Source organism: Camarhynchus parvulus, chromosome 3, assembly GCF_901933205.1.
Source record: "Camarhynchus parvulus chromosome 3, STF_HiC, whole genome shotgun sequence".
In the NCBI taxonomy this organism is placed as follows: Eukaryota; Metazoa; Chordata; class Aves; order Passeriformes; family Thraupidae; genus Camarhynchus; species Camarhynchus parvulus.
Genome location: NC_044573.1, coordinates 72197327 through 72485684, shown reverse-complemented (window position 1 = coordinate 72485684; position 288358 = coordinate 72197327). Strand labels below are relative to the sequence as shown.

The 288358-nt window shown below is 42.3% G+C and overlaps 3 protein-coding genes and 1 non-coding gene across 4 annotated transcripts; 1 reads left to right on the top strand and 3 right to left on the bottom strand.

Annotated features, from left to right (window-relative positions):
- Nucleotides 1-65824: 65824 nt before the first annotated feature.
- HS1BP3 (HCLS1 binding protein 3) lies at nucleotides 65825-121640 on the bottom strand. The gene is made up of 7 exons (XM_030946553.1): nucleotides 121248-121640; nucleotides 115129-115294; nucleotides 105714-105921; nucleotides 103595-103817; nucleotides 77352-77503; nucleotides 76709-76844; nucleotides 65825-67570 (listed from the first exon to the last, which is right to left on the bottom strand). The coding sequence occupies exons 1-7, from the start codon at nucleotides 121289-121291 to the stop codon at nucleotides 67342-67344; spliced, it is 1158 nt and encodes a 385-aa protein (XP_030802413.1). The 5' UTR covers nucleotides 121292-121640; the 3' UTR covers nucleotides 65825-67341.
- On the bottom strand, nucleotides 121429-121510 carry TRNAS-AGA. Its single transcript has one exon. It is a non-coding gene; the product is annotated as a tRNA-Ser (tRNA).
- A 17233-nt stretch (nucleotides 121641-138873) lies between the features above and the next one.
- On the top strand, nucleotides 138874-146890 carry GDF7 (growth differentiation factor 7). Its single transcript, XM_030945330.1, has 2 exons — nucleotides 138874-139201; nucleotides 141689-146890. Exons 1-2 carry the CDS (start codon nucleotides 138874-138876, stop codon nucleotides 142609-142611), a joined length of 1251 nt encoding a protein of 416 aa, XP_030801190.1. The 3' UTR covers nucleotides 142612-146890.
- A 6697-nt stretch (nucleotides 146891-153587) lies between these two features.
- LDAH (lipid droplet associated hydrolase) lies at nucleotides 153588-266084 on the bottom strand. The gene is made up of 7 exons (XM_030945114.1): nucleotides 265965-266084; nucleotides 252539-252691; nucleotides 234322-234456; nucleotides 218528-218697; nucleotides 193467-193707; nucleotides 169099-169181; nucleotides 153588-156662 (listed from the first exon to the last, which is right to left on the bottom strand). Exons 2-7 carry the CDS (start codon nucleotides 252684-252686, stop codon nucleotides 156471-156473), a joined length of 969 nt encoding a protein of 322 aa, XP_030800974.1. The 5' UTR covers nucleotides 252687-252691; nucleotides 265965-266084; the 3' UTR covers nucleotides 153588-156470.
- Between the last annotated feature and the right edge of the window lie 22274 nt (nucleotides 266085-288358).

The window sequence follows — 288358 nt, the reverse complement described above, 5'->3', positions numbered from 1 at the left end:
ACCCTGCCTGGTGGGCATAGTCCATATTTCACACTGTGCAGCAGTTGCTTGTGAGAGTGTTTGATGGTCTGAGGACAAAAATCATGCTGGCAACAGAGCTAATATTCTGTTGATATGGAAGCCTCCAGGCTTGTGCCCTGGTCCTATCTGTTCCCTAAATCAGACATGGCCCAAATGACTTAGCTTCAGTAAGCTGTGTAGGGAAAATATCAGTCTAATGAACCATAGAAGAGAGACCCTCACTCTGGGAGTGTAGCAGACCCTACCCAAGGCTTGACAAAAACCCTGGGGGCTCTTGGTGCTGCAGGGAACACAAGAAATCTGTGCCCACACCAGTGGTGTTCACACCCACAGGGCAGCATTTGTGCTGCTACCTCTATGGTCTTTGGCTGCCAGAGACAACTCCAAATCAAGCAATCCCATTTTTAACTCAGTATCTTCTACTCTCGTGAGTTCTTACAGAGCAGGATCTGGGCAGGAAACATCTGCTTCAGTGACTGCAGCAGCCAGAGCCTCAAGTGGGCTCTGGCAAAATGGGGAGTAAACAAAGCTCGTGCATAACAAAGTGGTGTCCTGCAGCAAATTCTTCCTATCAGAAAGAAAACTGAATCTCACCCTTGTTTCCCTGAATCCAGTCTGTTTCCCGGTTAAGCCCCAACGATTTCAAGCATCCCAGGCATGCAAGGAAACACTGTTGATGTCAGGCAGGCTGGAGGCTGGCGGGAAGAGGGGATGGAGCTCAGGAAGTCTGGGCCCCTGGCAATGAAACAAATACTGTGTGGAGAGCATATTCTGGGTCATAAAAGGGTTTCCCCAGTGTTCAATCTGTCTGAGACAATTTTCTATTTAAACTCCCCAGCTGTAGCCTGAGGAAGGGGCAGTGGAGCACAAAGTGAATCACCCATCCTGTCCAAGAGAATCCTGAGGTGGGAGATTTCCTGCCTTTGGAAAGAAAACAAGATACACAGTCACTGCTGGTGCCAGAGGGGAATCCAACCCGATCTAACTGGAACCTCAGTGAGGCCATCCATAAGCCCAGACATTTATTCCATCTGCCATTGATGCCCCATGCTCAGGAGAATGTGAGCTGGAAGCTCTCTCACTGATGGGTCTGCTGTGCTGGAGAAGGCCCACAAAACAGGGCAGGCTGTCCCAGCACAAAGCCCAGATGAGCCAGGTTGTGCCAGTGGAGGAGGTGCTCACAGTCACCAACACCATGCTCCTCCTGGCCCCTGGAAGCAAGGGGAGCCTCCCTTCCCAGCTCCATTCCTCATGGAGACACACTGTTGTCAGGGCAATCGAGTCCTCGCTGGTTCATGAGCTGCACAGTGTGGAACTCCCTGCTCACCTCACTGAAGGACTCCTGCAGAAAATTATTCATCAGAGAAAGGTTCAAGTTACAAAACAATATTATTCACTGAATCAGCACTGAATCATGTCCACACTCAGCACATAAGGCAGACTTTAGCCACAGGAATGCTTAAATTGCTGACTGTCATGAAGAAAGTTGTGAAGGTGATAAAATGTAGGGCAGCATTAGCTGAGCTACACCTATTGAAACCCAGTTATCTACAGCACTCAAGTTTTAAATTTGTACTTCAGGCTAAATTTGTGTCATTTTGCATATTTTAAATGGGATTAAGGAAGGTACTTTGAAAATGTTTTGGGTCTATTTTTCCCCTCATTGGACCATTGAGAGTTTCAATGGGAGCATCCCAGGGAACACAGAAAAGTTGTAGGTATGTGTTTGAAGAATCACTGCAGTCAGACATGCAAAATGCTGATCTGCTAAAAATTCAGTGAACTGAATCAATCATGCTCATATCATTTTAATAAGTTACCTTTTTACAGGGAGGTTTCATATTGGATCAGACAGTTTTTATTGTGTCACTCCAGCTTCATGTCAAATGGAGAAGCTGCAGGTGATGCAGGTCACCTGTCAGACAGAGACTGCCCTACAAATAACATTTTTGGGAACTTGCCCTATTTAATAGTGAGTAACATTTGCAACCATTTTCTGTACCATGTTATGCTAACCAAAAAACACATTTCCATTTATTTGACTAGCTTTGCATTAGCTCTAAATTAAGCATTGTATTTAAATATTCACTTTCATAATATGCCCTTATTTTATACATTAGAGAAGTAAATTTCTACTTGAAATATTTAATAGAAGTATCTTTGTCTGCAAGTGTGCTAGAGGTTTAGTCCTCAGTCACGGTGTCTATGGAAAAAGTTTTTGAATGTTTGACAGGAAAGGTGGGATTTGCCCAACCAACTCCAGATGTTCACACTGTAAATTTCTGCCTGTGAGCTGAGTCTAGAGTGTTTTTATAGTCAATGGAAAAATACAGGCACTTCAGGATATATTTCCCCTAATCCTAATGTCTGCAACAGCTCTGATATCACACCCTGAAAGCGCCTGCTTCTTTCTACCGGCTGTAAAGGGAACCCCTAAAGTGACTGGCACTGATGCAGATGCTCAGGCTATGTCTGCACTAGAAAACTAAAATGCCAGGGGTCATCCCTTGGCACTGAAGATAAGGGGCAAAGAATGGCACAAAATGCTCTTGCCCTCAGAAGCAGTGAGGTTGCCCTCAAGCGGCTGCTACTGCCCTGCCCTGAGCCCACCAGGCCTTTGGGAGAGCCCTGGGAGGCCCAGGTTGGAATGCTGAGGACAAGCAGCTGGGATGGGATAGAAGCACTCTGGATGGCCACAGGAGGCAGTTGCAGTAGCTGGCCCAGGAAGAGAATTTTGTGTTGTAGACATGCCAAAGAATAGAAGTGAATCCTGCCAAATGTCTTGGGGATGTTCAGGTCCTCCTCTTTTGCTTTCACTGCCTGTAATTGTGAATTATTTGGTTGCTGCTTGGTGGCTGTTGGTGGTTCTTCTGCAACAGAACTATGGCTTCTGGTTAATATTTGGCTGCTCTGACCTTTCCTCTTACCCTTCCTGAAGCAGAAAGGTATTTTTTGTCAGTGCCTCCAGCTCTTTTCACAAACTATGCAGGAAGAGATTGGCTCATTTACCTCCATAGAGATTTCTCTAAATTGATTTGCCTCTAGTGGATTTGTGCTGCTGGAAGGATTAAGGTTTTCACTTCTTATTTGGTGATTATGAAAATCACTGGGGACAGAATTGCAAGATCAAGCAATGCTAAACCCAAAGGGCTTCCTGAGTGAACTTCTGCTGTTCCTTTGATATCAGCACATGACTCTCCTCATCCATACCCCAGTCAGTTGCCAACTGCACCCACAAAAAGCACCAGCATCCTTTTGTAAATTCTCAGTCTGGTTGGGACACTAGTTGTTAATATAGTGGAAAAATCTAATCCTGCATTTTTCTCTAGATTTCATAGTGGAAGCACACTGGCTTAGGTTTACTTTTTGCCCTGTAAAAACTGCTTGTTTGTAAACGGTTTCATTATTTTGAAACAAAATTTCTCATTTTTCATCTTTCAGTAGCCCTCTCTTGTGTCTGCAAGACAGAAATATCACTGTCACTATGATCTATTGCTGCGGGTATGAACTATGTATGCTAAATCTATCAGACTCTGACCACAGTTTTTGTGGTGCAAGTGTAGCATGGCCATGATCGGAGTCTGTCTGCTGGGGAAATAACACCTGAGTTAATTTCATGCAGCTGGGACACCTGATTCTCCACATTTTTTTGCTTTGTCTCAGCAGTTTCAGACTTCTCCATACAGCAGCATAAATGAAAAGTGAGTCTGACCCCAGACACTGAGGACAGACAGAAATGAAAAATAAAACTCAAACCCAAGGAATTGATGTTTCAGTTCAATTGCAACATAAAAAGTAGCAGAAATGGAATGTGAGAATCTGAGGGGAATCTAGAAATCCTGACATGTCATTACAACTGCTTCTTTTTAGTATGAAGTCTTGTTCTTTGATAATACACTACTGAGTAATTTTATCTATGTGCCTTCTCTTCCATGTAAAAATCCTGTTGTTTTTTTTTTCAATTAAGGAAGCTCACTTTTGTTTTGATTGGTTAGATTTTATTCCTGAAGCTTTAAAACACAATAAAAAATATTGATAGGAAGAGTGCTCATATATATCACAGGCAAAATTCCTAAAGACAAGGAGTTCTTGAAAATTGGTCTCTAGACCAATTTTTGCACAAATGAGAAGTGCTGTGAAAAATGATAATCCATATTAATTAAATCTTTTGGTGTTAGAGAACAAATTGAGGCACATCTGAAAGCTGAAGGGATTTGTAATGTGACTCAGTCTTTTTGCCTCTAGGTCACCGCTTCAGAGTTGGTGTAGGCTAGTAGCAACTGAAAGTCATTATTCTCTGACAGCTGTTTGGAGACCTCTGGGAAATGAGTTTGTGCTATCCTGCTAGCAGTGGTAGTGACTGATGCAGCATCAAGTAATCTATCCTCCCTGCAGGGGGTAATTGGTATTTTCCTCCATGATGGCAAACAGTGCTAAAACAGGCATAAACCCAAATTATCATCCTCTCATTGTATCACCAGCATCAGCCACATATTTTAATGTTCAGCCCCCAAAGTGCTGATGCTGTGTGCAAATTATCACCACGGGGCTGGGCTCTGGACACTGGCACTGCCTGCAGGAGGGACAGCAGGACTGGCATTGTGCTCCTGGGAAGGGAAGGGAAGGGAAGGGAAGGGAAGGGAAGGGAAGGGAAGGGAAGGGAAGGGAAGGGAAGGGAAGGGAAGGGAAGGGAAGGGAAGGGAAGGGAAGGGAAGGGAAGGGAAGGGAAGGGAAGGGAAGGGAAGGGAAGGGAAGGGAAGCTCTCCAACCACTCCCTAGGATGTGTTGTTACTCCACACCACACATGCTGCCTGCAATGGCACAGCTTCTGTTTGTTTCTGTTCATGGAACTTGGGCTCAAAGCAGTGTAAATGGCCTGTTGGTCACGTTCCTCCTCCTCACTGCCTGACTTCCCCACCATTCACTCCTGTCCTCCTGAAATTTTGGGTTGGTTTCCTGACTGGTGGCACCAGCATGTGTGCAGCTGATGTACCTCTGAGCACAGCATCATGTTAACCAGAGAGCCTAAAGCAGCTTTAGATGGGCACCTGAAGTTAAACATCAATAAATTTAGGGTGAGAAAAGCTGCCAGAATGCATTAGGGCCTTGTTGATATTTTACATTCTTGTAAATATTTTGCAATCTTTTTTGCAAAAATTTTGCAAAGAATGGGTCTCCATCACGTGCTTTTATCTAGTACTAACACTCCCTAAAATCAGGTTTATTGCCCTTTGTCACTTTTAGAGACTCTGACTCCCATCTCAGTCAAAGCTCTCTCAGCTTACTCTGACCATGTATGAAAATTGGGGTCCAACCTCCACTGGAATTTCCTGTTATTTACCCTGTGAGGTCTGACTGAGGGAGGGGTCTCATCTAGAGGCACTCTCCTGGCAGACTTTTCTTGCCATGTTTTTCCCATCTACCTCCCCGTGCTCTCAGGCTCGCGGTGCTTTGTGACTGATGCAGCCTCCTACAGACACTGGTGGTTCACTTAATTCAAAACCAAATGTTCAAACCAGAAGTGTTGTCCTCCAGAGAGGCCTGTCTCACCCCACTGTCTGAAAACTGCTTGGAATGATGCACTCACACTTATGTGTGTGTACCTCTGAGGTACCTGGTAGAAGGAAACCTGCATCTTAGCATGTGCATTTCTGGAAAGAGTTAACAAAATGATGCCAATATTCAGAAGACATTTTAAAAAGTACTTTGTAGACCTGGAAAAATATGTTAAAAGATTTAAAGTGATCAGTTTGGTCTATAAAGGAAAAGAAGATTTAGTGGCAACTCAAATTACAGTCAATAAAAAGGCTGCAATGTCAAAGAGCTTTTTAAATCTAATGGAGAAGGACATGACAAGAAACAGTGGCTGGAAGCTGAAACCAGAGAAATTCAAGTGCAATCTCATAAATTCCCATAAAGCACTGTGCAACCAAGGGGAAATGAAGTTTAATAATGGTCCTAACTCAAAGCAGGTCATTGGTGGGAGGTGACAGTTGTGCCATCATCTAAAACAAATTTTTAAGCATTGAGACTATCTGGATGTTGTGATCAGACTCAACTGGCCAATGTGTGATCTGAGCAACCACAGTTAAAACCTGAGATCCTCATGCCATTTGAGGAGTTCTGGGAAGTCTGACATATCCAGACAGGACTGGCCAGACATGCCATAAGACTTACAGAAGACTCTTTTAGAAACTGGGAAGGATACATGAATGAATCTGCAAGGATGCTGGACTATGGCAAAGAGATGGCTGAGTCTAGTCCCAGTTGCCCAGAATCCTCTTACAGACAGTGCAGAGCTTTAAGTAGGCTACTCAAAAATGGGGTTCTGAAATAAATCTGATGAACCATGACATGAAAACACCTATTTTTCCCCATGCATTGTATGATGAGAGCAGGAACTTGGCTAAGATATTGATACCTTTCTGTAGGCATCTAATGCGTGTGAGATGAATACAGCATTCAGTGATTAAATGAAATGCTCTGATACCATAGCAATGATTTTAGATATGTTGGATTCTAAATGGCAAGATTTTTAATTCATATGAATTTTGGATAGTAATAAAAAACAAACAGCCAGAAATTCAGTGTTTTACCTTAGGCCAAACTAAAAAAGTAAGCTAAGAGTACAAGTTATTCCAGGGCTCTCAATGAAAAAAAAAAACCAACAAAAAAACAAAAACCAAAAAAATATACACCCATTGAAATCAGAAATTCTCATTTCTCTCCCAGAAACATCCCAGGCCAGCTTGTGAAGTTTGATGAATATATAACTACTGATGTGCTATGAATTGCTACAGCCCAGAAATCCCTTTGCCCGAGTACAGAATCCCAGCAGTTTGATGACAACCCTGCGCCACGTGTGTGTTGTTGTGCAATGCCCAAACATAAGACAGAATGTTGCCCAGCAATGCACAGTGAAGCAATTAGGGAAGAAAAGGAGAGGAGGAAATAACCCAACCCACAGTAAGGGAAAGATCAGAAGATCCTTTGGTCCAGTGGCCTTTGACATCCAGTTGCTGCTGTAGCTCAGGCAACATAAACTTTCTGCTTGGGCTCTCCAGCTGGAACAGACCATTGTTCCCTTCGGATGACTGCACTTTCCACCACTCCTGCACAAGATTAGTTGTGTAGTCCAGGTCTGAATTGTGAAGGGAAGTGCAGGGAAGTGGCAGCAAAGACAAAAGCTGTGACCAAGGCTAGCAGAGGTGTGGGACACTGAAGCCAGCTGGGTGCAGAGGAGCAGCACTTTGCCCTGTGCATACCCAGTGCTGTTGGAGAGGCACAGGGTGGTTCCACACCCTGCAAACACAGAGCTGCCAGCGAGCAGAAGCACGCAGGGGTCAGGATTATTTTTAGAGGCATGAAATTAATGGCCTTCTTTCCTGAGTCATTGGAAAAACATTGTTTGGGGCAGTTTCTGCTAGGAAATGCACACCACCTTTAAAGGTGTGTTTACCTTCTCAACACCTTTAAATGTTTACCTGCTGTACATGTGGGTTGGGCTTCAGAGGACAGACATGCTGGAAGAAAAGGCAATCTCTCAATCACTCACAAGCAGGTCTTTTAGGACAAGCAGATTATCACATTAAATTGTTCAACAAGTGCTGGCGTCACAGGCCAAGATGTCCCTATAGTGCCTAAAGGAAAGTGGGCTGTGGTTTGAGCCATGCCATGGCATCTCCTCTTGAAGAAGTGGTTTTTAAGGGGTCAGCAAGTCCTGTCATTGTTTTAGCAGGTGTTGTCTACAACTCCCCTCTTCCTCACTGGCTTCTCCTAAACTGACTATTTAAAAAAAATCTTGTCTGCAGTAGTATTTTAATGCTATTCATTATTACTTCAGGAGTGTCTCTGGAAATTGAAATCATTCCTATTTAGCAAAAGATGGGTCCTGGTCTTGGCCTCACAGGGGATAGAGGGATAGGTGACTGTGAGAGGTGACTCAAGACACACCCTTGGAGTGATGCAGTGCGGACTTTAGTCCTTGGAGCACAAGTGCTTCTGCATGTGCTGTTACCTGAGCTGGTCCTGAGCTGAGCACTGCCAGCTCTTTGTGGAGGGAGTGCAGCTGCTCTTGGGTTTGATTCCTGAGTGCTCAGGGTGCTTGAGAAATCTTATGGCATCCATGTCTTGAGAGAGCCAAGCAGATGGATGTGTAACTCCTGCCTTAGCCCCAGGGTCCTGGAGCTCCAGGAGGGCTCCCAGACTTCAGGGCTAAAGCAGAAGTTACACATCCATCTGCTCAACTCCACCAAGAACAGAGCACTGGGCCAGCTCCCACTTAGATGCTGCAGAAATTCAGAAGGTAAACCACAAGGCCCTGGCAGGGTTTTGATGCCCTAGGGCAAGGTAGCATTGCAGGCTGAAGTTCTGGATCTAAAAATTCCCCACTTTTGGGGAAGTTTGGGTTGCATCTGCCCTTCTTAGGGTCAGTGCACTGCAGAGTGTCCCTCAGGTAATGCCACACACATCATCATGCCGAAGTCCTCAAAAGAGCCAGGTGGCTGAGTATTCATCCTTTGCCCTGTGATGATGGGAAGGTTGATAGCTGGATCATGTCCAGATAAGGATGGAGATCCTGGATGGAGCACATGCCAAAGCACTGGGAGAAGAAACATCTCTCACTGGCTCTCATCCAGACTTTCAAAGCAGCAGAGCCAAGGGAATCATGTGAAACCTAAGCACAGTCAGCACTTCGAGGGCTTCAGAACTTAAATCATTGGCAGTCACAGTTGAAAGTAAAAACTTAATTGACCTCTCTGATACCTACCTGATGCATTCCACCAAAAGTATGCTGCTTTTTTTTTTGGTGAGCTACATGACCTTCTTAGGTAAAAATTTAGGAAGAAAATGTCCATTAAATGAAATGAAATGGCAATTACTGTATAGTCAGACAGGATGGAGCCTGTACTTTTAATGCAATTCATTCCCTCATGGCTTAATAAATTAATTACACTAATGTAGTCACGACTGAAGTTCAAGAAGCACAATTGTGAGGGTTTTTTTGTTTTTAAATACATAAGCATTGAGATCCTTAAATGGGAATTTTGCCTACTCTGAGGCCTTGACTGCTGCACTATTGAAATAAGGCACCTACAAAAATATGTGCTTTTTTGACATGGTATTTTTATTTTTTCACTTTGCATATGCTTTACAAAATTGGACTGTTTGTTTTTAATGTAAAAATTAAAACTTAATGAATTACCAGCATTTTCATATCCTAAAATCCTTTGAAAACAAAAAGGAATTCTGTTTTGCTAGGCACCTGTGTGTCAGAAGAGCAGGGCTTTTGCAGGTGTTCACCCTTCCTTAAAGGAATGCAGGAGACACTTATATCCCTTGCAGAAACATGCTCCTCATTTTTCTATAACGGATGACATGGCAAGAGGTTCAGAGGAGATAGCAGGAGGTTTAGGTGGGAATCACCCAAATCTCAAAAATGTAGTCAGCATTAAGTTACAGTCAGTGGCGGGCAATTCTCACCTTCCTGGCCCAGGCTCCACCCCTCATTCCCATCAGGCTTCCTGTGACATTTTAGGGCTCTTGCAGTTGTACAAGAAATGGATCTGGTCTCATGGGAAAAGAAACAAAAGTTGTCTTCTGGTGGATCTATTCACTGAACGGACTTGGTGCACATTTTTTTTCTTTTATATTCCACTGGCATGAACCATCTTCTGATGGCATTAGTCAATGCTACATGGGCTTCTCTTCATTAGGCAGTGCTAGTCAATAATTGTTCCCTTTGCTTTGAGGCTCTTGGGAGTACCGAGGCAGACAGGCAGGGTGACTTTTCAGGGCCCACAAGGACCAGTCTGTGTTTCTCAGCCTGGTGCTGGGTATGAGAGCATGGCTCACTCTTAGGGAATATGAAAGAACTTTGCAGAGCGAGCTGTTTAGATTCTTCCATGCCCACACAGCCACAGACCGATGTAATTTCTGCAGAAATGATAAAAGCTTCTTAAATCCTGGCTTCCCATGGCTTAGGCACAATCTCAGATGCCTCAGTGCTCATTTTAATTTGCTACCTCTGAGCAGCCAAGGAGCAAGGTGAGGGATGTGCCACAGCCAACCGGTGCTCACAGGCACTGTGTTTGTGGCTCACATGCTGAGGGTGTTTACCCGCACCTGCAGCACTGGTGGGTGTGCAGGATGGCTGCTGCCACTTGATGGTGGTGACAGCTCTGCAGAGTCTCATTCCTTGGTCACCTTGTTCTTCAAGGGCTGATCCCCATGACAGGTGGAAGGAGCATTGCCATTTATCAGGGCCTAGCTGGGGCCTAATATGCAGTTTGGTCACTGCGCTTGCAGAAGGAGAAGCTGGAAGAGTTTCAGAGGGGAGCAGCATGAATGATTTCAGGTCCAGAAGATAAGATTTGTGGATTGTGAGAAACAACTGCTCACTTTGAAAATTTAAAAAGGTTTATTAAACCTTGACAAAAATACAACAAAAGGGCTACATAAGGAAAAAGCTTCAGCGCTGGGAACTGCCGCTCGTGCATACCACGTGGCCAGTTCATCTTCAAGATGGATGCTCAGTCTTTTATACCCCTGGGGTTGCATCAGCCAGCCCTGGTCCCTCCCAAAGTCTGTCAGGCAGCTCTTCTTAGCCATTTATCAGTGGAGAGTGCTTTCTTGTAACTTGACTGGAGATCAGGTGTTGCCATGCAGCACCCCCTCAGCAACAAGCTTTTCCATTCCCAGCTGCCCCAGGTAAGGGACACATGTGCAACCTTCTTTGTACCTGTCCCAGACAAGAATACAGGGGAAGAAAAGGGAACTATGGGGAGAACAGAGGACATCTAAACTACAATAACATAACTATACATCACTAAAGATTTTCTTAATATTCACACAATAGTAATCCCTTAATTGCGAGAGCCAATCATCTCATTATCCATCTATAACAGATTCAAAGGACTTGGGGAACATCAGTCTGGGCAACAGCTGACTGCCAGGGAAAGATAAATGTTTGAAATGAGGCAAAAGTGCCCTTAGAAAGGAAGGGAATAATCCATCTGTGCCTGGAAAGGGGTCAGAGATTATGGATTTTAACTACAGCAAAGACTTCAGTTAGAAATTATGAAAAACTTTCTCAACCTAAAATATTGAAGCAAGGAGTTGGATGCCCAAGGGAAGCTGTGAAATCTTCACACCAGTCTTTTTTTTCTTTTGAGGACAGATTAGAGAAGCACCTGTCAGGATTAGTTTCAGTACTGTCAAACTTGTCTTGGGGTAAGGGATCTGCACAGTGACCTCTCAAATTCTCTTTCAGGCTGGTTTTCTCTGATGATATTAACCTGTGAAACTTTGTCACAGAAAGTAATTTCTCTGCAAGGATGAGTTGCAGCCAAGTGATGTTTCTGGGTGTGCTGTGGCACCTTTACAAGGCATGGTTTTATAGGTGCCACAGAGCTGCTCCAAGCTGGAGTGCAGAGCCCAGGGACACAGCACAGGAATGCAAAGCTGAAATGGGAATGAGACTTTAATTAATGGTGCAGCTCTTGAGAGGGGTGTCCTGCAATACTTAAGGACTGCAAATGGTCAAGACCTCAGTCAAAGATCTGAAAGGGACTGGGTATTGATTTCTCTAGGGAATCAGGTTACATTTTCCCCTAAAATTCAAAGCCATTGCAGACTCCCAAAGGACCATAAACTGTCTGCCTTGATGATTCATTTCTGTACAGAGGAGACTTCCTCCCCTAACGAGCCAGTGAAAACTTGTCTCCTGCACGTGTATCTGAGCAATCACCAGTAAATGTAGTTTTGCTCAGTAAACATTGACCCATGATGTCTGCAGGATTTTGGAACTCTAAAGCCAAATGTATCATTTGCAAAAGGGCTTTTCTTACTCAGATGCCACAGAAATATATACTCTTTATTGAGATCCTGCACTTCATTTGCCATCTCTAGAGTGGTAGGTCCTGCCTAGGTAGTTGGAAAATAGCACGTCAGGAGTTTCCTCATTGTAATCACATTATGAGCTGAGATAAATCCTGGGCAAGCCAAGCTCACAGCAGATGAAAATAGAAACAATGATAAGGTTTCTAGTCCCACAGAAGGGGTGGAGCTGTCTCTTTTATTCAAATAGGGGGATATATACCTCTACAGGTATACACAGGAAATGAGAGGTGTTCCTGGTAATCCCTTTTCCAGTTGTAAAGCGGTCACAGTTCACAAGCACAGCAGCCAGGCTGGAATTGCACCTCTTGCATGTGGTGTGTCTGCACAGGGGAAGCTGGAATCAGCAGAGGACCTGACAGGAGAGAGAGGCTCTGAAGGAGGGATGCAAATCTAGAGCAGGATGTGGGAGAAGAGGAGGCTGTGCTGCACACAGGTACCTCACATGAACTCCAAGCACAGGATCCATCATGGGACATGCAGCCCATGGGTAATTTACTGCAACATCTCAAAGCATCTTGAGGCTGTGAGGAGCACCAGTCAGGCATGTTGTGGTTGTGTGGGCATTTTTACACAAAAAACCTACTGATTGTATATAGATCATTTTAGTTTGGGATCATCCCAGCGCAAACACGATCTGGGTTCGTATGCACATTTTTCAAGGGGCATTGACATGGCAGACAAAAAAGGGATGTATCACAATCCTTGACTCTCAAAATCTCACCAGCTGCCTTTCCTCAGTGCTCAGTGATGCACTGACCAGTGATGCCAGCCTCCCTCCATTCCCACCTTGAGAGCCACAGCTGGTCCTGCACCTACAGCTGCTGCTTACAGCAGTTGTGTTTCAGCCAGCCCCTGCTTCACAGTGCAGCTTGAAAGAGGCCTTGGGTGAGCCTCGGTGTTTTGGGGCACCTCTGCGAATCAAAGGTAATTAAAGTTCCTTTTACATCATCTGTCATTCTGCTTGAGTTAATGTTAGCACTGGTGTGAGCATTTTCCACAAAAAGTTCCTGGAGAGTAAGAGAACCAGCTAACCCCTGTGGCATTATCAGCAAATGATATTCACTAACATTTCTCTGATTTTGAGACAGTAAAAAAAGATGTGATCTGGCAAAAAAGCTGTGGAAAGAAAGACCATATTTCTGACCAGCCAAGGCTTACATCATAATCTCCAGGAATTTCTTCTCTTCAGGGAGCACAGAGCAGCCCTTCTCTAAGAGGTCAATAGGGTTACTTAAACTTGGGTCATTTTACACAGCTGGGCAAAGGAATCTGGTGAAAATGAGGTGGCAGAAGCCTCTGTCAGTGAGACTGGAAGGGATGAGAGACCAGGATGACTGTCTGGAGCTACAAACCACTGATAACAGACTGTTCCCAGTTGAAATAGCTGGTCTGATGGTATCTTTTCCATCTGCAGCCTTCATCACCCATCACTGGTTCTGGGGTGGGAGTACCTGACCAAGAGGCCACCCAAACCCAGTGCCTCTTCTATTTGCTCCATACATTAGGGACTAACACTGGGAAAGCCTTAGGAACCATTTCTGGACTGCAGCATGCCCCTGGAATTGCTCCAGTTAGCCAAGCTGAGACCAGGGTGCTCATCCTGAAGGAGATGGATGGATGCTGAGCAGAGAGTGGTGCGTGGGAGGACTGTGCCCACTGCAGGAGCAGGGTCTGGTTGCACATTCCTCAGCCCTGAGTCATGTGGGGCAGCCCGCTGACCCCTAACCCCACTCCAGCTCCAGGCACAATTTTCCTGCCTTATTCTGTGGGAGAGAGTGTCTTCTCAAAGAGTGATGAAAAGCAACCACTGAGGTCTATAAAACACCACTCCTCTGAGGCCACACTGTGCCAGGAGGGCTCAGTTGGAGATGACTCACAAAGAGTTTTCTCCTTTCACTCCTGGCCTAAGGGGGTGGAGGGGAGCCCAAAAAGCTTGTTAATTTTGCAAAACATGTGAATGGCATTATGCAACAATGGCAGACATCTGCAGAACATGGAAATGAGAGGTTTCAGTCTTTGTATTTGACAGAGGTTAATGAATGATCAATAGATGATCATTAGCCAGATGCTCTGTTAGCTGCTGGTCATAAACAGGTAGCTTTGGAGGTTGCTACAAGCCCAAAAAGGCCTCATTAAAATGTTTCAAGAAAAAGCTTCTATAGGTAGAAACGGAGGCACAGTGTTGACAATAGCTCCACACCAGCTCAATCCATGTCTGATGTGATCATGACTTGCTGGTTGCAGACAGAGTTCCCATCACAGGAGTTTCCAGTCTCAACAAGGCCAAGACCCAAGTTCTGTCTGCAAATCCTGGGGCTAATATTTCCCTATCTTCCATCTGAGTTTAGTGTTGTGACCTCCCCTGCCAAGTGGAACCCATCAGGAGGGGCTCATCTAAGAAGTTGTGCCCATTGAGCTGCATGGGATCTGCCTGACAGTCAGCAGACAGAGCTGTGTTCCCCAGGGATGACAGAGGGGTTGGAGCACTTGGAGCCTTGTCCCACCACCCCACTAATCACTGCAGATGCTCCAGCACAGCAACACTTAAGGCCAGGAGGGGAGGGTGCATTTCATCTAGATCTTGGTGCCTGCTCCATCTGGACTAGGAACTGTAAAATCCCTCTCTGGTTATTACATAGAAAAAGACACTTCTAGAATTTGGTTTATTTTGAAAAAGGAATAAAAAATGAAAGAAACTAAATTGCTCTCCCATATCCCTGCACCTGACCCCCATGAGCAGAACAGACCCATGAAACCTTTCCTGCATTTTCCTGGCTCTCATCTGAAGAACTTGTGTTGGCTATTCTTTAAAACAAAAAATTTTTAAAAATCTGGATTCTTCTTTAAGCAAATATTAAATTAAGTAAAAAGAGCTGGAAATTACCAGGTTTGCTACCCTGCTGCAGGTATATGAGTAGTTAGTCTTGTATAAAAGGAACAGATGTTGCTTTTTTCCAAATGGCTCTGCCTGTGCTCAGGGTGCAAATATAACATTGTGCAGTGATGGTGACAGGGAGGTGATACCAGTGGGTCTGTACATGTGCATGGCAGTTAAATACCTGCTTAAATGCTCCAGCAGCCTGCAATCCCAGCTGACAGGTGAATGAATTGGAGTAGAAGAGAAGAAAATGTTTTTCCAAAGAAGGGGAGTTTTAGTCTTCATCCTTCCCTTACCAGCCTAAAAGGATATCATTGTCTCAGAAGACAAGCAAACCATATTCCAGATGTCCAGAGTATTTGAAAAAGGATGTTTATTAATGACCTGGGGACTGAAGATAAACAGGCTGCACAAAAACAACCCCTGAGATACAATGGTGGACTTAACCTCTGCATGCCAGAGGTCTGGGTAGCCCGGGGAGGGGGCAGACGGGGCTGCACAGGCTGTGGAGGCAGCTTCAGGCACAGCCCAGAGCTTCTACTCCCAGGTAGGAACAAATGCAGTGCTGCAGAGGGTGAATACAGATCTGCTGGAGAAGTGTCTTCTCCTATTGTCTGCTTACATGATCAATTATAACCAGAGAAAATCCTGCCCTCATCGCTCATGTCAAAAAGAGCAGCCAATCCATCTTCCTGTAGCAAACACTGCCACGAGAACAAAGGGAGGTTTTACCAGCCCTTCCTTTTGGACACACATAATTTATAAAATCACAGCAATATTTTTGCCAGAACAACATCCATGCAAAAGCAACAACCACAATAAAAGAAATCCTCTTTACTTAGCTTTGCATGCCCCCACCTAGCACAGAAAAGCTGCCTCTCAAGATCAATAATTCATGTTCTGAGCAGGGAGAGATCCACCTTCCCCCTTCTGCACATGCATATTCCCACAGGGAAAGGCCCAGAGACTCAGATTCCTCTTCTGAACTGCATTGCACACCCTGAAACTCAGTGAGTCTGGGCTCTGTGATAGCTGTAGAGGAGAGATACTCATGTCAAGGACACGCTGCTAAATGGCCTTCCTGCCAGCCCAGATTAGGCAGTGTCAGCTCCAGCTGATTACACTTATCACAGGTCTGTGCAGGAAAAGCTCAGCTCCATCCACCTGCCCTTTGGGGTGGATTTACCACACCTGTTCTATGGCTTAGTTGGTACCCAGTGTGAAGGGGCAGAGCAGAAAATCGCCTCTATTTAAAAATTGCTTCTGCCTTAAGAAAGTTTATGCAAATAAATGCATAAACTTACATATAGTAAGTTTACATATAAACCAAATAATGAAATATAAAATTAGTAATATATAACTTTAAAATAAAAACACATACATAAATAAACAGCTAAAAGAAACTCACAACCACAAAGGTATGAGTTTATATTGGCTAGGGCTCCCTCCCCAGAGATGTGCCTGGCTTTAGTCAAAGTCTGCACTGCTCTGGAGTATGTGCAAGGCACTCTGATGGATGCAGGCTCAGGACTGGAGACAAACCCCTTCTACCACTTCTGAGGAGCTCCCATCCTATCCAAGCTACTCCCTGTATCTCCCTCATCCCAGCCCATTTCTCCTTTCATCTCAGTCTCAACAGCTCTGATCCTCATTTGTTCTGTTTTCCTACACTGGCCTCTCTTTCCTTCCCTGGCTATTACTCACACTCAGCAACTGATATTTTGGATTTGAGGATCAGGGCTGGGGAGACTTCTTGCTTGACCTTGCCTAAGCCATTGAATTTCTTTGTATCAGTTTGTAAGCTGCAAAACTGAGCCATAATTCCCATATCAAACTGTGCATCATCTACTGAGGCTTCAGGGGAGATCCTTAAATCTCTCTGGTATGTAACTCAAGAACTGAGTATCCAAATAATGTGGAAGACGGGCCAAAGCTCTTTTGAGACCATGTGATTTCTTACTACATATAGGTGTACAAAGCTTTGAGGTATGTATAAAGCTTTGTGAACCTTGGTCTTAGCTGAGACCTGTGCTGAGCACTGATAATGTTTGTGCAAACCAGGAGTCTCACAAAGATGTGTCAAACATCCATCCTGCCCATCCACAAGGAGCTTCTCTGGCTTATTCCCAGGTTTTCCTGGTAGAAAATGGTTAACACAACCTTTATGTTCCAGACACAATGAGACCAAGATTTAAGACTTTTCAATATATAAAAGAAAACAAAGGTCAGGTAAAAATAAACTGATGAAAATGCCTGGTACATGGCAAAGTACAATGGAATGGCCCCCTTGTGAAAACTGCATATTTGACCTCTTCAAAAAGGTATGAAGAATACTTCCCTGACTCATCAACTCTTTACCTCATTTACCTGCTGTGTGCAGTCTTCCCAGGCTAACTGGAGTCAGCTGGAATTCAGCTGCATTTGCAAAGCTGGTGCTGACGACTAACCTAATAACTCATCATTTCTGCCAGTGCCTTTATCTCATCCAGGAGAAACAATTGCACATTTGGCTGGAGTGAGGGCCTGTTGATTCAGGAGAGCCCGGTCTCCCCAGGCTGTTTGTGCACTGCTGGCTGAAGGTCCCCTCAACAAACATGCCACAGTGTCTGCAGTCTGTGTGCTGTTTACCCAGCCCATTTCTGGGCTCTCCCCAGAGGAAGCCCCAGGCATTATCATCAGTTGACACTAGTTAACTCTTCTGCTTAATGCATTCCCACAAGAGATATTGCAAACACACATATATCAGCTGCCATTAAGCGGGAAAATAACTCAGGCCTCCATTACAAGCCACGGCCAGTTGTATTCTTTACTGCAGTTGCTACCTTGAGGTCAAAAGTTGAAATAAAAATGTCTTGTTGGTATTGTATTTATAATGTTCTTACTGGCAATGAACTGAGCTGGCTGGATCATTGTATTAATCCTTGTATTCACTGAGTTGAAACTCCAAAATATTGACAAAGTGCTGCTATTTAATCTCCAGGAATGCTTTTTGTTCTAAACCAGAGGCCTCTAAGACATTACAAATGATACTAAGAGATCTCAAGTTTATCACAATATCCCAATGTTTGGAAGAGAGAAGATCCAAAATGGAACTGCTTGAGTATTTTTCAACTCCCATTTTTCAACCATCAGCTTTTTGAAATTGAAGTTTTTAGTGGAAGGATATTAGTTCTGATGAAATGCAGAGTTGTAGCTTCACAGTTGGCTTTGTGTGTGTCACTCCTGAATGAATACACTTCACCCAGAAAATTAGAGATTGGCTTCAGGTCTCTGCTTCTGTTAGTCAGAGCAAAGATTACTCTGGAAATGGCATGGTTCAAGCAAGTGTTTCACTAACTATCGCTACAGGCTATTTTGATCAGCCTTTTTCTTTTAACATGTCCAAAAAAAACCTCACAAAACTGAAAAAGATAATTTTCTCTATTCACCTTCTCTCCGAATGGACATCAGATGAGGGAAGGGATTCCCCTTTCTGTCCAGGGTGTTCTGTGTTCACAGGTTCCCACTGGCCTGTGATGTTGTCATTATAGGGCAAGAGTTCTATTGCCATTACATTGCAAGGGTTCCATACTGCCAGAGTTTCGTACCTCCTTAATGTTTCTTGTAGGCAGCTCCTCTAGGCACTGACTCTTCCTTGTCCCCAGAGCAGCCAACTGACTCCAGCTCCCCTCAACCAACCAATCCACTCTTTTATAACACTCTTCTGATTGGCTACAGGTGTGGCCTGTTAACATCAGGCCTGCTCCCAATCTCTAATAATTGGCTCAGCTGCAACTCCTTAATGGCATAAGATTACTTTCTATGCTACTTTTATTTTCTTATATTGTGTCCCCCTACACTGTGAGGTGGCTCAGCAGGCTCCTCTCACAGGGCTGTCTCCAGCCTGGCAGAGCTGAAGAAGATGGCTGAAGAGGAAGGCCTAGATACTGAATCAGCAGAGGAGCAGTCTGGAGTGAGTCCATCCTGTCAGCAGGGAAATAAAGTGCTTGGTTCTTCAGTGGCTACCCACATCACTCCCACTGTGGGCCACCAAGCGATCAGTCAGGTGAGAGTTACCCTTTCCTTGCTGTCAGAACTTGGGTGAGGTACCACTGCATGGAAGAGGTCGAGCTACCACCATCGTTCCCAACTTCACCAGCAACATACTACTGGTGGGATACACTGTCCTAATAATACTGTGGCTAAACTAGTGTTTTGGGGGATGCTGGTCAGGGGCTGAGGTGTCAAGAGAGAGCAGTGCTGGGACAAATCTTGCTGTGCCATCTTTAAGAAACACTCAATCACCTGGCTGAGAGCCCAAGCTCCACCTGGCTGAGGGAAGCTCCAGATCCATGACTACTCTGTCCCTGCCTCTGCTGAAAAAAGCTGGAGAAATTAAAATTTGGGGATTTTAGGTTCCTTATGGGCTTCCATTTTCCCCTCTCATACTCAGTGTTTTGTGAAACTGAGTATTGTTGTTTTGAGGAGCCTGTAAATCTGCCACTGGGGAGCTGGTTGTCCTTGGAAACAGATTGCAATCTCAACATGTTTCCAAATGAACAAGAAATATCTGGAGATTGAACAGAATTTGTGGGACAGAAAGAAAAGCCACTAGCCCTGTGCTTTAAACTGCCAGGGAAGATTCAGTTTCATGAGGACGTTAACAAAAAAACCCAGCCAAGAACACTTTCAACATCCCCAAAAGAATATAAGCTTCTTTGTAATTAAGTCCTTCCTGGATGCTTATATATGTGCAAAGTGAGAGGGTCCCTGGCATGACAGTAGCAATGCATTTTGTTTGGCAAAATGCCACTTTCAGTGTATTATTTCAGCTCATAAGTGATTGTTTTCCCTGCAGGCAGCTTTGAGCCTTGATATAGCAACCTCCAGCACACAGGGGAAAAAAGCACCTTTCCTCTGAGCAGATTAGCAGCAGTTAGGAAGGGAGCACAATGAGTTGGTTGAACAAATTCTTTCAGCTCATGGCTGGTTTCTGAAACCTAAACAGTCTTTTGGAAGGGAAGCACAGCAAGGCTGGTTGTGTTTATACTCCAGATTTAAATATACTGACATACTGCCAGGTTTGGAGCTGTGTATCAGGCGAAGGTCAGTGAAAACTCAAACTCCTTGTGACAGGTTATTTTGTGCTTAAATAAATTCAGATAAAACATACAATGAGTTTATCTGTAGCTTTCAAAAGACTGACGTGCACCATAGCAAGGCTGCAGGCTGTTGGCCAGCTGGTGAAGGCAGTGGCCAGCATGGCCTTGGACACAGCGGTCTTATTGGAGTACAAATATCTGGAATGAGTATCTTTCCCAAAAAGAGGAGGTCTCACAATAATGAAAAATGCTGGAATATTGATGATATTATTTACACTTGTAATGTAAGGCCTGCTAGTGCTTCCAAGTTATGTCCCAAGTAGCCCAAATATGACCATATTTTCTCAGATTATTTTCTGTCAGTGGTTGGTGGAGCCTGCAGAGGAGCCAGTGTTCTACTCAGCCTCTGTGGATGGAGATCAGACCTGTTCAGCCCCAGCATCCTGGGCCTGCTCCTTCTGACCTCCAAGGCACTCTTTCTTTTCAAAGCCCATGCACAGATCTTGGCTGCACAGCTCAGTCATTTTCATGCTTTTTGTTCAAAAAATGGAAGGACTTGATGTGTCAAACCTGCTCCCTGATAGCGTTGTCCACTTTCAATAGCACTAAATTGCCAAGTGTTCAGTTTAGAGCTGTTCATGCTTTGGCCAACAAGCAGAGCCCCTCTCCCCCAAAACCAGACAGGCTAGGAGCACAGCAGGTTTACAAGGAATTTGTTAAATGATGGTTATGCATTATCGGTTTTATTAACTGAGATGACTACTCCAGTGTAGCAAATTATAACATTAATTATTCATCCTTTAATTCTCTCCTCCGTGCTTTTTTCATTTAAACCTGTTTCTTTCTTTGTCTCCTCAATTGCTTCAAAACCAGCAACATAATCTTCTCCCTGTTTTGCAATCCTTTGTAATTACAGTTTGGCCAGCGTGACCCCATGAAAATCCTTGCACTGTGACAAAAGGGCTGCATATTAAGCAGAGAGAAAATCTTCATTTACTTGTGTCTTAAGAAAGACACTCATCAGAATATAAACAGATATCAAAACTGTTATTTATCAGACCTGAACTTCTATTTAAGGGAAGCAATGATAAAGCAGTAGGAGTAAAGTGGAGAGAAGCCTTGCAGGATTCACACAGCATTTGTCTCAGTAGAAGACAATGAGTTGTGTCAGTGATGTTTAGCTTGCTCGTCTTTAATTTCTCCTCATTGATTTATCAGAATTCATTTATACTGCCATTAATCAGGAATAAGCTGCTGCTCTGCAATTACATGGCAGGATGATTATTTCTCCTGGGAATCAAAGATTGCATCTGCCTGTGCTGCAGGATAGGCCTTGGTAAAATACCTGGGAAGCTGGGCTGAAAGATGAGATGCAATGTCCAGCTGCACTAAGTCTGCATTTTGAGTCACAGAATCACAGAATTGCTGAGTTTGGAAAAGGTCTCTAAAATCATCAAGTCTGACCATTAGCCGGGCATTGCCATGTTCACCAAACCATATCCCCAAGTGCCTCATGCGCACATACACACACAACCCCATTTTGAACACTTTCAGGGATGACTTCACCACTGTCCTGGACAGCCCGTTCCAAGACTCAGCCATTCCTTCAGTGATGCAATTGTTCCTAATATCTAAACTTCTGGTGGAACTTGAGTTTGTTTCCCCCCATCCTGTCAAACTTGTGCCTTTGGTTGGGACACAAGTTTTCCCATGTAAAGAGGGAAACTGAGCTAGGAAATCAGCCCACACACCTCCTTGGGCATTGGTGCCTCCTGGGGAGTATGTCCCACTCTTCTGCAAACGCCAGCATTGGCAAAGCAACTGCATTCCCCAGATCCACCTGCTTTTCCAGGCACTGGCGGGGTAGTTGCAATGAAAGCTATCTCTCTTTGCAGGACACACTTTGTTGTGGGTGGGTGTAGTGTGGATTTTCTCCATCCCATGTAGTTCTCACCTGGTTAATCCAGGTTAAGGCATGTGCTACTCAACACCCGGAAATGAGCTGGGGAAATGAGGGTCCAACCTCCTGGAAAAGGTGTGACAAAACACATCCTTCTCCTCTGACTGACTCAGAAAAAGGTCCCAAAGTTAGCTGTGGGATTGAAGAGGGTTGACCAGACAGTCCTGATCTTACCCATGAGCAATCAGGTTTGCTCAGAGGCAACCAGCCTTCCAGAGGGGAAAACAGCCATCTGTTGGCTGTTGCCATCTGTTGGCACTTAAATCCGAGATCCATGTCCACTGGCATTTTCCACTGGGACAAAGAAACCATTCCAGAACTATTCTGACAATTAGAGCTTTCTACACATGTTGACATTTTGTACCAGTAGTCAGAAAGCTGGGAGGGAATGTCCTTCTGAGGACACACTAGTCCCTATCATGAGGTTTTTATTGACATAGCACTGTCCCTTTAAGTCAAGCCTGTTTCAGTTCACAGCGTTAATAACAAATTACATTTATGTTTAAAACCATACCAGTATGTAATTACTTCCATCATCCCTTGTGGATAAGTCCTCCTCACGACTTTTTATGAGCCATCCATAAATACTAAATGATTTATCCAAGTACGACCGTGTTGTAAACTTGGTCACATGGAACTGTTGATGAGGGACAGCCATAAATTTTAATTATGCCATTGATTCTTGCTAAAATATTAACTTGAAGCTGGCTATAGAATACTCCAGCCACTTGAAATCAAATGAATTTATAAAATATCCTGTACTTTTAAGATGTGCAGCATGTACTTTTCAGGTAGTGACCTACAGGAAAAACCTTTCATTGCCTGCTATAAAGATAACCTCTTGTATTAGGATTTAATGCAAGCAGTTATAAAAATCGGAGCCAAAAAGGATCTATTAATTCACCTCCTGATTCTCTGCCAGCATAAGTTTGTTCCAAAAAAATGTATTATTGAGTGTTATTGGTATAGCAAAGCTTTCAAAAGGGCCAGCTAATGGGAATTCCGTAACTCTCTTTGGATGTTGTCCCCCAGGCTAATAGACCTTGGCTTTGGAAAAAGCAGCTCTGACATTTAATCTGCAGCTTATCTTTTTCAGTTTCACCTCACTGCTTCCAGTTGTACCTGCTTGAATCAGCCTGAATTTTGGCTCTCCAGCCCGGGTGTTGCACAACCTCTAACACAGAGCCTTTCTGCTGTTCTCTGAAGAGCCTGGGTGCTTGGATCAATTTTTCAAAGGGAGCTCAAGGATCCAGATGCAGCTGTAAAGGAGACAAACAGGAACAGACCAGAAGATTCAGCCATATAACTTTTCGCTTATTTTTTGTGGGCATCATGTAGTTGCTGCCCAAAATTAGCTTTGAAAACCTCACCTGTCTGGTTTGTTCTGTCATGCCAAAGTGGACATCCCTCCCAGCCTCCACCTTGATTTTCCTAAGGTTTTTAGGTTTTAACAATTCTAATGTTTAAATATTTCTTTAATATCAGTATCAATGAAATTACTAGGCCAACTTCCACATTACTGAATTTTGGCTCCTAATATATTATGCAGTTTGCATAAGTACTTATATGCACAGACATATACGTGCACAAATCTATAGTGGCACAAACCCATGGGGTTGGTCTTATCTGCATCTACAAGCATGTTAAATTTCTTTGGACTAACATTTTAGAGGGCTGGGGTCTGTTCAATTCCACAAAATGGTTTTTTTTTCATCTGCAGAATGTAGTAGACATTCAGCAGGCTGAAAAGCCAACAGCACTGGAGTGGTGATGTATCTGCCTCATTTGCTTATGGCAAATCCCCACAAAGCCAGACTGGCCTGGAAGCAGATCATCTTCACTTCTTGTGTCATTACTCCCCATTTAATGCCAGTCTCTCCTCATCTGTAGGCTGGTTTGTAAGAGCCATGGATCTTCCTTCCTGTTAGTGAAGGAAACAGATTGCTTGGAGGAGCCTACAGAAATGATGAGCGGCACCCAAATGCTGACTCAGGTCTCACCTGGTCCAGATCAAAGAGCCTTGTCTTTCAACACAGATGACTCAGTTACTTTGGAAAGCAGCAGAATAGCCATCAAGAGCTAAGAAATCTCTAACAAATGAGGATTTTTTTATGGCTTGTGGCTTCCTGTATCTAAACAGCAATACTTTAAATTGCAGATTAGTGTTCCTCTACCAACTGTGAGAAGAGTCACGTGGATCATGTGAAGTAATCTCCAGAGATAGTAGTTGCCTGAACTCAAAGTAGAACTTACTCATCTGAACACAAAGTAATTTATGAGGTAGTAAAAACAAGGTCATAAGCTTTCATTTCCACTTTCCCTCTCATAGGACCATCTGAGTTTGGTCACTGAGGAACCAGGTGCATCCCAGGCAGCCGTGGCTCAGAGGTGATGGGCACCTCTTCACTCTGATACAACAACATGATCCTCAGAGGTTAGAGCCACAGTGAGCAACTAGGAAGAAAATGGAATTGGGTGCCCCTGAAGATTTATGGGGTGTGACATGTCCATGAAATGCAGTTATATTAATCTTGCTATGGACTATAACAGCACATCCCTGCTCTTGGGAGATTCCAGCACTGCAGTAAAACATCACAGATGTAATTCTGATCTGTTTAGGCTTGTATTCCTGAGTTTCACCTCAAGGCCTTGATATTGCACGTGCAATGATTTCCAGCAAGCAGGGGAGATGCACTGCAAACATGAGCTGTTTGAATAAGTCCTCAGCAGCTCCAGCTTTAATGACTTATTCATGAAAATAAATTGGCAGATGAGGGGCCGCCATCTCTGGAACAGAAAGGTTGCAGCTTTAATTAAACTCTTTAATTGGCATGGCCATCTCCTCCCACTCAGAGCAGACACTGAATAAACATAGAATGTCACTGCATCCTTCTTATGAACAGACATAGAGCCATTTCAGAAAATCAATGACAATGATTAAGAGAGCTTTCATCCCTTGCTCCTACCTACATTTTGCTTTCCATACCAAGTGTATTGACTAAATGTCTCCTCCTAGAAGGTTATGTGTACAGGCTTTCAGCAGACAGCACCAGCAAAATTTCTTGTTAGAGGCAGGCAATATTGCTCAAATTCCTAGCTAGCACCTTCCTTTGCTTTTGCAGTACAAGTTCTGTGGGGTCTGGGCATTATATGAGCCTGGCAAGAGATATGCTGTCCTGAGAGATCTTCTGGTCCCTAGGACAGACTAAAAGGGGTCAGGGATTAAGTGAATTTTGCCTGCATGGGGAGCCAAGCAGCAGGAGAGGGCATATGGCTCCTGGTTGAGGACAGAAGCCCCATCTTAGAGTCTCCTTTCACTATCCTGTAAGCAGAAAACTTCCTCCTCAGAGAGGTCAGGCCAGCCACTGTAATATCCCACAGCTCAGCCAATATGGCATTCAGGAGAGTTGCTGTGGTGTCTGAAATGCAGGTAAGAACACCATGTCCAAATGAGTAAAACTCTTGAGAACTGATGGGCTTGTTGGCCCAGCCTTACCCATCCACTCCAGCTACTCAGCAGTTCTGGTGGTGTTCAGGTCTGGGCTTGAGTCTCAGTGTGATAGAAAGCAGATGGAGCTCAGTGACAAGTCTGGCTCCCAGATAATCACACTGCTACAGAGCAACCTTCTTGAAGAGCTGTTTCCTGTTTTGCTCAAAATCAGCAGCCAATCCAGATTAGGAGCTTTTACCATAAGCAACAGTATTTTGTACATACTGCAATATTTCTCAAACTTTTTTTTTAATAGCTTAAAAAGTTTTATTTATTCATCAAAGTTTTATAGCTAATTTGTCACATAAAGGCCTAGGGAGAAGCATCACAAGAAGTACTGGTGAAATATGCTCCAGCAGCTCCAGCAAGGGGCAGAACAGCCTATATCTTGTTTCCTTACATGGGTTTGAATCTGTATCAGGTCAAGTTAAACAAACCTTCACCTCCTCTATTCATAGCTCCAATGAACACAAACTGCTGTAGTTGAATCAGTACATGCAAGGCTCAGAGCCTGGGCAGCTAATGACAGCCCAGCCTATTACTAGGCTGCTGCTGGCCAGGTTTGTCCTTCCAGCCCATCTCTGGAGCAGAGACTGCTGCAGTACCTTTCAGCCCGTCAGCTGAGAAGTAAAGTGACTGATCTTAGACCTCAATAAAAGAGGTTTACACTGTGTTGCACATGAAGATTCTGCAGATGAGTGCACGAGCTTCACTGGCATCAGCTGATGGAATGTAGTTCATTGAGCTTCTGCAACTCAGCTATGTGTCCTAGCACTGAGGGGTTGCATATATATGATGTAAATATATGTGTGTGGAAGTGTCTATCACAAAGTCACCAAGGAGCTGAGGTTGGAAGGGATGTCTGGAGATGATCTGATCCAAACCCCTGGTCAAATCAAGGCCAGCTACAGCAGGTGATTCAGGGCCATCTCCTGTGAGGTTTAGAATGTCTCCTAAGGCTGAGGCTCCACAACTTCTCTGGGCATCCAACTGTGGTGGCAAACCATGAAGCCAGGGCTTTAATGCAAGCTTCATGGCCTCTGCAATCCACTCCACCACTGTGGATGGCAGGACAATGTGCTGCCTCTCTGCTGCCCTCCAGCGAAGGGAGCAGCTTTAGTGATGCAAATACACTGCTGAAGAAATCTGCTCATATATGAACATAAATGCAAGTTCTCACCTCCAAAGCTATCAAAGTATTTAGGAGTCTGTATGCTTTTGAGATCCATCATGCCTAAAAGACCTTGTGGGGACTATTTGTAAGGCTCCAATCATTGTAGCCTAAATGTCCTGTGCTCTTAAGAACATTTTTCCTTATAGTGGCCCAGGATATAGAAAGAAGGATTTAAACTATTTGTTCCTGTCAGAGACACATCAGTGACAAGGACAGCAACTTGTTTCACCTGAGCCCCAGACCTGGGACCTTAGTTTGTCTTCCCTCAGTTCGTCCATTCCAGTAGCACTCTACAAATTGGCAGCTTTAGAGAAAGGGAGGTTGGCACATGCACAGGGCTTCAAACTGCAAATATTAGAAATGGATTCAAGCTCTTGGATCTAAATAACCCTGGATCTGTATGCAAACTTTGCAGCTGATGCCTAAGAAGTGGGAAGGATTTGTAAATTGTGTCTCAGGAGACATCTCAGAGCTACTGATACTCTAAGTGGAGGATTTGAATTGTGCTGCTGATTTTGTCATCAGGTCATGACTAAGTAACAGATAAAAACTAAACTATGCAAAGTTATGACTATTTCATGTGGGGGCTGAATGACTTGGCCGAAAGGCAAGTGTCCAAAGGAGCACTGAAACAGAGCAGCTGCTGTACTGCTGCCTTTCCTCCTCCTCCTCCTCATTCACCTCCTCCTCCTCCTCCTCTTGCTTCTCTGCAACAGTTGGAGCTTCTCAACTGCTCCCCAAATCCATGAAAAGCTGTGAGAGCACAGGAGGTACTGCAAGACACAATAATTCAGTTTTCCTGCCTTTTGACATGCAGAGGCCCTTCTCCAAGATCTCTCACATGGATATGTATTTTGTATCCATCTGCAGGCTTTGTGTGCTGCATATAAACGGAGTCATAGAATCAGAGAATAGTTTGGGTTGAAAGGGACCTTTTAACCCCTCTGCAATGAGCAGGGAGTTGTTATTTTGGGGTGGGCCCTACACCTCTGGGCTACCTTAGAGAGGATATACCCATGGATGTATCCAGAGAGGCTGGGTGAGTGACAGTCTGATTGTGCTGGACAAAGTGTAAATAAATGTTCAGACAAGGTTTGGGGACAGCTGAGCTCTGGGGATTAGGGATCTGGACTGCTCTGCAACAGCAACATCTGTCTAGCAATTTTAGGCCTCCCACCACAGATTTCCTTTTCTTAATTACTTTTTGCAAAACTGCTCCCAAGTAGCCCAGAAACCTTCCAGGACCTGCAGACCACAGTTGAAAAGCACTGGTTTAATAAACAAACACTACTAATAGTTGAGACGCACAAGCATGGAAAAAGCAGAAAGAAGTAAATTGGCTCTGCACAGTTATTAGCCAGAGCAATTACCATAATTTCTTGCCTTCTAAACCATCCTCAGGCTGCAGTTCATAACACATACTATGGAACCCCTTATTTTAATTTACATTTTTTTCCCCCATGTTTTAATTTCTAACAATGTGTATGAGGCCAAGTCTCTCAGGAAGCCACATGCTTACACAGCAATCCAGGGAAAAGCACAGCAATTGGCACTTGTTTCCCTGAGCAGATGTGCCTCATCTGATGTGCACAGGGCTGTGGTCAGTGTGGTCAATAAAAGAGCTCAGTGGAAGGTAGGAACTGTTAGGCTCAGCATCACTTCTGGTGATCATTATTGCCAGATTTTCCTGTGAATTATTTAGGAAGAGAAGAAGCTGGACTAGAGGTCCTTGTGGGTCAGTGAGGCCAGTCTCTCAGAAGGCACCAGCCTCTGCTGTCACAAGCCACCCTGTCACACATATCCCCAGATGTGCAGTCATCACCTCCCAAAAGGCAATGAAACCAGGATTCACTCCTGCTTCCAATGCTCTTCCTGCTTCTCCTGTTGTATCTGAAGCACTCTCCTCCAGTGATTAGAATGACTTTTAATTTCAAGTCCAACGCTTTCTGTGGCTGGCTGATATCATTTGTACTGGTGCCAGCAGTGGCTTTTGCTTACATGTTTTTTTTTTCATCCTCCGGTGTGTATCTGCTTGATGTATTAGTAGACAGCACAAGTTAATTGCTTCTTAGCTTTTGTTTTGTCAGACTAAACTGGCCAAATTCACTCAATTTCTTCTCACTGGACATGTTTGCTGTTCCCCCCAATACTTCTTCCTTGCATGCCATCCATTTGGGATGACTCTGGGCTAGAGGAGGCCATGATTAAACACTTTTTTTCCCCAGAAAACATTGTAAAGGAGCAAAAGGATGCTTTCAGAAACCTCTCTCCTGATGCAAGCTGTGACTGTATTTGCTGTCTGGTGCACATTTTGTGTTTGATCAGAAACACTGCTATTTCTTAGGCCACATTTATGGCAAGCCAGTACAGTGAGCCAGGGCCTGATGGTAAGGCATGGCTCACATCCATGACTCTCTTAATCTGCAAACCAGAGTGACCTCATCCCTACAGCCCCTTGGAAGCTGTCCCTGGCCGCTGCTAATCCCCAAACCATGCCTGGGCATTGTCTAGCAGGGAATTGCTCAGCCCTGTCAAACAGTGCCAGGAAGCACATAAACATTTATCCTCACTGGTGATCATGGGGCAGTTCATAAACCTGCCCTGGCTCAGTTTAATTAATTAGTGTAGGGGGAGTTTCAGTGCATGCCAGGCACTTTGAACTCTTCACTCCAGGTCTGCTGATCCAGCTCTCCAACACAATGTGTTTTTCCTTTCTGCTATTCCCGATTCACCGATGCCTCCCAACTGTGTATTGTCTGCAAATATCATTAGCTCTTTCTTAGTTTTTGTTCCAGATGAAAACTATCTAAAACTGGCTCCAAGCAATTTCACCCATTATGTCCCCCTGGTCCTATCATTTTCCTTTCAGAGGAACCTGTAGTGTTTGTTCTTGGCTGTTTCCTGACAGACCTTCAGCTCAAATACCAGTCCCTGTTTCTTCCAACACAAACAATGATTTCCCATGTGGCTTTTTATCAGAAGTGTTGCCGAAGTCCAGACAGATTAGATCTAAAGCATTTCCCTTGTCTAAAAAAACCCATGGAGAACTTTGTTTGCTCTTTTTTTTTTTCTTTTCTTATCAAGTCAGTCTGACTCAAGTGACCTTGGTAAATCCTGGATTTATTTTTATCATATTTTGTCTTTTACTACCACGCCTTCAGGTGTTCCGTCAAAATTTGTTTGCATGTTATCCAAACATCCAAACATCCCTTTTCAGGGGGTTCAACCCTTTTTCTCTGAATTTCATGTAAATTCAGTCCCTGAGTAGTCTGTGTCACTTAGATATCACAGCGTCAGGAGGTCTGAAATTCTCCCTGCTGTGTGAGGACCCTCAAGAAATGGGGCTATTTTAAATGATGGGCAGAAAGAAAACTCAGAGCTAGAGCTACCTCAGTGCAGTGTGGGAACACCCAGCCTCACTTGTGCCAAGCTAAATATCCAGTCATGGCAGAAAAAAATCACTTGCATACTAATCCCCTTCATAATTAACATTTAGGCCAATGCCCCCTTGTTTCTCCATGGGGGTTTTGCAGCTCTGTGCCCGCCCTGCTGACCAGTCTGTCAATGCTTCACTGCCCCAATCCACTCACATCTGAGTTTGCAAAGACAGATGTACAAGGACCTGCAGAGCCAGCACTGACACTGCATAGCAGCACAAGGCCCAGCTAGTTTGATGTGAATTTTCTGGAACACTCATCTCAGAATACAGTTTCGTCAGGACCTGTGGTCCCCTTTTAAGGGATTTGGTTGCTGTCCCTGGTGGCTGTAACAAGTGCTGCAAGTGCTCATGCTGTATTTATTTCAAGTCTTTTTTACTCATGTTACAACTCTTTCTTCGCAAACCTCTCCCTCAATCAGTACCTTTCCACAGGCTCCTTTGCGTATGTAAATACATATAAAAATAAAGTATATGAACATATGTGTATATTTATTTATGCATATGAAATCAATGTATTTCCAACAATTCCCTGTCTCTTTTTTTGCCCAGTCTAATGCACACACAGCAATAATGCAGGAGAGTCCCAGCAGCTGCAGACAAGCTCCTTCCCCAGTCTCCATCAGGCTCTGATCCAAAAGTCTGCTGGTCTTAATCTGGGACAAAGGAGCTCTTTCCCTATTTAGCTGGAGGGTAGCTATGGCAACATGGCACAAAGACATCTCAATAGCTGGCTAAGGCCAGACCAGCCCCCTGTCTAGCAGACAGACACTGCTTGCTGGCACTTTAATTCTGCTTTTTTTTTTTTTTTTGACAAAGGGAATGTTTATTACCAAAAACTGGGCCCCTGGTTCAGAATGTCCAGTAGCTGGAAGTGAAAGCAAGCACTGCAATTCCCTCAACAAATGGGACGTTTCAGGGGATGTCCATGAATAGGTCTTGTAGTGGGTAATGAAAGAAGCAGTGGAGAGGGAGGGGAGGAAATGGATGAGCAGAGTCTGCAGCAGCTAAAGAGAAGCTCGATGCAGGAGACGGGAAAGGGCGCTCTGATTTATGGCTGTCTGTCTGGGAAAGTTGTACTGATAGAGCTTTCCTTTTTTGTCTCAAATGTGCTGCCTGTGGCCACACACAAATTGTCTCCCATCCTTTGGTCCCACCTTTCAATGGAAATGCTGTGTTCTTTTCCTGCAAGGGCTGTTTCTCTCCTTTGTGTTCTAAAGACAAGGGTGCAGCCACAGTAAATAGCTGTCTGCACCTACCAGGCTGCACTTGTGCCCATTGCTGGCCTTGGGGTTTACCAGAGGCCTGTTTGGGAAAGCTTTGGGGAAAAATGGCCTCTAAACACCTCACATTTAGCAGTGTACCTGAAGATCTTTTGGGGAGCACCAGCACAGCCACAAAGGAGCTGCACTTCCATGTCCCCACATAAAGCTCCACTCCCACACTAACCCCCCCATCACATTTTATCCTTTCTCCTATTTCTAACTTCTTCATTTTGGAGGATGACCCTGGCAAAATCAGACACTGTTTCAGCCTGTAGGCAGTGGCAGCTCAGAGGTCACTAGAACCCCCTCTGCTCTTGCCATTGCTCTGGCCAGAGGGATCCCAAACACACCAGTTCTGAAGACCCAAGGCAAAGGGCAGTGCAGATGCCTAAACCAGTAAGCCTCTATTTCTTTCTCCTTCTAGACACTGGTAGCATTCCTCCCCCCAAAATCCTGGACTACAAAGATGCCCAGGCTGCATACACAGGCCTGGCTGTGCAGTGTGGGGGCACAGCCGTGGCACGTGGGCCCTGTGGCCCTGATCTCACCCAGCATGTGCCTCAAGCAATCCCACACATTTATTAAAGAAACCTGGGGAATCTCCTGCTCCACCCTGCCCCACAGTGTTTGCAGCAGTGGCAGGGCCAGGAGGTGCTGTCCCTTTGAGCACTCCACCACCCAGGTAGGCTCATGTCAGCAGCCATTGGTGCTGGCTGGTGGCTTTATGGTTGTGGTGTCACTGCTGGCACACACAGGCACATTTATCACCAATTAGTTTCCTTAAAAGCGCCACAGAGGCTGCAGAGCCACCAGGCCCAGCACAAGGCCATCTGTCTGGCATTCCTGTCGCTGTCACCTCCTGATGACAAGTAGCTGGAGAGTGGCACAGCAGCTGGTGCCCGGCAGTCACTGCTGCCAGCGGGACCCTCGGGCGCTCTGTGTGCTCCCAGCTCCACCTGCTCTCCCTGAGCCCCGAGGGTGGCAGGGACTTGGCTGTGCTGCTGGATCTGCCTCACCTGCCCGAGCCCCAGCTCAGCCAAGGCTGGAGGCAGGAGGCAGGGAGTCAAGGAGCTGCCTCGTGACCCTCTGTGCCCTGCTGAGGCAGGCAGCACCAGCTGGCAGCCAGCCTGTGCTGGTTATGTCCTGCACTGATACATCCAGGGCGTGCAGAATCCTTTCTGCTCACTTGCAGGACAACTGGAGGTGTTCAGAGGATGGCTGTCACCTCACATGGCCATCAGCTCAGCTCAGCCTTGTGCAGGTGTGGAGGTGATCCATGGCTTGCTTCTGATCACGAGTGCAGGAGGCTCAAAAAAACATGAACATGATGTTAGGAAACAGCTCATGTTTCATGTTAGCTGCTGAGGAAGGCTGATGTAGAGCAAGCTGTTTGCAAGGCAATGATCAGTCATCACTCAAAAATATGGTAATATATTAGACTGGGTAATTTATATTTCATCTATGCTCCTCTGTATTTCCATAAGTAACCTCCCTCCCACTATTGAGCCCAGCAGACTGTACTTACCTGAAGCAAGGAATTGATTTAACTCATTTAAAGGGGACAACTGGCTGCTGCCAAAAGTCTAACACTTTTTTGGTTCCTCTTGGCAAGCATCACTGGTTTTGGGACCAGTGGGGATGCTTGTGTGTCCATCCATGAGAGAGCTGCTGGCACTTTGGGTACCCTCCTGCTTCTCACAGTTGCTGTGATGCTCCCTAACCCTTTAATCACCAGTTCTCTGGCCTGCCCTCTGCTCTGCCTCAATAACTCAGCACCATCTGCTCCCGTAGAGTCACACTCCAGCTTTCACCACAGTCTGCCTGAGCCATTTTGGAGAGCTAATGCCATTGAAAGCCCTCATTTGCTTTTTCTGGATGAGGGTGCTGAGCAGTCTGAGGTGCCCCAAAGCTGGGGTGAAGGGAGGTAGAGGAAAGGGAGGAGGACACTTATATGTCCCAGGTGTCAGCATTGACACAACCTCTTCTGGCTCCTCAACTTGCTGCTTTGCCCCAGGCACATTACTGGGTGCCATACAGGTCAGGATATTTTTTTCCTGGGCAACATCAACCTGTTATTATTTTTCTCTTTTTTCCTGTGGGACCAGGACCCACCTTTTCTGAGACCTTTGCCCAGCAGCTTCAGCCAAATTTGATGCAGAGGTACTGAATGTGCTAACTTCCAACAAATTCCATGACTGCAAAGCAGCAGGAGAGAGAGAGAGCAACCCTCTGGAGAGGGAGAACCAATGGGTGTTTCAGGTTGCAGGCACACCAGAAGGCAGGCTGGGGGTCTGGGGCACAGTAGGTGTGTATGTTTGCCTCCTGGCATCCAGCAGGGTCCTACAGCCAGGCTCTGTCCAGTAGGGTACGTGTCATCACTCCAGGGTCTGGTCCCTGGGAATGCCAGGAGGGATGTCCACAAGGATTGTCCCAGGTGCCTGTGGGGAGACGCTGAGATGCTGCTTTTTGGGTGATGAGATGTGTTTCCCCCCACTCCTGGCAGATAGAAGGGTTTCCAGCAGCCTGGGACACCTCAGCTGAGCCTCCCGGGTGACCAGGGACAGCAGTCACTTGCATTTTTTAGCTTTATACATCAGACACCCACGGAATGACATCAGTGTGACTTTGTCCAGACAGGGTGGAGGCTGGATCCCACCCTCCACAGCACTGCTGCTGAAGAAGCCCAGCACACAGGGAAAGGGAAGCTGGAAGCTTCAGCTTGCTCCCAGTTTGGGCATGTCTCGAGTGCAGACCTTTTCCTTTCCGGTGGCCTGAAGCAGGGAAGATTCCTCTTATCTAAAGGTCAGCAAGGAGACAGCTGACAAATACCTCTGTCTTCAGCCTGTCACTGTGCACATCACACAGATGCTGAAATAATCTGCCTGGGGGTCTGCTGGGGGGGTTGGAGGGGTTCTCATTAGTTCTAGAGAGAGGTGCATTACCTTGTGCCAAATGCTGTGCTAAAGGCTGTGTTACAGCCTTTTCTTCTGCTTGTTAGATGAAAGCGGAGGGGAGAAGGAGGTCTGGAACTTGTAGCCCCAAATAACTTAATGGCCATGATCTGTACTTTGAAGCAAGATAATAAAAGATGTCTTTTTATGCTATTCATTTCAGGAGCCTTTACTCTTCAGCCAGGATTTTTCTGCCTGCTGGGAATGGCCTGATGGAAAAAGTTTTAAAACTTTCAGAAATCCCATCTGAGACTTCTACTTTGTTCTTTACCTCTGAGGTTTATGTAGCATTTCTATGGCCTTATACATCAGACAGGACAATAAACATCAAGCAACTCCAGGTCCCACAGGGACCAAATTGCCAACTCAAACTCAGCTGATCTCTTATAAGTACCAGATGCTGCACCAGAGCAGTTTAAACACCAGAGAGCTCTGGAAAGCCATGGAGAACTTATCCCTCAGGCTCTGCCTAACTCCTGAAGGTGCTAAAACCCAGTAGGAATGACCAAACTGAGCATCCAACAACAGGCCTTGATGATGGTTTGTACATCACTGCTGGCACATGCTGCAACATCTGACTTTGAGTTCTGGAAGAGATTTAGGGAGCTTACACATACATGTGAGAGCTGAGCCTTCAACTGGGGCTTGAAATGCCCCAAGAGAAACTGAAATGAGACATTGCCAGGAATTGTCTTTTAGGTATCAAAGATGGGAGTGTGATCATGAGATAAATGTCAGCTATAGCAGCAGCCCCAACACCCTGAGATAGCCAGGGAGGGCAGGGTCACACGAGCAGGTTTGGCTGTAAGGTGGACTGAACCCACCCTAACTGATGTATCCAGGCACTACAGGAAGTTCTGGTTCTTCACAAAATTCATGGTAAAATCCTGAGTTGCCCATGCAATGCAGGAACCTCCACAGACAGGCAGCAGCTGTGGAGATATCTGCAGAGCTGGAGGTCAAAGCTAGATGAGGTCTGAAACTCCAAGTCTGGACTTGTACACATTTTATCATGGTTTTTTCCTATTTCTCTAGTCAGTTGGAGGTTAATGCAGATCATCTTAGCTCTCTTCCAGACATATCACTATAATAAGCTGTTCAATTTTTAATGAAGCCAAGAGACTGCTTTTCTAAAGACCTTCTGAAAATCAATAGTGCTCTTTACAGTGATACTACTTTACAATGGTAGGTCAATAAGGAAGGAAAATGCAAAGCCTCTGTGGGCAAGGCTGCCTTCTTACCTGAAATGATGAATTTTATGTGACAAAGTTCAGTTAGACTTATGAATGATTTGAGGATGTATCACCACCACGTCACTTGTTCTTTACAGTTATTAAATTGGTTGTTGGCAACAATTAATTATTCAGAGGTGGTTTAGTATTTTTAGAATTTTAGTACAAGATCATTAATTAATGCTTTCTTATAGCATTTCCTTTATCATTGGGCGTTTAAATCATTATTATTAATTTATTATTATTATTATTACTTGGCAAATAGGAACACTAAGGCATCCTTAAGGTAACCTGTTATTAAAACTGACCATCTGTATTCGGACTTGTCATGTCAGGATAAGTAATTGTCTGGAAAAAAATGAAACTCTGTGGTAAATTCACATTAGTAATAAATGTCTTTGTTGATTAGTTCAGAAATGCTTTGTTTGATTAAAAAGTCAACAACTAAATTAATCTGGATCCAATATGGGAATTCATATGAAACTCTTCATATGTGTCTTCTTCTTTGACTTCAGTGAGATTGAAAGAAATGCCTGAGGTTTTTCCTAAATTTGGAAATTTCCCAAGCTGAAGCGTATACTTGTGAGCTCTGACTCACGCTGACCAAAGCACATTCACACTGCCAACATTTGGGCACCTCTGCTGGAAGTGATTTACTGGTGTTCCTTACCCCTTTAATGGGGAGAGCTGGGAGCTGCTGAGCAAGGGTGCAGAAAGCCTGGATCTGCCTTCTTGTAGCAACCAGCCTCCCTTCTCCAGCCCTTCCCAGCATTCTGCAAACTTTGGGATTTTCTCCACTGCTGCTATTGAACAGTCTTGGCAGCTGCTGGCGCCTTTGGCTCATCTGTGTTTACTTGGTCTGCCCCCAGTGTGGGGGACGTGTGACCTTGGAAACAAAATCTGCTGGACTTGTCTCCATCCCACCCCCACTTCCCTTTGCACCCTTGGGCGGATGTTGTCTGCACTTAATGCCTTGTCAATACCAAGAGGCTCGAAGCCTTCACAAGCTATTTTAAGATTTATCTTACAGACTTCCTGATTTTCCTGCATTTCTCTCTCTAAATATCTTATCACCATTTTAGGTAAAAGTCTGTCCTTCTGAGCTTTGAAAACAATGGCCCAATAACTCTGTTACTACATTTTTTTTTCAGTTTATATTTTCCCCTGTATCATTTCTGCAAGGAAAAATCACTTCTCCTCTCCTAGTGACATTAATCATAAGTTTTCGTATCCTTTTGGTTAATCCTGCTGTCCAGGGACACTGGGTCTTATTTTTGTCAATTTTCTTCTTCTGTATTTTGTAACTTTGTTGAAGTTTTATTCCCCCTTCACCTTGCTCCAAAGTTTTAGGTGAGAATAGGTATCACACATTTGCAGGTCACTCTGGAAACCGAAATGACAAGGCATTAGAAGCTGAATTGAAGGATAACATTGGATTTGGGTGCTTTGGATTTTAACCCAGTTCTGGCAGTGTGGGATCAATAGCCAGGAGCAAATCACTCAATAAATCCATCTAGTTTCAGCTGTCTTTGAAATGGGAAGAATTTTTGCCAGTCTCTTATTGCAGCTCATTTCAAACATAACACCTTGGTCAATTGTGGTTGAAGGGCACTGGAGAGGTCTCAGATAAAAACATTGCTGGGCCCAGGTAAAACACTGTGAAGGGGAAAGACAGTGAGATAGGAAATTCTCTGCTAATACAGCTCATGGACACCAGTGTGGCAGATGTACCACAAGTGTTCACAGGGGAAATAATAGGATGAACAAAAGCAAAGTAAAATTAAACTTCTGAGATGCATTTGTTTCCCACCAAAATCATGAGGTCTTTCCTTGGTGACATTAATATGGGATTTCCTTACTTTAAGACAAAACCCAGTTTCAATACCAAAATAGCAGACAATTCAGCTGGTATCTGCATCCACGCTGGACTTCAAAAAAGCAATGTTTTCTTTACAAAGAGCCTTGTTGTTTTTTGGGGCTTTTTCACAGAGCTTGAGATGAGGTTCCTGGAGATGAAATACTCACAGTGGATGTGCAGCCACATCTGGGAAAGGGATTAAGCATTGCAAGCCTTCCCACAGCACTACAGTAGGGCATAAAGGATTCTATATCCAGAAGAAATCACATTTATCTTGCAGTGACAAGCAGGAGTGAGAACAATGCTCTTTATTTTATCCAGCATCAACCCCTTCTCATCTCCTTTGCAAAATACTTTCAGTGGCCAACTGGGCTGTGTCCTGGAAAACCATATTAGAGATTAATTAGTAATGGATTTTTAACAATAGTGGAAAATACATACACAGGAGAGAACGATCAGGCAGTTCAATTGAATTATTATATTTCCATAGGTTTTGAGATTGACTACTTTATGCTTTTGATTAAATTATTATAATTTATGTGCTTTACAAGTAGCAATCTTCTCTGAGAGATTATTTTCTCTTGACCCATCTCCATATAGGCTTATTTCCATGGTAACAGTTTGAATGATTTGTGAAACAAAATTATGAACTTCCATTACTATTGGGATAAAACCCTAAAATTTAAAAACCAAAATACAGCAGATTTTGGCTTTATAAATTATAAAGAGTAGCGTCTGAAGGAGTCACATTTATATAAAGAGGAAATTGAAACTTGATCTTTCATTATCTCTTTGCAGCAAAAATGTTATCTTCCAAATAGGGTTATAAATTGCTATCAATAGACAAAATAAATCTCATATTTATCTGCATTTGAAAGTATCTTTGAAAGTATGGGGCTTAAAATACACAATATTTCTCCTGAGTCAGCAGACTGATAAATCAATGCATAATAACTATTATTTGGTATTTCTCTGGAATTTCCTCAGTGCTGAAATATTTAAATCAATTAAAGGTTTTAAATGTAAGGCATAAATTAGAGAAATTAGATAAGCCATGAGAGGCAGATGACAATCACCCAAGGGTGAGGGATCAGCTAAAGTGCTCCTTGAAACATTAACAGTCATCTCTGAGTGCAAAATGAGGGTGGAAGGGGAGATCTCAAGAGGCTAGAGAAGAGGAAGCAACAGAAGGAAAGGGAGAAGGTTGTGGATAGAGAGAAGCCAGACCAGTCAGACTTCCTTTGGTACCTATCAGGATTCTGTGAATTATTTACAACTTTATAAGCACTAGCAGGACAAAATGGAAATACAACAGAAGTAGATTTTTCAGGAACAAGTCACATGAGTCCAGCCTGACTCCTTTCTTTGGCAGGATAACAGGTCCCAAGAACAGGAGAAAAGTAGCTGCTGTGTTGCATCATGACTTCAGAAATGCTTTTGTCCTGGCTAGATGAAGTTCTTACATACTATCTAACAGAGTGTGAAAGAGATTAAATCATAGCAAGGTGGGAACTGAACTGCTTGGCATATGGCACTGAAGGGCAAGCTGTGAATAGTTTGCTCTCTCTAAAAATTTTGCAGTGTTTTTAGTCTTTTTTTTTTTTTTTTTACTTTGAGTTCATGGTGGAGTAAAGGATGCACTTTCATTTGCTGAGGGATGAAGCCTCTCAAGGGAAGTTTTCAAATCTACTTGAGGTATGCAGCAGGGCTCAGAGCAATCTGCAAGAGAGGGGAAAAGCACAACCAGTGAAGGTGAATGAAATAAAATGTTGAATTTGGGAAGCGGGGTTCAAATGTGCAAATACCATGGAGGCAGCAAAACAACACGCCCTCTAAAAATCCAACCAATCAAACAAATAAATAAAAAAACGAATCCCACTCCAAACATCCCCAAGCACAAGTTTTTATTAGATAAAAGATGAAATGTGAAATATAAGGAGAAATGCACTAAATAAAAGGGGAAATGCACTAAATAAAAGGGGAAATGCATTCTGGGTTGTATTGGTATCACAAGCTGTGGTTTTGCCCTGCTCTTTGTTGATGAGTCTTGGGTTTACACACTAAATCCAGTTTAAGAAAGGCTGGCTACTGTCCAGGATGGGCAGCTGTGATAGAGGTTCAAGAACTATGAGTCAGGAGGATTGGCAGGGAAAAGAGAGGAGTGAGGGGAGAGGAGCATGCAGCAGCCTCTGAATGTGGGATGGAGGACAGCAAGAGACTTTTTCTGTCTGGCTGGTAGTACTAGGCAAAATGTATTTGATGGAACTGCCACAAACAATATTTGTATGAGATCTTAGGAACATATTTCTAACTATAGAGTGTTGAAGCTGTGGATTGAGAGTCCTAGAGAGGTCCTGAACCTCTTGCACCTGTGGATCATACAGACCAGGTTAGGCAAGTGTTCACCTGGGAAGGTCTAAATAAGTTTGTTCCTGCCTTGAAACTGGCTAAGAAGAGGTAAGTGCTGTCACCTGTGTTGGATGGTGTCTGCATGGGAGGACACCATGGGAAGATGCAGCTGGATGAAGTTCTCCCCTTCTGTTTGAAAGCTGTCTTCATGCCCAATGGAAGCTTTCTTTTCCAAGACTCAGATGTCAGCAGAAGAGATCTGGAAGCAGGAGAGGTACCAGGAGCATGTTTTAAATCCCAAGTTCACAGTCCTGGCCTGGTGAAATCCTCTTGATGCAAACTCCCTGACTACACTATCAAAGAGCATCTGTGCCTCTCACAGCTCCATTCCTACACCCACTGGACACTGTCTGTCCTGGGCACTAGCCAGACTCATACCTCAGAAAGACCCTTTTTTATATATATACACCTCAAAAAAGACCCTTTTAATGTACAGAGTTGTCATTACCAACCTGCTTTGGGTATATGTTTATGTACCTGCTTACTTTGCTGAACAGAGCCCAGAAGAAGAGTAGCACCAGGAACAGAGTCAAATTTGCCTGAAGGCCTCCCAAGGCACTTGCAGGATTTACCTGGAGTTTCATTAGCAAAAACACCTCCTTCACTTAGGCAGGCTCTAAGCCTCTAATCTGATCCCATCAATAAACTACTATCAAGAATCCTATATCACAATGCTGAAATTGCTTATTCTGATGCATTTTTACACTGCCCTGTGCCGCCTGGGCAGAGCAGGCTTTCCTGCTGAAAGGAAATCAAGGTTTATGCCAAGGGCTCTGCTGGGAGCATGCACACTGGGTAATCCCTGATGTTAAGCAACAGAAAACAGAACTTCCTGCCCAGCCCATTTAATCCTGAACATGAAATTCATTTTGGATGGTTTCTCTTTCTCAAATCATAATGGATAAAGGAAGAAGCATTTTCTCAGGTTGTGTTGAACATCACTCTCTTCTACAATTTTTAGAAACAGATGTTCACATGTTCACAATGGCTCATTTCTTCTTCTTCCTCCTCCTCCTGCTCTTCTTCTTCTTCTATGTTTCTTCCCTTTTTTTGTAAATTTTTAGGCTTGTCTAGGGACTCTTTTTAAACTCTAATCCTCTAATCTCAGTGTGATTAAGTCTTTCTTAAAAGCTAGTATTCAAAATGCTCTTAAAAGTTGCTTGGAATGCACACAGGCTTTCAGAAGAAAAAAATTCAAGCTTATGTCTTCTTGCTAATTTAGATCACGTTCTCTGTGCAAGGAGGCTTCAGCCAGGATAGCTAAAAATGAATCAGGGAAGTTTACTCTAACCACTGCTAAACTTTCCTCTCTTGAGGTAATTGGAAATTAAATTTTTTGGGGGGCAAAAAAGTTTGCTATATGGAAGAAATAGACAAGATTGGTTTTAATAAGAAGATCTTGTGTTCATACATTATTTTGCACTGTTCAGGGTGCAGAAAATCCATTAATAGTTTAATTTGAATTTCCAGCAGATGCACTTCTTGTTCCCATCAAATTTTGGTACTGGCTGAGTTCAACCAAAGCTCAATGGCTTTGAAAACACTAAAATAATCTTCTCCAGGGACACTGCTGTCCTGGCTGCTGCCTGCTCTGGGTCAGCATGTTCTACTCCTTCCCACAGGGAGTCATTAGGGACAATGCTCTGTGCCAGCATCTTGGGGAACAGGACACCTCCCACTCTGGGCTGCTCAAACACGTAACTTCTTACCCAGCTGTCTTCCTGGCTAAGGACATTAGGTATGTTCAAAAGGAGATTCTGGGAAGCAGTAGGTGCAGGTTTAGGACACACAGACACTGGGATATTTGCTGGGGGAGTCCAGGCATTGCTCATAGACCAGAGGTGTCAGTGGGCTTTGGTGCCAGAGCCAGGCTTTTCCCATCTGGCAGGGCACTTGCCATCCCAGCCTGCCACTGGGGACTGATCATCTCATGAAAAGCCCATTTTCATTAAATAAAAAGAGCCTACTTCAGTTCAGGCTAATTTTTTGATTCTCAGAAATGGTTTTACCTCCATTTGATTAATGTCACAGCACAAAGCTTTGGATCTAGTCTTGATAAATGAACACTTTCACTGGTCAGAAGACCAAGTTCAAGGTGAAGCAGCCTCTCCTGAGCCTACAACTGAAGGACCAGAGTGAAAGCCAGAGAGCACCTCTGTCTTTAGTCCCTTCCACAGTATTTTGGAAGTCATCTGGCTACCCAGGTATGAGGTACCACTGCAAATAAGCAGGCATGTGGCACTCCCTGATATCAGCCTCTGGGCCATGACTGGACTTCCTCCTGCCCAGGGCTGCAGTGCAAAGGCAGGTGAGAGCCCAGGGCTCTTCCTGTCCCAGCCATCCCCTGTGTCCCTGTCCCTGCAAGCACAGGTGCCTTGGGGAGGCTGAAAATCACAGCTGCTCTCAGCACTGGCAGCAGCAACACCCCTGCATCTCTGCTCCAACCACATTGGGCAAGGTTTGTCCAGTTCCTACTGCCCTTTTGTTCTCTCTTACTACAACGCTTGACCTGTTTAAGGGCCGGAGGATCTACAGGCTTTCTCTGACTTAGGTATTTTTAGGCTTTGAAATTCAGTGGTGATCCTTACCTCCTCCTCATATCTGAGTTCTGTCCTGTTGAGATATGAGGGAGAGCCTGTCCCTCCTTCAACCTCAGTCATCACCTCCTCATTTTAGAGGATAACATTCTCATAAACAACATATACACTTATGTTTCAATTTCACAGGGAAGCTTAATTTTTGTGCTGCAACAGCTGAAGATTGAAGGCAGAAGAGGTCCACAATCAATTCATCGATTTGGAAGTGCCTTCACCCATCTTCCCTATGTTTGCAATACTTAGTTAGGCATATTAATAAGTGAATAGAAATCAAACTGTTCTCAGACAGGCTGGGCCGTCAGTTCAATAAGAACAAAGTATTTAATTAAAAAGAGCTCAGTAAGATGTTCTCAAAGAGAACACTTTAGGACCAATTTAGAAGAAAAAGGGCAACAAACCACTATCCATGCCAATTGCAAACCAAAACCAATCAGAGTTTGCAGAGATACTGGTTTAATCACTAACTGAAAGGACCATTGTTCTGCAAATCTCGAGGCAGGAGCTGCGCTGCTGTTACGGGATCCAGCCCAGTCCCACCACCCCAAGTCCCACTCTGGGCATGCTGTCTGTGAGCAAGGGGGGCACAGGGCTTCTTCTTGGCATGGAAAATGTCACACCTTCCTTCTGTGCCTTCCTGAGCCCAGAAAGTAAAATACTCATCTTCATGGGCAATTTAGCAGGGTGAGAGGCAGCTCTGCCATCTGCATTCATTAGCACTCTGGTCAGTGCCCCCCATTCTGGGGACAAGCAGGTTTCTGTGTGCTGCTTTTTGGGAGGGTGCTTTGAGTTGTGAGGCCTTTTCCATGAATAGTCATGGCCAATTCAGCCCTGCCAGACCATTTCTGGTAAATGGGACACTGGGTTTCCCATATTCCGAGGGGGGAACTGGAGCGTCACATGGGAAAATGCCAGGCACCTGTGGCAAGTCTTTGTGCCACTTGTGTTGGTTTCAGCAGCATCTGTCTGGATGTAAATAAGAGCCTTTCAAGGCCAGAATTTAAATGGAGCATTTATGGCTCCTTTGTCCCAGCACAGTAAATGTTGGGAACTGTAGGTCTGTTGCAGCAGCCTGGCTCAGCTGATGGGTTTTTTGTGCAGCCCAGATTTATGTGACCTTTTGTCCTGAGATCTTCTATCCGTGGCAAATATTTCTGTGTCCCCTGGGACACGGAAAGGCAATAGTGCAATGACTCTGCATCCAGAGGTGGCAGCTGGCTCTTGGAGAGCTCTGACAGTTGGAGTTTGGTCACTGATTTCACTTTGATGCTGTACAAAGGCACCTGTTGTGAAAGACACAGAGCTGCCTGAAGCACATCCCTGTGCAGTAATTAAATAAGTAGGCAAGGCTGTGCCCTCTTGGGACACATTTTATTTTTGCCTGAGATAACTAAAGATAAACTGCAAATTGCCTTACCAGAAGAGATATCCCTGGTTTTGGCCTCTCCATCCTTGTCCCCATGGATCACAGGGGGATAGCACAACCTCCTACTAAGGTGATAGGCTCTCACCCCCCAGCACTGACAAGGCCAGTGTTTTCTCATTTTCCTCCCTCCAACCTCAGCAGGTTGAAGACATCCATCACTCACAAGCCTAGAGCCTTGTTTCCAGCCTTATAACCCCATGGGAGTCATGGGGAGGTTTTTCACCTGAAATAACCTCATACTGTTGAGGGTTACAGCATTCCTGCATACAGAAGCTGTGGGTACAAGTTTTGTGGAGTAGGGGACAAAAGAAGCAGAGCAAACAGGATTTTTCCCCAAGCAAAAGCTTTGACTACTCTCCTGCAGAGGATGAATATCAGCTTGGCTTGTCAGTTCCTGAGCGCAGACATGGCACCATGATGAACAATGCTGACAGCTACACACTTGTGCCAGGCATGTATGTCTGGCTGCTGCTGAGGTCTTGGATGCAGGGGGACAGGGAGCAGTGTCAGCAGCCTGGTATTATGTGTCACCTCCAAAAGTAGTCTGGATCCCACAACTGCTTATTCTATGAATTTAAGCCCAAAACTCCGCATAAACTGCACTTTAGTTGCATTAATGACATTTTCCTTACGCCACTTCCAAAAGATCTCACTTTTCCAAACTGGAAATTATATTTCCAGATATTAAAACACCTGTTGATATGCTTTCCCTTGGTGTAAATTACCTGTGAAATGAGGTTATTTAACTGCTGTAAAATAATGCTGGCTGTGTGCTTACATCTCAGGAGACAAGAAGTCTGCAACAGCAAGGATAACAGTGGTTTTTTCATCAGGTGTTGGCACTTCTGGAAATGGTTGGCAGTGTTTGCTTAGAAATTGGAAAGGGATCAAACGATCCACAACTAATCTAATTTGCATGGATATTTTACCTTAAATGCCACCTTGAACAAAATCACAATTGTGCAGAAATTTTTAGGAAGGCAGATGAGACTGAGAAAATGAAGACAAACAGAAAACAATACATATCTTAAGAAGGTTGAATCATCCTCTGGGAGTTCTGGTCTCTCCCTCTAGAGAGGTTGGCAGTACTCAGGTGACCAGCTATGACTGTACACCTTTTAGCACCCAGTGTGTCACTGCTGCTTTCTGAGCATCAGTGGCAGTTGCTCCTCACTCTCTTGAATCCACTGTCTGATGGTGGTGCACTGAGATCCAGGCTGTCCCTTAGTTCTGTGCTGTGTGATGTTAATAAGACTTGGCTTAATAAGTCCACATTGGAAGTTCAAACAGTTAAAGAAGAGGAAATGAGGCCCATTTGAGGGCAGGTAGCATATTTGAAAAGTCATGACAACAGCAGAAACTTACAGGAGGCAAAAGGGAAACAAAACAGAGGATAAAGCATGTTGAAGTAGAGGGTTAGTCAGGGTGAAGGCAGTCATACTGCAGTCTGCCTGATTCAGCCCCTCCTAGAAAATAAGGATTAGAGAAGAGTTAATCCTCTCACTGCTTTTTGAGTTACAGAATAAGTTCTTATTTGCTTTCAGGTAGGAATGGGACTTGGCTGTATTCCTGAGGAGAAGCAGAAGGGATGGAGCAGAAAAGAGGGAATGTTGCAGCTTTGCTGAACTGCTCAGGGCTACCAGGCATAAGGTGGCTGGGGATGCATGTGTCTGCTGCATGTCTGCTGCACATTGCCTTCAGAGAGCTGATGCCTCAGTGTTGCAGGATGTTGTGTTTCAAAAAGGGCTGTGTCACACAGGAGCTCAGCTATCTCTGATTATCCCCAGAGATGCTAAAAATTAAACTTCAGTTTTAAAAGAAAGAATCTGTCTATGAGGAAGAGGGTTCAATGGACAAATTGGTATATCTTACACTGCCAAAGTCTGTTTATGGTTATCTGAGGAAAAATGAATGACCTCACAAACATTTGCAATTGCAGATCATGAAGAAAACATTTCAGGATATGATATCCTTAAAGGAAAAGTTTGGCAATTGCCCAAGAGGAATGTCTGGTCATTTGGGCTCACAAAAATTCTATATAGTAAATTTTCTGGAAAAAAAGGGAAAAATAATCTATTAAAATTTTATCCAGTTTTACCTGCTTCTGCTGTGACTAATATCAAGCAGTACTCTATTCCTCCTGTAGCCAAAGAAATGGTAAATGAATTAATTAAGAATTCAGAACGAAGGGGAATATATTTAGGACACCCCATTCCCCATAAAATAATCCTGTTTGGCTGCTAAGAGAACCAGATGGGAGCTGGCACTTAACAACTGATCATCAACAACTTAATGCTAACACAGAACCACTCACTGCAGCTGTCCCAAATATTGCAAATTTCACTGCTGCCCTGCAAGCAGCTGCACATATATGGATGGCATTTTTTAATATTAAAGACATGTTCTTCATGGTTCTGCCTCAGGAAGAAGACAAACCCATATTTGCATTCACTTGTGAGGGAACACAACACACCTTTAATTGCCTGCCCCAAGGGTATAAGTATTCACCTACCACAGCACACAATGCTTTAGTTGAACTCCTTCAACAAATGAAAATCCTGGAAGGAGTACAAATCTATCAATACACTGATGATGTGTTGACAGAAAGTGAAGAGGGAGATGAAGCAAGTACAACAGCACGGAATATATGGAATAAATTAAATGACAAGGGGATAGAAACGCTCCTACTAAAAGACAACACCCTTCTAAAGAGGTAAAATTCCCAGGAACCTGGTGGGTTGCTGGTCAGGCTGCAATCCCAGATGGAACAACTACAAAATTGGATGCTATAGCCATTCCTACTACTAAAAAGGAACTTCAAAAGATCATGGGTACTTTAGGATACTGGAGAAATATTTCTAATAGATAGATACTGGAGAAATTTTTTCTAATAGAAAGACCATTGCACACATTAATGAGGAAAAAACAGACCTAGGAGTGGCCTGATAGTCACAAACAGACTTTGCAAACATTGATAGAAGAGTTAAAAACACATCAAGCACTAGATCCTGTTTATTCCAGTGATCCTATAATAGTTAAATGGGGTTTTTCTGAATATGGGACTTATTGTAATATGTTTCAGAAAAGTCCACATGTACCCAAACAACCATTAAGGTTGAGTTCCACAGGATTGAAGGATACTGATATGAGATACATTGATTGAGAGAAGGGATTATTATCTCTGACCTGAGCTCTTAAACAAGTAGAAAAATTCAACAGCATCAACCTGTGCAAGTCCAAGGACCTTTTAACCTGTCAGTCAGTATTAAGAAGGGCAATGCTTCACCAGATGGGATCGCACAAATTGCACAAACACCAACAGTACACAGAAGGCTTCCATGTCTCCAGGATCAGATGGATATAACTAAAGGGACAACAAAATCTGCAAAATTACATAGCTGTGACCCCAGATATGCTAGCTTTGCAACAGCCATATACACCTAGTCCTGTACTTGACGCTCCTGCATTTACATTAGACTCTGAAGTTAAAGATGTCTGGTTTGTTGGTATGTCAGCCAAATATATTGATGGTAAATGGAAGCACAGACCAGTTGCTTTTAACATTCAGACAGGAATGGAAGCAATAGAAGAAAGGATGGGAAGTGCACAGGTGGGAATGTTAAAAGCTGTATTGCTGGCAGGAAGAGAGAAAGCAAAGACAATATATGATGACTCTTATGCAATCTGGGCTGGTGCCAATGGAAAACAATAGTTTGGCAGGTGAATGGAAAAGAGGTGTGGCAGAAGGAAGATTGGAAGTGATGTTTTTACAGGCTCAAACCCAACCAATCCACACAGAATGGATCAAAGCTCATACCAATGGTCAAGCCTTCCAGGACAATCTGAAGGTGTTCCAACCCATAAGGTCAAACTCCCCCAGCTGGGATTGTACCTATAACTCTAACGGGCACTTGAGGACCATTAGCCTGGGTGGCTACAGACTCTAATGGCCACCAACACAGAATCAGTTAATGGATAATTAAACTAAGGAAATTAACCTATCCTATCCAGGACAGCTGCTGAGATATATATTGTTTTATTTTACAGACCAATGGCTGCTCCTGGTCATCATCCTGATGGCAACATCTGCAACACTCCAGTGGAAAATATCCTTCAAACAGCCTGGAGGCTGCTGAAGTGTGGACTTGCAAACACAACAGATCGCATGGGCCAGCAGGTACCTGCCTACAAGGGTCCCTCTGCAGCTTGGAGATGGTGTTGTCATGCAACAGCACCTCTGGGAATGAACATTACTCTGGTTGAAAACTGTTGAAACATCTTGATCTACACCAACTGGTACAGCTGAAAAAGGATAATTGAAAATCATTAATCACTGTCCATCATGATGTGGAAAAATACACTGTTGTCCTAGAGAGAGTGAAAAGGGATAGAGACTGTCACTGTATGATGACTTGTTTGGATGATCCCCAACCATGATGGGCATTCTGAATTTATTGTTACACCCTGTTACTATAATATTAGTATTAATCAGAATCTGGTTTCTATAAGTAATCATTTTTTACATATTTTCTATGTAAGAGTGTGGTACTTAATCCAACAAATGAGGATACTAATGATTCCAGAAGTACATCAATTAAAATAATAACAGTGTTTCTTGCCAGAATCAATAGCTAATTCTATAGTATGTTCCATTTAATATTATTAACTAAATTCTAACTGATTTTTATAATAATTTTGTGTGTAAAAGTATAAGGTATGATTATAATATAGCTAACACTATTTCAAAGTATCTACTGATAAAATAGTAAAACCTAGGAGACTGATGAATCTCAACATATTTAGCAATACTTTGGTTTTGGGGATGCCCAACAAGGATTCTCTTCAAGGTTAAGAGAAAGAGGCCTTGCCCACGAGCATTGATATTGGTGAGTTACATCAATCTCTACTTAAAAGTAGTTTCTTATTGTCAGCATTAATATAATTCCTATAATATGGTCCATCTATTATACTATACACTACTAGTACTTTTAGCTTTTATACTGTGTAGTAAATAATCCCAGTTAAGATATTTTTTCTAGTTATTTTTCATAATAAATAATTCATTTTATGTAAATGCATCTGATTGGACATCTTTCAGTTGGGGTGGGAGGGGGGAAAGTTACTTAACTATTGACAAAGGGAGAGGCTGAGATTGGATCCAGCTGACTCCTCTCTGAGACGGGGTTAAGAAAGCAGGGGAGTCCTCTCTGCACCTTGTGGCTCAGCAGTGGTGCTGAGGTGAGAGCAGCACAGTCCCTCAAACTGGTTGCAGGTGGGTATCAAGATGGGCCTTTTGGGTGGCCTGGGCTCAGGGTTTTCCCATTCGCACAACACCAAATATCACCTCTGGCTCACAGCTGACTCTGGGCTGCAATGTGGGCACAGTATGAGGAGCCAGAGGATGGTTGTGCATTTGTTCAAATTGCAGTGGGGATTCTGCTGCTGAGTAGCAGCTAGCATTTAAACTGTTGGTCTCAGTATTTCAGGAAGAGTTAATTGTTGTGCTTCTTCCTTTTCCTAATTTAGATGGCTGAAGGGTGCTAAAGAGCAGCTCATTGGTGTCCCTGCAGCTCACCAGCTCCAGCCTGCCCAGCATCCTCAGCTTGTGAGCTTCAGGCACTGGCATGGGTGCAAGATCTATCACTCACCACAGTGCTGCAGAGAACAATGGAGACCTCAGCACAGCAGGAGCCAAAGATGCCTGGAAAACAGCTGCTCCTTGTTCAAACATGCAGGCTGCATCCATGCAAAAAGTCAGATCAGCCAAGAAGAGAGTTTTGAGAAAGGGACAGGATTGGCATTAATCTTATCTGATAGTGAGGCTTCCTGCTTTCTTATGAGCTCAAATTCAGCATTAATTAAATTGCTCACCTTTCTCCACAGAAATAAGTACACTGAGTGCAAGCTGACAGGCCATGGTGGCTTGGGTGAAAGACGTAGACCTGTGATGACAAACAGCCTTTGCATGCAGGATGAAAATCTGGGTAACACTGGGGAGCCACAATGGCCAAAATGATGTGTAAAACCCCAGGTTCCATCCTGCACTCAGTCCTCTTGGCTTCCACAGAAATATTCCAGTACTGGTGGCCACCAAGTCTTATGGGAATTCACTGCTCCTCTTCCAGCTCTTTGGGAAGCTGGGTTTATAAGAGATTACCTTCAACAGAGGCCATCACAACACCTCAACATGTGACTGTTCCCCCACCATGGGTTAAGAGTGGAGACACCACAACCTCCCTGGGCAACCCGTGCCAATGCTTAGTCAACCTCACAGTAAAAAAGTGTTTCCTAATATTCAGAGGGAACCTTCTGTGTTTCAGTTTGTCCCCATTGCCTCTTGTCCTGTCACTGGAAACCACCAAAAAGAGCCTGACTCCAATGTCTTTGCAGCCTCCCTACAGGTATTTATGTGCATTGATAAAATTCCCCTTGAGCCTTCTCTCCACACTGAAAAGTTCCAGCCCTTCCTCATAGGAGAGATTCTCCAACCCTCAATCTTTTTCATGAGCTTTTTCCAGAGTCTTTCTGGTATGTCCATGTCTCTCTTGTACCGGGAAGCCCACACCTGGACCCAACACTCCAGCTGTGACCTCACAAGTGCTGAGTACACTGGAAGGAGCTTCACTTGCTGGCAATTCTTTGTCTAATGCAGCCCATGGTACCATTTGCCTTCTTTCTCACAAAGGCACACTCCTGACTCATGTTCAACTTGGTGTCCAGCAGGACCCCCAGATCCTTTTTCTGACAAGGTGCTTTCCAATGGGGTACCCCCAGCATATTGTGATGCTTGGGGCTGTCCCTCCTCAGGTGCAGGACTTCACATTTGCCCTTGTTGGACTTCATGAGGTTCTTGTTGGTCCATTTCTCCCACCTGTTGAGGTCTCTGGATGGCAGTGTGGCCCTGTGCTATCAGCCTCTCCTCACAGTTTTGTGTCATCTGCAGACTTGCTGAGGGTACACAATTCCCCCTCATCCAGACCATCACTGAAGATGTCAAACAGGACTGGACCCAGTATAGACCCCAAACTCCCAGTCAGTGGCTTCCACCTAAACTGTGTCACCACCTTCTGGACTCAGGACCATTCAGCCAGTTTTCAATCTGCTTAACTCACCCACACACCAAGAGCTTGTCTATGGGCATCTAATGTGAGACAGCATTGAAGTCCTTGGAGACATCCAGGTAGGAACTATCCACTCCTCTACCCCCATGTCCAGGCCAGTCATTTCTTCACAGAAGTTTGTAAAATTGGTCAAGCATGGCTTCCCCTTAGTGAAACTGTGCTGACTGCTTCTAGTGGCTTTCCTGTCATTTATGTACCTGGAAATTGCTTCCAAGGATGAAGTTGAGGCTCATCAGCTTGTAGTTCTTTGGGTTATCCTTCTTGTCCTTCCTGAAGATAGGAGCAACATTTGTTTCCTCCAGGCTTTGGGTGCTTACTCCTCTTATTTTATGGGAAAATGTGTCAGTTCTTAAAAGATGTGGTAAAACAGCATCATCATTGAAAAGACTGCATGTGAGAGAGACTTCTTCTGGCCTGGCTGTGCTGGCAAATACTTCAGAGATAAAGGCTGCCTTGGAAACCAGAGGATTACTTTTGATGCTAACCTGTGTTTCAAGTCCATCCATGGATTCACAAATAACCTCTGGCATGCCTCTGCTTAGGTGATCTTGTGGGCTATAACAAATTTGTGAGTGCAAAGACAGGGGGAAAGAAGTTCAAGTCCCTGTGGGCATCTCTCCATAATGATTCACTCCTGGCATGACATGGAGCTTGCAGCACTCTCCATGACTGGTCTGTGCTCAAGAGTCCCAGCTCTGCAGTGAACTGTGTCAACCATTCTATAAATGGCAGAGGAAATGCCCTAATACTCATCCATATGGTAAAGGAATTAAGGACATCAACAACAGAAAGATAATTAGGGAAAGATATCCAATAGAGATGCAAATTAACCTCCCTCCACAAAGCCCGTTATAAATCCTGGGATTTTGTGCATTTATTACTTCTATTAAATGTGACATATTTAAAGCTTCCCTTTGCCAAAAGTACTCTTTCACTCTGACCTCACTTAGTTAGTTCATGAACAAAAAGGCAGGTTAAAGGGGAGATAAATATGATTTATTAAACACCTGGGACCACTGGAAAAAATGCCATGTATAAAGCCTTCATGAAACATACAGTATTCTTAAACATTTTATTTTGCTGAAGGTTTTGAACTATTAATTACCAGCAACATTGCAAAGTTTAATGTTTCTCTATCAACCATTCCCTTGCTTCCTAGGAGCTTAACCAGCTCCCTCCTCACCACCCCTGATGCTTCTCTTGTTTCCTCTTTGCATCCAAGCTTGTAGCAACCACTGCTTTATCTAGGTGGAAAAAAAAAAAGCACTAAATATACCTTGCCTCTGGGTTACAGATCAAAAAAAAAAGGTTTTTTTAAAAAAGTGGATGAGGTGTTTGCCCAACATGGAAGGTCCCTGGCAGGCCAGCACACAGCGCAGTTTTTTGGTATCCAACATGTAAGCAGAAGCTCTGGGTGGAGGTAATTTGGAGCTGGGTCAGCATAATGGGAAGCAGGTTTTTTAGAGTAGAAGTGGTGGGCTAAGTCCATAGCAGGTGATTTCTGACTGACTTCAAGCAGGGGTGGAAAGTCTTCACTTCTGCCCCTCTGTGGCTTTTTCTCATTTCCAACAGTTGTCGTTTGCTGCTGCAGGGCAGCTGGGTTTTTGCAGGAACATCCTGTCCTTACTTGCAGCTGGAGCTGACTGAGGATTTTGGTGGTGGAGATCTCTGGGGAGGCAGTGCCACCACACGGTGCACGTCCAGCAGGAGCACGGCAATCCCACCTGCCACCCCATGTGTCAGACAGCTCTGGTGGCTGCAGGCCAGCATCCTCAGCAGGTGTGGAGTTACTGACACAGCTGAATGGAGCAGACTTTGGTGCTCACTGGCTGCAGCACTTGGTGTATCCATGGCAGGACACAGAGCTTGGCTGGATCAGCACTGCTGTATGTAAGTGGAGACAACACCCTAAAATAGCCTGGGGCAATCATGGAAAGCATATTCTGTATAGAAGACAGTCAGACACGTTTCCTCCCACGTGCAGTGGGAGTTGTCATGGCTGTCTGGACCAACATTTCAGCCTTCAGGAGATATGAGGCAATCTGGTGCAGCTGTATCCTCTTTCACTGCGAGCTACATGATGTCATCCCCAGCCTCTGCTGCCAGGGCCTCACATCACACTTGGGCTCTTGCTGCTGCTGAGGAGCTGTGTGATAACCTGCCAATCTGCAGTCATGTGTCAGAGCATCTTAATGGGTGCAAATTGGGAGCAACTCCATAAAAGTTAATTACACTGGTGGAAAACATGGGCAGTGAGCCTTCTGTGCACTTATCAGTGAGGCTGGGCCTATTAGTCATGATTTACTCAAAACTGAACAGAGAACAACAAATGTCTGGCTGGCACTATTGAAGTAACTGCTTCAAGTTAACATTTTTGGGAAATGGTCTGTGTAATGGGAAACAGCTCTTTCCTTCTGAGCTCATGTGCTGCTTAAGAGTTTACTTTCTTCTGCATGTCCTTGCCAGGCATCTTTTGTTATGTTGAGAACGTATTGATTTTATTAACATCCTTTGGGAAGTTAAGGTTACTTTGGGAATTAATTTATTTCAAAAGCATCCTCCTTGAGACTGAGTATGTATAAAAAACTCATGCAGCATAGCAAGAAAAGAGAGAATTCTGAGAACTGCCATGCTCTTCCCTCACGTTGTGACTTCCAGCAAAGCTGCAGTCCCCAAGCTTGGCTCAGACCTTTGGGGAAAGTCAACCTGTACTGGCCTGGGGTGCCAGGCACCAGAGGGACTTTTTCTGTGATGCTACAATGGTCTTTTTTGGTAGATCCCTTGGGGTGGATTAGATTGAAATGACACTGAATGACTGGTATATACATATCTATTTTTTTAAGGGTTATTTTAGAACAATTTGGTTGCAATGAAAAGGAGGTGTGTAGACATTTTTGTTATTCTCTATAGAAATATAACAATACAAAATTATAAAAGCATCACTTAAGAAAATATATAGGGAAAAGTAAGACAGAGAAAAAAAGGAAAAGAGTAGACAGTAGAGAGGAAAGCTATCATCACCTGTGGATCAGCAATGAGACTTGATTGTTGCAAAGTGATGGTTGCAGTCTTGATCCACCAAGGGGTGGATCTGCTCCTTATCAGCCTTTTTCTTATTTGGCTCAAAAATCAGGGAGCTGCTAAACAAAGGTTGGTTTGCGATGGTCATCCTCCAGTGGTGGGTGTGCACCTGAGCTGTGCTTGTGCACATCAGAGGTTTCAGCACCACACACCCAACAGGCCTCCTTCTCCCCTTCAGCTGGGCGTGCAAACCTGGGCTCAGCAAAGCACACCCTCCCTGCTGCTTTTACAAATGGTCAATTGTTTGTGTGATTAACCCTTAACATTTCAGTCTCTCACAGACACCGAGGTGGTTGGTGGTCCCTGGTCTGGGGGCCAGCTGACACCATGGACCACCCCTACAGCAGTGTGATCCTCCTGTGTCACTGGTCTCAGTGCTGGAGCTCCTGCAGGGAATCAGCTACCAGTGATTCCTGCAAGGAATCAGCTACCAGTGATTGGGTTGTCAGTGCTTTTTAATAAACACCTGAGCATGTCCTGGGCCAGCAGAAATGATGTGAGTAAGCTGTGGCAAGAAGAGGTTGGGCAGCACTGCTAGGGGCCAAGAGGATCCTTCCTCTCATGACAGGAGGTACCTCCCACACCATGTCTGAGCCTTATGGTGCTGTGTCAGGCTTTCCTAGACCGAGGCTTAGATTTCACCATCCCAGGTGGGAGTTCTAGAGAATGTAGCATTGGAATGATGTTCCCCAGGAGAGGGCAACCAGACCTGCTGAAGAATGTGGCCATGAAAAGGGGGCAGGAAGCAGGGGCCGCAGCAAGGATGTTGAAGGAGAACACCTTTATTAGGGGGTGATTAGGTGGTGCCACCCTCTGTGCCAGCACCTCTGCTGGGACACTCACTGCCATGGTCCCCAGGACACGGCAGCAGTGGCATTTGCTATCCCAGGGATGCGCTGATGCACCCTGGCTGTTCAGTGCTCCCCAGCTCTGGGCTGATGTGTGGGCGTGGGCCAGTCATGGAGCTGAGGGTTTTGTTAGCATCAGGGTTTTGTTAGCACGTTCATCTCAGCCTGACCTTTTGTCTTTTAAATCCCAGTGGCAGAGGAGTTACTCAGATTAGGAACTTAATTGGCTGATTGAAGCAAAGGTTTCTGCAAGGTTTCATTATCAACAGAAATTTCAGCTTATTGTAGCAATTTTTGGAGTCTTTTAACCTAACTCTAAACCTGGCAGTTTTACCCTGAAGAGCAGGGAAACATTTGGAAACCTATTAGACTCTCTACTGTTAGCTATTCCTGTGGGAAAATGGAAGTTGGCTGTAGGAGCAAATGAACAATAGCAATACCCAGCAAGTCACTCCCTGCCATTTTTACTGCACGACAGTGCAGATCACACAAGTATTGTGTCTGTCCACATGAAACTCAGCACCTGGACACTGGTGTTCCCCGAGAAATTTCTCATTTCTGTAATGAGAAATACCTTAACACTCCCAAAGACTTCAATTAAATGCCAATCCTTCCTATACAACATGAAGGCAATGTCAAATAATCACTTGAGGTACAAAAGCCCCAGGGTAGTAATCCATTTAAGACCAAAATATCTGTGGAAATTTTTTTTAAACCAAGCACAGGTTTCAGGTTCAGGTGAATTTATTTCACTGGGGTGTCAGAAAGGCAGTAGTCAAGTATCAGTGTGGCAGCTCATGTGTGTTGAACTAGAGAGGGCAAGAAGCTCCTGCTGCCCACAGCCCAGCCCAGCACCACATGGCCAGTTAAGCAGCTGCTTATTGCTGGTCAGTGGAACAAACTGTGCTAAACACATGTCTGGGGAGAATGTGTCCAGGGCTGTGTTTTGTGTTCCAGGTCAGCACTCAGGCAGCTGCTGGGAGAAACGTGCATAGTTGTGCCTCCCTTAGGGGAGACAGACCTGTGCCTCCCTCTCAATGGGCAGATGCTCTAAGTGTCCACCCCAATGCTTCTATCGCCCTCCCAGGGTTAACATTTATGAAGCAATTTTTAAAGACTCCCTGTGAAAATGTACTTTTGCTGCAAGGCCAGCTGCTGGCAGAGAGGGACAGACCTCTGTTCCCCAGGAGATGAACCTTCATGGCTTGAGAGGAGCCAAGTCCCTCCTGGGACAAGCCACTGTCTCTCCATTTTCCCTTGAGTACCCACTGCCAGTGCATGCTTAGGCTGGCTCATCTGTTAGCAAACGACCCCAAACACATGTGCAGAACAGGGCCAAAAGAACACTCATGGCACAATTCCAGCTGATGGGTCCCAGCCTGGAACAGCTCCTGAGAGCCAGCTGCCTCCTCTGCTTACAGCCCAGGGACACCCAGCCTGACTCTTGGAGAAAGGCTCCTTGGGCAGGATCCCTTTCACCCAAGTTTAGATGCTCCCAGCCTGCAGCTGAGCGAGCTGGCCACGGTCCCTTGGAGAGGAGATCAGGCACTTCCAGAGGCCTTGTCACCTCACCCTGGGTTAGATGAAGGTCAGATAAAGCAGCCTAGAAATACCAGTTGTTTCACAGACTATAAAAGGGGTCTCAGCTGCCAGCTCTGGGATGGGATGCACCATCCTTGAGGTTTGGTTCCTTTGCCTAAGTGCAGATGTCCAGTATCTGCTTGGCCTGCAGCTGCTGGCCCCCAGGTCTGTCTTGTCCCCAGATCCAGGCTGATCACCAGGTGCCACAGCCCCTCCAGAGCAGGACACTGGTGGCCAAGAGTTGTGCAGGTCTTGCTCAGCATCCTCCTGCACTGAGCTATTGGAGGAGGAATGCTGTGCCCAGTGACCAGCTGCAGATGGGCATTGACAGTTCATGGCAAAATGTACAGAATTGCCCACAATATTTCAGTACTGGCAATTTATACATCAGGCTTTTTTCTTTTTTTTCTTTTTTTTTTTTTTTCTCTTATCATACACAAATTTCAGAAGATGTGGGGTTTGTCTGCTTCTGATTAATAAACCAAAAGGAACAACTCTGACATCCAAGTGATTTCTATGCTGATTCCCAAACCATTCTTTCAAGCTTTGAGACCATAACACCTTCTCATCCACAGTTTTAAGAAAAAAATGTAAGTAGAAGAGGTTCCTACAACTACTTCATATGAAGACTCATGAGCTGTTTGCATTGAAGCATTCTTACTATTTCAAGTGAAGATATGCTATCTCAAATAATGGGGCATGTGAAATGTTATCCTGAACAATTAAAACCTGGCAACGTTTAAGGAACTGAAAACAGGAAAGAAAAACACAAAGGAAATGGCTAGATGTATTTATGTGCATCAGGAATAATTTGCCACTTAATTCTAATAAGGATCATGTTCATATTGGTTTAGCCAGGTGCCAAATGGGATTATTGTCTCATTTGTGACATGTAATCAATAGGGAAATAATAGCAGGAAACATCCTGTGATTAGAAACAACTCAGATCCCAGGAAACTCCGCTTCTATTCCTACTCCACGACCTCACTTCTCGCCCTGCCTGCTGTCCCCCGTCCCTCCACACCCGTACGAGGTGCGGTGACAGCGCCCGTCGCCACCGGTGACCGGGCAGGTTCTGGGTTCAGTCCGTGACCTCGCTTTCCCTTTCGGAGCAGCGCACAGTCACAGTGCCCGGCGGTGCCCGGTTAGTCAGCATTCCCTCAGGCTGCGAGCATTCCCGCAGCCGTGATTCCAAGGAGCGGGGCCGCCGCTGTCACTGCGGGGCTTTGGGGCCGCAGCGGGAGCGCTGCCCTGGCCCTGCCGCCCCTCGGCCCGGCCCGGCCCGGCTCGGCTCGGCTCGGCTCGGCCCGGCCCGGCCCGGCTCGGCCGGCCCGGCCCGGCTCGGCTCGGCTAGGCCCGGCTCGGCCCGGCCCGGCCCGGCTCCGCTCGGCTCGGCCCAGCTTGGCTCCGCTCGGCCCGGCTCGGCTCGGCCCGGCTCTACTCGGTTCTGCTTTGCTCCACTCCGCTCTTCTCTGCTCTGCTTTGCTCTGCTCAGCTGGGCTGGGCTCACAGGGCAGTCACTTCGCCGCGCTGCAAAACCGCAGGGAAAAGGGCCTGTCCCATATCCATAGCCAGCACCTGTTTGTTGGAATTCAGGACATCCCTCTGGCTGTCCTGAATTGCCAGGACCCCTGCCAGGGAGCTCAGAGACCCCGGCACAGGGCCAAGACGCCTGTGACTTTGATTATGACCCGTGGAGCAAGTGACCAACCTTGTATGAGGATCTGCAAGTATAAGAAGAATAATAATTAGTTTCTCACGGGGTGGAAAAATAGTTTTTTTTGGGTTTTTAGAATCAGGGTTCAGGGGGCAAGATGGAGGAATCTGGGCATGTGCAGCCTTTCTCCTTCTTCTTCTTGGCCTCCATCTTCTGCTGTGATGTTGGCACTTTTAGATTGGTTTAGAGTAGAAGCTCTGTCTCACATAGGTGATAGGTATTGGAAAGTAATTGTAAATACTGTACACGTAGTTTTTAGTATCAAAAGATAACACCACCCCAGGGGCAGGCAGAGTGCCTCTGTCTGACCTGCTGAGTGGACCTGGCAGGTCAGGAGAAAGAATTTTATAGATAAGATACAATAAACAACCTTGAGAACAAGAAATTAAGAGTTCTGACTCCTTCTTCAAGCACCAGGCTGGGAAAAGACACTTTCTAACGCATCTTGGGGTCACTCTGAGCAGCTGAAGCCTGGAGACCTGTTCTTTTAACAAGCCACAAGGTCTGCAGTGCTTCATCCTGGGGACAGCCACACAGGAAGCTTTCTGGTGTCTGTGCCTCTCCAGGCATCTCTGGGTTTTGGTGTCTCAAGCGGCTTATGAGTTCAGGAAAAAGTTTCACTAAGAAGTTTTGTCTTACGCTGTTCTGACACCAATCCAGTCGAAGTTTTATTTGTCCTGATTCTGGGCAGGCTGTGGTGACTGAATGGTGACTGGTTCAGGGACTTGAGACTAATGGGGGAAAGATGATTTTTAAAGTAATTTAGAGTTTGGACCTGTTTTTCTGACATAATAAAGAAAACACTTAAGCTTTTCCTCTTTTATTTTTAAAGGTCAGTCATTTCCTTTTTATATTTTATTGGGAAAAATAGGAGGAAACCCAGATTCTCACACCCTTAGTGTTGGGAAAATTCTTTAGCAACCCTAACAAACATTGTTTTTTCTCACAAATATTGTTACATATTTTAAAATTCAATAGAAAATCAACTGGAAAAGAAATGAAAACCTGTAGTACCAAAATAGATAGTTTTCCCTCCTTTCATCTGTCACAATGGGACCAGTTCACTGTCTGTCCAGCAGACAAAACATATCCCCAAATTTCTAACAAAACAGAGAAAAGGCAGGCAATTTTTTTTTCAGAGGGTAAATATTTCAGGTCATCCTTATGCACATCACAAAAATGTGAAAACAAATCAGAAAATCCCTTAACCCACAGGATTGTTTGGTTTATATTTTTAGTTTAGCCTTGAGGTTCATGGCCAAGATATGAAACCAGACAAATCTTTTGCTGGCTCTGCTACAGAGTCCCTCTTTAACTGTGGGAAGGTTAAAGAGCCTCTCTGATTTTTCCATGTTCTCATATGTACTATATATTTACATATTGTCAGACAGAGAGGAGCACAGGGTCTATAAATTACTCCTATGCCTTAAATCCCAGTCTCTGCTGAAGTGTTGAAAATAACTGAGTTGTTTTCATGTTATTAAAATAGCCACCGGAAAAGGAAAGGGGGCAGCAGGTCTCTGGCAGTCACAGAGGTGAATGCTCCAACCCCAGGGCAGGGCACGGGGCTGTCACCCTTCCCCAGCACCTTTGGGAGTGTCACTACCAAGGAGCAGAGTGCTCCCAGCCAGGTGAGGCAGCAGGCAGCAGTGGTACCTGCCATCTCCTGGGATCTCTGACTGGATTCTAATGCTGCCCTGTGTGGATCTCTGCTAGAATTACATGGAATTTGTTACTCAAACATGGCTCTAGGGAAGCTTCTCTTTTTTTCCACTAAACTCCCCATTTTTTCTTTCTCTTCTTATCCTCTGGCTGAACAAAAGAAACTCCATGATTTTTTTTTTAACAAAGCTGGAAAATCTGCAGGTCAAGTGGAAAAAAGAAGAAGGAAAAAAAAAGAAAATAAAGAAATAGCAACAGAAATGGGAGAAAAAATAAAGTGGGAAATGAAGGCATTACAGATTTCACCTGCAGTGGTTTAGGGGAGGAGCCACTGCAGGTCAGTATCTGGGAGGGGAAGGCAGTCAATCTGCTAATTACTGCATTAAATGGAGATGGGTCAGCTCATGGCTACTCTACAAAACCCAGTTATCATGCACACACTTGGAAAGATGGGCAAACTGGAGCTGGTACCCGAGGAAATGCAGCACTATTCAGAACAGCCTTTGCTTTTCAGCCTTAGCTGAAGACACACCTCAGGGTGGCATGGAGCTGGCACACAGAGCCCATCCAGCCTGTGTGGTGCCACCTTGGAAACGGGAGAAAGAAACAGCATCTCAATGTGACCCCCAGTGACAGGTTTCTAAGCCGGGCCTGGGACTGAGTCTCCTCTCTTGCTAAATAAAAAGGAAATTTTTATGTCTTCTGACTTTCCCTGGTGCACTGCCTGCTCACTCAGGAGGGCAGACAATGCAGGCCTTTGCCCTTCTGAGCCACAGGGACTTTCATTTCCATTTCTCCAGAAAACAAGAACCAAGGCAATGCCAAAATCATGTATTATCTTCCCAGCTGAAACTGGAAAGAAACAGGATTCCTAGAAGAAGAAACAGGGTTTTTACAGCAAGTAGGATATCTACTTGAGAGCAGGAGATGCAGGAGTTTGTTTTCTCTCCTGACATCCTCACACAATGCAATTTTTTCCTTTAGCTGAGCCAATGTTTGCTTAATGCAAAACTCACAGACAGCCCAGGCAGCAGAGACAGAAGATCAGAGACCAAGCTGTTACAGGAGGGGACCTGGCTGGGTATTGTGAAACCCACTCCAGCCCCCCTGCAGACCATGGAACACCTGAACCTCCTTTTGATTTTGCCCTTCCTCCCTTTGCTCCCTCAGTACAATCCCTGACTGCAGAGCTGGAAGGGAACTGGATGAGTTCAGGGGGATTTGGGGCTCAATTTGCCACCAGGTGCAGAGTGGAAGAGCTGGTGGTGAGTCCCCACTGCCCACACCTGGGGGAGGTTATTTCTACCTCTGGGTGGGTCCTCTGGACCCAAGTGTCTGGTTTGCTGCCATGGCAGCTCTGTGATGAAACCAGAGTATGGTTAGGTGAGCCAACCAGATGTGCTATGAAAATGCTCCCTTGAGCTAAACTAAACCACTGATAAAGACAGCCACAGATTTCTTTTCTCATTCCTCATGAAAAAGATGAATTTTCCACACAATTCCATGTAAATTAGTTTTGTTCGTTGGTTTGTTTGCTGGTTTTATTTTTTATTTTTTCTCTTTAGGTAGGCATTGCAGCTATAATTAGAATGTAGTTCTGGACATAAAAAATTCTTTTTGGGGACTGTACACAAGATTAAATAAGTAAGCTATAAAAAGTTGAGATGGGGAAGGTATAAACAGGAAAACAAATCATAGTAGCCTGCAGATTTGATTGCTTAAGACAGGAGGGAAGCATTAGGTAGTTTTGTTCTCAGCATCCAATGTAAATAAATGATTGGTTTTTTCACAGGAAGAACTTGTTAACATACCCAGACATTACCAAATTGACTGTTTCATTAAGCTCTTCTGGAGTACAATCAGTATCATTAAATCATTACTGCAAAAAAAAAAAAACAATCAGAGAAGTTTGTGATTGTTAGACAAAATCTCTGGGAGGACTTAAAAGGCAGATAGATTACCAGAGAAGTAAGAAAAGTGCTCTGTAAATACCCCAGGAATTTTATAATTTTGTTTTCTTTTATGTTCATTTGAAAAACCATGGAGCTCCTCTCACCACAGAATCACTAAGCTAATTGCTGATTCCAGCCCTACAGCTGTGATATTTCAGGGGAATTGAATGGCTCTGGAGCTGTGTATATAAATCAGGCAGATGCCTTCTTTCATTTTGCCCTGTCTCTCCTGTTTCTCAGTGGTGCCCTCCAAGCTTGTCAGTGGTGTCACATCCCATTCCTTTACCTCCTCTCTCCAGCATCAGCAGGACCAGGCTTCCACTGATCTGCACCAGGTTTTGACAGCTTAGATTGAGAGCATGACCCTCACAGCAGTCACAGGAAGCAACATTTTGATGACATCAGAAACATTGCCTTTGGTAGAAAATAGCTAAACTGCATTCTGAGAGTATTTAATGAGTTCAAGGAGAGACTGGTTTGCATTTATTTTACTGAAACCCAACAAAATGATAGGTTTTCATACATTGTTAGGATTTTTTGGTGGCTGAAGGACCACAAGGAAGATGTCACACTGACCATAATGCTTCCCCGTGGTTTTAACAGCTCCACCTCCAATTTAATACTGTGATTCCTTGGTACTTGATAATAAAAACAATACATCTGAGGGTAAGAAACCATGGTAGCTGTTAATGCAACAGGGGGCAGTGGGCTGTGACCACCAAGCTCCCCAAAAACTCACTTCCTTTTCAAACCAGGACATGTCTTTTTGTGTTTTGCTGATGACTTCAGACTGTGAGGTTCCTGAGCACCTCACTGAAAAACATCAGCTGCTCTGTTTGGGGGGTATTCCACTGCCATTTGATGGTGTTGTGATGATGCCCATTTATTGCCAGGTTACTCTGCTAAACCTCCTGTGTGTGACATCCTAAGCGAACTGTAATGCATCCTAACCTTCCCATCCAGGGTGGCATCAGAGTCTCAGAGCAGTTTGGGTGGAAGAGACCTTAAAGATCATCCATTTCCAACCCCTCTGCCATGGGCAGGGACACTTTCCACTAGACCAGGTTGCTCAGAGCTCCATCCAACTTGGTCTTGAACACTTCCAGGGACATCCACAGCTTCTCTGGGGAATCTGTTCCAGTGTCTGGGCACCACTACAGTAAATAATACCTTCCTAATATCTAATCTAACCCTGCCTCTACTTTGAAGCCCCTTCCCCTGTTCTATCACTACAGTTCCTGAAGAAGATTCCCTCTCCATCTTCCCTGTAGCCCCCTTCAGACACTGGAAGGCTGCTATGAGGCCTGAACACAACTTTCTCTTCTCTGGGCTGAACAACCCCAACTCTCTCAGCCTGTCTTCACAGGGGAGGTGCTCCAGTGCCCTCACCAACTTCAGGGCATCCCCTGGACTTGCTCCAATAGCTCCATGTCTTTCTTCTATCAGGGGCACCAGAACTGTGTCATATTCCAGATGGGGAATCCTCACTAGAACAGAGGATCTGGATCTGGAAGGGCATTCAAGAATTGTTGGAATCTTCCTCTGATACCATCTGAACTTTTACTGCTCACTAAATGTCAAAAACGGCTTTTGAAAAAGTATAGATTGGAAACGAAAATTTTCACTTACTCCAGGACTTTCTCCTGAGTAAATGGGAGAACCTGCTTTGTTGTTGTAAGGCCAGTGGAGGGATCTTTGGGAGGGTGCTGGGAAGCAGGGTGATAAAGCACTGAATATGCTCTGTTCCTTCAGTCATCAAATTCTCCCTGAGTGACTTATTCCATGGGAGTTTTGGGCTAGCCCAGAACAGTATTCCTTAAACAGCCAAGAGCAAATCACTCTAGGGAAATAGGACAATATTTGGCTGTTGAGTATTCTCCTTGTTTCCAGTAACTCGTAGCTGAAGGACTTTCCAAGCTCTGAGTGGTATAACCATCAATTGATTTCTCTTCCATGAATCTAACTGGTGTCTCCTTGACCCCATTTAAATTTTAGGCATCCACAACCTCTTGGTGTGAATAAAACTTAGTCCCTAAATATCTAGAACTAATCAATCCTTTAAGCAGCTTTATTGACTTCTGAACTCTCACAGCAGTACTTAATTTGAAAATTAATTTAATTTACCACCTTCCAGTGCTAGTATATTTACTGAAAGCAGTGCACAAGATTTTCCCATCACTTGAATTCTTCATTAGGTTCAATGCATGACATGAAATAACAACATGCAGGAGGTTTTAAAGGAAGATCAGTGATATGGTGAGGGCTGAAAAAAATTGGATCAGGAGGGTTTAAAGATAAATTAAGGAAGAAATGGGCACAATACAGAAAGCAAGTGACTTAATTTACTCCAGTTTTTGATGTTGAGATGAAAAGTAAGAATACAGATAAAAAATATAGATAAAACTTCACAGTAAAAGCCTTCTATCTTCTTGACCCACAGACATTTAAACTGTCACAAATGTGTGATCACTTTGATTGAGATGAAATGTGGCTGATGCATGCACACACAAAGATTCAACTCCTTGGTGAAGTAGTGACAGTCACATTTTTTAAGTGAAACATCAGTGCTTTCTGGTATTCAGTATTAAATCTAACACCCTCAGGGATTGCTCATTTACAGTAGGTAATGCCCTTGAGCATGCTGGATTTTCATGGCCTTAAATCAGAGGTTGACTTATGTATTCTGCTGTACCCAGCTCAGCTTCTTTGCAGAAGCTAACATCTGGGCAAAAATTAGCAGAAATATCGGTTTCAATTAATATTTTGTTTTACAACTCAACCCAAATTGTCACTGACAGAACTAGGCCTTAAGTGCTACATGGGAATTAGCTTTCCTAAAAATTCAGCAACTGAACAGACCTGAGCAGATGACCCACAACTCATCTGTGAAATACTCAGCTTGGGGAAATAATTTGTTTAACTGTGACCCAAATAATGAAGTATACAGTGTTAGTTGTCAATTAGTGCTGTACCACAGAGCAAGCAGAATGTTATGCAAAACAAGAAGCTGCTTATAAGGCAATAGAGGTATCTATTATGAATTCTAACTAACCTCCCCATCTTTTTAAGGATTTAAATATAGCTCTTTCTTGTCAAATCTTTTGATGAACTCTATTACTGATGTTGGAAGGTGATGACTGTCAGCCAAGAACTACATTAGAGTCCATAATTGAATTTCAAGAGTTGTCAAGAGCAGGCTAATCAAATAGCTGCTACTAGAAGTAAAATATTAAAGAAAGAAAAAAATTAAAGTTCTCTTCTGGCACGATGCAAAGTATGTTGTATAGTTTCCCTATGTCATTTCTAATAGTATGTTCAATTTTTCTCAGCTACCTTTGTCTGACATTTTTCTCTTGTATAATAATGATTCATTATATATAATGTATTCAATGACTGTAACTCACCTCTTAGTGCCCAAAAATATGACTGCAGCTAGACATTTGCATTGTAAAACAAAAGCATAACACCAGGGTTTATGAAGGATCCTTTTATATTAGTTTCTTGGCAGGAATGCTAGATTTTTTTTTTCTGAAGTAAAATACTGACCTCAAAATAATCCTAAAAATCTAGCACAGGAAACAATTAACAGCTCTTCCTTCCCTGTGCTTAGGTAATTTGACAATTTGAGGGAGAGCTGGGGGGCAAAATATTCCTGGGCCATTTAAGGAGGGTGAAGAACTGCTCTCACTGTACTGATCATTAAATCCATGGCCTGCAGTTGGGAAGTTTTAGCAGTGTTCAGGCTATGAGATGGGTGGGCTTTGGTCCAAAAATACAGAAGTGCAGGCAGTGTTCCCAAACAGTGCTGAGATGCTCCCTGAGCCCTCAGTTAAATATAGTGGTTGTTCATGACAGCAGGGAGTGCAACAAGAAGGCTGCCCTGAATTAATTTTTCCTACCTGCTATTCCCTGCCTGTTCTTGGGCAAGGCATTTATTTTTTCCTGACTGCTTTTATTCACTTTTTTTATTCCTAATTGCACCAGGACACTGGGGGGACAGACAGGACCAGGTAGTACCTTTGGTTCTGCCTTTAGCTGGTCTCAAAGGATATATGAGTGCAGCTATATTTTCAGTTTCATAGTTATTTACACTTTAACACCACACAGCACTCCTGAGCTAAGTGGAATCGATTCTTTGCTGCTACTGTACAACCCAGAGAACAACAGCAACAACAGTAACACCTGCAGGTTAGCAAAATGTTTTATTATAGTAAAACATACCATACACAGAGAAGAACCAATGGTTATATTTTATCTGTCCCATCAAAGCAAAATACCTTTATAATATTTCCCACTGGCTTAAAAAGGAAAAGCTAATAGAAATAATTTCATTATTAAAAATAGATAATGTTTTCTATTTATTTTGTTCTATATTAGAAAGGCAAATATTGAGATGATAATATGGCTTAAATATATTAATATTTTCCCTCTGGGGAGCTTGTCTTCATCTCTAGCTAGACCACACATGGAATGAGTTCAGGAAACTGCATGACAACAGGTTTAAACCCACATTAGGTGTAAATTTAGTATCTTCAACCAGAGTGCCTGAGTTTGACAAGAAGAGGGAAAGTCTTGGATACCTACTCTACAATGTTTTTCTTGTCTTGCATATTAAAATTTCTCCGGTATATTTTCTTCCTATTTTCTTTCCTCTAGATAACGCCAAGTTTGTTTTCCCTTGTTTTAACCATCACATAGTAAAGAACAGACCACCATCTTATCCCACACACTCATTTTAGCTTAGTGGAATTAATCACCATGGCTGGTTCTTAAAAATTCTGGGAGAAGTGAAGGAATAGGAGAGAAAGAGTGACTCCAGAGAGCAATTCAGATATCCTCCATTAACACACCTGCACTGAATGACCTCCTGGAGAAGCCCCTCTTTCTCTCCACTAACTGCAGTAGAAACCCAGGAAGACTTGGCTGGAAAAAATTAGCCCTTGTGAATCTGGAGTTCATAGGAACCCTACAGCATCCAAACCTCCTAGGCACTGCAACCTCCATCTATGTCTGGAGAGGGTTCTTAGCCACCCCCAGTCATCTGCTATTCTCCCTGGGAATCAGAGATGCATAGCATGGTCTTTGCAGGCCTAAAGCTCTCTTACAAGTTGGCATTTGTGCAGCAATTAAGGCAGCAGATTGTCAAGGTTAGCTGGGATTTCAATGTTCCATGGGAAGACAGAGGAACTGTTAACTATATTTAGCAGTTCCTCTTAAAAATTACCAAAATACAAGTCAGGGAGGAAAAGGCTGCTACAAAACCACACTGGATAAAAGGAAAATGGCCTTTTCACTGAGCTGAAAAACACCAAAAATGACAGGAACAGCATCCTATCATGCCTCAGACCATTTGTTGGACATTACTCACAGTTGCCATGTGTACAACATCCTCACCATTTTCAATCAACTGGCCAAAACTGTACAATGTTGATACTAAAATAGCAGTAGACAATCTGTAGTGCTACATCCTTGTTCACATTCCCTGTGAAACCCTGAAAATCTAAGGCAACATTAGATCACAGCTGCAGTGTTCTGCAAACCTCACAGGGAGGTTCTGCTACTCAAACCTGCTGCTCTCTGTATCCTGGTACACAAATGAGCACTTTGACAGCAGAAACACCTGCTCAGTTCTTGCTGCTGTCACTGCAGCTCACTGGGAGGTGGGGCCAAGAAGCCATCAGGACATTTCAAAAACACATATGTTCAAAAAAGACTGGTATCCTGGTTGTTGATAGATTCATTTTCCTGGATATACTGGAGAATGTCCACTTCATTCATCATCTGAATCCTGTTTTCATTTTGCTTTGCCAGTGAAGGTGAATTAGTGCTCCTGGGGGCAGCTGCTGGCTTCTGAGGCAGAGGTGGCTTTGGTGGGACCTTACGTTTTGGTTTGGAGGTAACCTCTAAGAGTTTTTCAAAATCATCTTCAACTCTGGAATGAAAAGAAAACATCAGTAACATCCTGAGAATTTCTGGACTGCTTTTTGTTCTGTAAGAAGATGCAATCTTTCAAAACAAAACTTTCTGTAGGAAAAGATCTACTCTGATAAATTTCTCTCTCCATAGAAGTTTCCATAAGAACCACCTTTTTTATAATGTGGTTATACAAGTTAACTTATACAAGTTAATTTTACAGCATGTTTTCAAATGTCTAAATTAAAGGCGATTAGCAATTACTAAAAACTCCAAACTTTATTTTAGTTTGGGAAAAAATGTTTTTGATTTGTGAAAGGATGCTTTGCTTCACCATAAATTTTCATGGGAAAGTAAAATTATCCACTTTCAACTCTGTTTCCTCTTCATCCCCATCACCCAAAATTGAGATTGAGCAGCCCCATGCTCAATCAGGAGAAACTGTAAACACTAATGGATTCAAAAATTCCATGTTCATATTTAGTTCTGGGACACTGAAGAAGTTTTGCAATCTGTGACCACATACAACAACTCTTTTTGATGATAATCTGCTGCTGATTCCTACTGAAATAACCCAGAACACCTCAAACAGTTCAGGGTATTTTCTACCTGCATTGTTTGACCTTGTCAGATATGTAGCAGACTGTGCATGCCCAACTCTGTTCCCACATGAGCTGCTAAAAGATTTCAAGAGAGCCCTTATCATAGATTATCTTGTGACTCCAAGAAATATGTGCCTTTGGAAAGTCAAAATATGGAGTAAAGAAAAAGAAGGATTCTCTTCAGCAGCTCCACTCACTGGAACAGGATATGGTTCTAGAGTCTAAGGAAGATGCTTTTTTAGTTTCTTCTTCTTTATTACCCATAGGCAGGCAGTGCCTGGAGCATGAATAAATAATTTCAAGTCATGTATTTTTTGGTTCTTCCTCTCATTTGCCTTTTATAGTTCAAATCATGGGACCATTGAATATCCTGATCTGGAAGGGACCCATCAGGATCATCAAATCCAGCTCCTGGACCTGCACAGGACATCCCAAGGGTCACACCATGTGCCTGAGAGAGTTGTCCAAATGCTCCTTGAGCTCTGTCAGGCTGGTGCTGTTCCAGTGCCCTGGGGAGCTGTTCCAGTGCCCAGCCACCCTCTGGGTAAAAAACCTGTCCTAATATCCAGTGTATAACTTCTTCACTGCCAGGCAATGAGGCATCTTGGGGGGTTACCCAGATGCCTGTGAAACCCCTGGGATAATTTCTATTTCCTAAATGGGACAGTGATTCCTCCCTTTCTCTCTTTGTTCACCAGTTGTCTCAGGAGAGGTACTGTAAATGCCTCTACCACACAGCAGTACAACTGGTGGGGCTTTCTGCAGACAGTTAAAAGTAAAGCTCAGATTTCCATAATTTGGGAAACAACTGATGAGGCAACTGTCTGGGACAACCAGGAACATGATCAAAGAACCAACATCTCTGAGACACTATTCCTCCATCCCCAGGAAGTACTGTTTGTATGTTAAGACCATAGGTATTTCAAGAGCTACAGCCCCCTCAAGGTAAGGCTCCCACTATTACTACAATAAACTGCATGATTACAAGGATTTCTTTTTCCTGTTCACCCTCATTAAAACCTGAGAGGAACTTACAACACTACTGCCCAGGCTGAGATAAACTACACCCACCATGAACCAGCCATGAAGTTAATAAGGATTAGCCTAAATTTTCTGGTGTAGAGACAGTCAGAACTCTTTAAGGTAAAACCATTCCTCAAGTCAGACAGATGTTCTTGTGACTCCCAAAGAGAAACTTAAAAGAATCACTTTTAACCAAGGCTGCTCTTGTAAAATCAATAGCATGAACACTGATATCTAAAAGTAGGGAGCACCTGAACAGACCAGCTGATGGACAGAGCCATTCACTGCCCCAGAGTTCTGCACCTTGAACTCTACCTCTGGTATTACAGCAAGCAGCACCTCAAATTTCGTCCTCTAAGCAACTCTGGAGATTATATTCTCTTTTATTTAGATAGGACTTTTGATGTCTTTTATTTTCCATCATTCTTTGTGGGTGACATATCCTACTTAACTTACAAAACACAGTGTATTTCTGAATTCCTCATCTACAAAGAAATTAATTTCATTTAAGCCCAGGCCTTTGTGTTTGTTGCAAACCCTGATATCCAAGAGGGATCACACCTGTGATCACATTGCCAAGACACGTTCTTGTTCTCTTTGCTGTGTAATAAACAAAACTTGTTAAGGCTGGTATTTCTGAAGCCTCCCTTCTTGGCATAAACAAATAGTGAATGAATCAGTGTCCATGTCATAAAGTTTTGGTCTTAAATAACAGAAAACATAATAAGCAGAGGAACAATGCACAATACATAGAGACCATATGGAGGAAGCAGGATTTTGAACTAGGTGCACTACCCAGAAAGGGCAGCAGTAAATCCAGCTCACTAACCTGGCATGATGATACAACTTCCTGAATTCTCTACTCCAGTTTCTGTGCTGATCACAGCAACAAAACCACTCAGCACAGCCAAAAAAATACCCCCAAAAGATCCAGTCCAGTAGGTTGTGAGGGTCTTTAGGGGGTGGGGGTTTGGTGTTCTGCTTTTAAGCCAAAGATTCTGCAGAAGAAAGTCTGGAAGCTGATGATGTATTTTTCTTTTTCTGTCCTGGATTTTTTCAAGACCTTGGTTAGACAGAAGTCTCTTAGAGAGAACACAGCAGATAATATGTGGTCTTTGTCTCAAAACCTGCTTTTCAGCACTGCAGTGCTAGGCAAGCTGTTTGATCCACTGCTGTTTGATCATGTGAGACACAACTGTCTTTGCAAAACTAAAGAGGTAAAATGCAAAATGCCTCAGGCAGAGATAGAAACAAGGACTTCTATTTTTTGAAAGCAAATGAATTGTTACAGTGCATAACTACCACCATATTTAACTCCAGGCCAGGAGGAGGAAGAAAAAAATCAAGCAATTATTCTGAAACAAGATAAAAGGAAGAACCTTCCCACCCCGTCTTTTTATAGACAATCAGACAGAGAGTTCATGTAATTAATCATTCTTTAATTAGTCTCTTTCTATTTTTGTAAAAGAAAAGCAGTGCCACATTGTTTAAAATTCTTGCCATATTGTTGTGCTGATTCACTGACTCTATTGGTGGAAATTCCCTCAGAATTCCAAAAGAAAGCAATCAAAGCCCTTACTGAAGAAAGGCTGTCACAAAGCCCTTCATGACTGTTGGCATGTGGACTTCCAGACAGTAAATGAGTTCTTCTGACTTGGAGACAGATGCAGCTGCCACAAGAACATCAACATTTTAGATGCCATTTCTCTGGACTTTGTCTCTTGTCTCTGGACCAGATCTTTGGGACAGGAATGACTATCTGCATGTACAATATAATGGGGACAGTGACCTCTGCTTGCTGGGAATGCTTTAATGAGGAGAATCTGTAATGAAAGCAAGAGACAAAGACTCCCATAATTTGCTAAGAATCCAAAAGGCTCGTGCTTGAAGCTCAGTTGTGTAACTCACTGCAGTTCTTGCAGAACAGACTTTCATCTTTTGATATCTTATGTTCTTTATTTTGTCTGGTGTTAATTCCAAGTACAAGAGATACTTTGGTGAAGCCTTGGGGAGTGCTGTAACATCCCATCTACAACCTGGGAAAAGACTTGCACCCAAAAATAGGCAGGAGACTTCAAAGTATCTGTTGCCCATCACATCTGCTATGGTCAGGAGAGACAGTATGATGTCCAGCAAGGCCCAGGGAAAGATACAGGCTGGAGTTAATCCCAGGAATGCCAAGCACTGGGGGCCGTGAAGGAGATCTCTCTCCTCCTGCTTCAGCTTTCCCCTGCAATCCATTACAGGTAAATTCACAATGGTATTTTAACCAGGGCCAGGAAATATGTCTGGACACTGGAATGTGACAGTCTGTATTGTTTAAAGGCTACAAGAACCACTGGCATGGCTTTGGGCTGGGAGAGATTAGCCCTCCTCCAAAAACCTCTCTGGCACAACTCGAAGCTGGGGTGGGACAGTGACCATTCCCTGGAGCAGCTGCACACAATGCCCTTGTCCTGCAGCTGCAGAGTCCAACAGCAGGATGCAGACAGCCTGGTGGTGCTGGTGAGAACAGGCTCATTAGTGCAGGTTAAGTCCCACAAGAAGCCCTCTGAGGAAATCAGCCTGCTGGTTACATCACTCACCTTGGAAATGAGAAAACTCAATTTTTCCAGTCTGAAAAAGTTTAAACCTCTCTCTCCTGCCTCTCTAGAAAGTTCCCCAATCACCAGCCAGAGGCACACCAGAGGCAGGGGAGAGCAGGCAGCTTTTGCCCCTTGAGCTGATGATGTCTGTCAAAAATGCTAACAACCTGGGGCAAGATGGTTGAAATCCGGTGGGTCTCAAGCACAGCAAAAGCATCTCTTGCTGCACTAGGACCCCACATTGCCTCTGTACATTATTCTACACAACTTGTACATCTTCTTTGGGTTAAGGCAAGGATTAATGTTTCTGGTCTAGCAAAAAACTGTTTCTTTTGTTGGCAAGTTTACTTTATAATTTTTCTAATAGTTGTAAGTAGCACCCCGATACATCACAGGAATGAAATAAATTCTTTAAAACCATCACAGAAAAATTTATTTTTCTGTAACCTACTGCAGTCATATCAAGGACCTTTCCCCACAGTTCCATCATAGCAAGCAAGAGAAACTGCCCTGGAGTGGTCAAGAGAAACTGCCCTGGAGTGGTCAGGAAATTTCTGACTCAGTTATTGCAACCTTCTCTCCCACCTGTACATTGCTCAAATAATACTCTCCCCAAAGGATCTACATATAAACCCTCTGGAGTTTCTCAAAGCTTTTTTCTCAACTATAGTGTTGTTTTCATACTCTCAGGACAGTGAGCATTGGTGCTGGAAGTGCTGCTCCACACGAGTCCTGGATAGGCTGAAGATCTCTTACTCTCTAAATTCAGCATCTGCTAATGCCTGCTGAAAGAAGAACACAAAAACATTTTCTGCTTCAAGGGTGACAACAGTTCCTTGGCAAACCTGAAGCTGATGAACCTGCTCAAGAAGCTCAATGGACTGAACAGTGTCTGGGGTGCAGTTTCACAAGCAGCCTCAGCCTTAAAAAGTAAAATGCTCCTGAAAGGGTTATCAGTGTAATCCTAAGAAGGAACACACCAGATCTGCCATCACAGGGCAGCAGAACTTGCTGCTGACACTTTTTTTCAACACTGCAAAAAGACAAATGTGCTCACAGCTGCTTCCTTCCATCTCAGCTTCCTATTCATTATCAAAGGTGAAGCTAATTAAATCTCTCCTGAAAGGCTGCTCAGACAGCTGTGATAATTATTTCTGGCTAGCATGTGTGATAATTTATTTAATTCTGTGGGCACACAGAGCTGCTGCAACATTCATAGGATCAATTCCAGCATTGGTTTTCCACAAAAACCTGATCCATCACAGCAGGCAGGCATGATTGAGATTAATGAGGCAGAAGAGTGCATGCCTGCAGGGCTATGATCTCATTGGCATCATGGAGACCTGGTGGGACAGGTCCTGGGACTGGAGTGTTGGAACGGAAGGATACAGGCTCTTCAGGAAGGACTGGCAGGGGACATGAGGAGGGGCTGTCACCCTCTATGCCAATGACCACGGAGTGCACAGAGCTCAGCCATGAGCCTCAGCTGAGGAGCCATCCCAGAACTCAGGGGTCAGGATCAAAGGGAAGGCAGGGACAGCTGACATTATTGTGGGGGTTTGCTACAGGCCACCAGACCAGGGAGGGGAGTGGATAAGGTACTCTACAGACAGGAGCAGCTTCACATTCACAAACCTTGGTCCTCATGGAGGACTTCACCTGCCCTATTATCTGCTGGAAGGACAGCCAGCAGGGCTTAAGCAATGCAGGAGGTCCCTCAAATGCATTGAGGCCAATTTACTTATCCAAGTAACAAAGGAGCCAACAAGGAGAGGAGCTACGCTGGACCTCATTCTCACCAGTGAGGAGGGGCTGGTGGGGAATGTAAAGCTCCAGGGCAGCTGGGCTGCAGAGACCATGAAATGGTGGAGTTTGACTCTCTCATGGCAGTGAAGTGGGTGCTCAGCAAACCCTGGATTTCAGGAGAGCAAACCCTGGCCTCTTCAGGGATCTGCTTTGTAGAGCCCCATGGGATAAAGCCCATAAAATCTCCTACCACACTTAGAATGCAATTGGTTCTTCTCAACGCTCAGCACTTGTTAATGTCAAGTTGGTGATTCTATTTAAAACAGTAATTCTCATTGCATATGAGCAAGTGCCCACAGAGAGCACAGTCTTCAGTTTGCAGTGAGAATGTTTATCAGATTCTCTTCTCCCTCATGTTGTGACAAGCCCAGCCCACGCACATTTTGCAGACTCATTTGTCTCCTTAACAGCCTCTGCCTCATGAGTTACAGCCACTGCTGAGGATTCACTGCTGTGCTGACATTGCTCTGGGCTACTGCTGCTCAAACCACCCAGGTACCATAAAGATCACAAAGGATTTGGTGTTCTGCTCTGGACGTTATCTTCTTGCCATCCCCCTCTGGAAGAAGGTTCTGCCCTCCTCTGCCTTAGGCAGCTCTCTTCCAACTCTGCCCATGATTCACAGTGAGTCAGACACTTCTCAGATCTACCACACACTTGTGAGCAGACCCTGAGGTACATGTGACTGTTCACTGCACCAGAGGAGAGCTCCCACATCTGCATTATTCAGCTACTCCACTGAAGTGCAGTGAACATGTCCAGCTTTCTGGATCTACCACAGACCTGCTGGTGCATCATAGCTCAGGGCAGTCCTAGATCTCAACAAAATGTGTCCACATAAACTTTTGGTATGATAGAACTGAGTATGTCCAAGAGGCCAAGAGGTTTCCATTTCCATTTCTAGTGGCTTATCCAGCTCTAGCCTGCTAAAGGAATGGGTTGTCACAGCTCCTGCTCTGACCTGAGGGCTGCAGAGAGGCTTCTTCAGTCCCTTTTGGGAAAGAAGAGTAATTGTCAACACATACAGGGCAAAGGCAAGACTTACTCTTAGGCCTCAAAATAAGCTCAAGCTCCCATGCAGGGAGATTGCAGAGTGCAGCTTATGTTGAACATCTTCTCCCCACAAAGGGTCACTATCTGGAAAAGAGCCTGTGGCACTGCCCTGCAAGAACATTCAACACCAGTTTGGTGGGAAGGGAAGGTGGGAGAGGATTCAAATGCTGCCTCTGCATTTCTGAGACATGACTGTTCTGCTGAGGCTTCCAGGTGAACAGAAAACAAAGTGCATTTTGCCCTACCACTGGATTTCAGGTGACTGCAGTGAATTTGCACATGGGGAGGTGAAGTGTTGCACTAGGTTAAAACAGTAGTGCAACTCCTCCTCCTCCCCTCTTGGACAGCAGCTTCTCCTTTACCCTCAACTGCCTTGCACTGGGTTCACCAGCCCTCTATGATGTGCAGGTAACACCATTAATTGGGTTTACCAGGGGAATTTCAGAAGGTGTCAGGTACCTGAACAGGTGAACAGATCCTGACCTATCTGCCAAAACCTCTTGCACAGCCAGGAGCTGCCTTTGGATTCCCATAGCAACTTTCCCATTGGACCACTTGCGTGGTTTTCTGCTTTATTACATGTATTCAATTCCAATTGGACCTTGGTGACTTATTAACTGTTGGAAGCACTGAGACAAATCAGGAATAAACAAAAACTACTGGAATTTAAAAGAAATTACATCTTTTCCCATGGGTTCCCATAACCATCTGGGTGTGCTGCTGTTGCTGATGATCCCAAACTGATCTGAAAGCATGGTCTATTGGTCTCAGAGCAGACTTCAGAGACCTCTCTCTGAACATATATAATCCAAAAGACACTAACACAACAGATGGAGAAGTTCTCTGGTGGATAAAAATGCAAGGACTGCAGTGGAGCAGGCCCTTCTCCTGTAGTCATATGAACACTCTGGATGAAGTGCTGTATGCTGAGATCATAGCAGAAAAAAAAATATTGCAAGCACACGTGTGTTTGCTCTCAGTATACCACAGCATGAAATCAGGTCATGTCCTGCCCCATCAGCTTCTATAAACATCAGGTGGGCTGTCAGGGTCTAATGCAAGATGGCACCTAGCCCAATTTAACCTTTGTTTAAAGTCAGTCAGGTATTACTGCTGAGATAGCCAGCATTTTTCCATGAGTAGAAAGCAACAGCTGCAGAATTACCTGCTTCAGGAAAGCTTTGAAACAACACACAGAGTCTCTCTCCTGGGTTTAGTACCTGCTGTGGAAATCCTACATCCTAACAGGAGCTGGTTGACACAAATTAGCACTGAAAGCAGGCTGCCCTCATCATTCAGATGCCAGCTTGAGACCCAGAAGGAAGGAATTTGACTCATTACTGCAGCACATATTCCCTGTGTCTCTCCAAGCCCTGGTTCCCTGCTCCATCTCTGGAGGATTATCAGCACAGGTGAACCAGCCCTGTGAGGGAGGTGTCAGGGATAAATGCATGGTGTGCTGATGTGTTCCAGGGCTGCACTACCAAGGGAGAAGCAATATATTATACCCTCCTGCAACTCTGAGCTCCAGCCCTCCTTCCCACTAGATTAAAAATGAAACACATGGTGATAAAGAGTCCTTTACAGCTGTGGAGGTATGCACAGGATCCCTCCTGGAAACATGCACAGAAGTCTGTGAGCCATCAGCATGAAAATCATTCCTCCTGTGGCCAGAGCCTCTGACTTAAGGGTCCTGAAGCTGAATTGCTCTTTATCTCTGGGCTTTGTTCCCCACTTTTCACAGTGGAGGTCAGGCTCCCTGTGGATCATTTGCAGAAAGCAGAAGTGTCATGTTAGAAAACAAGAACAAGATAGCACACCTTGGGCCTCCAAGGCTCTTCCTTTGGAGTCACATAATAATTCTTTGTACCCCACCTCTCTCAAAGGGTCTTCCCAATTTCCTTTGCAATGTGTTTGATGTCCAAGCTCCATGACACTCATTACATTTTATTTGTTGATACAAGTATTGATCACAGTTTGCATTCTGAGTATTTAAGCTTTGTCCCCAAATTCATCTCTTTCAAGATCTAAATAGATCAGAATAGATCAGACCACCTTCATCCCACATGCCAGATTTGAGATGAGTACCTCAGCAGCTCCTCAGTGTCCTCCTCAGGATCCCTGCTCAGCACATACTTGCTGTGCTCACAGGCAGCTGGCAGCAGGAGTGAGTCACCCAGTCTCACCGCCCCACCGAGGTCTGGGTCTTCAAATAACTTCAGATCTAGAAGGGGGAATCAGAAGCTGCTGTATTTAAATCATGCTATGTAACACAGGGCCTGCACTAACACTAACGAGTAAATCTGGCTAGGTGGGTTGAAAAAAAAGATCATGTAGACAATTCTTTTTTTCCACGGACTTCCACTCCATAAAGTGCAGTGATACTCTGCACTCTAAGGACTTGGTAAATCTGCTTTTTCCTTGCACTCACAAGTAGGTCACATTCCTCCTGTTAGTGTGGCATGAATGACTGTGGGACAGCCAGCTCCCACAGACCTTAATATCTCAGTTCAAAATGTTACAGAGAACAGCTATGAGAGCTACAGGTTTCATTTGTTCTTTCTGAATGATTCTAGATGATTCTGCTCAGCTGAAGAATTGCCTTAACATTTCCAAGACATTATTTAGCCTGTATACTAGGCATCACTGTAATTTAAAGGCTCATGTGTATTTAAATACACATGCTTTAGATAAAACAATCTGTGTATATACAAATATAGAACAGATTTACTCTCTTTAATCTTTCTTCTGGGACCAATTGATGAGAAATCTTTTTCTGGACCAAAGAGTCCTTCATTTGGATCCACCTCCTCTTCAAAAATGGTTAATTTGGGTTTCTCTTCCTTGGCTGGAGGAGCAGGTGTCTTCTTTGCTTTTTTAGTTCTAAAACATAAGAGAAAAGAAAGTTAGCTGCAACTCTTCCTTTAACAAGCAAGATTTATGGCTAGAAAGTCTCATAAGCTGAAAATAGATGGTGGGAGGCTAGGAAAGGTTTAGACAAAGGTACAGAGACATCTGTTAATTGCTGGCAGGAATGGATACTGACTTGGAGGGACAGTTGGTCTGGCATTCTCTAGCTGGACCCATGTTGTGTATACTTAATATATGTCAAAGAGTCCAAAGGGAATGGGAAAAGCAGAGCTAACAATGCTGCACTGTGCAAACTACTACTCAGAAACATTTAAGCAGTTTTACTGCTCCCACACAGAAAGCTTAAAATAAGAAAGATCAGTTCCATAAACACTGTTTGAGACAGACAGAAAAGGATGGCTTGAAATACAAAGTGCAAGTTGGTCCATTGCACTGATCCCTGTGGACCAGTTTTAAAAAATCCCTTTGGCTCCATTTCCTTGCCAGCTCCTGCTGCTGTTTATGATTGCTGCATGCTCCTTTCACAAAGATATTAGACGCTCCCCTCGTTTGCACATGGCTTAAACAAAGAGAGGTGACTCCCAAGAGCAAAGTGAAAAGCACCTGCCTCTTGCTCTCATACCCAGGACTCACATTCCACCAGCTGAGGCTACAAGGCAGCTCTCACAATAATTGAGCTTGAGTTATGAGGCAAACCAGATGGCACAGAAAAGAAAATTTAGAGGACAATAACCTTTGGGTGAAAAGTCCAATTCAAACTAGGCTGAAAGAGAAGCAGTCCCTAGGACAACATGCCCTTCCAAAGTAATTGCCATATTTCAGAGATCTTCACTCTCAGCAGCCCTGGCACTGCAATTTCTAAGGTAGCCCCTTTGACTGCCCCTTCCAGTAGAAGATCTGATCTTCTCTGCAGAGGGCAGGTCAGGTTTCAGCCTAGAGCAAACCCAATTATCAGCACTTAACATGCCATACTCATCAAAAACTAAGAACAAGGTCAAAAGATTACACACACATTCCAACTACATTAAAGAGTCTTGTAAAATCCTCTTCCAATTACAGCTGCACACAAAAGCAGAGTCCAGTTACTCCCAGATATTTTCACAAGTTTATTATGAACAAACTGGAACTCACAGATGGTATTACCTTGCTGCCACCACTTTGTGGCAAATGCAGCCTAAGAGCAAGCACCATGCAGAACCTAAATATTGCTTCATTTGGAAATATACCCTATTTGATACTCTAAAGGTATCTGCAGGTGTCAACAACTACTATTCATAACAAAAACTTTCAAGCAGCAGGAACTTTAATGATTTTTTTTTCTGCATTCATATTCATTAGGGATATGCCTCGAGTAACTTCTGAATCTGAGCTACTTTTGAAAGCACAGCTCCAAGGAACTGCTTAAAAGTTAAGCATTTGCAGAAGACCCTTCTTCTAAAACCTGTCAAAATCTAAAGTTATAATATGTACAGGCAGCTTTCACCCAGGATACTACACAAACTCAAATTCATTGCTTTATTAACTGTAGTAAGGGATTTATCACTCAAATGACCCTAAGTATTAAAGGTAAAGGTAAAGCAAACAACAACAAAACTGGAAGAACAGTAGGACTGAGTCATTCAGAGCTGAAAAACCCATTAAAAAAGATTTAGCAAACACAAATAAATCTGATCTACTATGGAAGAAGCAACCTTTATTTGCATAATTCACGCCTCACAAAGTATTCTTTGAGAGGTGAATGACAATATAGGTGAGGACTTGCCAACCTACAGAATGCCAAAAGTCTTTGACAAGACCTCTTGTCCATTTAGAGTTACAACAGCTCTCCTGATGCCCAAGAGCCCATCATGGCACAGGTAATTATATACAGCAGCCAGTACATTGCCAAGCAACAGGTCTCCACCCCGGTGAAGTTAGCAAGGAATTTATTATTAGTTAGCTCAAGTTTTTGCAGTAAACAATACCAGAACAGTGGGAAGCACCAAAGAAAGGGAAGAGAATCATAAAGAGCATCATACAGAACAGCATGTAAAACAGAAATAATGGAACTGAAATGTCCTGGTAATGACCTTTTGTGTGGTCTGGCCACCAAACCAGCCCACTGACGGGCTCACTTTCTGTTTGGCCAGGGGACTCCACTGGCAGCTACAGGGCACAGGGCCAGACCCACTGGGCTTGACTGGTACCGGTAGAAACAGGAGGAAACTGTTTTTCTGCCTTCAAGTTGTTTCCCCTCACTGCCCTTCTAAGGAAGCCACTGTTAGACTTCCAAGTAATTCCAGCATATCCATACAGGGCCACCGTTGAGGTCAGTCCCTAAGTGGGAAACAGGATTCCCACGGTTCTGTATTTAGCTGTGCCAGTCCAGACTACACTGCTGAGCAGAGGTTAACAGATGAGATGGGGGTGTGGGAAGTTTAAGAGACTGTCTGAGGTTCTGCAGCTGGCCTGAGGCTGCATCTGCCTGCCCACCCATCCCCTCTCTGTATATTGGTGCTACCTCCCCATAAGCAGGGCCCAGGGACTGTGCTGGAGCCAAGCTGATCGTGAAGCCCAAAGCTGGCAGGCATGCAGAGGAGAAGCTGGAAGGACAGCTAATTCGATGATCATGATGTACCAGGGTGCAGTAAACTTGTGCAGGAATGTAGAGTCTTTGGAGAAGACAGAAATGAAGGAACATTAAGTCTTCCAAAGTATTACTGTATTCAAACCCTGTACTTCATTAGCACCTTCTTCATGCATCACGCTCACAACCTTGGCATCTGACATTTTGAAACTACCAGCATCCCGCTGGCAGAAGATGACCCATGTTATTGCTATTTCTTCATTTATGAAACAAGTGAACTTTTGGAGCATCACTCCAGTGACTTTTAAAACCTTAACAAAAACCAAACCAGCCCTAAAGATGACGTGATCCTTTGTTCAGCAGAAACTATTTACGCAGTTGAGCCTACTGACGTCTTCACTGTGAGAATAACTCAAATAACACTCCTGTCTCCTGCTCTGACTAAAAAGGAGCCTCCTAAGTGACTGTACATAAAGACTGGCCTTCTAACTGACATGGACCAAAACTGGATGATCAAAAATTAGAGTACATGAATCCACCTAGTCAGGCTGCTGGAACACCCGAAAGTCCAGCTGAGACTCCTGGCTCCCACGTGACCCTCAAATCACCCATGAAAATGTCAACAAAACCTTGTATGTAGACACTTTCAAATCCCACTCACTTTGTGAGCACAGCTCTCCTGCTACTGTTTACTGACACAATGTAGGTCACTCATCTGGCAGCCTCCAGGTCTCACTGGCACAGCAGCAATGCACAAGAGCTTTCTGGTCAGCTGTGGAAAACAGCAACGAGGATGAATAAGACACTTCAAAGTCAGAAGATTTCCAGACCTGTGTCTGACAGCTGTTTGTGAAACACTGGAACTACAGATCCAATCCTGGGTGACACTGGTTTAAATCACAGTGTGTCTACTGTGCTCTATACGGAGAGGAGTCCCTGTCCCATGCTCACTGCTGGGTTAAAACAGTGAGTGTTGTAATCAAGAGCACAAGTAATCTCAGCACACAGGCAAAAGTCTGCAGGTGTTATTATTCTGAAAATATGATCATCTTTTTTTTACAGAACAAAAATTATGTTTCAGACAAGGAGTGCTACAATAATATTAAAAAAAAGACTTAGAATACACATACTTATATATTAGGCATACATACTTATGTATTATACCTATAATATATATAATATATACTTATATATTAGACATACATACTTCTACATTAGGCATCCATGGAATTTTACAAGGGAAGAGCTCACTAATATAAATGGACATCCCCACTCCCACAGATCTATGCTCAGGCTTGAACAAAAGAGCTACAGCCAGAATAGCAGCAATATTTGCACATCTTCTTGAAAACCACATCTGAAAAACAAAGATCCTATACAATAGTTTGTGCAGAAAACAAAATGTCATCTGCTGCTTTCTTTTCACTCAACAGTGCTCGTTTTCCAGAGCTGCCTGATAATAACAGACAGGACAAAAGAGGTCATTCTCAATTGCTCTGGCCATGGGATGCCCAATAGAAACTCTAAGCCCATCAGCTCACACAGCCTCACTCCTAAGCATTAAGCTGCCACCACAAGTGGTGGCTGCAGGGATACTGTAACTCACACAGCAATTTTTTTCTTGTGGACATCTTGCTAATTTACAGGATTTTAAATGGCTTTGGCATGTCCCAAAGTAAGATAATGTGTAATTGATCGAATAAATCTCCAATTAGAAATCACTTGGAACAAGAGTATTCAGTTGCAAAGTTTGTCTGCTGCTGCTCTGAGATTAGGTCAACCTTGGATTATTGTTCCAGCAGAGCAACAGATGGAAAGAAAGCCTGAAGGAACAGATTTTCAAGAGTTCAGCTTCCATCCAGGGACCTGCTTTTGTGGAGAGATTTTTCTGAAGGGCTCAGAACTCAAGAGTACCTGCTCTTCCTAAACAAAGGCAAGCTGTGCTTATAATCTGTCCTCAAGTTTTCTGATTATATCCTTTTCCAATGTAATTTGAAAGCAGATGAGAAGACCACAGATGGACAACTTTTGTTTAGTACACAGCTCATTAGCAATAATCATAATAGAGAAACATTTCCTAAAATGTTTTCAACTAAATAACTAATAAAACACTCAAGCACTCATAAGCCTGGCAAGGGAACTAGGGTTAGCGGTAGATTGCAAAGAAGAAAAATTAACATAAAGGAAATTTCTTTATAATTTTCCTCTGATTTTCTGGACTAAGCCAGAGTGTAAGACTTGCTGAAACAAGTTAAAGAACAACAAAAGACAAGTTTCAAAACATAATCATGGCTAAATTAAACCACAGTGGTACAGAACAAGAGAAGCATAATAAAGTTGTCAAAAATGATGTGAAAAAGCCAAAAATACTCATTAGTATTTTGGGTTTTGTCTGCAAAGCAGCAAAATGGTAGTTCCAGGGTTTCTGACAGCAGTGAAATTTTTCTTATCCTAATACTCATGCTAATGATGAACATTTTCAGATATGCAATACCAGATAACATAAACTAAGATGTTTTGGAAAAAATTGGCCAGGCATTTTCTGCACCCTGGATGTAACTACTCAACACAGTTTAGAACTCCAGGGAAGTTACAGAGGGCTAAAAATAAAGCTATTTTAGAAATCAGAAAAGTTAAAAAAGTAGAACATAAGCATGGGCCAGTGAGCATTGCCTTGACGCTCAGTAAAATCATAGAAAGGCAGATTATCAGATATAACCAGTTAGTAATTAAAAGAGCATTCATTACTAAAATCTGTCCAGAGTCATGCTATCTTCTTTTCATCAACCTACAGCCTCGATTAGTAATATCTGTCTATGGATAAGTAAAAGAGCTACAAGTCAAACCTGATGATGGCAGCATCAGGGCTTAATGCACATCAGCTTTTATCATGCCCTTAATTCTCTTTCTCTATCTGTATGTCTGGCAGGACTTGATTTCAAATTGATAACAGGAGAGAAGCATTGATTTTTGCTCTGCTTCCCTCTTCTGGCACACCTTCTTTTTCCTTATGTCCAGCCTTTACAATTTCTACCCAATTCCATCCTTTTTCCCCTTTTCATCCCTCCTCCTGATTTGCCCAACATTTCTGGCCAGTATCAGACATTTTCCTGCCTCACCTCCAGAATCTGCAGTGCTGCCTTACCCTCCAGACTGACAATAAGGCTTCCTTGTCATCTTGAACTCCCTTCTTCACATCATGTACCTCTTACTCTCCAGACTTCTGTTCTGGACTCTTCTTTTTCTGCTTTAACCCTAAAGATTATTATCATTGGTCAAATTACGCTTCTGAAAAAGACCCCAGGCAGTAACTGAAGGAAAAACAAGAAACTTTACTCAGAAAGTGGGAAAATGCAGATGAGAAAAGGAAAGGAAAAAAAAAAGGATAGAACTAAGCAGAGGTAACAGCAGGCAAAACAAGAGGAAGGGGAGAGGTTGAAGCTGATCAAAAATGATAACTAGCTGTAAGTGCTAGTCCCTAAAAATAAACAACATTTACTAGTCAGTTTTCAATAAAAGGCAAAATTCATGTCAAATCTTAAATAAATGCAAAATCTTTCTGAAGAAACAAAGATTTATCAGGAAATAAAATGAGGGAGAACAGTTTGCACTTAAAAAATTCTGCAAGACATTATCCCTTGGTTTATTTCCTTTAAGGTGAAATTCAAGCTAAAGGAGTTACTTTCAGGAACAGTTACATTTCAGGAGTTACTTCTCAGGAAACTTTCTTTCAACCCTATAAAAATTGCACTCTTAGAAAAGAAAATCCATTTTCTTACATTAATTAATGATTGCTGCAGGTCTGTAGCTCCAAAACTAACAGGTTCTTGAGTAAGTACTGTGTTGCCTGTAAAGTGATGTCTATATGCAGTATACCTCACAATAAAATCTGCCACAATAATTTAAATTTGACCACTGTAATGAAATCAACCTCCCAACATCATCCCTTTATGAGACATTCTTCACAAACATCCTGAGAAGCTTCACAATGCAAGTCACCCAAGCTGAAACAGCATGTGAAAAAAACTTGCTAGTAAGCATGTTTTCTGCCACACTTTCAACAGATTTGGGAGCAAACAATTAGAAAGAAGGTTTCACAAAAAAGGAGTTAAAGTACTAAAAGTATGCAATGTCATGTTGAGAATTCTTACAAGTAGCAGCTATAAGTGACAAATGCAAATAGCAACCATTTTGGAGAAGTGATGCTTCTTCAACACTGAAATGGTGAAACCTGCTCCCCCTCCTGACATGAACACACTACTGTAGCTTCTTGTTAGATCTGTTTTCTGAAAAAGCACTGAACATGTAAATAGTTGATACCCCATTTTCAGATGTGTTGGGCACTCATACCTCATGGAACAGTCAAAAATTGGTTTGGGTTGGAAGGGACATTAATATCACCAATTCCAACCCCCCTGTTGTGTACATGGACACCTGCCATTAGGATGCTCAGAGCCCCATCCAACCTGGCCTTGCACACATCCAGGGGTGGGGCATCCACAGCTTCTCTGGGCCAGTGTCTCACCACCTTTATTGTGCTCATATCTCACCTAAACTTGCCCTTTTTCAGCTATCACCTAAAGTTTTATAAAGTGTCATCTCACTACAGGTCTTGGCAAGGTATAATCAGCAACTGTTTGCTTCAAAGGACAGGCAGCCTGTTTGCAACTGCTATCTCTACTTAATAAAGTTTTAATTTTGGGTCATTTAATCTTTACCTCCTCACAACAGAATGTAGTCCAGCCCCCTGGACTCACACTGTGCTCCTCAGGAGAAGATAATTTCCACTTTGCTGCTGCCTCACCTGAATTCCCTCCTCATCACATCCTACAGCATAAGGGGCACAAGAGCCCAGAACTGCAGACACAACTCTAACTTTTCTGTCTGTGAACAGAAAAGCTTCAAATAGGATAGAGGATGTTTGCCTAAAAAACTTCTGGCCTCTCTAATCCCAGACACTCCATATAAAACTCAGTCTGAAGGGTACCTTTCCTTTTCCTTGCTTGATACCTGCACAGACCAACCCCCAGCCTACAGGAAACCTCTAACATTTTGTCTGACATACCTGCCACAGCATATCTAAAGAGCTTAGGAGAAGCTCGAGTTACCAAGGCAGTGAGCAGTAGCCAAGCAGGATTTGCATCAACTCCAGGAGGGATGATGGGGCTGAGCCTAGCTCCCCACTGCCTTCCCTCCCCCACATCTTGCTGTTCACAGAGGTCACTTTTTCCTCTTGGCTGTGCCATGGGTAAAGCAGACCTCTCACCACAACTCAGAGATGGCTCCACAGGAGCTACAAGAGAGAAGGACACAGTGAGACATTGTCAGAGCTAAATGGCACTGCTGTTGCAGACATGGTGCTGTGCTCTGGCTGCTGCCTCTCCTGCTGATCATGACACCAAAACAGCTTCCATGAAAAGAGAACACTGCTTTCCTGCCTACAGGTTTCTTGTGATGATTTTTTTTAATAAAAAAAATCAGAGGTAAGATAAAATTGCTCTGGGCGAAATATTGCCTAGGCCATGGATATACCTACTGCATGAAGCAATTCCACTTGTGATGTTGCAGACACTGCTGGAGGTCAGACTGCAGGAACAGTCACACCAGACAGCACCCCAGACACAATCCCCCCTCCTAAGCCAGATACTGAGGCTCTGCAGTGGCAGCTGCCCAGGAGATGCTTTCTGCTCTAAGTAAAAAACAGCTGACTAAATTCTTACATTTTTTAAATTGGATTCCCATTTATGATTTTATTGCTAACTAGCTGTATTTCTCAGCAGAGAAGTTTTTGCAAGGTCAGTAATTCAGGGGCTGGCACTGAACTCATTGTGCTGTCAGGCTGCCTGTCAGGCTGGAGGGGGGTCCAGTGGGGAAGCACCACAAACTCCTTGGGGAGCACAGTGGGGCCAGGCACTGAATCACTGGAACCTGCTCAGTGCCAGCAAGCCACAACACATGACTGAAAGAAGAAGAAATGAGCAGTCTTCACAAATGCTCTGCTTATGCATGTGATCCAACTCAGTGCTGGTGTTATTTGGCAGCCACGACAATATTCCAAAATCTTAACAAAATTCACTCCCCTCCTACTGGCAAAAAAAATCTCTGAGCTCAGCCCAGCCAGAGGACACTTGCTATTCCCACTGCACTCTTCAGAGCTGGCAGATAGATGATCTCAGGCCTCCAGCTAGCATCTCACATCCCCAGAGGACTATCACTTGACACAAACACGAGCCTGTAGATCCACACAAGTGACTCCTTGCAAACCCCACTCCTTGCTCCTGCTCAGCCACCTGATGATCTGCTCCTGCCCATCAGCCCCTTGAGATGGCTGTATTAAACCCTGAAGATTCCTGTGCTGAAGGGTGCAGCAGGAAAAATGGATCAGGGAACATTTCTACCCACAGACTGTGGGTAGAAATGCTGGTAAACATCTCAGGCTCTCATACCCCAGATGACATGAGATCTCAGGCTTGTGTGGGGACAAAAAACCAGCAAACATAGAGGTCCCAACAGCCAAGGAGAGCTATTTCCAGGCTTAGCTACTGGTCACTCACCTGTGAGCTAACTTGATCTTTTGGGTCAGTTTGCTGACTCACAAATCCTGAATTCATGCAAAGAACATTAAAGCTCTACGCTGTGAAGAATCTTGTACCATCTAGTAAGTTGGAGATGTGAGAAATCACCTGAGGTTTGGTAAAGGAGGGTCTTTGGTTGAATACAGAGTGGGAACACAAATTGTATCACTGATCTCTGTCAGTAAGAGGGATGACTGGAAAAGTGCTGAAACGATGCTGATGAGAGCAGGGGAGTAGCAATTACAAATAACTGCACAATGTTCTGAGCTTTTACTCCCTTGTGTTACAGTGGCTATGGCAGTGTTGGAGGAAGAATGATCATTACAGACAGAAGACACAGACCCAGGGCACTTCAGGATTTGGATCCATAAGCAGAAATGCTACAGCAGACCTTTCACATGCCACAGAGCAAGGACAGAGAATGCCACAGGGTCAGTGTGGTTGTTAACATCCAGTAAATCAGATATGGTCAAAATGCTGATTCACGGGGCTGACCTCTTCCTGTAGCCAGCCCCTTCATGCTGCCCACCCAGCTCCTGGCCTCACTCCTGTCTCTCTTAATCCTCCTTTGCTCTTCCAAGAAGGGACATTGGTACCGGTACTGGGTTTGCATGGCAAGGTTTTGGTAGCAGGCAGGGGCTACAGGGGTGGCTTCTGTGAGAAACTGCTGGAAGCTTCCCCATGACTGACAGAGTCAATGCCAGCCAGCTCCAAGAGGGACTCCTCAGTGGCCAAGGCCAAGGCCATCAGCCATGGTGGTAGTGCCTCTGGGATGGCATAGATAAGGGGGAAAAGCTATTCTGCAACTGCAGCCAGGAGAGAATGAGAATGTGAGAGAAACTGTCCTGCAGATGCCCAGGGCAGTGAAGAAAGCAGAGAAGATGCTCCAAGTGCCAGAGCAGAGACTGCCCCACAGCCCCTGGTGAGGCAGTTGTGCCCCTGCAGCCCATGGGGGAGCAGAGATCCACCTGCAGCCTGTGGAGGATCCCAACCCAGATCAGAGGGATGCCTGAAGGAGGCTGTGACCTTGCGGAGACCCCACACCAGAGCAGGCTCCTGGCAGGACCTGTGGCCCGTGGACAGAGGAGCCCATGCTGGAGCAGGTTTGCTGGCAGCACTTGTGACCCCCAGGGAGAAGGATGTGAGGAGTCCTCCCCCTGAGGAGAAGGAACAGTAGAGACAACGTGTGGTGAAGTGACCCCAGCCCCCATTCCCCATCCCCCTGCACTGCTGGTGGGGAGGCAGAGAAAAGCAGGAGCGAAGCTGAGTCCAGGATGGGAGGGGTGAGGGGAAGGCATTTTATAATTCAATTTTATTTCTCATTGTCTTGCTCTGATTTGACTGATAATAAATTCAGTTCATTTCCCCAAGTAGAGCCTGTTTTGCCTGTGACAGTCACTGGTGAATAATCTCGCCCTGTCCTTACCTCACCCCATGAGTCTGTCATTATCATTTCTCTCCCATGCACAGCTGAGGGGAAAAGTGATGGAGTGGCTTGAGAAAGATTTTGATACTGAATTTCACAGCAGAGGTGCCATGAACACAGGAGGCAGCACACACCTACACCTTGTTCTGAACAAGAAGGCTGGTCCAGGAAGGACTTTATCCATACTTTAAAACACTTGGCCTTGGTCTTCCCTTGCTCTCTGTGGCATTCTGGAATTAATGCTTATTCTGCATCTGTTTTTAAGTTCAAAGTGCTTGAAATGACACGAGGGTTGTGCTAGAGCTCTGCAAAGTCATAGCCTGAACTGGTGCTAATGACATGCTTTGGGCACAAACAAAGGCACACGGGGGTGTTTGAAGGAGCAAAGCCTTGTTGGATACTGCAGCAGGACTGTATATGGAGGGAAGCTTGATGTTCCTGTCACCTTCTAGAAAGGGTCTTTGTGAGGGCTCTTGGGTACCAGTCCCTTCCAGGAAGAAGTGGTAAGCAGAGAGCAGAAAGGAGAATGCTGTCCTTTGCCATGTTGCCCATTTGGCTGTAGGGCTTAAGGACACCTCAGCATCTTTCATAATATCCACCAGCAGCACAGAACAGCACCATGGCAGCATCCCTCCTGTGAGCAATGGTGCTGTGCTGCCAACAGCTGGAAAAGGACTGGCAGACCAACGAAGTTCCTCCATGAGAGTAAGGGATACAACAGGCTGGGTAACATCTCCAGCACCACCTCCCAAGGGCAACTAAACCAATGTTTACTGACAACAAACCACAATGATTGGATAGCCCCAAAACACCTCACAGCATTTCAGAATTCAGTGTCTTTGCACTCCTGCATGTCAGGACATGCCAGTGTTGTTCCTTTACAGATCAGGAATGAAATCTGGTCCTGAAAACCAGAAGTGAGCTATCTGCAGCCTAAACAGGTTGTCTTTGAAATGAAAAATTGAAACTAATTCTCCTGAGACTTTGGTGTACAGTTCTAGACCATGTCCTTCTCCTTCCTGTTCCAGCATCCTGCATTGTGTGGCACTGCCCTTGTCTCTTGGCAGCATCACGGGACAAATAAAAACAACTCCAGTGAGGTCAAGGTTTGGTGTAATGGCCCCTGAGGGATGAAGTGAGGGTTAACCCTCAGGAGTCTCTTGTGAACACATTTGCTTTTTTCCATATTACACTTGAGGTCACGGCCCTGTCACTCATAGCCCAGAGGAGAAAGACGGATGATTCAGAAATGAGTTTCCAGGACAAGACTGTTAACACACAACAACAGCCTAGGCTGGCAGATAACCCATCACACAGATGAAAAACGAGATGTCTGCTGCCAACAGCTCTAGATAATGTAGTGAGTTCTCGTTACCCACGCAGGCACAGGGCGCGGCTTTCCTCTGGCCAGCAGCGTGGTGACTGAAAGAGGGCTCTGCACAGGCAGGGCTGCAGGTTTCCTCCTGCTAGTGGGGTTTTTTGTGTTTGTTCTGCTTTCATTGGTTGGTTGGTTTTGGGTTTTTTTGTTAGTAATGGCTTTTACATGATCAAAAACTGCAGTTATTAAAAGTCTCAGTAGCCAAACAGAACCCTCCAAAAAGGATGTGTCTGTCCAGACCCCTTCCTGCGCAGAGTGTTTGAGCTTATCAGTGGTACCAAGGGGCATTGCAGAAGAACCCTGCCTGCAGTGGGAACAGGTGAATGGTCTCCTTTTGCTGGTGGCCAAGCTTAGGGAGGAAGTTGAAAGACAAAGGAGTATCAGGGAAAGTGAAAGGAAACAGATTGGTGGGGTTCTGCCCTTCCATCCTTGAGGGAGGCCCACCAGGAGTCAGAGGACTCCCATGCCTCCCACTGTCAGGCAATAGGAAGACACACCTGGTGGATGAAGGGGAGTGGAAATGGGTCCCTACTCGGGGAGGTATTAAAAATTCCTCCCAACCCCCACCACCTATTGAGGTGCCACTTCAGAATAGGTATGGGGGCCTGGATCTAGAGGGTCAGCCAGATGATGTAGAAGAAAATGATCTGCCCAGTGAGCCTCCCAATTATGCTTCATCTGTCAGACAGATCACCTCCTCTAACCCCAAAAGAAAAGAAGGATAATCATGGTGGGTGACTCCCTTCTGAGGGGAACAGAGGGCCCCATGACCCATTGACTGGACTCATCCCACAGAGAGGTCTGGTGCCTCTCTAGGGCCCAGGTACAGGAAATCACTGAGAGACTCCCTGGGCTGATTGAGCCTTCTGATTATTACCTACTGCTGATACTCCAGGCTGGCAGTGATGGGATTGAAAAGAGGCATGTCAGGGCAATTAAAATGGACTTTAGGGCACTGGGTCAAGTGGTTGACAGGGCAGGAGCACAGATAGTGTTCTGCTCACTCCCTTTGGTGGCAGAGAAAAAGGATGAAAGGAATAGGAGAAGCCAGATTCTCAACAAGTGGCCCAAGGGTTGGTGTCATCAGCAGAATTTTGGGTTCTTTGATCATGGGGCCACTTTTACAGCACCTGACCTGCTGGAACTGGATGGGCCCCTTCTCTCTCTTAAGGGCAGAAGGATTTTAGCTCATGAACAGGTGGAACTCATTGAGAGGGCTTTGAACTAAGTTTGAAGGGGGAAGGGGATGCAGCTGGGCTGTCTGGAAGCAGGCCCAAGGGTGGTAAGCCTGAGTCAGGAGTGATATCAGCAGCCCAGCTGAGGTGCATGTACACCAATGTGCACAGCATGGCCAACAAACAAGAGGAGCTGGAGGCCATGGTGCAGCAGCAAAGCTACGATGTAATTGCCATCACAGAAACGTGGTGGGATGACTCGCATGGCTGGAGTGCTGCACTGGATGGCTACAAGCTCTTCAGAAGAGACCGGAAATGGGGAAGAGGTGGAGGGGTGGCCCTTATATTAGGGAAGCTTTTGATGCCATGGGTATTGAAACTGATGTTGAATACCTGTGGGTAAGAGTTAGAGGGAAGGCCAACAAGCCTGACACCCTACTGGGAGTCTGCTAGCATCCATCCAGCCAGGAAGAAGAGGTGGACAACTTATTCTACAAGCAGCTGGAGAATGTTTCAGGATTACCAGCCCTTGCTCTTGTAGGCGACTTTAACCTACCAGACATCTACTGGGAACTTCACACAGCAGAAAAGAGGCAGTCTAGGAAGTTCTTAAGAATGTGTGGAGGACAACTTTTTGTCACAGCTGGTGAGTGAGCCCACCAGGGGAGGGACTATGTTAGATCTGTTGTTTGCAAATAGAGATGGGCTGGTGGGAGATGTGGTGGTTGGAGGCCACTTGGGGCAGAGTGATCATGAAATTAAAGAGTTCTTGATATTTGGTGAAATCAGGAGGAACATCAATAAGACTTTTACATTGGACTTCTGGAGGGCTGACTTTGGCCTATTTAGGAGATTTATTCAGAGAGTTCCTTGGGAAGCAGCCCTTAAAAACAAAGGAGTTCAGGAAAAGTGGACAAGCTTCAAAACAGCAATCTTGAGGGCACAGAGTGTGCCAAAAGATGAGCTGACGAGGCAAATGTCCAGTCTGGATGGGCAATGAGGTTTTGGAGGAAGTTAGGAATAAAAAAGGTGTATAATCTTTGGAAGGAGGGTCAGGTCTCTCAGGAAGTATTTAAGGGAGTTGCTAGAGCATGTTGGAAAAAAAATAGGGAGGTCAAAGATCAGTTCGAACTTAATTTAGCAACATTTGTAAAGGATAATAAAAGATGTTTTTACAAATATATTAATGGCAAAAGGAAGGGTGAGACCAACCTTTGTTCTCTACTGGATGTGGGAGGGAACTTAGTAACTGCAGATGAAAAGAAGGTGGAAGTGCTTAACGCCTTCTTTGCCTCAGTTTTTAGTGGGAAGATGGCTTGTCCTCAGGACAGCTGTCCTCCTGGGTTGGCAGATGGTGTCAGGAAGCAGAATGGTCCCCCTGTTATCCAGGAGGAGGCTGTCAGAGAATTTCTGAGATGCTTGGATATTCATAAATCCATGGGACCAAATGGGATCCATCCCAGAGAAATGAGGGAGCTGGCAGATGAGCTTGTGAAGCTGCTCTCCATCATTTACCAGCAGTCCTGGCTCACTGGTGAGGTTCCAGATGACTGGAAGCTGGCCAATGTGATGCCCATTCACAAAGAGGTTGGGAAAGTGGATCCTGGTAATTATAGGCCAGTTAGCCTGACCTCAGTACCCAGTAAGGTAATGAAAGAGTTTATATTGAGTATCATCACACAGAACTTCCAGGACGGCCAGAGTATCAGACCCAGCCAGCAGGGGTTTTAGGAGGGGCAGGTTGTGTTTGACCAACCTGATCTCCTTTTATGACCATCAGACCTGCCTGGTGGATATGGGAAAGGTTGTGGATGTTGTCTGTTTGGACTTCAGCAGGGCCATTGACACTGTCTCCCACAGCACACTCCTGGAAAAGCTGCAGCCCACGGCCTTGGACAGGAGCACTCTGTGCTGCGTTAGGAACTGGCTGGATGGCCAGGCCAGAGGGTGGTGGTGAAAGATGCTGCACCCAGCTGGGGTCAGTCACCAGGGGTGTCCCTCAGGGGTCTGTGCTGGGACCAGCTCTGTTTAATGTCTTTACTGATGACATGGATGAGGGGATTGAGTCTATCATTAGTAAATTTGCAGAAGACACTAAGCTGGGGTCATGTGTCCATCTGTTGGAAGGTAGGAGGGCTCTGCAGAGATGCCTGGAATGGTTGGATGGATGGGCAGAGTCCAACAAGATGAAGTTTCATAAATCCAAGTGCTGAGTCCTGCATTTTGACCACAAAAAACCCTTGCAATGTTATAGGCTGGGGACAGTATGGCTGGACAGTGCCCTAACAGAAAGGGACCTGGGGATACTGGTGACAGACAGCTGAACATGAGCCAGCAGTGTGCCCTGGTGGCCAAGAAGGCCGAGGACATCCAGGCCTGCGTCAGGAACAGTGTGGCCAGCAGGAGCAGGGAGGTCATCCCTCCCCTGTACTCAGCACTGGTGAGGCCACACCTTGAGTGCTGTGTCCAGTTCTGGCCCCTCAGCATGGGAAGGACATTGAGATGCTTGAATGTGTCCAGAGGAGGCAATGAGGCTGAAGAGGGTCTTGGAACACAAACCCTGTAATGAATGACTGAGGGAGCTGGCTTTGTTTAGCCTGGAGAGAGGGAGACTCAGAGGTGTCCTTATCACTCTCTACAACTCCCTGAAAGGTGGCTGTAGTCAGGTGGGGTTGGTCTCTTTCTCCAGGCAGTAACTAACAGAACCAGAGGACACAGTTTTAAGTTGCATCTAGGGAAATACAGGTTGGATCTTAGGAAAAAGTTTTTTACTGAAAGAGTGATCAAGTACTGGAATGCTCTGCCCAGAGAGTTGGTGGAGTCACCATCCCTGGATGTGTTTAAAAAGACTGGATGTGGCACTCAGTGCCATGGCTTAGTTGAGGTGTTAGGGCATGGGGTTGGACCCGATGATCTTGAAGGTCTCTTCCAACCCAGTGATTCTAAAAGATGGTTTTGAGGGCATGACACTGTGTTTTGTGTTTCATGATGCCATCAAGTATGTCTCAGATGCTATTACAGACAAAAAGCAATAAAGCAAAGACCAGAGAAGCTTAGAAGTCTTCCATTCAAGCCACTCCAATCCATTTGTGTATTGTGACAAATAAAGAGCAGTTATTACAGAAAATTGTGGTTCAGAGAGCAGACCTCAGAAAATAATCTATACTAGTGAAAATCAAAATCAAGAACCTTTCCAAGCCATGTGATACACCACAGCTCACACCCACAGGGCTGAACTCTGTTACAGCCCCACAGAGGCAGGCTGCACCTATCCAGCTCCAGGCCAGTTCCTGAGCTGTGCCACCACCCAAGAGAGTGACAGCTGAGAGAAGCCAGCAGCCAGAACCTGGGGGTTCATGGCAGGGGGCATCCTCAGGTGCCAGTCATACACTCAGTACTGCCCGGCACCTCCTTACAGTGCCCCAACAGCTCCAATCCTCATTTCTAAAAATGCACATTCCTCAGGCTGCCCTGAGGGCAACAAAAGGCCAACAACAGCAAATAAATGTGGTGGGTGCATGGGCTGGGATAATGGTGCACAGTAACTGCCTTGTGAGTTTTTAGCATGCTCCCCAGCATGAATTTGGCCCAGGCCAATTACTGCTTTCCCAAATGATGGCTGGACAAAGCTTAGGGATCAGTACAAGCTTAGGGCCCTTCCCGTTTTGGACATGGCCAGTTTGCTCTAGGGAGCGGAAGGATTCAACTGTTGGACAGAAGCTACTTTATTCTAGCTGGCAAAAGCAACCCTACAGTTCCTGTCTGCTTTTATTTACTAGTTTAGCCACAGTTAAACCACCTACCACAGCTGTGTATTTCACTTTCATAATGAATCTTACTTCCTCTATGATCTGGACATGACTGGGCGTATCAGGCAATATGGAAAGAAAGGGTTTGACTCTTACCCAAAATGTACAGAAGGTAATGGAAAGCATTTCTTTGCTTCAACAACAATGTCATTAACAACTATCTGAATGCCATATTTCTGTGCAAAGGGAAAGTTTTCCCCAGACACATCTACAAAATCAGTTTTATTCATTTTACTAAAGGGATAATGGAGAAATCTAACTTTTAAGTACTGTGATATGACCCAAGAAATTCTAGTGCAGAATGAAGAGCTGCTGCGCCCCAGATGCATCTGTCCTTAGGGCCATTCCTTTTTAATTGACACTTCAGATGATTCCAGACCTGGCCAAATGCTGCAAGGGGCAGCAGTAAAAGATATGATCCCCAGGTGTGTTAATTAGTACCAACCTATAGTTATATAGGTAAATCATGCATTTTTGGCAAAGTTTTACAGATTGCTTTCAAAAATGGTTTTCCAAAAGCTGATTCTTTGATCCTTTGAAATGAAGACAGAAATGTCTGCAGCAGGTCCATGGGGAAAATGAACAATGCTTTTATTAAGTCTGCTGAATTAGGAACCTGACAGCATCAGATGAAAGGAAAAACAAGTCTCCCATCTCGACTTAAACTAAGCTCACATTCACCCCACAGAGAGCTTCTTCAGTGCACAGTAAAGCAGTAGAGCAGCTCTGAATCCATCCCTCATTAGCAGTCTGTCTCATCTATGAGCAGTTCCCTGCATGTGTTGATTAAAGATTTCCCCTGCCTTGGTGAAAGGAGCAGGCTCATCGATGAGGTAATGCTTTTTTATTCTAATTAAGGACTTGAGTCATCTTATTATTGTAAAGTCCATGAAACAAAACATGTTTAGATCTGCCCAATTACGTCATGTTCAATCCTCTTCCAAAGAAGAAGTAAAAAAAAGGACACTTTTGATTCTGTGCAGTCATAAATTTAGGCTGTAGCCTCTCTAAAGATCTCCTGCCTTCTCTCTTTCTCAGTTAAATGAGGACTTGCTGGATATGCCTGCAGAGCAGCTCACAGCAGCTCCTGCTCACCCTCAGTGCTGCCCAGCTCTGCCACAAATGCCTGCACGTCCTGCCAAACAGGAGGGGGAAACCAAAAGCCAGGAGTTCACTCAGAGGACTATGGGAATTATTTGAAAGCTGGTACCAGCTAGTGGCAATGGCATTTCATTCCAGTTCCCTGATATTACTTGGCTCTACAGTTCTTCTGTATCCAGAAAAGTGCATGTTAAGTTTTATTCCTTTAGTACATCCTGTGAAAAAGTCCTGTGAAATTTTTTATTAAAAAGAGAGAATATACTTGGCAATCTGGTCAAATTCCAAGCTGGGTATTTGCATTTACATGGGTGCAATTCTCTCTGCATTTCCAGTTGAATTAAGTGTTCCTCATTCATGGTGCTGCAATGCAGTGTTGCATGAAGCAATTAAGTCCTTGATGCATTTTACCCCAGGTGAAGTTACATTTGTGTTCTGCTTGGAAGCACCACTGGATGGTACACAGCTGTAACACTACACAGACTAGAGAGCTATTTTCAGCCCTTTGGGCTTAGGATGATGGCATAAACACAAATTAACTATTTATAAAACCCATTAAAGTATATTCAGTGTTCTAATCAGAAAGAAAATGAAGCACATTAAAATAATTACTTAAACTCTTTCCCAGAGGATTCTCATGTTCCAGCTGTGGATGTACTGGAATCACTCAAGACAGTCATGACAGAAACTCATCACTGAACTTTAAGCCAGGCAATTGCTTAAAAACCTGGGGAAATAATGACTGCATAATCTCATGGGACCAAAAATCCAACACTAGACGGGGAAATATGAATGCAGATAAGGACAATGCTGGCACAGGGAGGACTCACACAACTTTTCTTTAGGTCAGGGAAATGACAATTTCCAAAAGAAAAGAAAACACAGAGCAGCCAACTTTAGAGCTGTGACTTGTGTGTCCACTCCCAACCTCTGTGGCAGTGTGAGTGCCCTAGCTCTGATCCCAAGGTACAGTTCTTTCTGATTGCCAGGCGCAGATACAGCAGCAACCACCTCTGCAATATACTCTCCTGAAGGAGTGCTTATAGATAGAATATATGTCAACTACAAGTCCAGGAGTACCCAAAAATCTCAGTTTTCCTCAGCATAATTCCATTCAGTCTGCCCTCCCAAAGAAAGCCATGAGAAAAGAGGGCCAAGTCCTTCACATATTCAGCTTGATTTCCCTGGCTGGGAAGTACAGCTAGGAAAGGGTCTCAGTTCCACCACTCGGAGCCACACAAACCTTGGTAGAGTTATCTCAAAAGAACACGTTTCTGCCACTCAGAAGACTTTAAACAGAATTAATATAGATGATTCTGTGAGATCCAGCAGTTAAACATGGTTTCATTTTCCACTGTTTTCTTTCAATCACCCTCAACCTCCTATTTGTGGGGGCACAGCACGATTTTCAGTAAGGAAACACATTGGAAGCTGTTCTCAGGAGATGAGATTGGTGGCAGAAAAGAAAGGAAAGCCCTCTGCATAGGAAACACCACTCACAAAGCACCTATAAAAACAAAAATATTCAGGAGATAAATGAAGGGACAGAATTCCTGCAAGGAGAGCATCCCTGCCAACCTGCTTTACTCCCTAGACACTCAGTTAAAACAATCCAAGGAGAGGCTACAAGGTTGCCCCTAAAAAAGGTTGAGACCAGACAATTTATGAAAAGTGAGGCAGGTTTATCTTCTAACTGGGTAGGTAATACAGAATTTTTGCTCCCTTTTCTCCTTCTCTCTTTGATGGAGAGAACACTATACCAGACTATTATCTTTGGTTTTCAGAAAAATTTCATCTGTCAGTAGAAGACCAACAGGGTTGTTTACTGGGATGTTGTGAGCTGCCAATCTGACAGCAGCTGGATTGGAATTGTGACAAATACTTGTGTCACTTGGCAAAGTGATGGTCAAGCATGCCTTGCAACCTAAGCTTGTGACTCAACAACTGACAGAAAATAGAGATTTGCCTGTTTAAATCTCTGAAGGCCTCAGAGCTGTGAGCACAGATACACACACTGCTAGGAAAACAAAGCTCTATTTTCCCATTCATTGTTTTAACTATCTGAATTCTGTTAAAGAAAAAATAACCTGTATCTTCAGTCTTTGATGTTTTGACACCTTCACTCTCTTTTAGCTGACCAGGACAAACAGACAAGTTGTTTTTATGCTGTGTATAAATCCTACTGGATTCAGAGAGGAAGCAAACACATACATGGCTGGACCAAAGGGCAGCTGTGAATTTGTGAGTGGCTGAGGAGCAGGATGCCTGAGGAGTGGCAGCAATACAACCCTGTCAGCCAAGGACCAGAAGGCACAGCAGCTGAACACGCATTTTGACAAGTTTGCTCCAGACCATCTGTCCAGCACACAGCAGCTGTGCTACAACACCACTCCAGCCTGCAGAAATTTTCTTCCTTGGAGGGGAAAATCCATGAGCAAGTACACTGCCCTCACCTATTATAGCTCTGGGCACTCCATCAATAAAACCACTTGGAAAGATGCTGAATGCAGGATTCCCCTTAAGCTGATTTCTGCCTCTCCATCAGCCATTCTCAGCTGCCCAAGGTTTCTGGCAGAGGAAGCAAGATCAAATGTTGCCACTCATTTCTTCCCCAAAGACAGAAGGCTGAGGCTGTTCTCAGCTCTTCTGCCACAACAGGGAAGAGGAAAGGAAAGGGAGCACTGGGATCAACAACTCAGGAGTCCAGCTCTAGCCTGACTGCCACTAAGGGGCTGGGAAACACAAAACTCTAGGATACAATCCAGAAACAACTGCTGGCTTGTGCGCCAACCTACCCTCCTCCTGCAGCCTGCCTGGCTCTACAGGCTCTGGCAAGGCCAGGGCTGGCTCCTGGTGGCTCATTCCCTGCTAATCTGCTGCTCCAAGCCATCATCTACTTCATCTGCAGCCAGGAAAAGCACTGAGTGCCTTAATAATCTCCTTACTAACTAAACCCAGCAACAGCAAACCTCTGGCACTGGAGGTGCTTGAGCTTGACCCCAGCAACAACCAGCTACAAAGACTTAAAAAAAACCCTGGCAGAAGACACCCAAAAGGTCAGCCCTCAGCAGCCCCGTCCCTTCCTAACTATTGTCAGGACTCAGCTGTATCTGTGTTTAAACACAACAGATGCAAAGCTTCCACCTACCCATGTGTCTGTATTCCTCAGGAGAGGCACAAATTTGGATGAGGAGAAGTCATAAGGAAATCCTCTGAAACAATAGTAAAGGCACAGAGTCAAGACAGAAACTCTCCAGGAGCCATGAAGAGACAGAACAACTCTTGCCTAGGGAATACTCACCTCTGTGCAGTTTGCCAGGAAAAACCTATGCCTGGGGAAATACATGCTGTCACTGAAAGATTTAGGGAGGCAAAGGAAAAAGGACGGAAGGGAGGAACGCTGTGAGGAGGAGAGGCAGCAGAGAGCTGATGAAGACAGGAAAAAAGCTCAGGAAAAGGTGGGTTCTCCCAAAGTGGTGAACAAATATTACCTCAGGAGGTAATTGCAGCTGAAGAAATGCATGCACTGAAAGGGCTGCTGCATGTTTTAACCCATGAGGCAGCCACACTCCTTTTGCAGAATTGCTGCTGCTTTGTTCAGAGGAGCTGGTTCACAGTCATTTTAATCAGCTGCTGTCTGAAGTACTAAATTCAGTTGTTGTGACTACAGAGTGGGAGGAGAGGGATGCTAAAGCTCTTGGCTTCAAAATATAAACAGTGGAACTCTGTATTTCACCCACAGAGGAAGAAGACAAAACCCAATTCAGCTGCTGTGATGTGTTTTTAATTAGCTTTAAGAAGAATACCTGGAAATGTGAACTTGATCTTGCCTGGATTAAGCATCCAAACTGGATGCCTGACTTCTCTACAGAAAGCCAAACCCTAGGGTAGCTTGAGGGCAGAGTGGAGCAAAGATGGCAGCAGGCAGAAAGCTCTGTGGGTAGAAAAACAGGGACCATACTGTTTTTTTGAGTAATTCCTTCACAGACTGGGCCTGAGCACAGGAGCTCAGTTCAACAATTCAAGCTGTTAGAACAGCCCTTAGTACCCCCCTGGCTTGGGACAACCTGCCTTCTCCTAAACCATCCCAATCACAGCCCAGGAGGCAGCCCAGGCCAGCAGGCACTTGCATGCTGGACACAGCCAACCTCACTGAGAGGACAGAGAATGTCATGGTACAGCCACAGCCAGACACTGCCCAGTCAGCCCTGGCTCAGCACTGCTGCTGCTCTGGATCCCTGCTGCACACAGCTCCCCTCACTCCCTGCCAATCTCCCTTCAAACCACTGGCAAATCACACCTTTTTCCATTGCAGAATTTTCAACAGTACCATCAAGTTCAGGTGAATAGTTCAACCAACTTGTGCTTCTCTTCCAGGCCTTGTCCTTCAGAGCTATTAGCCTCTTTCAGATCCATTGCTCTTGTTTCTTTCATTCCTAAAGGCATGCCAGTTGGAGAACTCCCTGCAACTGAGACTAGCCACATGATATTATTTTGCAATATATGAGGAAAATCCTTTAAAACATTTTTAAAAAATACTGCACCTTTAAAAACTCCAATACCAAAGCACCATGGTAGCCTACTAATGATTTAAAAATATGTATCTGCAAATGGTGAGCTCTATGGATTTAAAGAAGAGTGACAAATAGTGGTGACAAAGCTAAGTCAATACACCTAATATTGTCCCTACAATGGGGAGTTAATTATGTATCTGATTTCCTACTTATCAGGGAAATAAAACATTTTAACAAAGGAATATTATAGTGATTTTGGCTCAAGAGAAAAAAAAATGAAAAAAACCCCCAAACCCAAAAGATGCACCTTTAAAAAAATGCTATGAGAGCTTTACAATGACTTAAAAGTCACTGTATACTTAAAGTGCTAAGAAGAGTGAAATAGAGCTGTAAGTGTGCCACTGCTACAAAAGTGAGTATACTATAATTCATTCCCTTATGCATAGCTGATATCAAAGGATAGCCTTACTCTGTATTAGGAGTGATTTTTCCTACAGGACCTGTATATTCTGTCCAAAGCTAAAAAGATTTCTACAAATGTCCAGGAAAACTTGCAGAGTAATTGGTGACAATACACTGGAACACCAATGCTCTAAACTATCAAGAAACGCAGAGGGTGAAGAGAAGAAAACATATTTCAATGAATTTCAACACTGCATCCCACAAATATAAGTTAATACTGAGCACCTTTTATTCTAGGAAGAACCAGGTTTCTGGGGTAAAAAAATATAAAGAAGGAGGCATGTTAAAAGATGAAAACTTAATCAGAAATATCTATTGTTTTTGACACGCTCTTTGTTTGGACAGCAAAACCCCAAGTTTTTCTGTTGTTAAGAATCCCAGAATCACCCTGCTAACACAGAGAGAAAGCTTTGAGGCATAAGAACCATACAAAAGACAAACACAAAGTTTGTAGATCATCATTAATTACCCACAAAAGATGAGGAGCTGAACTGGGAAGTGAGTGTGCCCACCTGACATCAAAGAGCAACTCAGACACAGCCCTGAAAGCAAGGCAGACAATCAGCACCACTGGGATGTCTCTTCCAGGCAAAAGGAACCAGCCCATTATGAGCTTCCACCTGGATGAACACCAGCAATACAAAAAGAGGGAAAAAAAAGGCCCTAGCTTAGCATTTTACCCCTAAGGCCTGATATTTAACTGGCTATTGGGTGGTTCAGCAGCACAGCAGCAGTGCTGGGCCAAATCCAACTCACAGCCTTCTGGCCCAGGAGGAGAAGTTGTTACCAAATGAAGCATGCTGACAGCATATGGAGGCCAGTGCTACTGGAGCAGTTTCATCCTCATCCAGAAAGCAAAAAACCTGGAAGATTATGCCAAACACATGATTCAATTTAGGTTGGAGCTCTGCTGCTCAAAGCACTCTGGACAGCACTACTTCACAAAATGGACTGGCTTGTTTCAGTGCTGACTCTACTGCTTTCCAAAGGTTTTTCAGAGAGGAAAGGAACATGGATATTTTTTTCCTTTTAAACCTGAATTCACTAGGCACTAGGGGACAATTTACTACTAAACACATTTACCTATCTGCTTCACCTCCTGTTTATTCATTCCCATGCCAAAGTAACTTCAAGCACATGTGAAGCACTAAAGCTGTGGGGCTTCAGCTCCCTTTTCAAAGCATGCAAGCACCAAACATTTTAACAGGCATAGAAGACACCCTAACATGTCCCCTGAGAACTGCCTATCCACTGACCACTAAGCTCCTGCCTTGGGCCTCTCACCTAGACACCTCTTACTAGAAGGCACAGAGCTGGGATACAGTGCTGATGTACAATCTGATCTCCATTGATGTGAGCTGAAAATAACTTCCATGGAAGCACAGGAAGAACAGAGACAATGAAAAATCCACCTCAGAATTCTTGTCTCCACTTTCATGTTTCTGCCCCAACACTGTACATGTGAGAATCACAGAAACAGTAATAAACAGATATGGAGATGTCTTTTATAGATAGCCAGCCACTGCTTTAGAGTGAAAAACATCTGACTGCATAACTGCTGCTGCAGAGCTGCAGCTCTGTCCCAGTGAAGACCATACTTCTTATATAAATGAAGTTATTTTGATTCAGTAAGAATTGTGTACTTGGAAGGAATGGAAGCAATAAACTAAATAAGGATTAAATACCAGGTCTTGTCATCCTTCAGTGCATTAGAAGACCAAAATAATCAAGATTTTCAAATGCTATGTCAAGCTGTGCAGAGAAGAAAAGCAAACTTCTTGCTTGTTTTGGCATAACAAGCTTTTTACAGCTTCTATTTGTTATAAGTTGGAAAATATAACATTGCATTTGCTAACCCAATAGATCATTTTCCTATCCAAAAAAGGACAGCTGCTTTTGTAAAAATACAAACTAAGGACCATTTTGTGGGAAGTATTGCTTTATCTAATCTCTTGTTGTAAATAGTTATTGAAATTTTTAAACTCTCCTTAAACAAAAGAATAATTTTTATGCTGAGTAATTCAGCACATTTTATCAAAAGAGTAATAGTTAATGTTTTTCTGGTGAATCTTTTCTGATTTAAAGGATTAAATACTTCAAGTAAAAAGGACAATATCTGGGCATCCACAATTACATGATTGTAATAGCAGGAGGAAAGTTCAAATAGTGCTTCCAGTATTATTCATCTTATTTGACCAAATTTAGTGTAGGAGACTCCAGCTTAGACCTAGAGTGAATGATCCCCCAGAAATGATTTAATGGGAAACACCAAGAGAGGGGTCTGGCTTGTTACTCTCAGTTACTGCCTACTGCTATGCAGAAGCATTTTGAAAGCACAGTCTAGATCCAAGACAACACTCAGTAGTGGCTGGGACTCTGGGTGGCTGGAACCATCCAGCTGGGTCAGTCAGTGCTTACTGAAGATTAAGAACAGCTACACCTCCTTCACTTGTACATCTAAAGCCTGAGACACCCTACAAAGTAGTTGATAATCATGGTCCCAGCACAGAAAAACTTAACTTGCTTCCAGACTTTAGTAGTTAAGAAATCAGTTTGAAATTCAGTGAGAAATTCCATCTTGAAGTGAAGAAATTAACTGGCTGAAAATTACTGGACACACAGATACCAGTATCAGGAAGCTTTGCCCCAATTACTGTTTCTCAAACTGTTACTGCATATGCCTTAGTGGCATTTAGCATGTGACACCTTCAGACAAAGGAAAAAGGAAAGAAAAGCCACAAGTCAGCTCAAAAGCAGTTCCAGACACTGTAATCAGAGTGTCTTGTGTACTCCAGAAGGCACATCCACTGATTCTGGAGGACTGATGCTTTGTGGTGGAGCCCTGCAGCGCCCAGCAAAATACCTCCTGTAGCTGGGACTGCTACCAAGGCACTCATCATGTCACTATCACTTCAATGTCTTGAGGAATGCACTGAAAAGGCACTACCAAGTCTCTTCCCTCTATCAAAGCACCTCACTCATGAACTGCAGAGGCCCCTCCTCCTCTGTGAAATTTAGCAATGTGGGGACAGTGACAGACAACAGCCTTATTCAGAAAGGCTGAAGTCTAAATACCTAATTTACAGGATTTTAGCCATACCTGATTATACCAAGAGGGTCTAAAATTTCTTCTTCTTCTTCCTCATCTTCCCCTTCTTTTTTTTCCCCTTTTTTGGCATCTTCCACTGATAAAAGCTGTGAGATTAAGTCAGGTGTCTTCTCTTCTTTGAAAAAATCCAATGCCTCATTTTCTTCATCTTCTTTCTCCCTGTCATCAGGCATGTTTTTACCCTTGAAGTCAACAGCACTGGAAGATTTTGTTCCTGCAAAACATAGTAATGGAGGCAAAACTGACTATACAAGATAAAAACTACAGGTTTTTTATACCTTGCACTTGTTGCTGAGAGTTTTGTTTGAGGAATGAAGGACATGATCAGCTTTTGTCAAACTCTTTCAAAACACTCCCACTGTTCCCTTTATTCACTATGTGTCATGATGTGTCTGATGTGTTTACTGATTCAAAGTAGTTAAGTAGAGAAAGATAGAGGAAATGAACTTTATCTGAGACACAGCAGCACATGTCAAATCTGCTTATTTTTGTTCCTTCTACAGTCAACAGGAACAACAGAATTTCCACGTGGTGATTAATCCCATCCAAATGAAGTCATGAGAGTTTCTCTTTGAAGTGTCTACTGGCTACAGAGACACTGTAAATACTCGGCACAGATGTAGGTAGCTAACTTTCACATAGCTAGTAGAGATAAAATCCTCTTTCTGATACATTTTAATTAACTTGGGTTAAAATTAGAGCATTGGACAGCATGTTTCTACAGCAGCTCTTCAGTTTATAGTGAAAAATGAAGCCTGAAATTCTAACACCCTTCAGTATGCAAGATGCATCCAGCTCAGCAAATTCAGCCAATTGAAAAATAAAACTAAGTCTTCTCACCATACTTGTTACATGCAAAGGGCAGAAGAATGACGAGAAAATGGTTCCTTGTTGGTGAGTTTCTGAATGTTCAGGGAAGCAGTTTAAAATCATGAGACCAAATAAAAAAAAAAAGGCTGCTGAAAACTGTGATGAATAAAATTCATGGCTACACCATTTTGACTATTGGAGCAGCATGGCATGGGAGACTCATCTCACCTAGCTTTTCATGTCTGCATCTGCCAAATCAGGGTAAGATTGACATTATTCTAAGGCAAATTCTGATTTCAAATTACTTGCACCCAATCTACCCACAGAATGGAGTCCAGTCTAGTTTAGCTACAGATGTGCACCATGGTTAGGTTAACCAGCAAGCAAAGATCACTCAACATGAATTCTGAATTCTTTGTGCAAGGGATCTGCTTTCAAGAGAATATTGCCCAGGGAAAAAAAGCAAACAAAAACCTTACTACCTGGATTTTGCCCCCTTTGACTTTAGGAAGCTCCCAGTTTCACAGAACTAATCTGGCCACACCTGACACTTCTGCAAAATGGGCTGTTTACACTTGTTAGCTTCTTGCAACTTCAGTTACTTAAAAGTAACCCTCCAGTAAGAATCCTGCACAGCACCAGGCTGGAGTATTCCTTGCTCAGCTGCCCTCAGCTGAATTAAAAACAGAGAACTCATTTGTTCCACTCATTCAGTAACTCCCTGCTATGTCCAAGGGACGTAAGAAAGGAACTGTAAGAATCAGACAAGACAACAAGAGCTGGACATAAGGCTAAGGTAACCTAAGAAAAAAAATTAAAATTAACAAAAAAGAAAAAAAATCTAGGCAGAGAATGTGTTTAACTAATAAAGAATTTGTCTTCCATTTAAATCTTTCTCAGAGTCGAATAATTTGCAGGAAAATCAGACAAAACATGGAAGAGTTGCTCAGTAAGGGAGACCCTGCACTGTCCCTTTAGGGTCCATCTCGTCACTGACAACATATGACTACTCAGCCTTCTAAACTCACATGTTCTGAAGTACAGCAGGAAATCAGGGACAGGCTAGCACAATGCTTGCTTTGGAGGTACCTATCAACATCTCTAAATGAGGCAGGTGTCCACTGAGAGGAGGGAGAAACACTAGCAAACATGACTGTGCAGCTCTGTAAATGCACATGCGGATATTTTCAGGGACAGCCTTTATTCTGGCACTCTCTAGTTTTTGGCTGCCCAAGTCAAGAACTTAACACTTCCACAAAGCACATTCCTGGGAGAGGGGACACTCACATCTTTTAGTTACCTAAAAATTCCAGTAACTCAGGACTCGTTGCTAGATCCTCATCTTTGGAGATGAATTTCATGATGTCATTGAACATAGCTCTTCGCTCAGAGATGTCAGATTCCCCCACAAAGAGAACTTTTCTAGGCAGGAGTGGCAGAGAGACCTGTGGATATCGTGCTGTCAGTCTCTGGTAGAGCTCCTCGATCTCGCTGTACTTCTTGGAAACCTGCAATGAAAATGTGTTGCCTGGGTTCATTTCTTTACAGGTGAGACAGGAGTAGCAAAGCAGCAGTGAAGTGCTGTGAAACATTAACTGTGGAAGTGGAAGACCATGTATTAGCAAGGAGCTTTACATATGACCTAGCAAAGTCATATGCAAGCCTGTTATGTACCCAGTGAATCCTCAAGCATTGTTGCTAGTCTTCTAATTCTGTTATTAAAAATCCACTGCTTAATGGAATTAAAGTTCATTGCCAGAATCCATTTGTCTGACTCATCAGCTAATGAAATACTGGGAAGGTGACTGCTGCAGATACTTTTCTGACAGCAGGAATCCTTGTCCACTAAAAGTGACGCCCAGTCCTGAGAGACAGGAGGGAAGAAAAGCCCTGCCTGGTAGGTACATGGTGGAGAAAGCTGCCCATGTCTTTGCACCACTGTCCCACTCCTCACTCCTGGTGGCTTCAGTGCCCTTTGGCTGCTTAGGCCTAAAAAACTGTCACGTTTTCTGTCCTGAAGAGCACATGACACAAAAACCTAAGGGCAAAGACCTCAGCTGACCCCTGACTATTCAGTTCATCCATGAGAAAATAAAAATCAACAACTTGGCCATGGCCTAAAAGGTTCTCATACAGGGAGAAGATGCCAACAGTGCATGGAGTCAGTCCTTCTGTGGACAAAGACAGGAAGCCTGAGGAGAAATAAAGCTCAAGATATTACAAGGAAAGCAATAGCTATGGGAATGTTGGTTAGAAAAGGTGTGGCTTTTATGCCACATTAAGTATTGAACTCAGTACCTTAAACCAATACACAAAACCCACACACAAACGAAACACTATCTCTAAGTGATGTTACAGATGCAATGAGGGTGGCTTCCCTGTTCTGTGGTGTTATACAGATAATATATGCGTCAAGGCCCTCCATGGATCCATAATCTACCAAACTGTTTCAATTAATACAGAGATAAAAAAATACCCCAAAAACAGTGCTAGTGGAGTGCATAGGGCACAGATACTCTCTTAGGGTCCAGCTCTCATCTTCCTGTAACATGTTTTGCTGAACTCTAGAGGAGTGAATCCCAATTAACACTGCAATATGTGCAGTACTGCACATACTGAGATGGATATAGAAGAAGGAGAGACTCAAGTACCACATCTTGGAATGGAGTAATGCAGAGTTCTCCCACCAACACAGTGATAAAGAAAGTCAACCTAACAAAAAGCACAGAAGAGAAATGAGTTACAGATCAATGCAGAATCTCTGCACTGCATCTATACAAGCAAACTAAACAGCATCAGGCATATTCCCAGCCACTGGAACCTGAGAGCATCTACTAGAAACCTCATTTACAGCATCTGCTGGAACCTGACAATGTCTGGCACAGTTCCTACACTCTGGGCAGCTGCCATGCCCCCAGATAACTCTTCAGCCCAACATCTGGCCCAGTGGAGAGACCCCAGAGCAGCCAGTTTGGGCACTGACGCCCACTGCAGATGGTAAGGAAGTTTCACGCTGTGCATGCAGCCAGACTGTGTGAGCTGCACTCCCCGCCAGGGAACAGGCCCTGGCAGTAACAGGCACACCTCAGCCAGTTCACTGATTCAGATGTGGACACAAAGAGCAATAACCACCTCAGCTTCACGCTTCCCTGCCTTTCGCAGTAATTATCAACCTAGCCAGATGATTTGGAAAAGCATTTGCATTTCAGCCGTACAAATGTTCACTGTGGGTTCAGTGCCCAGGCACAAAAGGCAAGCAGCTTTGTAACAAAGATATGAAACACAACACCCAACCTGAGTCGACAGGAGAATGAAAACCAAGAATTTTAGACTTGTCTTGTGAAAGCAACAAAGGTAAAGTGTAAGTAACACTGTGTTCCACATGCTGGATCTGAAATGCCATTCAGCAACCAGGCACTAAAGTGAGGGCAATAGAGATGCTCCAGAACATCACAATCTTCCCTCTGAAAGATCCCCCCAAAAAGAGAGGGGAAAGCAATTCCAGAGCTTCTGAACTGCTGTACATTTTTGGTTTGCTAGGTCCTAGTAGCACTCTGAGCAGGGTAGGATGCCTGAGCCCTTCCCAAACATACTATGTAAGCACAAATGTAAGGGCAGTAAGGAATTCACTGGTGCTCTTTCAAACGAATAAACATCATTACCCTTCAACCAGGGAAAAAAAATTAAGTCTGATCTGCGAAAAACATTTAACATCTAATTAATTTCAATAATAGCTACCAAATTAATTTCTGAAAGCATTACAAGACAGCAGCCAATCAAGATTATGCCAAAACAGTTTTTTAAAAATACTCTAACACTGAACTGAGATACACAAACTTATTTCTTTCCCCACTTAATTTTCATTCCTCCTCTATCAAAGTCTGTAAATTATTCATAAATCTCAGTTTATGTCTAATTACACCACTGAACCTAAAGCAAATGCACATCCTCGCATCCCGTCGCTAATTGCGCCTTTGTGGATCTGCGTGGGCTTTGAACAACAACGCCGAGAACGCACAGGCGACACGGAATACCGAGTGTGACAGCACTGTCCCCAAAGCATACTAATGCGCTTCCCAGAGCCCGCAGCACAGCGTGCCGGCCGATAGATATCCTGCAGTGCCGGGATGCCCTCTGCTGGAACACCCTGTTGTACCAGAGAGGTGTCAGCCCTGCAGAACACCCTGCTGTACCAGCGAGGTGTCCAAAAATGGTTTTGCCCTCCAGCCAAAACCATTCCCCACTTACCGAAGTCCAGTGCTGGCCCCGGCCAGCCCAGGCTCCTCACCCACTCTCCCTGTGCCTCCAGCTCTGGCAGCCACAGACTCCTCGACATCCTCACTCAGCTCTGCTGCCAGGTTTACCTGGGGACTGGTGCTGGAAATGCAGTGGTACGGCTGGCTGAGCCCAGCAGCCCCAGACTGGTGTGCTGAGAATCACCAAACGGTTTGGGTTAGAAGGGACCCTAAAGATCATCCTGTTCAATATGGGAGGGATGCCTTCCCCTGGACCAGGCTGCTCAGAGTCCCATTCAATCTGGTCTTGAACAGTTCCAGGGATGGGGCTGCCACAGCTTCTCTGGAAGATGATTTGATATGCCAGTGGCTTAGCATCCCACAGTCAAGAATTTTTTCCTTACATCTAATCTAAACTTTCCCTTCTTCAGCTTAAGGCCATCCTCCCTTATCAATTCCAGGCCCTTGTAGCCAGTCCCTCTCCTGCTTTCTTACAGCTCCTTCAGGTACTGGAAGGAGTCTAGTGTCACCCTGGAGCCTTCTCCAGGCTGAACAGGCTCTCTGGGTGTCCTCACTGAGAGCTGTCCCAGCTCTATGACCACTTATGTACCCTTCCTCTGGATCTGCCCCAACAGGTCCATGTCTTTCCTGTACTTGGGACCCCAGAGCTGGATGCAGCAGTACAGAGGCCTTACACAAGTGCCAGACAGGTTCCACAGAGTGTATGAGTGTATTTTTTCATACAAATCCCAGACATGACGCAGAGCATTCTCATACCTTTCTAGTCAGCAAGCACTGCTCTGCTGCAACAATTCTGCACTCTTTCAATTTGACATCCTCTGTCAATCTTCCAGGAGAAAGGTGTATCAGCATGTAACAAAATTAAATCCTGCCTTTCCTGGTTATCACTTACAGCCCTTTGAAAATCCTTGATGGATCCTATGGCCCAAAATGTCAGGATAGAAAATAAGCACTGCTCTAAACCCCATTTTACCAATCCTATTAAGTAAACAAAGTTTGATTTGATTAATATTCAAATATTTTTCTTCTGCTGCCAGTAATTCCTCCAGGTGTTGATCCTGCAGTTATCTCTCCCCCTCCATGCCTCTAACTGAACTCTGTGAACACTGCGGAGCTAAACCCCACCACCTGTAAGTCAGCCTGAGTGCACACACTTCAAGGAGCTCTGTCAAGTCACAGTATCAAAGGCTCAATCTGCTTCACTTCAAAAGAGTTAATCATGCAAATACAGCAAAGCATGTGCACATTTGCCAGGTCAAGACCTTATTTGCCTGTAACAATTAATATCCAACACAGAACTTAAAAAGACAGACAGGGATGGGTTGAATTTTTTTTCTCCCACTGGGAACAAATAAATAAGTTGAATGTGATCAAGTATAGCTAGAAGGTTAAGAAAACCACCATGAAGTTCAAAGTGAAAGTCTGAAGCTTGCTACTAATCCTTCAAATCTCATGCATGTGCCTTGCCCCCCTCTTCCCAAGGGCCTCACACAGGAAAGTACACACCGGAATGGCTGCGGGATACGAGCCTGGCACTCACAGTTGTGCACAGAATTTGATCCCACTCAGTATTAATGCTATTTAATGCCTCCTTTCCCTTCAAAGCTCCTTTTACTGCCTCATTTGTGACCTCAAACTTGTCTTCATATGCTTTATATCTACTGCAAGGATTTCGACAAAATGGAGATCTCAGAGCCAACTTGAGCCCTTTGCCAGTCAGAGCACACCAACAAAGAGCACAATTGATTTTACAGTATGTCATGAAAACCAGGGCTACAGTGACTTTCTTCTTATAAAGCCCACTTCTTAACAGCCAGAAAAGGGAGATCCAGCATCTCTGTCCTTTTAAACAACCACTAGCTTTGGGTACAGGAATCAAAAGCACCCCTTCTCCCAGGCAGCGCAACCCAAGCTTTTGCTTGGAAACTCCCAATTCAAGCCATACCAGAATTAATGATGCTTGGTGACCCCGTGGGTGTGCATTATGGTAGATTTTAATTACATGACCACATGCTGTTCTCCTCATCTGTTTTGCCCAGCAGAAGAGCAAGAACTCTAATATTTCTTTTTAATCAGCATGAATCCTTAGTGGCTCCTGAACCTATTGCTACACTGAGCATGAATTTTTCCCCTCCTCTCACATCACAGAAGCCATAAGGTGAAGGAATTTATCTTCACAACATACCTGCACAGTCAGAAAAATGCAACTCCAATGCACAGATTTTGAGGCCACCCCAAAAAAAAAAAAAGTCCAACATATGCAAAAATGCAATGATGAAAACATAAATGAATACACACCCACGTATTCATACACTCCCTCATTTTTAGGAGTTCTATAGTAAATGCCTCCCTAAATTGTGCTATGCCTGTCAAACACCAGTAGTTATTTGTTCAGCTTTGAAAAAGAAAAAACTTGACTAACAAATAACTTGTACAGAAGACTCAAACTGGATGCAGATACAAAGAGAAGGCACTAAAGGCTGGGTGGGTTTTTAATAAGGCTGGGAAGGGAGAAGTTAATTGCTAAAAAAGCTAAGGTGTGGCTAGAAGAAATGCCTTTAAGAAAAGCAAAGCCTCTTCTTGTTATCAAGAAAATGGCAAATCTACAGGCAATAATTAAATATCACCTTGGTAGCAGTACCAAAGAGAAAACCAATTTCCCTCTTTCGATAGTACAAGAGTATTGTGACCTTTGAAAGAAATGCAACTGACTTTTCCTTTAATTACCAAATATAACTTTAAGGTTATGCAGTTCTAAAACCCATTTGCCCTATTTTACAATTAGCATTTTTTTAAAATTAAAAAATGCCCCCACTTTCTAATAATTTAGAGTGGCATCACAGAAGTGAATTTCTTATTCTGTTAAGAATTCTTCACAAATATTTTAATTAGAGATGTCATGATGCTGATTTTGCATAGTCCTGTTAAGGCTGGGGAGTAGGGCACTCTGGATTGTTTAGACCCACAGTAAAGGCTTCACAGGTCAGATCTGAAGTCTCTTTTTGATGTTCATCTGGTTTTTGCCATAGGGCCTTAACACAGCTCGATCTTGACAGGACGAGAGGACAGAGCCTCAAGCTGCACCAGGGGAGGTCCAGATTGGACATCAGAAATAATTTCTTCATGGAAATGGTCATTAAACATTGGAATGGACTACCCAGGGAAGTGCTGGAGTTACCATTCCTGGAGGTGTTCAAGAAACATCCGGACATGGCACTTGGTGCTCCAGCGTAGTTGACAAGGTGGTGATCTGTCAAAAGCTGGGTCAAGGATCTTAAAGACCATTTCCCACCCAAATGATCCTATGATTCGATCCTGGAGACCACAGCCAGCTTAGAGGACGCTTCTGCCTTGCTCACCAGCCTTTCCCAGGGAAAAGAGGAGCCACTGGTCCCACTGACCAGCACTTGCTGAGCGAGGTGCAGGCCCCGAGGGCAGGGCAGGAGCAACAGGGCAAGGAGGAGCCACAAAACACAGACCTGGCTCCCCAGCTGGCCAAAACAAAAACAATCTGAAAATCAGCATGCAGAGACAAGGAAAATCCTACTACACCTGCCTGCCTTCTCTAACCTACGTGTCGCCTCAGCGCTGTGACACTGATTCCTTCCTCCAATTTGACAGTTTCAAAAAAAGCAAAAAAATATGTCCCCTCTCCCATTCTGCTCCAGAAGAGTCACATAGTAGCTTCTTCTTCCTCCTTCAGATGTCTCATCTCACTCTGCTTTGTGATACAAATTTGATGTGTTAGATCTGCTGCCCATTGCAGCCTCGTTCTCTGCTGTTCCTCAGGTACCTCTCTTACGCTTCACTGCAAACTCTGGGGAAGGGTCACAGCTCTTGCTCGTGCTGCTCCAGCATCCAGCAGAACAGGGCACTGCACAGACACTCTGGGCACAACCCACCTTCCCCAGCAGCCACAGGACTGGCACTTAGCTAAAGGTTGAGCCATCTGCCTACACGCATGAGGTATCTCAGCTCCCATGACAGTCATTGTAAAATGACATTTTGGTGAAATGTGACTGAAGCTCAACTCGCCTGAACACAGGCAGCCAGTGGCACCTTGGATGCTGTATGTATTCTCCTTGCTGTTTCAGGGCAGCGCCAATGCCTTTATGTCCTCTGTCATTCCTGCCAGCCCTGTGCACACACCTACGGTAATTTAGGGTTTCTCAAATGGTGCAAGACATTTATGTCATTCAAAGTGGGTTTCCCCACCCCACAGATGCTCAGCTACATCCTTTTCAACTGCACTGCACCGATGGGGATGGGAGTTTAGAAAACCAAACACAGACATCTGCAGACGGCTCTGCCCAGAAAAAGGTATCCCATGCTATCTGAGATGCTCTGGGGTATCCAAAGGGCTTGTGTGTAGCAGGTTAATACCACACAAGATCTATAGGAAACCCACGACTTCTGAAGGCCAGGCAGGAAATCCCAGGGCACCTCCAAGTGCACAGTGATTTGCGTGCAACTCTACTGACCCTCAAGCATTTCAGCCTGGAGTTGAAGCCCCCCACTGCAGCTGTCTACAATGTAGATACTTTCCCTTTATGGTCAAAGAAGAGAGACATTTCCAGAGGATGAGTCACATCATTCCCCTCTTCCCCACTGACCATATAAGCACGGACAGACTCAGATTAAAATATCCAACTTACAGAGAGATAAGTTACGACAGGTGAATCCCTCTGCTCCCTCCAGTAATACCCACAGACAAGACCCATCAGAATGAATCGATGTAAAGCATCCATCCTCAACCTCCCAGCTCACGGTTTTAAATTACTCTCACACAACAAACTATAGAATATATCATATTTAGTCAGCTGAAAAAAATGTAACTGATGAGATAAATGTTATTCTCGTCAGGCTCCACCAGTTATCTTCTTCATGAAGAATGAAATGTCAGGAGACCTCACCAGAGGAGAAATCAGGAAGGTTCATTTCACTTGAGAAGAGCAACTGAGGGCTGAAAATCCTCCCAGAGAGACATGGGAACAGACAATCCCAGCAAGCAGAGGGGCTGCAGTACAATGTCTGCCTCTCCTCTTTATAGACAAGCTGATTTTATAAACTTGTTCTGAAATTATACAAAATGAAGTTAGATGATGACAGCCCAGTTTAACACCTCAGGTGTAGCCAGATTCTTTCTTCCACAGAGCTTTGTGGAAAAATTACATAATATAAGCAGGCATTGCTGCATGAAAAAAAGCAACTGCACATCCCCGTCTCTTATCTGTCCCTGTCTGGCCCTTCGCTGCCCTAAAAGAAACTATAATCATATTGTGCACGTCAGAGGCCCAAGGAACCGGTGTAAATCAGTACTGAATAACAAGCCCCAAAATACCCATTTTTAGCCAGGAGCAGCTCCTCAGCTGACGTTATGGAATAGCCACATAACACTGGCACACAAAAGGAAACACTGCAGGAGCAAGAACAAGCAGTCAGGGATGAGTAGGGTGAACAGAGCAGACTCCTATGCCAGCATTGATGCTTTTACCATGGTTATATATAGCACAAGGTGTGGAATAAATGCAGGAGATCTCATTTGTTGTAAAGCATTTCTTTACAACACTGCCAGATATTTATCTGCAAATCAGACTGTTTAAATAGGCTTTTATCAGCTATCTTCTACGAAGTGTGAGTTACACTACAGGGTCATGGTCTACCAGGTAACCACACACTCACATCACTCTGACATTACAGCTATTGCCAAAACATCTGAAAAGAGCAGATGGTCACAGCATGCAACAAGGTGGGTCCCCTTATGGTCAACGGACAGAGAAATGCACTTCTTGGGAGTGCTTCAGCAGGCAGCTAAAAAAGATCAAACGGAAAACCCTAAATGCACCTTTTCCCATCAGCTTGACAGACAGTCCCAGGGGCAACAGCTTAAGTGGATGTGCACACGCCATAGATGAGATTAATTCCACCTGTTTTAAGTCATGTGCCATGCTTTCAAACCTTTACTCTGCAGGTATAGTGAAAAAGACAATCCAGCTAAATAATGTTTTATATGGACACTTCCTTGTAAACCTCTCTTACTAAGGATTTGAAACTCTGTGTCCAGGTAACAGACCCATTCAAATAAGCTACTATGTATTTATTTCACATTTGTCTACAAAGTCTAGTACTGATACATATATTAGAGAAACTAATTTGTAGCAGAACTTACAAAAAGTTTAATTGGTTTCTGTTTGTTGATCCATGATGAAAAATGCCTCAAAGGCAACAACAGCCATTGTCACTTTTAGCTCCTGGAATAAAAAGTTCAATTACTGTGTGGATAATGGAATATGCATAATGGAATAGGAATTGCAGAAATGGTAAAGACTGTGTTGTCCTACCAAGGACCTTGACCTGGAGAGGCTGGGATTGATGATGAAGCATCTGCTACATCATGACAGAAATAATCAAAGCTGGTTAAGAAAGTGATCACTAACACAGGCCTGATGAAATATTTACCATAAACTGAACCACATCTTCAGGCTTGTGCTTTGCTGATTTGAAGGCAGCCAGTCGGGTAACAACGACAATGTGATACTCGACGTGGCCAGACATCATCTTCCCACGGATTTCCTGGTATTCCGGCACGGACAAATCCAGTCCCGTGTGCGTATTCTGAATTTGCCTAGGGGAGAAAATACACAGAGTTCAGGCACTGGCACAAAGACTTTTAGCTGTTCCTCTCCCAGTTGCAAGCCCAAGAAAATCAATGCAAAAGCTCTCACTGGAGCAGGACATCACACAGACCCTGCCCCCAACACTTCCTACTCCATAACAAGACAAACTGGGACATGGCCTGTTTCCTATATTCCATCCCAAAGCACCTGCCATAAGCCACTGCAGGCAACATGCCAGGAACACATTTCTGTGAAGAGATGTGGTTTTATTCAGAATGTGACTTCACCTGCAGGAGCTGAAAGTGCTCTTAGTCCAGCATGGCAGGTGAGAAGATCCAATGATCTCTCATCAGGTTTATTTTGAGACAAAGGTCTGTTCATAGTGACTCATGCCGAGCCCTATCCACCTCTCCTTTATCTATGGACATTCCCAGAAATGATAGAGACAATAAGGGAAAGTGCCATGAAACAAAGAAGGAGCTCCCTGGAGCACAGGGACGACTTGAAGTTTGTGAAGAGTCAACCAGGGAAGTGGATTAAAGCTAAAATACAAAGGAAGCTGCTGGAGCAGACTAATGGGCCAATTGCAGTTTCCACTTGTGAAGATCCTTGAGGAAAATTAGACAAACATCAGGACTGAGCAAGTTAAAGGAGGACATGATCTCTCAGAGCTGCCTTCTGGTTTTGACTATCTGATACACAGTCTTCTTGCCAAACAGCCTAAAGGGCACACTAGCCAAAACATCTTGGCCTTCCCACAGAAGATCCTACTGGAATCAGAACTACCTGTCCATTCATACCCAGTTAAATAGCATTAAGCTCTGAGAGCAGTCATAACCACCCATGGCTCCTCCTGGACGAAAATACAACAGGGGAGTTGCTGCTGCAGTTTACTCAATGCATTTTTTTCCTCCTGAATGCTTCAGATCCACAGAACTGTGGTGCCACCTTCCCCCTGGATTGCCACCTGAAAATATTTATGACATTTTTGCAAGAGGAATGCCAGGTCATATTAGAGTGCTCACACATCAAGAGTAAGACGAAGCAGTTGCTGTTGGAGCATTGATCAGTACATTAAATGAAATAAACAGTCTGTTTCAATAGCCTGAAAACCAAAACTGATCCAAGACCCTTCCCCAAAGTTACCCTATGCCAAGCCACAGACCACTCGCTGTCACTGGAAACAAGTACTCTGCCCGAATCAGAAGTTCACCATCCAGAGCACTGAATACCCTCTGAACACATCTCTGAGCACACTCTTCCTATGGATGAGTGAATGTTTTTTAGAGAAATCAGAAGGGACCACTTAAAAGAAAACTAAACTAGGATTATTAAACATTTTCTCTGCCTTTTTAAATTTTAACCATGAGGATTATCAAGTTCCATCTTCCCTAGATTTCCTGCGGACTGCAGAGTTCTTGTGGAATTCTTAGCCTCTTCCTTCAGGAAGTTTAGAATCTTTAACACACCTGCCCTTTCACCTAAGGATACACAACGCATAGATTGTGTATACACTTTCAAGAGGCTTAAACAATCTAGTTTCAAACAAAGTTTCAAAAGATTCCTCTCATCACGTCAAAACTTGATCAGTTCTTATGAAACTCAAGCTTCCCCAAGAAGACAATATCTGAATCTCTAATCCAAAGCTTGAATAAAAAGCCTTTCAAAGAGACTATCTTAAGAGTTCCTGATAAATAGGATAACAATAAACAAGGCCACAGACTAGTTTTGTACCCAATCCTCTTTGCAAGCCATATTTAAAGCATTAGGGCTTTAACAACAGCTCTACCATCTCCAGTATTTTGATGATGCTATTCTGTCTGCTCTGATTCTGTTCTCATGCTCTGCCAGGCAAGAACCTCACTTTACACATCCAGAAAAATTTTGTTCTCAGTTACAGGTGGTTGGCTCTAAAACACAGGACCAGTAGTGCCCATGTGTGAATACACAGGTGCCTGGCTTTCACACAGCAGCCCGTGGGACCTCCAAGTAACAACCATCAGCTGGAACTCTGCCTCTTTCAGTAGCAGCCAAAATGCTGACTCTAAGGGCACCTGCCAGTAACATCAGCTGGATCTGGACTTTTTTAGAATATACCTGCAGCAGAGGATATGCTCTTAGAAGAGACTTACAGCTCACAATAGCCCTAAACACTATTAAGATCACCAAAGGACTTTGCCCACTCTGGCAGACTGTAGAAAGGAGCAACTCCTCATCTGCAATCACCAATGCCTCCAGCCCAAATCTGCCCCTGTGAGTCCCTGGAAATATGGGCAGTAAATTAAGCCACATGATGGGGACTTGAGATAAGATAAAGGGAGTGCTATTGTCCAAGTTATCTCAAACCTAAGGAGAGGTAAACAAGAGTGGGGGAGAAGAGTGTAACACTGCAAGGAGTCCATGGAGAAGGCCAGCTCAGCAACTGTGCTGAAGGTCAGCTCTTGACTGCAGGAGACATAGTCCACTGACTCAAAAGAAGAGACACACTGGGCACAAGACATTCACACTCCCACGTAGGCCTGAGGGTTTTTATCTCTTCTGATGCGGCATAACAGGCTCAACTACACAGGCACGAGAGGCAGTTGTCATGTCTTAAAAGGTGTCATAAACCAGCAAAGTCACCCAAAGCAGCCCCAGATTTATTTCTGGGCCTTAAGAGGATTGTATACGATTCACAGCGTAGCAAAAGACAGTGCAAAGCTCCACCCTGCAGGGGAGGTGCTTGGGCATGCCCACATATACCTGAATGTATATTAACCCATTAAACTTTATGTTTTGTGGGACCCTTACCACCAAAAACAGTGAAGAAGGACCAACAAAACACTGCTGGATCCACAAGGCTAGTGATGATCTTTCTACTTAATTGTTCTCTCTCTGCCTTTCCCCCCACCCTCTTTTCTGTGTCCTTGTCTCTCACACATTTCACTTAATCTGCAGTAAAAATCTGCAGTATTGATTTTTAGCATATGATCTCATTTGCACCTTAATTTGGGTAGAAGTATCTCTCTCTAATAATCATAATAATCAGATCTTAACAGCTCTCCAGATGTACAGTCAGTCAGGTTGTGACAGCAGCTATGGCAGCCAAAAGGTCTGTCACTCATACTCAAAAGTGACCCACAAACCCAGGGAAGTGTGATCACCAGTCCTTAAAAGGATGTGTGGATGTGGCACCTGGGAAGATGGTTTAGTGTGTGGACCTGGCAGTGCTGGGTTAATGCTTGGAGCTGATGATCTTAAAGGTCTTGCCATGAGTCAGTGTTTCTACTTCTGTTAACACAGAGTATAAATTACTAATTAACCTGCTTTTCACCTCTAATATAAATAAAAGAAGTAATGACCAGTGAACCATCCTCAATGGCCTTTAGCTGAAAACAGCAACCATGTACAGATGTTCTGAGATGACACAATGACAACTTCACCGTAAGAGCTGCTGCAATAGAGAGTTCTGAAACTGCAATGAAGTTACTAAGTACCTTATCTATACCCAGGGTTTTTCTTTTAAAGTTGTTCGAAGTCTGTGCTAAAATGTCATGGAAAATTATTAGAGGGAGGGGGAATAGCTACATTTTTGTTTGTTTGCTTTAGGCCTTATGATAATTTTCATTATCATCTCCTACAGGAAACCCAACCCTATTGTCTTCTATAGCAATGGGATTTCTTTGTAAATATAAAACTGATTCTAAACAAACAGAAACCAGCAGGGAGGCTGAGACAAACAGAGCATACTATCCAAAGTGCTCCTTAGTTCTTGCAATGCCTTCAAAATAAGCAGCCTTAATGTTTTAACTAATTAAATACTGTTATTGTTATTCAAACAGAATCAGCACCTGCAAACCCCAAGACAGAATATAGTTTCACTGCATTTTTCACATAAAACCAATTATTATTACACTTGTATCTTTAAAAAAAAGCATCAAATGGAGAAAACTGGTTGTTTAACTCGGACACACAGGTTTATTGCTTCTACTCTTTATTTGAATCTAGCTTATCTCCACTTTACACTTCTGTCTACAAAACAGACAGTTCACCAGAGACCTGGGCACATGGGTTAACCTTCCTAACAGGAATCACGTCACCCAAATACAAGGAGACCATTCATACCAGCAGCACTGCTGTGAATCAGAGCATTGCACCATCAGATCATGCAGGACCAGCCCAGAACAGAGGAAGTGCAGACTATAGAGGTCAGCTGAACTGAGCAGCTTCCACAGTTCACGGAAGAGCTGGGTGTTCACTCCCGGTTTTTTGATTTGCATATAATATTTAATTGTATTTTAATTAATCTGCTTTCTGTGCTGAAAGGCCAACATGGGGGGTGGCTAACAGCCACCTCCAAAAAGAAAGTAAAACAAGAGACTCAAGCGCTGTGACCAGAGAAACATTTATTCCAGTATCTGTATGGCCAGGAGAACAGAGTCTGTGCTTCTTGCCTTGATAAACTCAGCCCTGCCTGCAGCACCCAGCTCCAAAAACCTCTCTCCAGAGGGGAACAAACTGTGACATCTCTGGTCATAACAGAAGAGAAAAAATTGTACAACTAGTTTTATTTATTAAGTGAAGACAAAGTACTCACCAAATAGTTTATTTCTCTGTCTGGTCTAACTACAAGCATACAGATTTTATAATCTCCCCAGAGAAGTGATCACAGCACCAAACCTGACAGGGTTCAAGAAGTGTTAGGACAATGCTCTCAGGCACATGGCGTGACCCTTGGGATGTCCTGAGCCAAGCCAGGAGTTGGACTCAATGATCCAACTCAGCATATTCGATGATTCCATGATTTATATTACCACAGCAACTAGAAATCCTATTCCCAAAACAAGTGAAAAAAAGAGTGGAAAAGGTCACAACTACACAGCTATTTCACCTCAGAAGCTAAAAACTACGTTCATTTGCTAAAGTATTAATCCCACACATAGATATATACCCAATTTTATCACTGAAAGCATTCCAGTGTCAGTAGGACAATTTGCAAGTGGATCTTTTTCAATCTAACAATTGTAAAATTAATCCAGGTGTTCCAATTTCCACTTCCAAGGCTAAACTTAATATAAAGTCAGTCCTACAAAACATCTGTTAGTCACATTAGATACAGTTGAAGGTTCAAGGCCACTGCTTCAAGGAAAGTCCAGCCCTGATACAGCCAAATATTTAAGGATTAAAATAATGACTTTGAAGTTAAATCGACTGAAATACTCATTCCTTATGTCCTAGGAGGTAAGGACCTTGCTGAATCAACACTTCTGCTTCTCATGTCTCATCTGATAGGAAACTGCTTTCATGTAGTCTCAAATATCTCACGGGGATTAAAAAAAATAAAAAAAGAGAGAGAAAGAGATCTGTCAATTTCCCCATAAAAGATATTTCTCATCAGGATTCCTTTACCACACCTAGGAAGAAACAGGGTTTAAACATTTAACGCAAAGAAGAGCGCCCCTGCACCACGCAGGGGACAGCTTCCAGGAGGTGGGAAAGGAGAATAAACTCTTTTTCTGCCCGTGCCTGGGCTGCCAGCCAGAGGGGACACGAGGAGGGAATACAGGGATACAGGGCACAGCAGCGGGAATGGGCACCAGCCAAAGTGCTGGTGACACCGCCGCACACCGCAGGATAAGCCCGAATTCCTGCCCACCCACCTCCAAACACCGACAAGGAAAGGATGTGCCCGGAAGGCGACAGCACCCAAAGCTGCGCAGAGCGGACGGCAAAGGACGCGGAGCTGTCACAAGAGGAGAGGGAGGGCACACAGCACGGCCAGGGATCCCCCCGGCTGTGGAATGCAGGAAAACTGGAGAACATCTGAAGTGCCCCGGGCAAACCCAGACAGGCTCCCGGCTTCCCCTCAGCCTCCGCCGCTCCTTCCTTTCCTTCCCCTTCCCTTTCTCCTTGCCCGCTGTCCCCCGGGCTGCCCCGCTGAGGCGGGTGCGGGGCGCTGCCCCGCCCGTCCCCTCACGGTACCTGGTGGTGGCCAGCACGGCGGGCGCCGCGCCGCGCTGCTCCATGGCCGCGGGAGGAGGTCCCGCCTCCCTTCCCGGGGCCGGACCCGCCGTCCTGCCGGATGTCAGGCGCCGCCGGCTCCGGTGCAAAACGAGCTGGGGAAAGAAAACGTCCGGCACGGGGGAGGAAAAGAAGAGCGGCTCGTAGTCGGCAGGATTCGAACCTGCGCGGGGAGACCCCAATGGATTTCTAGTCCATCGCCTTAACCACTCGGCCACGACTACACCGACAGGCAGCACTGGCGCCGCGTGAGCCCCACTAACTCATCCTCTCACCCTACAGCTCCTCTTCCTCCCGGACCGAAACTTCCTCCAAACCTCGGTGAATCCCCGGGCACTTCTCTTCCTCCTCACGGGAAACAGCTCGCACGCACCTCCCGCTGACACAATGGGCACGGCGCTGCTTCCCGAGGCAGCACCAGCCGGGTGCGAGGCACGGCCACCCCCGCGGCCTGGCCACACACCTCGGAGCGGCTGCGTGTTCCGAGGTTTATTTTGGGAAAGAAGAGGGAAGCAGCCGGTCCTTCTGCTGCCCTTGGGGCACCCGCGGCAGCGCTGGGCTGCCCTGGTTTGTTTGCGGGCTGCTGGGCGTACCTGGGCCCTTGGTTATCCCGCGGCTTCTCTGCGCTGCTGGGCACGGCTCCTGCAGGGAGAAAAGCTTGGGAAAAAAAGCTTCGCAGCGGGCACAGCTTTGTGGAATCACGGAATTACGAAGTCATTATGGTTGGAGAAGACCTCTAAGATCATGGGATCCAATCGTTTACCCATCCACCATGTTCACCACTAAACCATAACTCTAAGCGCTACAGCCACGTGTTTATTTGAGACTCACAGACAGCAATCCCACAACTTCCCTGAGCAGCCGGTCCCAATGCCTGACCACCCTTTCAGTGAAGAATTTTTTCCTAATATCCAATTTAAACCTCTTTAGGTGCAACTCGAGGCTACGTCTTCATCTGTCACTTGTTACTTGGGAGAAGAGACCGACCCCCGCCTGGCTGCATCCTCCTTTCAGGTGATAAGGTTCCCCCCTGAGCCTCCTTTTCTCCAGGTTAAACACCACCAGCTCCCTCAGCTCCTCCTCATCACATTTGTGCTCCAGACCCTTCTCACCAGCTCTGCTGTCCTTCTCTGGACAGAAGAAACCATAACCAGGGAATATTATAAAAGTGATAAAAACCAGATACTGACACTGCATCAGTGCAGCCAGCCTCCAAACAGGCTCAACACCTCAAGTGCTTATGGAGCAGTATCCCCAGAGAGGAGCAGCCCTTGAAAGATGACCTAGTGAGTGGATTAAGACTTTTCCCCCCAGAGAGGAACAGCTGGAGGAGTTTGGGAGTGATGGAAATGCCAAAATCAAGAGCGGTCCAAAGTGGCAGACACAGAACAATCTTTTGATGCTTGTGGTGAAACAAGAAATCTGGAACATTAAACCCAACAGTCAAAACAAAAAAAAGGGAGACTTCATAGGTGGGGTTCCTTCCTAAATCCCCATTGTTTTCTCTCCCTGCCACTACAAACCTTTCGTTAAGCAGAGTGTAAACACCACCACCCAGCTGCAGCCTTTCAGGCATGGGAGTTGCAGTTTCCAGAAATGCTGCAAGCCACCAGAAAGTGCTTTTGGAACATGTATTGTTCTCACGTGGCCTCTGAAGGGTTAAAAAGCCCTAGGGTGGAGTTCCTGAAAGCTTATAATGAATAGTTTTATGGCTAAACAAATTGCTTTTCTAATGGCATTTTTATTCCCATTTGACTTCCTGGATAATGCAATTTATCCAGATAGTAACAAGGAGTAAGCAGCTGGCAGTTTGCTGTCTGAGGCAGCAAAAATAGAGCAGGACCTGAGCCCATGGGTTCCATTGAAGCTTGTCATGCTCGCTGAGCAGTGTCCTTCCAGATGTTGCCAAGGGCCTGTGAAGGTGCTTCAGAAGCTGGGGATTTTCTCCCCAAACAGAAGTGTCTGCTTGGCCCCAGTGAACTGCCGCTCTGTGTCCTGGAGAGGCTGTGTGTGCTGTGTCTGTGCACTCATGGAGAAGTCTGAGCACTGCTTGTTTATCTGATTTCCTAACAAGTCTTATCATACATGGCATTTTTATAACTCCACAGCCCATATCATCATAACAGATGAATAAAATGTATGAATACCACAACCTCAGTGGGGCTAACCTCTGAAGTTGTGGAAATAATCAGCTGATTTTCCCACAAGGCTAGGGCAGGGTCTTTGTTCAGATGGTGACGGTAAAGAGTGAGTCTCTGCATAAAAGGTGGACACAAATCAAGCCTGTCAGGAGAAAACTAATATGGCAATAGAGCTATCTGCAGGAGCTAAGCATCTACTTTCCTCTTTGAGAAGCAACCTCCCAGAATACTTGCAGTTTGATTCCCATGTTGCTTTGGATGCTACACAGAAAATTTCTTCCACTGAACCAATTTTTTTACTCAATTATCCACTGGAAACCTGCAGGAGAAAGCCTATGGGAGAATGTCCAAAGAATCTGAGAACCAACACCAGTAATAGTCATCACTTATAAACTTACATTTCCCTACCTACTACTTGGGTTACCCTCAGCTGTTCCTCTCTCTTTCCTGGTCCCCTTTGCCTCAGTTAAATTCTCTATGAGCAAAGGAAAGACAAAGAAACTCTCTGAAGTTTCAGGACTATTTTCTTTGGGATTTATGGCTTTTTCCCCTGCCTCTTAGCTCTGCAGTACTGACTGGTATAGTATGTTGCTTGACTTACTTTTATCCATTCTTTTTCTGATTTATTTTACCTTTCTTTCCATACCCTCAACAAACTCAATCAGCATATTCATGCAGTCTGTATTTACTAGCCTAATATATGCATATTAATTAATTTGCATAGAATAACTGCATAAATAGAAATGCATGTTCTTTTACTGCAGGTATGTGTGGTACTGTACTAGACCCTCTGTGGTTTCTGCATAAATGAGGCAAGGCCAAAGATGACTGCTCCAAGTGAGAGAAGATACTTAAAGAAAAGCTAAGTCTGATTTCTGTCAAAAGCTTCCAGAAAGTGAAGGAAAAGAATGAGTGGGAGACAAATAATTAAGCTCAATAGGAGGTTGAAGGAGGTTTTTGTTGTCTTCAAGATGTCTGAGCATTGGGAAGTGTCCATGTAAGAGGAACTCATGCTGAAAATGGTATTGTCCAGGAAGGCTAAGATATCTCTCCCAACACAGAGGTAATGGAGAAGCCAGGTTTTAAACAAAGAGTTTATGGAAAAATGCATATAACCTCTTTAACTAGAGGTGTTGCTGTTTATGAGTCAAGTGGCTGTTCCTGGTTTTACTACCTCCACCGTAAAAAATCTTTTAGCTGTCATTTCACAGAATCAAAAGGAAAATGAATTATTCTTAGAATTCAAAACTCAGATACCTACTATAAGTAAATCCCAACTGCCATACAATATCCTTATAAATGTCATGATTTTGGGACACCTTTTGAACATTTGGGTTCAGCAGTATGGTTCTGCTGGTCTGAGAATACCTACTACATAACTATTTTATGGCTTGTGTCCTGAGCTGACTTCTTGATAACCTTGGTTTTTCACACTGACATAGTCTAGGTTTCCACTTTACCCAGTTGCTTATCACTTTGTGCTATGAAGCAAGAATATTTTCCCTCAGAGCTACTATGTCCAGCACTGGCAGGGCTTTCAGAGCAAAGGGCTCCTGAGGCTCAGCAGCAGCTGGGAAATGAGTTCATATAATTGTCCCCCACTTCTTTCTTCCCTTCCATGACCAATGTTTCTACTCTCCTTCCACAGTACCTCTGCTCTTCTAACCTCTGACTACACACAAGAGCAGGAACTGCAGGTGTTTCCTTCAACACAAGGAAAAGCACTGAAAAAGAGTGTAAAGGGGTGGAGGTGGTTCTTGTGCTTGTGAGTCAGCTCTTACCAGGTGAGGTGGGCATCTCCTGCCACCCTGCTCTGCTCTCTCATCAAACCTCTGCCCTGAAGTGTCACAGATCAGGGAGACCTGGCGTTGAGCCCCCTTCCCAAAACCTGTTCCCAGATGCTCAGCACAGGCCCATGGTGTGTGGGTATTACAGTCCCAATGCTCAGACACTCAGCTGAGAGTGATTTGGGCTCAGGGACGGCGCATCAGTTTTGTTCGCCTCTGATGCGTTTTCTGTCCACTAGAGAGCACTCAAATACCACCTATGGACGTGGGACAGGCAGTGGTGCTGACTGCAGTCCCCAGCTGTGTCTCATCGGGCTGGTTTTGCATGCAGCAGAGTTAATTTTCTTCATAGCATCTGCTAAACCGTGGCACTCCCCCTTTGGGAGCCCACTGCCCAGCCCCTGTTTGGCACCATTCACTCACACACGCAATCCCACCAGCTCCAGGGTTACCCTCACCTCGTGCTCACAACTGGTTACATTGGGATTTTCTACAGAGCTAAAGTCAATCAGAGATGTGTTTGCAGTTAGGACTGATGCAGTTAGGACTATTTACTGTTGATACACAAATAGTTAACTTTCACTGACACACAGTCCAGAGGGGTTTTCTCAACCACCAGCCTCAGCATGGATGCAGGGGGACCTAGTGGTATGAAAAAGGGGAGGAATCACCACCTGTGCTCAAGGACTGCTCACCAGCCATCTCCAGCAGGCACTGACATCCCACAAAGGGTTAAAGCAAGGAAGAAAAACCTCTCAGAGCCTGTTAGAATATTGACTGATTTGTGGCTGGGGTCTGTTCATCCTGTTCAATGCGAACGGACTGCAGCCCTACAGTTTAATCCCTCTCTGTTCTTCACAGGGGCATGGGGAGATGAAGGGTCTCCATCAGGGTCAAGGTGTGACCCCATGAACTCATCCCAGGGTCATGTCTGTCTCCTGTACACTGAGCAGGGACCAGCTCCTGCAGCACTGCATCCCTGCCTGGGTGTGATTCTTGGCAGCTCATGGATTTGCTTTTCATCTCCTCAAAGCAGCAGGAGAACAACAGTGAGTTTATAAGCCCATAGGAAATTGTCCACCAAGTTTTGAATCCCTGGCAGAGGACTCTAGCTGCAATCATGGATGAGGGGAAATCAGAGCCCTGCTTAGGGTATAGTAAATAAAATGTGGGGGGAAAAGGCAAGGGCAGAGGAACATATTTAAAAACAAAATAAATCAGCTATGGAAACACAGTTTAAAAGCTGAACATGGAACTTTTCTCCAGCCTTGATTTGGGAGAGATGCAATATAATTTCATTACTGAAAAAGGCTGTGCTAAGAGTCCAGTGAGATGATCACTCACTTATCACTCCTAACACTATTTGTTTTCAGATGACAATTACAAAACCCAGATGTGAACCACTAGGTGATTTTATATTAGGACTGGGCTTCTCAGCAAGTTTCAAAGGTAGCCAAAATGGTAGATGTAAAGTTCACTCATGTTATATGATGTGGTAAGGTTGTTGATAGCCTGTCATGGCAGTCTTTTAATCTACACACCTCCTAAACTCAGTATAGATTTATTCTGGAGAGAAGGGAGCAGAGTTATAGAGCTGTTATTCATTATGCCTCATGCTTTCCTCCCCGCTTTAAACATTTAACCTGTAATGTGATGAGCCACATGTCAGGAATAATCTAGTATAAACCATAGGTAATCCCTGCTGAAAGATAAGCCTGGCTCTTGACCTGCCCTGGAATTAAAATTCCACCTCTCTTAAGTTTGGGGGTACTTGGTAAATCACGGATAAGTTTCATGGTAGCCAGTGAGGAAGAAAAGATGAGATTTCCTGGTTTGCCTCATTTTAATAAAACCAGACCCCAAAATGCAGAAAACTGTCTGTATTATTCAAAAATCACATCTACAGTAGAGAGATACAGTGATTTTAAATTTTTTCCCCCAAAGAAACCATAGGTTTTGGGTAGTTAAGTCTTTACATAGCAGCAATGGAAAGTATTTCCCCAGTCCAGGAAAAGTGAAGGAACAGTCAATAACTGCATAAGTTTCCACCTAAATATGTTGCCAAGTTTTTCAAGTCTGTCTTCACCACACACCTGACCAAAGCCCAAGGATTTTACCATCACTTCCCTCACTCCCACCAAATAAGCTCTGGAGGTGTTTATGTTTGCGCTAAGTTATTTAGTTGGAGATGAGCAAGAGCCCAAGGCCTGCTTGGTTTTGTTGCTGGCTCCTGGTTGATCATTACCCATGTGAAAGTGTGGAAGTGACTCCTTGTATGCAGATTCCTGACTGTAAGTGTAAAGGCTGAGAGTGATGGAGACCCAGGCTTCTCTGCTGAACTGCCCACCAGGGCACAGTGTGAACCATCCTGGTTAGAGCTGGCCAGGCTTTCTTCCTGGATTTCCTTTTAAAATTAGGAAACCTTTCAGGGTCATTGTTGGAACAATTCCTCTGTTTTTTATGAGTGATTCTGGACCTAACTGAAATTCTCCCAAAAGGAAAATATTCAACTTTCGGAATTAGCAAGCAAAACAAAAGGGCTGGGAGGTGAAAGGGTGTTAGTATTTTATTCTTCAGCACCTCTTCCTAAAAAGGTGTGTGCAATTGCTCTGTCTGTTGCTTCCTGTATCTGCCAGTCTCTGTGGCTGCTCCCCACTGAAAAACGCTGCAGTGACTCAATGACCCATTTTAACCAAGCACAGCACAGGAGGAAATGGCTGGACAAATTTCAGCTCCTCCAACCACTGTAAAAACCTGGCAGCTCAGTAGGTGAGAGGCCAGGATTTGTGTCCCTCTAAGGGAAAAACTGAGGCACAAATTCAGCAGATAGCTGTTTGATTTGGCTCACCAGCCACCTCTCATATACCTCCAATGTGATGGAAATAAAAGGCAAGTACAATGCAGGCTTTTTGGTAAACTGAGTCACTTTGCTTCTGTTGCATTTTTTTCATCCCAAGATAACTAATTTGGCAGATGCCATGACAGCCATTTCAATGGCCCAACCTTTTCTAGGTGACAGCAAGCCAGGAGTGACCCAGTTGTCCAAGGAGATCTGCAAGATGCCTCTGTCTCATAGCACCATCAGTACAACCCATCTCATCAACCAGTCATTCATACACAATTGTGGTAGGAAGGTGAACATCTTGCCAGGTCATTGCTGTTTCTTTCAGGAGCTGAGTTTAGCTCACAGATATTTTACAACAAGCATTTTGAGTCAGATGCTCTGATGCTTACCTGGAAAGTGGCTAACAGATTCTGGATTTCCCCAGGTCATGGACATGGGTATTTACATTCATGTGTTTTTAATTAAGATATTTGTGGCTGCAATTGTAGAGGTGTTATGAAGCAGTAACTACTTGCTTATCTAGTGTCACACAGGGAGATCATTCTTGCTTTAAATTAGATTTTGACCTGCACAGCATCTTGCTCTGTGCTGATCTGGCAGACTGGCTTTGTAGTCAATGGACAAAATGAAAAATTCTGATCCAAGGAGTGGCACAGCTGATGTGTGTCTAACAAATCTCATGTTGTAGATCACGTGAAATGAATCTACCCTGAATACTTCTTTATCACTCTCCTCCAAAACAGTGAACACTAAAGTGGCACTCTATGGGTGTTGGAGATTTTAGAGAAGTGGTGATTGTGCTTCAGAAAGACAGAGGAAAAAATGTCCCCAGAGAGTGATGTAGCCTTTTATGGTACAGTGGTGTAGCAAACATTTTGGATATTTTTCTCCTGAGTCAAGTTTTCAGCTTTCTACAGTGCAAGAAGCAACCACCACTTGGTAAGAGAAACAATCAGCCTGAGGAGAATGGAAATGAAGTCTCCTTGGGAGAGCACATTGTTCAAGCTGGTCCTACAATCAGCTGTTTTTATTTGTGGTTCATATGATGGAGCCTAAGCTGGAATCAGTCACTGGGGCATTCAAAGCTACAATTACAAGACCAGAATGGTAATTGCTACCCGAGCATTGCACAGTCAGGGGAAGTGGTCTGGGCAGTGCTGAACTGGGAGGTAAAAAGAGAAATGTAAGAATTGAGAAAAAGCTGTTTGCATGGAAAGTGCTCTTCCTTCCTGACACTCCACTAGGAGCATCCATTCCAATCCTGTGCAAGGTTGTAAATACAACTTTAGTATTTCCTTAATCCTTTTCCCAAGCTGCCCACAAGAGCAGTCAGGGACCTGTTGCAAAAGAGAGGGAAAAACTAGGATGGGAAGGAGTGTGGCTGTCCCAGGGTCCCAGCCAGCCCTTCCCAAGGCAGTGTTCTTCACTGCTCTTGCTGCCAGCTTCTCAGCTCCCCACCAAATACCAAAGGCCCAGACCTTTCTTCCAACAAGAAAAGCCACTGATTCTTGGCTGGCTAAGGTTCAGCCCAGCCATGCTGGAATAAGGTTTTGAAGGAATGAAGGCAAGGCCACAGACAATCCTGACAGTGACCTAGGTCTTCTATACACAAGCCTGTCGGTACCCTGCCCCAATCTCCAGGGTCTCCAGTCTTTCATTTACCCAATAAAATTAAATTATGCCAGGGAGCCAGCTCAGCATTGTCACAGAGTTATGAGGGTCTCTGGTGTGTTTTTGGACTCAGACCCTGATGAAGAGTTCCTGGGGCAGTTCAGTTGTTAACAGAGGCTGGGGACCTTTCTCAGCTGACAGCTTGTACATGACCATCAGCCTTGGAGATGATGGGAGTTTGTCCATGTGGACATAGGCTGATACACAGCATGTGACCTTGGTACCAATGAGTGTTCCTACAAACATTTCATGTACATGTATAGATGTAGCCCAAGTGGCCTCTATTTGCACAATCATGAGCCTTTATATTCACAACCTGTCTTATAAATATTGTATCCAGAAGCCAGTACTGTGCAGAGGAAAAAACTGTGGAGAAGATTCAGAGGAAAAAGCTGCAGAGAAGATTCAGATCTGGGTTCATTTGCAGTTTCCACAGTGGTAATTCATCAAGGACCAGGAAAACCTTTAACTCTCCTTGTGCCTTTGACTCTTATAAAAACTGTCAGCCAAGACTGAATCTGCATGCAGGGTGAGGCCCTACAGAAAGGACAGATGCAGAATTTAACACCTCCTTGTTCCAAGTGTGAAGTGCTGGTTAGCAAATCAGCAGCTGCCCTCCCAACAATCATTTCATTTCATTTCATTTCATTTCATTTCATTTCATTTCATACAGGACTTAGTCATATTAAGTATTTTGAGCTGTACTTTTCTTCTGGACACAGATGAAGGACCCCAGAATGGCATATTTTGACTTACTAACCTTGAGATCAATGTGTGAACCACAGCTCCCTGTACACTGCTGAAGTGACCCAAACACATTGCTCTGCTCTTCAAGGATTTCTTTAGTACCAGAAAGTCCCATTTTATTTTATTTTTTCCTACTAAATTCTGATGATCTTTTCAAAAGGTCACGTGCTCAGGTGCTAAAATAAGTACCTGGGGTTTCTCTGCAGGATACTCAGGACTCACAGAATCATTTAGGTTGGAAAAGGTCTATAGACATCGTGCTGGTCAATGAGGCAGAAGGTTAGAAGCCCCCCCTCTTTTCTGAGGCAGCAGCTGGAGGTCTGGATGTCTCAGGTAGCACCATATATTCACATTAAAGATCTGGTATTGTCTCAGGTGCCTGAACCTGTGCATAAGTATTCTGGGAGGTAAGGACAGACAAGTGGGCAAGGCAAAGCAAGTGTGTTGCCTGCATTAAATATAAATCATAGAATCATAAAAAAGCCTGGGTTAGAAGGGACCTTAAATATGATCTTGTTCTGCCCCTCCTATTGTCATGGGCAGGGACACTTTCCACCAGGTCAGGTTGCTCAGGGCCCCATCCAACCTGACGTTTAACACTTCCAGGGAGGGACAGGACATCCACAGCTTCTCTGGGCAACCTGTGGTTGTGCCTCACCACCCTCACAGTAAAGAATTTCTTCCTATCATCCAATCTAAATCTCTCTTCTTGTAGTTTAAAACTATTCCCCCTTGTCCTGTCTCTGTCTACACGTATAAAAAATGGCTGTTTCTTTATTGTAAGCCCCCTGTAAGTACTGTAAGGCTGCAGTGAGGTCTCCCCAGAGCCTTCTCTTCTCCAGCCTGAACAGCCCCAGCTCTCTGAGCCTGTCTCCACAGGAGAGGTGCTCCACCCCTGGGACCATCTTTGTGTCCTGCTATAAATAACAGGTCTGTGCCTTTCTTGTTGAGGCAGAAACAGATGCTACCCAAATACTGATGTCAGCCTACACCAGCTTGTCTGCAGAGAGCTGAGATAGGCAGTTGTGAACACACAGTCAAGGTCATGCCCGACCAGGCACTTGACATTCCACACTTATGTGTGTCAGTGGCTCCATCCATGCAGCTGTCCCTGTCCAGAGGCACGCCTTTAACTTTAGTGGGAGTACTAAATAAATCTGCAGGGGCTGCAGGATGTAATACATTGCATGTATCTCCTTTTATTGCATTTACCAATGGAAAGATACATAGGCAGAAAGCTTGTTCTAAGTTACATCTCCAAACTTTGCAAAGGACCCTTCCTTAAGCAAGATGTGATTTGCTCTTTGTATTAACTCGATGACTCTTTGAGACGGAGCCTCAAACGTGAAATAAAATGGAACTTCAGCTGACGCACCCATAGTAAAAACTTTAACACCTGATCCTGAAACTCACACTCAAGTCTGTCAAATGCACAGCAGAGAGAAAAAGGGGTGTGCCCACAAAATGTGTTCCCATTTGCAGCCAGTTTCCCATCTCCCTCCTTTTTACAGGACACACTTGTGCTGGGTTGCTTTATGAGTATTTCACAGCCTCCGCGGAGAGAAGCCGGAGTGGGTGCCTTCCGAACGGCTAGTGCCTTCCACGTTCCATCCGCGCCTCGGAAAACGCCTTCCACGGAGCCGCAGTGCTATAAATCCCTTCTCCAGGAGATGGTGCTCCTGCCCTGGGAGAGCCCTTCCCAGGGCCCGCACGCTTCCAGAGGATGCTCGGTCCCAGCGCGGCCCCCCGGCCCCTCTGCTGAGCCGGGACGGGGTGGTGGCTCCGTGGGATGGGTTCTTTTCTGAGCTTCCCGCGCTGCTCGGCAGCTGATGGAGAAAGAGACCCACAGCATGAATTTTTGTTCAGAAAAAGTTGGAAAATGCAAGATGGAAAAGGAAAGCAGAAATGGTGGGGTTAAAATGCAGAACTGGGTAGGAGACCAGCAGGTATCAGTGGTAAGAATTGGTTTGTGAACTGCTCAGTTTGCCCCATGGTGTGTGCTGGTGTCTATGGGGCCTCTCAGGTGAGATCCATCTCTCTTGTGGGGCCAAACCCCCTAGTGTGTCATGGAAGGACATGCTGCCCTGGCAGGGAGGTCAGGGACAAGCTTTGATGGGAGTGATGCAGACGATGCAAAGCTGCAATCAAACATACCTTTTCCCCCACCCACACACCCGCCTTCCTCCATTCCTCCTCCTCCTCACAGCACAGCAGCAAGCACAGAGGAGTGCTGGGCTGGGGCTGAGGGTGACAGGCATTCTCTGGCCATCTGCACGCCTCAGCCAACCCCCAGGGCATGTTGGTGTCCCCAGAGTAACTGTCCAGGAAGTCAAATTTGCCAGCATTTAGTTCCATTTGTCAGGTCTGTGGCAGAAAATAAAAGCATGGGATTAGAGCACTGAAGTGAATGAGAGAAAAAAGGTAACAACAATACCAAAGGATGGGAAGATAACTTAAAGGGGGGAAAAAAATAGAACCCAGACACCTTCCTTCCATGTTCATAGAGGTGAACAGCTGCATCCAGAAAGCTATGAGTGAGATAACTGGAGTTATTATTTGAGTTATGACCCATAACTGGAGTTGCTGGTAAGACTTTGCATTGCAATGGAAAGCAAAGAACTTGGGTTTTGTGTGGAGAAATTCTGTCTCAAGTGGCAGAGAATGAACCTGACCCAGCAGTCATGAGCAGCACTGGCTGGAAGGGATGGGGAGAGGGCAGAGAAGGAGTCTCCTAGGAGGAGTTGGGAACTGGAAAGATCAGGGTGAGGTACTCTGTTCCTTTTCTGGTGTTCCCTTGGGTATCTGCTGGCAAATACTCTTCCAGCCAGGTACTTCTCCTCCCTGATGCCCCCACATCTCAGGAGCCTTGACAAAGGGACTGGGAGCTGGAAGACAAGAAGTTGGGGAGGATGTGATGTGGGAAACTGATGAGAGGAAAAAAGACTGAGTGGAGATCAAAGGATTTAATACATAAGAATAAGGAATCATGGAGCAGAGCTTGAGGAGAGCTGTAGGACAGTGCTTCCCCTCGTAGCATCTCACATGCTTATCCAGGGGTGGGGAGGAGACAGCTGACAGCTTTCTTGACATCTGTGACAGCTGTCTCAGCTGGGCTCTGTGTTCATGCTGCAGAAACTGCTTTCTGGAGGTACTGCTCTCCCTCCAGGAACTAGCAATGGGAAGAAGGTGGTTAGTTAGACTGAGGAGGAGCCCAAAATGAAGGCAAGTGAATCCCACCCCTTCCAACGAGATGCTGGCCTAGACTACCACCGTGAGGACACTTGGGGTGAGTCATCACCATGATCCAGCATCTGTGACTGGTGCATTGACAAATTACTTGCTGACTCTGCACTTTTCAAAAAGCAGAGTCAGCTTTTTTTTTTTAATTGACTGAGTGCTCAGTTGTGTTTTGACTCACTATTTTCAGGTGGCTTATGCCAGACCCTGTCAAGCAGATGCTGAATAGGACAATTTTCCCTGAGGGGATATTGGAAAGCCTTTTTCAAGAAGCTTTTTTGTTTCCAGAAAGATTGAACTCTCCACAAAGCATTTCCTGTCCCCTAGCTAGAGCACAGTGCTCAAACTGCTCAAATAGAAAGTGATGTGAGACAAGCACACCTTTAGGCAGCCAGACTGAGCTGACGTCAGGTCTCTGGGCCTGAAGCAAAGCAGCCTGCGGGGTCCTTGAATCCATCTGATGTTTCATGCATGGAGTTTGTACCTTGATTTGTCTTATCTTCCCTGGCTATCCCTGAGCAGACAATCAGAAAGAATTCATCTTGGCCTCAGTTTAAGTAAGTTTTGGAAGGAGTTGCTGGAAGATTTGGAAAGAAAACGATGCTGTTGCTTAGCTACTTGCTGAGCTGGCCCTGCAGTCACTTGTAGCCATCTCACTAGAAGATATTGGTTAAGTGAAGCCCCAAGAGGCTACTTGTGTGGTCATTACATGAAAACACACTCTTCCAAATAGCCACTGGCATCAATGGTTTGATCACTGAACTTGCTCAAGACTTGAAAATCTGGTGGAACCCCACTGGTTCAGCTAACAGCTGCAAACAACTCCAGTTTTGAGGCGTGGAAGGGGTTTGTCACTGCAGCTTATTTCTATTCCATTAGAAAGGGCTGATAACAGGGAAGCTGAGGTGGAGGTGCAGAGCTCTGGGAGTGTAGCTGAGACATGAGGCACATGGTTATCCCTTGAGGATTTCCCTTCTGCCTCAGTTTCCTACTTTGAGAAGTGGTCTTACATGCCTGTTGGGATTCTAGTTCAATCAAATTCACTCCTGTGCTGAAGAGCATCAGTAGGGCAGCCCTTCTGCCAGGCTTGGACCTTGCCCACAGTACAAGAGGAGGCAGACATGGTAGGGTGATTCACCATGACCAGGACTCAACCCTTGAGCATGGAGATGGTTCAGTGCTCCACACACAAATGTCCCCAGCTGCCATGGACAATGCAGAAGGACAAGGGCAGTGCTGGGCACAAAAATAGGGAGCTTAGGAAGGGGCACTGCAACAGAGAGGACAAGCCCAAGTGTCAGCCAGGCAGGGATGCTTCCTTCTTGACCCTAAAGCAATCACCATGCAAAAAATGTTCCTAGTAAGAAAACTGGCTTAGTGAGAAGACTGTCCCCTTCTTTCCAGAAACCTGACCAGAAGGGTCTGTTGGTCAAGGAAGGGAGAGACTGTAGTGGGACATGGTGCAAGCTGTCTCAGGAGTCAGGATCCCTCCTGGGCATACAGCCATTGGCTTCATGTTACTTGGGACCGGTTCTTAGGGAAAAAATAGAGGCAAATGTGGCCCTTTATCTTCATCTTAGGTTTTGGCACACTTCCGGTTTAATACTCTGTGAACAGGGTGTCAGGACAGTCTCAAAACTGTGTTTTCAGCCCATGATAGAGATACCCAGAGGATTTTTAAGTGTAAAAGCAAAGAGAGATGGAGCAAGTGAGCAGGGCTGGAGCCAGGATCAGCACGTTGGTTGAGGGGCCCCACGGGCAGGAGCACATTGCTGTGCCCACAGCAGTGGGGAGTGCCCTCAGGAGGAACCAGTCTATTTACGGGTGAAGCTGAACGGACAGAAAATCTCCCTCAGTTTTGTGGGTGTTTTTTTCTGTATAAACTTGCTAATTGAGTTGTAAAATAAAACTGCAGCCTTTCCTCTCCAATTTCTGCTGCTGCAGCAGCGTGCTAATTTGGGTTTGGAAGGGGGCTGGTAGAAGGTGGCTTTTTGCCAGGATGAAATTATGCACAAAAGTTTTGCAGTGGGAGAGAAGGGGAGCCCATCCCCAGCACAGGGAAGGACTGGGGGCAGGAGGTGCTGTGCTGCAGTGCAGGGCTCGGGAGGCTTGGGAAGGTCCTGCAGCTGGTCTGGGCTGGGCTGATGGAAATTCAAGAAAGCCCAAAAGGGTTTAAATGAGACTGCAATGGAGAACAGATGGGAAAGTCAGTGCCTGTGCGTCTTGATAGACGCTGTGTAGTTGGGAGGATGAGCTGTGGGGTTTCACATCTACCCTCTGGCTCAGCTGGGCAGGATTTGCTGCTTGGGTTGGGGCACCTGTGTGTGTGTGTGTGTGTGTGTGTGTGTATGTGTTCATGTGCCTTCTGGTGCTCACAGACATGTGTCCATGTCACTGGGGTTGGGTGGGGGTCTGTGTGCCTGTGTCTGGGTCTCCATACAGACAATGAGCACAGGGATCTGCCTCTTGTCACCCAGCAGCACAAGGCTCTGTCATGGGGACAGCTGCACACAGGGACAAGGATGGTGTGGTGGAAATTGATGCACAGGAACCCCTTGCTCAGCTTTGCCAGCTTGCAGCAGGGAGGGATTTGGCCCTGGTGCCCACACTGGGGGCTGAGAAGAGAACTGGTCTGTGGGCAAAAAAAGTTGTGGGGGTAGAACAATCAGGAGGCACAGCTGTCTGTTGCATCAATGTAACTTTAATTTTTGAAACACAGATCAAAAATGCAGTGACAGTGACAGTTCCAATCCCAGGGAATTTAGTGAAGCTTGGGGTTCCACAGGTGTGGGGCAGGTACATGCACCCCAACCTGCAAGAGGATGTACAGACTTGGGGGCTTGAGGCTGAAGGGTTGTGGGACTGGAGCCCACACTCGCCATATTTGTACCTTTCACTGTTTCCCATAAAACTGACTGTGTGAAATGGTTCCAGGCAGGATGCTCCAGAAACCATTGCAAGAAACCTGGAGGTTTATGGATAGACTTGTCTGCCCATTGAACAGTCCTTCCCCCCCCACCATCCTTCCATTCTTTTGCTGACCCTTTTGGTCCCTTCCTTGGGCAGCACTGAGTGCTGCCATGCGCTGCAGTGGGAGCATCAGGAGCACAGTTTGGAGCCTGGGGCTGCTCTTTGAGGTGGGATTAAGTGGGACAGGACCAGACAGTGCATTTCAGCATTCCCATCTTTGGGAAGAGATCCCCTGAGCCCTGCTGCCATGTTCTGGCTCTGGGAGGGCTCCCAAGTGGAGTCTCAGCACCCTGGCCAGGGGGGAGTGAGGCCCCAGGGCTGGGAGGTCTTGTCAGATGGTTTTCAAAAATGACCTTTAGTATCTGAACAGCATCAGGCTGGATTTAATAAGGGGCTGACAGAAGAATAACAGTTAATGAAGCCTTCCTCTGCGAGCCCTTCCCCTGCCTCCTGCCCCAGCTGGGTTAGGCTCCTGGGGGTCACTAGCTGCTGGGGGGAGGTGGTGTGTGCCGGGCCCCGTGTGAACACAGTGAGTGTGCAAATGCCATGCAAGCCATGCCAACCCCATGGGCAGGCTGTGCAAGCCCTGTGCAGAGGCTGTGCAGAGGCTGTGCAAAGGCTGTGCAAACTACACAAGTGCTGTGCAAGGTGTGCAAATGGCTTCAGGCCTGGCCATCCAGCACTGCATGGGACAGGAATTTGTTGAGATGGGGTTTTCTTGGGATGGTGTCCTGGGAGTGCCGTCCGTGCCTCTGCACAGTGTGTGTGTATATACTGAGCAAAGCTGCTGGTTGGCATTAGAAACCTGCTCACAATGCTGTGATAAGACACCTGTAAAATTACAGCAGAAAGAAATCCAAGAGGCTGCAGTGACAAATGCTCGTGAGAAGCGATTGTTTCGGGGGGGGGAGAAGAAAAAAAAAGCCGTGTTTGTTTTGGCGAAACACCTACATTCCTTCAAATAAATCATCGCAGCGCTTGTTTTTGTATTTGCGGAGAAATCGCAACAGACATAACCAGGGACTTAAGAGACTTGAAATAACATCCTAGTAAATACCCCACTTTGTTATTTTAATCGAGACCCAAGGAAACATCTGAATTTTACCAAGGAAACCCTCCGCGCGAGGGAAAACATCAGCCCGCAGTCCGGCTGGGTCTTTGTTTTGCTCCGGTGTCGGACTCCCGAGGCGGAATTACCGGGGCCGATGGAGGCTCGGGGCAGCCCGGGGCATCTCGGAGCGGTGCGGGGGGAGCCCGGGGCCCGGGGCCGTCCCACAGCGGGTCGCTCCGGCTCCCCCGGCCGCTCCCAGCCCGGCTCCGCCGCCGGCATCACCCCCGCGGGCCAGTGTCGGGGAAAAGGGTCTGCCCGAAACATGGGGTGCGGTTCCTCTGTTCGAAACAGAGCCGGGACAGCCCCATCTCCAGTGTAGGACTGGGACCCCCGCCCCGGTACGGGGTGCTGAGTGACCCGCTCCAATACCTGGAGAAGTTTCCCGGTTCAGTCTTCGGTGGTCTCCCGGTCAGTCCCCGCTCCGAAATACGACCTCTGCAAACAGAGGTGGTGGTGCCCCCCAGCCTCCCGCCATCCGAACTGGGGTCGCCTTCCAAAGTCAAACACAGCCCCATTCCACCCCACAGCCAGGCTGGGGTGACGGCTTGGCACGGGGCTGTGGGAACGCGGCTCCCTCCGCCAAACGAGGGCTGCGGGTGCCCTCACCGGGTGCGGGCCCGGAGCCTTGAGGGATCTCTCACCTGCCGAGGACACGGGGCGGGATCCGATGGAGGGTCCGGGGGTTCCTCACCTGGCGGAGGAGGCGGGGCGAGGTCCAAGGGAGGATCCGGGGGTCTCTCACCTGCCGGGACAGGCGGGGCGCAGCCCGAAGGGGGGATCCGGGGGTCTCTCACCTGCCGGGGCGGGCGGGGCGAGGTCCAAGGGAGGATCCGGGGGTCTCTCACCTGCCGGGGCGGGCGGGGCTCAGGGGATCGTTTACCGCCAGGGCGGGCGGCGGGTGCGGGCGGCGCTCGGGCGGGGAGGGGCGAGTGGCCGGCAGGGGGCGCCCCCGGGCGGCGGGCGGCCGCGGCCGCGGCGGTGGCGGCAGCGGCGGCGGCGGCGGCGGCGAAGACGATGTTCAAAAGCGGGCGGGGAGCGGCGGCGGCAGCAGCTCCGCGCCGAGCCCCGGGCCGCCGCCATGCGCCTCCGCGCCGCCGCCGCCGCCCTCTGCCTCTGCCTGCTGGGCGCCTGCCGCCTTCGCCGCGGGCTGGAGGCCGCCGCCGTGCGCGGCCCGTCAGCGGCCGCTCCCCAGCGACCCTCGGCAGCCGCGCCTTCCTCCGCCTCCTCCTCCTCCGCCGCCGCCGCCTCCCCCTTCTCCTCCCCGCCGCGGAGGGACGGGGCTCTCCGCAACGGCACGGTGGTGCCGCATCATTACATGGTGGCCCTATACCAGCGCCTGGCCGCCCGCCGCGCCCCCGGCCGCCGCGCCGACACCGTGACGGGCTTCGCGGAGCGGGCGCGCGGCGGTGAGTGCGGGGCGGCCGCGGCCGGGAGGGCGAGGGCGGAACGGCCGCCCCGCCGGGACTCCGCCGTCGGGCGGGAGAGAAGTCGATGCTTGGGCTTCGGAATGGGCTTGGGGATGAGGATGCGGCTTGAGGACGGAGACGGTGCACGGGTGTGGGGATCAGGCTCCTGTGTGCATTTGGGGATGGAGACACGGGGTTGTGCATCACTCTGAGCCTGAGTTTGGTGACGTGGTGGCACGCGGAGAGGATGCTCGCATGTTGGTCTGAGCACGGGGCTGTGCCCGGGATAGGATTGTGCGCTGGTTGGGGAACGGGGTTGTGCGTTGGTTTCCGCACGGGGTGGTTGCAGGGGATGGAGCTTCACGGGACAGGGGCTGCGCATCCCGGCTGTTTAACGGGAACGAAGCCGTGCGCGAATCTGAGCGTGGCAGTGGGGGCGAGGACAGGGCTGGGAGTGGGGTTGCGCGTGAGCATACAGTTAGGAGGGTTGACGATGGGGACAGCAAAAGGTTTGTGCCTGGCACCGGTGAAGGGGTTTGCCGGCGGAGATGAACGTGGCGCAGAGCGGGGCTCTGGGGTGGCGGTAGGGTTGCACCCGCAGTCGGTATCGAGGATGGCTCTTGGTGCTGGGGATGCGGTCCGGGACGGGGTGCGAGGTGCAGCCGGCCAGGACGGGGTGAGCGGCGGTGCGGGGCTCTCGGGACCTGCCGCCACCTGATGCGGGGCCGGGGCGTGCGGCGCACTTTGAGAGCAGCTTCTCCGCGCCGCGTCCCCCGTCCTGCCAGAGCCTTTGCAACCCGAAAAACTCCGCGGGGCACCGTGACGGGCCGGGCCGGGCCAGGGAGGGAGCGCAGCCGCGGTGTCCCGTGGGGGTGCTCGGCGCCGGGCGGCCGCGGCGCTCCGGAGCGACTGGGTTAGCAATTTCTGCAGGTAGCGAGTCCCGCTAACGCCGCCGGCTGAGCTCGGCATCGCGGTCCCCTTCCCCCTCTTCGCCCTCTTTTGCCCTCTTCATACCCACGAATCTAATAATAATAATAATCAAATGCATATACACACCTAATGATAAACTTTTAACAAATACATGTATATATGTACTTCCCGCCCTACCGGCCAAGTTCGCACGGCTGGGGGGGGAAAAATAATACATTCCTGATCGAACAAAATGAAAAGGCAAACTGAAAAGCAGCGCCAGCCGCACCCCGTCCCTGTCGCTGGTGGAAGAGCCCCCCCAGTCCCATTCCCACACCCAGAAGGGGCCGTATGCTGCCGACAGACTTTGCGGGAGGAGGTTTACTGGAAGCTGAGGGGGAAATGTCGGGGAAGCGAGGCGGGACCGGGAGGAGGATGCTCCGGTGGGAGGGTGGGCAGTGCTCGGCTTGTGAGTGCTGGGCGAAAGCTGAGCACAGGTCCTGGGAAGTTTCAGCGCAAAACGAAACCAGATGAACTCTTCAAAGGGATCTCCTTATCTGCTCTTATCTGCTTCTCATAGGAATTTTAGATCTGCTTTTCAAATAGTAATTTTAATAACCATAATGAATAATAATAGTACTGTTAATGATAATAATAGCAGCAGCAGCAGCGAATGACAGGGAGAAGCGGTTTTCCCCCGGCGGGCGGTGCAGGCTGCGCCCAGCGGCGCTGCCGGCGGGGCTGGGCGGGTGTGGGGCGGGGGAGTCGGGCAGGCTCTGCCGGCAGCGGGTCGGGGCGCTCCGGGCACAGCAGAGATGTGTGCAGCACGCCCAGGTCAGGTTTCTCGTTAACGAGGGAGAAAACAAAAAAAAACAACCCTCCCAGAACTCAATTCACCTCTTCTTCCCAGCTCCACCTCCTTTGGTGCTTCTTTTTAAACTCACGTTGAGTATATTTATTCAGTGCCAGAAACTGCACAAGTCTGTGTCAGGTATTTGGATGCATTAAAAATAGTGCCAAACTGAGGCTGGGCTCGCTTTCAGCCGCTGTGGGTGCCTCTATCAGACCTGTGTGCCTGTGCCTGTCTGCGAGGGGAAAGTGGAATTTTTAACAGCTTGTGTGTGTGAGTGACACTTGGGGCAGAAGAAATAGGTGACAAACTGCCGATTGGGGATGGTAATGTGCTGCACAGGTTCAGGTGTGGCTTCCGTGCCAAAACAGAATAGTGGTGCATCTGGGGTCACTGGAACACCTGGGAGGAAGCAGAGAAACCTCCTCAGGATGTGGAGAAGAGTGCTGATGAGAAGCCACTTGTTTGAATTGATTCCTCCCTCCCTATGCACCTTCTCCTTCCCATTTGTTTTCGGTGCCCCCAGGCAGAGTGACGCTCCTGGATGCAGGACACACAGCCTGTGTCCCGCTGGGATGCTCAGGAAGCCGTGCTGCACAGCGACATCTCCCCCATTACCTCTGCGTCCCTTGCACCTCCCTAATGAGAGCTTGGCTTTGGCTTGCTGATATTTAAATCTTTTTTTCCTTTTTTTTTTTTTTTTTTCCTCTCTGTGTTATCTCTTCCAGATGCCTCCCCGTCCGCCTCGGAGCAGCGGTACCTCTTTGACATCTCCAGCCTGCCTGAGGCAGAGGAGGTGACGGGCGCGGAGCTGCGGATCCTGCGCTCCGTGCCCGAGAACCGGAGCCTGGCGCTGTCCCCCGAGGGCTCCTTCCACCACCTCCTGCTCGCCACCTGCCCCGCCCGCGACGGCGAGGAGCCCCGGCTGCTGGACTCCCGCGCCGCGGACGTTCTGGACACGGGCTCCTCCCGATGGGAGGTGTTTGATGTCCGGGAGGCCTTGCGGGATCAGAGGGAGAGCTCGCCCTCGGGGAAGCTGCTGTGCTTCCAGCTGCGGGTGGTGTCGGATGGCTCGGGGCAGGCACTGCCCCCCCGGCAGCTGGGCTTCGGCAAACCCCGGCCGCAGCCCCACGAGCGAGCCCTGCTCGTGGCCTTCTCCCGCACCCAGAGGAAGGAGAACCTCTTCAAGGAGATCCGGGATAAGATCAAGGCCCTGGGCAGCCCCCCCTTCCTGGAGCCCCCCGATCCTGGGCAGGAGGCGTTCCTCAGGCGCAGGAAGAGGAGGACCACCATTGCGGCCCGCTCTGGGGGCAGAGGCCACGGCAAGAAGGCGAAGACGCGCTGCAGCAGGAAGCCCCTGCACGTGAACTTCAAGGAGCTGGGCTGGGATGACTGGATCATCGCCCCCCTGGATTACGAGGCCTATCACTGCGAGGGGGTCTGCGACTTCCCGCTGCGCTCCCACCTGGAGCCCACCAACCACGCCATTATCCAGACCCTGATGAACTCCATGGACCCCGAGTCCACCCCGCCGAGCTGCTGCGTGCCCTCCAAGCTCAGCCCCATCAGCATCCTCTACATTGACTCTGGGAACAATGTGGTTTACAAACAGTATGAGGACATGGTCGTGGAGACGTGTGGCTGCAGGTAGCAATTTCTGCAGCTCTCCCTATCCCTCCTGGCCTTGCTCAGCAGCCCTGCCCATTTTATATATATATATAAATATAAATATATATATATATATAAAATATATATATAGATATATACACTCATACACATTTTGGTGTGTGCCTTCCCAAATGCCAAGCTCAGAGCAGGTGTCCCCTGTGTTCCCTGGGCCATCCTGGCCATGAGCCCAGGAGGGATTGGGGGTGCCCCTCTGAGACTGAGGCTGCCACCATCTCTGTGCCTTGGGAACGTCTCCCCAGCCTCTGAGCTCTGCCTGATACACTTGGTTTGCCTAAGTGGAGCTGACGACTTCTTTCCCAAAGGTTTTGGAAAATGTCTAGCCAAAATTGTTTTGGTCAGAATGATGACCTGGGGTGGGGGCATGTGGAGTGTTGTCTGCAGCAGAGGGATCAGGTCAGCATCACCCTCTGGCTGTGGCAGTGCGATGGAGGTGAGGTAGGAATGCTCTTTTCTTTGAGTCAGATGAGTTTTTCTGGCAGTCTTCAAATTGCTGCCCTGAGTTTCCTGGTGGAAAAATAAGGGATCCCTGGGGGAAAGCAGGGGGTGGAGAACCTGTGGCTGTCATGGGTTGTAATCACTTGGTCCAGACCTGTTTCCAGACCACAAACCTGGGAGAGGTTTGTGAGTCTGCTGGCAGAGACAGGAGAGAAGGACAACCAGAGGCTAAAAGAGTCAGGTGTGAAGCAGATCTTGTGCTCTTACAAAGACGGAAGTGGCCCTGGGAGGCGTTAGCTGGAGATGCCTCCACTCCACATGGTCGGAAGCGCTGGCTTTGCTGTGTGTGTCTTGCAGGAGGTACTGGTGGGTGGGTCCCCTCCCTTTCCTGCACAAAACTGTGTTTCCGAGGCATACTGGGAGCCCAGCATCAGGCCTGCAAGTCACACAGCCATCCTGAGCGTGTCTGGAGAGAAACAAAGGTCCCAGGTTCCCTAGGGAAGAGCCATTTCGCTCGGGTTCTTCTCTTTCCAAATAATCTCTATAAAAGCACTAAGCTCCACCCTGTCTTCCTTTGGCATCGATTTCCCAGGGAGCTGTGTCCCTCCCTGGAGTGCTGGCTGCTCCTTGCTCCATTAAGGGAGCTGGATCCTCCAGGAACAGACCTTTCCCATGCAGAGGGCTGAGTGCTACCCTCAGGGACTGCTATGTGAAGTGGGCTGCTTTGACATGTGCTGAAAGGGTTTTAGTAACTCAGGAGCTGAGTTAATAAATTACCTTTAAAAGAGAGAAGCTCTTCATCCATGCCAGGGTGTGCTTTGGGTGCTGGGAGGCATTTTTGCTGCACCTCAGTGGGTTTTGGTGCCAAACTTTGGCTTGCTGGGTGGCTTTGCTTAGACCAGAGATGTGTTTGCACAGATTTTGTGTTTGATGGTTTGTTTTTTTCTTGTGGCCAGGGTGTTGGTGTGTAAGCATCAGTGCTTATTAGCGATGGTAGTTTGCTTTTGGAGGAGGTAAATCCCTGCTGGAAACATGGGGTTTTTCCTACAGAAATCCAGTTGTCCTCTGTGGCAGGGGTGTTCTGCTGGGAGGGCTGAGCCTGGCCAGGGCAGAGAGGGGATCACCTCAAAGAACTCTGCTGAGATCCAAATGATTTCAAAGATCAGAAAAGCCTTGGTGAGGTTCAACAGCCCCTTCCCCCCAAGTGCATCAGTAGGAAGAGAATGTGTCCATGGAAAACAGTGACAGATCTGCTGGCATAACCCCCCCAGCCTCCCTCCATCCCTGCCCATGGAGCCTGCTCTGCATCCTCAGGCTGGGGCTGGTGGCAGCTCAGAGGAGCGAGTGTGGGGCCCATAAGTCTCATGTACCCCCTTGACATCTGCAGAGATCCTGTTTTTACATTTGTGCATCCAAGAGGGAAACCCATGTCCCTACCTCAGCATGCATGTAAATATATGCTAATGGTGTACCTGCCTCCAGGAGGATGCTCAGAGATGGGGGCCAGGGGGAGAAGAGGAAGGATCAGGTCCATGCCATGGGTTTTCTCCCTGTCAGTATTTGGGGAGGCTGGGGTCCCTGAGCGGGTTTGTGGATTTCCTCTGCCCTTTGGCTTCAGCACAGCTGGCTGGGGAAGGAGGTTGGCACAGCAGTGCTTGAGCTGCCAGATTCCACATCAGTTATAAAGTTACCAAGCTTTGGAAGTACCTAATTTTTCAATTGCCTTTGGTTGTTTGATAGTTTTTCTCACTGCCGAGACAATTTTTTTAAATGTTTTTGTTTCCTTTACCCCCTCCCCTTCCTCCAAATATTTGTGGTGAGGGTTCATGGGCAGTTCACATCCAAGCAAGATATATATAGTTCCTGGCAGCCCCTGCTGGCTGGTGGCTCTTGTAAGCCTCCACCAAAAAGGTGTCCTGAGACCTGCTCCTGTGGTCCTGTGTCCCGGGGGTGGTAATGCCAGTGACTCCCAGTTCTTGTGGGTATTTTTCATCCAGAGTTGCAGGGAACAGACAGATGTCACCCACCTCAGGTCTGGAGGTGGCTGATGGAGAGTAGGGTGACAGGTTGAGTCTTGCAGCTCTTCACCCCAACCCCAATTCTGGGGCAGTGCCCACTGCTGGGGCTTTTGTCCTGAGCCCCATGACGGCTTTGCTGGTGCTGGGGACAAAAGCAGTGGCTCAGTTGCTGCATTCCATGGCCTGGATCACAAGGATAAACAGGAGGGGAAGATCTGGGGGGAACACAGAGGCTGCTGCTGCTGGCAGTGATGATGTCCATGGTTTCACACATTGGGAACTCAGCCTGTCTCTCCCTGAACAGGAGTGTTTGGTGGGGGAGCAAACATCATCCTCCCAAAGGAGCCCAGAGGTGCTGGGGCTTGTGCCAAGTGTGCCAAGTGTCTCCTGTTCCATTCCTGGGCAAACAACTCTGGAGGACAAAGGGAGGGCAAAGGATGGAGTTGGATCCTCTTTCTGCTTCTCTAAGGAGTCAGGGGAGGCAGCTCCCTGCCTGGGGCTGCTCCAGGGGGATGTGTGAGCAGGGCAGGGCTGGAGGAGAGTGGAGCTGGGGGCTTGGGTGGAGAACTGTGCTGCTCCCCCCAGCGAGCTGCAGGGCTTGGCTGTCACACTGCTCCTTGCTCCCAGAGAATTTCCAGAGCAAAAGCCACCAGTGTCCCCTTTAAGAATCCCTGCCTGATGACACCAAGGGCTGCCTCTCCATCCCCGGGCAGATTTGGAGGTTGCACCAAACAGTGGGATTAGTCTTGGGCAACAACCATCAGAGCCCTTTCAAATGTGTAGAGATTTAGGTTAAATATTTGGAAAAAAAGTCACAGAAAGAGTTGTAAAGCTCTGCCCAAGGAAGTGTAGTCACCATCCCTGGAAGTGTTCAAAAACTGTGTGGATATGGCAGTTTAATAGTGAATTTGGTGGTGATGTTGATGATCTTTTCCAGCCTTAATGATTGCATGATTCTGAATGGGAGTGGTGGGTGTGAAAGCCTTTCCCAGGCATGGAGGTTCTTTCAGCTGAGTTGTTGCAGCTCTGCACTGTTGGGGCAACACGGGGATGTGTCTGTGGAGGCCATGGAGCAGTGAATCCTGCCTTTGGAGAGGTTGGTGGGGCACTGGCTGCAGGATAGGAGTGGCCCAGCCCAGCCCCCATCCCTGGAGCTGCTTCTCCAAAGAACATCATGCTCTAATGCCAAAGGAAAGGCCCAGAAAAATGTATTTCTGATCAGTTGCCTCCTGCCTGAGCTGATTTTTGGGCACATGTAAACTTTATAATTATGAGACTAGAGGTTGAACATGGACAAATATTAATTCAGCAGTCTCAGAGTGATTTTAATGGATAATTATAGGTTCTCCATCTGCAGTATTTATACAACCTTTCCAGTTAAAAAAAACCCAAACAGTTTCCATGCAGTGCATATTCTCCTGGAGGATTTGTTTGACCTCGAGCACCATTTTTATCTGCAGGATATAATTACAGTGAAACTAGAAATATTAAGCATTTGAAAAGGGCTGTGTATCCATGCTTAACTGGCTCCCTCCTCTCTGACATGGGAATGTAATTGCACAGGAGTAAGGAAACTTGCAGAGTGATCTCATTTGACTTAGAAGCACTGGGGCTGGGATCTGGGGGAACTTGCCCAGTTGGGACAGGGACTGACTGGTGTGTGTGCCTTTTCTGGGGGTTCTTTGAGTTTGTGCTCAAGCCATTGCCTTCAGGAACAGTCGGGAGCAAAATGGCTTTGTGCTCTGTTTAACCCTGGTCACCAAGGGTGCTTCTAGCCTAGAAATACTTCCCAAGAATCACAGATTTTATTTTTTTAAGGAAAATTTTATTTTTAATTCTCTTAAAATAGGGGGCTTTTCTAACCATGTGTCGCCCCCTTTTTTTTCCTTTTACATCATACTTCAAATCCAGTGATAGGAGGGATATCAGTATCCTCTGGCAGAGAGAAAGATTCATATGGAAAAGGGCTTGATGTAGCTTCATCCTGGCACAGCTGCATTGATCCCAGTGGCCTCACATCTGATCAGCACTGGCAGATGGAGCCACATCCTCTTTGCCTGTCGACTGATGGTTTGCATACCCATGAGGAAAAGGCTGCAAAGGCACCCGTTCTGATTAAAAGCAAACCCCAAGCCTTGAGCCTTCTGCTCAAGTTTGAGTGCGAGTGGCTCCTGAGTGTGTTGGCACCCGTGGGTTTTAACCCAGCCCTTGGCTGCACAGCTCTCACTGGGCAGTGATTTATCCATCACACTCCCCTTGCAAAACCAACAGCTCCTTTTGCAGTTCAAGCTCTTATCCCACAGGCACTGAAGTGGTATTTGGGGAGAGTCACCTGTGCTGGCCCCCACGGAGCAGCAGACACACACTCACACACACCCCCCTGCTGGTGTCAGGGAGGGAACAGGACAGGCTGGGGCATCCCTTGGGAGCCCCTGGGAATGCAGGTGCCAAGGGCTGCATCTGGGCAAAAGGAGCAGAGCACCTTGGATGCTGAGGGGCTGCCATGGCTTTGCTCTCCAGCCTTAACAGGAGTTTTGTCATGAGCTTCTGCTTGTGGTGATTGTATCAATAGCAGTGTTTGTAGTTACATCAAAACGCACAGGACCCATGTTAATGTGGCAGATACATCATAAATACCAGCCCAACTTGTACTTGTGTTGGGCTAAAACTGCTGGGAAATGCCATGGTTTCCTGCTGAGCGCAGAGTGAGTTCCAAAATCCAAGTGCCTTCTTTTTTGTCTGTGCCTGGGCAGCAGGGCCATGTGCCAGGTAGGAAAAACCAAAAACCTTCTGTGGGGCAGTGGCAGCAAGAGCCTGGGTATTGCACAGAGGCTGCCACCTGAAATGGGGCTGTGTGCCCCACATCTGGGTGTGACAGATCATCAGAGCAAAGGGCTGTCTCATGGACCTGGTTGGGCAGTTCCACCAAATCACTTCCTGTGTCCCCTGTCCTGGGTGCGCCCGGAGTTTTGGGGTGAGTTTTTCTCTCTTCACATCATGCTCTGGGTAGGTGAGGGGATGGGAAAACCTGTATGGGAAAAAGCAAGGTCTTTGAGAGCAGTGTGACTCTGCTCATGACCAGCAGGTGATGTGTGTCCCACTCATGATCCTCAGAGCAGCTCCCTTGGCATCAGGGATCCCTTTATGTGTGGTCAGAATGGAGATGCAGGGTGGCAGGAGCAGAGTGTACAGTGTCCCCACTGTGGGTGTGTGTCCTCCATGGAAACACAATGAGGAAAGGAGCTGGGGAGTACCTGTTCTGTGGGTGGGGTGCTGCTGATGGTCAGGAGCCTGTGAATTTGTGTGGGAGGGGGAGAGCTTTTTGTCTTTCCTATCTTTGAATTAATGGCTGGTAAAAGAGAGAGATGTTCCACCAGGCTGCTGTGTGTGACACCTTCAGTTTTTTCATAAGCTGGTTTATGTCTTCCAAGGTAAAACCAGCTGCATTCAGTCCTTCTAAGCTCTTTGTTCCTAGCACAACGTGTTGTGAGGTACATAGAAGTGCAAAGGTATCTCTGAAAATCACTTTATGACCTACCAGCCAGTGATCTGGGCCTTCAGAAAATGACAGAAAATTTGGAATCATCCAAATGATTCCAAATCATCTAAAGGATGTTTTGCATCTTTGCACCTCAAGACACAAATAGCCCTGTGTCTGCTTTTCACTTTTACTGACTGCTGCCCTCAAACAGCCCCTGAATTTTCCATGTTGGAGAGGAGCCTGATACAGGTGGTGGTGGGAAGGAGCACTGGCAGGCTGATGGATGCACCATGTTTGACTCTTGCTCAATGGATGGACTAGGGTGGGAAGCTTTGGCAGCAGAGCATTTGCATGGAACTGGTATTGAAAAATCTTAAACCAATGCCTGATCCATTCCCATCCATTCCATGGATGAAACCAGAACTCCACACATTTTCTATGTTTTTTCAGCAGGTTTTGCTCTCCATTTTTCTGTCATCACCACTTAATAGTTCAGTCATACATTTTGTGAGCTCATTTTTCTGCTTTGCTACTTGTGCTCATGCTTTGGGTTTTCAGGATGGGGAGTGTGGAGACTTGCTGTGGTGCTTGGGGGAGGAGGAGGGTGAGGAGGGGAAGGCTGAGGCTCAGCAGCAGGAGGATGTGGTGCAGTCTGTCCCTGTGGTGCAGTCTGTCGGTCCCCCTTTGGGCAGGGGACTGAGAGGGGACACGTCTGGCAGGGTTGAAGCTGGTGGGAGGAGGGGACCTGCAAACAATGGGTCACACACTCAAGTGCTTTTCTGATGGAAGCTGGGAGTGTTTGGGTCTCTCCTCCCCTTCTCTTTGTCACAGTGTCAGCCTGTGCTGGTGCCACCCTGGTCTACATCATCAGAGGAATGAGACCCAGAGGCTGGACCAAGCCTCCCTGGGAGCTGTGGCATTGGTCCCAGTTTTTGGGGAGATGGTAGCGTTCCCTGTGGGGTTTCATTTAGTTCCCCCATCCTGCCTTGGTGAAGAGAGGGGAGGAGAACAGTAGGGAATAAGCAGGAGGCAAAGTTCAGGGCTGTTTTGCTCCTAAGCTGGTCATCCCAGGGAGCTGTGTGCCAGGAACTGCTGAGCACCAAGGGGCTCCCAGGAGCTCAGCCAGCAGCAGCAGCAGTGTGGAACAGCATCCCAGGCCAGGAAAAGGGATGGTCACACAGGGATGGGCAAGGCTTTGGTCCTTGAAGGTGCCAGAGTTGCCGTGTAGGAAGTGATCAGCTGGGATGGGGCATTTTGTAGGAGCAGCTCATCCTGTTCTTTCCCAGGGAGGGGGGTGATCATCCTGCTTACATCCATCCCACCTGCTGTGAGTGATGAACCTTTTAAAGAAATATCTGAGTTCCTGAGGTGCTGAAGGTCCAGAGCTCCCACACTTCAGCTTCACTGAAGCCAGGTTTGTGCAGTGCCTGTGCAAATGGAGCTCCCACAGCCTGAGGAGCAGTCAGGGACTGTGCCCACCTGGAGTCACCAGCTCTGTCCAGCTCTGCAGCTCCCACTGGAAAAGCTGGTGGAGATGCTGCTCAAAGGAAATGGACACTCATCTGTGCAGCACAGACCTGCTCTGCTCCTGGTCCTCCCTGTCTCAGATGAAGCAGGGAGCAATGCTGATCCAATTTGCCCAGTCCCTTTGTATCCCATCACTGTTCTCTGTTTCTGGAGTCAAGTCAACATTTTCTGGAGTTCCTCTGACAAAACGAGCCTCTCTGCTGGTCAGTCGTGGTTTTATTTATATGTTCTTTTCTTTGATTAGAAAGGAAAATATAAAAAAATTTAAAAGTTTCCAATAGCTGTATTTCTAGTAGTTATGATTCTTGAAGCAATACTCGTATCCCTGTGTGTGCCTCTGAACTATCCATGTATTTGTGTATTTGTGCAGCTTTTTCAGGTCTGGGTGTGTGAAATATCTCTAAAGAAGACAGCTCTGTATGTGATGGTGTAAATGCATTGTTTGTATGTATCTAAAGTTTAAATAGATTGTACATATGGGATTGTAAATGAACTGTAAACAGCAATCTATATTTTCTTGAATATATTATATAGCAGTATATATTTGTTAAATAAATATTCTTGTATACTCTTCCATAACCTTTTTAATATTTTGTACAGATAAGTTTATTAAATATTTTATTGATAAATAGACCTCTGCAAGATTTTCTTTTGATGACTTGTGCTTGTGTCCTAAACCCAGATGTCAAGAGCAGCCTTTGTAAACCACCTTTATTCCCTGGGCTACCTAAGGTGTTAAAGCAAAAATGAAATACCCATTCATTTTAAACTGCCTTCCAGGGAAGCCACAGGTATTTTCCAATAAATAAAGTCACAGAACAGTGAGTGTTTGTGATGGATTTATCATCAAATGTAGATCCTTTTTCTTCCCTGTGTTTCTGAATAGTGTTCACCTGCCGTGATGTGAAGCTATCCAGCTCCAGCCAGACAGTCAAGATTCCCTCCATTGACTCCATCAGCCTGGACAAGATAAGGCTCCACAGAGACCTTGTTGTGGACTTCTGTGCTTAAAGGGGGGCTTCTAAAAAAGTGGGAGAGCAACTTTTTACACAGGCAGATAGTGATAGGACAAGGGAGAATGGTTTTAAACTAAAAGAGGAGAGATCTAGATTGGATATTAGGAGGAGATTCTTTCCTGTCAGTGTGGTGAGGCACTGGAACAGGTTGTCCAGAGAAGCTGTGGATGCCCCATCCCTGGAAGTGTTCAAGGACAGGCTGGACCGAGAGTGAGGTGCTTTAGCCGGTGCTGCTGCAGTGGACATCTCCCAAGTGCCTTGGAGACAGAGAGTGAAGGCAACAAGGATTATGACTCTCTCCTACATCCCTAAACACACAGTACTGCAGGTGTGCAGTAAGGCATGTTTGGAGGCATGGAAGGCACCAGGTGTGGCTTTTAGGCATGGCAAAGCAAACTCAGCTTTCAAGACCCAGAAGAAACATGGAGAACTGAACTGGAGTGAGGCATGGTCATTTCTATTCCCAGTGCACACTGAGTGAGTGACCAAGCAGGACCCACCTTTTGGTCAGTGTCCTGCATCCCCACATGCCCATTTTTTGGTGACACTGGCCAAAGAGGAGATCTTTTGGTAAAGGTTCTCTGGGCAGGGAGGCAGGATGGCATTTTGCCCCTGGCCCACTCTGTGAGCAGTTTTACAGGGATGTGCTATCCTAACAAGCTATTTTCAACAGAGCAGTGAAAGGTGAGAGCAAATGGTTGTTCACAGGCATTGCACCACATCTTCATTGAAACCAGTGGGAGTGGTGGGGTTTGTGTTCAATGGTTTTCACTCCACAGCACTGCAGACTACTCAAGTGATTGACAACATAAACTAGGCAGTTTGTAACTGAAGAGAAATCAAAGGCACAGCAAGGACAGAGGAAATGTCCAAGGTCAAACATGAATACAACAGAAGAAAATGCATAGCATTGGTAAAACAGGACAGGATCTGAATTGGGGCTGAACCATTCTGGATACTTAAAATCCCGTGGGTTTACTTTGTGGGTGAAAATACAAGTTCTTTCCTATAATGACCAATGAGTTGCTGTACCCCTGCATGATGAGAGCATGTTAGGACATCAAAACATTTATGTTCTGAAAATAGCATTCCTGTGTCCTACAAGTTAGATCAGAACAGTGGAATACTTTCCAAATTTTAAGGATGCTGGTTAGGGAAGAGGAGTAGATGAATCTTGCCATTAGGAAAGCCTGTTTTTCCTAATTCTAAATTATCTCATCCCATGGATTCCTCTCAGTGTATGAAGCGCAGTATTTCTGAGTCTGGGGGCTTTGTTGAAGATGTTCACAAAGGCGGAGAGCAGGAGGCCCCCCTCATTTCCTCCTTCAGTGTGAATTGCTTCAAATAGGATGGAAAAGATCTTTGTCTGACTGGCAAACCCTGCAATCAGGTACAGTCAGTCAGATGTTTTAAAAAACACCTGTATTTTATTAGCTGCTGCAAACTACTTTCTGCAACACAACTGTTCTCCTACAAGCACATTCCTGCAATAGGCAAAACCCAGGCTGTTGACTATCACCTCAAGCACTCTGAAAGAGTTTTTAATGAATTCCCTCCCTGCCTGTCCCATCTGAGCAGGAGTGTCAGCCTGTTCCATAACTTCTGCCTGATGCTACTGAGAGTGGCGATCGCTCCTGGCAGCTTCTTGTGCTGTTACTGCTGGGCCTGCTGCTTGTGCTCAGCCCCCATCAGCTGTTCCAGAAGTATATGCTGTTTTAATAGTTCCTGGTCACTCACAAATGCTCTCTGGATCCTTGTTTTGTAAATGTGCCAGGAAAGAGAACATTTGCCTGCAAGTGAAGAGCCTCAGAAACTCACTGTAGTTGGGAGGCTGAGCACGACCTGTGACACAGAGTAAAACGAATCTCTTGGGTCTAGTGAGTCTATCCAAACCCAGTAATAGTTTGAGTGACTTTAAAATGATAACATTGAACATCTTGTTTAAAGTATTTGCTGGCAATTAGCTAGACCAAAGAAATGGATGGGGGGTGGATGCACACATAAACCCATTTTCTGTAAAATAAATACATAAATGACCTCAGCTGCAGAGAAGAGATTATCTGCTGTGGCTCATGTATGCAATCTGTCTCTGTGAGTCAAGAATCTGGTGTTTAGCTTGGAGGCCAACTCCAAATTCTTCACCATAAACACTGGGCAAGCACTCATCCAGCTTCCTGAAGGGACAAGCCTCACTGATCCACACACTCTATAGCTCATTCAGAGCAGCAAACATGGAGCTGGAAGCAGCAAAGGGAAACTGATTGATTATTTTGGAGAGGCTCTGGATAAAAATGCTTAAGGAGTCAGGTGCCTACCACCCACGGATTTTCTGTGCACTTGGCAGATGTCTGCACTGCATGTGAAATTTGGGGTCTGGAAAGTATTTTTGTAGATTTTGTATGCATGAAGTAATAAAGGAGCTGAACTAGAACTAAACAAGTTACCAAAACAAAGACTCAAGTTACATTTTACCATAAATTTCTTTATTTTTGTTATTGGAGCTGTGTACTTTTATTAAAAGGTATCGATCTAGCAAAACACTTGCACATGAGTCAAAGTCACTGCACTAGCAGGGTTACTCGTGTGGTTGAGAATCAAGCACAGATGTGGATGACAGTGAGTAGGTGCTACAGCTTACAGTCAATATATTTGTGATAGGTTTTCCAAGAATTCTTAAATAGTCTAAAACAGGCAAAAACCACACTGTGTTTTCAGGGTAAATTGGCACATTTGGACCACAAGCACTTTTGACACTCTTTGCCTGGGGTGACAATGAACACCACGGGCTTCTAAGGAGCTGGATTCTCACTCTGTGGGATCTGCTCCTCTCAGGAAATACAGCGGTGGAAAGTAGGCCCGTGTGTTTTAGCAATGAATAGAGTAGCAAATTTTCAGATCTTTGCCTTACAGTAACAGCTTCTAGGCAGAAGGTATCAATTGAATCAATATGGTTTTTATTTTTAATAATAGAGAAAATTCTTCTAAGAAAATTGTAAGGCATTCTTCTGCAGTAGATCTGGTCATCACTGACCAGACCTAATCTCAGTTTAGGTCTTAATGCAGTTAGGATTTAGTATAATGGATTAACTTTTGTATAAAAGGCATACACAAGTCAAGTACAAGTATTGCTAAATTAATTCCTCATACAAAGTATACGCATAATGCTCTGTAAACAACTGCTTCTCATAGGTGCTTCAGTTTCCAGGCTGTAGTAGTTGCTTGTCATCTTTGGTTAATGCAAGAATCTGTCTGGTCTCAGGAGATCCACTACAACAGCTGAACTCCCACAAACTGAGTCTTTGTCCATTCCCTGACTCCACATACTTCAAAGAACAAATGTTTTGTTCAACCAGACCAAAGTGCAAACCAAAACAACCAAGTGAGCTGTGGTTTTTGTGCTGCTGACATACAGACAGGTGCACATGTACATACAGGTGTACATTAATGAATCTCCACCTATGTGCACGTCCTCCCTGGCTCTGCCCCAGGGAGCACCTCAGCCAGCAGATGCAGGGAGCATCTGCCACAAAGCCATCCAGCTGGGATGATCCCAACATCTGGGGGCTATCACACACACGCATACAACTATGGATTTCTACAGTGAGCGCAAGGGTTGTTTTGATCCTGACTGATTATGGACCTGTAAAGATGGAAAGTCCTGTGACTCTCCAATAGGCAGAATCAGTTGCATGGGCAAAGTCTCCTCATTTTGAACGTGTCTGGTTCCCCCCACGCTGCTGAAACTGTGCTCCCAACATTCCTGCCCCACTCATCATGGCCATTTCATTATGTGGCAGTGTAATTGGAAAATCCACTGGCTAGTCTCAAAAGCTAAACCAGTTTCTGATACAGAGAAGGTCACTTAAATCCAGCGTCAGTCTGCAGGTTTGAAAACTAGTCCCAGATACCCAGGAACTGAACTCTATTACAAGTTGCTCTAAATATTAGTGAAAGGTTCAAGGGGGGTTTAGAGAGCAGCGGAAGGGGTGTGTATAATTGTGTAAGAAAACAAAGCAACTAATTGATCTTTCTGCATCACAGAGAACATTCTCCAATACCATTCTCACATGTATCAAAACTGGTAATAAATCATGTAAGTTAGATACTCAGTGCATCATCTAAATTCATCTTTTTGCAAGGACAGGACCTCCCCTGACTACTCTGTAGTGTTTTGCTTATTTATAAATGTCTTTATGAACTCCACAGGGAGACTTTTTCACAGGTTCATGGCTAGAAAGCTTTTCCTGATTACACTTGGCTCTGTTCCACTTACTTGCAATATTTTCATTTCTAGCTATTCCCTGCAACTTCTTTTGTTATCACAACTGGTAGGAAGCTTTTTTTCTTTTTTTTTCCCATCTCTAAAGGAAAGGGTTCACCAAATGTGAGGAACAGGGAACTTGTCAGCACCACGTAAGGGTCTGGTTCTCAACAGTAACATTCATGCCATGTCATGGGTGCAGCCATGGCACAGTAACAGATGTTTTCTGATGGTGAACGTACCTAATTTGTGGCTTGGCAGAAAATTTCATACTTCAGTCCTTAGAGCAAAGAACTGAAATTTAGACATGCATCAAAAGTGGTTCAATTCTTTAAAGTTGCTGAGCAAGCACTGTTCTCATGGACTTCATTATGAGAGCTAGGCCACCTAGAAGTTGTTATACATGGATTCTGCAATCCATTTTAACTTTTAAATACTGGCATTTTTGACCAGTGTACTTTCACTTCTCTACAGTCAACTGAAAAATGAAACACTTGGCCATGTTCCAGGCAAGAGATCCTTATGTATTCCCTTGCTGAGCAGCCACAGATACCTTACAGCATTTCTAATACCCTGTGGAGTCCTGGCAGTGCCCCAAACCTGTGGTGAGACTTGGAGAAACTGCACACCTGATCTCCACATCTTCCCTGAACCCATCCCAAACTCAGCCTGACCACCGACCCCCTCTGACTCAGAGGAGACAAGGTCAGGGCTGCCCAGGATCCACTGCCAGGACCCACCCACATGCTGACACTTCTGTAGCAGAGAGTGGGGCGGTAGCAGCTCAGGTACAGTTGTGTCAGCATTGTCTAGAGTGCCAGCAGACAATAAATGTTCCACCCTCTGCCATGTCTTCCAGATCCTGAAGACTCAGGATGAAACTACATAAGCACTGAGTCAATAAAACTATACTTTGGACCAGCCAGTCTCTCTTTAACTTTCTCTAAAACATCTCAATAGAAAACAAGCCATAATCTATAGTAAACAGAAAAAAAATAAGACAGACTCTCTCACAAAAAAAAAATAAAATTACATGTTCACAAAATAATTACATCTTCTTCTTGTTGATCACTGAATTAGTGTTTATAATTTGGTCAGATCATCCTGTAGCCAGTCTGTGATCATGGCAGCCATCTCCTTGCTGGCGTCGAGCACGAAGGCGTGGCGGAGCCCCTTCTCACAGAGCCGGATGTCCCCGTCTGGAAAATCCATTTTGATCTCGTCGTAGTAGTGCTGTGGACACCAGCTGTCTCCAGTTCCATAGTAAAAAATCAGCTAGGAATAAAAACATATCAAATAATCAGTGTGGAATATTACTGATGGAGCAACCAATACAACAGTCTGGAAAGAAGTAATGCATCAAATCCTGAGATACACTGTGAGGAATAGCAGACTGGTACTTGGTTGTTTCCAGGTCTGCAGGTATGATGAAGACAATTAAATGCTCTGCAAAACTGTGGAACACAATACAGATTTAACTCTGAAAACAGAAATCTGATGATGAAAGCCTGGCTGACTTAGTAAATTTCTTACTATGGCTCAAAACATCGAGTTGTCCATGAAGCCCACCCCCAAGCAGCCCAGCTGCTGTGTTTTCCATAGCTGTTAGCAGTTTTCTGTGTTAGCTTTCTAGCTATTTTAAAAAAGCAATGACATGTCAAGGCACATCTTCACCTATATTAGGTTGCTCAAATCCTCACCCAACCTGATCTTAAATGTTTTCAGGTCTGGGGCATCTCCACCACCTCTCTGGGCAACCTGTGCCAGTGTCTAACCACCCTCATTGTGAAAACACTTCCTACTGACAGCTAGTCTGAATTGATCTGCTTTCAGTTTAAAACCAATGCCCCTTGTCCTATTGCAACAGGCCTTGCAAAAAATTTTCTTACATTCTTGATTTCCTTACAGGTCCCTTTAGGTACTGGAAGGTGCTCTAAAGTCTCCTGGAGCCTTCCCTTCTCCAGGCTGAACTGTCCCAACTCTCTGTCTTATCCTTGTGAAGTGCTGCCTGCGTGGAGTGCAGGCACCTTCCAGGGACCAACAAACAACTTTCTTCTGGGTTGTAACATGGAACTAAAATTCTGCCAAAATCCATTTTGTTTTGATCTTGCCCAAATAACCTTGGCTGATGACATACACGAAGCATGTGCTACCTGCCCTAGAGCCCACCTAAACATGGAAGTTGTAAATTCCAGGAAAATACCATCTTCAGGGAAGTGACTTTTCTCTCTGTTAGAAGCAGTGAATGTCACGTTTCCCCAAGTCATTGTTTCTCCTCATTTTCAGCTCAACTTTGCCTGCTATAGCTATGCTTTTCAATTTCTATAAAGTATATGAAGGGAAAGTACTTTTCTGGGAGAGAGTAAAAACCTATGGATTTCAGACTGTACAAGGCCAAGATTAATGGGGAGCACTCTTCATACTAAAATGTTCGAATGCAGGTACCAGAAGGATGCTGATTGCTCAACACATCACACACAGCTTGGCCCAATTCCATTATTCACATTTGTTTCATATTTCATTTCTGTACTTCAGTGAATAATTGAGCAATGCTAACATAAATTAGGGGACAAGAAGTTTTCCTTTCATCACAAATATCTTCAATTCCATCATTTTTGTAGCCATGTGGAATATAAATAAATGGACCCACTGGGGTAGAGGTGGGCTAAGAGCCCAGACTGCATTTCACAAACTGTAACAAGGTTTTATCTAACTCACTTTTCTCTTGCTGAAGCTTGCCCAAATCTTGTACATTATTGACTGTTGGCTGTATCCAACATACAGGATCTCAGTTGCACAGACACCAACCCCAGTTATACTTCTATTTATGTGCAAAACATAGAATATAAACCATCCCATATTAACTAACATTATTGGTCTCCTTTGTCACTCACTACTTGCTGAAAACAAGGTGTGTGTTGTTTGCTCTAGCAGAAAATTTCTTTTGATCTTGCCTTCAATTCATCAATCACAAGATATCACACTAGAAAAAGTTCTTCAGAAAAGCCAATGTAAAATGTCCAGATGCATTCAGGCCTTTTGGAAGCAAAACATCTGACCAAATTATGTTTAACCCTGGGCTTCATTACCAACAGATACAGAAATAAAGATTATGAAACTGAGGGGGAAAAAAAAAGCAATGGAGCAGCTCCAATTTAATGGAGTAGTCCTTGAAATGGTTAGATTTTTTGAAAGGCAAGTTACAGAGACTCATCACACAATCGTTTAGAAAAAGATGAAAAGCCATTTACACTTACAAAGGTGGATGAAATACTTGGCTTAGTCTGCATGGACTGTGAAATGGGCTGTTCTCCAGGTAGGGTTGTAAACTAGAGAACTCACAGATTTGAAAATGCCTAAATAGAAGATTTATGTGCATTCTTAGCTTGCCCCTGGTATATTTGCATTACAGTTTAATCTTTCACTGCATGATCCAAAGGATCCTTGATTCACTCAATCCACTGACAGGATGATATTCAGCTGATGAGCTGCTATTTGATAGTATTTTTCATTTTAAATTCTGTGTGCGGTCTGAGGATTTATTTACTACATATTTCATGGTTTACAGACAGGATTTATTTTCTTTATGCTCTGCATTCCTCTGGCATGCACTGCTACAGGATTCACATGCTCACATTTACTAATTTAGTTTTGCAACACCTTAGTGGCAATTTTTATCTTCATTTTGCAGGTGGGGAGCACAGAAATTAATGTCAAACTACATTTATTAATATGAAAGCATGTAGTGTAGAGTGAAACACCTCGAGCTGGTTTTCCAGAGTGTGCTGCATTACACAGTATTGACTCTACTCAAAGAACAGCACTCCTGAACTGCTTTTGCAGGTGTTCTGAAACACTGTTTGTCTGTAATACACATTTCAAGGTCTTAAATGAGATATTCAGAAAAGTGAGAAAAAACTGTGATTATCTATGAAAAATACTAATGACTTCACCAAGAGCCTATTCTCTTCAAAGTTTAGGTGCCTTTACCATCACCTTACTCCCTTTCATTTCAATAGGCATTTTACCCCTTCTGCCACAGATGAGGCTGTACATCCTGCTCTCTCCTCCATTACAGAGCTCTTTTGGTTAATGAAAGAAGAAAAAGGAAAAGGGATGTTTTAATGAAAGATCAGCACTGCATACTTACACAAAAGGTGTCTGGATTAAGGTCAGTGCTCCCCAGCTGTGAAACGCTTGGTAATGCAGCTGGTTTTAGCAGAACCTGTGTGTACAGTCTGCTGGGCTTTCAGGAGGTAAACTAAACCTCAAATATTTCACATGTGGCACCTACAAGTACTGCCAACAGTGTCAACACCTCTAGATTTGCTGCTTTGGGCCTCTGTTCCTTAAGGTCATGGTGTAATTGAAAGAAGCAGCACTGTCAGCTTCTGGCCAGAGGAGCATGGGACACCTTCCTGCTGGTGTCACATTGGAGGCATCCAGGACAGAAATTAATGATTTAGTTTGAAAATCTATGGTGTGTTTTTGAAGCAAATGTCCATTTTGTCCATATTTACCATACTCTGGTTACCATACTTTGAACCACATGGAGTCCTTCCAACTGAAACTAAAGCAAAAATGCTCTTCAGGATCACACTTAAAAAGCTCCAGTCACCAATGGACATTTAGTCAACTGTTGGCGAAAATAATAACCCTCTCAGGTACCTCCATTGGGAACATCAGGTCCTCACCACTTACTATCCATCTCTACAAATTCCCTTCTGTTGTTCTGCTTCTGTTCTTAAGCAAACATAGTAAATGGCATCTGCTGAGAACAAGAATAATAAGATTTTGGAAATTTAGGTTCCATTCCAAACAGAAAAGGGCAGAACTTTTACCAACTACTGCTCTTGTTGTTCAGTCATTTGCTCACTCTTTAGGTCTCAAGACTGCCCTACACCCCATTTAGTTCTTTATTTCAGTTTTATTCTCCATATCTCATTATTTCTAATTCCTACAACTTCTGCTTCTTGTTCTAGCTCCCTGTTCTTGCTCTGCAAAGTCCAGATTTTAGTCTCCTGGATCGTCCATTTCGAGTCCCAATTTCAATACCAGTTGTTTTTTCTAGAGCCTCTACTCCCAGCACTGTTCCTCAAGCATCTCTCAGAGTAGCAGTTGTTCCTGTCAGCAGGGCTGGGTTCAGTTCAGCATAAAAACATCTTATGGACAGGTGACTGTACTGTGGTGTTTACACGTGTACCAGGCATCCCAATTCCATCACACATTCAGGAAAGATGGCCTTGGGTAGTTCCATTCCACCACCTCCTACAGCACCAGAAGCTTTCCTTTGGCCAAACAAACAGAGCCTTTGGTTCTTTCTTCCTCCTCCTCCTCCTCCTCTCTGTTTACTGCTCCCTCACTAGTTACCTCTTTACTAGCTCAGCATGTGTCTCCTCTATACTGGAATGAGAAGCTTCCCTCTCCAAGCTAGGAACTGCTACCATGAGAAAACAGCGCATTTTCCCGGAGCTTTATTTGTAGACATTGTACAATCCTTTGGATTGAAATAAAACCAGTCAAGGTAGGACAGACATGTGTGTCATACATGCAACTAAGTAAGGTTTGGGTCTGTTATAACCAAGAACAGTTTTTAAACAAGATTTGGGGAACTTGATTTGATGCTGCAGTTATTTTGCCTGCTTATTTCACGTGCAGGTGTTGGTGTGTGCACTCTGTCCATGTGCCCATGCTTGCACATCCAAAACTTCAACAGAAGTGGTTTTTAATTTCAAATTCTTCCTTATTACTGGATTATGAGAAAGAGCAAGACTGCAACCAAGGTGTAAATTTTCAGTGATCCGGATGTTGGTACAGGGCCTAGGAAACCTGACAGCTATTTGACTGCCATTTATGAGATTGACCATCTCCTTTTGAATAACAAAATGTATCTGCTCTTCGCCTGTGTCACACACAGACAATGAAATAGATTTTAAAATGTCACCCTCTTTCCTAATACATTTAAGCAGCACAATTTTAGATATATTTAAATAAAAGTTTCCAGAATCCACCTTCCCATCTTAATTTTAACACCAGGAGCTTTGCTATTGCAGCAGGCAGGCAGGAATAATTAACAAACCATGTGTAACCAGAGGCACATGGGATCTCCATTAATGTAGGGAACACTGGCATGTACTATATGGCCTGCATGGATCTGTAAAATGCATATTTTCCTGTGGATGGCTGTAAAGACATCCTGAGTCAGCACAACCACTGCACCAGCAATGGAAAGCTGCTGCCAATCTAAGCATTCAGAAATGATGAGTCAGGCCCCCAAAATAATTAGACTAGATTAAAAATAAACAGATTTACAAAACAATAAATAGGAAGTTCTTTCTGGTTTTGCTGTGGGCTTAAACTTTCCAATATCTGCATTTTTTTTTAACTTTTCTGCCATGAGGGTGAGAGAATTATCTTTTATTCTTTTTCAATATTGAATGGTGAGACTTCCAGGTATTCCTGACTCAGAAGGGAAATGGCACCTACCACTGGACATGACAAAGACTTTATGATTCCTGATGTAATATCCTGCTTGCTATGAGTGACTAAAACTCACTAAACAGTGCAATACCCTGCTTGCTATGAGTGACTAAAACACGTCCTCCTTCAGGATCTGCTGATCCTGAAGGCACAGTGAAGGGGACGTGGGCTGTCTTTGCCAGCCTTTTCAATGCTGCATTTGAAATAGTTATGCAATTTCTAAACTCCAAACGGCTTTAAAATAACAGCAGTATTCTTAGATGATGATTTATCATTAAATGGCTCAGAAGTATTTTCAGCCTTAGCTTCTGTAAAATAAAACACAAGTCCAAATAGTGCTCTGTCAGCCTCATACCCTGTAATATGGTATTTGTACTCTGACACTGCACAATGATGGCAGCTGCTAAGTAAACATCAGAAGAATCTGAGATTTGTATCAACAGGATGTTTACATTTTAAAGAGTTTCTAAGAAAATAATAAAGATTTCCTGCAGTTGACTCCATTGGCACTTGTTATAGTATGTATGACAGTTCACAGAAGTGAATTATAGAGATTTCTTTTCTGCCTCTTCTGTAAATGTCAAAGACCAGCACTGAAAAAATCAAAAAAGTTAAAATATATTAATTGATTTTTTTCTATTTCTCTGGAATTTGGTACATGTTGTAACAACTTCAGGATCTTATTACATGGGCAGGCACCACTGCAGCTGATGGCCAAGAGTGAAGGACTGATCTCTATGGATATAAAGGAGTGGCATACGTGCAACAGCAGGACTGCCCCAGTGTCCTTGCTGAAATCCTTGTCTCTGATACATTCACATTTTATCAGTATTACTCCCACATGCATTCACTGGCTGCTCCAGCAGCTTCTCTCTGGGCGACATCTCTCAACAGTAACCAGTTTTATTTGTTCTTGGATGAAAACTAGTTTAAAAGGCATTATCCCAGAATTAATTTTGGTTTCAACCAAGGTTTATAGAAAATTACTTAGCTTCTCTGGAATTACGAAAGTGTCTCCAACCTTATCCTGCCAAAAGAGTAGGGGAACAGACTGGTTTGGGACATACTTTTTTAAAATTTGCTTCAGTTGTACTTTGGCTTCTGGGAATTCAAAGAGCTGGTATTGCCTTAGGAAGCCCTAAATGCTTTGGGATATGGTTGTCTGAGATACCATCTCTTTCCCTCGTGATGCTGCCATGGTTGAGATCAGCTAGTTTGATGGTAAGGTCCTGGGGAACTTGCTTCTCAGCTTGTTTTACCAGAACTGGGTTTTCTCAGCTTTCCAAGGGCAGTGTGAAACCCAATGTTTTCAGTTGGACTGTTTGGAGAAAAGGCAGTTGACAATCTGGGGTCCTGATGCTCATTTTAAATACCCACCTGTAGGACTTGCAGTGAAGGTGTAATGGGTAGTTCAAGTGCTTGTGCTGAGTTTATTTAACATAATGGTGGCCAGTGTTGTTAAGCCAGCATAAATAAAAAACAAAACCAGCTTCCTTGTCTGGAAAGGAGGTGAAGAAACATTTTACTATCAGAAAAATTAGGATGCAATCCCTTAGATAGGGCCTGATGTAATGTCTATTTTGCATTTGATTCCAGGTGTGTGAGGACTCTCCCCAGTGTCAAGCATTTAAGTATTCTCACACAGTTTTCATGCCTCTATCAATGCTGAGACTTGGTAAATCAACAAAGGGAAAAGGACTTCTCTAATTCTGCTGCAGTTTATTATCAACACTACTGGCTGCTCTGCACAAAGACCCATGAGATCAACAGAGACCACTTTTATTTCCACTTTCTCACAGATAATGATGGGTCAAACTCAATGCAAAGTAAAACTGTGCTTTTAAAAAGGATGCACAGGATTTATCAACAAATCAGGATGATTAACTTATTTATATTATCTATGTTACTTTTAAAGACTTAAAAGCATTTTGAGGGTATATATTTAGATGTGTCAGGAACATGAACATTTCAGAAGTCAAGTCTGTATAAATACCAAAATAAAAACAAACAGACCTGAAACCCTTATTTAAGCAATACTACTACTGCTGGGACAGATTCTTCCAACTGTATTTACTGCAAACAGTTTTTCCCTCTGAGTATAAGCCTACATTCAGTAGGACTTAATTAAGTCAAATGTCTCCTGCAACAGCAGGATCAGAATCTGGCTGTAAAAGGCGATGCTCCCCAGTGGGAAGCACTGCAAAGGGGAACTAAGAAATAAAGGAGTAGTAAGGGGTTGATGGTAACTTTTAAATATTCTTCAGAAGGCTGGGGAAATACTGCTATCTTTGCTCACTGTGTGCAGCACACACCTTGTACCCAGACCAAAAATTTTGGAAATTCTTGTCATCACTTCTTTACTAGAATACCACACAGCACAAATGATGGTAACAGGCACTCAGATACAGAGTAAATGAAATATCACAGGTATATATATAGTGGTACACTGACTTTTTAAAATGCCCACTGGGATCCTTTTCCACCACGGAGAGAAGCTGCTGATCCCTGATTAGGCATTCTGGGTACTTCAAAGAAAAGCTTGTTCTTGTGGTTAAATGACAGGGGCACCAAAATCTCCAAGCAGATGTGCAACTTCCCTGGCTTCAACTCTGCACCTCCAGGGAGTGCAAGCCAAAAAGGATATGAGACCAGCCAAAAAAAGAGGTGTTCTTGGCTAGAGAGAACACTTTGCACCTATTCAGAAAGAGCGTTTGGAAGGTTTTTCACAAATGTAGGCAAGCACCTCACTCACGCTGTGGGCAGGCAAAGTATTTGTAACATTATTTTAAGCACGTACCTTCAGATCATGCTCCTGTCACTGGGAATCACTACTAACCCACATGGATGTCCACAGAGACTCAAACAAAAAGACTAGGCAACATCAAAACAGTTGTTTCAGGGGTCAAAATACTTCTTGGTTGCTTAGTTTAAAAGAATTTCTCTAGCAAGGACAGTTTTGCAAAAGAAAAGCCCAGCACTGCTCTGTGGAGAGAAAATACTTCACTCTTCAGCCTTTATTCTAAATCTCTACATGTCACTGTTTAGTTGATACTTTTGGAGAACATATTATCTATGGTATCATTGGTGTGATATAAACTTGCACTGCTTTAAATTCTAAATACACCTTTGGAATAAGCACAAAGTAGTAAACATAGACTTCATTAAATCAAGTTTTTCAAAACTGTATTTCTTCCCCACTTAATCATCTATAAGGCCTATAAGCCACCTACAATATAAACTTCCACAGTTTGAGTGAAAATAGGTTAATATGGCAATAAATTTCCAGCTTGTAACTTTCTTCTCAGACAACAGGTTGGGTTTTTTCATTTTTGTATGTCTACTTCAGATGTTTCCTGTCTTTTTCCTTATGCAATCAATCCAACTGCTACACCAGACCACTGGCAAAAAACACAAGGAACAAATGAATGCTTTTGGATTAACATGCCAACCAAAAGAATCCTGATTTGCAGTTGAAGGAGATGGTTTATGATCTTAGAAAATTACGCACCACTACAAAAGTTCACTGATTCGAGAGTTGCTGAAGCCTATGGAAGCTCTTCAATGGATTTAAAAGGGCTTTAGAGCAGATCCTACATTTCAGAATAGGACTATTGTGTATTACACATGGACTAATGAATCAGATATATCTCTCAATAAATGCAAAATCTGAGGGGTGATTATTTTAAGAGAATTTCCTCTGTAAGTACCTAGTTTTACCCTTTCATGCAATTATCTTCTTGATTTATATAAGGTTATATTTATTATAACAGGTTTATATGCTTAGAGAAAGACTCAATAAGGCAAGTCTTAAAAGAGAGCAATGAACAGGACACAATGCAAACTTAAAATCTAAGTTCTGTAGAGAGTCTCTATAAGGAATCATTGTCCATTCCAGGACATGCTAGTGAACGCCCAATACATTCATTTTCCTCTGCCTTTAAATTTTTTTAAATTCTGTTTGTAGAAGCTTCATGATGCCTAGTGCTGATCCTTCTTTTAAGAACATGGAATTACACCCACTTCCTTTTGTGCAGGAATTACAATAAACTTCCTCTAGTTCAGTAGTATCTTTGCCTCCAGCTTCTGTTAGGAAAGAGAGTTGGTGTTATTACAGTGAAAGAACACAGGCACAGGTAGCTCAGCTTAGACATGATCAGCTAATAATTAACCTCCACATCTGAGGAAATCTTTTATCAGTATCCCTTACCTTATTTGTTTGGATTTTCTGGTTTATCACAACCCCCCATGTCACTGCAATAAGAAGCTCAAATTCCTATACATCCATGTACTGCTTGATCAAGTAATTTTACACAATATTTCAAAGACTCTATCATATATTACTTTGTTAAAGACAGGTCTCCATCCTCCTCATACAGTTCCACTGCTATTTAATGTGCACAAGTCCTGACTTTAAAAGAGTTTAAGCGAAAAACCTCACTTAATTATCCAAACAATATTCCAGCTCCCATTCTTTCAACATAAATCCAAGCAATTACCTTTGTTACACTAAGAATCTGCAGTCTGGTGATAAAATTTCTCCTGGTCCCGAGCTAGTATTAATTATAGTTAAACCTGGACATGGAAAGATTGGAATAATTTTGTGTCTCTTCTTTCAGATCACAGAATGCAAATAAGATCCAGAAATAACTTTTCTATTCCACAGCAGCTGGCAAAGTCAGGTGTTAAGATTGGCTTTTACCATATGATCACAGAGACTACTAAACAGTATAAATTTTTTGAAGTAACAGCTTGCCAGTTCTATAGCAACTTGGACTACAGTTCCTGTTTTTATAAACTTCCAACCTTTATAAGTTAAGTCCATTTTTATTGTCAATACTCTTCAAATCTAACATGATGCCAACTGAAAATTTTTCCCTTAATTCTTACATTCCCAGAAATTACTAGAAGATGAAAAAAGAGAAGCATTTAGCTTCACTTTTAGACTTGCTTTTTCTTCAGTTAGCTAACTCTTACAAGCTTGCTTCAGCTTTTTGTTTTCTTGAGTACGTTTGCCACACACGTATGAGGACATAGAAAAATCAATAAAAGAAAGTTAACACAGGTTTAAACCAGCTCTTGCCTGCCAAGGCCATGCTTAGATTGACAGAGTCAACAAAAGCACAGATGGAGCAGACTAGGACACCTGCAAACTTTACTGTTAGCTATGGGCCTTCATTCAGTACAAGAAATCAGAATTTTTGTAATGTGAAGCATCTGATTGACCACCTGAAGTCACTGAGGCTGCAGCTGATTCTCACCACCACCGTCCCACCCAGCAAAGCATTTCTGCTCGACTTCAAGCACGTCTGCTTGTGATTAACATTTCCTCATGCACTTGGAGTCCTGCTCCTGCACCCTTCACTTTGTACCCTGGCCAGCACAGGGACCTGCAGTCCCACCCTTCAGGGCACTGACAGCCCTCACCAGCCCTGCCTGGCCCCAGCCCACACTTCCTGCACAAGGCTCCAGGGTCTCCAGCCCTGTCCTTCTTTAGTCTCAGCCTCCCAAGCTACAGTGTGCAGTGACTCCAGCCCTGGCCCTGTGTCCCAGACCAACATCAGATCTACACTGTACACAGCTTGACACCTGGATGGCTCCCACCTTGCAGCTTCCCTTTGATCATGTCTTTGGTAATCCCTCCTGGATAGACTCTGGACCCATGCTGTAGCCTTGTCTCCACTCCTGTCTCTGCCCCTGTCCCCTTTTGCTCCTGACTGGATTCTCTGGAGGGATGCTGGACCCGTTACATTGCTTTGCCTTGTCTGGGACAGTCGATAGACCCTGCTCCTGTGCTCTGCTCAGGTGCTGTGGGACTGCCTCCTGCTTGGAGAGGGCACTGCCTGCCTGTGTGGGATCAGCCTTGGCTCATGCTTCAGGAAACAGGCAGACCCTCCAGCTCCCTGACACTCAGAGGAGTGATTCAGTCAATAAAATCAACCATCTTCCTTGAATTCACTGGGCTTTGGATCAACCCATGGAAAGTTTTTTTAAAGACAATGGGAGTATTTGCAGTCTGCAAGATGAGCCCTTCAGTCTCTTCTCTGAGATTCCCCACAAAGTGCAGAACTTTGAGTGCTCTGCAACAAAAATGAGAAAGCCCAGGCATGCCAGGTACACTGCAGGGATCCCTGTTCATGTGTGCTACTTCAACCCCTTTAAAATATGAACATACCTTTCAAAGTGCAGAGAAGGCAAATGGACTAACTAAAAAATAAGTATTTTCAGCCACAAAAAGAAAGACTGTTTTATGAAGTGAACTTTTTACCATTTCTATTTAAAAGGCACAGAGTAATTTTACAGAGATTGGGACCTCTGTCCTAGAAACTCCATTCTCTGAGGAAAATCTCTTCCAGTGCAAACTGCTAGAATCATTCTTCCAGCAAAAAGACAGGGATGATACAGAAAAATGTAGAAAAGTTAAGGAACACAGAAGAATATGTTTCCCCGATCATCTACTTTCACAGGGGCTATCACAATAAAAGTTTATTAAATGTGACAGTTTTCTGGCTCATAACCCATCTGGAATTGTCTGACTATGGTCACACTATTAAATTATCTCAGCCTCTAAAACATGGTGACCACAGGGTAACCATATCAGAACTCCAATTAGAACAGTTCTTGGCCTGTGCCAACCCTTGAACCGTGACTGGGAAAATGTGATTGGTGCAGATAAGGACATTACAGAATCTCTTTCAACAACAAATCCATACAGACGAGAAAGCTCAGTGTGAGAAAGGTCCCTGAAATGAATTAATTCACCTGTAGAGTAGCAGCTCCAGCCTCTGAGGAATTTCTCTTATGTTACAGTCCAATGGGTGAAATGGTGGAGCCATAATTTTGCTGACTGTTCTCTGTTCCATTCTGAAGCCATGGAAGATTGAGCCTGCAGAATCCCATGATAATAACTGACATCCCACCTGTGTGATCAGAACCCAGGTAACTACAGGCCCCACTGGGAACCACACCTCATGTCCAGCCAGAACACAGACTGCTTCTCCTCCAGCAAGGAAAACAAACCAGATGGGTTGGTACATCTGATAGTGATGAGTGCTGCATCTACAAAGGCGTGGATCAACACATTTTAAGAATCAGTGATCCCTTTAATGGAATGACACTCACAAAAAAAGCAGAATCAAGCCTGATGAAATTCCAGTTTTGCACAAATATAACTAGGTGTAACATCTCCTCATGCATGTTGGCTTCCTTTGAAAACTGAGGATTAAACAGTTACCTTCTTTAAATTTTGCTTTATGGTTGTACTGTCTCTTTCCACCACCTTCATCATTTCTTGGCTTGCCATGTACAAGATGTTGGCTGCAGAAAAAGAAACGAGCAATAATGTAAATACATAGCAAAACTGTTAAAAAGAACAACACAGACACAACTCTGCAAAAAAGCAGAGCAACTAGAGCAGTCATCATCTTGACAATCCAATGGAAAAGAATGCCACTGACAGAAAGAGAAGAGTTTATCTCACCTAACCAAATGATTAAAAATGCATACAGACTGAATTAACTCACCTCCTATTAATTAATTCCCTAATTAATGGAGAGGGAAAGGATTTTTTGATTATAAATCTATCCACCTATCCTACAGACTTCTAGATCAGCCCATGGTGATGACTTTCCTAACCAGAGAAAGAACTCTAATGACTACCTTGCATTACGTGCTTTTAGAAAGGTAAAGGTCAGCATGAAAATGCCCTATGAAGGGTTTTCAAGACTAGGTTTTAAACACAAAACATACATTACAAGGCATTATTAATCAGTAGATGATTCAATTATTGACATATCATTATGCAAGTCATTCAAACATTTAACACAAAAATAATAAAAACAATGGCAACTACAAATATGTGGTTGTCCTTCATAAAATTGATGGCATGTGTCCAGTCAAGACTGGACAGGACATCAAATATTTAAGTCTTAGCTCTCTGCAATATAAAGTATTAAAAATAGCTTAGTGCAATTTATTTTGAGTTGATCTGCAAGATACTGTCTTAGAGACATAAATGACTGAGTCTAACATTTGGACACCTAATTAATTTTATGAAGTCTTGAGTTCAGGCATGTCCCTTATATGTTAGACAGCAAAAGGAACTAAGCACTTCTGAAAAGTGCTTAGTTGTGTTGGTTTTTCTGGATCCCTGAATATTCACCAATTTAAACATCCTGACACAGAAGGATCACACTGTCCACCTACCCTGACTTCTCATACAACAGACCGTACAGAAGCTCATCATACAGTCCAAAGCCTGGCTTTGAACAAGCACTGCAGATTATGAATTCTGCTGCTAGAAAAAAAACTTGTATTCAACTGCAGAATCAGGATTTGCTCCATGCATTATGCTTCCAGAATATGAGAGAGTGTTTTAATAAGGGCTATCCATTTCTGTCATTATCACGCTGTACTGAAGAAATGTGAAGCTAGCCAAAGAATTAGCACTTCTTTTAGCTCTTTTTTGGACCAGTTAGCTTACTGGGCTAATAAAATGGCCAAGCCTCTCCTGACCTCTCATCACAGGGACATTCATAAGCTATATGTGGGAATAAATGACAATATTCTACTTTCTCACCAGTTTGTAAAACCAACGTGGCTAAATTATCCAAAAACATTTCAATTTCTAGGTCTCAAAATAACTGAAAGCATTTTAAGATACTAAATCTTCTCCTGAAAAAGATGAGAAAATTGAAAGACTGGTAATTTTAAAAATCTGAGCCAATGAAGTTTTGTGCACAAGTAGTTAATGAGAGTGTTGGATCTGATGCTGCTTTCAGACAGGAGTAAAACTTTCTCACACTGTGGGATAGGGGAGGAAGTGGCAATCACACAGGTCTTTGGTGGTAACCAAAACATGGAGTTGGCTGAATTCCAGCAGTGCTCTAAGGAAACAGAATGCCACTGGAGAGATGAGTGATGCCACTGGAGATCAAATGTTAACAGACAAAGCCAGTGCTCTCAAATGAATTAAAAAAATCCTAGAAAGTAATATTCACTTCTGAGCCAGCCAAAGCAGATGCAATTCAGTTACAGGCCTGTAGAGCTCTGCCTCCTTCAATTAAATATTGAATACAGCATGTGTAAGTTCTTTCTTTCCTTGACAAGATGAATGGGTTGTCATGGACAATCCAACAAATCTGCTGGTCCCACCCTACTCTCCTGGGAAAAGGGGTCTCTGTGCAGTTTCACTTCTAGCAACCCAGCCATCCAATCCTGCGGTGAAGCTGGCAAAATCTGTGCATCTACAGCATTGTTGAGTTCACATCCTGACACTGGTTGTTGTCTTCTCAATTCAGCTCCAAACTGATGGATTGCATTCCTTGTTTTTAGAAGGATAGACATCTTCAAATGCATCTTCAAAAATCATCCAGGAAAAACTTAAACAAGAGTTAAGAAAGACAACTGGAACATGTCCAGAGGACAGTCACTAAACTGACCACAGGGCTGGAACACCTCTCCTGTGAAGACAGGCTGAGAGAGTTGGGGCTGTTCAGCCTGGATGAGAGAAGGATTTGGGGAAGATTTATAGCACTTTCCAGTATCCAAAGGGGCTGCAACAGAGACAGAGAAGGAATTCTCACAAGAGCATGGAGTAATAGGACAAGGGAGAATGGCCTCAAGCTCAAAGACAGCAGGTTTAGATTGGATATTAGGAAGAAATTCTTTACCTTGAGGGTGGTGAGGCACTGGCACAGGTTGCTTCAGAAGCTGTAGATGCCCCATCCATGGAAGTGTTCAAGGCCAGGCTGGATGGGGCTTTGAACAACCAAGTCTAGTGAAAGGTGTCCCTACCCATAGCAGGGAAGTTAGAACTGGATGATCTTTAAGGTCCTTTCCAATCCAAACCACTCTGTAAGTCCATAATGAGGAATTCCATAGGAATGCAGTTAATTTCTGATTGAGTTCTGTTTCTAATGTGGTAACTCTATGACTTTGGTGCTCAGAACTATTACCTCTAACTGAAGCTGTTTGCCAAAAGCCCTGCTCTGTGTCAGAAGGCAGGATGTGGAGAGCAGCCCTTGCTACTCTAAGTGCTGGTGATTCAGGTGACTAAGTTGTCTCCCTGGATTTAGAGGATTCCACAAAGCACTAAGTGCAATAGCCTGGATTTGGCAGGGTAACTGTGGCAACAGGACTTGTACCAAACGCCCTGTATGAGGACCTCAGTATGTCACGACTTCTACTTTCCAGCCCAGAATGCAGTTCTTGTTAGCAGGCCACAGCAGATAGCAGATGGGCAGTCAGAGCTGCTGCATTACCTTGCAGTACCTGCAGTGGATGGAGGCCAGGGATGACAATAGCAGTGGCCCTCAGGGCAGAACCTGACGGATGGATTCAACACTACTGGGATGCTGCAGGCAGCTCTCCACCCCCAGTTCAGTCATACAGCGGGAACAGAAGTACTGTCCTGCTCCCCTTCTCCCATCTTCCTGGTTCCTCTGTCCTACCTCCTGTTCTCAGTGCACTCTGCTCATACTTCTGGGTGGGTTGTGTGTTTTTTCAGTAAATAATAAGAATTGAAGTGAAATTCACACATGTAGTAAGCTGAGATGAGTCACAGAGATACTAAAAGTAAAACTGTAAGACAGCAAAGGCAGTAAGGGCAGTACTTCAAAAGGAAATGTCTCTGAAGGTTTGGGCACTGTGCAAGAAAGGGAACCAGGAAGGCAGGATTAAGCTAAACCGGATGAACAGCAAGGTTCAAGAGTCTATTTCAACCAAACAGGAATCCTTCAAATTTTGGAAACATGATCCTAGGGAAACCAATAAACAGGAACTTAAACTTCAGCAGGCGTTAAGTAAGAGGAAATTGCAAAGAGCAGAAGTAGGTTTCCAAGAACAAACATTAAAGGATTTAAAAATAAACAATAAAATATTCCTTAGGTATATCAGAAACAAGAGGCATACAACAGAATTTGTATAGGTTGAGGGAGCAGCTAAAGGAGATGACGATGTTTGGAAGATAAATGACTTTCCTTTATGGCATCTAACTTTCTTCTTCAATACACTCAGGAGGTTTTTGCTCTTTATATACTTTTTCTGGTGATAACAATTTCTCTTTGAGTAGTGAGATATCAAGAAGTAGCAACAGTGGAGAGAGAACACAGGATACATTAGGGCTAGAAGGTATATTTAGGGTTTGAAAGAACTCTAAATAGAGAATTGCTGAGTTAATAATAATCTTGCTACACAAGAATCACCCTGTCCTATGTCTTTAGGACTAAAAAATACTATCTAATTGCTACTGATTTTGCAAAGGAAAATAGGATTTTACTGATCTTTAAATTCTGAAGTATGCATAACTAGATGACAAAACTTACAGGTCTTTTAAAAACTCTCACATATGACACAACAAACTTTGGCTGGAATTAAACATCTATAAAATGAAAGGCTGTAATATGATAAGGAGTTTGGAAGCAAATAAAAAAATAGGCTTAGATAATCTGGTCTTCATAACAATAAAGAAGGTCTAGAGTCATTACAAATTTAAAAATAATAAATTTATAATAATAAAATGTAAATAAATACTAATAAATTAATACGATTTGAAATTTTGTTTTAAAATATCTAAATAATTACTGACCACACCGGGCAAATTAATAATTTCTGCTATGGATTAAATCACTTCTCAAGATGACTCTATTTTCAGGGATAAAACCTTTAGACCTTAATCTGAATTAATTACTGAATTAATTAATTACTAAATTGAAGTGGAATGAATCCTGGCCAAAGATTCTAGTCCAGGTTGATATTAAAAACAAATGATTTCGTAATGATCTGGTAAACAAATTAGCCCTTTCTTGACAGCATTTACACAGGACACGATGTTAGTCAGGTTGTGAGGAACAGGCGGTGAGAATGAGACAGAGACAATGAGAAGAGAGAAAAAAAATCAATGCAGCAATGAAGTTCAAATTAAAGAAATCAAGATACATGCAGGAAAAAACCCAGTGTTTTTTCCATTACAAGCTTATAATCAATGCAAAGAATGCAATCAGAATCCAGAGATCCCCAAGATGACTGGTGTTCACTATCCACATTAACTCAAACATCCAATCAGACCATATACCAAGTTTCTTAAACAGTAGGAGGAGGATGATGCAGAATTCTGCAGTACCACTGCAGAAATCACACCATGTGACCACACCTGAAGAACCATTTATTCTGTATGCTGACAGCCACAACCCCTGAGGGACACTGCAAAACTGAGAATGGTGGGGAAAACAATCAAAGAAGTACAATTAAAGATCTGTTGCCATCACGTTTGTGATACTTCATGACACACTGGTCTTCCCTCTCTTAGAGCACAAAACATTTAAATACAAAACAATAAAAGGAAATACTTTTTAATGTCATATGCAATTAATTATGAACCTTGCTGCCACAGGAAACTGATCTGCACACATATTTGACGCATGCACTTTAAGTGTGTTGCCCTGAGCTCCTCTAATTGTAAACACAGTTAATAAAATTAATTTTAGGGCAAATCTCTACAAAGGCCAGATACCTTATACTTACATCAACCTCACCTTTTAGATACCATTCTCTACATCTACTACTATTCTTTCTTGGTTTCCTGTGGATATGACCAGTGGCTCATCTCTCTCTTGAATTTTACTGATGCAGAATTTCAGCTCATGCCAGTGAATCTCCCTCTCTTCAAGAGCAGAGCTGCAGCTCCTTCAGCCCTTGTACCTCTTCATATGTATGAGAATCATGCCTCATTTTACAACACATTAATCCACATGACACACAATATTCCCATTATATTTTCTTGTGGAACTATTCCTTAACCAGTAATTTACCACTCTTGTAAGAAATTTACACACAGAACAACTTGGCTCCCTAAGGAATGACAGCATTGTCCTCTCCTTGCCTCCCAGCACTTGTCTTAGCTTGTGAAGGTCACTTTGATCCTGTCCCTCTCCAGCACATCTGCAGCCTATTCTAGCGTGGGGCTTTCTGTAACCTCAGCAAACACACACACTGTATTCCACTGGCCACATGGGGAACAGCTACTGAATACTAAATGTATGAAGATAAGACTGTCACAAAATCCTACTAGATACATATTTCCAGTTCCAAAAATCTTCCTGAATCCTGTTTTCCAGGCAGTCATACATCTGTCTAGTAGGTGCTGTCAGGTATGTCATATTTCCCAAACTTTGTTAGAACATAATGGGAGACACTGTAAACATTTTTATTAAAGTCAAAATATCCTAAATCCACTGTTTCCCTCTAATCCACATTACTGTAAGATGTTTAATGTCTGGGGAAAGCTATATTTAAAGCTATACCATTATAAAACAGGAACAGTAACCTTCTCTCTGGCTGCTATGGAATGTCAATCTGGGCTTCTTCAAAAAAGCTATTTTTCTCAAAAGCTAAGTCACAAGTTCAGGGAGAAATCTCTTTGCTATTTCCTAATACTATACTCTGCTAACCTTGGCATTTTTTGAATATTTAGTTCTTTCCTTTTCAAAAAAACTTGTTCTGTTTCCTTTTTCATGAATACCAAGCGGCTTTTTCTAAGGAAATAACTCAGAACTTACTTCTTTTGTGTGCAATTAGAAGTCCATCTCAAAAAGCTGCCAAGGACTGTTACTTTGAACTTTTCAGCAGCTCTGAAAATCAGGTTGTGAACTGGGCACAATCAGATGCTGACACTTAAAAAATGAATGGTGTCTGAAATCTGTCACTGGGTTTGAAGAGGAAGGTTGTCCTGTGAGATCACCTGCCCAGTGTTTGCTACCTGGTGTTACAGACTCTGGAAAGACTTACAACCTGTGCCAATGTTTGCTTTAGCAGGAAATCTCTAGAATCCCAGAATCATTACCAAGAGTCCTGGAAAAATATTTATTGGGTTTTATTGCTATGATTTCAAGTAGAATATAAAATGCAATGTAGAGCCCACATGCTGAACTTCCTGTGTGAAGCTGTTTCACCCAAACCTGCAGAACAACTCACTGCACAAAAATAAAGCACATCCAGCAACCTGCAGGACTGTGGCTCAAAATGCAAATGTAGGAAATGCACTTAATGGGCTGTGTGGAAGCTCTGCTGGAGCTGTGACCTCAGTGTCCATCCCGGGCTAGGGTGAGTGTGTAGCTTCCATCTGTTTGGCATCCACCACCATCACCAAAGAGAGAAATATCCAGGGCTCAGTAAAGGTAAAAGAAGACTGAAATTAGTATTCTGTATTAGTAATCATTACAAGTGAAAGATAAGACTGTGGGACGAAAGGTCAAGAGGCCTGGAATTTTTGTGAACTATCACTGAAATCCTCTGAGACCCAGTTCAAATTAAAAAATCTCTATGTCTCAGTTTTCTCATTTTAAAAACAAGCTTCAGGCTGCTACGACAATGAAGTGTGTTTTGTAGACTGTCTTAAAAATACTTGCAAGTGAAAAACATTGTGTAAAAATTTCTATTAATTAGTCCTTGAAAAATATATTTCTTTATCAATAATGAAATTTACACAGCCAAATTCCTCATATTCTCTTATTATTGCTCACCACTACCTTGAACGTTGCTTTTTACAGTGATCAAGTAACAAAATCTTCACAGCTATCTGATGAAGAAAACCTCAAAAACAGAGCCAACGGTTAGTCTGAAAGTACCCAAAGTCAAAACATGCCTCTGTGAGAAAACTGTGCTTTTTGAACTTAAAATCTTTCTCTGAACTGGCTTAGTGAAGCCAATACCAAAGGCTTGGAGGACCTAATACTACACACACACACTTCTGCATATGATATGTTGCCTCTTTGCTTTTAGCAGGAATGTTTGAAGTGACAGTGTTAAATATCTGAAGGATGACAATTGTCCTGTAGTTTGAAATTTGTGCGTCTTCCACCAGTCCCTAACTGATATTTAGTTCAACTGAAATAAGCTGATCCTGCCATAAAATGAAGGTGTACGGTGCGGTTGATGAGCTTTATGAGAAGTTGTGCACTTGTGGAGCTTCCTCCCAAAAGCAAGAAGGGATTGAAGGAGGGACTTCACCCAATGATAAATCATGAGAACATTCAGTGTCTGAAGAACCAGAGCACAGCTATGATGAGATATGTAAGTGAGATGTACACCACTCACCATCGGCTCTTTTGGTGAAGTGGATATTCAGACCCTCAAATGGGGAGGATGTTCTTACAGAAATGAGTGTGAGTGCTCCACAACTCCAGTCACAGACACACACAGTGGACTGAAAGCTCCTTAGTGGGCAAGGATGGTTTGCAGTATCAAGGCTGGAGTTAAATCCTAAATCCTGTCTTGCAGGGATGTGACTTATGAAGCCATCTCCCTACCTGCTGAGGGTATATAAACTGAAGTTCTCTCCTGAAAAGAGTTTAGAAGAAAGGAACAAAAATTATTTTTTCTTATCCTTCGCACGGGAGGCAAAAGTCCAGTGCCCCTGCACTCTCAATTCCTATCTAGGAAAAAGGCTCCTAATAATTTGGCTTTGAACCAGTCAAGGATTTCTAGGAAAAGAAATATAGAAGCTCTTTAGCTTTTCCTGTAAACATCTTTTTGCTTATTCAGTATGTTGATCTGGTTTAACAGTCGAAAGCAAATTTGAGTGGGCTTTGTTCTTAATTTTCATGGCATAATCCCATTCCTTCAAATGTGTACTTTTGCATATACTGGACTGATGCATGATGAGTCAGCCTGAGTCAGTGGGATAATCCAAAGCACAGAAAGTGAAGCTTATAACATGAATTTTTCCAGTATCATGGCCTTTGTAAATATTCCTTCATATGGTTTATTTCTAACAAAACAAACAAAAAAATGTGGTTGCAAACCTATGGAAACTGGCCAAGGTACCTGGTGACAGCTGTAGAACCCCAAAGTGTTTTTATTATGTTCTATTCCATTTCAAGCTGCTGATACCCCTTGTAATTCATAACCAGGTTACCAAGATTTAGTAATAAAAAAAAGCTAGTGTTAATTAACTATTATAAACAATTAGGCCTAAAAGTTTAAAAGTGAATCAAAATTTAAACAGACAAATACCATATTTATTGTGTTTTTAACACATAAATACCTTAAAATGCCATAACTTTCGCAGATCTTTTATATACACAGATTACCTTGAAAATGAAGCTCCTCATTTATTCCCAGGTCAGGCTTATGAAATTTACTGCCAACTTAGCTTCTCCCCATGATCCTGCCAGTGACCTTTTTCCTGCCCTGGTAGGATCATTCCCTCTCCATGGATTAAAGGTGATTAAGGATCAGCGTCAGTTCGGTCTCATACATTTGCTAAGCAGAGACAACAAACTGTGCCAAAACATGTTTGATTTATTTGTTGGGGTTTTGTGATAGAGGAACCCTGATTGGACTCAAATCAAGGATCCAGAAAAGAATAGAATAGCTTTATATCATTGGTAGCTCTTTAACCCAAAGTGTCACAGCAAGGACTTAATATCCTTCAGTTAAATTATTAGTTTTCACAAACAATAATGACTGAAATCAATCAAGCTTTTCCATGCTTCGGAATCTTTAATCTCCAATTCAAGCAGCCAGTAATTAGACGGATACCTATATCCATTGAGCTAAACTTCAAACACATTGATACAGCCACAGTGTAGCCAAGCAAACCATGTGTAAAACAGAAAACTTCCTGATTTTTAAGAAATGCATGCCTAGAATTATTATCATTGTTTTCTAAAGATTTAAGAACAATAGTCAAAACTAATTTCTCGTCTCCTGACTCTCTGGATATCAAGAGATCTATGCTAGAACTTGGGAAGTTGTGCAAATTTCAGGGAAGAAACACATTTCTTACTCAGGACAGATAAACTTTATACTTGATTCTTGAAGCAATACAGAGATTTCCTACTTGGACAGAAATATGTGTTTTTCCTCAAGTCTTTAAAATTCTTGCTTGATTATTGAATATCCAAAGAAGATTTGCCTGCTTATTTGCAAACAAAAGATTAGATTAGGGCTAAATTAATCATAAAATCATACTAAACACTGAGGGGGTCACACTATGTTGCCTGAGAAAATTCGAGATGATCTGGAACTACGTCTTTATGGAAAGAACTCTTGAAAAAAATTACTTAAACACAGTGCACATATCCATAAAATACAAAAGGTTATGTATTTCTGACTTAATCCTGATAAATTTTCAGAGACATACATGCCCTAGATTAATTTAAAAATAGCTCTGTGTTGTAGTGCTGTGACTAGAGCTCATTCTGTTTGGTTTGCCCCGTATATTAATTACATAAGTATTATTTTATTATTTAAATATTATTTATGTATAAATCATATAATTTATATGATATATATTTAAATATATTTAAATATTATTTATGTATATTTATTATTTATGTATATACATAAATATAAATTTGCCTGTATATTAATGACATAAAAATTATACTGTGTTCTTTGCTGGGTTACGGAAATGAATTTACTGTGATAGGAAGAATAGACAGAAAGAGATGCCATACTAATGAAACAAGGGACAATAACAAAGGAAAAAAATCCTTTTCAACTTCATTGGCTAGTAGTTTTCAGGAAATCATCAAAATAGTTCCTTTTCCAACAAAAATGAGTGGTTGTGAAGATAGCCCCAATCTAGACAACTTAATGGATGCACACACACATTCTTTAATAGCTTGTTCATCAGACAAACATAAGACTACAAAGGGTTACCCGAGCTCACTTCATTTCCCCACTGCTGCTGGCTTTAGATTATGTTGACTCTATCAACAAGACTGTGGCTGTAGGTGTAGATTTATTAAGTCCTACACATGAAAATATTGTTCTATTTTATAAGTCAGTAGGAGCCATGCTCTGCAATGGATACAAGGAGAAACACAAAGCCAAATTTTTACTTCAAGGTCCAGATAGTACAGTTTCAGCAGCATCAACCTTGAAGAACATACTGTAACAGTTTCTAGACTGGACAAATTCAGAGGAAGAGCATGGCCCTGCCTTCATGATGCCTCCAAAATGCAAATCTGGTGCCACTACTCAGATCAAGCAGCCCCTCAAGCAAATGAATACAGAGAGTGGAGAGATACCTTACACTGTTTTGTGAAGGTCACATATACTAAGATACTGTCTTTTTTTTCACCAAGAAATGAATAAAGAACTGAAGTGGTCTGTAAGAGATCAGTGATCCCCTTGTGACTGTGGCGCAGGCTGTGGGTATTCTCAGTACTTCTGTAGGGTATTCTGAGACTCTGCAGCACAACAAGTTTTATGGCCCTTCCTGGCCACGCTCACTCACTCACTACTTCTGGCTCCCTTGATTCCGTTCCCTATCTCTAGAGAACCTATGCATTACATACTAAAAAAAAAAATTCTAACGTATTCCATTAGCTTTTTTTTTCCAGGTTGAATGTCACTCAGTTAATTCATTTATTCTTCAGTAAACCAATATTTTGCAGCTGGTCTCTGTCCTCCCTTGTGTTTGACGTTGTCTTTTAATGAAAGACAGCTCACTACTGATTAAAAGCCACAAACCTGATGTGCAACCAGGCCCAGAAGAGAACTCTTGACTTATAAAAAATATTTTGCAAACCATTTGTAATATAAAAGAATATTAAGAAGTAGAACAACATGTGAAAAGAGCAATTTTACATCAACCCATTACAGTTAGAACTTCTCAGGCCCAAGAAATTAGCAAGAGAGGACAAAGACATTGGAAGTCAAGAAATACTTAGAATTCTCTTAACATACTATAATTTAGAGCTGCATACTGTAACTACAAAAGCCTCAGGTCTTTAAGCCTCTACCTCAAAGAACAATGCCTTTATTAACTGGCAGACTTTTCTACTGCAGAATTTTGCCCATTACTTGGAAGCATTTTGTTCTGACGATTGTTGGAAATGAGAGACCAGGGAAGATGGACTTTGGACCTCATTTCCAGCTATTATTTCCTGTTTAAGTCAACAGTAAATCTCAGTATGATGGTGTTTATATTAATCCAATTTTGAGCTTATTTTCAGCAATATTTGTCACTATTTCTTAAAAAAACAACATTCTTGTTTAGTGTATTATTACAAGTACTGAACATCAGTTCTACTAGACTTGAAATAAAAATTGGAGAGTGGCTACAATTTACTTAGTTATTCCACATTTCTTACATAGAAATCTGAGCAAAGCTCTTTATTAGTTTGCCCTTCATTGACATTAGAGCCTTACAAGTTTGTTCTTAAACCCAGTGCATAGTACAGCTCTCCCAGACATGGCTGGATGGTTTAGAAAATGATGGTGCCTTTCATTGTACCTTCATCAAGTACTCACTGGTTACAGAAAAATCTACTAAATGGTTCCTTAAATGCCAGGCTGTAAAGCATGTATTTCCATAGTGGCTTGCTTTTGATAGTCCTTTGTCCCTTCACTGTTCAACAGCTTTGTAAAAAGTCTTTCCTAGTCTATCTTACCCTTCTGCCAACAAAATGCACCTTCTCAGCTTCTACTCTGACAATTGTAAAGTCAAACTTCCAGAGTTTGTTTTCAACAATCAAACTGTTGTTGCTTTCGGTACAAATGTAGGCTATATCTGCACCTGTGTATGAAGTGGAGCCAGAAACTATTCTGAGGCCCCAAGGCCAAGTGGAATAGAATGGATTGTTTCCACAGAATTAGATTCTTCCCCTACCCAAACTGCTTATGGGGACAACACATGGCAGTGCTAACTCAACTGAGCCTCAATAGTTGGAGAATGCTAATTGGAGAAGGCTAAAACCATACCAGAATTCAGTCACATTATGAACTTTCATATTTGCTTTTAACTAATGTCTGACATTAGGCATGCTTTACCTTTATTTGAGTTTCCTCAATCATTCTATGCTGCATCTGTTCACCTGTTTTGCTTGGTTCTTCTATGGTAAACTGTCCCTCATTAAGTGTTCTGAAATTCTCAATGCTACTCTTGTCTATTTAATTAGTGTGTAAGACATTAGAGGGCTGGAAGGGATCTCCATTCGTGTCGTTTTCTTAAGATGAATCAATGGTACTGCGTTATTTTCAGCAGGTACTTATGTGTCCTGTCATTAGGAAGCACACATGATGAAAGTTTCATTATCTTCATAGGAAATCCCATCTAGAATTCTGCTCATATCATTAACTAAAATCTAATTTGAATCACTTTTGTTGCAATGTACTCCATTATATATTACCTCACCTACCATGCACATGTAAGTTAAATTACTGCCCTTTACTTGAAAACTCTTTCTATGTTCTTCATTTGTCTCCTGTTCAGTCTAAACAACTCCATTTTATACCTGTCATAGGATTCACCTGATTAAATGTGGGTATCTAAAGCTTAATTTTCCTTTCTTCACAGTCAGACAAAAGTACATGGTTCATCTCATCCTTAAGTACTGACCAAGACAGATTAGACAAGTGTTACCTATTTCTCCACTGACTACAGCAGGATTTTAAGGGGATTAGTGAATGAATAGAGCTTTATGTTGTAAATGTGTTAAGTATTTCTGTTCTACCACAAGTGTTACCCTTTTGTGAAAATATGATGCCAATCTGCCTCATCTTCAAATGAGGCATCATCCTCTGTATCAAACTGCCATATATTGTCTGCCAATTTCTTTTTCTGCTCGATTACATATATATTTTTATATAGATATATTTTATATATATAAATATATAGGTAAAGCAATGCACTGTGAGAAGCAGCTGAACAGTTTATGTTGTGGATTCCCTCCTCTACAACCATCAACCATATTACATGTTGCACTTTAGATAGCTCCAAATATTCTTAGAAGTCCCTTAAATCCATCTGTCAGCTCTGGTGGATGTTATATGCAACAGGTCTCTTGTCTTTAATATGTGGATGCTAAGACAAGCACATCCATCCTCCTCCTTTCTCTCTGCTCTTCTTTCCCAAGAGTGTTAGGTCTCTTCATATTGATATTCCAGCTCTGTCAGTTCTCCCACCTGTGTCTGTTAAGATAATTAACTAATAATTTTGATGATTTTTAAAGGTTTGCAATGTGATTTTATTTTCCATACTTCAAAAATTTACATGACCTGCACATCACCTGCCACATCTACCACCTTCCAGTTGTCCTTTTCTCCCTTACGATTTTCTTTCTCCACCATAATTTCACATCGTTCGTGAGCACAAATTTGCTCACAGTGATATACAGAGGGATTTTTTATCTTTTCCCTTGAATTCATCATCAAGCATCCTTTACTAAATGTTTCAATGTTAATCACCTTTTCATGGCTAAGGAAGCCAAAGCTCCCATGACACTGGGATTGAAAGTGCTCCAACCACTGTGCATACTTGAAAATATTCTTTTGAGGAAGCAGAGTGATTTTAATAGCCAAGTCTTATGCCCAGTGAAAAACAAGCAACCTCATTACCCTGTCATTAGTCTCTCACTCTCTACAGTTTGTTTCCATACATCTTTCTTTCCCATATTGACACTACAGCTTCCCAGGACACTTTTGATGCTCTGCCTTACAAAACTATCATTTACTGTCAGGTTTTTTTCATAGAATGAATTTGTTATTTCACCATTTGCCATTTAATTTCTATTACTGCTATTACATCAGACTGTTGTTTGTGTTGGCTAAGGACCATGCAGAGACTGGGGACATCTTTTGTCAGGTGCTGGCAATACTGACATGGAAAAGCCTGAAGTGATGCTTTCTTCTGTCACACAAGAGACTTCCACAAAACCTCCACAAATTCTTAATCTCCTTCTTCCAGAACATTTAATTGATGCCTCCCTTAGCAAATCTGCCTCACAGCAGGATAATTTCACAATAATCTGTTATTACAAAATGCTTCAGAAATATTTTAAAATATGCACATTGACAACTTTAAATTCCCACTCCTGGCCTCTGTAAAGGTAAATTGGACAATATAAAACTAAATTGATAATTTTCCAGTGATTGTAGCCAAAGGAAAGAGTCCCGAGTGCCTGACTTGATCTTTTTTTTTGCATCTATGAAAGAGTTATACTGCATGGGAGTACAAAAAGTCCCAGTCAAGTTGGCTTCAGCATCTCAGAGGCTACTTAGGTTATCAGGAAAAATAACATTTCTGCTCCACAGATTTTACAGTTTATTTCTAAATTGCTACTGCTGAACACCAAGTTGCAGATATGCACACAGAGTTTTTCTTGTCCTTCCAAGGGACTTCATGCAGAGGGTACAAGGATAAAATAATTTGACTTCAATGGGATGATTATGGCCAAAGACTCTCCCATGAACAGAGTTGGGACTGCTCAGGCTGGAGAAGAAAAGGATCTGGGAGACCTTATGGCACATTCCAGTACCTAGTGCGGCCATAAGAGAGCTGACAGGGACTTTTACAAGGGCATGGAGTAATAGGACAAGATGGAATGGTTTTAAATCAACAGAGAGCAAGTTTAGATTAGATATTAGGAACACATTTATTACTCTGAGGGTGCTGAGACACTGGAATGGGTTGCCCGGGGAAGCTGTGGGTGCCCCGTCCCTGGAAGTGTTCAAGGACAGGCTGGATGGGGCTTTGAGCAGCCTCTTCTAATGGAAAGTGTCCCTTTAAAGATCATCTTTAAAGTCCTTTCCAAAACAAACCACTCTGTGAGTCTGTGATTGTCATGTGCTGTGCAGTTCATCTGAACTTTGACATGCTGCAATACAGCTCTTAAATGCTGCATTTGTATCAAAATGACCTGCAAATAGTTGACTGAATTTTTGAAGATAAGTTTACCTCAAGAAATATACTACTATCTGATCACATTTTTTTCCTGGTAAGTTGCCGGCCTTACTGTAAGGTTCTTCAGTGAAGTGTAACATTAGTTACATTTCCAGTTTATCCTTTGCTCTTGAGGAAGCAATGTCTGTCATTCCTCTGAAGGAGTCAGAAAACAGTGGTAAGAACTAATAATACCAAACAGCACTGTAATTTCCTATGAGGAAAACATATTTTCTGCCGGTAATTATTGCCAACAGCAATCTTGGAAATATCGTATAACTTATTGTTTAAAACATCAAACAGAAGGAACTGCTCTGTATCAAGGATGACTAATGCAGGAACATGTGCTTCCACACATGCACAGACACATTAGATAAAATGTTGATGTTTAGAGGTTTACAAGATATAAACATTGACTTTGGGGTCTGCTGAAGTTTACACTTGAATTTAGAATGCAAACATAGCAGTTAATGTATAACCATGATGGACATGAAGAGGCAGAAACAGCTGCAATTGTTATGGACCAGCTTCTCCAATCTGCTTGGTACTACAGTTGCAGGAAGAGCAGAACTACACAAGAAAATCAGTCAGCTGTGTTTGAGAAAGCAGAGTAGAGGCTAAAGGCAAAAATAAAAAGTTATTCAACAATTATACCCAGGTGCTTTGCAAACAATAGATGCTTTGTTGCAGAGTGTGAAAAACACTCATTTACTTTGTGTGATGAAGCATGTGCAGATGAAGTGGCATATGTGAAGGAAAACTGAAATGTCCACAGGCTTAATCCTGCCTGAAGTTACTTTGGAACAACTCCCATCATCTTCAAATGATAGAACTGTCCCTTAGGTAGAAAAATTCATCTCCAGCTTAAGCTCTTATTCTGTGGCAGATGGCTGTGATGCTGGGAGTTCTGCCAGCGTCCAGACTCTGGTTATGGAAAGTGTCTGCAAGAGGGACACAGAAGGGTCTGCTGTAGGTGGTGCTCAGTCCATAAGGAATGGCCAGGATGGACACTGTCTGCAGCAATTCAGCATCTCCACCCTGTGGTTCTTGACTGAGCTCTGTGGGATTACCTTGCTTTGCTAGACAGGGGTCAAGCCTGGGAGTAGCTACATGGAGGTCAGTTTAAGTGCCCTTCTGGACTGGGACCTGGGGCTGATTCTTCCTTGAGGAAGCCTCATGAAATTCAACATCTGGATCACCCATCCTTTGAAAAAGGTGAACATTCTTACAACTGGAGTGGCTTTGATTCATAAGAAACGTGGACTTTATACCACTTTGTACCTCATAAACAGAATCCATTCTTTTAAAGCTCACTTTAAATAGACCTGACCTTTGCACTAAGCAGCAAGCAATCTCCTGTGCCACTGGGTTTGCTTAAGAAAAGCCAGCATTTACTCCCCAGATCCATGAAGATTCTGCAGGAATTTTCTCCTTATCAGTATTGTCACATTATAGAATTGTTGAGTGCTGGACATCTTCATGACAAGGAGCAGCAGCAAAGTCGACTGCCACATTGTTTTAGCTGATCATAGGAATTAAATCCAAACCAGTGTCCCCTTCAGTCACATGGAATAACAGGTACTAAACTAATTACCAGCTTTGTAAATGTCATTTTCAGAAAAAAAACTTATTCCAAGACAAATGTCTAGAGTTTACCCACGGGTATGGATTTAGCATGAGTTTAAGTGCTTTGCTGGTACTGCATGATGAAGGAGTTTGATGAATCAAGCTAAATTTCTAACCAGTAAATACAAGTTGTATCAGAGTCATGAGTTCTACTTCAGATATTCCTTGGGGGAGTTTCGGCAGACAGGTCTCATTCAAAAGGCATGAGCCTACTGCAGAAGGGAGTCCTTCTCCTGAATTCAGGGGGGTTTGTACTGGCCCAGGAAAAATAAAGTGCCAATATGCAGATAACTGTCTGGCATAGTTTAACACAAAGCAACTGTAGCTGGTAGCACTTCACTGGCATATACTTATTTTCAACATCCTTTCTGCTTTGTTGATGTTACCTCTTCCTTTTTCATGCCATTTGCAACACATCATTAGACTCACTGTAAATTTGTGGGCGTAAATCGTGTCCCTGGGGATGAAGCCTCACCAGGGGTGAATAAACAATCTCCTCTTCCCCAACCAAATCCCAACTGTGCCTCACATTTCATGGAAATGATCAGCAGTTCCACTATCAAAATATTCACGCCTTATGAGTAATATTTATGATGGGAGTTTTTTATGTTGGGTTTTCCCCCAAGAAGAAAGAGAGGAATAATTAACAGAAACAGACCAAATGAGAAATTTCCACATTATTACTGTTATTTTCATAAGGCTTTCACAGGAAAGTAAAAACTTTTGCAAGTAATAAAAGTCCTCATTAAACACCTTTCTTTCTTTTGGAAATGGGGTAAATTATGAAGCAGATTAACTTTAATAAATAAATAGGACTATAAATACATAAAAGTCATTGCCTTCCTCCAGTAATTTAATATGAGCATCCCACTCTGAAATAAGGAAAAGTTGATTCACACAGAAAGAATAGAGCAGATGTGAGGTTTTTCCATCAGCTTAAGTGCTGCCTTGGTAAGGTGAGTTGTCCGACTACATTAAACAAACATTTTAGTCAGGCATCACACAGGAAAATAAACAGTAGCAAAGGAAACATGAAAATATTAAAGACTGTTATTCTTTGGCGCCTTTTCCTGAGAAGCAGGTGATAAAATATTACTGTGTTTCCACAGGTAAGGAAACACGCTCTTAAACACTTTGCAGAAACACATATTACGATCATCACTTAAAATGTCAGAAGGGGCTAGGACTCAACTGTGACACAAGAGGCTGCTGAGAAACGCTGCAGGACCAGAGGGTTTTGCACACTGGGCCAGGCTACTGGGCTACCAAAGCAGAGCAAATTCAGAGGCAAAAAACATCTTGCAGGAGACGGCTATAGAGTTACCTGATTTCAAGGACAGACTTCTCTTGAAGCCTAATTAATCAAATGTTAGTGAAGAGGGAGAGACTATCTGTTGTATAATTTCTGACCTCTTTCTGTCCCACTGAGCATCAAAGAATGCACATAGGAAGAGAGGAGACCTGCTGAGCTCCACTGTTTTTGCTCACCTGTGATATACTGCACAGATGTAACATGGTTTAGTTTATGCAGATGGAATTTATGTACCATGTCAGTAATTTCTGTTCACCATGAAATTTTGTCTGGCTATCCATCATGTCTGAAATTCTACACATATTTAAATATAAAACATCCTTGAAATGGTTTCTGCATTGTAGCCAGAAGTTATCTACAACGTACATTCATCAGAAGAAATAAAGCAATCACTTTTTACTACCAGGACTTGGATTTCCATCAGCCTGGAAAACCAGCTTGAAAATGTTCTGGTCTGGGTTCAAAGATCTGCACAGTTACCCAGTGCCCAGAGTGTAGGGAAAGCTTACTAAATTTCTAACCAGTAAATACAAGTTATATCAGAGCCATGAGTTCTACTTCAGATATTCCTTGGGGGAGTTTCGGCAGACAGGTCTCATTCAAAAGGCATGAGCCTACTGCAGAAGGGAGTCCTTCCCCTGAATTCAGGGGGGTTTGTACTGGCCCAGGAAAAATAAAGTGCCAATATGCAGATAATGATGGTAGGATGGTCAAGATGTAGGTGTGAGATTGCAAGGTGCTACCTGAAATCCTGTGTAGTATCAGTTTCTGTCTATTTTAAAAAGCACTGCATGCACCAGCCTGTCTGGCCAGTGTGGTTTGGGGAAGCTGCTCATGACTAACAACCATATACGTATTTTTAGGTTAAACTAGTGGCTAGGCAGGTTCAGTAGATCAACTTGCTGCCCTGGGATGCAGGTCTATGTAGAGCTCTGCTGCTGACCAGCTATGTGATGCTGGCCAATAGCTCATCCATTGTCTTGAACACGGGGTTCTTTTTTAAACATGCCGGTTCAGCATTTGAAAAATAAAACCTAGACAAGTACATAATGTGCATATCCTCCTTGGCTGTGTATGCCTCAATGGATGGGTTTTGTTCCATTCAACATGGAAGGCAGAGCTCTTCTGATTTTTTTCCACAACACAAAATAAAAATCAATAGAACTATGCCTTCTGTGCTGAATTTCCATCTGCTCATCATAATTTCTGTTGCATTTTAATTTAAAAAGCAGAGCAAGAAAGAAAAGTAAACTAAATTTTAGCTGTGCAATTACACAGCTTCTTAAAACATTTTTTCAGGGGCAAAACCTCTTATTTCACCATTTCATGTGAAAGTTTTTATCAAGTGCTTACCTAATACCTTAAGCACTGGTTTTTATATCTGAAAAATACAAGCAGAATAGGTGGAGGTGCTACTGAGTTCCAAGAACACAACATGATGCACTGTCCTTACCCAAGCATTTTGGTTAGATGGGTATTTTCACAGCACTTCAGTCCCAGAAAAAGAACTCCAAAAATTTCCCATCTTACTTGTCAGGAAATTGAGGTGAAAATGTAAAATGAGTTTTCAAAGAAGGCAGGAAACAAACAACATGACTCTCACTAGAAATCAGCATCTGTAAATTCTAATGCAGATAAAGTATGAGATATCTGACTCTCCTAGCAGCAAGGGTAAAAGCTGCATAGAAAATCTGAAACACATTGTTTTCTGGTATCTGAAGCAAAAAGAACAATCAGTGGATTCTGAGTGACATTTATCTCCCTCTGCTTTTGGTTTCTAGTAGAGACAGTCCCTCTGTGATCAGTAAAATGCATCAGTCATCGCAGGGTGTGATTCGCCTTTCCTGCTTTAAAGCCAGCTACTCAGACAGCATGATGTTCATAGTGATCAGATGAAGACCAACCATAATGTCACATTTCAAATTTCTCTGATAAATAAAAAGAATTAGAATAGAAACAGATCTCAAGCCATGATAACTCCTGAGGCTGGGTAATTCAAACCCAAATGCTACCTCCTAGTTGGCTTCCTAGAAATAAACTTTTAAAATAACTTGAGTCGTCAATGTCAAAAGTGCTGTTCCATTTTCATAACAACTGGAACCTTACATTTTACTGGCTTTTGATGTAAATTTATCTCAAAGATGCTATTTTATAGTTGTGTAAAATGTATCCCACAATAAAATCTTTTACTCTCTGGCATCTCAGGGATTTAATTTTGTCATCCTGTACATCTCAGAGGGAGAAGCAGCTACTGCTGGGAGACAAGCCTCAATACCTCAGCTGGGACTTGCTTCCTTTACAGTCCTGTGGAGTGCTTGAAACTGCTATAGCCCTTTTGCCTCTGTAAAACAAGGGAAATTTAAACCCTCCACATGAAATCTGAATGTTTCCACACTTGGAACAAGATAAAATTTGAAACACAACTCTGGAGTTTTATCTTAATTATTTGTTTTACAGCTTCTGTTGGATGCTTAAATTAACTAGGCATCTCTTATTTCCAGCTTTCACTTACGTGACAGCCTAAATGAATCTGATAGCCTTGTTTCAGGCTTCTGAGTCCCCTCCTTCCTAACCTGCCCCAACAGTACAAAGCAGACCTCACCCTGCCCCAGGCTGCAGTGCTCCCCTGCTCCCCGACCAGGTTAAACAAACAGGGAGATTCCTCCAGGGAAGTCACAGGTTCAAGATCACAAAGGACCCACCTCATTTGGGCCAGTTAGAGGTTTTTCTTGCTATTGTGCTTATCTGTATCTTCCCTGTCATCCAGACATTAACCTCTGACCTGCGAGCCTGCCTCTCGAAAAAGCTGTGCAGTGTTTACCCATTATGTAATGTCTGTGCTTTTGTGGAAATTTTACAGAAACAAATGGAGGAAGTTTGCCAGTCAAACGGCTGGACAATAAATCCTGTTCCATGTAGATAGAATGGTTTACTGTCACTGTAAGTCTGCTACTGGCATCTGTCACCAAAAAAATGTTTACAAATTTCAGGGCACTGGAGTGCCAAAGTATTCCAGCATTTCAGGACTATAGATGATTTGTAGAACCACCACTGCTGTGTTAGATAGGGGTAGCCTTGTTTTGCTAGCTTGAATAAACAGAGTGACAATGTTTCAGATAAGTCAGGGTCACTAACGTTTAATATTTCTGTCTATTGATCTCCTAAGTTCATAAATACAAGTACCCAAATGCTTATTTGTTTATTATAATGCTTTTTCTGCCCTAAGATATCTTTGCTAGAAGTTAAACCAGGTAAGCAAAGGCCCTTCAGCCCCTTTTGCTTGTTTCTTATAGGTCCTTTATTATTTATACACTCCCATCCCTCCTTACAATCCATCTTCTTTACAGTCCCTGCTGTCTCTTCTCCTTCTGTGCTGTTTCCTCTTTGGGACAAGACATTTTATTATGTTCCCTTTCTGGACAGTGTCATCACAATTCCTCTTGCTGTGTAACTGGGGCTTCCATATATCAACAACTATGGAGTTAGAACAACAGAAAGACGTGCTTGGATAAGAAGCAGGAACAAACATAATTTGGAAGTGGGGCAATAATAGGTAACATAATTCTTCCTTCACTGATTCTTTCAGCCAAGGGCCTGATCCTGCAGCAACTGAATGGAGCTTTTCACTCTCAGTGTCAATGGGAGAAGCACTTGGTCTTAGAGTTCTGTTCTAATTAAGTTTTCAAATCTCATTTCCTTTCAGAGGAGAGAAAACATTGTTGTGACTAAGCTTTGGATGTGGTAACAAATCCCTGGCAGGTTGGGTTGTTTTAACGGACGTATTAGATTTAAGGAAACTTTTACCATCTTTTCTGCCCTTAATCACAGCTTTTATTACAATTACAGTAATGCAACAGAATTACATGCCAAAGGCAATATGTATATTTTTAATGAGTTGACATGCAACCTTCCTGGAGAGAAGAAACAACCTCATTTGCTGAATGTTTCTGAACTATATCTAGTAATTTATTAGGGGAAATGTTCAGAAAAGCATCTACCACAAATTCAGACGCTTCAGTAATTCACAGATGAGCAGTCTCATAAGACACACTCAGTTGTTGTGCTAGATTTAGCAAATTTTTGCTGAATGGTAACATTTTCTATTGTCCTCAAACAATAAAAGAGAAGGTTAACAGGCAATATCCGGATGCTCGAAGATTATTAATCCACGCATGTGGTCCTGAGTCACTGGGCTGTAAAACACCATCCGTTTCCAAAGATGCAAACCAAAGGGGAATTCTGCTTGAGAGAGATGCTATCACGAGCCCAAAAGAACTAGTTGCATCAATAAGGCCTATTTATGCAAGTTTTACAAGACTTTGGCTCCCAGGGGTTTTCATTCTGGTAGAATTAATTCAGGCAACAAACTGAATATAGGCAGAGAACACACCCCATGAGTGAAGAGCCTTCAGCCTGGTCTCTTGCCTCAATTTACCTTACAGCTAGGACACAGGTCAGACACTGGTTCACAGAGGAAATTACAACAGGCTGACAGGCACACAGCAACCCAGCTCATTCACCCGGGGACTAAAGAGCTCAGAGGGTCAGCCTCCAACAGCAGAACACAAAATCTGTTCTGTTCAATTATTCCTGCTGCTGCACTGTGGCCTGGGCCAAACAACACATACAAACAATGGCTGGCCCTGCTTTTTGGGAGGTTAACACAGGCCAAGGACCATTTCCAATACAACCCTGGATGTGCATAACCTGTATTTTAGATGTAAAAGTTTATCTGTGGGGACCAGAAAAGGATTCCTGGCTTGTGGAGATGTGACCTCAGAGACCCCCACATACCTTTTTCTGAGACAAAACTATCAAAGGAAGACACTTGAACACCTCGTGTAGGTATGACTGCATGCTTGCTTTCTCCTTGGTCACCACGAAACTGTCATCAATTAATAGGAACTAGAGCCACAAGCTATAGGAGTTCAATCAGAAATGTGTATTAGCAACCAGGAGTCTGCTTTTGTCAGGCACAGGGCACTGCAAGGAAGTGACTGTCATTATGTCCAGGCTGTACAACAAAAGTGGGGCTGTCCAGGCTGGCAGCACAAACCCTACAGTCCTATAGGGAGCCTCCCACACAGAGCCACAGACCCATGAAAGGCACAGCCCCTCACTGCAATCCCAGTTACTCTGGCACATCTGTTTGGATGATTAGTAAGTAAAATTTAACTGATAGAAGACAGAGCCCAACTGGAAATGTAGGAATGTGTTTTTACTACTATTAATGCAATCAAAACTTCCTTCTTGCTATTATTACTGCGTTAGCATGTCAATTCCATTCCAAATTGTTTTAAACTGTTAACTTACCAAAATACCTGGAGTATAGCACAATTCACGTTCTGGTTTTCATTCTAAACTTAACATAATATATCTGAAATTATTCTGCTTCTTAAGGTTGTTTCTCTTGCTAGAATGTGTAAAATATGTGTACAATATGCACCGGAGGAGCGTTAATCTTTCTCTTTGTGCCCAAAAAAGTGCTGAAATTGAGTGCATAAAGTAACTTCTATAAGTCTTTGTAGACTGAAGGTCCTTTTCTAAATTTACCAATATTCCAATTCAGATGACAAGAGTCTATGCAGCTGGCTAAAACAGCTTAATAAAAACAGATGCAAAGAACTCTTTGTGAAACTGATTACTGATTTACATTCACCATCCAATATGAATGAAATGCAAAAAGTAAGCAGACGTAAGTCACATAAAGTAGATTGTAAAAAGAGTGTTTTAATCACATGAGAAATCACGTCAGTAGTATAGGTCAGTTTGCTTAAGAAATATATATTCTTTTTGAAAATATTTTGTTATTTTGCTTTTAAGATTTTTTTTAAATTTACTCATATGAGACTTTCCTGTACCCATGGTCTTAGTTTTAGAAAAGACCAGATCTGTTATTCCTCAAAACTCATGCTTTAATATTAAAAAACTAAATCGACATTTACTAAATGAACAAAATACAAAAGATGGTTTAACACAGAAAGGTGCTCACCAATGCAGTCGACACTGAAGAGATTTATGGAGGTTGTTATTGAAGACTCATCACAGGTCTTCATCCCCCGCAGAGCAAATCTGACCAGGGAGGCCTTGACTCCCTCGGGGAGGAAGGACAGCAGGAACACGGGCATGTAGAGAGCGTAGCGGAGCTTGCACAGCAGGGGCGTCATGAGCTTGCCCTGCGGGGACTGAGCCATGCGCTCGATGGTCGGGAACAGCAGCACGGAGCGCAGGACCTGTCAGGGCACAGAAAGCACCGTCAGCAAGGGCACAGCAGCACAGCCCAGCCTGCAGACCCAACCTTTACATGAGTCTCCATCGCAGTGAGACTGAGCTTCCAGGCACAGCAGCACAGCCCAGCCCTCAGACCCAACCTTTACATGAGTCTCAATGAGACTGAGCTTCCAGGCACATTGCCCCAAAGGTGAGTGATGTGCCCAGATTCAGTTTTTTAAAACATAAAGCAAACAAGTACACAGTTACAAAATTACGTTTTATGATAAGAACTCAAGAGGTGAGTGGCCTCTGGAAGCACCAGCAGGACTAACCCCAGCAGAGGGCAGCAGGCAGGAGCCCTCCGCTCTGTCCCGGCGGGCTTTTTATCTCTGGAAAAATACACTGCTTTTCATTTCACATGGTAAACTGCTTTCTCTAAGTAAACCAACCAAACAAATTTTAAAATGTCAGCTGCTGTGATGGTAACTTTAAAAATTGACAACATACAGGGTTTTCAATTTGCAGCTTAATACAGGTAAACTTGGTCAGCATACAGCCTCTTCACTACAGTGGGTACGCTGGCATAAAATATTGCTTTTTATATCTTATAATGAAATAGACATTCTGAAGGTGGTAATTAGTTTATGTTATAATAATACACTATAGCTTTAAAATAAAAAGAAACTAATTAAAGTCACACCCACCCATACTAATAGAAAGTGAGTTAATACATTTACTCATAGTTATATTTCAATGCTAATATCAAGCAAATATTCTAAAAGAATAATTGCAACTTTTTTTTGGAAGTAAAAATATATTGCAATAACTCATATAGAAATAACCCTCTAAGAGACACAGCCCTACCTAACAGAAGTATCAATAAAAAAAAATAAGAGAGGATCTGGATATTGCATTGGTAGATACTAAGGTATAAACAGCTGGGCTTTCTTGGTGACTCAATATCAATAAATGTAGTTACATATGTCTGCTTAGTGCATATCATTCTACATGTTGTGCAAATTAGATTATTATTTTTGTAAAATATATTTTCTGATCATTTTCTTTACTCCCAGATGAGATGCAGCTGATGTACACCTGTGTGCAGCACTCCCAGTCCCAGCAGCCCTCCAATGGAAGGCAGGGAATGCCACCCAGAGATCCTTACACAATCTGGGCATTGTAACAGAACAAACTGCAAAAATTCAGGAAATATAATAAAATCACAGAATCCTTTAGGTTGGAGAAGGTCTTTAAGATCACTGAGTCCAACTGTTAGCCTAGCACTGTCACATACACAAATAAACCATATTCTCAAGTGCCACATCTATACGTCATTTAAATACCTCCAGGGACAGTGAATAAACCACTTCCCTTGGGCAGCCTATTAAGTGCTCGGCAACCCTTTTTGCGAAGGAATTTTTCCTCATATCCAATCTAAACCTCCCCTGGCACAACTTCAAGCCTTTTCCTCTTGTCTTATCACTTGCTCCTTGGGAGAAGAGACTGATGCCCACCTGGCCACAATCTTCCTTCAGGTAGTTGTAGAGCAATATGGTCCCCCTGAAACTCCTTTTCTCCACTCACCTCCCTCAGCCACTCCTCATCAGACTTGTGCTTCCCAGCTCTCCTGTCCTTCTCTGGACACACTCCAGCACCTCAATGTCTTTCCTATCATGGGAAAGGGGCCCAAAACTGAACTCAGCACTCAAGGCATGGCCTCAACATTGCCCAGTACAGGGTGACAATCACTGCCCTCATCCTGCTGGTCACTGACAACAGTGTGTCTGTGCTGGGCAGAGGTCACTATTTCCCCATAGATTATGGGGGCTTCATTCTGCTCACTGTCCATGTCTGGATACTCAGAGAACAACTGGTCAGAGTCAGGTACTGATCTGTTGGCTCTTCCTGTTTCTTCCCTCATCATTCCCTGCAGCTGGAAGGACAGAGAATACTAGCTGTGCTTTTGATTCCTTAACCAGTTGTCCCAAGGCCCTGAAGTCTCTCTTGATTGTCCTTGGGCTGCTTGTTGCAATTTCATTGCTATCTACCTGAATAATCAATAATGGATAATAATCCAAGAGCTGTACCAGGGTGGGAAGACAGGAGGCTTTCTGTTCACATCTTTAACCCAGCTCAGGGAGACAGCAGGCTTCCGTAAGAAGTGAGTCTGTTTCCTTCAGAAGGAGTCTGAAGGAAAATGACTTGTCTTTGTTTTTCATGGTAGCAATTTTTATGGAAGCAGGCTGTAGACTAACAACTTCAGCAACACCTTCAAGCCAGGTGAACCATTGTTCTGGTTACTGTTCTTGCAGAGCCTCACAGCTGTCACTCTGGCGCACATGGAGAGGTGGAGAAGTCCCAGAGGAGACAAACCGGCTGTGTCACCACTGCCCCCCATCTCCTAGGTCACTGTGTTCAGCCAGACAGAGAGAGGGAAGGGAAACCTCTGTGTCATGCATCCACCATCAGAAACTATACTTCTTACAGAATTTTAAAAGCAGAATTTGAAAGAGTTATTTATATAAAAATACAGAACTATTTTAATAAATCCTTCTGCTTTCCAGCTGATACTGCTTTGGTTTGAGACAAAGAAAAATACCTTCTCAGGGAAATCAATCCTGGGCCTCTTTTTATTAAAGGCAACCAGCAGCTGAAGTATTGGAATGCAAAACTTGTACTAAATTACATGGTAGTTTTGTGATATTTCAGCTAGGAGCTGAACCCAAACTGTTGTGATCTAAAGCAGATTTGACCTGCGTTCCCAGGCACACTTTAATCCTTTGACATTGCAGTTTATAGATATAGGATTAGTTGCTTGGATGGCTGTACTAACCACAGAGAAAGCTGCTAAACCTTGGCAGAAAAGGGAGAAACCAAGAAAACTGTTACCCCATCCTGTACATTCCTGCATTTTGTAATGACCCACAAATTTAATAAATGGAGGATAATTTTATTTAATTTCTTTTTTAAATCTTTTGCAGACAATAACAGAGAAATGTAAAATTCCTATTTTTCAAACATTTATCCACCATTTCTTAATTTACTGTTGAATTCCCAAGCCATGATCTTGAAATGTGCATTTGGCTGCAGAATTGCTTAAAAGATTTAGTTCAACTTCTTTGCAACAGAAATGTAGATATGAGATTTAACCCATTTTGTTATAATGACACATATAAAAAAGCATGTCCTATTTGTGTATTGAAATAAATGAAGTAGAAATATTCAGGTAAAATTAAGGAAATTAATAATATTCAAATGCTCACCATCAGTTAATAATTTTTGTTTTTTTTACTTTTTAAATGCCTGGAATTTATCTATACACAGTTTACACTAGCTGAAATCAGATAGATGGCACAGAATTATATTCAAGTTAAAATGTTCAGAATTATTATAAAACCAGTTATTCTGAAAATGGAGGACACTGGCTATCATAACCACCACGTATTGTCATAACTATGAACGACACATAAATACCATTAAATAATGTGCAAAGGTTAATGATCCTTTTATTTATAGTAACCCTCCTCATAATTCATTTAAGTTTCTTGAGAAAACCATCAGTCAAAATACAAAAAGTATTACAAATATTTATTTATATAATAAAATATAGTATATTTTATCATACATATATCTAAGTTTAATTATAATGCACACATATTAACAATATTAGAGAGTAACATTCAGATTCACCTAGTTTAAACTACCCCCAGTTCAAAGTCCAGTAATATTTATCTGTTAAGCACATGGAAAGGCAGAGAGCTGAGCAAGAGAAGACTCTGGAAACAGAAACTCAAATGGATCCAGGGAGTACAGGAAGTTGGCCAGTGATTCGACTGAAGGCAAACACACCTCGTGTCCAGGAGTTGCTGAGGGCTGTACCAGCTATCCTTGACTCTGCTTTGGTCAACCCACTAAAAACAGTACAAGCACTCTTAAATTATACTGTAATTGTCACCATTGATGATTGTGACAAACAACAGTATTTGTACAACTGGCCAATTTATTTACCAGTTATTCACTTATCATGCTAAGTGAGATTTCAACATTCAGGACAGCACCTACACTAAAGTTCACTATTCAAGGAATAGATGTTCTTTTGTGTAGTCACCAAAGGCAGCTGCTTCTATTTAATCATTAATTTTTAACTCTACATTTCACAGGGCTCAAACCCCATATGGTTCAAGGGCCATCTGACGCAGTGTCTCAGAAGTCCCACATTTTGTTAAGAACCAAAAGCTAACATTACCTGCAAACTCTTCACATAACTCATGTGGGTGCCACGGCAGGTCCTACTCCCTCGTCTAGCAGTGTGTATATATCACAGAGAGAATGAAATGGTGCATGGCCTGAGCATGCATCCAGAGAACAAACCAGCTCAGAATGTTCTGCTCTTGATTCTTTCAACACACACCACAGGAGGAAGGCGTGGGGGCTTGGGGAGTTTCCCTTTTGACACTGTTTATATATTTCTGTATCTAGAGCAATCAGTCCATTAACTTCAGGAATGTATGACCTGCACAGTAAATTTTAGAACACAGAGGGAAGAGAAACTACTTATTTTACAGGAAAAGTGAGCTCTCAAAACAAGGAATATTAAACACCCATTCCATAACAGCATGGTATTTATCAAGGTGCTTTGTTTAGGAAGAATCCCCAATGAGTATGATTCACTTCCCAGGATCACTGGTCCATATAAATATTAAAGAATAAAGCAAAGGCTTCTAGCAAGATTCCACACATACATTCCTGTACATCCAGGCTTTCAATTGAGCTTTTATCTAAATCTATCCAAAGCAACATGACAAAATGACAACTGAGTATCTTCACAGCTTCACTGCATAAGGGTTATGTCCAAACTTGGGTTTGGATTTGAAGTAAAAATTGCAAGTTGTTTTGTTTTTATTAAAATGAGAACAGAGTACAAAAAAGCCAAACCATTAAATTTCCAGTAAGTTGCTGTTTAACACTGCACAATTTAATAGTCTCAACCACACCAGCAAAGGATTTTTGTAAAATGTTTCAATGGTTTCCTTATAAAAACACTACAAGCATGCAAATTGGATAAAGTTAAAAACACCCCCACAGTAATATTTTCCACTAGTGCCTTCTACTGAATGAGTTGAAATATATTCTTCAGCTACAATTTGAAGTTTGAATGGGTAATACTACTTCTTTAAGGGACTGGTAAATGACAGTGCTGAGAATGTAAAATCATGCTTGAAAACTGGATGCCACTTACAACCAGTACTGAAAGAAGTCACTTAATTTTCAGAGCAGTTAAGTCCTTCAATGCCAACAACAGGAGGTCAATGCTTTTGAAATCAGCCGGTTTTGATTACACAAGAAAGTTTGCAGACTCAGCCCCAGGCATGTGCCTTCTGAGCTCGCTTACACAGCCAGGGCCTGGAAAGGGCTGTCACACCATGCCACCTGCTCTTAATACAGAGAGACATTTTGCTAATAGAAATAAAATAGGAGAGAAAAGCAGTCAGGATGCAAAAAGGCAAACACTGACCAACAGAAAAGAGCAAAAGCCATTTCAAAGATTTTTTTTCAGAGGAGGCTCCAAGTAGGTGAATACACTAATTACAGCCATGCTTTCTTAGTCCTGTCCCTTGGATCTCAATGAACAGACCACCCCTGCCCATGACAGACCACAGGTATGCTCAGATGTCTCTATCAGAGCCATAAAATAAAAATATTCTGGTCCACTGAAGAAAATACCAGAAAGTGAAACTTCCTCAGAAATAAATCACTGGTTCACTCTGCTTTAATGACAGAAGTGGTGGTTGCTGGAGTCTCTCACTGGCTTTTGAGCAGGGAGGCTTTTGGAAAGCACTTGCTCCTGCTGCACAATCCATTACTGATAACTGGGATGGCAGAAATGGTTAATACAATAACCACCACGAAAAAGATCACAAGGCTCAGATCCCACACCAGTTATGCATTTCAGAGCCCAAAGGGAACTCAGACTTCAAATGAGGGGGCAGAAGGAAGGAAACCATCCATGATGTGTTACATCAGAGTCATTGCACCATGCGGTGCTCAGTAATGGAGCGCCCAAGCACAGCACTGCACCCACACAGCCAGCTCTGGAAAGAAAACAAGTGAGGAAGTTTAATTTAAAATTCCTTCAAAACCCTTCAAAAAGCAAGAGCTGCTTCTCTGTTAAAAGCAGCATTTCTTTTGATATATATTAGGTCACCCCATGTATTAGTTTGTTATTCCCCTCTTGTGTTGGCAGAAGAAAAGCTATTATCTGTCAGGTTAAACCTAGTAAATTTCTCAAAGATAACATAATGATGCACTTAATGGTAATCTACAGTCTACCCTTGACACAGAATGCCACATTAATCACACAATTTCTTCTACTCAGTATGCAGAAACTTGCAGGCAAAACAACGAGGATCAGGGAAGTATTCTGTGCTTTATTGCCACAGCTGTGCCGAGCAGATTGCCAAGAAAACACACAGGATAAACCAGACAGTGCTGGCTTGGGCTGTCCTCTCCCCACAGCAGGACCTGCTGGGTTTGCTCGTTCACTTTACTCACTCATTAATAGAATATAATATGTAAAATACAGAGTTCTACTTCAAAATCTTGAATAATTTCTTCTTCATCTGTTTAAGATGTTGTTGGTTTTTGTACCAGTGAACTCTGTCACAGCTCAATATCAACAAATCCACAGGATTTCATGACAGCAAAAGAGCCAAAGAATGGACACAAATGACAAAACACTTTTTTTCTCCTGGTGTGAAATCAAAACATACTGTATGCATTTTCTTCTACTTTACCCTATGGATCTCCTGTAATTCTAAACAAATGTTTGGCATATTAAAGAGGTAAGAAAACAAATATCTCAAACACAGTTAACAGAAGATCTTACAACTGTTATTTCAAAGTGCTTTATAAGAATTAAGCACCACAGAGAAGTCTTAGCATGCTTTTAATAGACAAATAAACTGAAATTTGTGAAGTTAGATGATTCCACATGAAAATATACATTGCAAAAGCAGGAATACTTTAAATAACTGTATGGTAAATTACAATTCTCTGCTCTAATCAAAGGTTACTTTGCTGGGTAAGCAAACTGTTTCTGTAAAACAAAAATGTAAAAAATTGTAAATAACCAACATTTTGTAGGAAAGTTTGTATTTTTTGTTACAAATAATGTCATGGTGGCTTAGTTCACTAGTGGCTGCTTAGTGCACAAGAATCTTCTGTTAACATCTTCTATGGACCCCTCCCAACACACAGGGGCTATAGAACAGGGCAGAGGAATGTGCACTTGATTTCAAAGGTTCCTTTAAAATTTTCTACATTTCCTGTTGCTTAGTGCCCGAATTTTCCCTTTGTGTCTTGGCATCAGACGCATTCTATTTTTTTCTATTTCTTTTTTCCAGACTTCTAATTCCATTATATAAAATCTGTGAGATTAAGTGACAGAAGGAAAGATTTTTAAATTTTCTACAAAATGTCTTCTATGAGGCACATAACATGCTCCCTGAAGAGCTGAATTTATTTTCCAGAGAAATGCAGTTAGTATATGCAACTCTGTGAACGTGCTGGTAAAACCAAATAACGCTCTTAAATTCTCTGACGGGCTGAAGGAACTCTTGCTCCCTAAGAAAAACAGACTTTTTGAGTGTCACCAACAGCATCATGTTCATGTTTGTCAGCTCAACTTCACTAAGGGTATTTGAATTGTCACAGTTTGAGAACAAAGTGAATCAAGGATCCAGGGCTGATAACAGGACCTTCTGGTAGAATTTCCATAGGCATACTGAGGATCCAGCTAGGGATTGAGTTGTTGAAGGGAATCAACACATGCAGGGCTGTGAAGGCACATTCAGGATGCACAGACACACAGGCAGAAATTCTCTCACAGTGTCTGAAGAAATTATTGTTCAGCAGAACTACCTTATGCCACCTTTAAACATACAAAACAGGACAGCAGCAGAGAGCAATGATCCTAAGGATGAACATGATTTACAAGGTCAAGATGCTGGGATGCTGTTTTCCTTTTACATAGACACATGTGCACCCAAACAATAGCACCAAAGATATAAAACGTGAGTATGTAAAATCAAATGAACTTTTAAGGACTGAGCATAAAAGCATGCAAGCAGTCCATAGATCCATTTCCCACATAAACTTTGGATTAAATTTTGCTTGACAACTTCAGTGCCTTTACCTCTAAGGCATTAGGCCTTGGCATTACCTTGGGCATGTGCCAAGTCCAACACATGCACACACACGTGCACATACTCAGGTACATGCTTCTAATTCTTCCCTGAATAAATACAGCAATACCTAGAGATCCCCATCCAGCACTCTGGTTACATGAATATTAATGACATCTTACACTAAAAGAGCAAATTCACATATACAGTAAAGCATGCATACATGCACAGAGCAGCTGAGCTGTGCCAGAAGAGCAGTATAACAAACAGTTCTCTTTGTCAGTACAGCAATAACCTGAGCTTTATGGGTGCAGAGGCACTCCTTATTCACTAGCTAGCACGGTTTTTTCCCCTTGTATGTCTTCTGTAAATAGAAAGAGGTGAAACCAGTACAAAAAAATGTTATCTCCTAACATGTGATAAAACCCACGTTTTCCAGTCTGCATCATAACCTCAGTACTGGTAAGTGAAACCAGGCTAGAGCCTAGGCTCCAAGACCAACACCTTTTAGTATGTTCTCTGGCAGGATTCCGGCCAAAGCCAGTGGGACATCTGGGCACAGGTTAGAAAACAGTGTAGACCAGGGATTCTTCTAAATACAGGACGTCTGTGAAGCAATCAAGTTTGGGTCTCAGAATATTCATGGCTGGAATCTAAGCTGTATTTGCCACTTGCTGACAGGAGCCACAGGTGGGCCCTGGTATGTTTTATACAAAAAAAAAATTAAATACAATTCTTAGCATATTTACCTCAATCACTCAGAAATACCTTGACCTTTTCAGTGAAATTTAATAATCGGTTTTGTCTGCATGAGATTCTAAACACACTGTGGGGCAACCTTGGCAAATATATAAAGATCTCCCCTCTGTTATCAAGGGATCATCCATCAGATGCTCAGCAAAGAAAGAACAGCCCATCACTAACTCTGTATGTGTTTACAAACACAGATATTAATGGTATCTGCTGAAATTGCACCATGAAATGGTGGGAAAATAACTGAGAATAAACCTTCGCCCTTTCAGAGTCCATCTTGGTTCAGTGTTATCCAAGTTCACTGCTGGTTCTAAACTGAGGTGCCTGAAATAGGAGTTAAATCACCCAAGACTCCCAACTGAAGTCTGTCATGGACAGATCCTCAAAAAATACCAAGTGATCTAAAACCACTTTCTAGTAGAATTATCTGCTCCCCACTAATTACAGAGGACCTACAACTTCTAACTAGGAGCTTCATCATATAGAACAAAATGAGAGCTCTCTTCCACGGAGAAGCAGCAGGGTACACTTCTAAACAATATTTTGGAAACAAAATGCTACCATTAAGCAGCATCTGAGCAAATGTTCTCTAAAGAGGCCCATCCACAGCAGTGTATGATCTCTAGCACTGAAAACACTGTAAATACACTGGTCCCCTTAACATGGCAAAGTGAGAAGACCAGAATGTATTACTTTTGTAAAAACTGAAAATATGCAGTAATTATGATATCAGGTGAATGTTTGAAGATTTGATCTTCGAATTGCAGACAGGCAGTATAATACAAGAAGCTAGAGGTATTTCATACTGACTGTGACTACCTTTTTTGTAGCTAGACTGCAATTTCCATAGACATGGTGCTTCAGTACATGCCAAATCACCTTTCTGAGATCCAACTTGGGTGTCTGTTTTCCTAAGCAGCAGTTCAGAAAATACCTGCCCACCAACAAGAGCCCCAAAACAACACCCACCTTCACCCTACTCCTGAACTGGAAAGCAGAGGTATAATAATGAGGTTAAGTTAAATTTGGTATTTTAATTATTCAGCTCACAGAACAAACTCAGAAGCTACTACTATTTTTAAATATGCTAAGTAAAAATAATCTAAAGCATGAATGAGTAACAAAAATCTTGGCAAGTAATACAGTGATAAAGACAAGTGGGAGATGCAAGTCTGCAATATGATATGGTGCAGAAAGCAAACAAGAGAGAAGCTCTGCAACTTCATGTTAGACACAGTGAGGAAACACATCACAAATGCCAGAGGAAGCTCTGCCTCTGGGAGATAATGCAGATTGCATCCTGTGCTCTACATCCTAAATGGAAAGATTTCAACCAAGAGTAAGCCACAAATACAGCCTAAAATTAACAAGGGGCTTGGATGATAAAGTTTCTGGAAGAGGTTATATTTAGAAAAAAAAAACCACATTAATTGTATGGCAAAATGGGAGCAAAAAGGTAATGGGGTGGAGAATCATACCTACACAAAATTTTAAGGGCTATAAATGCAAAGGATACTCAAGAATATTCTGGGTGGAACAAGTGACATAAGTAAATGTGATGGAAAGAAATGAAAAATCTAAAATGCTAAAGCAGGTATCTGGAGTCTGTATCAACACAAATTTTTATGCTGCATCAAGGTATAGTGTCCCAGCTGTTGAACTGCTACCAGCAGGAATGGTGCAAGAAAGAGAAATGTCCCCTTACATGGATGTACAGACAGCCTGGACTTCCCAAACCAGAACATTGTGTCAGGGAGCTGTAAAAAACTAGTTAATATAAAGCCTGATGATGTTACTTATATATTCAAATTTTCTCATGCAAGTACATTGTCCTGGGACTGCATATTACAGATGTTGACTAAATGAATGATGAAAAGCAAATGTGTTCACTTAAAAAGTGAGAGTTTTTTCCCCACTATTCCTTCTTTTGTGTAAATGTTTAACACATTCAAAAATTATAAATGTATTTATGTTTCAGTTATACAGCAAGCTGGCAGAATGTCTGCAGAGTGGTTATGCTCAGGAAAGAAATATATCCTTTCAGGAGGAGAAAACCAATCACACATTATTCCTAAAGCTTTCACCCTTCCTCCAAAAAAAGAGAAAAAATCAGAAAAAAAGTGAAGTTGAGAACACCATGGAAAAAATACTTATAATTCAAAGTATTCTGTTAATAAGATGAACTTTTCAACACTCCAGCACAAGACTGATCATTAAACCCAGTCCACAACCATTCGGTATTTCCTCCCCATCAAGCTGTAAGAAATCCTCAAGCACCCAATGACATATTTTATGATGCTCTGGAAAAAGATCCAAACCCCCAAAACTGATGATACAGCACAGGATGAGAAGATGGCAGACTCACAACACTATCACTCTCATGGGCCCCCTTTTCTAATATGGAACTCATTAAATTAAAATATTTTTAAAAGCCCAGGAAAGGATTTTTTTTTTCAGCCTAGAGAAAATGCTACCAAAACAAAACACAGAGATCAGTGTTGATGGAGAATTCCTTTGTGATTTCAAATACTCAATGAATTTTATTGTGAGCATGTAAACAAGGTTTACAGTGCTATAGGGAACACTGCATATACTCTCTACCTGAGGTCATTTTTTACTGCTTCCAAGGAAGGCAGATGAGGGCATCATCTGATGATGAGGGCACAGGATCTATACTTAACATCAGGACAAAAAATATTTGGTGGACCATGGAAAAGTCCACAAACAGCTTAGGTATTATAATAAAAATAATTAAATTTCATAAACATATATATATATATCTATATGATATTTACAATATCTGCATGGTGCAAATCTACAGCCACCATAAGAGATGTACTCTCTTAGCTTTCTTTACAGTCCTTTCCATTAACTACTCACATCCTAAGCTCAGGCTGGCTGTGTGACAAGGCCTGTTTCCTGTTCAAGTGCTGTTTTCCATTTACCTTTGATGTCAATGATGTCTTTGCCTCTTGGTATCTAATGCACTCTCCTTTTTTCAGAATTAACTTTATGTCTTTATAGTTAAAATTACTTATAGCATACTTGAATAGATTGGGATATTCAATTCAGCTTGAGGAGGAGACCATTCTTGTTTCTGTTTGATCATAGGTACAGCCCATGCAGACCCCTTCTCACCTCTTAAAAACTTCATATTACTGACCTTAAGGGAAGTGGTCAATTTGGACAGGTCTCCATCATCCTGATTTATAAAAGAGAGAACTCCAGAGACTACAACAGGCTGGCTTCAGGACAACACAAATTCATATAACCACATATCCCATGGTTTTAGCTATTCCTACCTGGACCTATGCAAGAAGTATCAGCTATATCAGCTCTTCAGGAAACAGTGTATATAGATATATACTTCCTGGGAGGTTTCTCTAAGAAAAAAACATACATATAAATCTTCCTGAAAACCTCAGAAATATGTTGTTTCCAAACAATTCAATAGCATTAACTTCCTTCAAGATACAAGATAATGAAAGATCCAGGGCATACTGAAACTCATCTTGTGAAACTGGGCATAACTCAGTTCTCACAACTTCACAATGTTCTATAATGGCACCAACTGATGCAAAATGTAAGGTTGTATTTGGAATTTTTTTTAAGGGAATTAAGTTATATGGGCAATGCTGACCTCAGTGATATCAGACAAAGTCACTATTTGCAAATGGCAGAAATGTAAGCTAAGAAACAGTTAAGTAAATCTAAAGGAAACTTCCTTTTTGTGTAAGCTGGTTCATATTTCCTGACCATAAGGTTTTTTGGTATCTTCCTTTTTGGTACCTTCCTTTTTGGTACTTTCCTTTACAATGGAGCACAACAGACTGAATTTTTATGTTATTTAACTCATTGTTCCTTACATTCAATATATCCAATATTGTAATATAAATGATACCTCCTTCAACATCTGAATTTGACCAACTATTTAAAAATATTTATAATCCACACATTTTTTCAAATAGATTAAAATTTTTGCTTATTTTTTTATATTTTCTTTTAGCTTCTACCTGATGATATATATAGCAGGTAAAATTTGCATCTGTTTAAAATACTCTACAGTGATCACACGGTTTTTCCATGTCCTGGCAACTTTTTTATTTAACATACATTATCCAATTTTATTTGAAGTACACCTATAAGACCCCAAGCCTCCAGTGCTTCCTGGCAGTTCCACTTGGATGGAAACAAAATTCAAGGACCAGCATTTTTGTTAAAGTATTTGTATTTCAAACCATAACCTCCAGTGTAATGACAAATACAGTGCTGGGTACAATGATTACATCCTTAGGTATGTGGATCTGAGTGTCATTTGCACCAAGGTGAGGTGTGACTAAATTTATGTCTACTTTAAGGCCACTTTCCACTGACTTAGCATAAATTTGATTCTGAGCCTTATGCACTGGAGTCCTGCATCCAAACTCATTGGACTCTCCATATGAAGAGTCCTGCTAAAACATGAATCACCATCAGGTTTCTACAGTATTAACTTTGTGCTGTATTATTAGGAGAATACTAGAAGTTGCTCTGAAGAGTTTAATTACAAAAGAACTGGAATGGGACAAAGGTAACTGAGGATAAGCAAGTGAGAGGCATGGAAATCTCAGCAGTATCCAGCTACAGCTGCTGAGAGTAAGAAATCACCTTTGACAACAGTGATCACAAACACAGTAACCAAAAAGAAGAGCCCTAATGAGACTGTGCCCAGCGTCCCTGTGAGTACTCCTGCTGCCCTGTGACTGCACCTACAGTAAAGGTGGATGTGTGATATTGCTCCCGTTGAAACTAGTGGCAAAATTTTCAAAAATATAATATGACTTAATTCTGCCCCATGAATAAATTCTGATCAAAGGATCATTTCCCAGATATTAAATGTGACAGCCTACACTCCACGTAGATATGACCAAAGACACAATATTCCCAGCTCTAGAAACCAAGACTCTCTTATCTACTCTTGGATAGACAGATGAAGACCATGACTACCATAAAATACTGATCATGGTAGTTAGAGATTAATCTCTTGGACTAACAAGTAATTGAGACTTTTGATAATTTCCTTTGAAATAAATACACTTTCAATCACACCTTTCAGCAGGTATTAATATTTTCTGTGTAGTTTACTTCCAATGCTGAAACCTGTTTTATAGCAATAGGAGAGGGACTTTCCATACCTCACCTTACAACTGGGTCATGGCACAGGAAAAAACTATCTGTTGCTTCACATTACTTGAAATATTTTCCAGTAAGAAGTGCTCCTAGAATTTTTCCAGCTGAAGCTCAGAATTCTGTTAAATACACAAAAGTCTCAGAAGATTTCTCTACAGACACTGCAAACTATTTTTCAACAGGTCAGCTCTACGTACTGAACTATTTGCAAATTATTAAAAATATAAAAAACATTAAACACACAGACTGTTCATTACATTTACAAGTCTCACAGGGCTGAAATGCAAATTACTCTGTACTACAAATATTTGGGTAACTGAAAACTTGCCCAAAATGTTTGAATTAAAAAAAAATAGCCTTTTTATAGGTTAAGGTAATAATGAGAAAATTGTTCTCCCAAAAATCTGTATCTTATTGTTGGACTGAAATTAGTTTAATAGAGAAAATATTCATTGACAGGGCAGTATTTTGCATAGAGAATTAAGCCCCATCAAAGTGGGCAATGTCATTCCATCTACAAGGGAAGTGCCAAAGGAGACGGCCAAAATTTGCAACGGTGTGATAATACCAGCAGGGATGGATTTGTTGCTATTATGATTAAAGCATATAAACAGAAGAAGATTAGGAGGGGTGAGAGTGAAAAGAGAGGAAGAATAGTTTATTGGTTGGAAGAAGGGCAGGGAGAAGCTTATGTTGGAATGCAGTGTCACAGTTACACACCATAAAGCTTTCAGTTGCTCCCATTACATGAATGTCAGAATGCAGCTGCCACTTTCCAGCAGAAATTCTTTCCGTTTTCATTTTGGAAGAACAGGGTGGGTTTTTTTTCAGTGTAGCACTCCCGTGAGATCACCACATTGCATCTACAGGTACCCTTATGGCACAGGGACTGGCAAATGTGACTTTTGTACACATGCTCTGGCACATTTACCACTTACGATGAACCAGCAATATGCCCTTAAAGTGAAGAGGTGGCTTAACCAAAAGAAAACATTAAGAATCAGACTTTGTGTTGTCTTGAACCAACTGCTTTCACAGCCATAGATGTACAGCCATACCTACCAATAAATCTCAATGACAATCCATTCAGTTTAAGGAAATGGAGCTGAACAAAGTAAATGAGAAACCAGCTTTACAATTATAATCTCATTCTGCTGATGAAAAGGAAAGGCCATGATTTTCCATCAGTGCCTTGAGATCCCTGGACTTGCATTTTTATACAAGTGCTCCACTCAAGACATTTGGAAGGGGTTTATTTTACCACTCACTTTAGTCAGCCCTCAAAGAGGCATCCAGTCAAACCAGATCCATAGGCTTTCTCAGCTCAAAGGAGTTAGACAAGCTAAGTTGGTATTGAATATTGGAAGAAGTTCAAGCCCCTACCATTTTAACTAAAAAAGTCGCTCAGTGGCTTAATGATGTACCCTGAAGAAAGAAGAACAGTAATGTTCTGCCTTGTGATATCAGTGAAAAAAAGGATGAGTGAGTCAGGAAGTATAGACTAAGCAGAACTTCATATTTTTGTCAGAGAATGAAAAGAAACCATGAATATTTGAGGTTTGAGAGAGAACTTATATCCCAAATTCTTGTCAGGGTATCAGAAGAAGGTAAAAAGAGAGAGAAGGGAGTTAGGAATTCTCTCAGCTCATTTTTCCATCCTTGCTTTCATCTTTCCAGAACTGTTAGGATTTTAAATAGTAAGGGAAAAATAGAAAATTCCTTCCTTTGCAATATTAGAGACTACTGCTAGCCTTAATTATTATAACAAATTGGATATATGCAGGAATCTGCTAAGAGAGAAAAATTATCATATCTAATTTATCACACAAATAAAACTGGTCATCAGGTAAGTAAGGGTTTTAGTGCAACTGAAAACAAGAATTTGCAGAATATCTTTCAATTGCCAGTGCCAGGTAAAAAGTCTGAGCCATGCCAGCTGCCATAAAAGGTCGCAATTTAAATTATATTTATTGACAACTGGGGTTTGTACGTTCCATTTCAGTAAAATACACTTGCAGTAGTCATACTACTGTTTTAAAATAGAGGAACAGAAATTCAGTGTTTTCAAGAACAATTAGGACTCCGTAAATTCTGCTCCTTATACAAAACTATGCTTTGTTTTGGAATTTGAAATGGAGCGGAATGTTCTTAAAATTTTCCAGTGACTAAAAATGTTGTAACAAAGTTATTAAAAGCATATTTTCATTAACATAAATTCAACTTCCTCACAGGACTTCAAAGGTAATAAGTTAATTAAATACATTGTCCTTCCTGAACTTGTGCTAAAATGTATACTTAACACTCAATTCCATAAGAAAGAGCAAACTCCAATGAGTTTTTTTCACAAAATGTCACAGATAAGTATACTTGCATCCAAACACCAGAAATTAAGTATTTCAAACACTTACACATTGAAACAAATAGAAAAGGAAGAGGACTTTTTTACATTTAATTTGAAGATAGCTTAAGTCATAAGAGTACAGATGGGGATTCCTAAGAAGAAATCTAGGGCTTGATTTAGTTCCCTAAAGAGAGGCTTATGGTCACGGAACACATCCTCAGGTATCTGAAAAGATCAATAGTGGCATTGGCAAGAATTTCCCTACAATAAACAGCAATCAATGAACTACCAAAGTGATACAGAAAAAAAAAAATCTCCAGTATTTGCCTGAACTTAATTCCACAGGATATTAAAAATGCCCTCCAATGCAATGGATCTTCTGTCTAAGCTCAGAGATGTTATAACTGTTTGGTATGAAGTTTGTGTCTTTTTCAGATTCCTTTCACTCCTGCAGTGAACTCTTCAAACAGGACAAACCACTCTTGGGTAGAAACCAAAGCTGCAGAAGTACCCCTAGGCTTCACCATGAATGATGTGCAATGAACAAATGAACAATATGGCAGAGTAGGAAATATTTGCAATTACAACCCTCGCCATCTTCAGTAACCTCTTTCATAAAGTTCCAAGCCAAGTTCTTCCTCATTGCTTGAGCAACTGTACCACATATAACATGAGGCAAGAGCTGACAAAGTAGCTCAGCTTCTTTGCTGAGGGCTCTAAATTGGCAGTGAAATCCCATTTTAATATAGAGCTTCTAGGAACAGATATTGGTTACTAGAGCTAAAGCTGAGCTCAAAGTGTTAACTACGTTTGCAAAGTCTATGTTCAAAAACTATACAATATCCCTTCACCTGCTCCTTTCATGAACAACTCTTCAATGTCCTAACTGGCTATGTTCTCCTTCACCTACTATTAAAACAGCGTGAGAACTGCTAGATTTTTGGCTTTGTAGTCTTCTGTAAAAGCACACTAACTGCCATATAAAAACATAAAAAAAATTCAAGCTATGTGCAACATATACTGAATTCCAATCATTTGGTCCAATTCTCCAAAGAGATGACTCTCTGATTTTCAAGAGCTATGTGCACACATCTGCAGAATTTCAAAAGATCTCACCTCCCAGCATAAAATGTTCTTTGGAAATCTGGCTTGTAGAAGGGTGTTGAGTTGAGCTCTTCTTAAAACAGAAATCCTAATTGTTTTTGGAACTCACTTCTTGCTTTCAATTCCCTCATTTTTATATAATCATTTCAGTTAGCTATTACAATATGGATCTAAATTTTTGGAGATTCAAAATAACAAGATTTTATTAACAAATCTGTAAAAATTCAAAGTACTTAGTAAATCCTGTTATTCTGCCATTTACCATTTTAACAATCTTTTTATTTTTAGTCCTTCATTTCCGCCTCATTCTCATGTTTTACTTTGGATTCCTGATGAATGATCATAGATTCCACTTTTCAGTTTATTTTTCTTTCTTTTCTGTTTAGACATTTGGCTACTTTAATGTCTTTTAACTTCCTAGAAAAAATAATTTTTATAGGTGTATTAGAATTTTGACTACATACACTTGAAATCAGATGTTTCATTAGCAGTGAAATAAACACAATGTTACGAAAAAAAAATCAAGTCTCTTGAAATCCAAATGATTGTTGTTAAGTTTTACTTCATTGAATCATCACAGATCAAAATCTTGCTTTTCATATTGTTTCTATATTCAACTGAGCAGTAAACCAGTATATTAAACAAGTTGAGAGAAGTTTTTATGTTTCAGTGAACATTATTAACAAAACATAATTTTTCACAGAAAATTTTGGGAATTAAGCTTTTTCTCAGGCCTTCTGATCAGAGGCTTATGATCCAAATCCTAAGGAAATCTTAGGGCAATGCTGCTATCAACTCTGAATTGTCACTCCTAAAATGTGATCAGTGTTAAAAGCAGAAGCTATCATTCATCTGCTTGGTAATTACAAGCTGACAGATCCAGTGTTGCTGATTTTGTCAAGCCTGTCTTTTAATTGCAAAAATTTGCTATTTACCAATCTCATCTTCACTTATAGATGACAAATTTTCTTGACTCAGGAGAGTACTGAAGTATATGTAATCCATTATTTCCCATAAAGATCTAGGATTGAGCAGGTGACACCTACCTGCCTCACCCACTTCAAAAACCACACAAGGTAAACTATGGATACACATGCCAAACTGTTCAAAATTTAAACCTCCCTCAGGCACATCGCATCTTAGAGTTGTATCACCTTCAACAGGGTTTATCTCATTTCATTTTAAGTTTCCTAAATTTATTTTTTTGCATCCTTGAGACACTTCACATTCTTTTGTTCACTGTATTACAAGGTGGGGTTGTTTGCCTGTGAAGTAATTCGTAGCAGACCTACACAGCACATGGCAATGGACAGTGCCTGCTCCTGCTGACAAAGGCTGTGTCCATTGAGGGTTATACAAAAGAGCCGTCTGCCTGTTGACTGCTGCATTTTCTTACAGTTTACATTTTTGAAGCTTTTTTTTGAAGGGGAAAGGTAGAAGAGAATATAACTGGATCCCTCAGGGTTAGGGTCTGTCATCAAGCCAGTGAAAATAATGGTTGCTAGCAGTCTCTTGGGTGAGCTGACACTTTCAACCTCATTCCACAGTTATCGGCCTTTCGCTGATGGTGTTTTCAAGATTTGTTGAAATTTTAAATCCAAGCTTTTTATGAGTGTCTCAGTCAAAAGTTACTATTTCCCTTAAACACCTTTGTTTGCCCTGAACCCATCTCCTTACCTTGCAGCCTCCCACCTGAACAGAGAGCATATTTTATATCTGCCTTAGCTTTATGTGGGAAGATTTTCATATTTTTCTTTCTTAGGAAAAAAAATAATCTTTCTACAAATCTTCATAGCAACTTCTTTGATGCTTATTTTATTTTATTTGTATCTTATTTATTTGGTGAGATTTAATAAAGTATCTTACAATATATAAAGTATCTTACAATATCTTATTTATTTTATTTGGTTAGATTCAATAAATCATCTGCACTACTTCTCTCTTTTTCCAGGCGAGTGTGCTGCAGAACATTTGCATATGCCCCATGTTCCTATTGCTGCTTTACTGCCTGCTCCATCAGAATTACTGATACTGCCTGAAGCACCATTCAGAGTTCCGAGGTGGATTTTGCAGACTCTGTAATGTGTAAACTGTCAACTAAAGCAAATTTTATTTCAATTGCTGCCTCAGACTGCCCGGGCTTCTTTGTATATGCTTCCAAAGACTTGATACACCAAGAACTGATAGAACTGCCAAATCTCTCTGTGTCTCATAAAAATAATCCAACTCAGAGACCCACTTCAAACACCCATAAAGTTAAATTAACACACTCATCTCACTGAAGGCAGCTGAACTTATATTGATGTTTAAATCTGTGCAAAATTGTGTCAGAGTAAGTCTTTTCTTGCTTCCTCAACATGTAAAGGGGGATGAAGGTGGGTATATACAAGCCCAATACCATTTGCTCGTTCTTTTAATATGTATTTCATGTATGTGGATGGATGGACTGAAGAAGAAAACAACACCAGACTCAGTTTAGTTTTATATCATGGCCTAGAAATTCATAGCTCTCTTCACAAGATACACATTTATCTGAAATGTACACCAATTCCCTTGTGAAGTCTGCTAAGCATAGCCATCTGTTTTTTTCCCTGTACAATAATTTCAAAAATATTGTCACTGAGTTTGTGTTACTCTAAGTCTTTTACCCACTTTTATTTTTATGCTGATTTTTTTCACTTTTTCATTTAGGCCTGCAACTAACAAGAAATTAATATATTTATTACTCCCTCTCTCAATAGACATTTCTATAATATTTGTCTATTTTATGAAGTCTCACTGTACTTTTCAAAATATCTGAGATAAGCTTATTGTTGAAAAGGAGCATTCAAGGTGATTAAAAATATGCCTTGCTAAGCATATTTTATAATAGACAGTGAGGCCATCATAAGTTAATTCACCAAGACAAAAGCTATATAAACTGACTTTGTTTAAAGTACCATGACATCTAATTTAGGTAATCAACATTGGAATCAGATGCCATTATATCAAATGAAACGTTCAAATATGGAATAAAAATTTATATTCCTTTTTCTTTTGTGAGTGGTTATATTTTCATCTTTTCTCTCTTTCCATAAAACACAAGAACTTCTAGTCACAACCTGCTACATTGCTATCCTTTCAGATGATGTTTTCTGTAATGGTGGCACCATGAGTATTGGATGACATATTTAGGTTCTAATCTCAGCACAACAGAAACTTAATGACTGTCACTGCTTTCATATATTCTTTCCCCCTTCCTTTAATCCTGCTGAAAAGATTCCCTATGATCTCAAAGGTCAGACAAGCTTAGTAGTTCCTGTACTGTTAAAAAAATCCCCCTCTTTCAATCTCACAGATCCTGTAGATTTCCAGTAGTTCCTGAGTAAAGAACTTTGTTTTCTTGTAGAAATATCCATATTTAAAAACATGGTAGTTTTCTCTTTCCTACCATTATGAAAGTGCTTCCCATACTCACAACCAAGTGTTCAGCAACTGAAACTAAATAATCAGTACGTGCACAGAAATGATGCATCAGGGTTTCCAAGTTAGGAATGTTTTATGCACAACTATTTCAAGTTCTGTGGTTATAGCTATCATTTATGAAATCAACAAATTCCAGCAATACCCAGTATTTCTTCACACCACTGAGACACAGTAGCAATGCATGGGGTTTGATTTACATATTACAGAAATTTAATCTGCTTAAATTGATACTACTCAGAGGTTTTAAACTCATCCTCTTCAATGAGTTTTACAGGAAGAGCAATACTTATATTGTACTCACCAACAAGAGTTAATTTACTATCACAAAAGTGTTAGCATTTCAAAAGCATCACTGCAAATGAAAGAGTAATGCTGTAAGAGATTGAATTTCACTAGCAAGGAAACTTGTCAATCTTTGATTAAATTAATGATCAAATGGAGTGTTTTAGGAAACACTCAAAAGTGTTGCCAGTAAAGTACAAGGAAATCCTCCAAGTAAGGATTTCCATTTTAGAATAGAATGCCTGGAGGACGTAGCATATTTATGGGTCAGATGCATGTTCCAACAACTGAGAAAATAATTTTGTCACTGAGCTTCATTTTTCAGTTCTGTTGTCTGAATAAAGAGCGAAGAAGATTATGAGGTTAAGAGCAAGTATCAAGGAAGCTGTACATTACTGCAGTTTTCCATCTTCACAAAGTGAGGCTGATTTTTTTCCTTCCAAGTGCCAAAATTTTTTAGCAGTCTGGCAAAATCTGGATGCTCTACTTCCCACGGAGAGGTGAATGTTCTTAAGACTTGAAGCCCACCATGACAACTGGAAAGTGTTTGTGGTTACTTGTGAGCCAGAAAACAGAGCAGCCAGGATTTATTCTGCAGCTTTTCACTGAACAGGAGGGCATGGGATGGTCTGTGCTCACATGGATGAGTCTCCTGCCTCCAAACAGGATGTCAGCATCCAAACTAACTACTGGGAATGGTCCTGGACCTCAGCCAAACCCAGAACCATGCAAGGGTGCTGCTGGGAGATGCTGCTTCCTTTGGGCCAGAAAGTCACTTGAAGACAAATTTAAAATATCACTTGTCCCAGTGCTAAAATCTGTGTCATAGCCCCATTTAGTTACAAGTATGGATGCAACCTGTGTGCCCTTCTCTACTAATCAGACTTGGTTAAAGGCACCAACCTAAGCCTAAGTTTGTGTTAATGGGTCTCCTGAAGGAACCCTCAATGGAAGCCTCCCTAAGAGTCAACGGGAAAATGGGGATGGGCTCCAAAACTGAATTCATGCTGGAATAAATTGGCAATTCCTATTTCATTTCTCTTAATTAAAGATGAAAGCATTATTTCACACAAGTTTAAGGAAAAAAATGCAGTACTCCATTTAGCTGCAGAGCACAGGGCCCCTAGATAGCAGCAGCATTCAGGTCCAAAGAAGGGCAACAAAGCTGGTAAAGAGTCTAGATGACAAGTCTTATGTGAAGTGGCTGAAGGAGCTGGGTTTTTTAGTCTGGAGAAGAGAAGGCTCAGGAGAGACTCTATAACTGAAAGGATGCTGCAGTGACGTGGGTGTCAGTCTCTTTTGCCCTGTCTCATGTGAAAACATACAAGGAAATGGCATAAGGGAGATTCAGATTAGTTATTAGAAATTGGTTTTACACTGAATGAGTGGTCAGGCATTGAAATAAGTTGCCCTGGGAGGTAGTGGAGGCACTGTCTATGGAAGTGTTGAAAAGGCATACTGGATAAGGCACCTGCGGATATGGGTTAGGGATGAATGTGGTGGTTCTGGGTTGATGACTGGACTTGATGATCTTGAAAGTCTCTTCCAACCTTGATGATTCTGTGAAAACTGACAGCTGGAGAGGAACCAAGGAGGAGAGAGAAAGGGGATGTACTTTCTCCTTTTCAAGCATGCTTAGGGAGGGAGAATCTAGTCTGTATGTAGTTGGACTACAGAAGAGCTTTAAATTGTGAAACAAAAATTTCTTCAGTGAAGCAAGGTCAGGCACTGGAACAGACTGCATAGGAAGTGGTTGAATCACCATCCTGGAAGCGTTCAAGAAACATGTGGATGTGGCACTGTGGGGACATAGTTTAGTGCTGAACACAGCAGAGCTGCATTAACAACTGGACTCAATGACCTTAGAGATCTTTCCCAAAGTTAACAATTCTATGACTCTGTGATTCTAAAAATCAAATCTGCTAAACATATATCCCAAATATAAATGTTTGCTGGATTATTTGAATGAAAAATGCCACAAATTAACCTCTAGTTGCAAAGCAAAGATTTAAAGACCAAGCTCAAAATTCATATAATGAAAAAATATCACCAAGAACTACACAAATATAAAATCAAATGATCTAGCTACTAAAATACACATGTGCTCAAAATCTTGTGGGAATCAAATATTCCAATAAAAATAAAGGGAGAGATGGAAACACAAGTTTCTTATTATCACACTTCATATGTTATAAAACCTAAGAGTTAACTTATTTTTGGCAAAGGGACAAAGATTGCACAATACTCTGGCTTACACAAATATTTTCTATTGTTGAATGCATCTTAAATGTAGCTTGCCATATATTAACTTTATGCACACAGTGCACCATGAGGTCTAAGAGGGTCCTGAAAATCCCTATGTTTCAAAATACTGAAGAAAAGCTGCCAGCATCCGGTGAGCCAGGTGTAAAAATGTTACTCAACAATTTTTAGTTTAATTGAAAACAGATAAAATCATTTGAGCAATAAAGACCTAAGATTTTGACCCCAAAAAAGTTGGCACATTTGAACAAATTAATGCATATATTTTCTGAATGCTCCTTTTTGAAAATATGCAAAATTTCTCTTGTTTAAAAATATTCTTGTTTACAATCATGAAGTGAAATATGCCTGTTGTTATTATATATCAGGTTATCCTCAAGTTTCACGTTTTTAGTTCCTTTTACCTTTAAAGGAAGAAGTTAGATGTGCAGTGGAAATGGTTATGAAGCAGTGGATATGCATATATTAACCACATACATTACATGTATTAACCACATACATATATTAACCCCAGACTTCATGTCACCACTAACATGGAACTTCCTTCCACTGAAAACTTTATAAAGTAAAGGAGGAAGCAATGATTTAGTAAGAGTAAATGTTTAAGAATAAAAACTCCCTATTCTCCATTTATCAGCCATTAACAGACAGTTAGTACTGAGCACAGTTTGCCATTTACAGAGGGCAAGGATATAGTCCTGCTTCAGCCTTCTTACAGGGACGAAGGAAAATGTTCAGATATACAGAACATGCAGTTACAGCTCTCACTCTCATTGAGTTACACAAACCAAGACTGAATTGTAGAAGCAGTGATATTTGTATTAAATTTTAAAATCAGTGTCTTTAATAGTAGTCCTCATAATTTATATTACTGTTCATTCCCATACATTTTCCCACGTCTAAGCAGCAATCTGTTTGCCTCAAGATAAGAGATCACTATAAAAATCAGTCACTCTTAATTTTTGGTGTAACACATAATGCAATTGCCAAATATCTAGTGATTTGCTTATAAATTATTTAAAGATGAGAACAAGGAAGTCATAAATATGTCTTACCATTATTAATTATTTATATTCCAAGGGCATTAAAGATCCAAATTCAGACTCAGAATGACATCAGTCTGCTTCATTATATCTTACTAGAATCAAGCCTACTTTTTTGTTTGTTTGTTTGTGTATAACAGAACAGAGTTTCGACAGGAAATACATGGCATTAGCCATAGGCTGAGCACGTGCACTGCTTTGCTAATACAGCAACTCCCACTCAAGAAGGTTCATGTACCTGAAGTTCTGATGCTCGTTTCATCATCTCCAGGGTGATGTAGCAACCAATAGAATGAGCAATCAGTACCAGCTTTATATCTTTTGATACATTCTTTTTGAGGAAGTTCAGCTTATGCTCTACTTGTCCATTAAGTCCAAAAACATCCTCTAGCTCCTTAATATCTGTGTCTGAAACATAAAAGAAAAGAAGTCTTTTGGTTCAGTGAATAAAATTTCAGGCATGTTTTTTTTTCCCTCTTCTTTGTAGAACACTCAAATAAAAACATATATTAATTTAAAAAAAACCCCAAATAAACTAAACACAAAAAAAACCCCAAAAACCCCTCACCAGACCTAAAAATTTAATTTTCAGTTACCACCACTGGAAAATACTGACTGATAAAACACATGCACAGGATGTAAAGCCTTATATGTAGCTTGGGAACCAGCACACAATATGTAAATACATGGAGATTTCATAGCACATCATCCACTATTTTCATCTCCTTCATTCAGAACAAAACCAAACTCAGGGCATTGGATCAGCTTAAATCAATCCAACTTTACACTGCGAGATCAGGACCTACAACAGCAATACTGCCCAGGAATGAGTCCCTCCTCACAGAAGACAAGCTACCATATATGTCATCATGCATTAGCAACCTTTAGATATTCAAAATATCCTGTATTAAAGATGCACAAAAATGTCCCATGGAATGAGGAAAAATAGAAAATGCCTATGTGTCAATACAGAACACTAGCACCTACATAAAATATCCCTGTTAATGCAGGTTCTTTTCATTGTCAATTCAGCTGCAAAGAGGAAAATCAAGTTAGAGCTTCATGGTTCTAGATTACTGTACAATTTCATTCCTGCTTGGCCATAGACCTTTTAAAGGAGCTTGGGCAATCCCTCATTATGGGATTTGGCTTCTTGCTTCCTGGCAAGTCAACAAGACAAATTGAACTGGTGTCTGTAAAAATATACAGCAATTCCGGCATCTTTAACTTGCTTACTACAAGGGTGAAATACATCTGAAGTTCCCCAGTCTAAGGGAGTTCACAGCTCTTTCATCTGCTAGAAAAGTGCTTTACCCACTAAACTAAACACTAAGTTAAGGATACACCACACCAGTTTATGCTGGACTACTCTACTGACATGACTGTAAGAAGAAACACAAAAAAGAGTAATAGAAAAGAGACAAAAAGAATGAAGGAATGAATGCCCCTAGCTTATCTAGACAAGATGGAGTGGTACTAATATCACTTGGTCTATTAAATCTGTGCTATTATCTCAGGATTCAGTTTCATACCACAGATTAAACCTCTGATCTTTTATGCTCCTTACAGGCTGACTAGCAGTGCAGTTTTAGCCTGAAGTGAGCTAAACCTCCTGGCAGCATACTCTGGACACACAGTGGGGACCAGCACGTTACTGAGCCATGGTCCTACAGATGGCTCCTAGGCTGCTGGCAAAAGCCACCCACCTCTAACAACTCAGGAGCAGCTAACAGAGTGCACACACAGCCCTAACTGGCCCAGTAAGGTGTTTAACTTCCCACTTTGTGTCTTCTGATGAGTTCTGCTACAGTCCCCTGTGTGAAAAATAGATGTGGAAGAGAGTGTCCACCAGGCAAAGACATTGCAAAGATAAATACATTAAAAAGACTGAAATGCATTGAAAAACTACTGTACAAGAAAGTGAGAATTGTAGTTCTGTTACAGATTGTTCTGCACCTGCTTGAGGAAAGAAGTAACTATAAGTTAATTGCCTATGACTGTGAACAACATTTATCAAATTATGGCTGTCAGTGCTTTAATTCATACACAGTAAATTTCATGGCAACTGGACAGTAACCTCAAATACTAAAGATTATTAACACTGCTGTAGTGAAGTTATTGGGAGGTTGATAGTGACAGAATTAATTGGTAGCCCAAGTGGGCTGGCACTACATCCCCTTTTTGATCATCTGTAGGAAACATACCCTTTAGAAGCAAAATAATTGCTCAAGATGTATCTTTTCTGAGTTTAAACAATTACCATCAAAGTCCCAACAAAGTTGTTCTTCAGTTAAACTAGTATTTCTGCTAAAACTACTGATGCTTATATCCCAGCATAATTTAGAGCAATTTACTCAAAACAAAAAAGGGTTTACCAAAATACACCCAAGGAATGCAAAATTAGATGAGAAGTGATATTTTGCTTATTAGGCTTTCTGCATGTAATGGAAAACAAAGAGTTTGTTCTATTTTCCAAAACCCTAAATAAAAGCCTAAGGCAAAAACACTGTTTTTAAATTTAGTTTCTACTTTTAGCAAAAGCGGCCTTTCCTACACAGGAAATTACACAGCAGCTCAGCCTCATGCAGGAATAGGTTGTCTACATCCCAAGTCTACTTACAGGTATATGTAACACAAAAAACATCAGCACAGTAGAAACATGATGGCCCATTGGATAGAGCAACAAGTGAAAGAGTAAGTTATATTAAGTATATATATATTACAACACATATTGCAATATATATGTGTTGGTAACATATATTGCGTTGAGTTGAGTGAGTCAATTGTCCTTTGTAATCATTTGCTATCATTTCTGTATTGTTTCACTCAGGCCCTGCCATCTCAGTTTATCACCACCTTTTAATGTTTTACATTTCATTTCAATTATTGAAAATAAGTGTTTTCAGCTTATTTTCCAGTTAAAGCAAGGGAAAATGAGGTAAAGTAGGTGTATAAATCTTGTAGAGAACTTTTCATGGTTCACAAGACCCCAAAAACCAAGGAGGAAACAAGACAAATTTTTATTTGTATTATTCAGTCTCACGAGGGTAATGGCTTTTCCGTACACGAATTCAGCATCTGCTAAAAAAGCTGCTGAAGACTGCTGCCATGAAATTAATAAATAGCACAGCAGAGACAGTCTAAGCCATCTCAATCCTTTCCAAGTTTAGATTAACTATGTTAGACAAATACAGTTAATTAGCTAAGACATTACATACCTAATTTAATGTTTATTTACCTAATAAATAGCAGTGGCCAACATATTCAAAGCTATTGGCCTCAGTAGAAATGCGCCTGTTCAGAACCAGCTGTGTTGCCAGAGCAAGAACCCCGAGGAAAGACATGGCTGGGGATTCAGAATAAAGTGAAAACAATGGCTTTTACCTCCTTGCTTTTGGCCAGACTTGAGAACACTCAATTCAAGCCTGTGCACCAGTGTTTCCTTAAGGGAGCTAGGGAGAGTTGAGCCTGCAGAAGCGATTTTTAATTGGATGGATGGGTCAGTTGTGATTGATGATGATCATGGACACTCATTCTACTGTGGGCTAAATCATCCCCAGTGCAGCCCTATTCACACATTCAGAGCAAGGATGCTGTGATTCTCTTGGCTACTGGCCTGTGTTGCACACATAGAGAACCTCTCTGAGACTGCCAGTGAGTCCTGACAGCCAAGGCTGACCCCAGAGAACTGTTTCAGCTGTTTAATACAACCTTTCCTTTTCTTCTGTAATAGTGGTTTATTGCCAAACCCAATCACCTTGGCACTATTCCTAGAGAAGCCACACTGGGGAATAAGCATGCAGTGTGGGGTCTGGTAATCCCCATACAAAACTCTCATCATGGACCAACCCCACACTCCTCAGGTGAAGCTCCAGTGTCACATAACCCTGGAATACTGAAATAGACATCCTATTTGACATCTGGACAAATATAAAATTGCCCACGCCTCATGTCCCTTCATGTTTCCCCAACACAAATGCTACACTTCTCATAGTCCAAAATGTGCAAGAGCTGGGCTGCATCACAAGTCGGAAAGATTTATTTATTTATTTTACAGAATAAAATCGCCCAGGGATTATCCAAAATCAACATGAATTTCTTGGGTGGAGAAGCTTAAATGGGTTCTTTGTATAAGCAAACAGACTTGCCCAAACACACTGGCAGTCAGCACTCCAATGGCTCTACATCAAAGAAGAGACCAGAGTGACTTCACCTCAGGTGTGGAATACACGCCATGGCTGAAGGAGAGCGTATTTAAGCAGTTTTCAGATAGTAGAAATTATACGACTTGTACCTTATGCTACAAACACCCCATCTGGGCCAAGACATGATTTTAAGACTTTATTTATAGGTGTATTAAAAGAAATACTGTATTTCTTTATTTTTTTTTTGGCAAAGCATTAGTTTTCTGATGTGCTTTCGGAAAAACAAATGCGCCATCACTTGAATGAATGTCTTTTTCTAACCTCTGCTAAAACTACAGGCAGAAAACAATGATAGATTAAAATAAAGTGTTTGCTCTAAGATTAGTCAACAAGTTAATCTTGCTAGGAAAGAGGACTTTGGTTTTCAGGGAAATAACAGAGAATTGTGTTTGTTTGTTTTTCTGCTGTGTATGCAAGGGAAATTCTTATGCAGAAAAAAAGTGCAGCAGTTATATGAGCAGACTTGAGGCTGCCAATTCATAAAAGTTAGCCTTTCATTAAAAAGTCTGCTGAATCATAGACTTCTTTTTACTGGAAGATTCAAAAAGATACCAGAGGTCTGACTTTCTAACAGGACCTTCAAATTTCTGCACACCTTTGCACTTCCCAAATTTCACAATTTTACATGTCCAAACTCTGAACTGACCTGGTCACAACAGGTGACTGAGTATTTGAGTTCAGTACATATGGACACTTGTCTACTTGTTATGGAGTGCCTTTGAAGTACGTCCCAAGATCAGCTCATAAACAAGGCCTCGAATTACTTCTGAACAAGTAAGGAACCATGAGGAAAGGTGACCTGCAATTACACATAATGAAGGAAAGGGAAGTAAAAATCCCTGGTCTACCTGCACTGTATCTTCCTCTTCCATGGACCGTTGATTCTAAGAAGTGGTAGCAGGATATTTAAGGACAAACTTCAGTCAATCACTTCTATAAACTCATGTGCTCAAGAATTTTCAGAACTGGACCTTTTGCAGGGTAAGGACAAGTAAGTGTCTGGAGACTGAACTAGTGAGGTAGTTCAGGGACATATAAATTCCTCTGCATCTCCACCAAATACCCAAGTAAAACCAACATATTGGGTCAAGTGTTTTAGACTTTACATACCACCTCTTTTTTCCACCACAAACACATAGAGACTGGTGGGAGCAGCAGTAGTTTTGACTGAATAATCTATGTTTAGATGAAGCAGCACCTGGAAAGCTTTTATCTTTTCCTTTATGTAGTAAGAGGCAGAAACTACAACTGAATTACTTAGATTAGCTGTTAAAATGGTGTGCATAATATGAAGTCTAACTCTGTAAATTAAATAAATAATTTGAATGCTTTTTTTCCTCATAGCAAAGGACCATAATTCCTCAAAACTGAACCATGCCATTTGAAAGTGTTAAAATAGAACTGTAAGCTTAAAAACTGAGACTTAATGTTTGTGGGTCTAGTATGGGCATCCCCTAAAGATATATTGCTCAAAGCCTGACTGTTTCACTTTCACTTGATTAGTGAACCATGGATAATTTGTATCAGCAAGCAACAAAATGCCAAAGAAATAGGATGGAAACCCTGAAAGAATGTTAAATAAATATTGAAGAACTCCTCCTGACACTAAGAACCAGGTCTTAAAGCATTGTGTTTTAGATTAACCCTTAGACCTTAGTCTGGCCCAAGCACCCTCAGGAACTGTTCATGCAACTTTTAAGATAAACACAGCACTCATTAGTGTTTATTAGAGCAATTACTTTTTGTAAAGGTATCCTCCACAAATAAATTACCATTTACTCAAGATACTGAAGTGGTCATATGTATTATTTTCTTTACTAGAAAAATAACAAGGCCTTATTTTACAAATTGAACTACTGATTTCCTTTGCTTTCTACACATCTAGTGCTGGGACACTTGTTTAACACCTAATATGTTTTTCAAAGGAAGCTATATTATAATTAAATTAGTACAGGAGTAGTCTGACAGAATGAACTAGTAAACATGACAAGTACTAAACCCCAGATTTTTATTAAAAGCATACAGGAGTACCCTGAACTTTTAAAATTATCTCTTAGAAACTTATTTTATTTTACATTTCCAGCCCTGCTCCCCTCTGTTCAGAGTAACTATTATCAAGTAATTATGAAATAACAGTACAAACTTTGAAGCAGAATTTTGTTGGTTGTCCCCAGTGCAAGGCAAACACCACGAAGAAGTGTTTTATTATGCAGTTCTACACCAATCAACATCTCCATTCCAAGCACTTTAATGAGCATAAAGCAAATGTTATATGGGTGATTTACATAATGTATATGGTAAAGTTTTATATATTTGAATGACTGCACTTTATAGTCAGTAAGCTGAATAAATGCAGGAAGTGCAATCTGTAAGAATTCTCAGCATCGTATTATGAAGAGAGAAAACAAACAGTAAAACAAACTTACAAAAAAACCCACACTTTGCAGGGTACAAGCCAGAGACCCATCCCTGTATAGGAGCAGATCTGAATTTCCAACATAAAATGACCTCAAGGAGCAAAAAGCAAAGAGATCTGAGTACTTGGGAAGGTGATTGCCCATGCTATGTTCCTCATTTCTGAAGCCAAGGGCAAGGCTGTGTCAATGCCCCCCACTCACCCACACAAACAAAACTGCACAGTTCAACACAACTTGCTTTTATACAGATTAACAATGGAAGAAAACCAGAAGAATGATGTTCTGCACGCCACCAAGAATGGGGAGGTGTAGCAGAGATGGTAAGGAAAGGACAGTAGAAATTGTGTATTGAAGGGAACAAAAATAGATGAGTACCACTTCACAGGCATTGATTCCATTGGTTATGACAAATGAGGTGCTGCACCACAGTAGGCAAGTCCAACAGTCACACCTATTGAAAACAGCACTTCAAAACTTTGGGAAGTTTAAACAGATACAAATAGAGAAAGAAGGACTGAGAGCAAACAAGGCAGAGCCACAGTTTAGAGCAGAGTAAGACAGCTGGCCAAGGAAGACAACCCATGTTATTTCACAGACAGGAAATAAAAAGAATTATTTTCAAAGTAAGAGAAAATGAGAAGGTGCACAGCATGACATTAAGAGAAAGAAAAGGGAAAAAGCAGGGAGTTGAGAGGGGCAGTCATACAACAGCCCAAGTTACAATACAGAATCTGTACTTCACAGTGATTGGACAGATTGATGGGTGACATTTTCTGAAGTGTTTGATGCTTCTACTGAATTCAAGCTGTAACTTTTAATTTGCCAGGCCAGTCACAATTTTTCTTGAAAATCTATCCCAAAATTTTATTCATTAGGGTGGTATCAGCCAAGACTGACATGTTCAATTAAGTATGACTCTTCAGAATAGTACTAAAATAACAGTAATGCACTTCCTGTTTCACCAGATCCTACAATAGGCATTAGGATGGCATCCAATAAACTTAGTCTTTTCTTTGCCCTTGTGAATATTCATCTTGGATGACACTGTTTCAATAGAAGGATAAAGAAAAGTGAAGGTTTCTATGTTCATTTGTCCATAGAAATGTTAAATTTCATATTGTAAATTATGTAACAACAACAACATCCTTTTTAAGGAGTAAATGATCTACTTAGGCGAGTATAACATATTTCCATCTTTCACCTGTATCCCTCAAAACTGATAGATTATAAGAACCCTTCAGAATTATTACCTTCTATTCCCTGCTGCAGTAAACTGGTAGCACAGAACTGACTGCAAAGAGCTGTCAAAAACTGCAAAAATGTCAGTTTATGGCAGAAGAGAACACGACCTCCTGCTAGTAGTGCTGAGGGCTGTAGCACAGCACATCTGCAAAATATTCTGCAATGCAGCACCACCTCACAGGACTCAGTCAACACTCCCAATGCTACCTGCCTTGAAAAGCTTTGTAATCTCTGCCTGGGCTCCTCTTCACACAAGGAGTGGGACCTGACAGCAGAGGGAACCAACCATGGCTCAGTGACTCCCAGCACTGATCGCCACAGGCAAAGAGAAACAGACAAAACAGCACCTGCAAAAGTCTGAATTTATGAAAATCAATGGTAAACTCGGCAGAGCAAATAGAAATTTCACCTTGTACTTTGTATAAATGTAGCTGGTTTCTTTATCAGTTGCTGACGCTTGAAGTAACTGTTTGCATATGCTGTGCAGTGCAAATTTTGTATCTTTGGGGAAGAAACACATTTTTGTGAAATGACTACTTTAAATTCTGATTTTTATCTTTTCTTCTCCAGTGTTCTGTTACACTGTTTAACATTTAATTCTCTGTTACCAAGATAGCAGTTTCCTTTTTAACCTTCCTGAAGAAAATGCTGACAGTTTCTTTCTTAGCCAACCACCTGAAATGGCCGGCATACAACCATGTAACCTGCCATGGCTTCATTCTACTTGGAGTTTTACCTGGCATGTGAAATAGAGACTGAAGTGCCACCAGTACAAAACTGAGTACTTAAAGGGGCTACAAGAGAGACTTTTACAAGGGCTTGAAGTGATAGGAGAAAGAAAAATAGCTTTAAACTGGAAGAGGGCAGGTTTATTTCAGGTATAAGGAAGAAATTCTGTACTGTGAGTTGTGGATGTCCCATCCCTCAGGGACAGGCTGGACTGGGCTTTGAGCAGCCTTATCTCATGGAAGGTATCTCTGCCCATGGTAGGGGATGAATAAGGGATTTTTGGTGTTGATTTGTACATGTGAGAGGTCCTTCATGGAAAGTAAATCAGTTTACCACAAGCAGTTCTAGAGTCACAGTTGTAAAAAGTCTGGTTTCCTCATTCATTTACATTAGCAGACATGGAAGCAATAGCTCAATACAAACATTTTGAAACTGCCTGAGGCTTTACAGTGTAATTTATATAATAAGACATCACCTGAGTTTTACCTGCACTCTAACATAAACAGCTCCAAATATGCTCAAGTACTTTCATACTGAAGTGTATTTAGGAACACTGATATTGCCCTCTTTGTGATTAACTGAAAAATCCCCCAAATCACGTAAACCATAGCATGGAAGGAAGTGGCAGCAAGCTCAGCAATAATATGCTTGAAACCATAGTTCTGTTCTAAAAAAAGTGACAATGAAAGTGCCAAAGAATTTTAATTATCTACTACAATGTTTTACCCAATGGGAAATTCCTTGGCAAACAAGCAGTCACTTGACCATGCCAAGTAATTCAACAACTGTAGTAAATTAGGTTATTTTTATATATTTATTAATTGACAAAACCTCAAATTCAGTCTTTAGAAAGGTAAGAATATGTCTACCTTAAAAGAAAGACAGTAGTGCCATGTGGTATCAAAACTAGAAGAAAGAAAAACTTCATCCAGCAAGCAGCAATGAGACTCACTCATTCAACCTGAATCCACAGTACCACATAATTTTGTTCTTTATCACTTCTTCAAGCACTCTGCCTCTACTCAGATCTTACAAATTTAAGATACAATAGAGGTAACAGTAATCCAAAACTGATTATTTAAGAATGAGGCCATTTGCAGTCACTTCTTCTGCCCACTCTGCCTTACAGTTTCCTGTACTTTCCTGAGGTGCATACATTGCTCCTCAAAGGAAGGGAAATTCCTAAAACCGAAAAAAAACCAGAAAGGGTCCATGTTCCAAACCTGATTATTTTTAGAATCTGGAATGATGTTGTGCATTTCTGATGATTTCTCACTCTTACAGCTGTAGATCACTATCAATTAAAAATAAAAATGTCATTAAACACTGGACTGATCCCATCAAGATCTGCACCATTTGTTACAACTTTTGTGGGTATCAAAATTAAATCAAAGGTCCCTAATATAAATTTGAATTGCTAAATTAAACTGTTGACCAGCTTTTCTTCCTGCAGCCAACCTGTGAAATGAATAAACTTTTTGACTCAACTACAAAAACAAATCCAGGCCTCTTACACCTTCAGACATAACGATTATTCCCTGCTGTGGGGTTACTCCATTGTCATTCTGTTAGCAGATGCAAGAATATCTTTCAAATTGAGTTGTGTTAAAAGATTCTCCCTGGGAAAAATAACCTGATCATCTAAATACTGTGGGTTTTTTGTTCAAATTACATTAGGTTTTTACTTTCCCTTTAACAGTCTGGTAAGCATTTAAGCAAGCTACTCTAAAACATCATAGCACTGCTCATCCCAGGGAACTGTGACCTGCCTTCAGACAGACAACAGAAGATGGAACTGTTACCTTTTGACCAGGTAGAACATTCTTGAACACTCCCCCCCCCCCCCACTAAAAACCACCTGCATCTAAACAGAAATGCTGGTATCAACTGGTATCAAATCAGAACATACCTATATCATGGGATGAAATGCACAAAATAACCCATAAACAATTTCAAAGCCTACATCCAAAGTTTCCTGGAATGCAGTAAAGACATTGTGCTCTCTAATGGATGAATTCTTGCCTTTTTTTTTAAACATCCTGTATTCTGGATAAAGATCCAGAAGATTGCATCAGTTTTCAAAAATCATTAAAAACAGAATTATATTTTTCTTATTTGTAGGTATGGATAAAAAATGCTGGTTCTTTTAAGCAAGGAATTAGTTGAATAAAGTACTAGAATGGATTGAAAAGCTCTCCACATGGACATTTTTGAATAATATTCCAATAGATATTATGTCAACAGACTTAGTGGAAAACCCTGAAAGAAATAAGAGAATGTAGAGAACCTATTTTTCATATAGTCATAAGAAATGTAAAGACAAAGTCCTATTCCTTGTAATGTCAGCAAAAATTAGTCACTACTCCATCAAACTCAATGGGATATACATTAAGTGGTATCAAAATGAGCTTAATAGTTTTTAAATGATCTATATAATTAAATACATGGCTGCCAAGGTGTGATAATATAAACACTTAAAATTCTTAACATTTTGAATGGCCAGAAAAGAAAACAACAGAGCAACTTACAAATATTTCATATATGGCAAAATTTTAATTTTCTTAGTTTTGATTTTGAATGGAACAAGACTTTTAAACACATGCTTAAAATTAAGCAGGACTGATAAAGTCAATGCCAAATGCCAAGATATCACTCTAAGGATGTATTTGCATAATTATGGGCATGATTACGGGACCTCCATGAATAATTAACTGAATGTGGTTTAAAGGAAAGTAACTGGAGTAGTGCAGCATCCCTAGGGCTGCTTACTTTTCACACATCTAGATTTCAAGCATTCCAGTGGGTTCATAAGATGAACTGACCATTTGTTTCCTTAAAATAGACACTTAGCATTGAAGCCATACAGTAAAATTCAGATCTTACCAGGCTAAGACAAAAACCTCAACATTTAAATAGCTCATAATAACTTTTACACATGCACACACGCTTCCTTCCTTAGGCTGCCTTTTCCAAGACAAGGAAGGAATAAGATTTTTGGGCAGCAGCAGTTGCTGGATCACGAGGGGCAGCAGGACTGCACTGCAGTGAGCTGACAGTTCCTGTCCCATCCTGTGACAACAGCCAGTCCTTCTGTGCACACCCTGACCTGGGGTCCCTCACTGCTGACAAATACCACGTGAGGAGCTCCATGTGATTCATCAGTGCCAAGGCCAGCGCCGTGAACAGGAACCTTCCCCTCTCTATACATTAAAAAAACTACACTTGGTATGAAATAGTTGTGAAACCAGCATAATTCTACTTATGATGGCATGCTCAAAACTTGGGGTTTTTATTGTATCTACAGTGTGATACCATTAGACTGGGAAACATAGTGTCATATAAATCTGCATTACAGTTAAGCAGAATTTTAAGGTATTCTAGGCCATAAACAAGACTACAGAGTTTTCTGCATCTGTAATACAAAAACATAACTGACTAAACCTCAAAGGTACTTATATTAAAGATAATTCACCTTTCAATGATTCTCAGATATTTTAATTTATACGCCTAGGAAGCAGAAAATGTTGTTGAAATAGAAATTAATGTAAATTAAATGTATGTAAAATGAATTAAATGTGTATATGAATTAGCTCAAAGTACGCATGTGAGATGCCAACCCAGCTGCCTTCCTACTGCTTTTCTCCCTATGTATACATATATACGTAAATATGCAAGACATAAATGCTTTTTAAACATGGCTATCACTGCATACCTTAGTGTGGCCACATATCTGCTGATATAACTAATCATACAGGGCTGAAGCATAGATAAGTATTTGCTGATCAAAAAACTTCTGAGTACAACAGAGATTAATTCTGAGGTATTTTTGTACCGACCAAAGAAACTGCCAGTATCTCTGATCCACCTGATTCAGCAATGTAGGTATTTTCCCTCATCAGCAATTGCTAAAAACATCTATTCTACTTAAAGTAAATGAGTCACAAGCCAGCAAAAACTACCACATGCATACAGAGTCCCTGTGTCTGTGTAACTTCTGTCCCTGGAAATGTTTAAGGCCAGGCTGGATGGAGCTGTGAGCAACCTGGTCTAGTGGAAGGTGTCTGTGTCCATGGCAGGGGTGTTGTAACTAAATGATATTTAAGCTCCCTTCCAACCCAGGCCATTCTATAATTCTGTGATACACAACAAGGAAAAGTGCCTATTTTTAGGAAGCCAGTTCTTGGAACACCAAACTTCCATGAACTCCTCCTCTCCTATTTGCAGCAGTGCAGACCACAATCCCACACCTTGCCAACACCACACTCATGGTAGCACAACATCTCCAAGGGCACTGCAGCAAATGCTTACACAGAAGTGTTATTGGAAAAGTATTCTTAGTTACTATTCATTCCCCTTAGCAAGTGGAAAGCAGCTTAAGTGCCAATTGCATCTGATCAGCCAGATCACAGTTGGGAATCACTGTCCTAAATAACTCATAACCTCTTATTACAGAACACCACACTCTTTGTCTTGCTCAGGCTATTTTAGGCCCTTTCCTGCCAGCACATCGTATCATGATGGTAAAAACTTATGGTTCATATCTGCTAATCATGCCCACACTTCTGTCTGTCATTTGGTGGACAACTAGCCAGCAATTAACAAGATTATTAACTTGCTGAAGTATAAATTCAATTTTACCCAAACAATTTCAGTCATTTTTTCTGGATTTATACCACTTGAGCTAGAGGCAGACTCTCACTCATAGCCAATTCTGCAGTTTCATTAGAAGCCAGAGGGCTGCAAAAGCAAACTCCATTCAGATGAATTATAACAACAGCCAAGAAGCAATATATCAAATAAATTTAAGCTACATACCACTTCCAATTTTCCCTGTAATGCTAGAATTTATTTCTTTTTATGCACAACTTAATTTGAGTTCAAAACTTCACACTGATTGTACATTAACATTTCGGGTTCACATAATCAATGTCTTCGCAGATAATTTATTATTCCTTCACCACTTCTCTGCTTTTCCCATACTGTTTCTTAGGATGTAATTCAGTTTCAAAATGGTCTGAAGGCCCTACTCCCCCTGTGTAAAGAGCAAGCAGTGGAAACACTCTTTTGATGGACTAGAAATCAATCATTACCTATCTTTTTTCACCAAGAACCATAAACTAAGGCTAGTTTAGCAGATTTTAAGGACACATGATTATCTTCTACAGACCATAGAACATTAAAGATCTAACTATAAATTTATTTTGTAAATTGACTATTAAGAATGCCACTCAAAATTTCCATCATTCAGAAGGAAAAACATGCCTTGCTGATTTGACTGTGTCTAATTCAATACTCATCCATATTGTTTACAAAGTTCTAGAAATTTATCTTGAATATTATTTATTACTTGACCAAATATGGTATCATTAAGTCATGAATGCTGACTAGCTACTTATTAGGTATATGACATTTTAATACATCAATTGTGCCTCTTTAGTTGATTAAGATATGAATCACAGGATTCCATATTTCTGTAGCACTTGGCAGACACAGACTATTAGGACAAATAAATTAATAACTTAATTCTGATTTAATTTGTCTTTACTCCCGGTCTTACTTTGCTAGCAAAAGTAGTTTACTGGCAGCCCTAAGGACAAATAAAAACATGCCTTCCATCTTCTTGAAGGACACTGAGGCATTGGAGTGTGTCCAGAGAAAGTCAACGAGCTGGGGAAGGGTCTGGAGCACAAATCTGATGAGGAGCAGCTTAGGGACCAGGGGGTGTTCAGCTTGGAAAAAAGAAGTTCAGGGAGGACCTTATGGCTGTCTACAACTACCTGAAAAGAGGCTGTAGCCAAGCAGGCAAGGGTTGGTCTCTAAGGGATACAACAGGAGAAAACTACTCAAGTTGTGCCAAGAAAGGTTCAGGCTGGACACCAGGAAAAATTTCTTCATTGAGAGTGGTTAAGCATTGGAACAGGCTGCCCAGGGAAGTGGTGGAGTCACCATCCTTGGAAGTGCTCAAAAAACAAGCAGATGTGGCACATGATATGGTTTAGTGGGTATGGTGGCATTTGGTTGCCTTGATCTTTTCCAAATGTAATGATCCCATGATTCTACACTTATTTCTGTGTGAAATGTTCTACTTCTTATTTCTCATCCAGCCACAGCAGACGTCCACAGAATTAAACTACTTTAAAGCATTGCTATGGATGTATACCTGCTGTCTATGCATATGTTTTATGCTAATTTTAAATAAAATAAGAGAGAACTAGAAAACTGTTCTCCTTTTTGTAATTTTGCCTACACCTAAGGATTGATGTTGGCCTGTTTAATGTTCACAGTAGTGTTCAAAACAAATGTCTTTTTAAAAGTTGAGGAGGAGGATAAGGACATTGAAACTGAGGTATAACTTCTGTATTGTATTCAATGAGTAAAAACAAGTTTCAAATAGTTTTGCACAGTGGATTAATTGCTGGGAGCAGAATTATAGCAGAGAAATGTTCAATTAATGGTGTGTGCCTCTGTGAAGCAGGGCTTGCAAGAGTTCTCTGAAAAGAAGGATATACAGAAGTAGAAATGAAGGGTGTAGCTTTGTTCAGTTTCCAAATTGCTAAGTGATATCCCTCCAGTCAATTAGGAATTAGTCTGTGATTGACGGCTGCTGTTAGAAAACTTACTTTAGTCTTTATTAGACTTCCAAAATGTACTTGAACTAAATCTTATCAGGCATATTATTCCTTTGTAGTTTGCTACATTTAAGACCCCTTTACAGGGCAGCATAATTCACAAGTCAAGTGCACAATTTAAATGCTTGCACACTCTAAATCAGTGGTCTCCAAAGTGGGGTGTCAGCACAGTGTGATACAGGAAGAAAATATAAGAAATGCTGATTTATGGTATGTCACTGTAGCTTGACCAAGTCCAGAGAGCTTCCAACATCAATCAGCTTTCAGGACAGGATTCACTGCAGGTTCCCCCACCTAACTATGCTTGGAGCACCATCTCTTGCTGCAGATCTGCACGTCAAAAGACTCGTAACAGATACACAAGCAACCTCTCCCCTGCAAACATCCCATACTCCAGCCTCAAAAAGACTTGCTTCCAGGTAATTCACTGATTTAGTACAGCTATTTTTAAATTCCGAGATAATGAAATCTCTCCTAACGTACTCAATCTCTGAACTAGACATTTAATTTAAAAATGTACTTTTCTATCTACTCTTCTCAAGATAAACACATTCTAGACCTTCTTCACTGTAATGTGTCTCTAACAACTGCCAACAGTAAACTCTCTTATTCTCTTAACAGCACATATTTGTCTGGCAAATCTAATTTACCTAAAATACTTCACTAACTTCTCTTCTCATACAACTGAAAATTGTTCTGTGGCTATGCAATGAAGACATTTAAAACTCATGTCAATCTGTTTTCAATAAGCACAAGTTTTGCCGCTGAAACTGGAAGGGTATAAACAATTGTATGGTTACAGTATTGTACCTTCTATCATTTCCATCCCACTCGGAGGTTTACAATGTCCAGCATGGCTCACAACCCAGACAGGATACTGCTGGTTCAGTCCACAGTAAAGGGCCTGTATAAAGGTCCTGTAATAACCTGCCAGTCCAGGGTTACCTGCCAAAAAACAAAACATACAAGCACAGTCAATAATAATCTTCCAAGCAAGCAATCTGCTTCAAAACAAACTAAACAGCATTACACAGCAATTTGCTAATTTATTTTCTCTAGTACATTTCCAGTTTTCATTTCCCCAATGTTATGTTCATTTCCCCTATGCTATTCAACTTGTTTAATTCCAGCGACCAATGGCACTCATGGGAAGCATTTTACAGAATTACTTCGAAATTGCAAAACCTAAAACTGAAGTCCAACACAAGTGAAACATCTTTTTCCATCAGAGGTCAACCAGCTTGCTTATCTATCCCATCCAGTTACAGGAACGTGAAACTAAAACATCACGAAGTCTACAGCATGTATCCCATGATCCAGAAGCCTGCTCTCCAAATATCTGTGTTACCACTTCAAAATAGGTATGTGGCATTGTTACTATACAAAAAGGCTGTCCTGACCCTAAAAGGAAGGATGATTTTATCTTAAACACATTGGACCAAATAAATATTTTCCTGCTTGCAACTTCATTTTCTATCTGTCCCTTTCTACACCACTGGAGAAGCTCTTTCCTTTTCAACTCTTGTGCTCTAGAACCATGGGATAACCTGTCCTCCCTCCTGGTGTCCCAGCAGCTTTTGAGGACTTCTCATAAAAGGCTGTTGTCTGAATGGACATGGCTTGCCCTGGGAATTCAGACCACCCTGCTCTAAAATCCACTGTTAAACACATAAAATATCAACAGTCATATACCACTGCTGAAGTGGAAACTGAAATACTGTCCCAAAGATAAAAGTACATCTATGAAAGGGATCTCTGGATTGCCAAACAAAACTCTATACTTTGCTCCTCCTTTTTTTTTTCTCGTTTGGATATCACTAGTGATGTAAATTGGAGGGGAAATTCATATGAAGACAAAGCAGAACTTTCCTAATTTCCATATGATGCATAAAAATTCCACACAGACATCAGAACACAAAATTCATATTTATTTATTTATTTATTTATTGGTTTTCCAGAGTAGTTATACTGATTTTTTATTATTGTTTAGATGCCAGCAAAGCTCACCATCATGGCTGGGATTGCTCAGTTATGTGTCTTTCAACTCCCACATCAGGCAGTTCTTAGTTTGGATATCATCAACAGCAAAAGGCAGCATGAGCAGTATTGTGTAAAAAGGCTGCCATTTTTTTAAGACAAAAACATTCCAAAATAACACCAGTGTATTACAAAACAAAAAAGCCTGAATTCAAATTCTGTCAACTCCTCCATATCCATCTGATTGTAATAACAGAGGCTGAGCTGTGCAAGTATTGATAGTGACAGAGAAGGATTAGACCTATAATCAAATTAGTACATGTGAAAATGGGTATGGAAATAAAAACAAGGGTTATTCCACTTCTTCTCTTTCTGTAGTGGGCATTTTCATATTTTCTTGTTTTACTTCCACCCTTTTGCCTTTCAGGTAGCACACAGTCAGTTCATTGTTGTCCCAGGAGGTTCCCTCAGCCCAGTGCCACCGAGGCACCCAGAGCAGAGCCACGTGCACGGGAGGTGGTACCACAGCTCACCCTGGGATGATGCATGAGCACAGGAAGGGAGCCTTTCCCTCCAGGTAATGTATCTCACACACTTCACCCCTCACTTGCATGTACTAAGTGTTTCTGGGGGGTTTTAAATCTTAATAAAACTAGTGATCTTAGACAAACATTATTTTTACTGGACTACACAGATGTGGGGGAAAAAAAATCCCCAACCCCAAAACATCACGATCAGTTATTACGTATTTCTAAGCATCTCTTTGTAAGCTTGCCATTAAAGGAGACTTTAAAAAAAAGAAATGGTTGTTTTGTAAAAACTCCAGAACACAACCAAATTTGTGCAAATTGATTTCCAGGAAAACAATTTAAAATTCACAAGATTCACATATCCATACAATTGCATCACACTTTCATACATCAAAAATATATAACATGAAGGGCCCCAGAGACAATAAAACATAATCTTGACATCATTTGTCAAGTTCCTTGGATTGATGTTACACAGAGGAAATCTGTCTTTCAGCAAGGCAGAAGAAAAAAGTAGCAGCAATCCAAAATCAATTGTGTCTTTTGTAGTACAAATGATCATAATGTTTTGCATTATGTTTAATCCTCGAATATAACACCAGTAGGAGTTTTGAGATCAAGGAATCACAAAATTAATCTCAATCATAGCATTTTTTTCTTTACATTTTTCTCTCCTTTAATAATGCAGAACAAGGATGGGGAGAAATGACAGCAGCTTAGACATCTTGGTGCTCTTTCCCATCATCAGCTGGCGAACCTAAGACGTAAAATCTGCTCAGGATTTGGTCATCAGCTGAAGAACAGTGAGGCTTTGCATCAAATATTATACAAAGCCTAAGAAAATCTAATACTTCTTTCAGGGAAAGGAGACTTTTATCCTCTGATAATTTGGTGTGTTTTTTAGGCAGGCAAAAGAGAAAATCCATAAATGCAAAAGAAACCCCAGTCCTCATAAGCATCTGCTCCTGGTAAGAGATATTCTGAGAGATCTGACCTGTTACTGGCATTTCAAAATGCCTTGAAGGGATATGAATGAGAACTGCTGGCATACAGGGGAATGAAAATCAGCAAGAATTTTAACAGCAAAAATTTCTACAGAAAATTTCTACAGCAAAAATCACCATGTGTAAAGCAGCTATAAATTTATTCTTTATTGAACTTGCAATTCCAATGCAGTTATTCCAGACTTGTAGTGACCTAAGTAAATGCAGATTAATAGTCCCTGCTCTTGAAAGCTGGCATCTACAATATTTATGACTGAACAATGTTTATCTCATATGTCTTCAAAGTAATTTTGTATGTTCTTGATTGAGCTGCTGTCAAAATACTTCATGGGAGGAAACAAAAAAAAAAACCCTGGACTGATTAATATTTTCTTCATATAACAGAGTAATAGTAACAGCTAACAGAAATAACTGGGACTTAATACATACAGCAGTCTGACCAATAATGTTTTAGGCTGATCTTTGCAACTGGACTGTGTTCAATTAAATTATTTTATTTTATAGATAAAGAATTACCAGGTCAATCACAAGGGCACCCAGGCAGTGCTCATTTGTACTTTAGAAGGATTTCCCAGTACAGTAAACCAGAACTGCCTATGTTCTATCACTCAGCAACTAAGTGTCAAAAAATGGAAACCATAAGTAAATGCAGTGTTAACCCCCATGATTTGAAGGTTACTCCAGTTATTTGAATACCACATCAATCCTTAGACACCTCAGGGCAGCTGAATCATTCACGCATGCCAATAAATCTCAAATTGCAGTCATCTGAAGCATGCAGCACATCTTAAGCAGTTACTCTCAACTGTGCTTAATTTTCAAGAGCATTTATGTTGTTTCAGAAGTCTTTTAAACAATAGCTGTAAATGGCGACCATAACAGAAAAAGAATCAAGACTGTAATACACCGAGGATTTGTCTAATTTGCAAAAGATTTCCAAGCACTTAATGGAAAGACTGTGTCAAATGGACAAGTTATACAGCAAATGAGAACAGCGGGGCCACTTTATCTGATGTACCCATAGGCTGCAATAAGCAAAGGACTCCTGCCACACTCCCTGTGTTGCTCTGTAATACATTACATTTCACGCAGCTATTCTACATTAAGCTCAAAGTCTTTCCATTTTTAATTTGAAGACTGGAATCCACTGCTTCCTTTTCCGATCTGTTCCACCCACAGCTAACACAAAACAGTACAGAACAACCAAGAGCGCAGAGGTGGAACTTGGGGCTATTTTAGGAGGTAAATATTCTCCACTTCTATATACCGCAGATACAGACTTCCAAGAACTAGAACTACTACTCTTTAGTCACCCATATAAGTAGAAATACAAACATGACTTATAAAGATGCATTTGCCTACCTTTCACTTTCAAACACTTTCCTGTTAATGCTTTTTCCATCAAATCAAGATTTTAAATGCCATCTGCTTCCTCAATAAGACACTTAGGCAGTGGAGAGAGAACAACTTCTATAAACAGAATATTTACCCAGAAATCACTTCTAAAGAATAACCTTTATTCCGATTTCACATTATTTCCTATACAATGCATCACAAAGTAAAACTTAGCCTGTCTTAAAATGAAATACTAATATTTGAGATGCTGCACTTCCACAAAAGAAATTATTCAGACTTGATAAATTTAAACTTATATACAGTACACCATCAGTGCAACTCCATCAGTTTAATTATGAATGGAAAACAACAAACACATCATGCTCACTTAAAAAGTCACAAACCATAGCTATTCCTCACAAGCAATGACAGCTTTATGGCTTACAAATTACTAAGCATTTTGAATTCTTCAGCAACAGAACACATTGATGTCAAATGGAAACCACAGGTAAGAGAACACTAGCATTAGGTAGCCCAATGCAAAAAAATTTCCAGTTTAGAAATTAAGATAAGTCACCAAAACAAGAAAGAAGCCTTCTGCGCAGAAAAATGTAAGTCAAAAATATATACAGCTTGCTCAAAAGAAATTGAGACTAAAACATAAAACTAGGTAATTCTTAGCAGTTCTGGAAGGGATAGCTGAATTGAGAAAGATTTATTTAAGCAGTATATAGTAAAAGCCAAGAGTGGTGGGGAGTGAATGAAAAATTGCCATGTAACTAAGTCATCCCAAACAGTGACAAGGTTTCTTGCACCTTGCTTTGAAACAAGCGTCTGGGTTTCATGCACTGTCCTGTGAGATGTTTCCCAGTGCTTCCAGTGGTGTCTCCAGGAGCCTAACCATCCCTGGGAGCAGCAGCTGGCACTGAGCTGTGGTGCTTTATGCACTTCTCCAGCAGTTGCTTTTTGCTTGCTCTGGGACCTCAGCAGGACCGTAAAGAATAAAAGCAGCTACATGAATACAAGAAGGGAAATACACAGCCAGCAGTGGGTTTACAAAGAACTTTAAAGAACTGGAAAATATGCCAGCAATTACCAGAAGTGTAATTTTAGAAAAAATCCACAGTTTCAGAATGAAGGGTATGCTGCAGTATTTACACTATAATCTCCTGCATGAAAAAACAAAAGCAGCTCTAAAAAGAAAAATAAAAAGAGCAGCTATAAATCAAATTTGAAATCCAGGGGTGCACAGCAGGACACATAAAAATCATTTTTGTGGTGATGATTCTCACTGCCTCTTCAGAGAGCTGCCAAAGCTCCCAGCTCCAGCTTGAAGAGCCTCAGTGACAAGTTCCCTGCTCAAGGAAACTTAATCTGCCTTTGGCATCTGACCAGCCACCATGGAAGAAGATGCAACTCCCCTATGTTAATGAATGGAAAGCAGCCCACGCAGATGTCAGAAGCATTTAAATGGAGCATGCAAAACACACAATGATGTTCTCGCACTTGGGAGAAAACTGCAGAATCTGACACCGTGGCTGGTGAACAGGCCTTAAAAGGCAACACACAGGTCTCTCTGACATGCAAGGTCAAGGGATTTCATATAAAACATGTCAAATAACATTTGAGTGACCATCATAAACTCATGTCAATGAAGCTTTCACCTGTTTGCACATCTCAGGGTCTTGCATTCTTCGTCCTGTATCCCTTTATAGTCCCTACTCTAGGGGAGCAGCATCAGCCAAGGAGCAAAACATTACAAGGACGTTATACAGAAACACATGTGAAAACTCTGTCTGATCCTCTCTAACTCTGAAATAGTGAATTTGGCTGGAAAGCACTGTAAGATATTTGCTTGGGTTGTGAAAATAGGGAATCTCAGAAGGATTCAGCCAGGTGTCTGTAACACAGCTTATTAGAGAGGTTTTTCAAGAACATTTCACATTTTTTCCCTATATATACCTACATACATACACTGTTATTAGCTTGACACAGCTATAAAACTTACATATAGGATTTTATAATACACATTCTTTGTATATATTTTGCAAAGCCAATAAGCTCGTCTGTTGTTCCCTAATGCTGCTTCACTTTTAGGATAAATGTAGTTCATTCACCTTTAAAGAAATCCTACAGACAGTTCCATAAACCTGAATTAACCTAACACAGCTGTTTTTGCCCAAGTGACAAGAATGCCTGAAGCTTGTGAATTAAAATTACCAGCTAAAAATTGTGACAGTATATGCTGGTTTTCCCACGGCAATAATTAACAGCATCTATCCAGGCAGATAAGATATGAAGTCCAAAACGCTGATTTTATCCACTGCAAACCTACTGGACTTTGTAATTAAGCAATATTGCAAGGGTTATAAAGTCCACAGATGTACTTCAAAATTACTTCTGCCATCTCAACCAAAAGAGGCACATAAATACAAAAGAAGCCTAGATTTTAATTTTTTTAATGTGTCAGTAAACTAATGTCTCTTGGAAGGGAGTTAAGACTGAGACATAAAACTGAAATAATTGAGTTCTTAGTGGAATAGCCAATTTTTCACACTTTTCAATGGTAGAACCCAGAATTTTCTAGTGCTTACAGTTAAATAATTTTGTGTGTTGTTTTTCCCATAGTAAATGAAAAACTAAAACATTTAGTTAGATCTCCTAATACACACCTACACATACACAGTCTCTTAAGCAGATGAAGACAGATATAACTACGTTTAATACCCCAGAGGTGGTTGGTCTGACCCAAACCATACTACAACCAATGCTGGCAGAGAGGCCATTGTGAGTTCTGTGCTGGGTCTAGAATTCCCAGTGAGAATTTTTCAGCCAGCTTCGTGGTCTGAAGCAGCATTGGACCAGAAGAAAACAAACCTCCTAAAAGAAAGAGGGAGAACAAAGGAAGTGCATGAAGAGGAACACGAGACTTAATGTCAAATGGGTTCACAAGAAAGCCTATGAAACATCTGAGTAACACAGCCCTGATGAGACAACAGCAGCAGGAAAAAAACAAAGATGGGAAAAAAATAATTCAAACCCAAGATAACCACAAATTATTTGTTTTGTGCAGATACACAGCTCTGAAAATTTGATCACTTTTGAACTATATACAAGGAGAAAGGAAACAATACACTCAAAAGGCACCAAAAAGAATATTTCCATACCTGTATCAGATTTTCCTATATTGTACCACTGGTAAGAATTAAAATAAAATAAGAAAATGTACAGGTTTGGGTGCTTTGGGGTTATTAGTTTTGGCTATTGCTTGTTTTGTTTTATCAAGGTAGTAACAGACAGGAAATAAATGGCAACAGAGAGCACCAAGACAGTTAATTTCAGAAAAATAGACCGAAAATGTGTTTCTGCAATTTTTGTGTATTGAAACTTCAAGAATGTTGCATTTGAAACCAACAATCTAAGGTGATTTAGTGAACTAATTTTGCATTTGCATCTGCCTTGAGTCTTCAGAAATGCAAGATAAAAGAACTTCAGACTGTTCTGAACATGGATAAACCAAGACTTATCAACACACATCCTTAGGGACAGATTCTTCGCATTGACACCACTGTATTTCTGACTGAGGAAAAAGGCCTTGTAGGTGGGGTATTAATTCTGGTCCTAAATAGATGCTCCATGAAGACTTCAACTGAAACACTTTTTTCAGGAAAACATAAAACACAAATCACTTCACAAGCACATTTATTCACCCATTCAGGATCTATTGCCAAGAGTTTCTGCCTCTTAAGAGAAGGCTGTGACAATGGATAAAAAATATCTAAAACTTAAGAGATGGAAGGCAGTATTTATGTATCACTATGTATTTACTTATTCCTATGAGAGTTTTTTAATCCAACTAGGATAATCAAGGTTTGTTTTCAAAAAGGGAAATCAGGACAGTGAACAAAACCTCCCATCATGCCCATAACAGAAAAACAAGAGCAAGAGTTATGACTGAGTTTCTGGTCATACTGTTTTCCATAACCCAGATATTGAACATAATGGGTCATATTTATTTCTAGTACTCATTCAGTGATCCGTAAGAGTTACTATCAGACAGAAATAAGACCATGTGTTACCTAGAATCTGAAAGAGGATTTTTAGTTTTCATTCTTTTCAGATACAACTAAGTCAAAATGTTTAATATCAAGGCAAATTCACAGTAGCTCAGGTATTTCTGGTATCAGCTCCCAGAAAGTAAGTCATTATACACCGCTGCTGTAGCTTTAAACATTTTAAATGCTTTGTTTCTACATGATGCACATGGAAACACTGGATTTCCTTCATAGGTAAGTCCTTCACTAAGCAATTTCTTCTTTCCTCCTGCCTCAGATATCCCATGAAGAGAAATAGATCTTTTTCAAAATTTTCAAATCAAGCAAAATACCCTAGAACACAACTTTTCCATGACTCTGGCCAACTCAAGCCACTGCATGCTGCAGGAGAGGGATCACTTCCTCCCCTGATGCTGCTCACACAGCCAGGCAGGAAGGATCCATGCTGAAAACGCCTCATTAGTAGGGAGAGGACACCAAAAGAAGGCTGGGGATTGAGAAATTTCAGTAAGTCACTTCAGTAAGTCCCATCTGCCACCCAGATTTAGTGGAGGGAAGTACTGTCAAACACAGCTGGACATTCAACCATCCTGTCATTACTTTGCCTTCTCAAACTTAACAAGCTCAACTATGCCAAGCCCCCATCAGAGTTACTTCTGGAGCACTGGGAAATTAAAAAAAAAATTGCATATTTCAAGCCTAGATCTGACATACAGGCTGCTCTCTGCATGAGGAAGTTTTTATTTTTAATGAAAGACTATGTTTTTTTCTGTTCTAAAGACAATGGAAGCTCGTGGGCTGACCCAGTAAACAAAGCCCAACTGTCAGCATATTTTAAAATATTAGTCACAAACAAGTAGTCCATAAACAGCAAAAATAATGAAGAACAGTGTCCTAAGAATTGAATTTTTTAATATATAATGTGAGATAGAACACACACCTTTCCATCAGGGGGTACTCTACCAGCATGTATGTCTTCTAGCCAAGCTTTTATTTTGCTATCCTTTAGCATCCACTATGCCTCAGAAAAAGCCTGGGGAAAATTCACTAACATATTCAAAGTTTTGTGTGGATTGAAAACAGAAATCAAATAGGTACAGACAAATTAGTATTATCTGCTACAAATAATGTCCTCAGGAAGTCAAACTATTTACCTCAGTAAGTAAAGGGGAGGATCATTTGATACTTATTCACATTTTATAAACAAGAAACAAACCAAATAATCAGTGGCTAGTAATACTTTAATTTTTATGCACAAACAGCTCCAGCTTACAGTATCTTACATGCACAATCGCCTGAGGAAACAAGGCTGTTCTTGTAATTACGTCATGAATATTTGCATTAGAGCTAAAGAAATGGCTAGGAAAGTTGGGAAGAGTAGCTTTGGAAATATCAGGTAGATAAGGGTGGGTTGTTTCTTGATTTGTGTGTGTTTGTGTGTATGCTTTTGCTCCTGTGCAAAGTGCAAATACACAAAACATGATGACATACACCCCATACAAGCACAAGAATAAAAACTGTTTTGCAGTGTTTATGTCCCACTGAAATAAAAAACTGTGCTGTTACTTCCTTACCTGCTGATAAGAAGACCGATCATAGGGAAAGGGAAAAAACATTTTATCTTTCCCTATATACTTCTACCTGGATTGTTATGCTGCACAAACCTTTAACTCTATAGTGTAGTCTGTTCTCAGTGATGACTTTTGCATCCCCCATACCAGTTACTGGAGAGTAGGAAAGCCAATTCTTTTACTCAAAAAAAAGAAAAAAAGTTCATCTCAATGTAAAATACAAATTCTCGATGTCAGAATCTGAGAACTCAGGGTCAAATGTAAAGAGTTCGCAGCTTCAGCTGGAGATGCAGTGGAAACAAAAGCAGAAGGCTCAAGGGAGAGGCATTCTCAGGGAATCACTACCACCTGGAGAGGCTGGTGGGGCACCAGCTCCTGCCAAGGTCTCCAGACAGAGCATGTGAACTCATGTATGTGCTGAGTGCTGGGGACTGACACCATAATTCAACAACAGAAAGTTCTGTGACAAATCCAGCTGAAGGAACTCCCACCTTCCCCCCTGACTATCATTCCCACCCTCCTACCACGGCTCACCAGCCCCTGAATTACACTGGCACAGCTCTGTGGGGGCCCTGCTGTGAACCCAAACAGGGAACTGTTCCAGCTGTAAAAAGACCCCAGAAATAAATGTATGTATTTATTTAATTCACAGCATGACCTCTCAAAGTATTGTTCTGGCATAACTGAGGGGTGGAATGGCACAGCATGGTGGGAAAAGGAATACCTTATGCCAGTATTGTTGACATTCATTTTGAATTGCAAAATAATTGCCTCAGGAAGATTTTTAAGTGCTCCAAGCAATAATCTCTTGGATTTCCATTGTCTGGTGAGTCTTAATGAACACTCCACAAACAGTTTCTAACTTCCACACTACTTTACACTCAGGAACATCTGCTTTACACCTAACATCATGGTTCTAACAACTGTGTGAAGGCAAGAGCTATATGAATGGGCAGTCTCTTCAATAGCCACCCACATCTAAAGAGAGGCCCAATTACTGAAGTGTTACCTGCTAATAAAAGCAGGTAATGGTAGAGACTTTCGGGGAAAACTCTGATTATGTTATGCTGATCATGTAAGATTATAATACAGAGAGGTGGAGTACATTCTTGAATGTAGGGAAAGACATTCTTGAAAATTTTAGGAACACCAGGTAGTTTTCTCTAAGCCAGTGCAATGAGCAGCCCAGCAGGCAAATAACATATTCAAAGATCAAGTGGTTGCCTCAATCCCTATGCTGCAGGGGAGGCCACAATAAAAGAGCACAGCATTTCTCTTCCTCTCTTCAGGAAAGCACTGCAGATTCACAGCCACCCTCTCCACACAGTAAGGAACAATGTTTTACAGTAAATAATCCAGTCAAGTAGAGTATCTGCAGAACTAAGTTTAATTTAAAGCACTGCAAATATCACAGAATGGATGAATGCTGCTGCTAAGATAAAATGTAAAAGAGAAATCGTTCCTAAACAGAGTATTTGTGCACACACAGAAGGAATTCTGCTCAGCTGTTTGGATATAAACAGCATATAATAAGGACAAAAATCAGTTGCAAAATTCACTTTTTCTTGGTTCCTGCTGATCAGCCACATGTGACTCAAGTGTGCCAGCTGGACCAGCTGCCATTCTGAGCTCCATAACCCCCCACAGGCTTTGTCAAGAGAGCCAAGACTCCAATCAAACAAGATTTTTTAGTTAATTCCCTGGACCAGATGTGTAGAATAGCAACATCTTCACTTTTGAACACCTAAAATTTCCTTTTTCTCTGCTCCATTGTTTCAGCTGAGGATGGACAACAGAAGCACTACTCTCTTTGGGATGGTACGATCAAAATGAGGAAAGGCAATAGGACTCAGGAAAACTTGCACCTTACCCTAGCAGGGGTAGGTGAAGATAAACACATAAAGTACAATGTTAATATCATGGAAAACATCCACATAAGAAACAACCTCAGCTTTAGGTCACCAGAAATATGTGATACAGGATTAAGAAAGTGTTATTGTATGAACAGGGGACCTCTGGAGCTTTTTTCAACATAAGTACTAGTGTAGTTACACTTTCACAATTTCACCTAAAAATTCTCATTGCATGTAGAAGCATTACTTAATTCAACCCCCAAAATCCATAGTTAAATGAATGATTCCTTTAAAAAAGACCTGAAGTACTTTTATGTCATGAGTTATTTTCCTTAATGTCCTTTGGCTATTTATTGCTGTACATTGGAGGTGATACCTGCCCTGGCACAAGAATTTTTCACAGTGAGTAAGAGTGGAGCTGCTCATGGAGCTGGTCAGTGATTTAAACATTCCAGAGAGGAAGTATTTGTTGTCTCACTCTATGCAGCTGTGCTTCTATGTTAATTTATTTACTTGGTGTGAGCTGTGAATGCTAGCTTAGAAGCTTAGGTTAGTGTGTAATTACAAATCCTGTAAATGTGAATGAAGATTTTTTTGGTGCTTTGGGACACAATTTGTGAGGATGATTGGCCATATACTGAGAAGGAACCCAATGGAAATGTGGGAACAGAAGCCCCAGCACTCACAATCCTATATTCTCTGCTCTAATTTAACCTGTCTTTACCTCACTCCTCCTAATGCAAATAAAAGGCATTTGCATGACCCTCAACAACTAACATAACTGCTTAATCACTGTAACACTGTCTCATAAAACTACTAATTTTAATTTTTTTTCTGATAAGCATACAGTAGAGAATCAGTCAATGCTTACCTGTGCATTCAGAGGAGAGCCTGAAGCCTGTAGTATGGTATATCTGGCTATTATAGCAATAACTTTGCCAAAACACACTATTTTTTTTTTCTAATCTTTAGAACAGCTCCCTCTTCTGGCATCCTGTGCTTATACTGTATTTAAGTAGCATACTTCATTCCTTACCAATTTTTAATTGTATTTGGTTTCCAACACTTAACAAACACACTTTCATTGTTAAAGGTTTTCACTGTTCAGTACAGCTGTGAAGCAAAATACAGCTTTTGAAAGGATAACTAATTCTTATCTAGTATTTATCTAAGATTATCCATAGACTTTACTACCTTTTGAAAGTATCCCAATATCAACCAAGACCAGAATCCACACATGGTCAAGGAGCCTGGATGGCTGGTTCAGGGGTCACATTTGCAGGATCACTGAATTTGGAAGGGATCATCCAAGATCTGAGTCCAGCTCCTCCCTGTTCATGCAGAGTGAGAGCAGGCTGCACACACAGTCAAGTTTTGATTACCTTCACAGCTGGAGATTCACATCTCAGTGCAGCCACCTAACCCCTCAGTATGCAGAAATGCTCATGGCAGTGCCATCCCTACCCTCTGGTTCTACAAACTACCCAGAAATTTATGCTCCTTCCTTCGACACCTAAATTAGCTGTTTAATCAGGCTGGATGAAATTGGGCCTTAGAGTCCCTTTCTGAACCAGGTGTCATGTCATGGACTCAGTTTTACCACCCCCTCACCTCCCCCCCCCAAAAAAAACCCCCAACAAACCACCAAGAAAAAGTAAACAAACAAACAAACAAAAAAACCAAACCAAACTTCATAAGAGCTCTCATAATCCTGCTGGTAGTGACAAACTGCAGAGAACACATGAGGACAGACTTTTTTTCCTGGATGATGTTCTGGTACTATTCTTTCAAATAAGTACAACCAACCACAAAACTAGAAAGAGGAAAAAAATGCCTAATGCATTCAGATGGAACGGGTTCTCAACTTTGTTCACAGAATTGCTGCTGGAGCTCAGTCAGTGTCTTTAGGCACAAAATATACATGACCCAGAACACCCCTTGCCCAGGAGGTAAGAAATCTATTTTCCTCTTAATATGTCTGTCTGTTGCCAGCAACATTCCATTTCCTCCAGCTGCATTTCAAAGGCAAATTGTGAACACTGCTATGTGCTGGGGGAGGAGACCCTGGCTGTTGACTCGGAAAGTAGTGTCTGAGAAGATAAGTACCTTCCCCAAGTAACTTCATGGTCTTGACTCCAAAATCAGATTTTGCTTCACATAAACAGTCTGACCCATCCACATGAGGTGCCAGGATTCCACACAGGATTCCAGATTATATCCTGGCTAAGGCTGCCAAAAGCTACACACTGCAAGCTCATCTGCTTATACTGAGAGTCCTTACTACATCTACTTCAGTTGTTGCAGACCAGGTTATAACAGGAAGATTTTGTACCAACAAGGGCATTCAGTCACATAAATTTTGTAAAAATCAATGCCCATTCTAAAACCAAATTGAGGAGAATTAAACATGCTTTACACAGTTTGCTGAATGAGGAAATAGATGCTTTTACCCCTTGGTCTCGGTGGTGACAGTAGACCCTCCTGAAGAACAATTCATTCCAGTAACTGCTGAGCAGAGTGAAAAATTAATAACTTTCAATAAACTGGTTTGGTGGGAGCAAAAGAAACAAAATACAAAGAAACTAAGCTTCAGGACTATACAATTAGCTTTATTGAGAAGTACAATAACATAGTGGTTCTTATTATAACTTTCCTTATGCAAGTGTTGAGGGTGATGACTGTTAAGTAAAACAGCAGGTGAAGACAAAGCCAGAAAAAGTACAGAAAGCTTTTTAGAGTCCCTATGTTACAGTTAAAAATGGCAATTTAAAGATTTTAAAACTAACAGGAACTCTCACCTCAAGAGAGAGTATACTAAAGACTCGCCATAATCCAGACAAATTGTTTGCACTGTTTTCACTGCTGAAAAATAGTTCAGCAGTATTCAAGTGAAGCAGCATTGTTGATGTAAGTACATGTAACTAGTCCTAGGAGATGAGAATCCAAATACACAATTTCTGTTGTGCATAAGCAATTCTTGACTCAGAGAATTAGTTCAGAAGAAATATCTTTATACTTGAAAAAAGTGTATGTTTAAGTCCTCATAGCCCTTAAACATCACCAAGTGACAGCATGAGTTGGTAAAACAGTAACATGATCCAAAACCCCAGCAGTGACTCAACTGCAAACAGGCAGATCAAGAAACTTGGCAAAGCATAGGGAGTACTCTGAATGCAGGCCAGAGAACCAGATTCTGAAATTATTTCTGTATATTAATGAATGAAACCTGTGTAACATGATTTACCACCAAAAAAAAAATTATTTACATTATATATGCTTCCCAAGTATAAGATTGCAAATTGCAAAATTGCCTTGTTTACAGCAATGGTAACACAAATTAGGAAGCCTGAAACAAAGGTATCCCAATGTACCCCTGCAATGAAATGCAAGAAGAACTTCGATGAAATGCAAAATGTCACGAGCTAAACAGTACAGTGGTTTTAAAATTTGTAGATTATTTCTTTACAAGACTAAATGTTTCATAAATACACAGGCACAAATAGGTACTATTCAAACAGAAAAAAAATTCCATTACACTCTGTGGATTATGGTTTTCAATGAACACAAGACATGCTAAGTATCGCTGTAGCAGATTTTGTATTTCACTGCTAATTTTACACTAAACAAACACTGTAAAAGTGAAAACAGTCCTTTAGGACACAAGAGGAAAAACAGTAATTCCTGTCCTTTCCGTGACACCTACATATCCAGAAAACCATGTACCTGATCCTTCATCTGTACACACTTAATTTACTCTCATGAGTAAATCTCATCGATTTTAACAGAAAAGAATTTCTCTTCAGAAAGTCAAACAAGTATATGCATATATTCTGGACTGAGGAAAAATTGGACCTTCTACACAGTAATTACTTTAGTAAAGACATTATTACTCCTATTCAGAGGTTTTGTGGATACAAGAAGAAATGCTATGAAACAAAGTGTGTATTAAACATTTCAATTAATACAGCAAAGTGTTATTAAAATTGTAAGTTCACTCACACTGCCACTAACAAAAAAAACATTAGCTTGTTGCAGTTAAATGAGATTAAACCCTGCTGCATGTTCTGTTTTTCAACTGCTTCAAGCACAGTGAGCTATCCGTTCTCAAGAGGCAGAATCCTGTTTCATTTTCAGTCATTGATTTCAAAGTAGAAGAATGTTTTGGAGGTATTTTTTTAAGAAAGTGGGGAGAGGGAGAAAGCTAAGTTGGACCTGAGAGGAATTGTCTCTGTTCTGAAGTAACCTGATTAAAACACAAAACAAAAATAAATATACAGGATTTATTCTCAAATCTCCTGCAACAATTCAATTCCAGCAGAAGCTGAGAATTTTGTCACCTTTCTCAATACGCACCCATAAGTCTGTTTGGTCTGACCACACGCTAACAAAATCATATGCCTGAATTTCATTAGGACTGGAAAAGTATGTACCAGAGCAGTTTAATACACAGAACAGAGGAACAAATGCAGCAGGACCAACCACCTTCCGTTCAGATCACTCAACGCTTGCCTGTGCATGCTCTCTTTTTTAAAAGTCAGAGCTGCTCTTGTCTGAATATTGCTTTCCTTGATCTGTGTACCAAGCTGTCCTTTTGCCCCTCTTTCCCTCATTCCATAAAGAATCTCAACTATGGACACATGCCTTTCAAGTGTGAAAATTGCTGGACTCCAGAAGGGTCCACACTTCATACTCAGGAAGTTACAAAAGCACAAGGGGAATGCTATGTAATCCTGATTTTTAGGTACATGAACAGGTTAACCAAATGTCCAGATCTCTCCTAAGGCTGTGTTTTTGCACTGTCAGATAAGCCTTCCCTTGAAGGCTAAAAATGAGGCATGCAACAGTAGCAAAAAAACCCATCATTTGTTTTATGAGAAGTAAAACTGCGCTTTGTTAGGCCAGGTCCCACTAAGCTCCCTGCCAGCCACAGCAAGAAGCTTGGGTAACTTTATTCACTACTGAATTTGGTCACCTAAAGTGAAGAGAGTATTATAGTGGTTGCTGAGGTTTTAAATTGTTTTCACAGTGAGAGAACTTCCAGCTTATTACCAACGTAATTCTGAAATAAGAGCAAAACCATAAATCAGCTGCTTGCAAAAGCCTGTACACCATGACTGAATATTTCACTGATGTCTTTTTCTGAACATCTATCTTAAGATGTTATTAAGGAATCTTCACAGAACTGTTCTGCAGGAAATCAGCTCCATGTAGCCATGCCACTACATTTTCTTGCATTAAAAGTTTCCTATGATGACTATGGAGACCATGCAATGTATGTGACTTGGTACATTTTGAACAGAATAACTTACATGCCTTGCAGAGGTACCATGCCTAGGATGCTAATGTTTGACTTTTGTACTCCTCTCCTACATATCTTTCTACTGATATAATCTAGCTTTACAGATTTATCTTTGTTACAGCCCCTACTATCACCCCAAACAGAAGGTATCAGTCTGAAGACAGGTGAAAGCTGCAGAAATTGTGGGGAAAAGGAACTCTAAACTTAGCTGTTCAATTAAACCTTCCACAATTGAGAGAAATCAAAAATTGAAAAGCATGAAATCAGGCTTGTATCTCCAGAGAGGTACTGAAGAGATACTGCATAGTGTATTTGGTTTAAAAGGTTATTCCCCACAAAACAGGAAGATGTACTCATAGATGGCTTCTTTTCAGTTAAGAAAAGAATTTAAACTTCACTGTCTTAAGAAGTTACTATTCAGCTCCTGGAGGCAAAGGCATAAAACCATTGTGCCCAAGGAAATTAACATAAAATATTCCATGGACCTTCCAAAACATTGAAAAAAAACCCTGAAAAAATTGGACCTGTGTTCTCTTTCACCACTAAAGACCAAGCCACACACAGTCCCATAAGTAGCCACTAGGTACACTAACAATGTAAAGTTGTGGATACTCAGAAAAGTCATTATTTGTACCACTCATTCTGGGAGAAATAATAACAGTATCCAGTACATACAAATAAACAATAGAAAGCATTAGAAATCTGCAAACTGTAAGGTGGTCAAAGAGTCACAGCTTGAGTGGGTTCAAGCTCTACTTTTGCTAAAGACAGAATTCCTACAGTTCATTGGTAGACTTCAACTAAATCAGGACTTCTCCATTAATTTTAACATATGCCAAAGGCAAGTTTAGAGCTCTCATTTTAAGACAGTCACATTTAAATATAATTAGGAGCTGTACAATTCTCACTGAGTTCAAGAGGGTCAGCATAAAAATTCATGTGTAAAAATCTAAGTTAAAAAACTTTTACTCGTAAAATAAACCAACTTAAAAAACAACTGGATCTAGAATTTTTCCTTAAATACTGTAACTTTCATCTGTCAGTTGGCACACAGCTGACATTGCAGTAACACTTCAAGGTGCAAGAGATAAATAGAAGCAGAGCAATGAAAACAAACAAAAGCCCACAATACTCTCAGTAAACCACCACCACGAAGGAAATGAGTAAGACATCCTAATTTCTAAGTGCTGCCTTCTGGCACTGTTAAAAATAAAGGTAGCAATAGCAATCGAATGTAACAAAGAAATTTCACCACTGTAGTGTTATTGAGTTATTGGCCATGTGCACGAGCCAGAATTTACCACTTAGATAGTGAGAATTGCTGAAAATGAACTGGACATACCCCTTTCAATCAACGTATATATTATAACTTCTAGACTTAAACACAAAAAAAAGACCCTTACCAGGAATAATCATGAACAAGAGCCTGGGTAGATTTTTACTTTCGTCTTTTGAGAGGTCTTTCCAGGGCCCGCACTTTAAGACATGGGTAGCAGCTCCACAACAGTAGATAAATTCTTCATGTAAGGGCACTGGCTCTTCTGACCCCATGTTTGCTGTTGAGCAGAATAAGATACTGTTATAACAGAACAATACTTTGAGCTGTCTCTTTGTCATTATGCCTTCCCCCAGAATAACTGCAAAAAAACCCAGCCAAACCATCACTCCCCCAACAGCTGTCATATCCAGTAATCTGAGGCCCCGTTCAGTATTTGATGTTTGAAGGGGCTGGAGAAGGTGATACATGTTGCTACTATATGAGAGAAAGCATCTTTCAGTTTCTGTCTCAGAAATACACAATGATGAACTGGACAATAAGCTCTATTCTACCTTAAAGGCAAATATTTTAAATTTCTTGTTCATACCGTCCACTGAAAAGATTAATCTGAAAGCTGTTTGAAGGCAAACAAATGAAAAATACCAAACAGAACTAGTGCATGTATGTCTTTGCAAGTTCTGTGTGCCTTGTAATAAAACAGGTATTGCAGCATAACCATGACCTTTAACCGTCAAAAGCATAGTTAAAAATAACATTAGGCTTTCAACTATTTTTGCTTAGTGAAAAAGGACCATTCATTTTTGAGTACAAGGACACAAATTCTATTTCCTAGTCAGTTTGTGAAATTTCAGGCATGTAAACCAAAGCCTGAAAGATCTACAAGGTTTGCTGCACTATTAAGTGGGAGGCACTACCCTCACTAATAGTCACTGAAAAATTCTCAGTGCTACACAACTTAAAAGGAACAGATCTGACTGAAATTTTAAGTAATGACACTTGACAGCATTAGAAAAGTACACTTGAATAAACAATATTTCTTTACTTTTGCAAATTTTAATCTGGGGTTTTGAAAGGTTTAAGGTAAAGAACAATCAATGCAGAAAAGACAGAAAATGTTTTATTTTGAACCAACAAGTACCACCATGAAAAAACCTGAATATAGTACAAACAGAAAACACTCCTGGAGGGAAGGGAGAAGTACTCTTTAATGCTGCCAATTACAGCACAATTCTCTGGATGAAACCTTGTACTCCCATCTGCCCATTTCACCCCAGGATCTCCAAAAAGTTCTTTTAATGATTATGCAGACACCTTTAGTACTTCATTGTTTGCCATGTTATTATCTAACTTGTAGTGACTAAAATGTAAGTAAAGTCAATTTTGCCAAACTATTAAGCGGTATATTTTAATGCATTATCCCTGCTTGTATTTCTTCATTATTTAAAGCTGAAAGAAGCCAAGAACAGTTTCAACAAAGAAGTACAGTTACATCAACAACCACAGTAAACATAAGCTGTCACTCCTTTTCTGAGGTGTTTACAATCCAAGAAGCAAAAGTAACTAGTTCTTACCCAAGAAAGTAGGTTTTGGACAAAGTTTCTGATCATGATCACAAACAATAAAATCTGTTGCATATTTTCATTCTGAATTGATTTCACATAAACAAATCTGAATGGAAATCCCATTGACAACTTTTCATTCGAAAGAAGTATTTGCAACATTAAGGTCAGAAGTTAAGCAATGAGAACAGAAAACTCAGCAATACATTTTGGACTGGCACAGGAGGATTTTCAGGTTCATACAGACCTGTTGTTGTAGCTTTGCTCCAGTCTTTAACTTAACTTCTAATTTCAAAAATACATAGTGTTGCAGTACCTGAAAGGAAGACTGCACACCAGAGAAGAAATGCTTATTTGAAAAACTGCCTGTCTGAGACAATCCCAAATGGCTTCTTTGTATTAGCTCTATGTAGTGTCTGAGGAATTTTTTTTATTTTATTTATTGTTAAGTTTTAATCTATAATTTTACGGCCTTTGGTAATAAAAATGGACGGAAGAGAAAAACAGGGGAAATATAGTGGATATTCTCCCACAATACTATTCAGACCTGTTTCAAGATGAAATCAATAATAGCCAAAAATACCTCTCGATCTCCTTCCTCCTTCCTAAATGAAGCTTTGAAGAACAGTATTTCTATTACAAGCATCTATTTTTGGCACAAATTGCCTGCATTTCCCCTAGAAATATCATAAGACAGTCTATCAATTTCCAAACAGATTTAACAGGCAGAGGTTTCGAGAGATGAGGCTCCTACTGGCTCTGTCAGCCCACAGAAAGAGCACAGTTTGTGCCACAGCAGCTTCAAGAATGTTGAGCAGACAGAAGGACAAACTTGACTGGTGGGAGTTTCACAAGTTATCATGGAGAAAGGTAACAAGACTCAACAAGATGCATCTACCTAAGAAATTAGACCTTATTACATCCCAAGAGGTATTTTCTTCCTTCTCTTCAACCCCTGCACATAAATTCTCTAACCAAATGCAGGAAAAGTATTACAAGAAATTCAGCTTCTGTCAAGAGCGCTTAATCTAGTGTCAAAATTTCTGTTAGAATATTGAAATATTCGATTCGCAGGGCTTTAGCTCCAGATTAACTCACCCTTAACGTAGGTGTCTACCAGAAAACAAACTCCTGTTACAAGATACAAAGCCTTAGGCACCACTACATGACCTGATTAGGAGAATAATTGTGGGATCAGTTGCTTGGTTGCCACCTCCAGATTAGAAAAATCCTCTCCTGGTTAACAAAGACCATAGTAAAAACATGTGAAGACATGCAGGTGCACCTGCAAACCAACACATGTATTTAGGCGTCTCCTACTGATCCAGAAGCCACCTGCAGCCATTTTTTCAGACAGGAATACTTGGAAACAGAGTTATCTACAAAGGGCCAATTACCTCTGCCATAGGACCAATTCTTTTCATCTTTGGTTCAACTGACTCCAAAGTAAAATGCTGATAGTAAAGCTATGTGAACTTTGCAAGCATCGGGCTAATTATGGTAACATATTTTAACTGCTCCATCCTACACTATTACTTGGACTTGACATTTTATTTCAAAGATAACTTAGAAATAACAAAATTTGATCGACACTTAAAGAGTGTTCAATAAAAGAGTTATCCCAAACTGAGACTAGCACCATGTAATGTAATCAGAGTAAGTAAATGCCTATCTGGCATATAAACCATTCAATCACAAGACAGGACAAACAGGTTGGTGTACCTATTCTGAAGCAAGATGCTGTAGTGAAAGATGCAATGATAACCACAAGGGCAAAGGTAACAGCATAAAGCAATGGTGAAACCAAAATAAAGGAGAAAGGACCACTGCAGCAGATTTGACATAAAAGGTTCCACAAAATCATAAGAGACACCCCCCCAAGGTGTCCATGGCCAAGGCCTCTGTGAGGCCACTCTCTATCCTTTCTGATGAGTTGCAATGACTTTGGAAAAAGCTACTCAGGAGAGTGGTGGAATTCCTGGAAGTGTTAAAAAATGTGTAGATGTGGCCCTTGGGGACATGGTTTAGTGATGAACATTGAAGTGCTGGGTTAACAGTCAGACTCGATGATCTTAGAGCTCTTTTTCAACCTTAACAATTCTATGATTGGAAAACATGTCTGGAAACTGCAAAAAAAGGCAACCACCATGGTTAGAGTGTCCAGGGAGCTCTAGGCCAGTCAACCTCATCTCAGTTCACAGAAAGTTATTACAAAAAAAAAAAAAAAAAAAAAAAAAAACACTTGAAGTTGTACCCAAGAACATGAAACAAGCATTAATGTACCAATGATGTCTTTCAAGAATGAGTATTGGGCAATAATGTCCAATGTGTCCACTGAACACCTGCACACAGGACAGGAGCCACTCTCAGAAGGGTCCTGCAAAATGTCAGGGGGAGGAAGACAAACCAACTGAAACACTGGAGGGCAAGGCTGCTATCCAAATGGACCCTGACAGGCTGGAAAGGTGGGAACTACATGAAAGCCAAGGGCAAACAGAAAGTCCTGCACCAAGAGTTCAGCAACCCAATGCAGCAACACAGCCTGGGGGATCAAAAGCTAGGAGGTGGCTTTCCAAAAAAGACACAAATTATTAGAAAGCTGAAGATGAGCCAGTAATGAGCACCTGTAACCATCAAGCTCGAGTGTATACAAGGCTGCACAAGGAATAGCCTGCAATCTTGGAATGTTTTATCTCCTCCTGCTTGGCTTTGGAAGGACTGCATCTGGAGAACTGTGTCTAGTTTTGGACTCCTCAGACAAGCAAGACATCAATGTACTAGAGAAAGCCAATTAGATGATATGGATGCTGGAGCATGTGATGTATGTCCAAAGGACAAGGAAAAATAGTCAAAAGCTGCAGTGAAGGAAATTCCAGTAACAAAAGTTTCCTCTACATGCACAGTTAGGACTATCAGATAATGCAAGTTGCCCTGAAAGGCAGGACAGTCTCCAACTGGACAATGCTTTCAGCAACCTGACCTGCTTTGACCTTTTTGAGAAAGGCCCTGGACTACATCTTAGGGATAACCTACAAAGTTGGATGCGTCTAAATTCATGAGACTGGACTAGATACACCGTAAAGTGTCAATTTTAAGAATGCTGTTTATCAAAAACCACTGCAGATCAGTGGAGGTCTTGATGGTTAAGAATGAAAAGGTATTTAAAATCATGGCCTTTTTCCAGCAGAAAAGTAAAGAAAGAGCACCCAAGGCACTATAGGCAGATCTGGCTCAGCTGACTCCACAGGAAAAAATCACAGGAGCATGTATTGTGTAAGTTCCTCTGATCACATAAAGGAAGAGATGTTAATTAGAATAAGAGACCAGTCTGCCACAAGCAAACGATGCTAAGCAATGCAACTGCCCTTAATTATAAAATACCTGGCCACAAGAATAAAAGAAAATATGTAAATGTATGTACACTGCCTTATTAAGAATTTGGCACTGTCTCCCACTGCATTCTCTTTTCTAGGCCAAGGAAATGTAGGCTGAATAAACTGACTTGCATAGTTTGAAAAGTAACTGAACAAGCTTAAAAGATAATCAACTACTGTCTGCCAGCTGTCAAGTAATCTTGGGTCAATACTGGCACCGACAAAACTCAGGATTTTCATCAGAAACATACCTCCAACACTGCGCCCAGCCCAGCTCTGTTCAAGCCCCCCACATCAAGAACACAAGGAAACTTGGGAGGGTCAAGTAAATAAATAGGCTAGAGGAAAAGCTTTATGAACTGTGCTTTTCAGTCTCCCATGCTGCAATCAAATAGCAGCCTAGAGCCATTTGAAGAAGACCTGCAAAAGCAGCATAGCCAAACCTTTCTTTGCAATGGAAGATGGTAAAACAAGAGGCAACAGCCACAAGTTGTGTCTTGACACTCCAAGGCATCATAAAAAACTAGTTGCTAACAAGGCAATGGATGATCACTAGCAAGGCAGCGGAACGTTTCTTGGAGGTTTTTAAGACTCAGCTGGACAAAACGTAATTTTGATCTCAACAGAAAGATGGACCAAGTTTTCTCCAGAGTTTTCCACAAATCAACAGTTTACAATAATTATGGCCCTAAAACAGCAGAAAAAAATAAAGCAGGAGATACAATAAGGACCTCAAAGAAGTTTTCTAGTACCATAGTAAATGCAGAGTTTCATGAACACAGTCTATGACAATAACTAAGTATTTAGGTCAGAGAAAAGGAATCTAAACAAGACCAGTCCCCCCAAAATATAGGAAACTAAAGTAGATGTATTCTATTGATTAGCTGCACCAGGTTAGATAAAAAAGAAACCCTGCCCTAATAGGTGATTTTATGTGACTGAATTCAACACTAGGACGTAAAAGAATAACTGGAAAAATAGCAAGATTCCTTCAGCTGCCTTCTGCGCTAAGGCTCTGATAATTTCTACATCATTCCCACAGGAGAATCATCCAGACCTGACGTAAGCTCTTTGATCTGCAGACTGGAATCTACATGCTCATAGCTAGGAACTAGAAAGGGACAGAGCGACCTGGTAAGAAAACTGCAAAGAGCAACAAGGGAAGTGGGGATTTCATGATGTGAGAGATGAGCTATGACATGACACACGATGCCCAGATCTCATCAAAGATTAATCTGGACAAACAACAAACAATGGATGCCAGATTTTCTCAGGGAAAACAATAAACACAGGCCAAAGACTTTGCAAGCTGTTGTGACATCAGTCACAAATCTTGACCAATTCTGTGTAAGAAAAGCAGCAGCAGCCAGTAGCACATAAAAATGAAACATTTCTTCATTGTACTTTCCAGCACAATTCTCTGTCAAAGTCGTATACAAGTCCCTTTCACACTGGCTCTGAATTTGTAAATAAAAACTGTTAGGCATTACTTGTAAAAATGAACAAAGCTCAAAAATTTACACTGCAGACACATCAGTCGAAGCAACATACTTATACAAAATAACACTGTTTTCCTCTAAAACCAGTGAAGTAATTAGGAAGCCTTGTTTCTAGTGATCACTTGATGAGCTAGCAATACAATGCCTTCACTTTGTTTTGTTCCTGTGTCATTCCCCCATGTCACTCCCTCAAGGAGTAAAACTGCTGGGAGAATTTCACTGAAGACTGTATAAAAATATCAGTGACACATGTGGAAATGGGGTACAGGTTACTCATGTTTAGGGTTGTAATGATAAAAAGCTGAAGTGCAAAATGAAAACTGGTATCACTTCTCAAGTCTGAACCTAGTTCAGAGACAACATATGAGGGACTGTGCAAAGACCTAAGATGGGAGGAACTTAGTCTGAAGAACTGGATCTACCTGCAAGACCTTGTAACATGATACTGCCATTAATAATCTTGTAGCAATGACCAAGAAAGTGTGCACAGTCCTGGTGTTAGAGATGCAGGGAAAATAGCTTCTGGGCATCCATTTTGTACCAGACAAGGTGTACATGCCACTGCCAAACATTACAAAAGCAATTATGGAGACAGCTATTCATTCAGCTATTCAAAGCAGGACAGGACTCACAAATCAAAAAATTGTTAGCTTAGAAAGATGCATTTGAGGACTCAAATCAGGAACAGATGCATTTTCCACCAACCTTATTCCAAAAAGGCGCTTTGCTCTGAAATAATTTGAAAGAGTTTTGGAGTTAGGGAATAAGAAATCAGAAAACATTTTCAGATCCTACAATGATATATTGGTCTGGCACAGAATTATTTAACAGATAAATGATCAAAACCCTGGGAAAATGGATTAGGAAGGCCCATCACAACTTTTAACCAATCTTTGTATGTCACTGCAACTTTTAAACTACTACAGAACTCTTGGCCTTGACTTCCTCACCACTCTCAAGAAGGTGAAAAAGCAAATTAAAGACTTCTATGCGGAACAGGCACACTTATGAACCTTTATGAAACCTTTATGAAAGCAGCCATGCCTCTGAAAGCATCCACTGGTGGTCTACAGCACTTAGCAGTCAGCGAGCAGATACGTTTCACTACAGCTCCAGCAACATCGCTCTAAGTTTGATGCCTGGTCTCTTTCTCCTTTGGCAATCACAGACCTTCAGCTTAACAAAGGTCACAAAACCCCAGTTATGCTTGCCCAGTGCTCCAAGAGCAGAGTCCATGTCCTTTGTTACCATCTAGATCAAAGCTCCTCCATTCGCTATCACAGTTTAATATTTGGTTAGAAACACAGAGCACTGGAGTGAGAGAGAGCATGGAGGAAACCCTGAGAAGCTACCCTGGTGTGGCCGAGGGTCCCTGAGGCTTCACACAATACCAGACACCACAAATGTATCCAAAAGTATAAAGACATGACTTCCTAAAAGTGGACTATGTTTTATCAAACACATTTCAGGATACAGAGGAAGAGGTCCTACATATCATGTCTTGCTATTCTATTTGATCACAAGATGGTAACTTTCACTTTTTCAAAAGTGAACTGTTTGTGAACTGTTGAGCTACCAACATGAAAATGACCCCAAACGAGTACAAGTTTTTTGTCTTGATTTGTTTTTTCCTTAAGTAACTTCATAAGGAAAATTAAGGTTGGGAATCCCACAGATTACAAGAAAGTGGTAGCTATTCTCTCAGCAGATTCCCAACTTCCCAGTCAATGCAGGCCTGATGATAAAACTAAGAATGTCCGTGACCTAAAATGAAATGAGCAATAAAGCTGCTGCTTAAAGAAACAAATCTACTCTAGGAAGTAATGATAGTTTCATTTCCATGAAAGCAAATAGGACGGCTTCATTTGGTGTAGTATGAAGCATTTTCCAGAACAGAAAGCGCAATTTTGGGAAACCTTTTAGTCTCAAAGGAAGAAAAAGCTTCTCATTTGTACGCACTACTGAAATTTACCAATGAAATAAAGTAACTTTCAAAGATTGCTTTCCCTCCAAATACTGCATTATAGTACTGGATCCAGAGAAAAAACAGGGCTTTTAAAACTGAAATGTCACAGGGGAATAAACAGAAGGTAGCAGGCATGAATAACATGTAGGTATAATAAATATACTTTATATTCTGAGACTAAACTGCAATGTTAGCAAAAAACCTCAGTCAAATAGAGTATCTCCATGAAAGAACATAAAAAGCTGCTGCTGAAGTACAATGTCTACATGGTAAGAAAGGTTTCCAGGAAAAAAACAAAACTATGCCAGGTCTCTTCTGACCAACAAATTTCAAAGACAGCAGACTCATGTCAAGAGTATCTTGTAAATAAACTTTCCCAGAAAGTCAGAAGGAATAAATCACTTTGGAATGGATAGCATGAAAAAATTGTCACAAATATAGTAAAGTTTGCAAAGTATGCAACTTGTTTATTAGAATTATATTGAACATCAGTATTTTGGGAGGCAGCGGGCAAAACTGAAATGCAACACCACGATTACAGACTGGGTTAAAACTTGCCTGAAGTTAGAGGTGGGAATGTTATACTTCATGAACAAGAACCCATCATGCTTATGTTTGGATACAGAAGAAACATCCCTGGCCTCTAAACTTCAACGCAAATCACCACACGAACCAAAGCATGCTCAAAAGTGAACAGTAATGTGAATTATGGGGAAGAAGACATGGCCTTTTACAGGATATTGCTTCAAAGGAGAGAGAGAAATATCAAAATATGCTGCAAAAAAAAAATTTAAAAAAGAGTGAAGGAACAGGTTATCAAGGACACATGGACAAGAAGAAACTGAAGATAGCATTGAGAGAGAGGAAATATATACATGCAAATAAGCCTGCTTATGGTCTAAGAGTTTGGGAAAAAAATACTTGCTCACTAAACAAAGATGATGCTTCTTCACCATGTGGTTCCTACTATCCCTAGGGAAAATGAGAACTTTTCAAATGAAAAAAAACCACCAAAAAACTATTTGGCTCTTCAACCATATGTTCTATACTCATATTTTTTCTCCTACATCAAAAGAACTACAAGTCCCACATTTCTGTTGGACAGATGTTTAAGTAATACAGGTAATCTGCCCAACATTCAATGGAACATAAAAATGCAAGAATTTAAAGTAACAGCAACCTACATATTCACTGAAACCACAGCTCCCAGAAGTTAAGCATTTGAAGAAACATCCATCCTTCAGCAGCAATAATAACAGGCAAAAGCAGAAAAAAGCAAATCTCTTTCCCCTTATGTTTGGTAACTCCTTCTCCACCTACTATCAGATTAAGATTCACCACTTCATGGAGAGCACTACTCTTTCTTTTGTCTTGTCAAGTAATGCAAAGTTCAAAGAGCATAAGCAGATATCAAATTTAAAAAAAAAAAAGTCTGCAAGACAATTAGCATCACACCGCTGATTGATCTGGCTTCCTCCATCCTTTCCTATGCTGTTCAGCATAAATCTTCCCACAGAACTATCCCTTATCTCTTTGTTTCTTCCATATTTCCATGTTAGTTATTCTCCTTTAACCAAAAATATACTCCAAATTCTAAACACTTTTTTCTTCTCATTTTATTATTTCAACTTGTGTATGTTCTTACATCAACTGTTTATCCCACCTTCAGCTTAGCTCTCTAGCTGCTGCTGGTTTTCTTGCTTTCTAATGAGGACAAAAAAGAATTAGTCAAAATCCCATCGACTCACAGTAGACCAAGTTACTAGTCACAGCTTCATTCTCAGTAACCTCTCAACCTGTGCTTGCTGCTTACCACCTCCTCACGTTTCCTGCAGCAGCTGTACAGTCTGATACTCATCCACTCACCCAAACAAGTTAGGAAGGCACTGCAAGCAGAGACATGAAAGCAAACTGTACAGAGCCCTGTGCAAAGGACACAGAAGTCAACCTGGAGAAGCAATGATCAGAAGACATGAATAACAGCAGCATTAGATCCCTTTCCGAGTCATTACAGCAATGTAATTGTCTGTACTACTGATGTGAGGCCTGGAGTCTGAGTCCTTCCCAGTAAGAAGCAGTGGCCCTGCTCATTAGGAGGGCAGGACAGAGAACTGAACAGCCAGGCTGGACACAGTGGCGCAGGAACCAGAAGGTTTCTCCAGAACCAGTGCTGCAGGAAGGCCTACACATCCCAGAGCTCTGACATACAGACCTACAATTCTAGTCACAAGAGGATCCAAAGACAATTCACCATGCTGGGAAAACTGCAGCTTGCTCCTCACCACACCAGTAACCCCTGACATTACTCCATTACACCATTTTGTATAAGAGTCCAGTTCCTCCCATCAAGATAACTCTGCTACATCCTGATAACTCATGACTTTGAACAAATACATACAAGAACAAAGCCTGTGCTCATCACAGCTTCAAATAAAAATCTAGTTATCAGCTGATACTCATTCCAAATTTCAGACTCTGCGAAAAGTCTGTATCACAAGTGCTTTGTTGTTTTTTTAAATTAAGATTTGAATAAATAATTGGTCTAAACAAAAGACAACGGGAACAGAATCTAAACAGAAGCTAGAGATGAGATGGAAAAAGGAAAGAACCAAGTGAACAGCATGGTAGCAGCAGGAGGAAGCAAAAATACTGAAGAAAGAAACAAGGATAATGATGAAAGAAACCTTGCCAAACCTGAAGTTTTAGCATCACTGGTTAGACATTGTTCTAGCACATCAGGATTACCTAACATATGGTAACAAGGTGCTGTCACACTAGATAAGGTGGTTGTGCAACCCCAGCGAGCTAAACAAGCAGTTCTCATTCATTTCACCAGTGACTATGTACTCAGGCTTGTATTCAGTGTGAAAACTGCCATTTGTTTCACACTTAATCGTTCTTTAAGCTCAGACATTTTGTATTACATGCCTTTTTTTCCTATTATGAATATTTTTTTACCAGAATAATTTACTTCCCCCAGTATAAGTTGTTTACAAGCCTCACAAGACATCTAAATGTCATCATTCAACATGTAAACTGGAATCCAATGTTGTCAAACATTTCAGTGTCAACACAGCAGTTTGTCAGTTGCAGAAAAAACACAGTCCCATTGCTATTAAGAGCATGCCTGAATTAAGTAAGGGAAAACTACCTGTCCTTCATATCCTGCAAACATGTTTTCTGTACAAATGCATACGTAGCATGCTCTAAAGGTGAAACCTTGAAATTCTGGTTCTAATACTCAATAAAAATAAGCTAGACATCATCCAAAATTGGGACCACCCCTTTTTCCAGACAAGGTGCCCTCATTACAACAAACCACAAGAACAGGAAAATAAAGTTTCATTTAAAAGAAATCAAAGCTATCAACTAAAAACAAACAAAAAACAGCCCTGAAAAGAGTACAGTTAGGAAGCTGTAGGGTAAATTTTGCCAAATTTACTTACAAGTTCTTTGGCTTGGCCAGTCATATTGGAAATTTTGTGTTACCATTACACATACACAATTTATTGTAATTGTCCTTGTGAATCAAATGAAATAGATAATGCTATGTAGAAGTAGCAGAAAGTGTGTCAAAAACTAACAGATGTTAGTGAGTTAGTGGATTTCTGACCCACAGAACTACTTGAGGCTGGATGTTTGGAAAACCAGAGCTACCTATGAGTCAAAGGCAAGGATGCATTGATGGAGAAATCCACAGTGGCTCTTCAAGACCTCAGCACATCTATTCCAGAAAGTTCCTGGACTGCACCTTATTGCAAGTTGAGTGGATACTCGAGTGGAACTACATAAAGAAGAACCATACATGCTTGCCTGTTTCACAGGCACTGGCTTAGTGTACGGTCCAAGATTCATAAAAAACCACTGACTTTGACTGCTTTGATATAAACCTTGTAGTAATTCCATGATGGAAGGTATAAAGTCTTAGTGTCGTCGCTTACCCAGGTCTGTAAAGGTGTGACAACTTCCCTCATTGGCATCATAAGCAAGTGTCACAAGAAAATAGGAAGCTGCAGTAATCACAATTAGTAACTGAAGGCTTCTAGTCTCTGAGACACACAGAATACAGATTCATATCCAGATTCTGACACAGGCCCATGCGGATGGACTCTCAGGCCTTAACTGGGCATCATAAGGTCCCAGAGGGCCAGGAGTATAAAACACCTAAAAAAATAAGAGTCTGCATCACTCAAGTCATTCAGGCTTTATTATTATAGTTAAGTCTCAAGAAAATAAGCTGTTTCTTAATTGCTTTTTGCAATGCAACAAAAAACTTACCACTAAGAAAGCTCTCAACAACTGTCATGCCTCAAATAGCCCTTCATCATTATCCTAATTTCTTTCACTGCACATTTCCATTCCAGCATTTACTTGTTTCCTGAACGTGCTGCTCACCCTGTCTGGCACAGGCACCTCTTCTCTTGTGTAGTAAATACAGGCGTGAAGGTGGGTGCTGACAGTGATGATGCCCCAGAACCAGCAGTGATAGCAAACCTGACAGACAGCAGGTTCCCGAAAGAGGGTGTGAGCCCGCAGGATGCCCTGCTTTTCCAAACCAGTACCTCCTCTACTAAAATACACCTCTTTCCGTTTAAAAAAAAATCTCATCTCACTTCTAGCTTTTAAGAATTTATTATCTTATTTTCCTCTTTTCCTATTTATAGGCCCTTCAGGTCACAGATTTTTCCCTCGTTTCTTGTTTTATAACATGCCACCAAGATAACAAGCATCACTCAGCTCCAAGAGATGCTTCACAGGAACAAGCGCTAACACACAGATAAAACACCACGAATAGCATCACCTCAGTTATTTTCTGGAAAAGGAGACATCACTCAGGACTCGTTTCATGAAGTCTCCTCCACGACAAAACAAATCAAGGGAGCACGCACGAAGCGCTTCTTTAGGTATGGGATGTGTCAGTCCATCCTCAGGCGCACGCTTAGAGATTACCAGCGTTATTCGCTGCAACGGGTCCGTAACAGAGATGACACCCGACACAGCCGGGCTGGCGGCACCTCCCAGCTGGGCGAGGCTGCGGGTCAGCCCCGCACGGCGCCGGGGAGTGACGGCCGCGGGCTCGGGGCGGCTCCCGGACCCGGCATAGGGACAGGGGAGGCAGGGGAGGGCAGGGCAGGGCCGCTACGGCACTTACCTTCCCCGTTGGCAGGCTCCCCGGCTCCCGGCACGGCGGCGGCCGGCGCAGTCTCTGCCGACACCGGGCGGAAGCAGCCGGCGAGGAGGGGCCGGGCCGCTCCTTCCGCCGGGGCCGCGGGGCGCGCTGAGGGCGGGCCCGACCCGCCCCCGCCGCCAGCCGCCCGCGCCGTGAGGGCGGCGGCTGCGAACCCCCTGAGGGAGGGGACCGGCCTTACTACCCAGCCTTTCCTAGCCAGCCCTTCCTAGCCAGTCTTGCTCACCCGGCCTCAGGCGCCCGCCACCCGCTTGGGAATGGCAGGAGCAAGAGAGGAGGGAGGTCATCCCGGGACGCGCATCTCGGGGGTTTCCTCCTGCCTGTCATTCACTCTTTCTCACAGGTCACGGTTTCTTTGGGAATTCTGGCAAAGGATAAAATGAATAGGTAGTTTTGAAAGAGCAAAATGAGCCGAGGGTGCCTAAAAAATGGCAGAGAAGGGGGTAGCGAAGTGCAGGCTTATCCTTCAGTACGTTTGAAGGCTGGAATTGTAGAATCACCAAGGCTGAATAATCCAGTCCAACCATCAGCCCTCTGCTGCTGCAACCCCAAAACCACTAATCCACATCAACCTGGCACCAGATCCAGACACCTCCTAAACACCCCAACGGTGGTGACTCCAGCACCTCCCTGGGTAGCCTAATCCAATGCCTGACCACTCTTAACAGTGAATTTTTTTTTTCCTAGTATCTAATCTGGATCTCCCCAGTCTGTTTAAGGCCGTTTCCTCTGGTCCCCTCACTGTAGGCATGGCAGAAGGGGCCACCCCCTTCCTCACTATCGCCTTCTGTCAGGTGGTTTTAGAGAGCAAACAGGTCCCTGAACTCCCTCAGCTGTTCCTCATAATACCTCATAATGTTTTCTGGACCTTTAATAAGCCTTGTTGCTCTTTGCTGAAAATGCTCCAGCACATCAATGACCTTTTTAAAATCAGGGGCCCAAAACTGAGCACGCTATTGGAGGTGCAGCCTCACCAGAGCCTAGTCTGGCTGGAAACATTGTTCTTGATATGGGCCAAGATGCCATTGGCCTTCTTGGCCACCTGGGCATGTTCCTGGCTCATATTGAGCCGGCTGTCATCCAGCATCCCCAAGTGAGGAAACTGGACCAGAGCACCTGGACTGTTGCAAAACACTACAGTGCACACATTCCTCCCCACTTAATTTTTTTTTTATGGTGTTTTGAGGATCAGCTTGCAAAGGAACACCAGGCAACTAGCAAGAGAACAGAAGGACATAGTCTTAAGTTGCACCAGGGGAAGTTTAGGTTGGACATTGGGAAGAAATTCTTCACAGAAAGATTGATTAGACATCAGAGTGAGCTGCCCAGGCAGGTGGTGGAGTTACCATCCCTGGAGGTGTTAAGGAAAGGCTGGGCATGACACTCTGTGCCATGGCCAAGTTGACAGGCTGCTGTTAGGTCATACGCTGGACTCAATGATCTCAGAGGTCTTTTCCAACATAATTGATTCTGTGATTCTGTGAAGATAATAAAAGTAGCAGTATTTTTTTTCCCTAAGCACCAGGAACTTGACACAGAGTCTTCATGCCTGCTGGGTAAGGTATGAAAGGAGCGCAGAGAAAATGTAATGAATAAACTAAACCCCATGCGTATCAGAGAGGAGCTCAGGGAGGTTTTCATGCTAAAATGCTGCTTTTTGGGTAGAAGTGTTGGAAGAGATGTTTCCAGTAGAAGCCAGGGAAGCAGGTAAATTGAATAGTAGAAAATTGGCAAGATTGGATGGTGTTTATTCAGGAATTACACAGGGATTTGCGCATGAAGCAGCTGGACTATGTAATCTCATGCTACAGGAGGTGCTGGAGGACTGGGACGTACTGCCTCTAGCCAAAACCTATGGTTGGTATGCATGTTGATCAAATCAGTGGGAAGAATAACAAACAGAAGTGGAAGTGAAATAGGAATAGATATGGTACCCTTGAGAACCATCAGCTTTATTTTCTGTGGAGGGACATGGTGCCTCAGAAATCTGTGGGACTCTTTGGAGAAGCCAAGTGACCTCATTTGCCAAGGCAAACCAGGCCAGTGAACACAGAATCATAGAATCATAGAATATCCTGAGTTGGAAGGGACACATCTGTATCATCATGTCCAATTCCTGGCTCTGGACAGGACATTCCAAGAATCCCACCATGTGCCTGAGAGCATTGTCCAAATGCTTCTTGAACTCTGTCAGGCTTGGTGCTGTGAGTACTGCCCTGGGGAGCCTGTTCCAGTGCCCAGCCACCCTCTGGGGAAATAACCTTTTCCTAACATCCAACCTAAACCTCCCATGACTCAGCTTCCTGCCATTCCCTTGGGTTCTGTCACTGGTCACAAGAGAAAGAAAGATTTGGTGCCTGCCCCTTGGCTTCCCTTTGTGATGATGAAGACTGCAATGAGGTCTCCCCTCAGTCTCTTCTCCAGGCTGAACAAGCCCAGTGACCTCAATTGCTCTCATATGGCTTTCCCTCTAGATCTTCACCATATCTGTATCTCTCCTTTGGACACTTTCTAATACCTTTATGTCTTTTTTATGTTGTGTTATCCAAAACTGCCCACAGGACTCAAGGTGAGGCCATACCAGTGCAGAGCAGAGCCGGACAATCACCTCCCTTGACTGGCTGGCAAAACTTGTGGTGCAGCAGGCATGGTTGGCCCTCCTGGTTTGGTCAAGAATTTTCATTAAAGGTTTTTAGAAGATTCAGGAGTCGTGTCTTATTGAGCTACTCAAGCTTTGAGCCCCTCAGGATTTGACTCGAACGGCAATTTGTTTTAGTTGTTAATCAGTAGCTATAATGAGACAGTTATGATTAGTCAATTGCATTGTGAACGTTGCATGCTTGACTAATCAGTTGTTTTAAGGAAAAGGGTAGACAATCCCAAGATGAAGGAGCTGTCTGGATGACAGCCACCAGGAGCAAAATCAGCAGAACTGAGCAGTAACTGAGGGAGACGTAAGTCCAGCAGTAGGAAATCATGAGAATCAGCTTGTTGACCACTTACTCTAAATAGACTCCCAACTCAAATGGCGTTTGAGTGGACATGTGGACTAATTATCATGAAAAACAAGAGTTATAACTAGCATATAAGGGGTGTGAGTGTTAATTATAAAAAACTGTGTAATGCTGATGGCATTGTTGGCTAAAACATATAAATAGTGTAAAGTTTTGATGACTGGGGAGCCAGCCTTTTGTGTCTTACAAGCTCCTGACTTTGCACAAACTCGAGACAAAAATTGGAATACTCCACCTCAGTGTGAGAATTGTTGGTGTGCACTGGTGAGCAAGCTCAATGAGATAAAGATTACAACCTTCAGATGGGTAGATACTTGTAGAAAGATAGGGTAGAAAAGAAAGGTTAGAAATTGATTATCATCTTATTCAATGGATTGTGTAACAGGTAGGACTTAAAAGGAGTTTGTCTGAAGGTCAGTACTGTTCAACACAGGTATAAATAATCGGGAAAAAGGGGCAGACAGTGGAGTAGTAAAATCTGTTGTTCACACTGAGTTATTTAGATATAAGAAAAATTGTCAAGTTGCAGAAGGACTTCTTGATTCCTACTGGACAATAAAATGATGGACATGTTGACATATGAGATAAAGCTGAGTGTCTAGATGCACTATAAAGCCTTGTGCTTCCACAATCAGGTAATATTTAGCAGCCATTGGGAAGTGAATGTCATGATTCTTACTCTGTGTGATGGTGACATGCTCTTTGCTTGGACAGGGACTGCAGTTCCTATCTCTCAGAAGGGGTACAGTAACTCTACAAAAGATATGGAAAATGTGACAAAATTTTTCACAGATCTGAAATTCCCCCACATAGTAAATAGAAAGTAAAATGGAAATTGGAAGACAAGCTAATGAGAAAAGTAGCTTGGGAAAATAATGGCAATGGTTTGTAAAACCAAGTTGAATGGACAGTGATTCCTCGTTGTAATTTCTAATGCAAAACCTTTGGAAAACAAATTAGACTAATAGCCAGCAGTCTCAAAACAAAAAGTATTTTAAGTAGTCTTAAACTTCATTGGAAATGTCACAGATTCCTAAAATTTCACTGGAATTTGCAAAAAGATAAGGCAGACTTATGGAAAGAAAATCTATCAGGGACTGTTAAACGTGAGAATACTCTGTAAAGGCTCAGGTAGCCCTGAGAACTGTCACTCTGCCAGAGTTTGCACCAGGGAAGTAGCCTGATGTACTTGCCCTTTCCTTGGCACAACTGTTGGAGGCTGTCAAAGACAGAATGGACTTCTGGCCTGATCTTATACAGTTTTCATGTTCCTATTTGCAACTAACATCACTTTTTTTCTGAGATTCACATCAAATCCTTCAGGTCATTTCTTATTCCAGAACTCAGTTTGTCTAATGTGCAAATATATAAAAGAACCACTGAGGTGCTTGATGTATTGTTGATCAGAGTACATTTTATTAAACTGTTTATAAAATTGGTTTGTCAGCAGCAGGTTAGCTCATGTGTGGTACTAAAATCATGAATGCATGTATTTCTTTTGATGTGAGCAAGAGTTGGTAAGTTACTGTAGTGAAGTCACAAACAGTTCTTTCACTTTGTAGAAGAGGCACTTTGCCCTGGTGAGTGAGCAAAGGGAAACTTTAGGTAGGAAAATGTCATTATTCCACATCTCCTTGGAAAAAAATGAACTTGACGTAGTGTTGATTTTCTCATTGTGCCCAATAGTGTGAGTACATGCAGACCTTGTGCCTTTGAGTTATGTTCATATCATAAATGGCAGCAGTAACATTTTTGTAGGTATTCCTGTATTATAAGACTAAAAAATACAACTGGAAGGCTTTGGAATCAGAAGTTTGAAGGTTGTATATACTATCTATTTTATATACATATATATATATATATATATATGTATATAATATTGGTTTCAGGTGCTTTTTTTTTAAATATATAAAGTCATGGTACAGCAAACACAAAACTTTGAGCATGTGAATGATCTAACATAGAACAATGGTCCCAGAGTTTCTGGACATGCATAGGCTTGCTTAAACAAACAGTATCCTGGAAAACAGTGATCTTAAAGTGGCTCACATGCATAAAAAATTTTGGTAGATCAGGGTGGAATACAATAAATACATTTAAGGGCTTGTTTAATTCAGGCATAGGGAAAAATAAAATCTATGTTATGAATGCACGGGGTAGCAGTTTATACAGTCAGATTTTCATGAGTATTTGGCATTACTTCCCTTATGTTTTTACTGGTACATGAAACAGGACCAGTGAGTGTCCTTTAGTGCTGAACCACTGGTTGTTCAGATTGGTCCAGCATTGCCTTGTTCTGGGCCTGTGAACACTCTGATGAACAGTCCTGGGTGCATTCAACGGCATGGACTTGCACCAGAAGCCATGTTAAGTAGTCAGGATGAAAAAGCCTCCACCAAACATGATGATTTTCACCTCATGTGGTCTTCCAGAGCTGTCTTAGCAGCCTTTGCATTCTCACCCAGCCCATACCATCACACTGCATCCAGCCCACATTTTGTGAAAATGGAGAAGTCATCCTGGAGGGCTGCAGTACAGTCTTTGTATTTTTCAGGCACTTATGAATGAAAAAACCGCTACACAATATAGCAGCTTTGTCTAATGGCCACAGTGGTACCACCTAGCTCCAAAAAAGAACTGAGCCAAGTACTAACAAGTGCAGATGTGGCCAGGCTGCATGCCTTGGATGGTTAAGGGTCCGTGGTGCTACTTCATTTTACTGCAGGGGCGTGGCTTCTGACTCATGGCCCTAGCAGGAACATTTTATATAGCCAGGTACCAGGAAGGCCTTGAGGAATATTGGTGCTGAAACAAATAAGCCTGGAATATTTTTGCTGGCATCAAATGAGAGGCACAATGGCATTCAAGCAGGTTGGAGAAGTTAGTTGGTAGTATCTCTATGCACCAAATAAATCTGCAGGAGTTAGGTTCTTCTGGCCAGAGCCCTGGAGGCCATCTGCTGCAGACTTGTTTAGTAATATAAATAACACAATAATTGCTATGACCTATATATTTAAAGCTATTTCATAGTTCAGTTTAAAATGATTAATCCAAAGAAAGCACAAATAATGTCCAATCAAAATAGAAAATGCCCTTTACATGTCAACAGTTACAGGATAGCAAATCCTGTCGAGGAACAGATGGAAGTGTGTTAGTGTTGCCCCACAGATGAGTGGAAATAAGTTTTAAGGCAGCAGAGACAGAAAAAAGTGCATGTATGTGGAAAATAACATACCAAAATCGCTGAAACTGCATAAGCACATGAAAAAAAGTCGCTGGTAAAACTTCCTGAAGAGACATTTGGTTCTTGAAAGTACCCACTAGTGTAAAATGTGTTTGTAGCTAGCTGTTAATGCAGCTGTGTGTACTGGAACAACTCACACAGCAACTGCCTCGTATTTAATAGCTGCAAACTGTAAATGAAATAAAACATTGAATTTCAAGAAAATAAATTCCATTTATAAGTATGTTTGAGAGCTAGTTGAATAATTTGTGGTTTCTTTTTTCTCTTGCCTTCTCCTGTTGCTATCTAAAACTGACCATGAGAACTGTTAATCATGAATGAGAGCCATGTTTGGCTAAGAATCTTCATCAGAGATTTTCTGATGTTTCAGAGGGTGCAGCTCCAGCTCAGGTACGGTACTTAGTCTCTTGTAAAAAGTCACTTCTAGCCCTACCTTTTTCCTCAGCAACATGGATCACATTTTTGCTTAGCCTTTGCAGAATATTGAATTTTATTCTGAACTGTTATTTATGATTACTTGTATGTGGTCTCCCTTGAAGCAGTCATAGACCCATATGCAGAGTTAAAGGGTGACAATGAAATACAAACCACTAGAAAGTGGTAAACTTTCCAAACACCTTTCTAGACTATTTCCTTCTTTTTAGTGATGGGACCAACTACTTTGCCCTTGAGGTCAATATGCAGCAAAAAACCTGCTGTGGTAATGTTTTGGTTTTAGTCCCAATACAAATAGTAAATTAAAATTATTTCTGCTTCAGCCATTTAAAATATATCAAATTGTTCTTTTTTACAACAGCTTTTGCATAAGTTTTACTACATTAAATCCCCTAAAATGTCATGTGTGCTCTGTCTGTACCTTTGATAATAATGCAATATTCTTTATACTCTAAAACTGTGTTGTTGGTGAAGTAAAATCTGTGACTGAATTTTAATTTAATGATGTATTATAATTTTAATTTAATTTATGTCAGTATTACATGAAAGAAAGTTTTAACATTTTAGAACCCTTTTTCTCCTTTCCCTGCCACCATTATATTGTTATAGTACTTTATAGGGCAGAGTGGGTGACTTTGATTTTCTATTCCCTTGTTTAATTTTGAAAAGAGATATAGTTCCAGAACAAACATGAGATTTAGACATAAAATGAAAGAGAGGTCAATGCATCTGCTCCTGAGTGTAGCACAAATGGTGAATGGAGTACACAGACAAGTGTAACTATATAGTTATAATTTCACTCTAGAAGTTAAGCATAGAAAAGGCAAAGCAAATTGTTGTTTTTCTGCTTTTTCATCTGCCCTTTTAAACCACAGTGACAGATACACACACTCACATGAAGGATAACATAGGAAGGGACTCCGGAGATTTTTCTAGATCAATTCCCCTGCTCAAAGCACAGTCAGCTGCAGCAGGTTACTCAGAGCTCTATGACCACTTCAGTTTGAATCTCCCCAGTGATAGAGGCTTTACAAGTTTTCTGGGCAACCTCTTCCAGTATTTGACCAGTCTCACCATAAGAAAAATGGTTTGGGTTTAATTTTATTTCCCATATTTCTGTTTGTGCCCACTTCTTCTTGTTATGTCACTGGCTCCCACTTCTTTACTTCCTTTCATCAGGTATCTTTACTCCCCTAAACATTGATAGGAGCTCCCCAAGATTTCTCCTGGTTGAACAGTCCCAGCTCTCTAAGCCTTCTCTTGCTTCTATCCCTCAATCATCTTTATGGCCCATTGCTTGACTTGCCCATGTAAGTCCATGTCTCTCTTGCATTGGGATCCCATGACTGGACATAGCGCTCCAGATGAGGCCTCACCACTGCTGAGTGGAAGACAAGAATCACTGCTGTCAGCCTCCTAGCAATGCTCCTCCTGCCACAGCCCCAGGACGCTGTTGGCCTTACTTGTTCCAAGGACTCATTGATGGCTTGCAGAAAATTTGTCCACCAGGACCCCCATGTCCTTCTCTGCAGAGCTGTTTTCCAGCTACTTGTTCCCCAGCCTGTGTGGGTGTGTGGGATTATTCCTTTTCCTGGTGCAGAGTTTCATACTTTCCTTTGTGGAACTGTGTGATGTTCTCCTATGGCCATCTCTGCAGCCCACTGAGGTTGCACTGTGTGGCGGCACCTTCACCCCACTGCTCCCAGTTTTGCTGAGGGTCTGGCCTGTTGTCCAGGTCATGAATGCAGAGGTTAGGCTGTGCTGGTCCCACTATTGACTGGTTCCACTATTGACCGGTTCCACTATTGACCCCTGGCTGTGCTGTTAGTGAGTGGCCTTCAACTGAACGTGGGGCCACTGATTACAGCCCTTTGAACCCAGCAGTTGTTGATATTTTGCCATGATTTCTGGCAGTTTCCCAGTTTGCAGTAAATCAGATTTTCTTACATTTTCTGTGAAAGCACCTCTAATGGTTCATCCATTATTCTCTGATAAATTCTTCTGCCTTTTCATCTTGTGCTTGTGTTTCTGACTTCACAGGACATTGTTTTCCCTGCACAGGAGAAGGGAACCTCATTTTGGCTTATTATATTTTCAGTCAGTTAGCAGTAGTGAAGAAGCTTTTCCTGTGTGCCTCTCTCCAGAATGCTGCATGGGCACAGACTATGGAGAGTCTCCATCTTACTTTCTGTAACATTACTACACTTTTTTCTCTGCAGGCTTCTAAAAGATGGCAGACTTTTCTTCTGGGTTATAGACAGACACATCCCTCCAGTTTCAACTGGTTTTATTATTCAGGTCCAAGGCAGGTTCAATTACTAGATAATTGGGGGAAAGGGTGAGGAGGCCAGAGGTTGTGGTCTTTGTCTGTTACTCTGAGATACTTACCCATTTAAAAATACAGAAATATATCAATGACAAAAATATTAGACTGTGGCTTGCTGGCACATGACAAAAAACAAGAGGGTAGATTACATTTAAGGACGAAATTATTGAAGAGCTTGGTGAAACACTTGAACAGGTTGCTGAAAGAGCTGCTGGATGCCCCATCCCTGGAAACATTCTAGGTCAGGTTGGATGGGGCTCTGAGCAACATAATCTAGTTGAAAGTGTCCCTGCACATTGCAGAGGGGTTGGACTAGATGACCTTCAAAGGACCTTTAAAGCCACACTACTCTAGGATTCAGTGATTCTGTGACTGACAACAAACTCCTGTTAACTTACAAGGTACATTGAAATAATAAATCCAGACAATTCCATTTGAGAAATACTCTGTAAAGTTCTATGGCTATTTTCCATTATAGTCTATGGGAACCTGTTATTTTGGGGTTGTAGTTTTCTTGGGGTTTCCTTTGGGGGATAACATTTCAAGTAGTTGCTATTTTCAATGCATTTATTTTTTAATAGCACAAAGGTGGGGTTAGGCTGTTACTGGAGCTACTGAGCTCAGCTGTTTCACTGTTGTGGTCAGTTTTGCTGTTCACTCTACTTAGAAAGCCATTGGAAACTGTATTTAGCTGCCTATGCGTAGCAAGCTAGTGGTATTTGACATGTTCTTGTGCACCTAAGATCTATCAGGCTCTTTCTGGTCTGGCAGCTGATGTCTGAACATCACGGGACACAGTGACATCCCCTAGGACATCTTGGCTGGGACTTTCAGGTGTTTGTGTAATCCAATCCTGTCCTGGCAGCCTGCCATCATTGACTGAATTCTAGTGAGCAGCACCACCTTACCAACTGTATTTAAAAAGACTGAAATTAGCAACATTTCCAAGTTTACCAATAAATTTATAATTACTGTGCTTGAAAGAGAGCAGAAGAAACATGTATGCATACTGATACCTGTGCACGTGGAATATGATTGCATATGCAGTGGGTTGATGGGAAGACTATAAAAAGGTCTTTAGTAAAATTATGTATTACCCAGATATGAAAAAAAAATACAGTATTTAATTAAGAAAACAATTCTATTTGCAAACTGGGAAGCACACACACTTAGAGAAGAATACATTTGGTGTATTTTTAGACATTCTTAACAGTCTGTGGTACAGAAGTGACATTCGCACTGAGTTTGAAAGTGTTAACTGGCCTTAGTATAAATGTGCATTAAAGCTGCTCTTGTTACACATGGACTGGAGCTGGGGGCATTGTACTCGTGTAAGTGCTGAACTTTCTCCACTAGTTCCTGGGCAGGAGCCCTGTAATCCTCTGGGAAGGTGTTTTGACAGTCCTTTTCATTGCTGAATGCAGTGCTGAAAGGAATTTCCTGCCTTGGATTTCAGAGGTCTATTGGAATTGCTTTGCTGGGGAGACTGACTCTTCAGCAGGCAGGAGGGAGGTGGCTATGGTAGGGCAAAGCTTGCTCCATAAAACTTGGCCTCGCTACGCCTTCCAAGAAAAAGAATGGAAATTGGTCACTTTTTCTTCAGGCTCAGAAGTCAGCAGCTTGAGATCCCATAGCATTTTTGAACCTTCTCCCCTTCCTTTCTTGTGCTGTCTGTATAATTTAAGTAGAACAAGTGTGTTCAAGAATTTGCTATCGGCTTTTTCTAGGTCATATTTCTGAAGACCTCACAAGCATCACACTGCCATTTGCCAAAAAATTAACATAAGGTAAAGTGAAATTCCAGCATATGGCTGGAAGAAATCCAAGTGAGCACAATATGTAAATAATCAGACTTTCAGCTTCTGCCCTTTACTAAAGGTGTTTCCTTTGTTACAATCAGTAACAATTTATTATTTGAATATCTCATGCCATTCTTTTAAACACCAAATTCTCTTCTATTCCTAATTTCTTCCTTTCTCAAATACAATTTAAAAAGTATGTTTTGCTAAAACATACTGAGTTTAGTACTGGATTTTTTTTCATAATGCTTCAAATTTAATAAGCTTGCAGTATCTCTTTATTTTAAACCTTACATTGCTAAAAATGGCAAAGGAAGGTAGAAAGGATAATAAGTAACACCTTTTTTGACTGCTGAAATTCAAATTCAACTAAATATAAACCCTTTTTTCTCCTTGAAACTGAAATCATAGGCAGACAGCCAAATCTTTCCCAACTCCAACTGACTTAATCTAGCCGTAGATTTATTTTAAGCACATCATGCCATTGCTGATTAATCTTTTATATGTTTATCTTCACAATATTCCTGTGAATGTAGGAGTTGCTGTTGTCTCTCCTTAGAAAACAAACACATCAGTTGCATTAGGTATTAAAACAATTTAAAATCTAGCCTAACTAGAATGAGATTTTCATGTACAGCTGGCTTCTTGCATGAGTTTTCAGAGATGTATTTGAATGATTTGTTAAAATTCTATAATATTCATAGATAAAAAGCAAAGCCTCTGAATTCACATTGTTATGCAGTAGTTAATTGTTCCATCTGAAGCAATACAATAGTGTGAAACAATTATTTTCCTATAGCACTGAAGGAAAATTCTCAGAATAAAGTTTTGCCTGGCTTGGGGGACATATGCCTGGGAACCTGAGAAGGAAAGCCTCTCTTCTCAAGCAGCCATGTTCTCTGCGTGCTCAAGATGAGCCTTGCTTGGCCACAACTACCTCTGATTTCTTTTCCTACCTGTACTGATCTGGCAGATGATGAGCCCCTGAAAATTAGCCAGCTGCAGTCCCTCCTTTGATCAGTCAACCCCTGCCCTGCCACGTATCAGTCTCAGGAGCAAAGGGGTGTGATGTACATGGGGTTTGTTGTAGTTCACAGTTAGTGAGCATTAGCAAGTTTTGAATCAGCACCACAAGCTCCCACTGTTTATGCTAAAATTGCTCACTTTGGATGCTGAGAACATAAATTAGCAAAATGAAGTTTCAGTTGGTTTGGGGGAGTTTTTTGTTTCAGAGGTTGCCTTTTCTTTCTCTGCTTTTTAGAAAAAATTAATTAAGCTTTAATATTCTGGGTACATTTTTTAAAAGTATAGTCTATGTTTATATTATTTGTCTGATACTATTTGTATGAAGTGGCCACCACCTGCATTTAATTTATCTTGTGACAGGTCTTTCCTGCCTTGATCTAAAATTCTTTAGAACACAGAAGTGACTATTTTCTGCTTGGACTTTACTGGCTAGCTCCAGTTTGATTGTTGTGGGCCTCTTCGAGCCTAAACAGATAACATACATCCAGCACACAGGTTTTTAACTAATTACTAATGTTCTTAAAGCACTTTGAAGAGTAAAAGAACAATACATGTGTTAATTATTATTAAGAACTTAGCTTTGAACATCATGTTCTGATATGAAAAATGTTTAGTGAGTCCTCACCAAATTGTAGCATTATAAATGTATTTCATTAAGAGGTCATTAAGACATTAAAAGGCATCATTACTAATCTATACATGATCTAAGCTTGGCAAACCTCTGTAATCCAGACTCATTATATTAGCATGAGTGCCTTTCCGGCCAAAAAAGTGCTGAGATTTTGCATGGTAGCGTTTCCATTTATCAATGATATTACAGATGAAATAAAACCTCTGATTTTTGGAAAATCTCCCTTTCTAGTCCCATTACTTTTTCCTGGGCTTGATATGATGCAGTTGTTGTTTCTGGCATTAATGCCTCTTAGGTTCAGCGTTGCACACATTATTTGAATTGAGTAGTCTTATACATGAAGTGCAAAAGATCTTCAGCAGGCTCTGTCCAGGGGTTTCTTGGATGTGCATCAGTGGATTTTGTGGGAGAAAAAAAATCTTTCTGGTACATAAGAGTTATACATGTTCTTTGATAATGTGTTCTAGAGAAACTGTTAATTTTTCTAAATTACCAATTGTGATGTGTAGCACAATAAATAGACTGTTGAAAATCATGGTGATTTTCTTTAAAGTATGTATGATGAAAATAAAGATTAAGTGATGAACTTCCAAAATGAAAAATCCTCAAAGAACTCTGCTAAGAAAAATCCAAGAAATCCAGTGGGCTGCCTTTTCAGTTTTTCTGCAAGCTTTTATCTGCCACTGATAAGTTGTTAATTTGAGCTTTTCTGCTTTGAAAACTAAAAGTGTGGCCAGCCATTGACATGTCAAGAAGAGTCCCAGTGTTCTTCTTATTGCAATGTACTTCTCTAAACTGTGATAAGAAAAACGAAATATTTTCTTAAAATGTGAAACCAATTTTTCAAAATAAATTTGATGCTTCGAAATATGAACATGCCTTTTCCGGGATAATTTAATGTACTATAAGAAAGTGTTAATAAATTTTTACAAACATGTTAAATCAATCTAAGGATAAATGTGGCAATTTAATATAATGACTGAGATCCACAAACCCTATTTTGCATGTAATTGCAATATTGTAATGGTACAGTGCAATCATCATGTCAGTATTCTTGCTTATAAATTCTGAAGTGTTTCACCAAAACCATCTACTGTGGCCAATTTATTTACTGTAAAATTCATTTTATCTGGAAGAATGCAGAAGATTTTTTGAGGTCCTGTACTTGCAAATGCTCACATATCAGGTCATTTAATGGTCATGTAATATACTGAAGTGCATAAATATGCAGCACTGGAATTTGCAAAGCTTCTAAATGTCTAGTTCTACGTATATAGTTAAAAATTAGGGATTTTACCTCTGACTTCCTTTAAGCTTTCTGTAACAGAATTCTGGTCAATATGCTGACTTGGAAAATACTTTCTTTCCCGTTATGGAAATTTATGCTTAATATTAGATGCCAAGTCAAAATTCTGTTTGGGATTTAGATTCAGATTCAGATGCAGGCCTCTAAATTGGGTTGTCTACAGTACAGCTAGTATGAATTACCTAGATAAGAGAGCAAACTATATGGCCTTGATGCAGTTGTCCACACTTGAGTCTCTGCTGCCACCTGAGATGCCCCCGGGCTTTTGAGACAGTGGCTTCTGATGCAAATGTGGTGGAGAGTCTGTGGGAGCTCCTTGCCTGGCTGGGGAGGTGGCAGTGGTGATGAGTCCTGCAGGAAGGGAAATATATTGACATCCTCAGGAGAGTATGTTGGGGTGATACCATTTACATTGTGACATTAGACTGCCGTCCTGGAAGCTGTGAAATTCCAGGAGAATAACAGGGCTCTCAGCCACAGAATTCTCTATCTGCCCTACGGTTTTGCAATGTAAAAAAAAAAAAAAAAAAAGTGGTAAAGGCTCTAGTGGCACCAGCCAAGTGAGTTTAGTCCTATTTTCAAAGGTGACATAACACTTTTAGGTTGAGGATTTTGCCACTGTTGTACAGTGCTCTACTAGAGATTCTTGAGTGGTTTCCAAACAAGCTGGCAGGCTGGTACAGCACAGCCCTTTTGGAAACTGACGCCTAGGGTCTTGAGACTTTAGGCAGACACGTTTTAACAAATATTCTTCAATAAGGAAGGCTTAACAACCAGAAAATGTAAATATTTTCTGAAAAATGTTTTGCTAGAAGAATACTAGTGATGCCTGCAAAATAGAAATTGGGAAATTGAATATTCTTTTTATTTTACTTTCCTTTTTGTAAATAATATTAAGTGCACTCTGCAAATATTACTAAAATAATACCCTTTAATATTATTAGAACTGGTTTATGATGCAATGTTAACATTTTCTACCAGAACTTAAAAGCTTTGTACAGAAGACTGGCCTAGTATAAATAAGTTGAATATATAAGACCTGCACCTTTTCATCACAAACAGACTGACTTCTTTATTCCAATCAGATCAGTCGAGTCATAGTACAGTGTTACAGAGCACTCTTGAGTATCAGATAGCAGACTAATATACTGCAGATTGCATTAATCTTTCATGTTATCTTTTCCTCTCTACTCTTTCTTTCCTATTTTTTTGTGGTTTTGATTCTATGTTTGTTTTCATTGTTCCATAAGAAAGATTATCTTTACAGGACACAAACTATAATTATGTATACAAATGCCTCCTATATCTCATTTACCTATGACTGGTGTTTGAACTCTTAATTTCTTTGCTAGATTATATACACTTAATAAAAAATAGTTTTAAAAAAACCCCAGCCTTAACTGATTTATAAGCTTTTGTGCTTATCAGAACAAAGCTCAAGAGCACTTGGCTATGATATTAAACATGTAGTCATGGATGAATAAAGACTTCCTTAGTCAGCACACAATTGGATTTTAATATCTTAAGCTCCTATGCATCAACCTACAGAGCAGCAGCAATGTCTTTTGTATAGAAGTTTCACAGTTTCATAGTTAGGATATGTACCTAACAAATAAGATTGGGACTGAAAAGTTATCTCATAGTCTAAGGAAGTTTACTAACCATGAAACACTCTCTCAGATGAAGACAAAAATAAGGCAGTAAGATGGTTAATACCTTACCTCTCTTGTTGAAGTTAAAATATTTTGTATCTACAAATGAGAAAGTAATGGTGTCTGGAAGGAGAGGAAGCATCAGGAACCCTGATTATGAAGTTTACTCAGTTTTCACTGCTGACAATATGGAAACTGGTTTTACATTTCCCAATGACTGAGATAAACAACAATGCCAGTGTCAGCATCTCTTATCCCAGCAGAGTGCTCTTTCCTCTTTGCTTTTGGGTTTCATTATCAATCTTATTAGAGTGACTTCAGTTTTTATGGTGACCAAATGTTCTAATGCTATAGTTTTTGAAAGACAGCTGTCCACATCTAGATGGGTATTTCAATATCAGCAGTGAAGAGTCAGGTTTCATAGTCATCCACTCACATGCAGCTGAGGTTGTCAGAAATCTCTGGAGGTTCCTTAGTCCAATCCACCTGCTCAAAGTAGGGTGCATTAGAGCCACTTGCACAGAGCCTTGTCTCCAGTTGGATTTTGGGCATCTCCCAGGATGGAGTGTCTGCAAGCTTTCTTGACCACTGTTCCAGTGTTTGATAATGTTTGCAGTAAAAAAAAAAAGGTTTTTTCTTCTTCTGAAATGGAGATTTTTGTGTTTCAATGAATCTCATCCTGTCATCTGGTGACAGTGTGAGGAATCTGGGTTCATCTTTTCCATTCCTTCCCATTTTAACTCTTTTAACTAGGAAATGTTGGAAGCTTTTAGACTGTAGACTGTACAGCACTCTTAGATAATAAGTTTGTTAAAAATTATTGTAGTTCTGTTCAAATACAATCATCTATTCAGAAAGGCACAGCCAAAAGCTTGAGAAAAATCTTAAGCAGCCTTACAAAAAGTCACGCCTTGTCTTAAAAATTAGTAAAAAAGATGAAGGATCCTAGAACAAAAAGTATCATTGAGAATACCACACTATTAATAAACCTTAGTGTTTTAATTTCTATGCTCTAATGTCAGACCATGCAAGGAAGCTGCATTTTTAATGCACTATAAAGAGAGGTGATATCTATCAGCATTACATGATCAAAGTCACAGTGTTTTTTATCCAGAAGCCAATACCCTCAGTTCTTTTCTGAGACAAAAATAAACCTGAAGATCCAGGGAAAAAAATTGAAAGAATTTTCCCTTGAGTAAATAGACTCTCCAAAACAAAACATATTAATGAGTGCAGAAGAAATATATGGATATTTCCACTAAAATCCACTGACATGGAGATAGATGGTAAGTATTCCCAGGGCAGAGAGAATCAGAAAGCCATAGAAGAAAGAAAATGCTTGACTTGCTTGAAACACTATGTTTCAAGTTACATGTGTTTAGGAAAAATAAGCACAGTCTGGAATACAGTCATGGTAATAAGATGAGAAGGTGATCAATTACAGGAGAATCTAAATAGATTGCTTGGAAAAGGGTTATTGTTTTTTCTATGTGTACTAAGAGAGTGATTACCAAAGGGGAAAAAAAACCAATTAGTTAAACTAAAGAAAAATCCCTTTGAAAACTGAAGTGAATCTAATATTATGTAGCAAATATAAAGCCTCTTTTTGCAACAGGACATTGTTATTTCTCCTTTCACAGTGTGATCTGAATGCTTAATAGTCATATTCTGTCTCCTATTAGTTAGGTCATTAATGAAAGTGTATGGTGAGGTATACAAGCTACTTATATGCATAAAATTAATTGGGCACATAAATGTTTGCAAGACAGATTCCTTTGTGGTGCATCAGTCACAGAGGTTTTTGGCAATTTTATACTTTTTAAAGCAGTTGAAGCTTTTGGGGTTGTTTTTTGGTTTGGGGTTTTTCTTGCTTTTCTTTCAATAAAGCCATAAATTGCAAAACAGCCTTTTAAAACTTTTCTGATATTCTCTTTTTCTGACCTATTTGAAACTGTATATAAATCTTATCTGCAAAGTTTGGAATTTCCCATTAATAATAATGAAGAAAAAGAAAGGAACAATAAATTGTTTGAGAAGAGCCTGGAATTTTTCACTAAGAGTTATTCAATAGAGTAGAAAACTGAACAAAGATATAAACATCAAACAAATGAAATTTTGATTGTCATTTATGAGGAGAAAACATCTGTAATGGATAGAACAAGCAATCTTGAATCTTAATATTCAGACTTTAATGAGTAAACAGATATTTCACCATCTTGTAAAACAATAGTATTATGAGCTCAGTCTGGTTAGAACTACTCGGGTGCGTAAAGACAGCCTTAAGTGTTTTTCTGGATCAGGCCAGAATGGTCAGCACCCTGCCAGATTAATTCTTGGAAGAGTTTACGAAAGATAGTGTGAAAACTTCTTGTGCATAGCAAGAAATCCAAAACAGTGACCAAACAATGTGTATTGACAACAGGGTGAGCCAAGTTCTTGAAGAGAATGATCTGAGGTACAGAGTGTCAAAGAAAAAAATAATTTTTTGTCTTTTTTTTACTGGAAAAATTTTTGTCCTCAGTGACAGTTGAATGGGTTCCAGGCCAAAGCAGAGTTCCAAAACTTTTTTTTCTTTTTTTTTGTGTAAAATGTCAGGCTTGAAAACCCACTTCCATTTGCAAAAGTGGGTGAATGAGCTCACTTGTCGTTGGGTTTGTGGGAAATGCTAATGTAAAGAAAATCAACACTTTCTCTCATAGAACAGTGTAAAAAGTAGGGACTGTGTCTAGATGTATGGAAACTGCTCAAAACTGGAAGAACTTTGAAATAACTTGCCTGTCTTGCTGGCTTGATAACCCCTTTTCATCAGAAGAAAGAATTTGCATGTACCGTTCACATTGCAGTGTTTTCAAAAAGATGTTTTACACTTCTACTTATGCTTCTTGCATTACATCCCCTTCTTTTCTCCCCACAGGATGGGTGTTATGCTGGTTCTGTAATATGGCATGAGGATGAAATCCTCCACCTTCATGAAACATTTTGCTTTCCCCTCATTGCCATTTGTGTGGGATCACTGAAACTCTTGCAAACCATTCAAGGCCAGGTTGGATGGGACTCTGAGAGACCTGGACTAGTGGAAGGTGTCCTTGCCTATGGCAGGGGGGTTGGAACTGAATGATTTTAAGGTCCCTTCCAACACAAGCCTTTCTATGATTCTATGTGTTTTTAAGGACAATGGGATCCTTGGTCAAGTCCCTCTTTGCTGGTAGTTGGTGACTCTTCTACATGTTTCCTTCATCCACATTTCATCAACACAGTTATGCTTTAATTAGCCTTTATTATGTATTTACTATCCAGCCACTCAGACAAATTCTAATTTCCCTTTGGCTCTGCTTCGGATGGAGTTAATTTTCATCACAGCAGCCTGTGTGGTGCTATGCTTTGGATTTGTGGCTGAAACAGTGTTGGTAACACATTAGTGTTTTGGCTTTTGCTGAACAGTGCTTGCACAGCATCAAGGTTTTCTCCCCCCTTGCTTACCCCAGTGAGAAGACTGGGGTAAGGCAAAATATTACAAGGAGACACATCGGGGACAGCTGATCCCCACTGACCAGAGGGATATCCCATATCCTGTGTCATTGTGCCCAGAAATAAAAACTGGCAGAAAGAGGAGGAAGGGGAAGTTATGGCATTTGTCTTGCCAAGTAGCTATTGTGTGTGCAGGGCCCCTGCTGCCCAGGAAGAGGCTGGAGATCTGCAAGCCTAGGGGAAGTAATGAATTCATTACTTACTTTGTTTTTCTTACACATGCAACTTTTGTTTTCTCTGTTAAACTGTTATCAACTCAGTCTGTGAGTCTTCTCACCTTCCTTTTCCTTTCTCAGCGTTGTAGGGATGAGAGGAGTTGATTGAGTAGAGTGGGTGGGTGGGTGTTTGGGAGCTAGCCAGGGCCAACCCACCATCTTGGCTAATTAGTTGCTTGAATAATGGAGTAGGAACCCTGTCACTGTATAATAATAATCTATGAAATGTATCATTTGGATTGACCCTAAAAATATAATTCACCACAAAGTGTGTAAAATCTGAATTTTTTTTGTTCATTTTATCCATCTTTGTTCTATAATGTTTAAGTTTCTTATGTGTTTTCAAGTGTGTAGGAGAATTTTATGTTGGCAAAACTGCAGCAATTTTACAGGCTCCAACCCCAGACACATATTTCAGGTTTTCAGAGTTCTTTCACCATGTACAGTACATCTGAAGGCCTTGTCAGTTTGTATCCAATTTTACACGTTTTTGCTCTCTCTGGGTAGACTTTGGCCTATTTTACAAGAAGAGTTAGCTGATCTTGTCTTTGAAGTCTGGAAACACTGCTGCAGAGATTGGCTGTTAAAGGAAGGAGGCACAGTGCCTGCTGTAAGTGGATTTCAGTCCTCATTGATCTCTAACATTTCCAGAAAGCAAATAATCCTGGTAACATGGCTGATCAGTTCAGGGTAGTCTTTAAAGCAGATCCATACTGATAAAAGCAGAGGTAAATTCAGTGAATTGTGTATGTATCCTGTATTTACTCAGCTCTGAATATTGCAGTGGTTGTTTGTGAGGGTAATGAATACTGAGACTTTTTGTAGATAAGCCTCCAACACTTAATTAGTGTTCCTTGTAGGAGCTTGTAGTACATATCAATTGAGAAGCCAAAAATAATGGGAATATCTGTAATTTTCTGACCTCCCTGAAAAGCCAAATATTAGAACATTGTTGCACAGTATTGTATAAGGCACTGGAATTGTCAACTTCTTTACATGCAGAAATAACTACTCTGCCTGTGATATTTTGGTTGTTGCAGGCACCCATCAGTAATCAAGAAAACACCAATAGCAAATCCTCATGAACAGAGCAATAATTCTGACCTCAGCGGGGCCAGTGATTTACTGACTTAAATAATTGAATTAGTTAAATATTTAGTTTAAACTATTAAAAAAAATTAAATAATTTAAACAATTTAAATATCATGAGATTAATAGCATAACATAAGCAAGTCTTCCTTTTGGAAGCTCTGGATCAAACACAACATTATTAATTCTTTGGTCAAGCATTGTGTGATGCAATGAAATGTAAATTTGCTCGCTGTACGAAAACCAGTGTAAATAAGAAAAGGTGATGGGTTGTGGTAGTAGATAATTCCCTTCTGGGAGGTACAGGAGCAGCCATTTCCTGGCCTGATGTGCTCTCTAGAGAGGTGTGCTGCTTTCTGGGGGCTGGTATCAGGGACATCACCGAGAGACTGCCAAGCCTTGTAGAGGACACAAAGCATTATCTACTGCTGTTGTTCGCATGGGCACCAGTGATACAGGCAGAAGCAGGCTGAGCAGGATCAGGAAGGATTGCAGAGGCCTAGGAATAACAGTAAGGAACTTTGCAGTGCTGCTATTTTTTTCATCAGTCCTCTTAGTCACAAGGACTTAGTCACAAGGGTTTGAAAGGGCCAGTCAAATCTGGTTGATTGACAAATGGTTACAGGACTGGTGCCACAGCTAGGGGTTCAGCTTCCTGACTACAGGAGTTTGAGATCTATGGGGTGGCAAGGAGGGCACATAGCAAACTCAGTACCCTGGACTTCAGAGAGGCAGGGATCTGCTTTGTAATGTACCGTGGGATAGAGCCCTGAAGGGAAGAAGGACATAAGAAAGCTGGCCAGTATTCAAGGATCACCCCCACCAAGCTCAGGAGCAATGAATTCCAACAAAGTAAAAGTCAGGCAAAAGCCTTAGAAGGCCTGTCTGAATGAACAAGGAGCTCTTTGACAAACTCAGATGCAAAAAGTAAGGGTGCAAGAGGGAGGAAGCGAGGACAAGTAGGCTGTGAGGAATGTAGAGAAATTTTCTGAGGACCAGGGATCAGGTTAGGAAAGCTGACAGAATTAAACCCACCCAGGGACATCGAGGGCAACAAGCAAAGCTTCTTTGCTTGTAGGTACCTCAGCGATGAAAGGAAGACTAGGGAAAATGTCAACCCTCTCTGGAAGGAAATGAGAGACATGGTCACCCAGGATGAGGAGGAGGTTGAGATACTCAACAACTCTTGGTCTTCACCGACTTGTGTTCCAACCACGCTTCCTGAATTCCAGCAGGCAAAGGCAGGGATTGGGAGAATGAAGAACCACCTCCTGTAAGAGATGATCAGGTCTGAGACCATCTAAGAAACATGAAGATGCACAAGGCCATGGAACAGATGAAATTCATCCACAGGTCCTGAGGGAACTGGAGGATGAAATCGCTAAGCCACTACCCATCATATTTGAGATGTTGTGGCATTATGGCAGAGTTCCCACTGACTGCAAAAGGGGAAACATAACCCCTGTTTTAAAAAAAGATAAAAAAGGAAAACCTGGGAATTGCAGGCCAGTCAGTCTCACCACTGTGCCTGACAAGGTCGTGGAGCTCGACTGAGGCAATGGAAATCAAGGAGTTGATTTGTGACAGCCAGCTGTGTGCCTCCTGTGCTTACACTGGAGAATAACATGAAGAGTAGGATTAATCTTCTGTAATTTGAGGGGCAGAATTAAAATTGCTTTAAATTCAGAATGAATTTCAAGTTGAGAGCCTAAACCTAAATAACTGTCAATATTTGTGCATCTGCATGTGAGCTGGGTGTCTAAGATTCCCTGACTGATGATTTAGGCAACTGTTTGATTGCCAAACTATAAATTCCTGATGCCTGTGACATATGGTACCCGAGATGTCCCCCTGGAGCAAGCAATGTACAATAGACCCATCTGGAGGCCAGAGAAAATTCTATAAGGCATATGAAATGGCATGGGACTCCTTTGTATTAACAACTGCCATATGCCATAAAGCTAGATGAGACAGATCATTTTCTATGGAAAGAGTATTTAGCACAACAGGAATTTTTATGATCTGCAGTCCTAAAGAGGTGGCTAAGACCACCTTTCTGTTTTACACAGCCTATAGAGAAACTGTCAAATGGC

What these genes read in the sequence shown, in the direction of transcription:
- HS1BP3 (XM_030946553.1), bottom strand. Translation starts at nt 121,291, where the DNA reads ATGGAGCAGCGCGGCGCGGCGCCCGCCGTGCTGGCCACCACCAG. An exon ending in GCCGTGCTGGCCACCACCAG is followed by an intron (nt 115,295 to 121,247) that starts GTACCGTGAGGG and finishes TTTCTCCCCTAG; the next exon opens with GCAAATTCAGAATACGCACA. An exon ending in GACCCTCTTGGTATAATCAG is followed by an intron (nt 77,504 to 103,594) that starts GTATGGCTAAAA and finishes CTTATGTTTTAG; the next exon opens with AACTAAAAAAGCAAAGAAGA.
- GDF7 (XM_030945330.1), top strand. Translation starts at nt 138,874, where the DNA reads ATGCGCCTCCGCGCCGCCGCCGCCGCCCTCTGCCTCTGCCTGCTGGGC. An exon ending in CGCGGAGCGGGCGCGCGGCG is followed by an intron (nt 139,202 to 141,688) that starts GTGAGTGCGGGG and finishes TATCTCTTCCAG; the next exon opens with ATGCCTCCCCGTCCGCCTCG.
- LDAH (XM_030945114.1), bottom strand. Translation starts at nt 252,686, where the DNA reads ATGGGGTCAGAAGAGCCAGTGCCCTTACATGAAGAATTTATCTACTGT. An exon ending in TGGGATGGAAATGATAGAAG is followed by an intron (nt 218,698 to 234,321) that starts GTACAATACTGT and finishes TTTATGTTTCAG; the next exon opens with ACACAGATATTAAGGAGCTA. An exon ending in CTTCAGTGTCGACTGCATTG is followed by an intron (nt 169,182 to 193,466) that starts GTGAGCACCTTT and finishes CTTTTTCTGCAG; the next exon opens with CCAACATCTTGTACATGGCA.